The 288358-nt window shown below is 46.7% G+C and overlaps 1 protein-coding gene across 1 annotated transcript; it reads left to right on the top strand.

Annotated features, from left to right (window-relative positions):
* Positions 1–73148: 73148 nt before the first annotated feature.
* Positions 73149–210982, top strand: HINT3 (histidine triad nucleotide binding protein 3). The gene is made up of 5 exons (XM_078648928.1): positions 73149–73364; positions 78667–78784; positions 153892–153961; positions 193286–193412; positions 209639–210982. The coding sequence occupies exons 1-5, from the start codon at positions 73203–73205 to the stop codon at positions 209684–209686; spliced, it is 525 nt and encodes a 174-aa protein (XP_078505054.1). The 5' UTR covers positions 73149–73202; the 3' UTR covers positions 209687–210982.
* The last annotated feature ends 77376 nt before the right edge of the window (positions 210983–288358 follow it).

Here is a 288358-nt window from a genome sequence, read left to right as displayed (position 1 = left end):
CAGGCAGGGCAATGAGAGAGTGCAGCGCATGTCCATGAGAAGCAGCACAACCAAGGGGCAAGAAGCAGCACAGTTCCAGGCAGGGCAATGAGAGAGTGCAGAGCATGTCTGTTAGACCTGACATCATTGGCATGAGTCTCTCCTCCATTTTTTCTGTTTGCCTCCTCTGTTTACGATGTTTTTGCTGGGATATTGCTTTGGGCACTGTGCCACTGCTTATCAGTGCCACAGTGCAAGTGCTCCCTAGGTGAAATTGATGTATTGATTGGATTCCATGTTTGGCTTATTTGGTTTACTGTCAGTCCCTAGTAGAGTGCACCAGGAGTGCCTGGGCTGGTAAATACAAATGCTGCTAGTGGGCTTGCAGCACATGTTGTGCCACCCACAAGAGCGGCCTAGTAAAAGTATGTCTGAAGGTCTACCATTGCTAGACCACGTGCAGTCTGACTGTCACAAGGACTGCGTCAGTACACCTACTTGCCAGTCCCTAAACCTTCCCTTAACTTCATGTGAGTCACTCCTATGGTAGGCCCACGGGCAGGGTGCATTGTAAGCATAAGGTAGGACAGCCTGACAAGGTTGGCATGTCCTAATAGTGAATTACAGCCATATTCGTTTTTCACTATGGTAAGGTAACCTGCTCTCCATCAGTTAGAATGGGCTGCCAGGATTATTAATGCTATAATCCTAGTGGGCTCGGGGAGCATGGTGCAATGTCGAGTTTGGTATCCCTGAACTCAGGGTTCAATAACGCATCCATTTGTGTGGATGGTTTTTGGACTCTGTGTTTGAAAATAGCACTTTTAGAAAGTAGCTATTTTCTTGTCTAACTGTCTACCGGTCTCTGCTGGTTCTGGTGTGCGTGTGACAGGAGCTGGGTGGCTCCAGAGGTCTGAATGAGTCAGTGTGGGATGAGTGGGGCATTTGCATTGAGAGTAGGGGAAGAGTAGCTCCTGATAGCCTGCCCTGCCTGATACAATGCTGGCTCCGCCCCCCTGCCAGGCGACTGATGACTCTGTGCCTGCCAGGGACTTTCCTGGCCCCACCTCCTGCCGGGCGACTGATGGCCCTGCCCCTGCCAGTGACAATGCTGGCTCCGCTCCTGCTGGGCAGCTGAAGACTCTGCCCTGCACAGTGAATAGGCCAGGTGCCTCGGCCTGGCAACACCCACAACAAACCCAAGATGGGGGGAAATTCCCCTGCATGGACAAAGGGATCAAAGCAAAAAAGGGGTATAAGAGAAGGACCCCTGAACCAAGATTTTAGATCACTTCTGACAAGGAAACCTGAACCAAGGACAAGAAGCCTGCTGATCCAAGGACTGTCTACCCCTTCTGCCAGAGTGCTGTTTGTTGGGGGAATCCTGCAGTGCTTCTTTATTTTTGCCAAGGAACCAGGAGAGAGGAACTGAGTGTGTACTCTCAAACTTGCTAAGAAAATCTCCAAGGGCTGGAAGAAGTGCCAGCCTCCTGTTGAAGTCACAGGGTCAAAGCACTTCATTTATTTGCTAAAAGTGCTTGTTGCTGGAACCTGAAATCCAGCACCTCTGAAGAATCCAGCAATCTCGACGCCGACGGACGTCGCCGAATCCAGCTCGACATCGTGAGTAACGGCTCCAGTGTCCCGCACCTTCGACGCCGGCCGCCGGGCCCGATCGACGCCAGTAGCGACGCCAGTGAGTAGCGAGTTCGGCTCCAGCTCCAAGTGACCCTGTGTCGACGCCACCGCTGATCGCATCGACTTTGAGCCCTATCGACGCCGTGAGCGCTGCTCACTCTTGCAACATCGACATCGACGACGCCGTATCCTGCTTCATCCCGTGAGCGCTGCTCCCGCCTGACTTCGGTCGACGCCGCTGCAGATCGCCCCGACTCCGAGGCCCGATCGACGCCGAAGACGCGACGCCAGACATCTCGACGCCGCTGATCATCGAGTGCTTCACTTTGCCAAGGTACTGTGTTGTTGGGGTCTGTGCGACTCCGGGCTCCACGTAGCGCTCCTCGCGGTCGACGCCGAACCTTTGGATTAACTTTGCCTCGACGTCGTGTGACTCCTGTGTGGGTTACATTGTTGCCAAGAACTGTGTTTTTAAGAAGAAGAGTTGCTTTTGATACTAAAGACTTTGTGCTAAGAAGAAACCGTGCTTGAACTATTATTTTTCCTTCCAAGAGTATTTATTAAGATTGTGGTATATTTTTGTCGTTATTTGGTCTTGTGCTAAGCCTTATATAAAAATACTTATTTTTATAATACTACTGTGTCGTGTCCATTTGTAGTGTATTCACTTTATTACTGTATGTGGTCATAAATGCTTAACGCACTGCCTCTGAGATAAGCCTGTCTGCTTTGCCAAGCTACCAAGGGGGTGAGCAGGGGTTATCTAAGTGTGTGATCCCCTTGCCCTGACTAGAAAAGGTGTGTCCCTATTTGTCAGAAGTGTATACCTCTGCCAACTAGAGACAGCCGCTTCTAACATTGGTGGGTCAGCGGTGAGGATTTGAACTTTGCATTTATGACCCATGTGCAGTGATTAGTGTGCGCTACATAGTGAAAGCAGACCATAGCGCAGCCACAATCTGTTTTGGTTGGATATCCTATTTTTGTTCTCCGCTTTCCTGGAGCTTGATTTTTGAAAACTGCCAGTTTTGACCATGAGTGACGCCGGAGTCACTGCCCCTGTTGTTGTTGTGGAGGAATTTGATAGGAGTAAGATGAACGACTATCCGTTAAAGAAGCTGAAAGCCTTTTGCAAGCAGTTGAAAGTTCCTACCACAGGCATTTCAAGGAGACCAGATTATCTCAAAGCATTGCAGGCCTGGTTAGAGGCCAGAGATCCCTCTGATCCGGTGGTGGTACCGACAGGGGAAGGGGAGGAGGAGGTGCCAGTGAATGGGCCCACATCCCCTCCTGGCAGCAGTGTTTCCTCCAAAGGTCTTTCTCTTGAAGAAAGAGAAGAAAGGGCGAAGGAGCGAGCATACAACATGGAAATGGCAAAACTTAAGATAAATGGGCAGTTGGAGATAGAGAATGCAAGAGGCAGGAGAGAAGCTGATCTGGAGATCAAAAGGTTGGAGTTTGAAAGAGAGAAGTTAGCTTTGGAGCGTGATACCAGGTTGAGGGAGTTGGAGCTCAAAGCTAAAGAGTTAGAATTGAATCCCTCTGGTGGCAGCATCCCATCTGTGCCTGCAGAAAGTAGGTTTTATTTTCCCAAAGATGTGATCAAAGATTTTCAGAAGAATGAGGATATTGGTCAATGGTTTAAAGCATATGAGTTAGCATTGTTGGCCCACCGGGTCCCTGAGAAGGATTGGGGAGCGGGGTTGTGGGGTCGCTTTGTGAATGAGGGAAGAGATACCCTGTTAGACATGCCTGTTGAGGATAGGATGTCTTATACTCATATGAAAGATGCTTTAATGTTAAGGTATGGCCTAACCCCAGAAAAGTACAGACAGGCCTTTAGAGAATGTAAGAAATTGCCTGGTACTACATGGGTGGAATATGTGTCATTTTTTTGCAGAGCCATGGATGGTTGGGTAAAGGGCAGCAAAGTGGAAAGTTATGATGCTCTTTATGATTTGTTTGCTTGGGAGCACTTGTCTAATAACTGTTTTCCAGAGCTGCGCCAGCACCTTATTGATAGCAAGATATCTAACCCTAGAAAACTTGCTGAGGAGGCGGACCGCTGGGTCAGTACCAGGGTCCACAAGGGTCCAGTGGGAGACTCAGCCAAAGGTGGGCAGGGTCCCCAGCAGAAGAGTGGGGGGGACAAGGGTAAACAGAGGGAGTTCCAGAAAGGGCCCCAAAGTAATCCCCAAGGGAACCAAGGGAAGGGTTCCCAGCCTCCCCCTGTGAAGAAATCAGAGGCCCTGCCAGGTAAACCTGGTCATAGGGGCCCAATGACCTGCTTCGCTTGTAAGCAGGTGGGACACCGTTTTTATGATCCTCAGTGTCCCTTGAAGAACTCTAGTGCACCACCCAGTGCACCACCCCGTCAGTTGGCGAGTGTAGCCCTGGGAGGGGAGGAGATGGTTGCCCATGGTGGGGAGGGTCCCGCAGAGATGTCCCTGGTCTCTTTAGGAGACATGGAAATGGTCCCTCCACCCCCCCTGCCTAGTAACACTAAGAAATATAGGCAGTGGGTGACCATTAATGGCCATAGAGTGGAAGCTCTCAGAGACACCGGAGAGAGTGTGACAGCTGTCAAGTGTCACTTGGTGTCCAGAGAGCAGGTTGTTCCCCACGCATTCTACCCTGTGATAGCTGCTGACAACTCCCAGAGAGAGTGTGAGGTAGCTCAGGTTCCCTTTGAATGGGGGGGAGTTTCAGGTACTCTTCAAGTTGCGGTAAGGCCCGCCATGCCTGTTGATTGTCTCCTGGGCAATGATTTAGAAGACTCCCCTTGGGCTAAGGTGGAGAGGGAGACACATTTGAAAATGTTGGGTGTGCCAGAGTGGGTGTGTGCAACCACTCGATCCATGACAGCAAGTAAGGGTGTTGATGGGGTTCTGGAGCCTGAAAGTATGGCCCAGGACCCAGCTGTGAAGAGAAGAAGCAGGGGGCGCGGGAAACCGTCCCCCGTAGTTCCTGTGGTCCAGGAGGAGGCAGACCTTGAGGGGTATGCCCTGGAACCCACAGGTGAACAAGTTGCTGAACTGGGAGACCTGCCCGAGCTGACCCACTGGCAGCAGGATGGTGGTCCCTCCAGGGAAGAATTTTGTGCAGAACAAAAAGTGTGCCCTTCTCTTGTGGGTATGAGGCAGCAGGCCTCAGCCCAGACAACAGGTGATCAGTCAGGGTCACATTTGGTCTACTGGGAGAATGATCTCCTGTATAGCGAGCCTAAGGCTGCTGAGCCTGGGTCAGCCCGTGTGCTGGTGGTACCCCAGCGCTTCAGAGCCTTCCTACTGGGTTTGGCTCATGACGTTCCTTTAGCTGGACATCTGGGGCAGGACAAGACCTATGACAGGCTTGTCACCCATTTTTATTGGCCTCAGATGAGAAGGGATACAGATATCCATTGCAAGACCTGTCAAACTTGCCAGGCAAGTGGGAAAAGCGGGCGGAAGCAGAAGGCTCCCCTCCAACCTTTTCCCGTGGTCAGTACCCCCTTTGACCGGGTGGGGATTGACATTGTTGGGCCCCTGGACCCCAAGACAGCCCTGGGCAACAGGTTCATCCTGGTCTTGGTGGACCATGCCACACGGTACCCGGAAGCCATCCCTCTCAGAACAGTGACGGCCCCGTGGTGGGACGGGCCCTGATGGGTGTTTTCTCCCGAATGGGGTTCCCCAGAGAGGTGGTGTCAGACCGGGGCACCAACTTCATTTCCAACTATATGAAGTCTCTGTGGAAGGAGTGTGGGGTAACCTACAAGTTCCCCACTCCTTACCACCCTCAAGGTAATGGGTTGGTTGAAAGATTCAACCGTACCCTTAAAGGCATGATTATGGGTCTTGAAGAACCAATGAGGCATAAATGGGACGTCCTCTTGCCATGCCTGTTGTTTGCTTACCGTGAGGTGCCACAGAAGTCTCTAGGGTTCAGCCCCTTTGAGCTTTTGTATGGACACCCGGTAAGAGGACCTTTGAGTCTGGTCAAAGAAGGCTGGGAGCAATCTCCCAGGAAACCTCCCCAGGATGTATACAGTTACATGCTGGCCTTTAGGAACCAGACTAGGCGCTTCAGAGATCTTGCTCAGGCAAATCTGGAGGCCAGCCAGGAAGAGATGAAGCGGTGGTACGACCGGAATGCCACTCTGGTGGAGCTTCAGCCTGGACAGAAAGTTTGGGTCATGTCCCCTGTGGAACCTTGTGCGCTCAAGGACAGGTGGACTGGACCATTTGAGGTTGTGGAGAAAAAGAGCGATGTCACCTACATGGTGGACTTGAAGTCTCCCAGGAACCCCTTGCGGGTCCTGCATGTCAACCGTTTGAAGCCCCACTTAGAAAGGTCCGAAGTGGGCATGCTCCTAGCTACAGATGCTGGAATGGAGGAGGAGAGTGAGCCTCTTCCTGACCTCCTGTATGCAAAAGGGCAAGATGGGTCAGTGGATGGTGTTGTCCTCTCTGACACACTGACCCCTGAACAGCAGCAGGATTGTCGCCAATTGTTGGGACAATTCCCTGATCTGTTTTCCTTGATTCCTGGTGTCACTCAGTGGTGTGTCCATGATGTGGACACCGGGGACAGCACTCCTGTGAAGCACAAGGCTTACAGAGTGACTGACAAGGTCAGAGCATACATCAAGGAGGAGGTCTCCAAAATGTTTGCCTTAGGGGTGGTTGAGTCCTCTAGCAGTCCTTGGGCCAGCCCAGTGGTCTTGGTCCCAAAGGCTGCAGCGCCTGGTGCTTCACCGGAACTTCGGTTCTGTGTGGATTACCGAGGACTCAATTCAGTCACCAAGACTGACGCGCACCCCATCCCCAGAGCTGATGAGCTCATAGATCGGTTAGGGGCTGCCCGGTACCTTAGTACGTTTGATCTAACGTCTGGGTACTGGCAGATCGCCTTGACTGATGGGGCAAAAGAGAGGTCAGCATTCTCCACACCAGATGGGCACTACCAGTTCCGGGTTATGCCCTTTGGGATGAAGAATGCCCCTGCCACCTTCCAGAGGTTGGTCAACCAGGTCTTGGCTGGACTGGAGGATTTCAGTGCCGCCTACCTGGACGACATCGCAGTGTTCAGCGACAGCTGGGAGGAACACTTGCGCCACCTCCAGGAAGTGTTGTTGGCCCTGCGCAGAGCAGGCCTCTCAATCAAAGCCAGTAAGTGCCAGATTGGGCAGGGTTCAGTGGTGTACTTGGGGACCAAGTAGGGAGCGGCAAGGTGGCCCCCCTGCAACCCAAGATTGATACCATCCTGGCATGGGCACCGCCCAAAACCCAGACTCAGGTGAGAGCCTTCTTGGGTCTCACGGGTTATTACAGGAGGTTCGTCAAGGATTATGGTAACATTGTGCACCCCTTGACTTCGCTGACTTCCAGGAAGCAGCCAAGACTTGTGATCTGGACTGACGCCTGTCAGACGGCCTTTGACACCCTGAAAACTGCAATGTGCACAGCACCCATACTCCAGGCACCCGACTTTTCTAAAGAATTTGTTGTCCAGACGGACGCTTCAGAGCATGGCGTGGGGGCTGTTCTAGCTCAGGTGAATGAAGAGGGCCGAGACTTACCTGTAGCCTTCATCAGTAGGAGGTTACTTCCCAGGGAACAGAGGTGGAGTGCGATAGAAAGAGAAGCATTTGCTGTGGTCTGGGCGCTGAAGAAGCTAAGACCCTACCTGTTTGGGACTCACTTCCGGGTTCAGACAGACCACAGGCCCCTCAGATGGTTGATGCAGATGAGGGGTGAGAATCCAAAGCTGTTGAGGTGGTCCATTTCCCTACAGGGGATGGACTTCACGGTGGAACACCGCCCTGGCACAGATCACGCCAATGCTGATGGTCTGTCCAGATTTTTCCGCCTTAGTGATGAGGACTCCCTAGGGTAAGGGTAGTTCTCCCCACATTTCAGCTGGAGGGGACATGTGTTAGACCTGACATCATTGGCATGAGTCTCTCCTCCATTTTTTCTGTTTGCCTCCTCTGTTTACGATGTTTTTGCTGGTATATTGCTTTGGGCACTGTGCCACTGCTGATCAGTGCCACAGTGCAAGTGCTCCCTAGGTGAAATTGATGTATTGATTGGATTCCATGTTTGGCTTATTTGGTTTACTGTCAGTCCCTAGTAGAGTGCACCAGGAGTGCCAGGGCTGGTAAATACAAATGCTGCTAGTGGGCTTGCAGCACATGTTGTGCCACCCACAAGAGCGGCCTAGTAAAAGTATGTCTGAAGGTCTACCATTGCTAGACCACGTGCAGTCTGACTGTCACGAGGACTGCGCCAGTACATCTACTTGCCAGTCCCTAAACCTTCCCTTAACTTCATGTGAGTCACTCCTATGGTAGGCCCACGGGCAGGGTGCATTGTAAGCATAAGGTAGGACAGCCTGACAAGGTTGGCATGTCCTAATAGTGAATTACAGCCATATTCGTTTTTCACTATGGTAAGGTAACCTGCTCTCCATCAGTTAGAATGGGCTGCCAGGATTATTAATGCTATAATCCTAGCGGGCTCGGGGAGCATGGTGCAATGTCGAGTTTGGTATCCCTGAACTCAGGGTTCAATAACGCATCCGTTTGTGTGGATGGTTTTTGGACTCTGTGTTTGAAAATAGCACTTTTAGAAAGTAGCTATTTTCTTGTCTAACTGTCTACCCGTCTCTGCTGGCTCTGGTGTGCGTGTGACAGGAGCTGGGTGGCTCCAGAGGTCTGAATGAGTCAGTGTGGGATAAGTGGGGCATTTGCATTGAGAGTAGGGGAAGAGTAGCTCCTGATAGCCTGCCCTGCCTGATACAATGCTGGCTCCGCCCCCTGCCAGGCGACTGATGACTCTGTGCCTGCCAGGGACTTTCCTGGCCCCACCTCCTGCCGGGCGACTGATGGCCCTGCCCCTGCCAGTGACAATGCTGGCTCCGCTCCTGCTGGGCGGCTGAAGACTCTGCCCTGCACAGTGAATAGGCCAGGTGCCTCGGCCTGGCAACACCCACAACAAACCCAAGATGGGGGGAAATTCCCCTGCATGGACAAAGGGATCAAAGCCAAAAAGGGGTATAAGAGAAGGACCCCTGAACCAAGATTTTAGATCACTTCTGACAAGGAAACCTGAACCAAGGACAAGAAGCCTGCTGATCCAAGGACTGTCTACCCCTTCTGCCAGAGTGCTGTTTGTTGGGGGAATCCTGCAGTGCTTCTTTATTTTTGCCAAGGAACCAGGAGAGAGGAACTGAGTGTGTACTCTCAAACTTGCTAAGAAAATCTCCAAGGGCTGGAAGAAGTGCCAGCCTCCTGTTGAAGTCACAGGGTCAAAGGACTTCATTTATTTGCTAAAAGTGCTTGTTGCTGGAACCTGAAATCCAGCATCTCTGAAGAATCCAGCAATCTCGACGCCGACGGACGTCGCCGAATCCAGCTCGACATCGTGAGTAACGGCTCCAGTGTCCCGCACTTTCGACGCCGGCCGCCGGGCCCGATCGACGCCAGTAGCGACGCCAGTGAGTAGCGAGTTCGGCTCCAGCTCCAAGTGACCCTGTGTCGACGCCACCGCTGATCGCATCGACTTCGAGCCCTATCGACGCCGTGAGCGCTGCTCACTCTTGCAACATCGACATCGACGACGCCGTATCCTGCTTCATCCCGTGAGCGCTGCTCCCGCCTGACTTCGGTCGACGCCGCTGCAGATCGCCCCGACTCCGAGGACCGATCGACGCCGAAGACGCGACGCCGGACATCTAGACGCCGCTGATCATCGAGTGCTTCACTTTGCCAAGGTTCTGTGTTGTTGGGGTCTGTGCGACTCCGGGCTCGACGTAGCGCTCCTCGCGGTCAACGCCGAACCTTTGGATTAACTTTGCCTCGACGTCGTGTGACTCCCGTGTGGGTTACATTGTTGCCAAGAACTGTGTTTTTAAGAAGAAGAGTTGCTTTTGATACTAAAGACTTTGTGCTAAGAAGAAACCGTGCTTGAACTATTATTTTTCCTTCCAAGAGTATTTATTAAGATTGTGGTATATTTTTGTCGCTATTTGGTCTTGTGCTAAGCCTTATATAAAAATACTTATTTTTATATTACTACTGTGTCGTGACCATTTGTAGTGTATTCACTTTATTACTGTATGTGGTCATAAATGCTTAACGCACTGCCTCTGAGATAAGCCTGTCTGCTTTGCCAAGCTACCAAGGGGGTGAGCAGGGGTTATCTAAGTGTGTGATCCCCTTGCCCTGACTAGAAAAGGTGTGTCCCTATTTGTCAGCAGTGTATACCTCTGCCAACTAGAGACAGCCGCTTCTAACAATGTCCATGAGAAGCTGCACAACCAAGGGTCAAGAAGCAGCACAGTTACCACAGAGCTAGTGGCCAGAACAGAGCAGGTACATCTGAGGCAGCACATGAGAGGGGCACATTGCATCACATTACTAAGAGGACCAGTGGCCAGAACAGAGCAGGTACATCTGAGGCAGTACAAGTCAGTGGCACATTGCATCACATTACTAAAGGGGCCAGCGGCCAGAACAGAGCAGGTACATCTGAGGCAGCACATGAGAGGGGCAAAGTGCATCAACAGTCCATGGTACAGAACAGAGCAGGTCCATCTGAGGCAGCATAAGTCAGTGGCACATTGCATCACATTACTAACAGGGCCAGTGGCCAGAACAGAGCAGGTCCATCTGAGGCAGCACATGAGAGGGCATAATGCAGCAGCAGAACAGCAACAGGGCAGTGTTCACAACAGAGCAGGTACATCTGAGGCAGCACATGAGAGGGGCAAAGTGCATCAACAGTCCATGGTACAGAACAGAGCAGGTCCGTCTGAGGCAGCACATGAGAGGGCACAATGCAGCAGCAGAACAGCAACAAGGCAGTGTTCACAACAGAGCAGGTGCATCTGAGGCAGCACATGAAAAGGGCAAAGTGCATCAACAGTCCATGATACAGAACAGAGCAGGTCCATCTGAGGCAGCACAAGTCAGTGGCACATTGCATCACATTACTAACAGGGCCAGTGGCCAGAACAGAGCAGGTACATCTGAGGCAGCACAAGTCAGTGGCACATTGCATCACATTACTAACAGGGCCAGTGGCCAGAACAGAGCAGGTACATCTGAGGCAGCACATGAGAGGGGCAAAGTGCATCATAACTCAAACAGGGCCAGTGGCCAGAACAGAGCAGGTACATCTGAGCCAGCACAAGTCAGTGGCACATTGCATCACATTACTAACAGGGCCAGTGGCCAGAACAGAGCAGGTACATCTGAGGCAGCACAAGGACGTGTGTCATACGGACAGTCCCATGGACAAGAATATTGCAAGGGTGGTTACAATGAACTGTCCAGACATCAAGTACAATGAGATTTGAGTGATGGGAACTGCTCCTCACAGCACAGAACCAGGTGGACTGTGGGACCTCGTAGCTTCGGACACAGTGGTAGGACCTGATACAGGAGTGTGAGAAACAGCCACAGCTCCAGTGACTGACACATGAGCGATAGACCCAGACACACTGGCAGGACCTGATACAGGAGTGTGAGAAACAGCCACAGCTTTAGTGACTGACACATGAGCGATAGACCCTGACACACTGGCAGGACCTGATACAGGAGTGTGAGAAACAGCCACAGCTCTAGTGACTGACACAATTGCGATAGACCCTGACACACTGCCAGGACCTGATACAGGAGTATGAGAAACAGCCACAGCTCTAGTGACTGACACATGAGCGATAGACCCAGACACACTGGCAGGACCTGATACAGGACTGTGAGAAACAGCCACAGCTCTAGTGACCGACACATGACCGATAGACCCTGACACACTGGCAGGACCTGATACAGGAGTGTGAGAAACAGCCACAGCTCTAGTGACTGACACATGAGCGATAGACCGTGACACACTGGCAGGACCTGTCCCTGGACACTGACCAACAAATACCATGCCAGCATCGGAGACATGAGATTGGAGGACACACACAGTGGCAGTACCTGAAACAGGAGAGGGCACAACTGACACAGTGCTACTACATGAGGCATGACAGCGAACAACAGACACAGTACCACTATCTGACACATGAGAGTGAACTGCAGCTGACCCACTAGGACCACTGAAATGATGAGCCACGGGGCTGTATGGGCCAGGAGGCAGGGTGGCTCAGGGAGCTGGAGACAGCTGTACTTGTGCGACATTGGGTTGGTCAGGTGTCACCCGTGTGTTTCCATTTCTTTGGGATTTGGAAGGGCACCCTGGACATGACTAGACTGGTAAGTGGTGCGGGCTCATCTGAAACATCACCCATCAAAGGTGGATCATGTGCATGTGGGGGTATGCTCTATGGGGACGTGCTGGAACCTGCTTGACGCTTGCTCTGGCCCTGCCTTCTGCCCTCTGCATCATGTGTAATGGGGGATGCAACAACAGTATACTCCTTCCTCTGCTTTACCGGGGTGTGGATGGGAGTAGAGGTATGGGATCCTCCACCTCTGATACATGTGCTTTACGTTCCTTCACCAACACCAGCTTCAGGGGACGCATGGGTGATGGATGTCTGTCCTTGGTGGATGTCCTGTCCATGGGAGGCGCCTTGGCCCTGGGAGGTGCCTGCTCCCTGGGAGGTGCCTTGGCCGTGGGAGACGCCTTGGCCTTAGGAGGTGTCCTGTCTTTGGAATGTGCCTTATCCGTGGGCGGTGCTCTGTCCCTGGGAGGTGCCCTGTCCATTGAAGGTGCCCTGTCCCTTGTAGGGGCCCGGTCCTTGGGAGTGGCCCTGTCCTTGGGAGGTGCCCTGTCCTTGGGAGGTGCCCTGTCCATTGAAGGTGCACTGTCCTTGGGAGGTGCCCTGTCCTTGGGAGGTGCCCTGTCCTTGGGAGGTGCCCTGTCCTTTGTAGGGGCCTGGTCCTTGGGAGGTGCCTGCTCCTTGGGAGGAGCCCTGTCCGTGGGTGGTGTCCTGTCCTTTGCGGATGCCATGTCCTTGGTCTTTGCCTTGTCCATGAGATGTGCCTTGCCCTTGTGAGTACCTTTTGAGGGGGATGCCTGTGTGTCCCGTGAATCTGTGCCCCCCATCACCCCTTGAGGGTCCTGTGTGTCATTTCCAAGGTAGCTGATGTCGTGTTCTGTGAAAGATTTCCCTTTCCCAGGGGATGGTGTATGTGGCCTCCGTTGCCTGCCTTGCTGCCTGTGCATGCTTCTAGTGCAATACCCTGAAAATGATGCATGTTCAGAAGTGTCACTCTCCCCTGAGACAGTAAGTGGTGTGGATGGGGGAACTGAAGTAGAACCTTGTCCATGTGACTGTTGAATGGCTGCAAACACTGTGTTGGATAAGGACTGTACTGTCCTGTGGAGACCAGCAACATCACCATGCATCCCCTCCATGAATGCTACCACCTGCCCCAACTTCCTATCGTGGTCCAGGAATGCATTTATCATGTTTGTTTGCCCTACACACAGCTGTCGCAGCAGATCAACCGCCTCAGCACTTAGGGCAGTTTGTGTCACAGGGGCAGGGGCAGCGGTGCCTGCACCAAAGGCCACTCTGCTACCCCTACTCCTGCGAGCACAAGCAGTACTTTTTGCAGTTGGTGGCAATGTGGGCCCACTGTGCTGTGTACCGATTGAAGGTGTAGATTGTCCACTCCCTGTGTCTACCAAAAGTGCTGACTCACCACCGCTGTCTGAAGATGAGGACGATGGTGTCTCCACATGTGAGTCCTCAGGGATAGTTCTATCTCCCTCTCCGGGGCTGCTCTCTTCCATCTCAGTCTGTGTTTGTGTGGTCTCTGATCCGGCTGCATTGCCACTACTTCCCTCCGTCGTTTGTCTGTCAGTGCCTTCGTCCAAAGCTGAAAGAGAGAGATCAGAGGTAAACCTAAGTGCCACACTCACTAACTGCAAATTACAAAATCCAAACTTCCTTGACTGCTGGACAACATGTCTCACCCATCCTGCACATGAACCACCCCTCCCAGACATCCTCATGTCAAAGAATAAGTGGGCCCTGTGACACATGTACATGAAACAAACAGGGCAAATGCATGCAGACCACCACACATGTGATGCCATGGGACCACAGACATGAATGGCATGTCCTGGGCCCCTGCACTACAATGCAACTGGTATGTCCAGCTGGCTGACATGGATGCTGACTCTCACTCCGCTAATGCCAACATGCAATAGCAGCACACCATATACACAATGGATGTCACTACTGTGTCTGACCAGCAATACATGCATGCACTCCCAAGTCACAAACCCATTCAGTGTGCTCACCGCTAGTTTGCTGCTGCTCCCCCTCAACCGTGCGGACAGGTCAGGATGTGTCACAGCTCTGATACGTAGCATTAGAGGGGTCATGGTACGTTGTGCAAGCCGGCCCGATCGGTCAATCAACCCCAGTGTCATCTCTGCCACACTCTTGCTGAGCCTGGAAATGTCGTCCCACCGCTTGTGGCAGTGTGTGTGTCGCCTATTGCACACCCCCACTGCCCGTACATCACGTGCTATGGCCCTCCACACTGCCTTGCGATGGTGCAGCTTGACCTACCATAATGGGAGACAAGAGGGGGCAAGTCAGTGAACAGTTGGCCGTTCACACAGATAGAAGGTACAGTATCTGTCAGCAGCCATGCACAGTACAACATATGTGACTGGCAGGACAATATGGCATTACTCCATCATGGAAAGCAGGTGAGGCACACACACACAAGATAGCTGTGATCGGTCGTGACCCAGCACAGCCACAAGACTACACATGTCATGTTTGTGACCCCTCAAAGATAACACTGCGCAGCATAGAGGTCAATCAGTCAGTTACAGAACCAGGAACACATCACAGCGTGCCTGGCCTGCTGGGGCATACCCACACTGCCTCCCACAGAATACCGCCCAGATTGCAGACACCAGGAGTCAGGGACCACCTCATGCACACCAACATGTCCCCCACTGCACTTACCACCTGTCCTGGCGCACCGTAGAGCCGTTCCTAGTGGCTGAGCACACCGTCCACAAGGACGTCCAGCTCCTCTGCACTAAAGGGACGGGACCGGATCTGTCCAACTCCCGGCATGGCAAGGTCCAGGACACTGGCACAACAGCAGCAGTTGGTGGAGTGGGCAGCAGCAGCAGGTAGAGGTGATGGGTGCAGGCAGCAGTGGCTGGAAGCAGTGGATGTGTGGTGCTCAGACTCACATTTATAGGGCCCTGAGCTGATATCAGTGGCACACGTCTGCAGCAATTGGTGTTCCCGGGCTGCCTCATTCAAAATGAGCCAATGACTGACCCCGCTGTGGCGGTGCACGGCTTCCGCATTTCTGAAATTCGTTACGCGTCCCGCTGTACCTGTTTCCATTGGCTGCATGTGCAAGGACCATCACGGTCACACACCGCCAACCACATGTGCGCGCTACCGCGATGGTGCATCATTTGAAAATCATCACTCGCTGGCATCGCAATGGCGGAGCACGCATTCCGCGGGGGTGGGGCAGGCTAACAGATACATTTGAATGTGCAAGTGGCAATGGCAGTTGGTATCTCCCATTCAGTCACATAGCGGCACCCACCGCCCAGACCTGGCGGTGGGTGCCGCTACGTGTCTTGATGTTACCATGGCATGGATGGCCCGCCCGGACCAGGCGGTGGGTAACCGCCCATGGCAATCCATGCCACGGTAACATCAAGACACATAGCGGCACCCACCGCCGTTCCCCGGCGGTGACTCACCACCCATGCCCATTCAGTCCAGGGGCCCGCCATGCAGATAGCGGTACCCACCGCCATTCCCCGGCGGTGAGTCACCGCCGGGTGGGTACCGCTATCTGCATGGCGGGCCCCTGGACTGAATGGGCATGGGCGGTGAGTCACCACCGGCCGAACGGCGGTGGGTACCGCTATCTGCATGGCGGGCCACTGGACTGAATGGACATGGGCGGTGAGTGGGTACCGCTTTCTGCATGGCGGGCCCCTGGACTGAATGGGCATGGGCGGTGAGTCACCACCGGGGAACGGCAGTGGGTACTGCTATCTGCATGGCGGGCCCCTGGACTGAATGGGCATGGGCGGTGGGTACCGCTATCTTCATGGAGGGCCCCTGGACTGAATGGGCATAGGCGGTGAGTCACCGCCGGGGAACGGCGGTGGGTACCGCTATCTGCATGGAGGGACATACCAACTGCCATTGCACAATGTCGATTTAAATGTTGCGGAAAGCCTGCCCCGCCCCCGCGGTATGCGTGAACCTCCATCGCGGTGCCGGAAACTGGATGCATTTGAAAGATGCACCCTAGCGGCAGCGCATGCATGACCGCGCCGGAGTGTCCACGCCATGGCACCCTATTCAACAGCCAATGGGATACGCATTCGTGGAGGCTGAATGCAAGTTTTGTATTTGCGGCAGGCGTGCACTGCCAGCGCGAGGCCAATTACTGCATGGTCAGGCACACATTCCGTGTTGGCAAGGAGACATGGGTGGCTGAGCAGGTACATGGTACCTGCCAACACATCATGCTGTGGCGAGGGCGCTGTCCAAGGATGTCAATTGGCCACCATTATCATGCAACAGTGCAGTGAAAACATTGCAAGTTACCCACCCAGACCAGTGCTGAGTGCACATGCCAGGCCAGTGCACATCTGTGACAATGTAGTGATGTGGTGGCTCACATGTGTCATGGGTTGTTGGTTAACATTTACACAGTTCAGTGTTACCATGGACCTGCAGATTGTGTTACATGTGAGTCTGTGCATGGTCTGTGCAACGACATGTGATGATGTGATGGATGCACTATGAATTTGTTGCTGTGTGATGTATGATTGATGAATTGCCCTCTCATGTGTCCTTGTCCAGCCTATGCAAGTCTAGTCAGAGGTGCATGACCTCATGGACTGTGTATTTATGTATTGGCATGGTGCAGCACAAAGATTGGGGCCTGTGGGGATGCAGATCCACACATGAGGTGTATGTTGCAAAATCAAGGCTGTCTGTGCTACATGTGGAAACGTGCCTTTGTGCATGTACATGGCTGTGACGTCATTGTGGGGAGGTCAATGTGTGGCAAGTCTACAGGTGTGCCATTGTTGTGTGCCAGGGCCAACCCACATGTAGTCTGTGGTAACATCACTGGTGTTATTGCTGTGTCTGTCATGATCACAAATGTGGTACAGCTGTGTTGTGTTTACAATTGACATGTGCAACCATCCTAGGAGGGCTCCGAATGTGCACCGTCCATACACTGTGCAGGAGGACATTGTGGACGACGAGGTGATATACAGATTCCGCTTGGACCGTCCCACATTGCAGATCCTGGTTGCCCAACTGGAGCCCCACCTGCAGCCACGCAGGGAATATCCTAGGGCAATCTCACCAACGGCCAAGGTGATGGCGGCACTTCACTTCTTCGCTGCTGGCACTTTCCAGCACACAATTGGTACAGCAGGGGGGATGTCCTAACCCATGTTTAGTGTGGTACTGCATGATGTCCTGGCAGCCATGATGCTGTTTAAGGATGAATATATCCATTTTTCAGGGGCAGCGGAATTGCCAGCTGTGAAGGCTGATTTGTACGCTCTGGGTCGGATTCCACATGTGGTTGCTGCCATTGATGGCACACATATTGGTCTGGTTCCACCACAGGCACGTGAACACATTTATCGTAATAGGAAGCATTACCACTCCATCAACGTCCAAGTGGTGTGCCAGGCCAATCAGATCATCTCGCATGTGTGTGCCAGATTTCCAGGATCTGCACATGACTCCCACATCCTGCGGAGCAGCATTGTGCCCCGACTGATGGCGAATATGCATCCAGAACGTGGCTGGCTTGTTGGTGAGTTGTAAGCATCAAACACTGTATTGTATGTGTGCCCTGCTGACCCCCACCACAGTGGTAATGTTGGATGTGCCTGTCCACCTCTCCCATAGGTGACTCTGCGTATCCGAACCGCTCATGGTTGTTGAGCCCAGTACGGAATCCCACTACCCCAGGCGAACAACGATATAATGTGGCACATGGCAAGACACTTCGGGTGGTGGAGCGCACATTCGGGCTTCTGAAGTCAAGGTTCCGCTGCCTGGACAAGACCGGAGGGGCCCTGCCTTACTCACCCGCAAAGGTCTGCAAAATCGTGGTTGCCTGCTGCATGATCCACAACCTGGCCCTGCGCAAGGGGATCCCCCTGATCCTGGACCCTGCAGACCAACAAGTGGCTCCGCATGCTATCCCGCCTGTGTCCAGTGATGATGATAGTGGAGAGGAGGAAGCTGTGGACCAGAGACGTCAGCTCATTGAGCGCTACTTCCCTTGAAGGTGGGTGTCAACGTACGGTGTTGACATGGTATGCGGGAGGGGTGGTTGGTGATGATGTCTGGATGTGTGTTGTGACTGCTGCCTGTGGCTGGCTCCGTGCTGGTTGCAAATGTGTGTGGGACATGGTAGTCATGCACGGCTCACGAATGGGTATGTTGTGACTGGTGCAAATTGTGGAGTGGATAGATAGCACAGCCGTGAAATGCGGTGTGGTGTGAAGCCTGTGATGCAGTCTCCTGACATGTGTATGTTGTTCTCTTGTTCTCCCTAGGTCGCTTCATTTTCGCCGTGAGTACAGACAGGCATTGCTCCTTGGACATGGTAACGTTTACATCATTGTACACCCTGTGATTTCAACATGGAGTACACACAGACATTAGTGTTTCAAGGGTGTTTATTTACAATGGTGGCAGTGTTGGTTGAGTGCATATTTACAAGATGGGGGGTGGGGATCAGCAAGTTGAAAGTCATGGAGGATGAGAACATCGTGTAGAACCCACATTGTTGTGGGAACCCAGTACAACAGATTTATGCGATGGCCTGGCGGTGTGGGGGAGGATAGTCAGCAGAGTGAATCACAGGCTCAGGGTATGGTGAAGTCAGCGCTGGCTCCTCGTCTGGCGGCTGGCTGGTGCTTTGCCATTGGTTTCACCTGGCTGTTTCCTCGGACGTCCCCACTGTATTTTGGCCGGAGGGGGGACTGCTGTGGGGGCAGCTTGCTCGGGGGACACATCCCTCTCTGTGGCCTCAGGGGATGTTTGTGGAATGACATCCTGCAGCCAACTGGGGGGAGGGGGAGGTGGTATATGGCCTGCAGGCTGCTCCCTCCGAGATGCTGCTTGCTGCCCCATGATGTCCACCAGTTGTGCCAGCCTGTTGTCGATGGACCTCAACAGCTGTCGGTGCTCCAGTGAGTCTTGGTGTGCCTGGGCCTGTGCACGCTCATATACGTCCACAACCCTATTGATGGCATCCAGGGCTTTGGCACCACAATTGGGTGGGTGTTGCTGGCCACCTGCCCTTGCACCTGCCCTCCTGTCCGGAACCTGTTACCTCACCTGGGTCCTAGCCCGGATACTCTCCCTGCTCTCTTGGGATGTGGAGGATGTTTCATTGTCCAATGGGTCGGGAGGGTGGCACAGGGAAGACTTGTTGCAGTGGTGGTGGTGGTGGTAGTGGCAGTACAGGTCCTGACGCCAGGGGCCACTGGTGGTGTTGTGGTCAAGGTGGTGGTGACAGCAATGTCCTGGGACCGTGAAGGCACTGGCGACACTGGTGTACTGGCTTCATCCACAGCATCCGAGGCGTCACGGTCATCTGCTCCAGAGAGTCCATGGTCTGAGAGGGGTGCCTGGTGTTGCCGGTTGCTGACATTTCCTGCCAGTTCACGATCACCTGTTGCACAAAGGATAGAGAGTCATTGATGTGTACTGCACAGGTTGGTTGTTGTGACAATTGAGATGTCATGTCATGCATCACAAGATTGACAAACTCATCACATTTTTGTGGTACACAGCACTGGGCATCATGATTAGTTAGGGTGGCATACACCACTTGGCTAGGTGTCATACTGTGCTGGCCCCTCACCCAGGTACAGCCCTCCCTGTGAAGATGGCTACCTACCTGTTACTTTGGTGAGAGGGGTTGCATTGTGATGGAGCAAGGATTCGCACGTAGAGCGACTTGCTTGTACTCATGAACCTCAAATAACCCTAATAGTATTAATCAACTTGTTTGTCTTACTAATTTCCCCTTTATTCTGGCATTTTGGGTGTCCCAGAGACACTTGCCTATGTGTTTACTAATCCTAATACGCTTGCTACTAAGATGGCTGCTGCTAAGCGGGAATTTCTTCTGCGCATGCGTCGGTCATACCCATGTGACGTGACGTACTCGCAGTTCTGGTGGGAAATCTTTTGCACCTGCGCAGTAGAGATAAAATAGCTGCTCTATGTTCTGACATGTCTGAAGCTTGCAGCGATGCTTTTGCTATGCTGTTCGTTCTGCATTAATCTTAATGCTATAGTTATTATAAAATAATGGGAGTAGTATAGTGACTCATGGTATACAGTGCATTTATTTTTTTGTGTTCTAAAACTGTTTCTTTTCCATTTCATGGTACATTACGAAATATGGACTGATGTCCCATGCTGTACTCCATTTTGCTTGAAACTGAGTCTGCGCAAGATCCGCAAGCCTCCTGAAGCAGATGACCTTTGAATTTCTGCCAAGGAGCTGACTGACTGAAAAGATACTCATGGGAACCTCACCTCGCGAACCCTAGTTGCATACATTTTATTAGTGAAAAGAACATGTATTGTTGTAAACCATGGGAACCCGAAATTCAAGGGGCGGTCTTGAAAATGCAAATATTAAGCTTGAGAGAATCAAATCCTAGGAGGTGTGATGACCTGTCCTCTCTTTTGTCCAATCGAAATTGGGGATCCATACACTTGCAACATTTGGGGGGTGGTACACTGACCCGAAAACAGTATAACTAGCCTAGTTTTAGCTAGAGAAATTGTCCGACTTGTTCGAATAGCTGACCTGTCACTGACCCAACGCACTCAATAGCTGATCGAGAAATAGAGGTGCTGCGGAGCACTCTGTCAGACAGACTCACAAACCCATTTGGGGTTTTGAGAACCTTAAGTGCTGGCGAAGCACTCTGCTGGGGATTTCGATAACCCAATCGGGGTTCTGACTGATAGCTGCAGAGAAGGTGTAGCGCAGGCGTTGCAACTGAACTGCGGGTGCTGGTCTTACCTTGGTGGTCCTGTCCTGATCCTAATCTGGTTTTCCTGTCCTGGGGTTCCCTTCTGCACCTGCTGGCCTACTGGCGACTGCATTCCTTGGGGTTTCACCTGTCCTTAACTGACCCGTGGCCAGGGTTGGCCTCCACACCGTTCTAGGTAAATATATATCTGTTAGGGAAACACACTTACGTCCTTTTCTTGCCTTTTTGAAACTGCTGCAAATCTTATTTGCATATTGCTCCTTTTCTTACCCTCCCTGTTTTGACCAACAATAAAGTTCTGTTTTATTAGCATGTTCCATTTTCTTCCCATCCTTTAAGGAAATTGTGAAATACTGCTCATGAACTATAGATGTTCCTTTTCTTTACCCTCCTTTTAGCCGAATTAAAGTGATTGCTCTGAATCATTAGCGTGTTCCATTTTTACATTCCCTATAGTTACTTCCAAATTCTTTTAGTACAAATTAAAGTTCTTCTGCCTTACCCACTTTCTAGGGGTACTCAAACTGTGAATGTTCTAGCATGTTCCTTATTTTTACCGCCCTTTAGTCACACCATACCAAGTCTAAACTCTGAAATTTCTTACTAGCATGTTCCCTGGTTGGCATAATCTATTTTCTATATGGTTACACGATTTTCGTGATCTTGGTTATTGATAGCTTACTCGCTGTGAATTTCATGCTTTCTGACTTTGATGAGAACTAGAAAAAGGTTTTCAAAACGTCCTGAGTCTGTGGTTATTATAAAGAGTGCAAATATTATAAATGTTATTGTATGTTGGTGACTGCTTATCTTTTTCAGCTAGCTCCCTGATCCATTGTGATCATAGGTACCCGTGACGAGGATTGGTAAGTCGGTACATTGGAAACAAATAGGAATGAACTGGGTTACCGGTAGTAGAGTGTAGGTTACCCGATTAATAAATATGGTGAATTGAAATTTATGGGCCCAAGTGTGCATATGGTAAATTGTTGGTCGGGTGACCTGCGCGCTCTATCAGTAATTTTCTGGTAGCAGAGGTGATGGTTAGGGACTAGTTAAAGGTAGGTAGGACTAGTTAAGATAGGTAGATAGGTAAACTGCTGCTAAACTGTGAACATTTTATTGCTGCTAAAAATATCGATCGATCAAATGTAAATGTTTTGAAATATTATGAAATGTTTAAATTTGTTTTTTGAAATGCTGCTCTATTGCTTTATGTATTAATAAACTCGTTAGTGATTGTTACATGTTTGTCTGGAATCCCCGGGGACAGAAAAGCGAGTGGTAGAATAGAAGCCACGTCGCATAGAGGTCAGTTGCTCGAGAAAAATTGGTGCGGGTTGGGCAGAACTGGAAGCACTAATTAGGGTTTTCTGTATAAATGTATGAATAAATGATAGCAAAGAGTTCACTGGCAAAACTTCTATTGTGATATCACCTAGAAAGGGTCACACGGAAGGAGTAGCAGGTTCGTCTGAGCTTGATTGATAGCAAAGGGGTTCACTGGTGAAACTTTTGGCTTCGTATATATCCCAGAGTGGATGAGTCGAAGGAGTAGCAGGTTCTCTAATAATTGTGTGAAGAGTAGGCAGAAGGGATCTTTTCGCAGTATATGAAAAGTAAACGGAAGAGATTTACTTGTAGTGAAACAAATCTTTTCTTTCTAGACACTCGAGTACAGTGGCGAATGTTTTGCGTTGTGAATTAAACAGAGCACTTGCACTTTAAAAGGTAGAAATTGAGTTTTTCCTTACCTTGTGAAGGAGGGAGTCAGTTGCGGAGCTGCGCTGACGTCACTCAGTGCCGCGCTGGTATTGGTCGAGACAGTGGGCTTGTAGCTGAGATAGCATTGTAAAGGAGGAGCGAGCACAGGAGCGTGAGAACTCATTCACGAGAAACGCCGCACACCCATTGGTTGAAATTGTTTGAAATCGCGCATTAGGTTGGTTGTAGAAAAATAAAAGACGCATTTGTATTGGGAGTGATTTTGTAAATAAAGTAATTTGCGAAAAAGTATATGTGGTATTCAACTAACCCAGAGACTAGACCTGATCCAAGATATCTAGGGTTTGCGAGAGATCAGTGGAAAGGCCGTAGATATAACATTATGTACGGAAACAAGAGGAAAATGACTCTTGTAGACAAAGTAAAGAATTACTTAAAGAAAGACAAGCCTATCAAAACTAGAGAAGGAGTTATTATTCCACCACCTAATACTCCTGCATCAGTTATGATGTTTGACAGAGGTTACCATGCCTGTGTATGGTTGGAAAATTGGGTGGAATATACTAAAGAGGACGGAATTTTAGCGTTTCCTTTAGAAGGTACATTTAATGGCAGAATTTTGTTTAATTTGAGAACCCGAATGAATTATTTGCATCCCAGACCTAGACTAACGCAATATGAGGCCTTAGAAGAATGGGAAATAGAGGCTTTTGAGCGAGACAGACCCAGAATTGACAAAGGGTTAGCTAAATTTTATCCAAAAGTACAGAAAGAAACCCGAGAAAAAAGAATGAAAGAATGGAGACAGAACATGATGGTAGAAGGACTGTACCCTATATTAACGGTAGAAGAGCCCATGGGAGGGAAAAGGACAGAAAAGGCAAAGCATTTAATGACCAGTGGTGATTCAGACGATGAGTATCTGGAGGATTTGTTAATGAAGAATCCACCACCCTATAATGAAGGCCCAAGATCCTCAAGTGCAAGAGATCCATGTCTTAGACCTCCTTATCAGGAAGAATCAAGATCCTTAAGTACGGGAAACCCCTTCCTGAAACCTAATTATGGTGAGGGACCGAGTATGACACATCCAACTGCCCCGAGTTATAGCCCTCTATTAGTTCTGCAAATAGTACATGAAACCTCCATGGACAAAGTACTTCAGGATAGAGAACGAGAAGCTTTGATTAAACAAAGAACAGAACTAATTCAGAAAATTTCCCAATTAAATACCAGTCCTGAAGCCCTGACCATTCCAGTAACTATTGATCCAGTCGTTCCTCTGTACGGGGATAAGCAAAGTAGTCCGAAAACCCCAATTATAACCCCATCTGTAATACAGCCGAGAAAAGAGCCCTTGATAGTAGATGACCAGGCAAGTGAATGTGAATCTGTGATTTCCTTGAGGGATTTACCGATAAGGGAACCAGAAGGGAGTTCACAGAGAAAGAACACTCCTTTTACCTCGAGAGAAGTTCAGATTGAGTCAGCCTCAGGTACTAGAAGTGCTACGGTAGTGACTCCTGAAGAAATAGACAGATGGACTCGAGAATTAGAGAAACCAAATCACCAGCCAAAACCATTGGATATATACAAACTGAGAATAGAACTGGAGGAACTGATGGCTGGGAATGTGGGTTTGGACAGACTAAACACCCTTAGTAAAGAAGAGTTGTTATTCATTTGCAAAAGTATCACCCGTAATACCCGAGTGTACCATGAGAAACTAATGGACACTGCAGCTAGTATGGGAATAGACATTAGCAGATCTAAGGTGTTGCAAAAACCCTACAGAGCAGAGTTCTCAGACAAAGATTTGGAAAACATGAACGTGTCAGGGAAAAAGGTGCATATAAGAGAATTGTTAACCTTGTTGCAAAAATGGGGAGATTTAGAAAAATGGGCCAAGAAAAAGGAAGATAGTAGATCAAAGCAAATGTCTTCTGAATATGTCTTGAAAGAAGCAGAAAAAGTGGAACAGTTATATCCTATGAGAGAAGTGCCAGGTGGAGGATATGTACATGTTCCATGGTCCCGACAAGATATTGTGTCTTTTACAAATGACTTCCCAAAATTGAGAGAAAAACCTGTAGAATGGTACAGACAGGTCGAGAGATTTGTAAAAGTCCAAAAATTTCTCCTGAAAGATCTAGATGGTTTCTTCTACATTGTAGTTCCTATAGATTTATGGACAGAATGTAAAATTGCTGTTGATTGGCCTAGTGAAGAATTCCCGAGAGATCCAAAGACAGGGGCTCCTTCATTGGATGTGATGAGGAAATACAACCAGGTAATGTTGTATCTGAAAGGAAAGGTGCCTGCAAAAGAAACTGATTGGACCCGAATAGATAGAACTACTCAGAATAGAGATGAAACTGTGCATTCATATTATGAACGACTGTTACAGGTGTTCAAGACATACAGTGGTCTGGACAACATTGAGATGAAGGACATGACCCATTTCATTTATCGATTTGTGCTAGGGTTAAGGCCTGAAATTTCACAGTGGATCAAAGACAATAAAATCTGCTGGCAGGCTAAACCAATTGATGAAGTCCTTAAATATGCTAAGTACTGTGAAGATGAGCTAGAACACAAACAAAAAGAACTGAAAGAAAAGGTCATGTGGGCACAGGTAAAATTAGCAGAGCACCAAGAACAGCAGTTAAGCAAAATGACTAGTAACCAGAGTCAGGGCCCTGGAGGTGGGGGAAAACCAAGAGTAAATATGAGCAGAGAAGAGGCACGGAAAAAGTTTCCATGTCACGGGTGCGGAAAGATAGGACACTGGAGAGACGAGTGTAAGGCTGTACAGAATGGTAATGTGCAAATTAATGATTTAATTCCACAGACACAGAATGAAACACCACGGAAGACCCAGCAGCAGGTAAAACAGAATCAGTTGCCTCGTGCACCTAGGCCAAATTACAGGAGCAAAGCACAACAGAGTGAAGACACTGAAGGTTGGGAAGGAAGGGAGGATAGAAATGCGGTAACTTCACAATTTCTGTTAAATGACACATTTCTCTGTGACAACACCTACTGACGGTGCCTGAGGGGGGAGGACAAGGAGTGCGTGCTTGGCGCCTCCTTGCCGGTGGACCAGTCAGGGCCATACATTGAAGGAAAGGTTGAAGGAAATGACGTCACCTTTCTATTGGACACTGGTGCTACCCATTCTACTGTGAGAACAGCAGACGTTCTAAACCTACCCCTCTCGGGAGAAGCGATCCAAGTAGTGGGCGTTTCTAATCAGCTAATTAGTACCCCAGTAACAGAGCCTATGGAGATAAAATTGGGAACTTTAAAGAAATGCATAGATTTGTTGTTTGTGATTCCAGTCCTGTGAACCTACTAGGACGAGATTTGTTGTGCAAAATGAACTGCACTATCTTTTGCACTCCAAATGGCGTCAAAATCCAGACCCCAGATGAAGACGGAATATACAAATTAATGTTAGCAAGACCCGACTCAGAAATTAAAAGACTGACAGTACAGGACTTAACTGAAGAACTCCAAGAGACAGTGAAACCGGAAGTATGGGATTTTACTGGAAAGGATGTAGGATTAATGGCAAATGTTGACCCAATTAAAATAGCCATAAAAGAAGATGCGGTCTACCCAAATACCAAACAGTATAAAATGAGTACAGAAGTGAAAGCAGGAGTTGCAATTGAAATAAAAAGATTACTAGAAGCAGGAATTTTACAAGAAGTATTGAGCAGTCCTTGTAATTCACCGATAATTGGCATAAAGAAACCTAGTGGTAAGTACAGGGTCGTACAGGACCTGCGCAAGGTTAATAAAATTGTGGTTCCTTGATGTCCTGTTGTGCCAAACCCTGCAGTGATTCTATACCAAATACCGTGGAATGCTGGATGGTTTACCGTCATTGACTTATGTCATGCATTCTTTTCAATTCCATTGCATCCAGACAGCAAATTTCTTTTCTCATTTGAATTCGACAGCCATGTATACGTCTGGAATCGTGTTCCTCAAGGGTACACGGAAAGCCCTTCTATCTTTAATCAAATTTTGAAAAAGTGCCTTGAAACCCTAGTATTGCCCGGAAAATCAGTCCTGGTGCAATATATAGATGACCTCTTGGTGGTGTCTAAGAGCAGGAAAGACTGTGTTATTGACACAATTGCCTTGCTGAATCATTTAGGTGAAGGAGGACATAAAGTATCACCAGAAAAACTACAGTTCTGTACCTCGTCAGTAAAATATCTGGGGCACCAGATAGAGAGAGGTATCAGAAAAAGTTACCACAGAAAGAATTAGAATAATTCGGAACATGGAATTACCAAACACCCAGAAGGATATCAGAATGTTTCTTGGAGTCGTAGGGTACTGTAGGCAGTGGATTGTGGGATTTGCAGTCCTAGCAAGACCATTGATAAAAATAACAAAGACAGGAGCAAAATATCCAGTGGAATGGGATGACGAAAGCATGACTGCTTTTGTAAAATTGCGAGAATGTCTGTGTACAGCTCCTGCATTAGGAATGCCCGACTATTCAAAAGATTTTGCATTGTTTTGTGACACACGAGACAATTGTGCACTTTCAGTCTTGACCCAAATTCATGGTTTAACCCGACGTCCAGTGGCATATTTTTCTTCTTCCACATTGGACCCAGTAGCAGCTGGATTACCTGGATGTTTGAAAGCTGTAGCTGCAACATGCATGAGTCTTGAACAGAGTGAGTCCATTGTTATGGGACATCCAGTAACTGTATATGTTCCACATTCTGTTGTGATTTTACTGACAAGAACTAAAACCCAGTATCTCACACCTAGTCGGCTGACTAAGTATGAGAGAATCCTTGTAGGTGCAGGAAACGTGACAATTTCCTGATGTAATATTCGGAATCCAGCTACCTTACTGCCTAACTCATTCGCAGCAGAAGTGAGGGAGGAAACTGAACATGATTGCATTGAGTTGACTGAGTTTAGTACAAAACCACGCCCAGACATAAAAGAAGACCCTTTGATTAATGAAGATTATGAGCTGTTTGTAGACGGCTCATGCATGAGACATGAGGAAGGAGGCCTAAGCGCTGCCTACTCAGTGTGTACTCTAGGAGGTCCAGTGGAAGCATCCTATTTACATTAAGTCAAGTCTGCACAAATAGCTGAATTGGTTGCAATGACAAAAGCTTGCAAATTTGGGAGGAACTCGAAGATAACCATATATACTGATAGCCAATATGGTTATGGGGTTGTGCATGACTTTGGCCAGTTATGGATGCAAAGGGAGTTCCTGACTTCTTCAGGCACCCCTATCAGAAATGGAAATTATGTGCAGAATTTACTGGAAGCAATCCAGTTACCAAAAGAATTGGCTGTGGTCAAGTGTGCTGCTCACAAATCTGGCGATGACAAAGTGACAGCAGGTAATCGATATGCTGACCAGTTAGCCCAACATTGTGCAAGATACCGAATAGCAATCAAGATAAAGGTTGGGGGAAACGGAAACAGCTGCCAACTTTTGATGCTAGAGGGAGTGAGTACATGGGAGGAAGTGATGGACTTACAGGACACAGCAGAGCCACAGGAAAAACAAAGATGGAGAAACTTTGGTTGCCAGAGGAGGGTGGAAGATGGTGTCATTGTTTACTTGGATGGTATGTCTGTGTTGCCAGACTGTCTGCTTGCTCCTATGGCTAGGTTGATACATGGAGACACACATTTGGGAAGCGATGCGATGATTCGCATGTTCCGCCAAACATGGTTCAATTCGAAGTTCAGAAACATAGCAGAGGCACTCTGCCAGAGGTGTCTGGTTTGTCAGCAATTTAACCCCGGAATGAAAACTGTGGTGTTACCAGGAAAAATTGGAAAGGCCGAGGGCCCTTTTATTCGACTACAACTAGACTTTATTCAGTTACCCCCTTGTCGAGGAATGAAATACCTACTTGTCATTGTCTGCCTATTTTCAAAGTGGGTGGAAGCTTACCCTGCACGTAGAAATGACAGTATTACAGTAGCCAAATTATTACTTAGGGAGCTTATACCTCGTTACGGTTTCCCAGTCACGATTGAATCTGACAAAGGAAGTCTTTTCCAAAATGAAATAATAAAACAGATTTGTGAAGCATTCAAAATCACGCAAAAACTGCACTGTGCATATCGCCCAGAGGCTTCTGGAGTGGTAGAACAACTGAATGGCACAATTAAAGCAAGATTGGGAAAAATGTGTGAATACACTCAATTGGAATGGCCTGATGCTTTGCCACTTGTGTTAATGGGACTCAGAAGTATTCCAGACCGGAATACGGGCTTGAGCCCCCATGAGATACTAATGGGAAGAGCAATGCGGCAAGCATGGGTGCCAGGATGCAAACTGATAAGCATATCTGATGATTTGGTACTAGAATACTGTAAAGAGCCGGCTGACCAAGTGCGTTCTATCTCTCACCAGGTTGGGGGAGATGCTGTCGCCAGGCCAACGACTCCAGCACATGACCTGAATCCAGGTGACTGGGTTGTAATAAAGAAACATACTGGGAAAAGTTGCCTTGCACCAAGGTGGGGAAAGCCACGACAGGTGATCCTAGTAACCACCACAGCTGTGAAGTGTGCAGGAGTACCTCGCTGGATCTATGCCAGCCATACAAAGAAAGTGACTGAACCTGAAGAAACTGAGGCTGAAGGTTGTGCAGCTGAGGGGTCCCAAGATATCGGTCCTGAAGTAGCTGAAGAGGAACAACCGAGCTCCAGTCAAGATGATTGGATCCCAATAGTCGACCTGACTATAGATCCTGTGAGAAAAAGAAGACAAATCTATTTAGATAGACAGTGGGATAGTGAGGACGAGACAGGTATAGAAGAAGGTACTCAGATCATCGAAATCCGAATCAAATTTGAATCTGAGGAGGACCAGATAGGGAAAGAACAGGTAATTGACACTCCACCAAGAACACCTGAGACAGGAGAGGGACAGATAGAAATTAGGGCGGAAGTTCAAGCGGAAGAAAATCAAGAATTCGAAGAGCTTGAACAGGACCAGATAGAACTAGACAATTGTGTTCAGGAAGAAGAAATCAAAACAGATCAAAGCCACAATCAGCACCCACCTGAACAAGGCCAGTTTAGTGGTCAGGCAGAAGAAACTGTTGAAAGACCTGCACCTAGTCAGTTAGGGGAAAATACAGAAGACGAACGTGAACCAAATGTGCCACAACTGAACGACAACAAAAGAACGTTTGAAGAAGGCCAAGACACAGTACCAGTTAAAAGACTCAGAAAAGGTGACTCAGTACCTAGATTTGTAAAAAGACTGAGACTGCGACTAAAGACAATAAACGAAGAGCCTGAACAGATAAATGAAGTCTTGAGTCAAACTGATCCAGCTGTCATAAAACCGAAGCGAAGAAGTGCTCGTATAAAGAAACTGAAAAACAAGTACCAGAGTCCTGAGTGGACTTACTTTGTATTGTAAGAATTTGAAAATTTGGAAATAAGTGGCGAAAGAGATGAAGAATTGATTACTGACCAGGCCGAAGAAGAAGCAAAACCAACCTGAAAAGTTGCTCGAGTAAGCAAGTTGTGTAGAGTTATAAAGAGGGGTTGAAGCTTCTTTTGAGCCAAAATGTCTGATTCTTCTGTGAATGGGAGACCGAGACGAAGTTGTTTAAAAACATGCTGTCAAGTATGTTTATGTAGTGTAGCTATAGTATTGATACTTTGGATAGGACTAACAATAGCCATTCCTTCTATGATGAGTAAAGACCCGAACCTGTACCCAAATAATCACTTACCAGAGGACACTGTAGAATCACACACTAGAAATACACCACAAAGAGTAGATGCACCAGAGAAGCCACTTAGCCTTAAGCAAACAAAATTAGAGTTAGAAGCACCAGATGAGGAAGGATTACATTATAGCAAAATCAAGAACAAAACTCATTTAAATGTTTTCGCAAACCTGTTAGTACATTATGTAGAAGCTATGGAAATAGACGACTGTTATGTCTGCATGAAGCTACCCACTTCGGTGGCTGAAGGTGTGACTTACCACCACTTGCCACTAACCTATGGAATCTCCTGTAGTATACTAACTAGTTTATTTAATAGAAGAGGACCTTTACAGTATTATTACTCAAACTCTGATGTGACATTTTCTGAACTTCCTGTGCGAAGAAACCTAAACCCTGTACATACAACTAGAGCTGTAGCTAAATATATGAGTGATTATTTTCTAACTATTGTAAAATAAATATAGATGACGCACACAAAGATAACTTGACCTGTTCATTACACGAAAAAGAGAACATGTTTCTAAATATGGTAGAGAAAAGAAGAGAAAGTTTCCAAAAGAAAGCAAAAGACAAAAATCAGAAAATTCCTAAATGGGCTGAAAGCATAGAGAGCACCTCAAATGGTGGGGCTAATGCTGCCATGTTACTGGATTTTGAAAAGAAAGGGAAACTTTGTCTTCAAAGAGAAAGAACCAGTTATTATAACAATATCTTCATTGGTTCCAGTGAATGCGAACACAATTACAAGGTAATTGGGGGTTGGGGTTTCAAAGATGGGTCAGAGCCTGTGTTTCCTGGAATTTATTATATATGTGGGAACAAGGCTTACTTCATATTGCCCGACCATTGGTACGGAAGCTGTTATTTTGGTATTGTCTTCCCAAAGATATACCATGTGGGGAAAATCACTGGAAGCACTGAAAGAACTAATGAATTAGTACGTAGTAAAAGAGAAAGTGTTGGTGAAATAGTAGGTGATATTTTTAGTGCAATGATACCTACAGTGGGAGTAGCTCTGAAAACACACAGGATTTGCAAATTGTCAACAGTAGTAGATCGGTTATCAACTGACACTGCTGGAGGGTTCCTGATGGTCAATACCGAAATGGTTGCGATCAGATCAATGGTTTTACAAAACAGACTTGCTCTTGATACATTGTTGGCAAAAGAGGGCGGAGTCTGCAGAATGTTGAAAGCGCAACATTGTTGCACTTACATACCTGACAAAAGTGTGGAAATCAAAGGGTATGTAAGGAACATTACGAATTTGGAAAAAGAGCTCAAACCCCTTGAGGTTGACAGTGCCTGGAAGAGACTTACCGATGGTCTCTCTGCTATAGGTCATTGGTTTTCTAACTTAGGTAAAAGTCTTTTGAGTAAAATACTGATGCCAATTGCGGGAATAGGTCTAGTAGTGTTCATCATAATAATCTGCTGTAAATGTCGCAAACACCAAAAGAAATACACTGTGAACAAAAGAGGAGTGAAAAGAAATGTTGATGAGCTTGAATTAGAGGAACTGAATAATCAGATTTATAAAAGGGTGAAAAATTCTCACCCTAATAAAGAAACTGAGAAAAAGCTGAACCGAATGTTTGAAGAGATTGAACTGGGTAAAATGTGAAAAGTTGGCATCTGGTTTCATTAATTAGTGATGATATAAAATATCATCAAAGAGGGGATTGATGGAGTAAGCATTCGCACGTAGAGCGACTTGCTTGTACTCATGAACCTCAAATAACCCTAATAGTATTAATCAACTTGTTTGTCTTACTAATTTCCCCTTTATTCTGACATTTTGGGTGTCCCAGAGACGCTTTCCTATGTGTTTACTAATCCTAATACGCTTACTACTAAGATGGCTGCAGCTACGCGGGAATTTCTTCTGCGCATGCGTCGGTCATACCCATGTGACGTGACGTACTCGCAGTTCTGGTGGGAAATCTTTTGCACTTGCGCAGTAGAGATAAAATGGCTGCTCTATGTTCTCACATGTCTGAAGCTTGCAGCGATGCTTTTGCTATGCTGTTCGTTCTGCATTAATCTTAATGCTATAGTTATTATAAAATAACGCACACAAAGCCCTCTACGACCTAGGACCCGAATACCTCAACACACGCCTGTCCTTTTACACCCCCACCCGCCAACTACGATCGTCCAATCAAGCCCTCGCCGCAATTCCACGCATCCAAAGATCCACCATGGGGGGAAGATCCTTTTCCTACTTAGCGGCCAAAACCTGGAATTCTCTCCTCACCCACCTCCGCCTTACACAGAACCACCTCTCCTTCAGAAAACAACTAAACACTTGGATATTCGATAAGTAAAGTACCCCCCCTCCCTCAAGTGCCTTGAGACCCTCTGGGTGAGTAGTGCGCTATACAAATTTCAAACTTGAACTTCAACTTCTAGTATAGTGACTAATAGTATACAGTGCATTTATTTTTTCTGTGTTCTAAAACTGTTTCCTTTCCATTTCATGGTACATTATGAAATATGGCCTGATGTCCCATGCTGTACTCCATTTTGCTTGAAACTGAGTCTGCGCGAGATCCGCACGCCTCCTGAAGCAGATGACCTTTGAATTTCTGCCAAGGAGCTGACTGACTGAGAAGATACTCATGGGAACCTCACCTCACGAACCTTAGTTGCATACATTGTATTAGTGAAAAGAACACGTATTGTTGTAAACCATGGGAACCCGAAATTCAAGGGGCAGTCTTGAAAATGCAAATATTAAGCTTGAGAGAATCAAATCCTAGGAGGTGTGATGACCTGTCCTCTCTTTTGTCCAATCGAAATTGGGGATCCATACACATGCAACATTTGGGGGGTGGTACACTGACCCGAAAACAGTATAACTAGCCTAGTTTTAGCTAGAGAAATTGTCCGACTTGTCCGAATAGCTGACCTGTCACTGACCCAACGCACTCAATAGCTGATCGAGAAACAGAGGTGCTGCGGAGCACTCTGTCAGACAGACTCACAGACCCATTCGGGGTTTTGAGAACCTTAAGTGCTGGCGAAGCACTTTGCTTGGGGAATTCGATAACCCAATCGGGGTTCTGACTGATAGCTGCAGAGAAGGTGCAGCGCAGGCGTCGCAACTGAACTGCGGGTGCTGGTCTTACCTTGGTGGTCCTGTCCTGATCCTAATCTGGTTTTCCTGTCCTGGGTTTCCCTTCTGCACCTGCTGGCCTACTGGCGACTGCATTCCTTGGGGTTTCACCTGTCCTTAACTGACCCGTGGCCAGGGTTGGTCTCCACACCGTTCTAGGTAAATATATATCTGTTAGGGAAACATACTTACGTCCTTTTCTTGCCTTCTTTGAAACTGCTACAAATCTTATTTGCATATTGCTCCTTTTCTTACCCTCCCTGTTTTGACCAACAATAAAGTTCTGTTTGATTAGCATGTTCCATTTTCTTCCCATCCTTTAAGGAAATTGTGAAATACTGCTCATGAACTATAGATGTTCCTTTTCTTTACCCTCCTTTTAGCCGAATTAAAGTGATTGCTCTGAATCATTAGCGTGTTCCATTTTTACATTCCCTATAGTTACATGGTTACTTCCAAATTCTTTTAGTACAAATTAAAGTTCTTCTGCCTTACCCACTTTCTAGGGGTACTCAAACTGTGAATGTTCTAGCATGTTCCTTATTTTTCCCGTCCTTTAGTCACACCATACCAAGTCTAAACCCTGAAATTTCTTACTAGCATGTTCCCTGTTTTTACCTTCCCTTTAGAGTTCTAAATGGTTGGCATAATCTATTTTCTACATGGTTACACGATTTTCATGATCTTGGTTATTGATAGCTTACTCGCTGTGAATTTCATGCTTTCTGACTTTGACGAGAACTACATAAAGGTTTTCAAAACTTCCTGAGTCTGTGGTTATTATAAAGAGTGCAAATATTATAAATGTTATTGTATGTTGGTGACTGCTTATCTTTTTCAGCTAGCTCCCTGATCCATTGTGATCATAGGTACCCGTGACGAGGATTGGTAAGTCGGGTACATTGGAAATAAATAGGAATGAACTGGTTTACTGGTAGTAGAGTGTAGGTTACCCAATTAATAAATATGGTGAATTGAAATTTATGGGCCCAAGTGTGCATATGGTAAATTGTTGGTCGGGTGACCTGCGTGCTCTATCAATTGCTAGCACATGGTGGAGGGACTCCATCTTGCTGGGCTGTGGGTGAAGGGGGCCTGTTGGTAGTTGTAGTGCTGGCCCCTCACCCAGGTACAGCTCTCCCTGTGAAGATGGCTACCTACCTGTTACTTTGGTGAGAGGGGTTGCATTGCTAGCACATGGTTGAGGGACTCCATCTTGCTGGGCTCTGGGTGAAGGGGGCCTGTTGGGAGTTGTAGTGCTGGCCCCTCAACCAGGTACAGCCCTCCCTGTGAACATGGCTACCTACCTGTTACTTTGGTGAGAGGGGTTGCGTTGCTAGCACATGGTGGAGGGACTCCATCTTGCTGGGCTGTGGGTGAAGGGGGCCTGTTGGAAGTTGTAGTGCTGGCTGCTTAGCCACATGTGACCCAGGAAATGGTGGTTGCTCTGTGTGTGGGTTGTCATGGTGGATGCATTTTGGCCCTGGCATTCACACATTTGGATGTATGTGTGCTCAACATGCATGGTGTGGGGCCTAGGCGGAGTATCTTAGCAGTTGTGCAAGGCAGTACTTGGCATTGTGATTGTGGTCATTAGGTTGTACTTACCAGCCTCCATTCCCTCAGCTATTCCTTCCAGGCTCTCCGGGTGCAGTATTCCAAGCACCTTCTCCTCCCATTCAGTGTATGGTATTGGCTGGATGGGACTGCCGGCGCCAGTACGCTCGGCCCGCTCGCGGTTCTTGGCTTTGATTGACTTCACCTTTGCCTTGAGGTCGAGCCACCGCCTCTGGATGTCTCTTTTGTTGCGTGGCTCGGTCCCTGATGCGTTCACTCTGGTGACTATCCTTTCCCACATTCTGGTTTTGTTGGCCAGTGTGGTCTGTTGTACAAGGGTTCCAAACAGGTTGGGTTCTACACGTATTATCTCATCCACCATGACTTTCAGCTCACTCTCTGTGAATTTAGGCTGTTTCTTGTGGGCCATGGTGTGTGCTGTGCAGGGTGTTGGGGGTGCAGGTGTGTGGTTTGTTGGGATGGTGTTGTGGTGGATGGTGAGGTGTGTGTGTTGATGTGCAGGTTGTTGTGTGGCTATTGGTGTATGTGGTGCTGTGCTGTGCTCTGCTGTGTGCCTCTTCCTCTCAGATCTGCTGTGATGCAAAGGATTGTGGGGATGGGAGGGGCTCCTTTTATTTTCTTCTTCGTGGCTGTGTCCCAATGGTATTTTGCAGTCAGGTATGTTGTGGGTGTGGACCCTTGCCTGTCAGGTGTTCCACCATGGGGGTGTGTTTGTGATGTGGGTTATTGGGGGAGGGGTGTGTTCATGGTAGGTTTGGGTCCTGATTTGCTGGATTGCATGGTACCTTGCAGTCGCCATTTTTTTTGCGGTCAGACCGTCGCGGGGGATTCATTTTGGCCCTTCCGCTGTTACTTACATTTATCAATGTTATTTTCCGCGACGGTCGTGGAGGGGGAATCTTTACGTTGCCCTGACGGTGTTATCCTAATCGTGCGGCCGGTCACTCCGCTGCACTGTCGGCGGTTGGGCCTGTTACCACGGCCACTCCGTCCGCGGCGGTCATTTTTTCAATGGTTCCGTCCGCGGTTGGCGGTCTTTGGTGGCATCCCTCCGCCGCGGTCGGGTTTTGCTGGAGGGGAATCCTAATTGCACCGCCGGTTTCCCCACGGTGCGGTCAGACGGTCAATTCCCGCGGGACTGCCGGTCAGGACACTTTCCGTCCGCCATCCTAATCGGCCCCTAAGTTAGCTCAAAAATTACATATTCCTTCAGAGTGGAAAACGCAACCAGAATCAGTTTGTGCAGTTGATGGTTCAGCATTATCTTCAGGATTGAAAACAAAAAAGACATGTCCTATTTCTATGGTATGTCAAAATGGTCATACTGAAATAATAAGTGTTGATTTAATTGATATACCTACATTTTGTCTTATTTTAGGTGTACCATGGTTGACAACACATAATCTTAAAATAAATTAGACCCTACAAACAGTAACCTTAGATTCCTCTCATTATCGAGCATGTTGTTATCAAGAAGCACATAATGATTCCATGGCTGTTGTACATTGTGCCAATACAATAACACCATCTCTTAGAATTCCGCTTCAGTATCAAGAACTTCAAGATGTCTTTGACCTAGTAAAAACTTGTACGTTACCACCACATAGATCATATGATTGTCGTATAGATTTAATACCTGGGGCTCCACTACCTAGCAGTAGAATTTATGCTCTTTCAGAAGAAGAAACTAAATACTTGAGAACTTATTTAGATGAACTATTGACATCAGGTTTCCTTCGACACTCAACGTCCCCTGTTTCTTCACCACTATATTTCATTCCTAAACGTGATGGTGGCTTGTCGCATGTATAGACTATCGCGGATTAAACAAAGCCACAATAAAAAATTAATATCCTTTGCCATTAATTCCAGTTTTCCTTGACCAAGTACGCCATTCAACTATATACACCAAGTTAGATTTACGAGGGGCTTACCATCTAGTCCGAATCAAAGAGCATGATGAGTGGAAAACAGCTTTCCGGACCTAATTTGGTTTGTTTGAGTACACCGTCATGCCCTTTGGCTTGTGTAATGCCCCAGTGGCCTTTCAATATTTTATAAATGAAGTATAGAATGAATTCCTTGATATCTGTGTAATAGTTTACATAGATGATATACTCATCTATTCTAAGACCATAGAAGAGCATACACATTAAGTAAGAGCAGTCCTTGCAAAATTACAAGAAAACCATTTATTTGCAAAATTAGAAAAAGGCATCTTTAATACAGACACCATAGAGTTTCTTGGATATTGTCTATCCCCAACAGGAATCATGATGGATCCAAAAAAAGTGAGCGCTATAGAGGATTGGCCAGAACCCACATCAGTAAAAGAAGTGCAGAAAATGTTGGGCTTCGCCAATTTCTATAGACGATTTATACCTCATTTGGCAGAGACAGTGGTGCCCATTACTAAACTTTTACAGAAAGGACAAGTATTCTCTTGGACAGATCAGGCAGTACAAGCTTTTGCTCAGTTAAAAAAGAAATTCACTTCTGCACCTTTATTAAGACATCCAGATCCGGATCTTCATTTTTTTGTAGAAGCGGATGCTTCACAAATGGCAGTCGGAGGAGTTCTCTCACAAAGAGATAATCAGGATGGACAGTTACATCCTGTAGCATTTTATTCTAAAAAATTACTCCCCGCCGAGCAGAATTACGCAGTGGCAGAGAGGGAACTCTTAGCAATTAAGCTAGTTTTCACTGAATGGCAACACCATCTAATGGGAGCAAAATATCATGTAACCATATTTAGCGATAATAAGAACTTAAATTTTTTTAGTTCTGTAAAGGCACTCACACCTTGTCAAATGCGATGGTTACATTTTTTTAGTGCTTTTGATTTTGTGATTACTTATAGGCGAGGGTCACAACAAGTGCAATCAGATATTTTATCAAGATATGGTTACACTACTGATTCTAAGAAAGATGCAACAGGTCCTCCCATCATTCCTCCCGCGAAAAGTTTGGCCCAATTACACAAAACGATTTCATGACATTAGTTAAATCAGAACATCTTAAATTAAATGCACAAGAATGGCTAAAACATTCCAAGAATTCAATCCAAGAGGGTTTATTCTATCATAACTCTTTATTATATCTACCAACCATTAAATTACAAAAAACAGTGTTAGCATGGCATCATGATTCAACCTCAGCAGGTGATCCACTATATCAGAAAACTCTAGAAAATTGTAAGAAACATTTTTGATGGTCTTTGATGATCACAGACGTTCAAAATTATGTAACAGCCTGTCCTATTTGTGCTAGAAATAAATCTTCACATAAAGCCCCAACTGGATTTCTGCAGCCCTTATCAATCCCTCCAACTCCTTGGCATACTATAAGTGTAGATTTTATTTCTAATCTGCCTGCAGCAAATAAGTATACAACTATTTTGGTACTCGTGGATTATTTATCTAAAATGGGACATTTCACACCTTTACACAAACTCCCAACTGCACTAGAATTTGCTAACATCTTTATAAAAGAAATAGTGCATCTGCGTGGCATGCCAACCAAAATTGTGTCTGATAGAGATAGCCAATTTACTTCTAAATTTTTGATAAATCTGTGTAAATGATTACAGATGGACATAGCTCTTTCCACAGCCTTCCATCCAGAAACCGATGGTCAAATGGAAAGAACAAATCAAATATTACTACAAACACTATGTTGCCTAATGGCTGAATTTACCAGTGAATGGGATAAAGCATTGCCACTGGCAGGATTTATTTATAATAATAACGTACATTCAGCAACGCAATGTACACCATTTTATTTTCTAAATGGTTACCATCCAAGAGTGTTACCCATAACGATAACTTCTTCTTTTACACCAGCTGTCACAAAACGTCTCAATCACTTATTAGACATTCAAGAAAAGGCAACAAGACATTTAAATAATTACAAAGAAGTCATGAAAAAACAAGCAGATAAGCACAGATTATCAAGTTGGAAATAAAGTTTGGCTTTCTACCAAAAATGTAAATTATTTTTTTTTGCAGAGTTTTATATAGCGCGAACTTGACCCGAACTGAATCAGGTATCAAAGCGCTTTACATAGCACCAGATATGTTACATGAGGACACACATTCATTTTTGTTAGGCACGGGGAGATTAAGTGATTTGCCCAGAATCACAGGATGTTTGGCGTCGTTACCAAGACTCGAACCCAGATCCCCAGGTCCGAGGTCGAGCGCCTTAGCCGTTAGGCCAACTCCTCTAAACATTTAAAAGGTAAAAGAACCGTGCCAGCAAAGTAGTCCCATGTGGGCGTGTCTGCGTTGTGATGTGGGCGTGAGCTGGGGGCGTGACTAACACTGGGGGCGTGTGGTACGGCCATCACATCGTGGGCTGTGGGCGTGTGCTGGGGCGTGACAAACGCTGGGGGCGTGACAAACGCTGGGGGCGTGTGTCCGCCCTTCATGCCATGTGAGTCATACATACAAGCGCCAATTACATTGCTGCGCAGCATTAAGGGGCACGCTGGGGGCGTGACACGCTGGGGGCGTGACACGCTGGGGGCGTGACACGCTGGGGGCGTGTGTTCCGCCTTCATGCAATGTGAACGCAATTGCGCCGCATCAAAGGTGCCGCTGGGGGCGTGAGAAACTCTGGGGGCGTGTGCTACCTTCCGCCCTTCATGCCATGTGGGTCGTACATTAATCAGAAGATCGTCTGCTGTGGCCGTGTGCTGGGGGCGTGACAAACGCGTTCACCTGGAGGCCTGGTAAGTAACTTTACTGCAGCCTCTCCTGCGCGCTGTTACTGAACTCTCTCATTCAACGAAATTACACGCGCCTGCTACCATCAACCAGGGCTCTAGCCGGGCTCAGGCGGCGGATCAGTACACTAATTACACGCGCCTGATAACATCAACCAGGGCTGCAGCTGGGCCTCAAGCGGGGGAACACGCTCCTGCTAACATCAAACAGGCCTGCATCTGGGCCTCAAGCGGGGGAACACGCAAATGAGCGTTTCTGCGGGGACAATTACTGCAGCCTCTCCTACTCGCTGTCACTCAACTCTCTCATTAAACGGATTTACCTGCGGCTGATAACTCTCTCATTCAACGACATTACACGCGCCTGCTAACATCAACCAGGGCTGTAGCCGGGCTCAGGCGGCGGATCACTACACCAATTACACGCGCCTGCTAACATCAACCAGGGCTGCAGCTGGGCCTTCTCCGTCCCTATTCTAATGAAACAAAAAATGTTGTCTACCGCAAGATTTTAAAATATATTGCCCTTGCCAAATACACACATTACACACATTCTATTTCATACCCGGACAAGGTCGGGACGGGCTGCTAGTTGCTTTATACAAGTAAGAGTACATTTATTAAACACACACACTACTCAATACTATGCACCAATTTACAAATATACATAAGCTGTTGGAATTACTTTGTGACATTGCATAACATCTCCACCTCTCCCGCAGGGGTGGTGGGGTCTAGTACCACCAATCCCATGTATGCACATTATCATTCCCCCAATGCAATTAGTTAAACATATCCTGGAGCGAGGGGCCTGCGCACTGGCACCATCCCAGTGGCGCCCCCCCCATTACCTCATCAAGCATTAACCAGGGGTACACCTGCCTTGGTGACACATGACCCTGACTGAGAATCTCCTACTGACCATAAAGTATGCACCTCGCCATCTTAAGGGCTAACAGTCTGGGGTCTTCACCTAAGCGCAGCAGCAAGAATACATGTTTACGCACACTTTAGAATGACAGTACTCATATCATTTGGATATCATTAAAGATGCATTGCGATTACAGCCCCTAAAGACATCACAGATTATCACAGGATTATACATATAAAGCCAAACACTCTAGCAGGAATGTCTGATACATAACCCCATTTTGCTTAGGCCATCACTTTGCACCAGTACTTCACATTAGACACATTAACTCCAGTCCCTCTATAAAGAATAACATTAGTAAAAGCATTTGTGGTGCAATTACACCTCTTCACCTCCAGGGGATGCCTTCTTCCAGACATCAACCACCTCAGCCCTTCACTTCATGAAGCACTTTTCAATCACCCCCAGCTTGAAGAACTAAAGTTCCATCTCAGAAGGTTTAAAATGCATGCTAAGCCCTTGAGGGGTTATTCTCTCCAATCCCCAAGACACTTAGGGAGGGACTTCCAGTTTCATGCTGGGGGAGACTGCGCCTCTCAAGCAGCTCCCCCTGAACCGTTTCACCAATGTGGCGGTGACCCCGTTCTCCTGGGGACACCATAAGCTGAAAAACATGATGTTTTGACCTTGCAGGGCCTGCAAGGCATTATGGGAAGGCGTCCATATTTGATCAGCGGCTTCCCTGCTGAGCTGGGAAAAGGGCGATCCTCCAGCTGTCTGCTTCGCCGCATTCCGCTCTTTGGTGGGGGCCCGGTCCCGCCCGGACCCCCAGGGTATACCTCGCAGCTCGGGGAGCCCACCCCCGGGTGCTCCTCTCCCGGTGAGTGCTTGCTGCCACGCGGGGAGCCCACCCCCGGCCGTTCTTAGTCCTGTGTGGCCGGGTCCCACCCGGGCGCTTGCATTGCCGCCTCCTATTCTCCTACGGGGGTTCCGGTCCCACCCGGGACCCCCGCATGGCCGCCTCATTGCAGGGCAGCCTGGGACCCCCCCCCCCGCTGCCCCTGCCGGCTCCCTGATGGGCCAGCACTCTCTTGTGCTGCCACGGGAGCCGGCTGCTCTGACCTGGTCTGCCCGCTCCACGCCGGATCCCCTGTTTGGGCAGGGCCACGGGGGAGCGTGAGAGCAATCCCCCTCTTCTTCCTCACGGGGCCCGGAGATGGGGTCCCGGGCCCCCAGGAACTCCGTCCTGGGGAGCGCGACGGCGCTCCCCAACCTCGGCTCTTCTTTGGGGGCCAGGGTGGGCTCCTGGCCCCCTCGCGCACACCTTCACGTTAGCACGACGGCGCTCCCGGGCTCGGCTCCGGGGCCCGGGGATGGGGTGCCGGGCCCCTCCTCCTTCTCTGCATGGGGTTGCGCGGCGGCACGCCCAATCACCATTTTCGTCGGGGGGCCAGGATGGGCTCCTGGCACCCTGTGGGGGCATTGTCACGGGGAGCGCTCCCACAGCTTTCCTCCTCGTGACGGTGATGGCACTCCCCCGCCTCCATGTTCGGTGGGGGCCAGGGTGGGCTCCTGGTCCCCATTCAGGGCACCTTCACGGGGAGCTCCCCGGCTTAACTTCTCCTTGGAGGCAGCCCCCGGAACCTGACCCACCCCGGGGGCATCTCTGAGACCGGCGGCAGAGCCCCACGCGCTTCGTCGTCGGTCTTTGTAGGGGCCAAAGGTTGCCTACCTTTTGGGGGCCATAACTCAGCCCCTGGGGGTCCGTTCTGCCCCTTTTTCGCATCTTCTTGCTCTTGGTGGCATCCCCCAGCCACTGGGCTTTACTGGCTCCCTGTGGCTCTCTTTTCCCTGCTCAGAGGCCCCTCCTTCTGCGCACTGGTCCTGGGCACTTCTTCTGGTGCTGTTAGGGGCCTGTGTGACAGTCAGGGGGTCTCTCTTTCCAACTGCCCATTGCCAGGCTCCAGCACCTTCGCCTCAGCAGACCACGCCCCAGAGAGAGCTTCTCTTCCTGTGCAAGTACTTTTTAAAAGTTGAGTAGGGGGCTGGCAGGAAGTCTCTGTGTGTCCTATCAAACAGCGACGCATCACTTCCCTGCCCCTGCTCCCTCCTCATTGTCCAGCCTCTGGGTTGTTCAAAATGGAGTCGTCCAGTGTCTCTGGCCACATGGCCTCTGAAACCCAACCCAACTCCTTCCCCCCTCACTGCCCTCACTGTGGTTCAGTTGGTGCCTGGCACCCAGCGACATCAGTTGATGGATTGGCTTGTAGCTCCACCTATCTTTTCTCCTTGGAGGGAAGATCTTCGCTCTGGGAGGAAAGGTCATTAATCTAACCTGCTAGGGCCAGACCCCAGCCAGGGACTCAGAGAAAAAGGACATTTCTGGACGACCCAAAAGCAGTACAAATATGACTTTGGACTTTGCAGAATACTTCTTTTCACATCTGCTACACTGGCCTTTAGTGCGTGTCTGGAATCTGTAGGCCTTGTGGAAGTTACTCTAGCCATGGGTTCCACCTTCCCATAAGGTACTAATGAAGTGAAAAACACAGTAAAACACACTGACTTTCCCTGGCATGTTTCCTTCCAGTGTATAAAGCCTATTCCATATCACCACCCAATTCTGCATAAGTCCTGCCACACCATTCACTCTGTAGCTGCTCCTGGACTGCGCACGCTAGGAATCTCCGCCGCACCGCCCCTACACGTGTGCACACGCATGTACACATGTGTCTGCATGTAACCAGCCCGGTGCCCCATACTCCAGCTGCTGCGCAGCGGCCTAGTCAAGCCAGGGGGACACCAGTAAAATCTCCATGCAGTCTCCTTCATTATAAGTTCACTGTGGGTGAGTCCCAGATTATGAGGCTCCCCCACAGTAAAAGCTCAACAATTAGGTGCTCAAAAAGCGAAAAATCCGGGCGGCCCCTAGTGTCAGAACCTCCTTCTAACAAAGGTAAACTGTATTATCTGATAGCTTGGAAGGCTATCATGCTGATGAGAATTCTTGGGAACCAGCATCTTTTGTTCACGCTCCTAGAATGGTGAGACAGTTTCATTTGAGTTTTCCACAGAATCCCCGCCCTGTTAGGGCGGCCTTTGAGGGGAGCGACTGTTAGGGTTTGTACAAGGAACATAGCTCAGCCTCACACTCTGTCATAAGAACATGTTATAGTCATGCTATGGTTGTGTACTTTGTGGAATAGTTGTTACAATTGCCTTTGTTTAATTATTAATATGCAGACTATCAGTAAGGCTCCATTGTTTGTACTAAAAGCTTAGTGGATCCTTGTATTTACTTATGCTTGTTTTATGTTGCCCCAGTCATCTGCACTAAAGTCTGGTTACAAACATTGCACTTGCCTGTGCTTGTTTCTAATATGAGAATTCAGGGTGCATTTGTTTAAAGGTCACGCTGTCAAGCCAAGAACTAATTTTCATAAACTGCACATGCGAGACACGTTTCTCTTCCCTCTCCAACTGAAGAACCCCACCCTTCAAGAACTCTATAAAAGCCCTTGAAACCCAATCATTTGTGCTTGCGCTCGTTAGCCCTCTTGCTCACCTGGATTCCAGTCTCATCTCCACATCCTTCCTCCAGCGAGAGGACCTCTTCTTTAGTGCTTCCATTCCTGTTTGGGTCACCATGGCTACGCCAACGCGGTGATTCCTCTTTCCGGTCCCAATTCCTTTCTGCTCCGACCTGAAAAACAAAACAAAAGAGAAGTTCATGTAAGGTTATCGTGTGCATGATCAGAAGCGCTTTCAAAGGGATTAAGGTATTTACAAACTTGATTTTATAATTACTTTAGTTTGGATTCAATGCACTTGGTCAACCAAAAGCGATTCAAGGATTTTAAAGGCAAGACGCCGTCATCGTTTTAGCGCATAAACAAAAAACGATCTTTGAGAATAAATATACTTTTACGAATACTGTGGTATATAAATAAATAATACCGGATCTATTTTTGAATGAATGAATGAATAACAGATAGCTCAATAAAATAAGAGTCAAGATTCGAGGTAGTGGGAGTTTTGCAGGTTTATTACAGCATAAAGGACAGGGACAGGATAACCTGCATAGGAACAGAATGGCAAGGACTAGCATGGCCCGGCAGCTGCCGGGGACCGGATCTGGAATGGCTAGCTCTAACATTTAATAACATTACATGAGCATATATACATAACGCAAACACATAGCATTACATTGCAATGGGCGTAGCAGTGGGTGGAGCAGTAGGTGTGACGTGTAGCAGTCGCGAAAGATAAGGGTACAAAGGAGGTGTAACAGGGCGTATACATAGACATGTGATGCAAACGTAATAGAATATGTCATGAAATGGGCGGAAACATTGGAGGGGGCTACCTAAGGAGCCGGGACCTCTAACCTGGTGGTGCGCGCAAACTGACAATGACGTGTTACTAGGAGAAGCTGGGGGCTATGAACTCTGTGCTAGGAGCAGAGACTAAAGTCTGGAGGGTCGGAGCGACATGTACCTAGACCCTATCTGGTATCTAATGTTTAGGGAACATGTTGATATAAACTAGAAGTCATGAGGGGAGAAGCTAACAGACTCTAAGGCTAGAGCATGCATTTATTCTACATGTAGTACGTGATGAAGAATATTAAATAACCATTAAATCCAGTATTTCTCTTACATGGAGCCGAATAGGCTAGATAATGACGGAAACTATTGATGCAGTTCAGTAGCTTAGGAATGCAGAGAAGGAGGACTAAACTGATAGCTGGAATCATAACATAGTCTTGGCAGACTCGGAGGCAGAGCCAAGCTGCACCGGGGACTGCGAGGCAGGAAGTAAGTGAAAGGTTGAGGATACAGGTGGGGGCTGGATCGCTCCTCAGCGAGGGTTCAGGAGACAGGAGCTGAATCTGATGTCCGGGCCCTGTTGAGGCCTAGAAACGGGGACTTTATAATGAAATAACGTGCACACTAAGAAACGTGGCAACATAACTTTACATAGGCCTGACACTCATATTACTCATGAGGACTAGGAAATGGCATATCAGAGGTGGACACAACTATAATTGCGTCTTGAATCGGACATGGGGAATAACATATGCATATTGGTCATGCACACATAACATATGATGGATGACACGTAGGGACACAGAACATGACAAAATTTACTTTTCCACATTCCCTCCTTGTCACTACGTTTCCATCAGGAAACATCAATATTCATGATACCATCTATCATTTCATACAGTACCATTTGTTCATCTCGAATTGTCTTGGAACGAGATTTAGAACGGGGCTTGGGACTAGGAATACAAGAGGTAGCACACATGCCGCAAATCGCAGGGCCACATTGTATACAGAGGCAGTAGCTGAATATGATCGCTACTGCAATACCTAGAAAAGACAGGACTTTCCATCCCCAGGCAGAAATTATATTCCAGAACCAACCGGACCATGTCCAGGTGCCTGGATCTTGGTGTAACAGATGGGCAATTTTGTGAAGTCTGGTTATAGCTGAATAAACAGACGGCGCGTTATTTGGAATGAAAATGCAGCAACTGGATCCGAGGACTCTACAGGCCCCGCCCCTATCGGCCAGTATGACGTCAAGGACGAGACGATTCTGGAGCACAACAATTCTCATAAAGGATTGCTCTTCGGTTAAGTTACCTAGAGCGGAGGCAGTCTCATCTACTACAGCTTCAAGGGTTCTTGTTAACCTACGAATTAGCTTACTATTTACAACTGTGCCTAAATAAGGGAAAACACCTTTATCAATATCAATGAATTGCTCTGCAGCAGTTTCAGTATAATCGACAATCGGGAGGTTTCTCTTGTGTCTAGTGTGTACTAGGTAGGAATTCCTATGGTAGTCAGGTGGTGCTAGAAAAACAGGTGGCAGTAGGAAGGCAATGTAACAGGTTCCCTCCCAATCGAGGGGCAGACGAACATATGCAGTTTGACCACAAACGAAATAAGAATGACGTGAAGCTTTAAAAATAGATTTCCCACTGTCACTATACTTGATAATAGTAGTACAATCACTATGTCCTACATGTACGGAACCATAATTACGAACACATAATTCGCCTTTGACTGGTAATACTGAAATAGCAGGTGAATCCATAGAATCTGGAGTAGTATCAGACTGAACATTCAGGACCATGAAATTCGACGAATAGTTACCTAAATTGTACACTTCATTTTCTAGATCTAAACCTGTTCTGTGGGGGAGACCTTTCTTGTCTGGGAAACATGTGCTGTTAAGAAAGGACATATCTGTCGAGGATGACGTTAACGTGGACCATGCTCCACACGAACCATTATGGGAAAAAGGATAAGGAAAGAGTGGCAGAACTCCCTTCGATGTCTGGAAAGGGGGGAGTCGACCACACACCCAACAATTAGTGGCATTGCTGGTCTGGTGTGAATAATGTAACATGCGGATAAATGTATTGTTACGCATCGCGAGGCGGTATGAATATTCATGAGGAGGCAGATCGCTAAACGTGTGTTCTACTGTAACATTAGAATGCTTATTTACATGAGGAACTGGAAAACACAGGTAAAATGCGTAACTGGTGCAGGAAATCAAAAGGCTGAGAAATAATATGAAACTTAGAAAAATGATATATCGAATTGAGTTTTGACTAACTCTCTCACTATGGGGGTCTATTTTATACATGTCAGAAACAGTCTAACCGTTTCACCTAGGGGAGGACTTATACAATCAAACTGACTGACTTATTTTACTAGACCGGAGTTTTTGCTTATACTCCTGCTGCGGAGTTTTCTCTACCAAGGGAGGGGTTGTATCAATGTCATTTGCGGGACAGTCCTTAGGAACAATGTTTTGACAAGTCTTGATATCCTGGGAAATGTTCTTAGAGACCGGTTTTAATCCGTAGAATTTCTTGACGTGCGAAAGATGCACCCAGCCGCGGCGTCCTTCCAATTTCACGGCTGTACGGGTGGTGAGGAGGACCTGACGGGGCTCCTTCCAACGTGGCTCCAGCGGACTTGATCTGTCGAAGTTCCGTACGAGTACCATCGAACCTGGAACGATTTCATGCGGTGCCACCTCGGTATTGTCTGGAAATGCGGCGGCAACCTGTGAACGACATGAGTTGAGGGCAGACATCAAGGAAGCTAGGTAATCTGTCAGCATATTACATGAAACATCAGTAATACTTCGGGGTCTAGGAGTACCCCACATGTTAGGGGGGCGGCCGAATACGATCTCATACGGGGACAGACCTGATCTGGAATGTGCGACCATGCGCATATAAAACAAAGCAACTGGCAGAGCTACTAGCCAGTCCACACCCTTGTCTTTACATATTTTGGCAATTCGGATTTTCAGAGTCTGATTATGTCTCTCGACTAGACCGGCTGCTTCAGGATGGCGTACACAATGAAACTTCCACTGGTACCCTAACAACAGGGAAACGTGCTTCATGAGTTCAGATGAGAATGGCTGACCGTTATCAGAATATACGACTCTAGGGAGTCCATATCGAGGGAAAAACTCACGAACCAACTGCTTGGCAGTGGTCGCGGCTGTGTAATCTGGGACTGGATATGCTTCTGTCCATCTGGACAAAGCGCATACAACTACAAGGACATACTTGAAACCTCGACATCGCTCCATCTGAATATAATCCATCTGGAGGACCTCAAAAGGGTGGTCAGGGGGCTGGAATCCACCTTGTTCCACCGGGACACTTTTACCTGGATTAAACTAACAACATATCATACAGGTACGGACTTTCTGCTTGGCTGCAGCTCGTAAATGCTTGTTGAACCAAATGTTCTGGATACTGTCTAACATTGCTTTTTCTCCTAAGTGTGCTGGACTATGTGCGGTATTAATAATGACTTGAACCATAGAGTCGGGGAGAAACCATGCGGTTCTTCCCTTCGTCACCCATCCTTGATCTGTCTGGACCCCTCCTTGTTCGGACCATTTCTTCATTTCATCGGGAGTAGCATGTAACTGGATATCTATGACATCTTGTGTAGGGTCCTTAACTGTCATACATGTAGTCGGATCTAGGGTTTGTGTCTGTGTCGGATTAACTTGAATGTCTAGAGTCTGTGCTGTAAGCTTGGCTGTGCGATCTGCTAGATCATTACCTTGAGAAATAATGTCAGTGACTTTCGTATGTGCTTTGCATTTCATAATAGCAATGGAGGTCGGTAAATGTATGGCATCTAACAGAGCTTGAATAAGGAGACCATGCTGAATCTTGGTTCCATGAGAAGTCATGAAACCTCTCTCCTGCCAGAGCACTCCAAAGTCGTGAACGACTCCAAATGCGTAGCGTGAATCTGTGTAAATATTAACTTTCAGGTTCTTGGCATGTATGCAGGCTTGTGTCAGAGCAACTAGCTCTGCTGCTTGAGCGGACAGAGTGTCAATGCGGTGTGTCTCAATAACTTCAGTGTCAGTAGTCACTGCATACGCGGCAACTAAATCTCCTGTACTAGTTCTCATACATGACCCATCCACATAAAGTGTCAGGTCGGGATCTGGTAACGGAATGTCTGTCAGGTCTTGTCTTGGTTTTGTCGTAATGTTGACTACTTCCACACAGTCGTGTGTGGCAGAATTTGAATTAACTGATGGTAACAGTGTAGCAGGGTTCAGAACGTTGCAGCGTCTGATTTCTATGTGTGGCTGAAACAATGTCAATTCATAACCTGTTAAACGTGCAATTGTCAAGTGCTGTGTTTGTGTTCTATTTAAAAGAACTTCCACGGAGTGTGGAACTTGTACTGTCAAGGAGTGTCCTAAAACTATGGAATCACTTTGTCTGATAGCTAGTGCTGTGGCTGCAACTGACTTGAGGCACGCAGGCAGAGCCTGGGCGACCGGATCTAATGTGCTAGAAAAGTAAGCACACGGCTTGTATTGTCCTGCTTGATCTTGTGTAAGAACAGATAATGCTGTACCTTCGCGTTCAGTGACGAAGAGTGTAAAAGGCTTACTGTAGTTCGGTGTAGCTAGGACTGGAGCTTGACATAAAGCTTTCTTTAACTCGTTGAAACTAAGTGTATGTTCAGATGTCCAAGGGAGGACAGTCATTGCGGCTGCCTCCTGTGTCGTTAACTGTATCAGTGGCTTGGCTAGAAATGCATACTGTGGAATCCATTGTCTACAATAAGAAGTAAGGCCAATAAAAGCACGCACCTCCTTCTGGGTTCTGGGCTGAGGAAGACTCGCTATCAACTGGATACGGTCTGGTGTCAACTGCCTACCCCTCTTGGACAGTAAGTGTCCTAAGTAGACCACTTGCTGGACACAGAATTGAAGCTTCGAAGGGGACACCTTGTGCCCCATCTCGGCTAGGAAATACAGAACCGTCAGTGACGCTCGCTCGCAGTCACGTTCAGAACGGGCTGTGATCAGTAGATCATCGACATACTGGAGCAGGGCAGTGTCAGTTGGCATATGAATGTTGTCAAGTTGTCTCTTAAGTGCTTGGCTGTAAATACTAGGGCTTTCTGTGAAACCTTGAGGAGCTCGTGTAAACATATAGCTCCTTCCATTTAAACAAAATCCGAAAAGAAACTGGCTGTCTGGATGAATTGGAACACTAAAAAATGCATTCTTAAGATCGATTACAGTAAAGAACATGGCTTCGGAATCAATGGCTGTCAATAGGGAAGAGATATCTGGGACAACTGGGTACTGAGGAATAATACATTTGTTAAGTTCTCGTAAATCAATCACTAATCGATATACTGGGGGTGCATTTGGATCAGTACGTTTCATGACTGGAATGATCGGAGAGTTACATACATTGGAGTCAGTTTCTACAACTACTCCTTGAGCCATGAGCTCGTCTATAATTTTGGATAAGGCTGCTACAGCCTCAGGTGGCAATCTATACTGTCTGATTCGGGGTAACACTACACCTGGCTTGAGAGTCACACGATGGGGTGTGATTTGCATGTAACCTACATCAGTTGGACCTTGCGCCCATAAATGCTGCGGAACTTTAGACAGTCTGGGATCAAAATCTCGTAATACATAGTGACCCTTAAAGTCACGTAGGAACAATCGTATTCCCTCAGGGGAACAACATATAACTGCACCTAACTCTTTCAATGTCTTAATGCCTAATAGGTTTTCCGGACATGACTTAGTAAGTAACAGATCAGTAGTGCGGGACAATGGACCTACTTCTAGAGTGACTGGCTTTGAAATCTCATTCACGATAGGCTTTCCTGAAAATCCAAGGGAAACATTTCTAGAGCCTGAGAGCGGAGCCCCTGGAACTTCGGCGTGACTAATTGTGGTCCTACTTGCCCCTGTATCAATCAAAAACTTTCTGTCTTTCCCTAATACTTGACTGTGAACATAGGGACCCTCTTGATCTACAGGTATCTCGATGAGAGGCAAGCCTACCTCCCTCTCTAGGCTGTTTCATGAATACTGCTGATACTCTGGATACTCAGACTGTGCATACTGGTACATCTGCGATGTGACATGTTGTGTTGCAGCAACAGGCTGCGGTGCTGTAACTGTCTGTGGTGCATTCTGTGACTGGGGAATCTGTGAAACCTGTTCTTGTCTAGGTGGACGTGGTCTTTCTTTAGTCTTTCCAGTAGCTATGTTATGTTTCAGAACTGTACACTCGTTTATGAAATGACCTGGCTGTTTACAATAATTGCAGTTCCCTTTAACGGGTGCTGCAGGATGACTGGCTTGATTTGGACCCCTCTTCTGACTGTCTTGAGGAACAGATTGTGCAACTAGTACTTTCATTTTCGTATCTTTCATACGTTTTCTTTCGTGTTCTTGTTCTTCTCTGATTCTATTCTGGTGATACTGGAGCATCTGGAGCATCTGGGACGGGGTATTAGCTTGCCAGGTGCTTTCAACTTTCAAAACTCGGTTTTTAATTGGTGGACTTGAATTCTCGACTAATTTAGTAACGAAAAGGTGAGGGTATGACTCGCTACTTGTCTTGAGGCCACTGTTAATACTGAAGCATTTTTCAAACCTAGAATAAAAATCACTAATATCTTCATCTTGTTTCTGTTTACAGGCTGAGATTGCATCCCAGTCTTCCTTTTTCGTTGTTAATAATCTGGGTAAAACTTGAATCAATAATTCTGGTAATTCTTTACATTTATCTCCGAGACCAGTACCTGGTACACGTATCTTATCGTCTGCTTCTAGGACTGCCCAATCTATCTTTTTCTCTCCCACCTCCCATTCTTTCTCTTTGAGCTTTTCATACACCCCTGCGGGCAACAGGACCTTTAACATCTTAATTATATCCGGGTATGTGTATTCTCCCATACGGAGCATGTCTTTTAATTCTCTATGGTACCCTGCTGGATCTTTATCATGACAGGGAATTAATTTCTTCATCTCTAGAAGTTCCATCTTTGTGATTGGAGTGTATACAAACACTCGCTGCATTTCGCCACCCGCTCCTCTGACTGGGTGGACTTCTCGTAATGGATTCTGTCTGTCTATGTAAAAGGGTTTACTTTCTGGGGGTGGGACATGGACAAAATGCGGGTTCAAAAACATTCTATATTTATGGCGCTGTTCTAGAATTACACTAATTAAATCGGTACTTAGACCTCTCCATCTATACTGGAGTAACTCGTTCAGGATATCATGTAGCGGGCCTGGATCAGAATGTTGACCCTCATACAGAATAATGAGGTGCTGGATCATATACATACCCACCAGTCGCTGCTCGGCTGGGGGCATTTTCAGAAACATTTGTGCCACTATTTCGTCTGGAAAAGTGGTAGAATCAGTAATCCATCGGACTGCTGACCGAACTATTTCTTGTTCATGCATGGTACTTAACTCACTGTAACCGATTCGTGATTTCAGAATGTGATCGGTAGCTTGGAATACTTGTTCTAGGGAACCTTGTTCTGGTGCTGAATGATGGAAAGTTGACTTGTGTTCTAGGCGTAAATGGCGATCTGGAAATCTAGGTTTTCCTACATACGCTATTCTGGCGGTATTCTCATCCTCTTCCTCTTCAGGATCAGAGATACTTTCTTTCTCGCTTACTTGTGCTGCTTTACGCTGTTCATGTATCTTTATTATCTCTCTACGGATTTTCCTGTACATACTTTCCATGGCACTAATGGTATTGTGCTTTCCTTCGGCTATATTATCACTCCACTTTGTTAGAGTTTTCATTTCTTCCGGGTCTTTAGACGGGTAATCCTGTTCTCTTATTAGACAGTTAATTAAGAACTTTAATATCATGCGCTGAATCTCGGCTTTCCTTTGAGACATGGCATCACTAATACTTTCTGGATCATCCCCTGTACGGATGAAACGATATATTCTGTCTAGATCTTCTTTCATATTTGGTAGGGTGACTAGATACTCGGTCACCCTCCTTACGCGTACTGAATATAAAACCATATTAAACTCGCCTGGAACTGGGTCATAGGCACATTCGCCAAGGGTTTGCCTGATTTCTGCAACAGATTTATTACTCTTGGGAGTACGCTGTGATGCTTGAGCATGTAATTCGAGTGCTGATAAACGCTTGTGTGGCGGCGGGGTTTGAGGAAGACCTCCTCCTGCGGCCCCTAAACTAGAATCATCAACTGATGCTTTTCGTCCTGGCAGGGTGGGTAATTGTAACGTGGGCTGGACTTGTATGGCGGGCTGACCCGGGGGGGCTGTTAAGGGCACCCCGGTATCTGGGGGAGCAGGAATTACCTGGTTTACAGGGACGGGCGGAGTGCGGACAGGATTTGCATATTCTGGGACTGTGTCGTCCAGATAGGACGAAATAAAAATATCAGCTGCGGTCGGTTTGTGACGTAGCTTGGTCGGAACTAATGGTGGCGGAAAATTACTGGATGCCTCCAGGGTCGCTTTTGGCAAGCCCTCGGCAAGAAGAGGATACATACCCTTAATGAGGGCATTCCTCTGTCTGTCTGATTGTTCAGCTTTGACTCGTTCACCTATCTCGATTAATTCTCTTTCTTGGGCTCGTTCTTGGGATTCTCTACTTAGTTCTGACTTTCTGATTTCTTTTTCGGTTCTTTTATGAGCTTCTTTGCGCCATAGCTCGATGGCGTCTTTCTGTGATTGTCTGGCTTTCTTTTTCCATAATGCCTCCTCTACTCTCATGATGCACTCGGCATCCCACGTACCTGATACGGGCCATCTATACTTTTCTTCTAACTGTTTGGTATACTCTACCCATAAATCTAGATACAATATGGCACTTATGCCATGTTTCTGATACATAAAGTGACCTGGACTGTCCCTAGGCGGGACGGGAACTGCTGCTTCCAGCAGACCCTTTCTAGTTTTTAACTGACGTAACTTGGAAAATATGGGCATGACTGAACTGTAATCTAGACACAATACAATACACAATAAACACGATACTTATACCCCATTCATACCACGACATTGAAATACATGAAAAACATTTAAAATAACAGTTCGAACAGAATACTACCTGGAATACGGAACACAGAATACATGAATTTTCTCGAGAACAGAACTGACTAGAACAGGAACTAGATGCACTGCTGAAACAGTACGAAACTTACCGGTCTCTTAATGAGACACGTCAGGACCGGCATCCACCGAAGTGGACACTTCGTTTGTGGGACTGTGTACCACCAACCCACAGACCAGAGTCAATTAAATTGACCCTGTCTAGATACCACCCCAGTAACGGTACTCACCGGGCAGCAAGAACGGAAGGCCTCGGACTGGACTGCACTGCTACGACGACGGACGACGAACTTCGGACTTCAGTTACAGGTGGACCTCCGGATACCTCGGACCTTGGACTCTTGGCTTGGGCTCTGGTCGGGACTCGCCGCGTTCCTCCACCGTCTCGTTTGGATGCTGGACCGCCTCCTCCGTCTTCTCCGTGGGCCTGAGGGATACTTGAGCAGAAATATCTGCCACTGCGCAGAAGAGTTCCGTCACGACTGCAGAGGGTCAGGGGGGTCGGCGTGGCTTCACCGACGCGTGGGGAAAGGGCAAGTACCTGTTCGGGCGCCATTATGTGGTATATAAATAAATAATACCGGATCTATTTTTGAATGAATGAATGAATAACAGATAGCTCAATAAAATAAGAGTCAAGATTCGAGGTAGTGGGAGTTTTGCAGGTTTATTACAGCATAAAGGACAGGGACAGGATAACCTGCATAGGAACAGAATGGCAAGGACTAGCATGGCCCGGCAGCTGCCGGGGACCGGATCTGGAATGGCTAGCTCTAACATTTAATAACATTACATGAGCATATATACATAACGCAAACACATAGCATTACATTGCAATGGGCGTAGCAGTGGGTGGAGCAGTAGGTGTGACGTGTAGCAGTCGCGAAAGATAAGGGTACAAAGGAGGTGTAACAGGGCGTATACATAGACATGTGATGCAAACGTAATAGAATATGTCATGAAATGGGCGGAAACATTGGAGGGGGCTACCTAAGGAGCCGGGACCTCTAACCTGGTGGTGCGCGCAAACTGACAATGACGTGTTACTAGGAGAAGCTGGGGGCTATGAACTCTGTGCTAGGAGCAGAGACTAAAGTCTGGAGGGTCGGAGCGACATGTACCTAGACCCTATCTGGTATCTAATGTTTAGGGAACATGTTGATATAAACTAGAAGTCATGAGGGGAGAAGCTAACAGACTCTAAGGCTAGAGCATGCATTTATTCTACATGTAGTACGTGATGAAGAATATTAAATAACCATTAAATCCAGTATTTCTCTTACATGGAGCCGAATAGGCTAGATAATGACGGAAACTATTGATGCAGTTCAGTAGCTTAGGAATGCAGAGAAGGAGGACTAAACTGATAGCTGGAATCATAACATAGTCTTGGCAGACTCGGAGGCAGAGCCAAGCTGCACCGGGGACTGCGAGGCAGGAAGTAAGTGAAAGGTTGAGGATACACGTGGGGGCTGGATCGCTCCTCAGCGAGGGTTCAGGAGACAGGAGCTGAATCTGATGTCCGGGCCCTGTTGAGGCCTAGAAACGGGGACTTTATAATGAAATAACGTGCACACTAAGAAACGTGGCAACATAACTTTACATAGGCCTGACACTCATATTACTCATGAGGACTAGGAAATGGCATATCAGAGGTGGACACAACTATAATTGCGTCTTGAATCGGACATGGGGAATAACATATGCATATTGGTCATGCACACATAACATATGATGGATGACACGTAGGGACACAGAACATGACAAAATTTACTTTTCCACAATACTCACCTTTGAATTCTGGAACTTTTCCCAAAACTTTGGTGCAATGAAGGGCATCAGCTGTGCCTATAAAGAAATAAGTAATAAACAAAGGGGGGAGGGAGAGGAAGAAGTGGATTCTGTCTCCCCTGGTAATATGCATAAACAAAAGGAATCCACTAGATTGGGTTCGGTGATCCCTACAGTGGTGGGGAGCAACCAGTGTTGTTTAAATACCCCTCACACACCAAAAGGCCCCTTGGTGTCATGCTTCATCATCGGGGTCTTCGCAAACCTCTACGGAATGCGGCGTGCTACGACTCACGACTACGCAGGAGCACTGAAAGTGAACTATGTGTTGGTGTGTGTGGGGTGGTAAAATGTGAGTGGTGAGGTGAAAGTGAAAACTAAAAAATACCTGGCTCGTAGGTAAACAAAAACTTTTATTGAGTCCTCGGCTGGTATCATTAAAAAGTGCAAGCGAGGTTGTTTTCTACTGATTAGGGTAAGGCAACCTCAAAAGTGCGTCAACATGTTTCGGAGTAGAAGACTCCTTCTTCAGGACAAGGATGTGCACTAGTTATCCTCACCTTACTCACATGTATGTAGATGTCAAAGTGTGCTCTACAAAAATAATTTATGGTGAAATGTACCTATCTGTTTTATTAAAGGTCAAAGTCCGTTGCGCCCAGTTGGCGATATACTGAACCTGTGAATGAACAAAAGGTTAAATAAACCATAGTGTAAAATACATGTTCATGAAAAAACTGTGTAAATACACAGAAGGGTAACAAGGAACCAAAAATAAGGTCCAGGAACCCTTGGAAAGAAAATGGAAAAATACGAACAAACACATAGACTAGGACACACATTAATAGTCTCTGAAGATCTCCATCTGGTTCCATAAGATGAAAAACGGAATTAATATCACACAGTTATCAACAGATGCATATTGCTTACTTATAGTACTGGGCTAAGTAGCCTCATGAGCCAAAAGCGTGGTATTGGGGGTCTTCTGTCCTGCCCAATGTGGCAACCTATGAGGTATTAAAGGAACCGAGTTTTAGGATCTAAAGCAGTCGACCCTGCTACAGGTTTAGGCAGACATACTTTCCAAACACACACACACTCACGGTTACAGCGTGGCCTGGTTGGCTCTCATCCCCTCAACGCGGCTCCGACGAAGTGCCGGTCCAGTGAGACAAACCCCTTATGTAGTGCCTCAAAGGTTACTGATTGTCCCTTAATTGGAAAAGGAAACGGCCCAAACATGGACATAATCCTTAAGTTCCGACCCGGTTCTGCGCGGGCTTGCTGGGTGTGTCCAAAGTAACCAGAGTGTGCGCGAAAGGGAGACACTAACCGCAAGCGCATGCGCAAGGCAGTAGTGTCTGCGAAGACGCTCAGGCTGCAGGAGGGAGTTAGAAGCTACTCGCGCATGCGCGAGTGAGGCGTCCCTTTTATTGCTTATCTCAATTTGGGTCTTTTTGGGAGCGTTGTGAGCGCAGCAAATATGTGCTTGTGCTTGCGCACATCATAGTGGGAAAGGGTTAGTTTAAACTAGTCAGCGTTAATGAGGCTATCATACTCGATAGAGAGTAATGTACAAATACAAACGTTCTATCAATTATGGGGGGCATAAGGTCTTATGGTGACAGTGAGAGAAAAAGACATTTTAACTCTTAATTGATGCTGTTCAGGCTTGGTAGTCATTGGCCTGTTATCAACGTAGTTGGCTCCATGGAATGGAGTCAGTTAGCCCAGTTGTATCCGAGCCCAAGCGAAAAACCCATCTCTGTTCTTTTTCAAATAGGCCCCTTTCTGAAGGCAGTTGCTCAATTACTGTCCAATGTATCTCATTCACACAGTGCTGTGCCTCTAGAAAATGAGATGCCATTTTCGTGGTCTGTTTCTTACACCTTACATTGCTTTTGTGTTCATTTATTCTGGTTTTGACAGCACGCATTGTCATCCCCACGTATTCTTTTCCACATGGGCATGTAATTAGGTACACAACGTTCCTGCTATTACAGTTTGTGAAAGCACGTTGTTCCCATCTGGTGCCGTTTCTGAAGGTGAGAGTAAGACTTTTTCAGTGAGGTGGCAGCTATTACAATTTCCACACGGATAGTGCCCATGAAGACCTTGCAATCTAGTTTGCTGGATCACATTGGCACGAGGTCTTGTGTGCACCAAGATATCTTTCAAGTTTCTTCCTCTCCTGTGAGCGAATAGGGGTTTTTCTAAATTTAGACTCCCGCTTGTCAGAATCCGCCAATGTTTATTCACCAGTTTAGAGATCTGGTTTGAGACGGAACTGTACGTCGTCACACAGACTGTTGTGTTTTCTGTTTCTTCTTTTTGAGTGCTGTCTTCCAGGAGGGCTTCCCAATTATTATTGCGGGCCCTTTTCATCGCCTGTTTTATGATTCTGTCGGGATATCTTCTTTGTTGCAGTTTTTTGCTTAGGTCTAGGGCTTGGGATTTGTATTTTCCCACATCGCTGCAGTTGAGGCGTAGGCGTAGGAACTGGCCATATGGTAAGTTCTCATGGGACGAGTATGGGCAGCACATTCGCGCCGAGCCTGGCGGGTCTCTATGTACACCATTTGGAGACCACCAAAATCCTGCACCCCAGCAATCCATTCAGGAGGAGGATTCTCTACTGGAGGCGCTATATCGATGACGTCTTGGTCATCTGGGCAGGGAATGATCAATCTGTCATGGACTTCATGCAGTGGATTAATAATCAAAATAACTTCTTGAAGTTTACCCACCAAATGTCCAATGAATCAATGGTTTTCCTAGACTTGAACATTTACCATGAGGCAGGTCACTTAAAAACCGAGACACATTTTAAACCCACGGCTAGGAACTGCCTCCTTAGGTACGACAGTTTCCACCCACGTCACCTAAGAGAGAACTTACCATATGGCCAGTTCTTACGCCTACGCCGCAACTGCAGCGATGTGGGAAAATACAAATCCCAAGCCCTAGACCTAAGCAAAAAACTGCAACAAAGAAGATATCCCGACAGAATCATAAAACAGGCGATGAAAAGGGCCCGCAATAATAATCGGGAAGCCCTCCTGGAAGACAGCACTCATAAAGAAGAAACAGAAAACACAACAGTCTGTGTGACGACGTACAGTTCCGTCTCAAACCAGATCTCTAAACTGGTGAATAAACATTGGCGGATTCTGACAAGCGGGAGTCTAAATTTAGAAAAAACCCTATTCGCTCACAGGAGAGGAAGAAACTTGAAAGATATCTTGGTGCACACAAGACCTCGTGCCAATGTGATCCAGCAAACTACATTGCAAGGTCTTCATGGGCACTATCCGTGTGGAAATTGTAATAGCTGCCACCTCACTGAAAAAAGTCTTACTCTCACCTTCAGAAACGGCACCAGATGGGAACAACGTGCTTTCACAAACTGTAATAGCAGGAACGTTGTGTACCTAATTACATGCCCATGTGGAAAAGAATACGTGGGGATGACAACGCGTGCTGTCAAAACCAGAATAAATGAACACAAAAGCAATGTAAGGTGTAAGAAACAGACCACGAAAATGGCATCTCATTTTCTAGAGGCACAGCACTGTGTGAATGAGATACATTGGACAGTAATTGAGCAACTGCCTTCAGAAAGGGGCCTATTTGAAAAAGAACAGAGATGGGGTTTTCGCTTGGGCTCGGATACAACTGGGCTAAATGACTCCATTCCATGGAGCCAACTACGTTGATAACAGGCCAATGACTACCAACCCTGAACAGCATCAATTAAGAGTTAAAATGTCTTTTTCTCTCATTGTCACCATAAGACCTTATGCCCCCCATAATTGATAGAACGTTTGTATTTGTACATTACTCTCTATCGAGTATGATAGCCTCATTAACGCTGACTAGTTTAAACTAACCCTTTCCCACTATGATGTGCGCAAGCACGAGCACATATTTGCTGCGCTCACAACGCTCCCAAAAAGACCCAAATTGAGATAAGCAATAAAAGGGACGCCTCACTCGCGCATGCGCGAGTAGCTGCTAACTCCCTCCTGCAGCCTGAGCGTCTTCGCAGACACTACCGCCTTGCGCATGCGCTTGCGGTTAGTGTCTCCCTTTCGCGCACACTCTGGTTACTTTGGACACACCCAGCAAGCCCGCGCAGAACCGGGTCGGAACTTAAGGGTTATGTCCATGTTTGGGCCGTTTCCTTTTCCAATTAAGGGACAATCAGTAACCTTTGAGGCACTACATAAGGGGTTTGTCTCACTGGACCGGCACTTCATCGGAGCCGCGTTGAGGGGATGAGAGCCAACCAGGCCACGCTGTAACCGTGAGTGTGTGTGTGTTTGGAATGTATGTCTGCCTAAACCTGTAGCAGGATCGACTGCTTTAGATCCTAAAACTCGGTTCCTTTAATACCTCATAGGTTGCCACATTGGGCAGGACAGAAGACCCCCAATACCATGCTTTTGGCTCATGAGGCTACTTAGCCCAGTACTATAAGTAAGCAATATACATCTGTTGATAACTGTGTGATATTAATTTCGTTTTTTCATCTTATGGAACCAGATGGAGATCTTCAGAGACTATTAATGTGTGTCCTAGTCTATGTGTTTGTTCGTATTTTTCCATTTTCTTTCCCAGGGTTCCTGGACCTTATTTTTGGTTCCTTGTTACCCTTCTGTGTATTTACACAGTTTTTTCATGAACATGTATTTTACACTATGGTTTATTTAACCTTTTGTTCATTCACAGGTTCAGTATATCGCCAACTGGGCGCAACGGACTTTGACCTTTAATAAAACAGATAGGTACATTTCACCATAAATCATTTTTGTAGAGCACACTTTGACATCTACATACATGTGAGTAAGGTGAGGATAACTAGTGCACATCCTTGTCCTGAAGAAGGAGTCTTCTACTCCGAAACATGTTGACGCACTTTTGAGGCTGCCTTACCCTAATCAGTAGAAAACAACCTCGCTTGCACTTTTTAATGATACCAGCCGAGGACTCAATAAAAGTTTTTGTTTACCTACGAGCCAGGTATTTTTTAGTTTTCACTTTCACCTCACCACTCACATTTTACCACCCCACACACACCAACACATAGTTCACTTTCAGTGCTCCTGCATAGTCGTGAGTCGTGGCACGCCGTATTCCGTAGAGGTTTGCGAAGACCCCGATGATGAAGCATGACACCAAGGGGCCTTTTGGTGTGTGAGGGGTATTTAAACAACACTGGTTGCTCCCCACCACTGTAGGGATCACCGAACCCAATCTAGTGGATTCCTTTTGTTTATGCATATAAAGAAATAAGACCAAGAGAAGAGGACAATAATTAAAAACATTTCTAGACTCATTCATATGTTTTAAGAGACGCTATATATTGATAATGAAGATTGTTATTAGTAAGTTAGAGACAAGAAGCACATTATTGCTAGACCCGGCCTCGTGGGGTGGTCCTCCCTGACCCGTGCACCACACCAGGCCCCTGATTATCACGGCCTACCCGACCATTCCCTCCATGATCCACACACACGACACTGGACTTCCCCGTCCTCCCCCCTCCATCTTCCCGGTACCGGACGCACCCAAACCCTATAGGCCCCAAAGGCCCCCGGTGCCCATTCCCCTGCACCTAAGATGGCCGCCCCTGGCCCCAGCACGACCTCGGCCCTAGACGCGCCATACCCGGCTGGGGGGTAGAGGGCTCCCCGTGAGCGAGAGAGGGAGGAGTAGTTCGATCACACCTCCCACCTCCCCTCGAGAGATGGGTTTCGATCGCCCATCCGGCCTCCCTGAGGGCTGGCTCCAAGCCTGCTGCGTGTCTGGGATCCCTCCAGACCCAACTTGAAAGGATGAAAGGGCCCGCGTGGGAGGAACCCCCAACAAACGGCCCCCAGGTGCTACGACCTCTGCCTGCGAGGACTCCGGACATCAAAGAGGAACAGTCATATATCAAGGGGTGCTCTGGGACGATCAAGTTAGTTGAATCCTGGAACTACGAGAGCCCTGCTGATATTGTCTCGGCTCCTACCCGGCAGAGAAGGACTTCTGCCCGAAACCATCTGAGCCCTGCTGACATCGTTGCGGCTCCTACCCGGCAGAGAAGGACTTCTGCCCGAAACCATCTGAGCCCTGCTGACATCGTCGCGGCTCCTACCCGGCAGAGAAGGACTTCTGCCCGAAACCACCTGAGCCCTGCTGACATCGTCGCGGCTCCTACCCGGCAGAGAAGGACTTCTGCCCGGAACCCTCGGAGCCCTGCAGACGTGGTCGCGGCTCCCTCGCAACCTTGAGAACACCTGAGCCCTGCTGATTCAATCGCGGCTCCCTTAAGACGTAAGAACTGCCACATCCTTGCTCGAGCCCTGCGGACGTGGTCGCGGCTCAGAGACTATCCTGGTCCGGCTTGACCCAAGATCTACTCGTATCCCCCAGCTCGAGGATTGAGAGCTGTGCGCCGGATACGCACCTGCATCTATCTTGAACACTAAGACTGTCCCGCTACCCAAATCCCTACCGAGACTCTTTGAGCCCTTGCTCTACTTGCACATAAGAATCCTGCGGATCATAAAGATCCATTTACTTGAGATATAAAGAATACGTTCTCCTGAAAACCTACAGGGTGGTGTCCCTTTGTCGAGTGGTGCTAGCTCAGCGCGTGCGATCCTAGATTCGAGACTCTCCCCCTGAAGGGTCTCCCGCCAGTGCTCGGCAGCGTTCCTAGGAGAGGTGGGTCACAGGGTGGTCAGGTACATATTCCGGCCTCCCCTGGGATCGCCCCTTCTAACAATTATACTATGAGCAAAGATTTGGTGCATATTGTAGATATTATTCTTTCATTTCTTTGCAGATCTAGTCAGAAATATAGTTTAGGCTGCATTCTTTAATGAACACTGTTTTGGTAAAAATAACCACAAGCACTGAAAGGTATTTTTCCTAATGATAATGTTTAATAGATAGACAGAATAAGAATAGTTTATGAATACAAGTTAATATGTTTCATTTGTGTTTTTAAATAGATGTCAGCTCACAGACGCAAGAGTACCTGAAACTCTGAACAAAAGAAAAGAGTGGCGTCTAGTGAAGTTGAAACCAGTGGAGTGTTTCTTTTTGTTTATTATTTTGTCCCATTTTCCCCCTTCCCCTGGAGATCTATTCTTGTCAGACTGCATTGTGAATTTAGTCGGACGGTATAGGTTTCTAGGGGCAGAAGAGAAATAACGTCTCATCTCTCAAGTTGAACAACCTGGATTTCAGGTGAGTGAAGGTTTAACAGAAGCGCAAGCCTTCACAACAATTTAATTTCTCCTTGAGAGATATGGACTAGGAAGAAGAAAGGATAAATGGCCAAGCTATGGCCCATGCTCTAGTTGAATATGTAGAGAGGAATAATTCAGTAACCTTGATGTTATAACAAATGCAGTTAGAAATAGATAAGTTAAAACAGGTAAACTTGACATTGTGTCAGGAGGTGGTGCGATATAAACCTAGAGAATCTTTATGAGAAGACCCTTTTTCCTCCGCTTTTAAAAGTTCTGCAGGAACAGGAGCCTGGACTAAGACCTCAAATACGTTCATGGCATCGGAAGCAACTGCGTCGCCAGTACAAGTCACAGCGGCAGTTCCAAATGTTGTGCCTTTATCTGCAGCAGAATGTTTCTTTGGAGATAGTAACAAGTTTAATATTTTATTAGTCAGTGTCAATTACAGTTCATTTGTAAACCACAATTGTTTCCTACTGATGCAACTAAGGTGGCTTTTGTGCTTTCTTATTTAGAGGGTACTGCAGCTAATTGGTCCATCCCATATGTTGACAGAGATAATCCCATGTTGCATAATTGGCCAATGTTTAAAAGAACTATGACAAAATTCTTTGCTAAACACACTTATGTACAAGCCAGTGATAACGAGTTACTTAACTTGAAACAAGAAAGCAAAGATCTGTTAACTTATGTAACCACATTTAATAGGTTATTAACTGAGACTCAGTGGCCAGAAGAAAAAAGCACTTCCTTATTTTATGGGGGTTTGCGAGATGATTTAAAAGGTGAGTGAAGGTTTAACAGAAACAAGCAAAATAAAGAGACACTAAGGATAAAAATAGTCATGAGTGGGGAGGAGCCAAGCTCGCGAGCGTAATGGTCGCCTTTTAGCTCGGCTCCGTCAGCCCTCTGGCCTGACTCGTATATCCTGCTTTATATCCTGTCCGGAGACGACACATTATCGAAGAACTGGGAACATAACGCTTTGCTCATACTCACCGTCTTTCCCGGAAGCTCCGACGTGCCGCGGTTCCGAAGTTGTGCCCCCCGACTGGACCGGGGCCTCCGTGGAGCCTGGCCCGGGACCTCGCCTTTGGGATCCGGCCTGGTATTGCTGTGAATGTCGGCCTCGGCCGAGAGAGTGAGCCACTGGTGAGAGCCGTTGTGCGAACATCCCGGTGATCCTGAGCCGGGCCAGTCCTGGTGGCCTGAGGCTGATGCGGGGCGCGATGCTCCGGGGACTGATCATGTGAAGGGGTCTCCCCCGCCGCTGCTGCGTCCGGCGACCCTGGACCCTCGCGCCTGGACTCTGCTGGTGAGGAGCGCCGGCGTTTAATATATGTGGACCCCCGCATTGGGCGAGTACCCTTTCCGCACTGAGGCCGTCATCGCTGGGACCCCCCGGAGCTCTGTAAAGTCCTACATTTTTTAACCGTTTTGAGAGTAACGGAGGGTGGTGAAGGGGCTGACTTCACAAAATGGCTGCCGCCTATCTGGAATATGGATCACCTCGTGGCGGCGGACTTGGGTTGCCGGACTACACGGGGGCCTGGACATGTGTGCGTGAGCCTACAATTGGAGATGTTCTTGATGCCCTGAGATCCTGGCACGCGTCCCTGGCCCCCAATGCCCCTATACGCTCGTCGCGGTCCGCCGCCATCTTGGATGGACGCTTCTTCATGCATCCCCCTTGTCCCAGTGCTTCCATTGCCTCGCCCCCTTCGGCTGTTGCGAGGGTTATGACCGCTGTTCATCGACCACTTAGTGGGCCAGTGGCCTTGGAACTCCTTGCTCTTCGAAGTATTGAGATCGGGGACTCGGATGTTGTGTCGGAGCCCGATCCCACTTGGGTGCCTGGGAGGATTGCTGGACTGCTGCCTGTCTCTGCATCTACGAGTTCGTGTTTCTACATTGCGGGGAAACTCCCGCGTTTCCGAACGGTGAAACTGAACTCCTGTTTTTCACCGCCCGTGCTGCTGTTGCTGATACACTTCAACTACCTATTTGAACTTTTGCTCACTTGCCGGTTGACTGACCCCCCTTGTCTACGTCTTTCTCGTACTTTCTCTCAATTGTGTGCTTGCCTCGCATCGAGTGGCTCACTTCACATTGTCATGTGGTGGGTGGGGTTTGTGGTTAAGAAAGGATTGGGGTGATTTGCATAACTTCCGGTGGATTTTCGGTGTACGACCTTGTGGTGTAGTTGCTTATATTCATAGCGCGGTGGGAGGTCCCCCCTGTAAGTATTATGGCGCTCGAGATCGTGTCGTTCTGGTTCATTCGTAAAACGAGTGCAAGGTTGGGCGGAGGGCTGTGGCTGACTGTATTTGTTTCCGCCCTCTTGCTCCTCCCTCCCATTTCTTCCTTTGTGTTCATGTCTTCTTTTTGTCTCATTTATTCTTTCTTTCTCTTCTCTCTACTGCATTTCGGGTTCTGGTTTAGGGCGACAGGCACGCTGTCTGAAGGGTAGGCCGTAGCCTTCTACAGGGGTGCAGGGTGGGATGGGTGGGTTGGGTCCTATTTGATGTTCATTTTCCTCAGTTCTATGGCCCTTTTGTATCTCTTTATAGGAGTGCCGCGTCTGTCCTTGCCTCCCGTGGTATGACTGGGGGTGGGTCTGTAGCGTCGTTGATCTTCTTCTTATAGTTCTGCTGTTCCCCATGGCGACTTCCGTACCCTCCTCGTTGCTAATGCTCCTGCTCTCTTCTGTGTTCCCCGCCGCGAGACGCCTGTGTCGGCGTGGCGCTCTTCTCTTTCGTTTTTTGTTTTCAATTCCCTCTCTTCCTTTTTCTCCCTTCTTGTCCTCTTCTCTCCCCCCCCCCTCTTTCCTCCCCTTCCCTTTTTACCCAAGGTTAGTATGACGGGTTAGTTTTGGTAAGATATCCATCCGATCCCTTCGTTCTGGTTCCGATGTGCTATTGGGTGGTGGGCATGCAAAGTCGATAGTGATCGCATGTTGATTGTGTTTAACGCAACTGTTTTTATACCTATGTATATCGGTGTTGCCTCTCCTGTATTGCGGCCCCATACCCCCCTACTGTTGTTGAGGGTTTGTCTTGGGAATTCGGATTCTTCTATGTTGACACTGAACCTGTCGTACTCCTTCTCCCCATATTATAAAATTAACCTTCTCTGCTCCTGTTTGCTGGTCGCCTAGATCTTCTGTGTTTCCCCCTTCCCGGGATTGTATTGCTCATGCTCCTTAATGATTGGTACTGTAATGTTCGCTCTGGAACTTTTGCCCGATTTCCGTATTGTGGCCGGCCAATTTGGTTGTAGGCCCAGATTTGTATATCCTTTTACTACGAATAAAGGTTTAAAAAAAAAAAATAGTCATGAGTGTATTTGAAATCCGGCCAACTGTGACACAGCTCTATTTGTTTTAGGCTGTCCGGCTTGAGTTTGTCCCTTCTCTTGCCAAACCCTTATACTGTATTCTTCCACCAGTGCTGGAATTCTGTAAATAGGTTTTTGTGTTGAGTATTCGAGACCTCTTGTTTATACTTTAGTATATTCTTATATGTGTATGTATTTTGTGGGCTCTGGAGATCAGCCCTAGGACTTGTCTGCTTCCGCTTAGGGACTTTTTTTCTGTTCAACTGCCTCTATTTAACTGTCTTAATAGAAAACAACCAGTAGAGGTCAGTAAAATACCAGAATTGCATTCTGCTTGTTCAACTGCCTCTATGTAACTGTCTTGATAGAAAACGACCAGTAGAGGTCAGTAAAATACCAGAATTGCTTTCTGCTGAGGGACTTTTTTTTTCTGGCAACTGCCTCTATTTAACTTTCTTTTTTTTTTTTATAAAACAGTTTTTATTGCAGTTGGTATAGCATACACAGCTGTTTGGTGCCTACAACCCTGAGGCCGGCAGCGTGTGGCATTTGTAAGAAAAATAAAACGGTACACGGCCTTCGTGCCGACATCCTGGGGGCTCGGCGGCGAGTACATAACAGGATATAATGCTATGACCAGGAATGTGAACGTAATAAATGCGAATTAACTGTTTGGTATTTTCTTACTTTTTTGTGTTTTTTAAATAAAGGCAGTTTCAGAACATGAACATATAATGAAAAAGAAAAGCAGAGTCAAATAAGAGTCACAGTTGGTGCAGTATACAGGAATCAATACCTAATTCAGACATATCACAAATTAGCGTAGGATTCGACCTACGGGTCCATTACGTAACATAGCTAATTCTGCCGTAGGAGAGTCACAGAGCTCACCTCTATAGGCATTCCAGTGACCCCACTTCTTGTCCCAAACCTTAGGGCAGCCCCGAACCTTATACACCGTCTTTTCTGCTATCATGCATCTGTCCATCTCGGCCACCCAACCCACCACAAGCGGCCTGTCCTGGGAACCCCACTTCATTGCAATGGAGCGTTTAGCCAACAGAAAACCCAGTGTTGCCCATTGCAGTTCCTGATCGTTAAGGTCATTGGCTCCCCAGATATCAAGGAGACAAGGCCTTGGCGATGGTGAGAGTGGCCCACCCAAGGAGTCACTCATTTTCCTGACAATGCTACTCCAAAACTGTTGCACCTTCGGGCAGTCCCACAATATATGAAAAAAAGTGCCAGGCAAGCCACAGACTCGCAGGCAGAGCGGGTCGGGGCGCCGCCCAAGTTTTGCCAGGGTGAGAGCGGACATGTATGCCCTATGCAAAATCCTCAGTTGTATCAATCGGAACCTGTGGCAGATAGCTGATTGTCTAGGGGACATGAGGGCCGAACGCCAATCTTCCTCATCGAGGGGGCCCAAGTCCGCTTCCCATTTGGTCCGCAACGCCTGGAAGAAGTTAGGAAGATTGTTGCATAGTTTCCGATAGGTGTAGGAGATGGCCTTCTCAGGGAGGGGTTCAGACAGTAATCTGTCCTCCAGGGGGGAGACAACAGGAATGGAGGAGAGGTCAGGAACGGCGGTCCGGATGGCGTGTGTGATTTGTAGATATCGAAAGAATTCTGTGGATGCAAGGGAATATTTGGTCTGGAGAGCTCCAAAAGACAGGATGGCACCCTTCTGAACAAGGTCCCCCACCTCCAAAATCCCCACCATGTCCCATTTGTCAAATCCCTGGAAGAAACAGAGGGAGCCTAGGCGCTGCGATGACCACAGGGGGGTAGCTTTAGTGAGCGTGTCCGCCCAACCCAAACGCTTGTTGGCTCTATGCCACAGTGCAACCATGTGAGCCATGGGACCAACATATCTATTTTTAGTGGGTTTGCTGTAAAGGGCCCCCAGATATCCTTCACGTCCTGTTTGGCTTTTGTCGAGGAGGAAGGCCGGAGTGAGCGGCGAGCCATGCACCCAGTGATTAACTGCCACCAATTGTGATGCCCAATAGTAGAGGCGGAGGTTGGGTAGGGCAATGCCGCCATCGTACCAGCCCTGAAAGAGTTTACACTGGGCAATCCGAGCGGCCTTTCCATCCCACAGTAAGAGACGGAGGTCACTCTCCACCATTCGGAAATAGGAGTCGGGGATCAAGAAGGGACAATTCTGCAGGACATACAGAAAGCGCGGGAGCGCCAGCATTTTGAAAAGCGCCGCCCTACCTGGAAGGGAGAGCGGGAGGGAGCGCCAATGGGCGACGTCGCTATGAAGCCTGCTCAGGGGGCCCAACAAATTATGTTCATGAAAGACCTTCAAGTCAGGTGTGACATAAATACCAAGGTATTTGAAACCGTCCGCGGCCATCGCAATGGAAAACCCTCTGGTTAGCCGGGGAGGGGAGCCATGCAACATATATAGTGTGGACTTAGTCCAGTTAATCGAAAAGCCCGAGTACTTGCCAAAGTTGGTGAGGACATGGAACAAACTGTTAATGGAGGACCGGGGGAAGATACATACAGCAGGATGTCATCAGCATAGAGGGAAATCTTGTCCGTAACATCGTCATTCCATTGGAGACCTCTGATAGAGACATCCGTGCGGACCCAGTGGGCGAGGGGTTCGAGGGTGAGGGCGAAGAGCAGCGGGGAGAGGGGGCAACCTTGTCTGGTACCTCTGTGGAGGCGAAATCGTCGGGATGTGTGGTCGTTGACCCTGACTTGGGCAAAGAGGTCCGTATATAGGAGTCTCACCCAGCTAATAAAGTGGGGTCCGAAGCCAAAACGAGCCAGAACCTCGAAGAGGTATGGCCATTCAATCGAGTCAAACGCCATCGTAGCGTCAAGGGATAAGATGGCCGCGTCCTGTTGGATAATGGATTGGCGACTCATGACGTTGTTAACCCTTCGCAGATTCAATGCCGTATTACGACCCGGAAGAAAACCGGACTGATCGTCGTGTATTAAGGAGGGGAGCAGTAGGAGAAGACGGTTAGCCAGCAATTTGGCTAGAACCTTTGCCTCAGCACTGATCAGGGATATAGGTCGATAGGAGCCGCAATCAGTGGGTGGTTTAGTCGGCTTGGGGATTACCGCGATGGAGGCTAGCCGTTGAGCAAGAGGGAGTATGCCATTGTCGCGGCTTTCTATAAACATATTTCGCAGATGTGGGATGATTTCTATGGCCATGCCCTTAAGGAATTCGATGGGGACTTCATCCGGGCCCATAGCTTTGCCAGAGTTGATGGCGAAGAGCGCCGTGGTGAGATCCTCCGCCGTGATGTCAGCGTCCAGGGTGGCACGATCCTCGTCTGATATGACCGGGAGACGCATCTCGGCCAGGAGTTGTCTGGACTCCACCGATGTATAACAGGGACCAGCGGTGTACACGCGCTCTAAGTGATCGGCAAAGGCCTCCGCAATGTCTTGTGGGTCCACAACCGTGGAGCCGTCCGGCTTAAGAATGGAGGGCACCCATCTAGATCCCTGATCCCGCCGCTCCAGCCACGCAAGCATTTTACCGGCAGCATCCCCAAACTCATATACTCGGTGGCGCGTGTGAAGCAATCGGGCCTGTGCTTTTTCCGGAGTTAGAGCTTTATACGCCAACTGTTGAGTGCGGAGGCGGCGCGCAGTGTCATCGGTGGAGGCGGCGTTATGTACCATCTCGAGGTGGATGAGGTCAGATTCTGCCTGGAGAATCTGCTCATTATGCTTACGTAAGTAACCCGTTTTTTATGTCAATACCTCACCCTTCACAACCGCCAGATATGCCTTCCAGAGTGTCACCGCCGAATCCACCGAACCGACGTTTTCCGTGAAGTAAAATTCAGTGCGTTCCAGAAGGCTGTCTTTAATATCAGGGATCTGCATGAGCCAGGGGCTAATAACGATAGGACCTCGCGTATACTGGCGATGATAGGTCAAGTCCACCCTGAGGGGAGAGTGATCGGATATGCCCCGTGTCAGACCCCTCGGGCGAACGAAGTAGCCAAGATCAGCAGCGGGACAGAATAAATAATCAATGCGGGACATGCTATTATGTGCATTTGAGTAGTGTGTGAAATACGGTGTAGTCGGATAATGGAGGCGCCAGATGTCTTCCAGCCCCATGGCATGCGTGAAGTCGGACAAGTCCGAGCGTGACCGATGAGAGCTGCTCTTGGGACTGTGGTCAAGGTCATTGCACATTGTGCTATTGAAATCCCCTCCAATCAGGAGCGTACCTACAGGGAGGCCCAATAAGCGAGCGCCCAGCTCCTTAAGGGAGTCTTGGACTAATGTCGGCGGAAGATACACCGACAGTAAATTCAGTGGGCGACCTTCCCATGTAGCTTCGACCAACGCAAAGCGGCCTAGGGGGTCAGCCCATGTCTTGGAATGAGTAAGTGCGAGATTCTTTTTAATCAGGATCCCAGTACCGCGGGAGCCAGAGGTGAAACCCGCGTGGACCAATAAGTTATACCAACCCCGTTTAAGAGCCTGACAGGTGTTGCCCACTAAGTGTGTTTCTTGCAATAGGACGATGTCGGGGGAGTGGCGCCGAAGATATTGGAGGACCACACTTCTTTTAATCTTGTGCATTAGACCGTTAACGTTCCAAGACAAGATCGTGAGGGTTCTAGAGAGGGGACGCGCCATAGCTATGGATTCAAGTGAACGATACGGAAGGAGAAGTGGAGGTGAGGCTGGCTAGATCGCCAGGGTGGCAGGTCAAAACAGAGTACAAGAGTAGGGAGCCTGTAAATCTCTAGGGGACTCGGCAATCGCAGGGGCGAACAACTCGCCAGCAGTGGACCCACAGTGAGCCGAAAATTGTGACCAATGTGACAACAAGGGACTCTGTTTAGAGAACAAAAAAACAACATAGTAACAGCAAAACAAACCCAAACCTCCCCACCCTCCATCCCAACCCCCCTCCCTGCTTCCCTGCCCGCGGACTTCAAACTATCCACACCCCAACTAGGCAGAGTGCCTGTCGCCCTCCCAACCATGTCAGGGGTATAAGGTGAGCCGATGCCACCACCCGCCTGATACTTTCAGTGAAATGACTAAAACATATAAGAATATTCAAAATGTAAACCAGTGCAATATCCACATAGTAGAAAGAGTACCTGTTAGGCAGTCAGCGTGACCCGGTCCGGGGCCGGAGGACGCGCCCTCTAGAATCAGGAATGAGTAGGGCGCGGAGGCCCCGCCACTTAGAGCAATGTTAGTAAACAAGTCCCATTAAACAAAAGACAGATCCTGATATTGAATAGTGATCAAGGTCTGTTCACGTAGAGCTCCTTATGGCAAAGGGGCATCAGTCTCCAACGGCATCGGCACCAGTGAAGAGTTCTTGACTACCCGGCATCTGATCATCCCGGATGTGGTCATCATGGTCAGTGCGGGCGTCGTGGTTGTTTGGAGACCTCCCCACCCGGCGCGAACCCTCTAGCCAGTCCCATACTTTATCTGGTGAGAAGAAGAACCATGCCTTTCCGTCGATCTACACGGGCAATTTCGCCGGAAAAAGCATGGAGTATTTGATGTGTTTATCTCGTAGGGCTTTCTTAACCTCCATGAAGCTGCGTCGCCTGGCCTGTACCTTCATGGTGAAATCCGGGAACAGCGTGATACGAGCGTTGTCTAGGAGGAGAGGCGGTCCCGTTCGGGCAGCTTGGAGGATGGGGTCGCGGTCTCGGAAGTTGAAGACCCTCGCGATGATAGGCCGGGGAGGGGCCTCCGGTTTGGGTTTCCCCCCCGGGACTCTATGCGCCCGCTCGATGGAGAAGTAAGCCGAGAGTTGTTTCAGCCGGAGATGTTGCGTGATTAGATTTTCCACAAACAGGTCCGCAGCCGGCGTTTCCATTCGCTCCGGAACACCCAAAATGCGAATATTGTTGCGTCGCGCCCTCCCTTCATAGTCGTCCAGGAGGTCGCTCATCTGTTTTTGCTGTTTCTGGAGCTGAGCTACCTGCTGCTGGAGGGTAGAGGTGTCTTCGATAAGAGCCATAGTTTTAACTTCAACATCTTTGACTTTGGAGTCCATTTTACGCAGATCCGCCCGTAACAGTGTCACCTCAATATTGACCGAATCTATACGTGTCTCCAGGGAGGATCTGACTCCAGCTATCGCCTGCATGACATCTTCAAGGGTAGGAGTCTTCGCTTCGCACTTGACACTCTACCCTGCACCACTCAACTCTACCCTGAACCACTCCACTCTACGTCACTTCACTCTATTCTAAAACACTCTATTCTGCAGCAATACTCTGCGCCAATCTACTCTACGACACTCTACCCTACATCACTGCACACTATGCCAATGCACTCTACACCGCTTTACTCAAAGTCAAGGGTTTTGAGAAGCATGCTACTCGCTGAAAAAGCACTTCAACGCCTCATTAGGGGTAGCAAGCGCTATATATGTGCAAACCTTTTCCCTCTTCTATTCCTCCACTATCCATCTCAGTCCAAATAAGTGGCTAACATATATACCACTCAAATTACTATACATATTCACCACTAATCCTTTATGGGTTCTGAAGTGGGGGGGCTACTCGCCGAAAAAGCGCTTGGACGCCTCGTCAGGGGTAGTAAACGCTACACAAATGCAATTACAAATAGCCCTTTCAAAGGCGAAACATATCGGCTTTGCTAATGCTTGTATCATACGTGCACATTTTAACATGCGTGCAGACTTTAAGAAATAGAGTGTCGAGAGCTTGATGGAGATCATATAAGTGGCAGTCAAATTGTCTTCTTAACAATACGCCAGCGTCAAAGAGAATGCTTAGAATTGCTTGTATGATTACAGTAGACACATTGCCTGATCCTAATAGGGCCGCCGCTCAGGACAGGCATGCGCCCTAGACATGCGCAAGGCAGTTGGTTCCGAGCACCCGGCTACTACAACGTTCTCCGAGCCTTCCGCGCGTGCGCCTGTCTGGGTCGGGTAAGGTGTTCAGGCAGTGGCTTTGAAAATGGCTGGGGCGGAGTACGCTAGGGATACTCCCGCTGAAGGTACAGTCGGCTTTGAGCAGAAGGAGGAAGAGGCGGGCGAGGGCTGCGGCTTTGACAGCAAGTGTATCTTCTGCAGAATAAGCCGCGGTCAGGAGCCAGGAACGGAGCTGCTGCACTGCCCGGTGAGAGTCCTCAGCACCTGGAGTGCCCCAAATCGCTTTTTTTCCCCAGCCACCGAACGTGCCCCTACTCCACATGCAACATTTATGGTCACGCATGGGAGATTCTGAGACCGAAAGAGAAAACGCAAGCAAACAAACAGGAATGTTAGGTTGGAAAAAGTTACCAAATGTTGAGAAGATTTTTGCCTAATAAAATAAAAATATTTGTATATGTGTGTGTGTGTGTGTGTATATATATATATATATATATATATATATATATATATATATATACACAGCCACACACACACTAGTAAGCGACGGGTCGTTTGCTTGATGTCTTGACTTCTACTTTTCCTTGTCAGCTTCCCAGTCATTGTCCATTTATTAATCATGCTCCTCTTCATTAACTAATTTGATCTATTTTCTCAGTATGTGCCTTTCGCTGAAAAGTTCCAGTTTCCCTCCCCTTCTTGCAGCCTGATTCTTCCCTTTGCCCCAGCCCATATATCTGTTTATTTCTCCCATTTCTTTTCACCATTCACTTTTGAACCAACTTACCACCGATCTGTATGAGTCTTTTCATCCATGTCTTGGTTACCTTCGCCTATGGCATTATGAGAAGTGGAGAAGTGTGGCTCAGGGGTTAGAGGCAGCAGACCCGGAAGCTGAGATCGGTCCTGGACCAGGGTTCAATTCCCCGCCTCGGCGGGTCTTGGGCTAAAAATTCCACGGACTCGATAATTCTCGCCCCGGTGCCTCCTCGACTCACGGGTTCACACTCTGCGACTCTGGGCAATAACTCTGCGACTCTGGGCAATAGCTTGCTTAATCTCCACAACGGCCCCTCGCGGCGGGATGCCTGACTTTCACCTTGTGGATACCCTGCTATCTCACAGGGGAATACCAGGAAGGGTTCCCTAAGCAAGCGCTGGGAAACCCACTGCGGGTAGCTGTGCGCTATATAAGCTCAACTACATTTACATAGGGGTCAACTGGTAAAGGTAAAGGGGTACCTTTAATTTCAATAATAATAATTCCTAGGCAACCAAATACCTATATAGGATAAGGTTTCACAAAGACAATTGATAAACAAAGCCTCAGTATACTAACATGAAAGAGATAAAAAAAAAAAAAAATATATTTGTTATTGTACGTGAAAAATTATTTGTTAAGACAACATCAACATACAATTATACAAAATGACACGTATTTCAATAATACATTAAAATACATATATTTCTAAGGATAAAAAATGACAAGGGTTTTCTGGAAATAGAGTAGATAAGGTGACAATCCCTTGGAACTTATTTTCTTCCGTATTTGCATAATATTAATATCTTTATGTCGCATCCTCTTTTTCTTGAAATTCTGCACTTTGGGATGCCAGTTTAAAGTCACACCATAGTCCATCACCTTGCCTCTTGCACTATATTTTTATCCTAACAGCCTCAACATAATGTATTGTGTTATATATTATATATGTTCATGTGTCCATTTTTTGTTTATATCTAGAATTTCAAGAGTTTCTCCTGAAGAAGGCGTTGTTACGCCGAAACTGGCATAGAGATTGTCACCTTATCTACTCTATTTCCAGAAAACCCTTGTCATTTTTTATCGTTCAAAAAAAGTTCCTCTGGACCACATCCATGCCAGTTTCGGGCATTGACTGTGCCTTTTCCAGGCATACCCGAAGTCTCTGGAGTTCAACCCTTATGTCTCTCCTGCCCAAACCTGATGTCCGTGAAGGGTCGTATGGCACACCATGGATTGTGTTTGGATAGTGCCCTACGATCAATTTTACAGCACGCTTTGAGGTTGTAAAGATTTGCAGTGGTGCCTCTGCCACATAGTTCCAGGCACTCAAAGTGACAGGAAAATAAACTGAATTTGTGAAGAGTTATTATCTGTAGTCATAGCTTTCCAAATGAGCATTATTCATCAGTACTAAACCCAATGAGGGTGGTACTGTGTTACACTTGCAGCGTAATAGCTGTTTTAGAAGGGAGAAAAGTGATGGCATAATACCGGGCCTGCCATAATGGTAGTAATTCTTTGCATGTTGTGGACATCTTTGGCATGATTGCGCCAACTCCTGGTATAATTCAGATCATGGCATCATTTGGGATATTGCTTTCACTGTGGATATCCATGTCATGAGACGGTGGTGTATGGAAATACTGGTCACATTCTATCCCTGTGTAGCAGTAGCTCACGCAGCATCTTCAAAATGGTGAAATGATGTTAAAGCACCCATGATGTATTTAGTAAAAATTCAAGTTGGTATTTCTGCGTGAAAATTCAAGTCACTTTTCCATACCATCTTTGTTCACGTCTACATGTCCCTTCCTTCATTTATCTGCACTGCCTCTTGCAAGCAGACTGACTCTGTGTCATACTTTTTAACTGAAACTCTATTTGGAACTGGCGAAACAGGTAAGAAAAAAACAATCACAGGCTGAACAGATTTTACTGATGCACACGATGGTGCTAAAATTTAAGTTACAGTAACCTTACAGGAATCCCTGCAGACGGGTTACACCAATCTTACGATCTCACAGAGCAATGTTAAACAGACATTTTGTTTAAAATACAGACTTTTCAATTGGGATAAAAACACTTATTTCCACACACTTTTTTTTTATTATTGTCACGTAAAACACAATTGTCAGATGTAATTTTCTGAATGCCTTTTTTACCTGTTTATTTCGTGAATTGGTGCTGACACATACACCGGGGTGTGGAATTTAATAAAATATCTACTTGCCATGGGGCAGGTTGTTTTATAAATCTACTTGTCATGTAACAAAGTCCACGTGTCCCTTTGGTGCCATGTAGTGCAGCGACAAATTATGGCAGCAATCTCATTATATAATAGCCGCTCTGATTATGCCAGAGCTCATCCCGTAGTAGTGTTTAAATACTAGCAATTCCCATATTTTGCCACCTTTCCACAGATCTACATACTGAAGATAGTGGTGAGCATAGTTCCTCATGGTTAGAATACCCTTTTGAATCTGTGCAAATCTACTAACTTGCATGTTTTATAGGCTTTCATCAGCTCTTCTTTAATATTTTCCCATACAGAGAAATGGTGGAAATTTACTCCTGACAACGGCAGAAGTAAACTTCTTCCAGAGTTGGGGAAAAAAGTGGTTGGTGGGAAATTGAACTTGTTACCCCTCACCAGCTTTTCACATGAGCAAATCTACACATGCATATTTGCTCGTGTTAAAATGCAGATCACAAATATTTTCTAAGAGTTCGATTTCCTGGCCTTCTTTTGTAAATTCTTGTGAATTCATGAAAGATGTAAATCTACACTAATACTTGGACATAATCCATGGGTGCTCTTATGAGTTTCTCTAAGAATTAGGTGTTTATTTAAGTCTGGCGTTAACCAAGAGCGTTTGGTTTTGATTAAAGTTCTGTCTCTCTCTATGTACCAGCTGTCTTCACTGTGAGTGACAACATTCTGCTGTTTCACAAAGAGCATATTGGCATGCAAAATAGTTTTGTTCAGTGCCAGGTACTACAGTAGTAATGTGTGATTTTTGAGACCAACATTTTTTTTTGCTTTTGCCAATGTTTTTTTATAGTGATGAGGCTCGCAGCTTCAACAACAATAAAGTTTAGCAAAAACCTTGTCAAAACAAACACACGCATTGACAAACCAAAAGGCTGACCAACAATGTCATGAGGAGAGAAGTTGGCCTAATGTCTAGGGCGGTCGACATCGAATCTGGGTAACCTGGTTCGAGTCTCGGCAATGACACTTAACATCCTGTGAATCTGGGCAAATCACTTAATCTCCCCGTGCCAAACAAAAATTAATGTGTCCTTATGTAACGCAACTACTACTATGTAAAGCACTCTGATACCCGATACCTGCCGGGCAAGTTTGCGCTATATAAAACTCTGTAAAATAATAAAAAATAAAAAAAATCAAAGCTCCACTTCTGTGGTCTTATCCAGTACCTCTCCCCAATGCTGTTGAGTCACCTCAAGCGAAATACCTCGCACTAAAATACTCTCCTAGGGGAAAATTATCATTTTCAAATATTTGGCTACAGCTATATCCACCACTCAACTTCTCACCATAAGTAATGAACCTCCAAGTGATTATGGACTCCAGTTTCTTGCAGCACAAGTAAATCAAGTTAGCAATAGAAATTCCTACATGATGTGGTTCCTACATCGGAGTACCCAGGTTTCCCAAAAAGAGTACACACCACTATCACAATAATGCATGCCCTTCATTAGAATACCAGGTGCCTAAGTATTGGTCCCCTCTTTAACATCTTCACAAGCTACAGAGAATCCAGGATGAAGCTTTCAGGTAACTTCTTAAGCTACACACTAGGATTCACATCCTATCAGTCCTTCGAACTTTACACTGGCAAAACCCACCATACCCAACATGCAGCCCAAAAGGACCCTAGTAGCGTGATCTGATTGGTAGAACTTAACATCTTCATTAGGGGTGTAAAGTACTATATGTAATACTCTGCTCCAAACTGCTCCATCCAGAAACCTTACGTCACACTTTGTTCACAATATAATGCACAGCTTAATTTGTTTCTCTTTCTGTCATCCCCTCCTCCCTCGGATAGTTTTTTATGTTGTTTTATGTGAAGTGCTTTCTTGCTCCTCTTATACAATGCAAAATCCTTAAATTATTATGAACTCTGCAGTGCAATACGCAGCACAGATAAACACACACAATCCTAGGAAACCCCATAAATTGAAACACAGAGCAAGACACAGTTGCTGCTGTCACTCGGGGATTGGCACAAGGACCAGAGGGCCACAGATACCTAATCGTGCTCACTTGCTATCGCTCTCTTCTCTTTTTGAGCATGATTACAAAACTTGTAATACCCCCGCATCATCTAATTTAGGAAACTCCACAGCTACTGAGCACATGTTTTGCTGTCCGTACACATGAGTGCTTGGAAGGTTGCAAGACCCAATCCCATCATTGGCTCGCAAATTAGGGAAACACAATAATATGATAACGGCGCCTAGAAAAGTGTAGGCATTGTGCTTTTAATATTGGTTTTTAACATAGCTTAAATTCTCACCTGTCTTATTACCTTTGCTGCTCCTTAACTCAAGTAAAGTAAAAGCATTGTTACTTCTGCCTATCGATACCCATTGCAAATTCCTATCTGCATGACTTATCTTAATTCTAAACCCTGCTCAGAATTTCATTTGTCTTTGCTGTTCAAATGTCTATAACGTTTGATTTGCACAAATGTGCATATATTTTAGTTTTAGTTTTATATTTTAAACCTATTTTTTCTTGGTATAATTTCTTTAGGATGAAAATCTAGTTTGTTTTAAAGACATCCGACCTGGAGCTCCACACCATTATTTAGTGGTCCCTAAGAAGCACATTGGAAACTGCAAGACTCTCACAAAAGAACACATCCCATTAGGTAAGAAAATAGTTTGGGTACAAGTTGAAAGCCAAATCACTATTGGGAAATGTTCAGGAGGAGCGACCTTTGACCCTGTCCTCAGGTAGGTCGCCCAGCCGACACACGGTCCTCCTGTGACGCTGCCCCCGCTGTCGCCTGCCTGGTGCTGCGTGAGTCTCCTCTGTTGTTTGCTCTGTTTCGTTAATCCCCATTTTTTTTTACTTCTGCTCCCGTTTTTGCCTTCTATGCCCCCTTTTTCCCCCCGTATTGCCTCTGTGCCCTCTCCCCACTTTCCCCCGGTTTCCCTCTGTGCCACCTTTCCCGCCGCTGCGTCCCTGGAGCCCCACCCCCGCTGTTCCCATTCGTCGCCCCACTCCCGCCTCCCAGCTGCTCCTCCCTCCCACAGCCCCTCATATGGAGGCCGCTCGGCGGTGAAGGGAGCGACCTTCTACCCTGTCTTCAGGTAGGTCGCGCCACAGGGTCCTCCTGTGACGCTGACCCTGCTGTCGCCTTGCCCCTGCCTGGTGCTGCCTGAGTCTCCTCTGTTGTTTGCTCTGTTCGTTAACCCCCATTTTTTACTTCTGCTCCCGTTTTTGCCTTCTGTGCCCCCCGTATTGCCTCTGTGTCCTCTCCCCGCTTTCCCCCGGTTTCTCTCTGTGCCACCTTTCCCGCCGCTGCGACCCTGCGGCCCCGCCCCCCGCTGTTCCCATTCGCCGCCCCACTCCCGCCTCCCAGCTGCTCCTCCCTCCCACAGCCCCTCATATGGTAGCCGCACAGCGGCCGCGCGCGCGCCGCTGGCGCACCAAAGGCAAGCCCGTCTGCGCCTGGACCACGCCCAGCGCCAGAACCCCTGGACCCCAAAGCCACCACAACACCAGACTGCACTACGACTCCAGCACCCTCCACGCACTCAATCCCGGTCGAGATCACCCCTGCTACCGGGCCACCCCAAAGCACCCCAAGGGCCATTCACCTGCCGGAACTGCAGCTTCTCCAGCATCCGGCCCGCCAAACCATCAATCAGAGAACCCAACCACCTCCGATGCATCCTCCTCAACACCCGCTCCGTTCGCAAGCACGCCATCGAATTCTGGGACCTAGACTCAACCAACCCCGACGTCACCTTCTTGACGGAGACCTGGCTGAATACCACCTCGGCACCAGACATCGCCATAGCCATCCCAGAAGGCGACAAGATCTCCCGCAGAGACCGCACCAACGGAGTGGGAGGGGGAATCGCTATCATCCACAAGGAGACACTCGGAGCCTCGACCAGCACCGACGACACCCACACCACTGCTGAGCACATACACTTCCAGATCCACACCGACCCCCAACACCACCCTCAGAGGAACACTCGTCTACAGACCACCCGGACCCTGGCCACAGTTCAGCGACTCCATCGCCGACCTCATCAGCGCCCTCGCCTCCACGGACTACATCCTCCTCGGGGACCTGAACTTCCACCTCGAGAACTCCACCGCCCTGATCGACAACCTCGGACTCAAACAGCTCGTGACAACACCCACCCACGCCGCTGGACGCACACTGGACCCCATCTTCTCCGCAAGTCCCCACGTCTCCTTCAACCACACCACCGAACCCCACTGGACAGGCCTCAGATGCGTCCACTTCACCTTCAGGAAACACACCACCGAACCCAACAGATGCCGCGCCGCTGCTGGGGCAAGGTCACCGAATACCAACTGACCACCGCCCTCGTCCTGGGACCACCTGCCGACCCCAACACCGCCGCCATCAACCTCAAACAGTGGATCAACGGCTGCGCCTACACCCTCGCCCCACTCAAGGCCTACACCACCAATCACACCAACAAGAAAGCCGTCTGGTTCACCGAAGACCTCCGGACCTGCAAGTGCACCTGTCGGAAGCTGGAGAAGAGCTGGCTCCGCGACCGAACACCAGACCGCCACACAGCCCACAAGAACGCCACCCGCAGACACCACCAATTCATCAGGACCGCCAAGAGGACCGCCTAGACAACAGGGCACACAACAGCAAAGAGCTCTTCAACATCGTGAAAGAACTCTCCAACCCCAGCGCCAACACCAACGACATTCCATCATCATAAGACCTGTGCGACTCACTGGCCACCTTCTTTCACCGCAAGATCACCGACATCCATGACCGCTTCGACGACATCCACGACAGCTTCAACACCACCTCCACCGCCGAGACCACCACCCCTGCGACCACCGCGCGCACCAGCCGCCTGACCACCTGGTCCAACGTCAGCAACGATGACACCATCAAGACCATGAACTCCATCGACTCTGGGTCCCCATCTGACCCATGCCCTCACCACGTTTTCAACAAAGCCAGCACTGCCATCGCCCCCCACCTCCGGAAAACAATCATCATCTCCTTCGAGACTGCAACCTTCCCAGGGAGCTGGAAGCACGCCGAGATCAACGCCCTACTAAAAAAAAAAAACAAGGCGGACCTCAAGAACTTACGGCCCATCTCCCTGCTCCCTTTCCCGGCGAAAGTCAACAGGCAGCTGACCCGCTACCTCGAAGACAACAATATCCTTGACCCATCCCTGTCCGGCTTCCGCAGCAACCACAGCACCGAGACCGCCCTCATCGCCGCCACCGACGACATCAGGATCCTTATGGACAAAGGAGAAACAGTCGCCCTCATCCTTCTGTACCTATCAGCAGCCTTCGACACGGTCTGCCACCGCACCCTAACAGCACGCCTCCATGACGCTGGAATCCATGGGGAAAAGGCCCTGGCCTGGATCACATCCTTCCTCTCTGGCAGAACCCAGAGCGTTCGCCTCCCACCCTTCCGCTCCAAGACCACCGAGATCACCTGCGGCGTTCCTCAGGGATCATCCCTCAGCCCGACGCTGTTCAATATCTACATGGCACCACTCGCCCACATCGCACGACAACATAGCCTCAACATCATCTCCTACACCGACGACACTCAGCTGATCATCTCCCTCACCGAACACCGCCAAAGCCAACCTCCACAGAGGAATGAAGGCCGTCGCCGAATGGATGAAGGACAGCAGGCTGAAGCTGAATTCAGACAAGACTGAGGTCCTCATCCTCGGGTCAACCCCCTCCGCCTGGGATGACTCCTGGTGGCCAACATCGCTAGGAACAGCCCCAGAACCCACCAACCACGCACGCAACCTAGGGGTCATCCTCGACTCCGCCCTCACCATGACCAAGCAAGTCAATGCCGTCTCCGCTTCCTGCTTCAACACCCTCCAAATGCTCTGCAGGATCTTCAAATGGATCCCCTCCGACACGAGAAGAACCGTCACCCAGGCTCTCGTCACCAGCAGACTGGACTACGGGAACGCCCTCTACGCAGGAACAACAACCAAGCTCCTGAGACGTCTGCAACGTATCCAGAACGCCTCGGCACGACTGATGCTCGACGTCCCCCGACACAGCCACATCACACCCCACCTGAGAGGCCTGCACTGGCTCCCCGTCAACAAGAGGATCACCTTCAAACTCATCCACTCACACAAAGCCCTATACAATGCCGGACCAGCATACCTCAATGACCGACTCAGCTTCTACACTCCCACCAGCAGCCTCCGCTCTGCCACCCTCTCCCTCGCCACAGTTCCACGCATCCGGAAAACTACCACCGGCGGCAGATCCTTCTCCTACCTCGCAGCCAAGACCTGGAACACTCTCCCTACCGGCCTACGACAGACCCAGGACCTGCTGCCCTTCAGAAGACTTCTCAAGACCTGGCTCTTCGATCAGTAGCAGCCCCCCCCCCCAGCGCCCTGAGACCCTCACAGGTGTGTAGCGCGCTTTACAAATGTAATGATTGATTGATTTATTTTAGTTAAGTGTGTAATGTTTGGTTTGACAGGTATTTTGTTGTTGGCTAAGATATTGGGTTACGAGATATGAAAACAGGAGCGTTTTTGTTGCAATATGCAAGATTCAAGTTCCAGTTTCATGTTCTGTGCATAGAGCTTTATTGTTTGGGGCAAACCCTGAGTATGCTGTAAGGTAAGAATGCTGTTTTGTAAGAGATTAAGATGGCCAATTACGGCACAATAATCATCAATTGCCTTCAAAACAATAGAAGCTGTTTTGAAACAAACCTGCTTCGTGGATGGTAAGATATAGGTACCCGAGCACCAGAACGTGTGCATAAAGCAGCACAATTTCCCCAGACACTTAACCTCTTTGAACTAAATACTCCTTGGTGTGATCAAACCAAGCATTGGCAAAACCAGTTTTGTCTATGCAACATCTATTGGCTTTGTCAATGTGCTTTTTTTTTTGTGTACATTTTCACACAGAATCGTGGGGGCCTGGAGGCAAGGAAGCTATACTGGGGAGGAGAATAAAAAAGACATTGCATTGAAACCATGGGAAGCAGGAGGAGGGGTGATGGTCAAACCACAGAGAGTGTAACAAACATGTTAAGAGAACAGTGCCTGGGCTTGGGGTTGCTGAGCAACACGAGGGATGAGTGGTTGGAAAAGACACTTGAGAGTGGGAGGTGTTTTTGGTGAAACCACAGGAAGCAAAGGAGGGACTGCGGAGTGCATGCCAAAAGTGAAAAGAAAAAGGAGTGTCTGTGGCCAGTGGAAGAACACTGGCATCAGTGAGCAGTTTTGGACTTCTGCTTCATGGCATGGATGAAGATTCAGAAGTGCAGGAGGTGCCACGGGCCAATAGGAAGACCAGGAAGGAGAGTAATGCGGGAGCCTACCAATAGCAAATCAATGTAAGTAATGGGCAGGCTCAAAGTCCCGTCAAGACTTTTTTTTATAATTAGAAGTGATTTCTCTAGCACAGCACTGTACTGTCAACCTTAAAAGGGCCCTGCTCTTAACAAATTTTTATTTTTTTTGTCCACTTTTGTGTAATTCCATCTAGCAGCTGCAGCTAAGACCAAACATTATTATAAGCCGACAAATGAGAGTACCCCAAATAATTCCCCAGTGATAAAACTGCATGAAATGTCACTGAGATTCTAAGTGGTATGTCGGTTTATCTGTCAATTTTCGTGCAGATTCACCAAACAGTACTAAAGTTCTTAGCAAATGGAAAAAAAATCCATTTGATATTTAAGTCCCAACTCAACCATTAAAAAGTGTTGCTCTGTGAGTTTTGAATCTAACACTTAAGGCGTAGTTAAGATTGATATGGGGGGTCAATATTTCCTTCCATACGATGTAAAAATAACAAGTTAGAGCCCCAACTTGGCTCCTACCCCCATTATCATGTGGTGTATTCAGTACTGATGGTGCTGTTTGTTTTTCTTTTTCATTTTTTTCCGTTATACCATGGGAGATCTAAAAAAATCCTTTCCTTTTTAAAATGCGGAATGTCTGAGGATTACAAACTAAACCAGAAATTTGTGTTTTAGTTCATTTTCTTTGTAGCTTCAACAAGAGATGCCAAGTCCCGTCAGACTATCACTAATCCACTTGAGTAGCCTTGTCTAACTGTTGGTTAATTTTGCCTCCCCAACTACCACCCTGTCAAATGAAGGGAGTTTTCCTCCTAAGAAAATAGAGACAGGCAACTATTCATGGGGTGCTGCGAGCTGTCCCAAGCAGTCATTGCCCATTGACCAAGAGAACCGTAGTTGCTTACTATTCAGGTATACCTCTATGAACTACTCATTTGTGAATGCTGTAATATTGCTACTAGCATGAATTATAGTAGCCTTCAAACACTATTGTGTATCATTTGACTATCAGAAGGATCAATCGGGCTTTTTAACTTTAATACCTACTGCAGTATTTTTCTCAGACAGACCAAGAATGCTAAGCCTGAAGGTTTGCCATATCTAAAGAATGTCCTGTTTTTTCCATACGGTAATGCTTAAGAACATTCTGTAAATCATTTAGTTATGGTTTTCTTGACTGCGACCTGTAGATGAATTGATATAGCACAAGTCCTAATGAGGAGAGGCGCAGAGAGGTATGATATTTGAAGCCCTATAGTTAAATACCGCAATCTACAATAGCAAAGAGGTTTCACGTGCTTTTCTTCATATAAATTGATGTAGTATTTAATAGCCCTTCTTTTATTTTGCTCTTTCTGATATGGTATGTTGAAACAATCTTACAAAACGCTCAACCACCTATCTCCTGATGATTAAATGAATCACTGATCATAGTGAGCCAGCAGAATGCAACATTGAGTTATTTGTCTAAACATGTGCTTATTTTTAAGTTTCTTCCTAAATACGCGGTAATAGGAAGTGTTCCTTATTTCTAGAGCCAATAATTCCCTATGGATAGTTTGCGTAGAGAATGCATAGCCTCCAGATCTTCCAAAGTGCAAACCGGAGAGGAAAGGGACTTGACTATCTCGGAGATGTGCCTGACACATAGCAGTGTAGTTTCCTTTGTGAACTTTATTTTACTGTCCTGTGTTAATCTGTAAAAAAAGAAAAAAACAACTGTTACTTGATCTCGCACTGTTGTGCACTCTGATTTGATTCTAGTCAGTCGTTCCCCTCTTCCTGTATAATGAGCAAATGTAAGATACAACATTTTATTGAGATGTTTGTTGTTTAAGGTATACTCTTAAAGTTGTTGCTTAAACTTATCACAGCACTCCTTACAGTTTTAAGTATTGTTTGTTCTTCATCTAAGTGTCCACATTAGGTTCCAAAACCGATTTCAAAGATAGATGTTTTCTATAGTTAGACTCATTCCAGCGGGAATCGTTCTAACAGAAATGTACTTTATTTACATGCATTAAATAGTTGTGGTTGTGTTAGTAAGCCGAAATGTTTGATGGTCCGAAGCCAGGTTATGTTGATTTACACCAGTCATGATGAACACACTCCACTGTTTTAGTGTCAAAAAAGAAATTCTGCTTCCACTTTTCTGACCTGAATTGGGTAATACAAGCCTTGGTTCTATTGTAAATATTTTCTTTTCAGCTTTACATTCAGCTATGACATGTTCTCTGTTTGAGGACTTTCTACTCAACTGAATGTGTGTTCATTTTGTGTCTTATTAAACTGGTGATCATAGTTATTGGCTGTTGGCCACAGCCAGGTGGGCCCACAAAGCTTTGCACAGTCTGTCTCGAGGGAGACATCAGGCTTCCAAGAGTGTTCACTGAAGGTGTATGTGGACCCTATGTAGAGGACATTTTATGTCCCTGTTAGATGCATCTAATGGCTATGAAGGATTGGAGGAATGCCCTGGGCTGAATTTGGCTGGGTGGCTCCTGTATACTGTTGTTTTACTGAGGAATCACAGTACATCTGCCTCTGAAGAAGGTGGTGGCAGAGGTATAAGTAACTTTAGGAGGTTAACTTGGTCAACCAGAACTTGAGTGCTTAAAGATTTGTACAGGACTAACTTCCTGTGCTTTGTTGATTAGACAGAATCTAAATAAAGCCTTGGAGGTAGAAAGAGCAAAGCCGAATGAGAAAAAATTACATCAGTGTCACAAAAAAGTTGATTCTTTTTCATTTAAATGATTATCCTAGGGGCGTGGCCAAGATGGCGAGCTAGGAGGACGCTTTCCTCGTGAGCTCCCGAGACCCCGGAGCCTTTGCACCGCCCGACGCCGCTGATCTCGCCCGGATCGAGCGGAGGTGGTGCCCGGTGTCGATGGAGGAGTGGTGAGGCGACTTGGGAATCCCCGGTGGACTCCCGAACACAGCAGAGCCGGACCGGGGCCGTCCCCGAAGCGGAGGCCTGCCGCCACGCCGAAAGAGGCCGGTGGGGCCAAAGTACGGAGCCTGCCGAAGGAGCGGCCGGGGGCCTTGACAAAGCTGCGGTGCGGGGGCGCACCCGATGCGAGCCGCTGGAGAAACGGCGGAGCAACATCCCGCGGCGAACCGCCGGAGCGCCAGCCGGGGCCTTGAGGGGCGGACCCGGAGAGAGCCTGCTACGTGAGCCCGGGGATCCGGAGGGCCGGGAGGCCTACCTCTGGGCGGAGGCTTCCGGAACCCCTCTCGGCACCCCAAAAGACAGGAGGTACAGCGCAGAGAGCGGGGGGCGTTCAGAGAGTCCGGTGGAGCCAGAGCATGGCACGACCCCACCACCCTGACGACATAGCTCCCATGCGGGCCCCCGATAGGCCTACAACGTGGAAGCGGTGCTTCGATTGAAGGCCTTGACTGAAGAGAGGCCTTCCTCCATCGCCACCCATAGCACCGGTGGTTGACCACGACGCGGGGACCCCTCGGCGGGGGCCTCGCTGGTACCGAGAGACCTGCCTGGGCCAGGAATTGAGTGGAGCGCGGACTGCGGTGGCGAACTCCGACCACAGGGAGGAGCGGCCTCCGCCATTTTTGCTGCGACACCGGGGGGGTTACCCCGACTCCTACAGGTGGCCCATACTGCTGCAGCTGCCCCGTGGGTACAGGGGGAGACTGGACATCGCGACACCGCTGCCATTGACCCGCTGGACGCTCTCCTCCATATAGCGACGCAGAGAGGGGACCCTGCTGTCGGTGGCGGACTGACGCACCTACCCTAGAGGGAACATCGCGGAGGTCTGGGACGCCCTACAGCTGAGTTTACGTGCCGGGGGTGCTGGCGCGCGAGTCCCGGCCCCCACACTGCTCAGGACCTTATCAGTGCCCTCCCTATCGCGGGACACTCTCGCTACTACGATGTCAGGCAACCGAGGGGGCAAGAAAGGTGACCGCACCTTGCCTGAAATGTTGAACAGGACTGCTCCAAGACAGGATAGGAGCCAGCCTGCCCCGAGCCCCCCAACCAGCTCCCGAGGGGCAGAGGGAGGGGAACCTCCGGTGACCCGATCGTTTCTCGAGTCGCTGTTTAGCACCCTCAGGGAGGACTTCCAAACGCTAAAGCAGGAGGTGGCGGGGGAGGTTCGTGAGATGAGAAGAGAGGTTGACTCCCTTGGAGAGCGAGTGTCTACTATGGAAGAAACTAGCCACACCCGCGACGAAGAGATCACGCACTTGCAGCAGGAGGTCCTGCGGCTCAGAGACCAACAAATTGACCTCCAGGCCCACGCAGAAGATCTCGAGAACAGGTCCAGGCGCAACAACATTAGAGTCCGAGGCGTTCCTTCTGGAGAAGAAGGGGAGGACGTGACCGCTTACCTGGGTGATATGTTTCGCGACATCTTGGGGGAACCTGGAGACTTCCCGGTGAGGATTGATAGGGCACACAGAGTAGCCCCGCCGCGACGGGCTTCGGCTCCAGCCCCGGACATCTTAGCCTTCCTGCCGGACTTCCCCTTGAAGGAACGGATCCTACGCGAGGCTCGACGTCGGCAACCACTGAGTTTCCGGAGTCATCAGGTGGCGCTGTTTCAGGACTTATCTACGATCACCCTTCAGAAGCGCAAATCCTTCAAGATCGCCACAGACTTCTTGAGAGAACATGACACGCAGTACTCGTGGGGCCACCCTTTCCGGCCTATCTTCCGCTGGAACGGCACCTTGCATCAGCTCCGGTCCCTTCAGGACACTTGCGAGGTACTAGGGATCACTGCAACGGACAATGATACTCGGCCCGCTAATTTGCCGTCGAGACCTGACTCACCCACGGTCAGGGCTGTAATGGACAGCGCGATAATGGTGGTATCCAGAGACACATCGTCTGGGGATGTGGCCATGACGGCCTGAGCACACTCCGGGGGGAGATCCTGATGACCTCATCTTCACAGCAGGTGCGGGGGTTCCGGGGGGAGGGGGCGGCGGGGGGGTGTAGGAGGTGGCTGGACGTCCACACGAATAACTTACCACAGACTTGTCCGATAAGGACCGGACTGGGACACTGTTTCTCGCTCAGGGGAAGCTGGGACGGGGGGGGGCGTTGGGGGAATGGGTGGGATGCGGGAGGAGGGTGGTTGGGATCGGGGAGGAAGGTTCCGGGGGCTCGAAGTTTGGGGTGGGGTGGCCGGGTGTTGGGTTGGTTGAGGGACGTTTGGGGGGGGGGGGGGAGATTGGAATTTGTGCTGGCTTATCCTGTTTTTGCTGTGACCTCGCACCGCGCGTACTGAATGGTGGGTATTGTGCTGTTGGGCTCTTGCATTTGATCGGCTCTACGCAGCTGACATACACGGCGATTACTACCGACATAGATTCATTGAACGCTTTTCCTGGGATGACTGCTCATGGCCCTTAAGATAGTCACCCTCAACGTGAAGGGGCTGAACAACCCGGTCAAGCGTAGAGCGATATTATCCCTCCTTGAGAACACCCGGGCGGATGTCTGTCTTTTACAGGAGACTCACCTCCTGGCCCGAGACTGCCTTAGGATGAGATCACCGAAATTCCCAGTACAGCTTTTTTCCTCAGGGCCTACTAAAACGGCAGGGGTCGCAATCTTAATATCAAGAACGTTTAGGGGAGAGGTCCTACACAAAGTTGCGGAGCAGAAGGGGAGGCTCCTTGCTTACAGGGTCAAGCTGGGGGGCTTCTTGTTCACTGTGGGTTCCGTCTATAGCCCGAATGACCGCCAAGACCTGTTCTTACACTCAGCCCTCGAACACATAGCGACTACACCGGACAGACACATGATCATTGGGGGGACTTGAATATGGTCTTTGATTCGCTCTTGGACAGATCTGCGCAGCGACGCCCGCACACCGGGGAGTTCTCGCAGCTGAGTCACTCCCGCCTGGGTGATCTCGATATGCATGATTTATGGCGACGCCTGCACCCCAACACCCGGGCCTATTCCTACTATTCCCACGCGCACGGGACTTACGCGAGATTAGATCATATCCTGGTTACGGGACCGATGGCCGCACTAGCGACGGCCTCCGACATAGGGGTCCTCACGTTGTCGGATCATGCCTCGGTGTCGGGTTCCTTTCAACTACCGCCGGTATCGCCCTCTCGGGGAGTCTGGCGCCTCAGAGACACCCTATTGCATAAGCAGGCGGTGGTGAAGCAGATACGAGACGCGATTACTGACTACCGGTCCCATAACGATAATGGGGATACCACCCGAGCGACACAGTGGGCCGCCTTGAAGGCGGTGCTCCGTGGAGAATTCATCGCCACCTCGTCTGCGGAGAATAGAGAACGACAGCAAAAACGGGATGAGCTTACCACCAAGGTGCGGGAGCTGGAGCAGATGCATCAGAGGACCGGGGCCCCCAGAATTTGGAGGCAGCTTAAAGCAACCCGGAAACTGCTCTCCGCGCTGGACTTGGACAGGGCGGAATATGCGGCGCTGCGCCTGAAACATGCGTATTACACTGGTGGCGATCGGTGCGGCCGCCTCCTCGCGAACAAGCTCCGGATGAAACATCAGCGTCAGCGGGTTACGGAACTGTCGATTCCCGGCGGGGCGACAGCTACGGAGGACCCTCAGATTGCGGAGGAATTCCGCCGTTACTACGCTGACTTATACGCGGGCGAACCTCCCTCGGCATTGGCTGAGACTGCTTACCTGGACTTGGTCGAGCTCCCTGCTCTCACTCCGGAACAGGCGGAGCACCTGGAGCGAGACATCCGGCCAGAGGAGGTGATTGCGGCTATCTCCCGTCTTAAACATGGGAAGGCCCCGGGGCCCGATGGTTACACCCCACTATTCTACAAGACGTTCTGTCAAGAACTGGTCCCACTGTTGACGCGTCTCTACAACTCCTTCGCGGATTTGCTCCGGGCGACGGTATCGGTTATTCCCAAGCCAGGGAAGGACAGAACTGAGTGCGGCTCCTATCGGCCAATCTCGCTGTTAAACGTGGACCTCAAGCTCTACACAGGGATCCTGGCAGCTCGTCTGGCGCAATATCTGCCGGGACTTGTGGACCCGGATCAAGCCGGGTTTGTCCCGGGTCGGCAAACGGTGGACAACACTAAGAGAGTGGTACACATTTTAGAGAAGGCCTCTCGCGTCACGGGGGAACGCATGTTATTGTCGGTCGACGCGGAGAAGGCGTTCGACCGCGTGCGCTGGTCTTACCTTGAAAGAGTGCTCTGCAAAATAGGTATAGGGGAGAAATTCCGCACTCTCATATTTAACTGTTACAAACGCCCTGCCGCGGTGGTGCGGGTGAATGGGTGCAGCTCTGACCACTTTGCGATAGAAAGAGGAACCAGACAGGGGTGCCCACTGTCCCCACTTCTTTTCGCCCTTTACATGGAGCCGTTTGCCCAGAGGATTCGTCAGAACCCGAAGGTGACTGGCGTCCGGATGGGAGGCTACATTCACACCATTAGCCTGTACGCGGACGACGTGATCCTCATGCTTGATGACCCGAGGGAGGCTCTCCCGGCCTGCATCGCCGAGATGGATGCCTTCGCCGCGGTGGCGGGCTTCAAAATGAACATGAGGAAATCGTCTGCCCTGGACCTCTCGCTGTCCACTGCAACGAGACTTGAGGTGCAGAGGCGCTTCCCCATGAGTTGGTCTAAAGATATGATCCCGTACTTGGGTGTCTTATTGGCGCCTTCCTTGCCCGCCATGGTGACGGCGAATTACGCGGCGTTAGGTAGAAAGATGAAGGAGGAATTGTCCCGCTGGAATAAGGGCACATTGTCACTGTTGGGGCGGAGCGCCGCGGTGAAGATGACTCTCTTGCCGCAGGTCCTGTATTTGTTTCGGGCTCTGCCGCTTCAGCCACCGAAGGGTTGGATCCGACAGGCTCAGGCTGACATCGTCCGCTTTGTCTGGCAGGGTCGCAAACCCAGGCTTAAGAGAGCTTTGTCCACACTGGCTCCGGAATCCGGCGGCCTTGGCATACCGGATCTCCACAAGTACTTTCAGGCGGCGCAATTGCGGTATTTTGTGGAGTGGAGCAAATGGGAATCAGACAGACACTGGCTGTTTCAGGACCAGGCGGTGGCGGGCAGAACCTTACAAGAGATACCCTTCATGCGCAGAGCTCATCGCCCCCCCAATCTTTACTCGTCCTTTGTCACGCAAGTTCCGCTCAGAGTGTGGGATGCCTTGAATGCTACGCGGGAACTTACCACCTTCCCGTCGCCGCTTACGCCATTGATTGGGAACCCTGACTTTCAGCCCGGGATGGAATCTGGCACGTTCTCGCTATGGCGGACTGCCAGATGCTGCGCTTTGTTTCACATGTATAGCTCGGAGGGGATCGTGTCATTCCAGGACCTCAGGCGAGATTACCATCTGCCGGAGACTGAACGTATGCGATATCTACAGGTTCGCCACTGGGCGCTGCAGCGGCAGGTACGGGACATGGCCGACCGGAAACTTACACCATATGAGATGTGGTTGGCGACACGCTCCTCGGATGCCAAGCTCGTCTCGGATCTGTATAAACTTGTGCAGCCCCCCACCTTCCACATCCATAACCCCGGACGGAATCGCTGGGAGCGGGAACTGGGGAGGGAATTAAGCCACAAAGAATGGGACGACATTTCCTACCGCGCACGTCACTCGGCTTACCACACTGGGCTCACCGAGACTTTCACTAAAGTAACCACATACTGGTACTACAACACCTCAACGACTGCATGAAATGAACCATAACATCCCGGACACTTGTTGGCGCGAGTGCAGACAGACTGGCACGCTTACACACATCCTGTGGGACTGTCCGTTACTGGGTCCTTACTGGAAGGAGATCTTGGATGAGATTGACCAGTGCTTTGACATTGAACTGCCTCGCTTCCCCGCCTAACGGGTTGATGTATCCTCTGAGGTCCAGGAGGGGGAGACAGATAGCGATTGCACTGGGTTCAGCGATACAGAACATACTCATATATTGGCGCACCACCACCACTCCCACCACTATAGGCTGGCTACACAGGTTATGGCACGTTCTGGGCATGGAGAAACTGTCCCTTACGGTGGCGGGCGAGGTAGATAAGTTTGAGGAATTGTGGCAGCCTTTTCTCGCCTTACTACAGTCGGAATTTAAGGAAATTACTTGTCCCCGATACCTCAGGCTCATGCGGCTGACATCCCTGACTACTCCGCAGGTCTAGTTGCTCTGAAGGTGTCGGTGACGAGGGGCGCGGTACCACCGCAGAGGTGTAGAAGGCGCGAGACATTTGCTCAGCACAAACAGGGGGGGGGGGGGGGAGGGGGGAGAGAGGGAGTTCGGGGGAGGGCGGGTAGGGGGCAGTTGAGGAGGGGGTTGTTGGTTTTGGTGTCGGTCGTCATCGCCCTTACACCTAGCATGTGGCTCTACAACATGTTCTGATTGTAATGTCTGAAATTTTGATGGCGCTCATGGAACGGAGACTCTGAATAGCACCTTTTTTGACGACAAGTTTACACTCTGTATTCTTTTCCTTGTTTATAAACTTGCAATAAAATGCTTTAAACCTAAATGATTATCCTACACTGAAACAGCTACGTCCTCCAAGGAGAATATTTCAGAAGGAAGGAAGGAAGTGAATCAGATTTTGGAGCATCTGAGGGACAGCTCGATTTTTTTTCCTCCAGTTTAATTAAGGGAAGGTGAATCTTCCAGTCTGTTTTTTTCAGTGTGATTAGCAATCTGATCCTGTTCTTACACAGTATGAAAAGATTTGTTTATTGGTTTTAAGAGAGTGGAGGGACTTGAATCATTTATCTATCCTAAGATTCCTAAAACATGTACCTATTGATGAAGGCACACCCAGTTTAACCACATACAGTGAAGGTGGATTCCTTGTTAGCAACTCTATCAGGAAAACAGTTGATGAATCTTTTTAATTCAGTGGATAAAAATACTGAGGCAGCATTGAAGAAGGTGAAATACTTTAATATTTTGGCTGGGACAATGGAAGGGGGAGAGGGTTGTTTAGAGGTGCTGGCATATATGGAGCAACAGGCTACATCTCTCTTTGACATAACTTGTGATTATCTTAGAGCTTTAACAGCCATAGGTTCCATTCTGGCTAGCTGTCAAAACTTGGTCAGAGATTGGAAAGGTGACAATTCAGAGAAATCTGCATTATTGAAGATTACATTATCAATTGTAAAACTTTCTGAGGATCAGTTGTATGTGATCGTGACTAAAGATTTTAAAGACTGTAAACATGATTATTTGCTAGAAGGGGAGGCCTTCTTCTTCCCTGTTTGTCTCTATGACTCAAGATAGCCACAAACTATGAAAAAGAAGAAAGCAGCATCAGCCACGCCACTCATCATAGAAGTCAAAATCAACTCTGCAGTTGTAAATCAGAAACCTCAATTTTCCTGAGTCTTGGGGAGTAGTGGGTCTAGATGCTCCAGTGGTAGGTCATGTCTGAGACTTTGAAGGCCCGGTAAAATAGGCATTCCACATACTTGTGGGCTGACTATGATTAGGCATGGCCACAATATACATTTCTCAGCCATTCCTCCAGGTTAGGTTTTCATTCCTAATCATCTAACCAGCGGCAAATAATTTAATTCTACATGCTGAAGGTGGTCAAGGAATTTACTCCATTTTCTTTCTGGTGCAAAAAGAACTAAGTAGGTTTTATCAGACTTGAATAAGAAGAAGGGTAATATCTTCTTGTCGACAAACCGTTCCAAAATTGCTTGCTTGCCAAAGATAATCTCATTAATCCAGCCAAAGGAATTCAAGGTTACTTTAGATCTACAGAATGCCTCAAATATCTGTTTGCATGATATTTCAGAAATTTCTTCAGTTTGCGTTCAAGATCACCATTTCCACTTCTGCATTCTCTCATTTGGTCTGAAGACAGCTCCATGGATTTACATGAAGGTGTAGATCTCCTGTTGTTTGTTTTTTTTTTTTTGCACAATCAGGAAATATCATTTCACCCTTACCAGGCCGATGTGCTAGTCAACTCACCTTCAAAAGTTCAAACAGAGTGGCATCTTCAGCAGGTCAAGTTGGTTCTTCAGAGCCATAGATTCCTGATCAGCTGAGGAAAACATCAGATTGAACATGGCTCAAGATTTGGAATTCATAGAGCAAGATTGCAGACCAAGAATTGATAGGCCCCCAAAATCCAGAGTTTTGAAAATTCATACATTTTAATCACTTTTTGAATCAGGATTTCCCATGGCCACAGCTTGGTTTCAGCTTCAAGGGGCCATGGCAGTTACGGTAATGATTGTGTCCTGGGTAATGTTCCATCTCAGGATTTTTGTTCCACATGTTCTGCATTGTGGGGTCCAACATTGAGGAACCTTGAATTGCATGTAAAAATGAGTCACCGTATCAGTAGAGACCTTCAGTGGTGACTAGACCCAGTTCATCTGATGACAGAAACCAATATGAATGCCAGCTCCAAAATGATCACAATAGATGCCAGTGGATATGGATGTTGAGCCACGATAGACCTGCCTACGTGGCATGTGATCTTCACAATGCAGGACACATTTGTAGAACTGGAGGCAACTGGAAGTGGGCAGGGGAGTTCCTTTGTGGTTTGCGCTTCAGATTTAGGGGATTCGGTCTTGATAAGAATGGACAGTATGACAACTAAGTCAAAGACTGGTGGAACTAATACTGAGGCATAGTGTCAGACGCCATCATGATATTTCAACTGTTTGTTGTTTTCGAGGTCCAGTGAGTGTAGAGCTGGGATGATAGATATATTGGCATGTCTTTGGCTGTGGGGCTCCTCTATACATTTCCCCCGATTTTGACCGAGATAGTGTTTCATACTTTACCTTCTCCTCTTTGTTCCCCTTTTATGAGGAACACAGTGTTGTCATGCCTGCCTTGACTGCTTAGATCTTAAGAGGAAAGATTTATCTAGGAATTTTGCTGATGCAGTACAAGCTTCTAGAAAACGTTCTACTTTACTGTCCCTGTTATCAGTGGCTTATATTGCTCAATTTTAGCTTTGGTATTACTCAATTAGTAGTGACTGGAATGAAAAAGAAAATAAGAAAGCAATTTTTCAATTAGTTACCAATTGTTTCATTACTCCGTCCTTTCTTCCTATTTTCAGTCAATAGGATCCTCCTGCACTTCTGTTTTGCAAATGCGGGTCATTTATGTTAAGAAACTACAGAACTTACAGGATTTTTTCTAGTAGGGTTGTTCCTTTTATTCTCCAGGTTTGGTGGTGCATAGCTCTTTGAGTTTTTGGTTTTCTGTGTTGATAAACATGAAGCACTACAACTTGATGTCTGTTGGAGAAGGTGGATACTCCTCAGTAAATAATGACTGAAATGAAGAAAAAAATATTCAGTCATAGAATTATTGTAAATAATTGAAACATTAAGATTACAGCTTTAGACCCAATTGTGAATATGTGGTATCGCTTATAAAAATGCTTTGGAAGAAATGATGCATGATTTGTTGAAGGGGCTCACCAGGGTAAATAGTGATCATTATGTGGTTAGAAATTCTTTGTCAGCATTATCAGTGTTAGGAGTGCTCTGGTACACCTGGAAACCTCTTAATATATGCCTAAGCAGTCTACTTCTGAGCTAATAAGGGCCACAGTTTAGGAATCATTTTCCTGGCTATGGTGAAATTTCAGTATTGTATCCTATCTCTCTCTACTCCTCCGAAAATCAGCACAGGTTAAGCAAAGTTTGTCCTTTAAAGGGCCCTGAGATTAATCTTTTTTCTGCTTAATTAACAAACAGGTTCTCCACAGCGAAATAAATTGAGCCTGTTAATTGATGAGAACAAACAAGCTTGTATAATGGTCTGACTCCTAAAAACAAGAATGTGTCATTATCTTTGCTCCTCACTGTCGAATGTTATTACTAAACATTTGTCAGTCCTTTTGAAATGAGTTTTTGACTGAAGCATCCTGTATATGGATGAATTTACTGTCCAAACTGCCGTTATGTCATAACCTTTTTAGGTCGAGCCTAGCGTTGCAGCGCGCATGCGCTGCTCGCTCCGCAAGGCATGCTGTAGTAGGGTATGTTGTGGTTTTCTGTGGAAGCCTCGCCCACTCCCCGCCCATATTTGTAATTGGCTGGTGTCAATGTCCTTGGTAAACGCAGGCTTCTGATTCATTATGAGGCTTGTTAGTCCCCCTCGGTAGTGCCCTGTCTCCATTTGTTATCACTTGTTTTCCATTTGTTGCCGCCAATAAGGACTGGACCTTTTACTTCGCTCCTAACACTGCATGCTTTTTCTAGTGGGTGAGCATTGTTTACTTTATTGACAATGTCGACTGTCCTACTGCAGGCACAATGTGCTTTAGTGCCTTCTTTACTCCCCCCTCCGTCCCATTGTTCGTGCCTTCTCTCCCCTCCCATTGTCCATGCCTTCAAAAAACAACCCCCCGCCGCCCCTCCCGTTGTAGTCGTGTCTACTGTGCCTTCTCACTCAAGTTGTCCGTGCTGCTCCCCCTGTTGTCCGTGATCACTGCCATTTGCAAAGCAATAGGTCTCGTGTAAATGCGAGTCCTATTGCATTGCAAATGCTTGTGTACTTATTGTTAACAATTATGTGGTCCTTTCTCTTTCGGTCTCACTGCTGTCGAACCTTTCTTCCTCTTCCCTTTCCCTGTCACTCCAGTTTTCTCTTTCATGTCTCTCTGCCCTCCGTCATTATTTGCATATATTTACCCTTTTGAGTCTATTTGCAAATTTTTCCATCATAGGACCACTCTGGCTTTGTGTGAATTTTATTTTCTGTCCACGGAGCAGCGAGCTCCTTGAAGAGGGGGAGAGACACAGAGTGAAGCACAGGGAAGACTTCTCTGAGACATCACGGTTTCTTCCTGTTCTTCTGTGTTAATGATCTGAAAGAAACAGTTAGTTATAGATTCATTACCTTAGAATTACCCCCAGGCATCAGAGTGGGTCTGGAAAGTTTTTTCGTCTGCAGTACCTCTGCGCATCTGAAGGTGGCGTTGGTCGTCTCCATGTCTGTCATTGGCGTGGTGGTCGCTGGGATGACGTCACGGTAGCTACTTAGACGCCGCCCTCGTGCGCTGATGTCAGTTCTTTTTTTTTTTTTTTCGCGCCATCCAGCGCAGATCTGGAGAGAGCAGTACCTCCAGTCACTTTTTGACTGAACCTTTTGAGCAACTTTTGTCGACGTCTTGTATGAGTCCTACGACTCCTGATGCACTTAGGGATGCCTGGCTTCAAGGCTTGCGTATCCTGTTCTCGACTGATGTCAGTTACAGATCCTCATTGCGTGTGCTTCTTTTGCTTGGAGTGCGACCACGACCCCAAATCGTGCTCCGACTGCTGGCCCATGGCTCTGAAGGCTTTGCATGAGCAGTCCCAAAAGCTTCTTGAGCGCCGGCATTCGGCTCCGTGTCGTTCGCTGTCCCAGTTGCGAGGGAGGTGGAGGGACCGGTCGCGGAGCCATCACCACTCGTCTTCTAAGTCTTCGCACTCTGGGTTAGATAAATCTAAGCACAAGAAGAAGTTGAAGAAGCATCTTCACTCTTCGACTTCTCCCATTCGGACAGCTGATGCAACAAAGGATGCTGGCTGTGCCCCTCTTGCGGCTCCACGTGCAGAGCCTGAAGAGCCGACTCAGTTTCCCTTCCTTCCTGGGACCCAGTTGGAGGGGCCTAAGCCTTCTCCGCCGGCAGCTCCGGCCCCAGCACTCCCCTCATGGATCCAGGCCTGGATCCGAATCAGTGCCGGTTGACCTCATACCTCCACCAGCGCCGCTTCCTCTGGCACCGCACCCGCATTCGACGCTGGTCAGCCCCCTGGCCAGCTTAGACCCCGGCCTCCATCTGATGTGTACCCGGACCCCCGACGCCAGATCCGGCACCAAGCAGGATTTTTGTGCCCCTGTTCACTCCTGGGGTCCATTTTAGGCCAGATTGGCACCCAAAGGATGAGGGGGGAGGACTGGGAGGGGTCAGGCGACCCTCTGACTGACCAGTTGGATTGTGATCAGGACTGGAGAAGACCTGGGGGATGCCAGTGGTCTGGACACCTCCCCTGACCTTGGCAAGTTGTCTCCTCCTACCGTGGCTACCGAGGAGGGAGCGTCATACACAGCTTTGTTTTGCGTAGGGTGGCTGACGGTCTCAATCTCGCGCTCCCTACAGTGGTGGTCAGGACTAACTTCCTGACAGAGGTGCTTCAACCGCAAGCAAGCTCTTCTGAGCCCCTGCTGCCGTTTAATGAAGATCTCACTGATTTCCTTTTGGGGACCTGGTCCAGGCCGAACACGGGGGCTCCCGTGGATAGGATGATTGCCTGACGCCACCACCCGGCTCCTGGCGACCCCACTTTCCTCACCCAACACCCTACCCCTGAGAGCTTGGTTGTCCATGCCTCCAATTTCAAGAGCGCATTCCCTTCCACTCCACCTGAGCAGGAATCCAAGAAGTTGGATCATCTTGGAAAGAAGATTCTCGCTTCCGCCATCTTGGAACTGCGGTAGGTAGAGACTGCATGTCTATTGCGCCGTTATTCCCACTCTTTGTGTGATACGGTTGCGCTGGTGCTGCCTCAGTGTCCGGAGGAGGCCCGGACAGTTCTCTCCCAGGCTGTTGCCGCCGGGAGGGGTGTGGCGAAGTTTACCATCCGTTGTGGGCTGGATACCGCTGACTCTAGGCAGGACGATTTCCACGTCAGTAGCCCTTCGACGCTATGAGATCGACTGGCTTTTCTGGGGATGTCCAGAATACCCTCCTGGACAAGCCTTTTGATGGCCGTCGCTTTTTTGCCAACAAATAGGACAATGCTCCAGAGCGTTTCAAGGACTCACGGGCTACTGCAAAGTCCCTGGGCCTCTCCAGCCGCCCTGCGCATTCTGCCTTTCGTCCTGGACCCTATGTCAAGAGACCATCCGCCTCTGGACATGGCTAGAACATCAGGGCATATCCCTGGTGGTTCAAATCCTGCCAGGTTCCCTGAACGCCAGGGCGGATGAACTCAGCCGCAGGTGCATGATGGATCACGAATGGTGTCTTCACTCGGGGGTGATGCAAGACTTCTTTCATCTTTGGGGAGAGCCTTGGTTAGATCTATTCATCACTGAAGAAAATGCGCAATGTCAGCAATTCTGAACGTTGTAATTTCCAAGGTGGCACTCGCTAGGCAACGCTTTTCGTCACAAGTGGAGTTGCGGTCTGTTGTATGCCTTTCCGCCTACACAACTTCTGCACAGAGTGCTGAAAAAGATTAAACGCAACCGGGCCCAAGTCATTCTTGTGGCTCTGGATTGGGCACGAATAGTCTGCAGGGCTCGACAAATCATAAAAAATGCTCTAGACCTGCAGGTCTAGTAAACTACAAAATCTCCTCGACCTAACTTAAATGAACTTGACCTCAAACTCTGAAAACTGAGCAAATGTGACAAATGAACAAGATTTAAAAGCATTTTTATTGTTCATTTACTTTGTGAGCAATAAAGATGCCTTTAAATCTTCCTATCTTGTCACATTTCCTCTGCTTTCAGAGGCAGAGGTCAAGTGTCAAGTTTGTATTCCTACTCGCCAGAAAGGGCGAGTAGGACCTAAAAATAGCTCGTCCTTAATCAATCTCACTCGCAAATGCGAGCGGTCGAGTGAATTTGTGGAGCCCTAGTCTGGTATCCCGAGCTGCTCAACATGGCCATTGATCCTCGGTTCCGACTGCCTCTTCGGAAGGATCTTTTGTCGCTGCAGCAGGGGACGGTCCTCCACCTGACCCTGTCCAGCCTCCACCTCCTTGCCTGGAGATTGAGTGGCGGGAGTTGACGTCATTTGACTTGCCTCCCGAAGTTTGTGATGTAATTCTGGCAGCCAGACGTCCCTCCACTAAGATGGTATACACCTGCCGGTGGAACAAATGTGTGGCATTGTGCTCAGCAAAGGCTGTGGATCCACTTTGTGAGGTTCTCTTGTTCCTTCTCTCTTGGACCCAGCAGGCCTCTGCTCTGGGCACTATCAAGGGCTATTTTTCAGCCATTTCTGCCTTTCTTCGGCTTCCTGATCAGCCTTCTCTTTTCAAATCCCGGTTGTAAATCGTTTCTTGAAAGGCATAACTCATCTCTTTCCTCCTATTCCCTTCGTTGCCACAGGTGGGCTAGTCTTGACCTATTTAATGTGTGCTCCCTTTGAGCCGCTTCACAACTGTCCTTTGAGGCTTTTAACTCTTAAGACTGCATTCCTGGTGGCCATCACATCTGCCAGAAGAGTGAGTGAGTGAGCTCCAGGCTCTTACATCCAAGCTTCCTTTTCTGTCTGTACATCCGGACAAGGTGGTCCTCAGGACTCGTCCATCCTTCCTTCTCAAGGTTGTCATTGCCTTTCACATTGGGCAAACCATCACTTTGCCCACCTTCTCTCCGCCTCTGCATCCTTTGAGAGAGAAAGAGGCTCCACCATCTGCACCCAAAACGTGCGCTTTCTTTTTATCTGGATTGCACCAAACAGTTCCGGGTAAATGATCAGCTCTTTGTTTGCTACGTGGGCACCAAGAAAGGTTGGGCCGTACACAAGCGGACTATCTCTAGATGGGTTGCTTTGTGTTTCAAAGACTGCTATTCTTTAGCAAAGAAGGAGCCTCTGGTGGTCCTGCACGCCCATTCCACCAGGGCGACAGCAGCCACTACTGCTTTGGGTCGAGGAGTTCCTCTAAATTACATCTGTCAGGCAGGTACGTGGGCATTGTTGCACACGTTTACAAGACACTACTGCATCGACAGCCAAGGCCGGAGAGACCACTTCTTTGGCTGTTCTGCTCTCCAGAACTTTCTGGTGTGAACTTGGTTCGCAGACCCACCTCCGGTATTGGTATTGCTGGGGTATCTATTCTAAGGTAAGGAATCAATAACTAACTGTTTCCTTCAGATGAACAAGTTAATTACCTTTGGTAACGATATATCTGTAAGAAACATAGGTTAATTATATATCCCTTACCGCTCCACCCATCGTCCCCATTCTGCGAACTGATTTCTAGGGTTAAGGACATCCTTTCAGGGTCCTAGTATTGCGCACCAGTGGTCAGTGTCTTGCATGGCTCTACGTTTCTGGCACGGAAAGTAGTGTACAGAACTGACGTCAGTGCGCGAGGGCAGCATCTAAGTAGCTACCGCAAACGTCATCCCGGCGACCACGGTGCCAACGACTGACGCGAAGCCAACCGACGCCACCTTCCGACGCGCAGAGGTACTGCTGATGAAAAAACTTTCTGGATCCAGTCTGACGCCTAGGGGTAATTCTAAGGTACGGAATCTAAAACTAACCTATGTTTCTTACAGATATAGCGTTACCGAAGGTAAGCAACTTGTTCTTGAGTGCATTTAGCTGTGTTTGTGTACCTAGAAAATCCACAAGAATTTCACAAATCGCATTTGCGTTCACCACTTCTGACTGACAAAGCAAAATTGATCTACAGTTTTTCCATAAAAAAACGCAGGATCACAGGCACGTGCATGTTGCTGCTCTAAAACTGCTCGACACTACGAGTGCGCTCTGCCACCTTCCGGCCAGGGCACTGTGATAATTGCAGTTTGTAGTCGTTTCAGTAACTTACAAGCAAGGAAGCACCCCACCGGCTGATTCAACTGTGTGCATTCCTGTACATGTACGTCACAGTGACAAGAAGTAACAGGTATGTTCACGTCCATTCCAGCGCTCAGAAGAGTCATCACTCCCAGAGGAGCTTTAACGAGGCACAGAGAATTCCAGCGAAAGTTACCATTCCATTCCGGTGAATGCAGTTCAAGATAGTTTCAGTAACTCACAATCAGGGCTATAAGTGGGTCGGGTCCTGGCGGTCCTCAGCACCGACAATTCTAACAAGCATTTGCAATGTAATAGGTCTCGCATTTACACGAGTTTGAGCTAGTGGCATTGTATATGACAATACCTTTTATTTATGTTTTTGTTTTTAAAACCTAAATAAAAGGCATTGTCATTTACAATGCTAATAGCTCAAGCTTGCGTAAATGCGAGACCTATTGCATTGCTAATGCTTGTGTTGTTCTGGCTTGGCATTGAATTGCTGGGGTGGCTGCTCTGTTCCCACCACACTATGCCTAGGTTTGTGCAAAATTTGCATAATTTCCAACGTGAGACTTATACAAAATGCCCCAACAATTCCGCAAAATAAAGGTCTGGCATTTTGTTATTTTTTTAAGTGAAATGTTTCCAACCCTGTTATGGACGAGAGAGGCGAACAACAATCATTTAATTGAGTATGTTCATTTGTATTGTTCACGAGCTTCTGCAGTAGAATTTTTATGTGGACGAAATCTCGAACATTACGTGTAACAAGAGAAATGCTGGAAATTGCGAGAGATTTCGCTAGTATACCCGTAATTCTCCTGCTCTTAATTATGCCCCGCTGCATAGGTTAGTAGGAGGTTGGCGCTAAACAACATTAAGGTATTTTCTGCTGCCAGTGTGTCGACTTTCACCTCAAATTATTTTTGCTCTCTACAGTTGGTGCTCCCATTTGTGCGGTTTTGTGTCACACCAATACCTGCGCAAACCAGCATCATCATTCATTTGAATTCCAATTGGTTAGGTTGGAGAAGTTGCTATGGAAAAGTAACTGGGGGCACAAACTCCGTAGGAGCAGGGTCTTCAATTCAGTTACCCCGCACTGCAGAAAGGCTCCTTCAGTCAATCAGGTAAGTTGCAGATTTGCGGTACCCTTTTGAAAGTGGACGCCATCTTAATGGCATAGTTCATATTTATTTTCCAGGAATAGACAATATGGTAGTAGACAAATGGCGGACACTTCAGGCATATGAGCGATGGCAAATTCCTCTTTTAGTAATGTTGGCACCATTGTAAATATCTATTTTTGTGCTACACTAAGAGTGGAATAAAAACAGAAAATAGTTTTGTGATACGTCTTCCAATCTTTAATGAATATACAAAGTAAGCTTTACAAAACGTTCTCACATTGTGAGGATAAACACCATTTGGCAATTGTTTTTTAGCATGCATTCGTGCATGCGTACATGGTGAATGTTACCAGGCGCGAGCCTGTGTTACGATTAGTGATGCACACATAAAATCAGGGGACTGTCAGTGTCTGTCATGTCACCCGCCTTTAGAATGCCTGCAGAAAAGAGCGAACCATTGGTGTTTCTGTGTGGGCTTGGGAGACTTCACCTGGCTGCATTGCTCGATTTCATTGTGGATTTTGAAAACATATTTTCTAATTTATACATCTTTGAGTCACCTGTGATATTTTTATGGGCAGGAAAAATTTAAGATGATTTTGTGACTTTGTGTTGGTACCATTTGCACTTTATATCCGTGAAACCGCAGCCTTCACTTTTTAGGTCGCGCCTGCGATGCAGGGGCGAAAGCCCCTGCTGTCGCAAAGCGATCTATTGTAATCATTTTAGTCCTTTTCCCGTTCAAGGACTAGGCAGAGACAACAGACTGTCACGCGCACGCAGCCGGCCGGAATCGGATCAGGTCACGCGCTCCGATCCCGGCCGGCTGTTCACAACACATGCACACGCAGGCACACACGCAGGCACAGGCAGGCACACAGGCAGGCACACACGCAGGCACAGGCAGGCACACACGCAGGCACACACAGACTCCAAGACACATACACACACGCATACACACACGCACGCATACACACAGACTCCAAGACACATACACACACGCTCACACACATACAGAGCCCCCCGCCGCCCCACGCACACACACATGCCCCCCGCCCTCGCAGCTCAGCAAAGGCCCCCACTCACCGGTACTCGTCTCCAGGCGAGGGCTCGTTGCAGGCGGCGGCGGTCTCTTCCTTCTGTGCGTGCGAGGCTCTCTCGCCTCACGGGAGCCCGCCCGGGCTTCCGGTGTGTCTTCACGTCCTGCCACCGGCCTGCCTGACTTCCGCCCGGGATTGTAAACCTTGTAATATACATGAGGGTGTTCGTTCCCAACGACCGCCGGTGGAAATGATGCTTTAACAGAAGCAAATCTGCATTTATGTGGATACCGACAATCTTCTGAGTTTGTGAGTCTTCTCCTGTTTTTCAGTGTGCCCCACCCAGCAGTAACACTGTTATTATTGCAGCATTCAGAAGTTCAATTCCTAAATGTAAAAGTTACGTTCTCGGAGTTGCTGTTTGCGCACCTGCGTTACACTTCGCTGCATAAAATGCTTTGTGAATCAACGCCGGTACCTCTCTAGTTTGAAAGATCTGCCGACAGGGGTTGATAGTCCTGCATTGGATGGGTGCTTACACGGGCCAGAAGGATTCTGGGAAATGTGCTGAGTTCCTTCGATGAAGGGTGCAAGTTGTCATCCTTCCTGAAATGTTGTTTGGACCGGGCTGCGCAGCACCATTACGATGTTTAGGCAAGGCATCTAAAAAAACACGTGACGTCATCGATGTGCGATGTGTGTTTTATTTTTTCTTACGAAGGGGGTAAACAGAAGTACAAAGCTGTCATAACTTTTAAACTAGAAAGGCCATTTACCACCCGTAAGACTCATGCAATATGATAAGCCAATAGAATATTTGATACACAGAAAGATCTTTAGGGTAAGTGAAATTCGTTTTTGGCTTTCATTATACGAGTTAATTTCTTTTTTGCATATTATCTAGCTGAACCCAAAACAATAGTCACTCACCCGAAAGAAGACTTTTCGACAAATGTGCACTAGATAGAGTGTAGAGGTATTTATGCACTGAAAAACAAATTCATTATAACGCGGAAAATAAATATGATTGGTCTGATGATTCACAGACATGGCGTGTGTTGGTTGGTGTTGCCATGGTGAGAAGCCTTTATGGGATTATCATATGTAAATGCACATTACCATTGCATACACGTATGTCAAAGAGATCAAAGCACCAACATGTCATTTTTCAGAACACAGACCCAGCGTTCTGACAGAATAGCAATAAATATTCACTCTAAATCACCCCAACAGTAGGGCTCCTGAGAAGAAAAAAGGCAGAAGAAAAACTGCCTTCTGCCGGCACATTATCTGCCAGCTCACAGAGCCATGCTTCTTGTATGTGGAGAAGTGTGGCTCAAATGGTTAGAGTCTGAAGATGAGTGCGCTACGTGGGTACGTAAGCGCATCCCTGTATGATAGGCACACTTGTAAATGTTCAGGAAGGCCTGACTCAAATATGGGTTCAATCGAAAATAGTTCAAGAAGATGGGTTCAAAGTTTCATCATCGTTTGTATTTAGTGGATTCACAAAAGTGTACAGTCAAGCGTTACATCACGCTGTGTTCATTATGAATCAACAGTAGTTCAACAAATGCTCCAATGCATTTCGGACTGGAGTAGTCCTTTATCAAGGAGCGCTTTTAAATAATTCGGCTCGGAAATTAAAATATTCGAAGCCTCTCACTTTAACAAGATGTTGCCTAAAGGGCTCTTAAGATGAGCAAAAAAACTGAGGTTACAAATGTGTAGAAATGTCTGGGTGGTATGTATAGGAATGACAGCAGTCTTTGAAGTGCAGACTGCACGCTTATTAACGCATTTAAAGGTGGTGTCTGTCAATCAATGAACAATGGAAAGCCTACTTCCTTCTTTGCTCAAACAACGTCGAACCTTCTTAACTCTGTGTCTAAATAAAGGGAGATTTAAGAACCGAGAGACTTTTTCAGGGAACATGAAATGTCTTCAATAACACATCACACTTATTTACCACTGGAGTAAAAAATGGAACTGGCTATTGGCAGGTAAGTTAAAACATCCACAAGTGTGTAAAAAATAATTTCTTCTGCTTTTAAGCTCAAAGCGGTTATTCGTTGCTTAGTTACCAAATGTGCTTTATTTTGGAAAAGACGAAGGTCCTTCCCCGCAAGTCACAGAGGGCAATCTAAAATGTGTAGGTGCAGCAGAATATAAAGTGGACATAAAATGTGTTTCTTGAGAGTTGTCCCTGATATGAGCAATTAAAAGGCGTCTGACATTGATTCAGCTTGCTATAATTTTACAATTATTTCAGTAATGTAATGTTTCATCTAGCTTTACCCTATAAAAACCTCTAAGGTACCCTTTACAAATTGTGCTGATAGTCCTCAGAGAAGAAAAGAGACCGCAGTTCAAAACCCAACCAGCAGAAGAGAGACCGCAATAGAGGCTGCCACTGCAGCCATGCACAACCGTAGGATGGTGCTTGCATTGCTGCAGCTCATTTGTTGCATTCCTCCCAAGGCATGTTATTTACAAAAGTTTAAGCTATTGCCATTATAAATTACAATAACTGTTATTTAAGTATTAATTATTTAAAAAAAATAAAAGCCATTGTTATTTGTAATAGCAATACATCTAAGTCACGTAAATACAAAACATGTTGCATTACAAATGCTATAGGTGTCACATTTGTGAAAGTTATAACTATTGGCATTGTAATTGACAAAGCTATTAATTTCGCTATTTTCAAAACCAACACACAAATAAAAAATGTGTCATTTACAAGACAAATAGCTCAAACTTTCCTAATGCGAGACCTATTGCATTGCAAATGCTTGTATTAAGTTAAAGCCATTTGCTTTGCTAATGGTATTGTACAGCATAGCAAATGGCTTTAACCTAATTAATGGCGAGACCTATTGCATTTTTAATGCTTGTTTTTGTAGCCTCTGTTTTTTTAATATTATCAACTTTCGTTGTGTCTACTTAAAAAAAAAATAGCCTACATGTCACAACTGAGAAAACTGACATCTGTAACATATGCGTGCACATTCATTAAATTTACCATCTTATGTTTCCCCTTGCCTAAATTTCTGGAGTAACAAAACATTCCTAGCATTAAATAAATTGAGCGAACAAATGAAGAGAAATGCCAGGCATCGGATCAGAAAATGTCATAAATTCCACCAAGCCTTGGTCTTCCACAGCGTGGTTGGTTGCACAATCTTGTATTAGAAATGTGGCCTTCGTCTTTTTGGTTAAGTAATGTCCCAGCTGAGAAATACAAGACCATAAACACAGAGGCAAGGTCTGCAAACATGCAATCAGCGACGGCATCTACCAGGCAGCCATTTAGCGGCTATGCAGGGGCTATCTGGTGTCTGCTGGGGAAACTTCAAGACAACACGATTGTGTGCTGGCCTCAGAGGGAGTTAATTGTCTGCTAAACGCCCTGCCTCCATTCAAGGTTTTGTTTACCGAACAAGAAAAACGAGTGGTGTGCGCGCGCACCACAGCGAGACATGTTGTTTCAACTATTGTGCCCGTGTCTGGGCATGATAATTGAAAGCACATGGCGGCGGTGCGGGTAACAGACACCAATGGGCCATTGGCGGAGCAATGTGCCCGCCTTTGGCCAATTGCTTGCTGTCTTTGTTAAAAAGACGCACGCAAAGGCCAATAGCGTGGGCCAAAAGGAAAAGTACACGTACAAGCGTGTGCGATACCTAGGTTAGTTTTCAAACCCCCTACAAAATGTCTCTCCCTGCGCGAACAGTGCTGCGAACTGCAACGCTAGGCGCAAGACCTAAAAAGCAGGTGCTGAGAAGGGTCCACTTTTGCACTCATCCTCAGTGTGAAAAAAAATCTTCCCTCTGAAGCGGGACCACCCTTCACTACCTTTTGATGTGATGTCAAAGAGACTCATTATAATTTTCACTGTCATCATTTTACAACTGAAGCATTTTCAATGTTATATACAACAAAGCCATAGTTGTTGCTTATTTTTTCAATTCAAAGAAGTCTTTATTTCGATAAATGTATCATAAAAGACTATACATTGAAAAACTACACAAATTAAAAACCATAACAGTATCAGTGGCATGGCATTCCTACCAGAGAAATGAGTCTACAAGTTATTCCATATGATAAGTTAATATTATTTAAAAAGAAACAAGATATAAAAAACCTATACAATAAATTAAGTTTTTAAAAAGGATCTAAGGTCAATAATCAATTAGCATCACAGGCATGATAATACACAGAATTTGTATAAAAACCATTTTAGTTCTGGCATAGCTTTATCCTCCGAATTGCCCACATCCAATGTAAAAAAATTTACAACAGTAATTACAGTACTTTCTGAGCACTCAGTTTGAAAGATCCTTAAGGCCTCTGCCCCAGTAGTGATGTCCTTAAACAAACATATGGGCTTCAACCACTTATGCAGAGGATGTTTGTACTCGGGGCAGATGAACAGACTATGGGCTATACTTTCCGGCTGAGTAGGACAGAATGGACATGATGTATTATTTTTAGCTTGCCATTTGCCGGTAAAGGAATTGACAGGAAGTGTGCCCACCCGATATTGGTGTTACCGTTTCCGGTCTTCAGGAATTGTGATAATATCCCAATAGCCCTCATAGGCAGATTCATGTTTGAGCTCAAGGAGGTTTCTTGTAAGTGATGGGCCAATACAAGTTCTAAAGTTTCGCATTGACACCATTGACCAATAAAGCTCCCTAAAGACCTTTCGAGGTGGGAAGGGATTAACAGTAGGGTTCTCCCACAATGAACTCAGGCCCATAGCGGTGTAGACAGCCTTAACCTCTCTCAACCATGGAATTCTGTTGGCTGTATCTGTGTCTCGAACTTCGAGTAGGGCCTGGGCGTACTGGGAGAGTTCCGGTGTGACCCAGAGCCTCCTCCAATAAGCCACTGGTCTAAAGCGCGCCACATCCTCTAGTCCACAACTTTCCAAACTTTCCACGTCGGTGACACACCTTTTCCACAATCTTCATCTTGTGACGCGGTATTGTGAACGAGCACAGCGTGCGAGCCGAACCTCCTACAGGGGGTTCTCTCGCCTCTCCGTCTCCCTCTCACTCCTCTCCCTCCTCTCCCTCCTCTCCCTCTCGCTCCTCTCCCTCTCTCCCTCCTCTCCCTCTCCCTCTCTCCCTCCCACTCTCCCTCCTCTCCCTCCTCTCCCTCCTCTCCTCTCCCTCCTCTCCTCTCCCTCCTCTCCTCTCCCTCCTCTCCCTCCTCTCCCTCCTCTCCCTCCTCTCCCTCTCTCCCCCCCCCTCTCCCTCCACTCCCTCTTACTCCTCTCTCTCCCTCTCACTCCTCCCCGTCTCACTCCTCTCCCTCTCTCCCTCCTCTCCCTCCTCTCCCTCTCTCCCTCTCTCCCTCCTCTCCCTCTCTCACTCCTCTCCCTCTCTCCCCCTCTCCCCCTCTCCCTCCTCCCCCTCTCCCTCTCCCTCCACTCCCTCTTACTCCTCTCCCTCCCTCCTCTTCCTCTCTCCCTCCTCTTCCTCTTCCTCCTCTCCCTCTCACTCCCTCTCCGTCTCCGTCTCCCTCTCACTCCTCTCCCTCTGTTCCCTCTCCCTCTGTTCCCTCTCCCTCTGTTCCCTCTCCCTCTGTTCCCTCTCCCTCCTCTCCCTCCTCTCCCTCCTCTCCCTCCTCTCCCTCCTCTCCCTCCTCTCCCTCCTCTCCCTCCTCTCCCTCTGTCCCCTCTCCTCTCCCTCCTCTTCCTCTCCCCTCTCTCCCTCTGTCCCCTCTCCTCTCCCTCCTCTTCCTCTCCCCTCTCTCCCTCTGTCCCCTCTCCTCTCCCTCCTCTTCCTCTCCCCTCTCTCCCTCTCTCACTCCTCTTCCTCTCCCTTTCTCTCCCTCTCACTCCTCCCCGTCTCCCTCCTCTCCCTCCCTCCTCTCCCTCCCTCCTCTCCCTCCCTCCTCTCCCTCCCTCCTCTCCCTCCCTCCTCTCCCTCCTCTCCCTCCTCTCCCTCCTCTCTCCCTCCTCTCCCTCCTCTCCCTCCTCTCCCTCCTCTCCCTCCTCTCCCTCCTCTCCTTCCTCTCCTCTCTCCCTCTGTCCCCTCTCCTCTCCTCCTCTTCCCCTCCCCCTCTACCTCTCTCACTCCTCTTCCACTCCTCTTCCTCTCCCTTTCTCTCCCTCTCACTCCTCCCCGTCTCCCTCCTCTCCCTCCCTCCTCTCCCTCCCTCCTCTCCCTCCCTCCTCTCCCTCCTCTCCCTCCTCCCCCTCCTCCCCCTCCTCTCCCTCCTCTCCCTCCTCTCCCTCCTCTCCCTCCTCTTCCTCTCCCCTCTCTCCCTCTGTCCCCTCTCCTCTCCCTCCTCTTCCTCTCCCCCTCTCCCTCTCACTCCTCTTCCTCTCCCTTTCTCTCCCTCTCACTCCTCCCCGTCTCCCTCCTCTCCCTCTCTCCATCCTCTCCCTCTCTCCCTCTCCCTCTCTCCCCCTCTCCCTCTCTCCCCCTCTCCCTCCTCCCCCTCTCCCTCTCTCCCCCTCTCCCTCTTCCCCCCACACCCTCTTACTCCTCTCCCTCTCCCCTCGCTCCTCTCCCTCCCTCCTCTCCCTCCCTCCTCTTCCTCTCCCTCCTCTTCCTCTTCCTCCTCTCCCTCTCACTCCTCTCCGTCTCCCTCTCACTCCTCTTCCTCTCCCTCCTCTCCCTCTGTTCCCTCTCCCTCCTCTCCGTCCTCTCCGTCCTCTCTGTCTCCCTCTCCCTCCTCTCCCTCTCCGTCTCCCTGTCACTCCTCTCCCTTCTCTCCCTTCCTCTCCCTCCCTCTCCCTCCTCTCCGTGTCACTCTCACTCCTCTTCGTCTCCCTCTCTCCCTTCCTCTCCCTTCCTCTCCCTCTCCCTGCAGTCTCTCTCTCTCTCCCACTCTCTCTTTCTCTCTCTTGCTCTCTCTCGCTCTCTCTCGCCCTCTCAGTATCTCTCTCGCCCTCTCTCTCTCTCTCTGGCTCTCTCCCTCAGTATCTCTCTCGCCCTCTCTCTCCATCCTTCAGTCTCTCTCCCCCTCTCTATCCCTCCTCTCTCTTTATCTCTCTCTCTCCATCAGGCAGTCCCTGAGGGCTATACTCTGGCCAAAATGGATAGGACAGGACGAAAGGGGGGTGGCCTGGGTATCCTGTTTAGAGATACTTTCACTTGCTGTACTAAGCCTCTTTCCTTGCCCTTAGACAAGTTTGAGGCATTGTATTTCTCTATTAATTTCCTTCCTTCTGCTTCTTTTTCAGGTATTCTTTGCTACAGACCTCCAGGCCCCAGATTGACCTTTGCTCATGACATTCTTAAACTTATAGAGCCCTATGTTGATAAGCCTCATTTTAGCATTCTGGGCGATTTTAACTTCCATTTAGAGGCTATAGAATCCAAGGATACGTTAGTACTTGTAGATGGCTTAGCGGCATGTGGTTTGGGTCAACTGGTCAATGGCCCGACACATCTGGCCGGCCATACGTTAGATGGCATCTTTTCCAATGATACTAGACTTTTGACTGGCACTCCCATTCCTCTTTCTTGGTCCGACCATCTGGCAGTCCCCTTCCATCTTAAAGTCAACTCCTCTCTACTTAATAAACCTAGGAGTAGTGCATGGGAAATCAGAAGGAACTATAAGGCAATCAATGATGACACGGTGTCACCTTTCCTGAATGCCCTCAGCTGCCCTCTCCAGGGTGATCCCAATAGGGCTGCCTTTGACCTTTCAAATGCCTTAGCCAGTGCTATAGACTCTCTGGCGCCAGCAAAACGTTACCACTCAGCCCGCAAGAGCCCTTCTCAACCCTAGTTCTCTGACCATTTAAGATCTATGCGTCAGCAATGTAGGCAACAAGAGAGGTCTTGGACTGCTCATCCTGATTCATCGGGGAAAGCCCTGCATAAATCTCTGCTCAGAGATTACAAGAAGGCGATTATGGAGGCAAAAAGGTGTTACTTCACTAACCTTACATCTTCCCTTAAATCCCCTAGAGATCTTTTCAACATATATGGCTCTCTGTCAACACCTAGATCAGTCGATCCTACCATTGAAACTCAGGAACTGTGTAACAACATAGCAAGTTTCTTCCATTCTAAGATTGCTGATATTTACAGTGCTCTTGAAATCAACAATCAAGAACTTGATGGCAATGTTGTAGGATCCTCTTTTTCAACCCCTTGTATTGTTGAGAAGGTCGATGCCCTGCCTAAACCGCAGCTTTTAGGCTTTCCCCTTCTGTCTTTGGAAGATCTCAATCTCCTTCTTGATGCTACTAAGGCCTGTTCGCCCCTTGACCCTTGTCCTCTAAGAACTCTGAAGACCTGCAGAGGCTCTGTTCTTCCTCCTTTATTAGAGGTTATGAACTTGGCGATTTGTGAGGGGATCTTTCCCTCCCCCTGGAAGACTGCCGTCGTTAGACCTTTGCTGAAAAAGCCCTCCTTGGACCCAGGAATATTAAAAAACTATCGCCCCATCTCCCGGCTCCAGCTAAGATCCTGGAGTCCCACATAAATCGTAACCTATCTGTCTTCATTGAGAGTTCCAACTTATTAGACAGCTCCCAGCATGGGTTTCAATTATCTCACAGTACTGAGTCTGCTCTCACGGTCGTGATTAACAGAATCCGATCTGAGGTTGACAGGGGACACCCCTCGCTGCTAGTGTTATTAGATCTCACAGCAGCGTTTGACACCTTGTCCCCGTCAATACTGATCTCTAGGCTCAAGGATATAGGAGTAGGGGGCTCTGCCCTTAGTCTACTCTCTTCCAGGAGCAGAGAGTTAAAATGGGCAACTTCCTCTCCGATTCTCAAGAAGTGCAATGTGGGGTCCCTCAGGGCTCTTCATTGAGTCCCTTATTATTGAACATCTACGTTACCCCACTTGCTAAGGTGATAAGATCCTTTGGTCTTGATGTGCTATCGTACGCCGATGACACTCAGATCCTGGTATCTATCACTCAGCCGGCCAGTGAGATTGCCCCTAAGTTTAGAGCCTGTATGGAAGCAGTCTCTAATTGGATGGTGCGTAATTTTTTTAAACTAAATGGCGACAAGACCGAAATTATGGTCTTTGGTGGGAGCCAGGATCTTTGGTCTAAGGAATGGTGGCCTCTGTCCTTGGGAGAATGTCCTCGCCCTACTCTCGCTGCTAGGAACCTGGGTGTCTTAATCGACCCTGCCTTATCTTTTGACTCTCAGGTAAACAGGACGGTGTCAACCTATTGCGGCATCATTAGAATTCTTAGGAAAATTGCTCCCTACCTTTCCCTGGCAGCTCGGAAACAAGCTACAGTTGCCTTGGTATTATCGAGGCTAGACTATTGCAATGCCCTTTATGGTGGCATTAGCAAAGCCTCCATTTACCGTCTCCAAATGGTACAGAATGCCGCGGCCAGAATGGTCTTAATTCTCCCTAGGCGAGCTTCTGTAACAATGGCCAGAAAGAACCTCCACTGGCTTCCGATCCCCTCTAGGATTTCTTTTAAACTTCTCTGCCTAGCTCACGGTGCTTTTCACGGCTCAGGATCAGAAGGTATTAGGGCCCTTCTGTGTGTGTATTCTCCCAGTAGAACCCTCCGGTCATTTTCAAAGAACATGCTTGTGGTTCCCAAGTTTGCGAAGGTACGGTGGGGAGGCAGAGCTTTCTCTGTCTTGGCTCCTAAACTTTGGAACTCTCTCCCTTTGGAGCTTACTAGTCAATCTTCTCTGGCGGTCTTCAGGAAACACCTGAAGACCTGGCTTTTCTCCCAGGCATATTAGGGGCTGCGCTCTTAGTGGCTTTCTGGTTCATCTTTCTGGTACTGTGGACTTTTTTGTTTGTTCGTTGGCGCCTTGATGCCTCTTGGGGCTAAGTTTTGCGCGGTATAAAAATGCTTTTCATTCATTCATCCTTCAGTCTCTCTCCCTCTCTCTCTCTCTGTGTTTCTCTCCATCGGTATCTCTCTCGCCCCCTCTCTCCATCCTTCAGTATCTCTCTATCTCTCTGTCTCTCTCCGCTCTCTCGCTCTCTCCCTCTCTATCACTCCCTCTATCTCTGCCCCCCCCCCGCCCCCCATATCTCTGTGGCACCCTTTCAACTTCTCGCGTGAGCCGCCCCTGGAAAAACATTTCCTCTGCTGTTTGTGCATTACAGGGAGCCGTTGGTTGTGATATTATTATTAAATGCAACTACTGAGAAATAAATTCAACAAAATAGACAAATACAATGGACAGAGTCCCCACCTCTCTGCTAACGCCTGAGTTTTCTAATTTATAAGATGCAGCGCCTTGAACCAGTGCGCCAAGCAGAGACTCCTTTCGAAACTGCTCGGAATCTGCCACTACCTGGTGTGTCAAGGAGCAGGAATCATGTTCGCAGCAGCCGGTGCCCCTGGCTAAGGCTGGTGCTTGGCAGGCGAGACTGGTGCCTGCTGGGCCCAGGGTGGAGGGAGGCGCTACAGAGCATATTAACAGCAGCAGACACCCCCCAGCGCAGAGGCGCAACTAGAGCCACATTTCAGGGGGGGGGCTCAAACATTTAGCAGTAGGTAGGGTGGCGCTGCAGGGGCTCTTAGAAACATCAACAAAGCCTCTTTAACAAGCAAACGGTCTTTTAATGACCTGTGAAGTGCTCGGATGCGGCTGTGTGTGCGCGCCCAGGAGCTGTCTGAGCCCGGGCTGCCACACACGAGGGGGGGGTCATTGTCACGCGACACACCCACAGTAAGGTGTCGCGGCACACACTTTGGAAAGCTCTGCTCTAGTCGTTGGCAGCCCAGATCATAATAAAGGGGCAGAAGTGGCGTAGAGGACGGAAGACCAACTAATCCCCTCACAAACTTATTTTGAGAGTTCGTCAGTTGTGCAATGTTACTAAACCTCCATAGTCTAGCCCCATAAAGTATAGAAGCGCTTATTTTGGTGTAAGTTTTAAACGCTGGGGCAAAAGGTTTAGTAGCCGAAAGGCGCAGTTCCCTTATTAATGCAACTGCTAACTGAGCGTGTTGGGTAGCCAACTGGTTGATATGTGGTTTCCAATCTAACCTGGAACCCAGTGTAATACCAAGGTAGGAGAAGAGTTGAGTCTGTTCGAGGAGTTCACCATTCATAGTAACCCTCCCTCTCACAAGCTTTTGCTTGTGCATGACCATAAATTTAGTTTTGGTCACATTAATGTTAAGGCCATAATCTTTGCAGAACACTTCAAAGCGCCCAATAGCCTTCTGTAGACCTTGCTGCGTTTTAGATATTAAGAGAGTGTCATCTGCAAACATTAGCAGGGGAATCGGTATTCCATTCAACTTCGGGGGCATCCGTCGGATCGTTCTTGAAATAATCGATAACCCTGTTAATGTACAATGAGAACAGTGTTGGGGCCAGAATGCACCCTTGCCTTACCCCTCTAAGGATCGGGAACCTGTTTGTAACTTTGCCTTGCCCTCCCCACCGGACTTGAGTGAAATTGGCATTGTGGAGTTTAATTAGAAAATCAAATACATCCAGTGGCGTACCTTGTTCTAGAAAGACACTCCACTTCTTAAAACGCGGTACCAAATCGAATGCCGACTTGAGGTCGACAAACGCCGCAAAGAGAGTACCACCCACCAGTAAATTAAAACGAATCTAAAAGCATGATCTATGGTGCTCGTATGTGTCCGGAACCCGGCCTGGAGAGGGGCAAGATATCTTCCTCCTCAAACCAGGCCTGAATCCTGGACAAAACGAGTCTAGCTATCACCTTCTGGATGCAGTCTATCAGGCTTATAGGCCTATAATTAGCTGGGTCTGAACGATCCCCCTTCTTATATATGGGGATTATCTTGGCCCCCTTCCAGGTGTCAGGTATGGGGGAGCCTTTTGCGATGGCATTAGCAAGTGACTGGATATATGGTGCCCACACTCCTCTCCTATGTATGAACAGATCAGCAGGGACACTGCTGCTTATTTAGCTTATGCAACTAATAACCATTGACACGGCCAACAGCCCTGGATTGTTGTAGGTGTAATGTTACTTGTTGTATTATATATCTGGGTGCACTGACCGAAACAGCACAATATCAGTTAGGCAGCACACTATGCCAAGCACATATTTTTAGCTTATGTGTTTTTAAGCCAAACCCTTCATTACATCAGCCGCTCGCCTCTTAGAGCCTCCAGGTTTTTCATCCCACTTAAAGCCCTCCTCACAGGTATGGAAGTGTCATCATCAGCTGGTCAGCCATTGCTGGTATATCTGTGGCCCTTCCTGGCCCTGTCGATCTGGTAATTCTCTTCTCTTCTCCACACACAGTAGCTGTTCGTATTTGGGGTGCTCCAGGGCACCCCAAGCCTCGTAAACTATATCACTCTAGGAAAAGCTTGAACAATACATATCCCATTGCACTGTGCTAATTGCCGTTCATAATATCATCATTAGTTACCACACTAATAACCATTTTGTAGCACTTACTAATAGGTGTTTATTAGTACCCAAAGTAACCCTTTTTTAGCAACCATAAAATAAGAAAATATTGAAGAAGAAGAAACAGTGAGAATCTTGCTTCAGGGTCATAACTCACTGAGCTATATTAGCAACAAAAACAGCAGTCAGCATAAAACATAAAAAACGACATAAAAAAACAAATCTGGGATTTGCATGGTGCCTGCTGTGCTTTCCAGCAGACACAATGATCCTCTTTGCAAGTTTATGGTGAGTTGAACCTTTGAAAAGAATTTACACAGATCCTTCTAGCAAGTGCATTGACCACCAGAGCTATCCACTTTATTGCTATTTACTAGCAGCCCGTCCCGACGTTGTCCGGGTATGAAATAGAATGTAATGTGTGTATTTGGCAAGGGCAATTTATTTTAAAATCTCACGGTAGTCAACATTTTTTGTTTCATTAGAATAGGGACGGAGAAGGCCCAGCTGCAGCCCTGGTTGATGTTAGCAGGCGCGTGTAATTGGTGTAGTGATCCGCCGCCTGAGCCCGGCTACAGCCCTGGTTGATGTTAGCAGGCGCGTGTAATGTCGTTGAATGAGAGAGTTCTCAGCCGCGGGTAAATCCGTTTAATGAGAGGGTTGAGTGACAGCGAGTTGGAGAGGCTGCAGTAATTTTCCCCGCAGACACTCTCATTTGCGTGTTCCCCCGCTTGAGGCCCAGCTGTAGCCCTGGTTGATATCAGGCGCGTGTAATTAGTGTACTGATCCGCCGCCTGAGCTAGGCTAGATCCCTGGTTGATGGTAGGAGGCGCGTGTAATTTCGTTGAATGAGAGAGTTCAGTAACAGCGCGCAGGAGAGGCTGCAGTAACGTTACTTACCAGGCCTCCAGGTGAACGTGTTTGTCACGCCCCAGCACACGGCCGCAGCAGACGATCTTCTGATTAATGTACGACCCTCATGGCATGAAGGGCGGAACGTAGCACACGCTCCCAGCGTTTCTCACGCCCCCAGCGTGCCCCTTGATGTGGCGCAATTGCGCTCACATGGCATGAAGGCCGGACACCCCCCCCCCCAGTGTTTCTCACGCCCCCAGCGTGTCACGCCCCCAGCGTGTCACGCCCCCAGCGTGTCACGCCCCCAGCGTGCCCCTTGTTGCTGCGCAGCAACGTAATTGGCACTTGTATGTACGACTCACATGGCATGAAGGGCGGACACACGCCCCCCAGCGTTTGTCACGCCCCCAGCACACGCCCACAGCCCACGATGTGATGGCCGTACCACACGCCCCCAGCATTAGTCATGCCCACAGCACAACGCAGTCACGCCCACAAGGGACTACTTTGCTGGCACGGTTCTTTTACCTTTTAAATGTATAGAGGATTTGGCCCAACGGCTAAGGCGCTCGACCTGGGGATCTGGGTTCGAGTCTTGGTAACGGCGCCAAACATCCTGTGATTCTGGGCAAATCACTTAATCTCCCCGTGCCTAACAAAAATGAATGTGTGTCTTCATGTAACGTAACTGGTGCAATGTAAAGCGCTCTGATACCTGATTCAGTTCGGGTCAAGTTCGCGCTATATAAAACTCTGCAAAAAAAAAAAAAGATATGGTGGCCGTCTGCATAGCCTATGTCCTTCTACTGCAACTGCCCTTTCCAACGCTGTATTGGGTGTTGTGATTGGTGCTGTGGTTACTGAGATTACCCGCCTCAAAGGTTTGGGCTCTCTCTTTATAATATTAGAATGGATATGGATGATGTGCCAAGCTTACTTAGTTAAGAGAAAGGCCCAAACATTCTCACATTTAGTGAATCTGCAGCCGCAAAAAGCTTGCAATTCTCGGCACTAGTTGGTGCTTCTGTCAAACCTGGAGACCAGATTTGTTTTCCAAGAGAAATACTTTGCATAACTTTATTGAGCACCATATTCTCTCTCTCGCTGCCTCTGGATGAGAAATGCTGACACAGAGTCACTGGTGATATTGCTGGTGGTGGCTCAACCTTTCAACATTCTATTATATGTAATTGAAAAGGAGTGGCAAACGGAGTAAACACGCTGTAGCTGTGATATCAGAAAGAATAAGGTATCTACTGGGCTGACATTTTTATCCCCCCCCCCTTCCCAGCCACCCTCAGGAACTGCATACCTCTTTTCTTGTGACTGCCCTCTGTCTAATAAAAACACACACCATGATCCCACGTGAGTTAATTCAGCTAATAATTTGTATTATTACGTGCCTCATATACGTACTATACTAAATGTCAAATGTATTCTTGTATTTGCAAGCGCTGATTAAATTAATAATAGAAAGAAATGTAACGGGCTTTCAAGACATGTTACAAACGGCAAGATGGTCTTTTTGAATAAAAATATGACCATTGACATGAAATGGGGCTTATTACAACTTAAGTATGTTTGTGCTTATACCAAAATAACGTGTACCAATGATAACCTGGTAGCACAAAATAGATTAAAAATTTCTGGTATCCTGCTTTTGGAATTCGATCACAGTGTGCAATAAATTGCAACCATGAATATAAATAACACGCACATACCCAGCCATGCTAAACATTTGTTGGCTTTTGATAAAAATACAGCTGTGTACATCCTTGTGGCATGTAATCCTAGGTAGACTGGCGCTGGCTGCAAACATCTCTGCTCAAAGAGCATATCACATTCTTCATTGGACTTACCATCTCTTCCGCTCAAGGTCAACACAATAGGGATCAGTACATTTGGTAATGAGATCCCTTATTAATTACACATGCAAATAGGCAATTCAGTTGTGAAGCAAAGGTTCGAGATGGTGAAAGCAATAGCAAATGTTATTTTGTTAAGTCCACGACATATTGACACTATCCTGAACAGTGCGTCTCACAGACACACCCATCCGATTTTACAGCCCCGCTCTGCCCCCCCCTCCCCCACTGTGAAAGCTCAAAGGATAAGTGAATCACCCTGCAGCCACACCCCTGCCCTAATGACTTGCGGAGATGCACGCCCTGTGACCTGGTGACAAGAGTTGCGATTCTGGCGCTCTTTTGTCAGCTCAGCTCAGGCCAGGGGTCTTCAAACTGGGGGGCGGCCTTGGGGGGTCACAAGTGATACAGCGTGGGCACCAGGCTCTGCTAAAAACAAGCATTATGCTAAGAACAGTGCAGGTAGCTGCTCTGTAATGGGCAATCGCTAACTTCTTTTTTCATTTGTATCCTAGCTGGCAGTACGTGTCAAAAGGAAAAGACTCCAAATATTCTCCAAACCCCTCCCACCCCATTTCTAATAATCACATTGTGGATACTTTTACATGTTAGTAAGGCCCGTCTGACCAGAATAGTATGTTTGGCAATCATCTATTTGACTGCATTTTTAAACAAGCATTTGCAATGCAATGGGTGTCGCATTTTCGAAACTTTGACCTATTGGTATTGTACATGACAATGCCTTTTATTATTGCAGTTTTTTTAACACATAAATAAAAGGCATTGTCATTTGCAATGCCAATAGCTCGAAATCTTGCAAATGCGAGACCTATTGCATTGCAAATGCTTGTTATGTTTTGAAGACCAGTATGTGTAATAAGTATGTGTTGTGTTTGGCTTCTGCCCATTGGGCACTCCCAGGTCTTTTTAGCTTTTTCTATCACTGGTTTTGGACTTTTTACTGTGGGTGAGTCTCACTACTTGTGTTTCACCCACAGTAATCCGATGGCAAATGAACTGCACAATGTTTACAGCCAGTGTCCCCCGCCCCCCCCCCCCTTTTAAGATAAGGTGGCTAACGCAGCAAGGGTAGGGTGTACACATGTGTACATGCTGTCCGTGGGAGACTACTGTTGTGTGCTGCGCACATGTAGCCTGGTGCAGTGGAGACTCTGCAGGATTAGATATTGACCTGGGGTAGGACTTATACTTTTACGGAAAGTCAGTGACAATGACAATACTTTGAGTGATTAATAAAAATCAATACAAAAAGAGAGCAATCCGTATAAAAACATATCTAAAATTGAATAAAATAATGTATGTGTAGGAAGCATGTACCACATGGGACCTTCCACCTGTTTAAAAGTCAAGTTATACAGCGATCAGAGTGTTCATTAGGGCTTGTCGCGCATGGTAGATGAATTTGGCGAAGTTGGCCAGTGTGATTTACTGTTTTGTCTGTAGTGACATTTTATTACACACATATGGAGAAAACTGCCTTAGACTGCAGTTTTGCTTCCCCTTGGTCTACAGAAACCAGTGATGTATCCAATTGGGTGTAACCTGTGCGGGGAAAATCAATTCTGCAAGCTCCATGAAAAGATATCTGTACCATTTATGGGTCATCTAGAATTATCATTTCTCTGGCTCAGTTGAGGATCAGAGCCCAGGCATTTTATCACCCTGCTATACCAGGTTAGTTACATATCTCTCCAGAGCAGAAACAAAGGCCTCCCTTCACAAATGAAGCAATTAACATTGTTTCATACAGCTCCTGAGGCAGAAAGGGGTACAGTGGATTGATGTGCAACAATCAGCTGTCGCACTGGGCCAGGGATAGGCCTCCCCAAGCCCACTCGACAAAGGAGGGAGCTCAGACCTCTGGAGCCAACACAGTAGGGGGCTCCTCTTTGAAAATCTAGCGAGGAAAGCCCTGGCTGCGATGTCAGCTGAGGCCCCCAGAGGAGATGTGGCTAGTGACTCCTGGATGCTGCCCTTTTGAACTGTCCCAGCATGCTGTGTAGGAGAGTTGGGACGTGGTGGAAAGGTGATGTCTCCCTTGGATTGGCAAGGGTTGTGCCTGGCTCTTAGACCCTTCCTCTCCCCTTTAAAAATGTGTGTACAAGTGGGAGACGCTCTCTTGCCTGATGATTTCTCTATGCTTCGCTGCTGGACCCTGGAACTGCCATAGAGAACTGGAAAGATGCCCAGAAAGGACTAAGGACTCTGGTCTGTTGACCCCAGGACCACTTGGTCTCCCCAAGGGCCAGTGAGGCTGGCTCCCTTACACCTTCTGAGGACCAGCTTGGGGAAAGCCCTGGACTTATGCACCCAGAAACCAGGACCAGGAGAAAGGCTATCATAGGAAGCCAGAAGAACCATCTTCCTGAGAACTGCACTACTCTATAGGTAAGGAGGTCTGCTGCAAGGGCCCTTTGGTGGTTAGAGCTCACCAGCAGGAGTAAAATGAGCTTAAGATCGGCAAAATTGGGCCACCTGGGCCAAAGTTATGGCATTTTAAAGTTGGGCGACCTTTTCAGTGACGAAGTGAGTGGGGTCCCGCCGATGTTTCTCAATCTACCCCTGGAGTGGGCCAGGGCCCATGGATTGGTGCAGGATCGCATATCAAATTTTTCCATGGAGGGGACCTGTGTAGGCCGCACCACAGACTTCAGGCCCAGAGAATCATCCACTGGACCGTATTGATAATGGAGGGACCGGGATACCATCCCCGACCATCAAAATGACAGGGGGAGCGCTTTCACACCCCTCCCGTATCACTGGATCCCTTGGCCTGTCCTGCTTCCCGTGCCCATGTCTGGGGAGCGGGCAGACACTGCAAGAAAAGAGATCCCTGCCTGCAGTAGTGGGCAATGAAGAAGAGCAGTCGGCTCCTGCGGTCAACCTGTGGAAAAGTAAATTTTGCCATGTTCTGTGTCCCTACGTGTCCTCCATCTTATGTTATGTGTGCATGATTAATATGCATATGTATTCCCCCTGTTCGATTTAAGATGCAATTATAGTTGTGTCCATCTCTAGTATGCCAGTTTCCAGTTCTCGTGAAAGCTACGAGTATTAGGCCTATGTAAAGATACGTTGCCACGTTTCTCAGTGAGCACGTTATTTCATTGAAAAGTCCCCGTTTCTAGGCCTCAAAAGGGCCAGATTCAGCTCCTGTCTCCTGAACCCTCGCTGAGGAGCGATACAGCCCCCACCTGTATCCTCGACCCTTCACTTACTTCCTGCCTCACAGTGCCCGGCTCAGCCTGGCTCTGCCTCTGAGTCTGCCAAGAGTATGTTATGATTCTAGTTATCAGTCCAGCCCTCCTTCTCTGCATTCCTAAGCTACTGAATCGCATCAATAGTTTCCGTCACAGTCTAGCCTTTACGTCTCCATGTAAGAGAAATACTGTATTAATGGTCATTTAATATTCCTCAGCACGTACTACATGTAGAATAATGCATGCTCCAGTCTTAGAGTCCGTTAGCCTCTCCCCTCCTGACTCTTAGTTTATATCAACATGTCCTCTAAACATCAGATACTAGATAGGGTTTAGGTACATGTCGCCCTGACTCTCCAGACTTCAGTCTCTACTCCTAGCACAGAGTTCATAGCCCCCAGCTTCTCCTAGTAACACGTCATTGTCAGTTTGCGCGCACCATTAGGTTAGAGGTCCCGGCTCCTTAGGTAGCCCCTCCATGTTTCCGCCCCATTTATGACATATTCTGTTACGTTTACATCACATGTCTATGTACACGCCTCTTGTTACACCTACTTTCACCCTTATCTTTCGCGACTGCTATTGACCACACCCACTGCCCCGCCTACTGTATTCATTGTAATGCAACTGTTTTAATATATATACTTGTGTACTGTTATTAAATGTTACGCCGATCCTGATCCTGCCCCCGGCGGCGCTGCCATCCCATTCCTGTGCAGGTTGTCCTGTTCCTGTCCTTTATGCTGTATTAAACCTGCAAACTCCTACTACCTCGAATCTTGACTCTTATTTATTGAGCTATCTGTTATTACTATGTCCAGTAAAACCTAGATCCGGTATTATTTATTTATATACCACATAATGGCGCCCGAACAGGGACTTGCCCTTTCCCCACGCGCCGGTGAAGCCACGCCGGCCCCCTGACCCTCTGCAGCCGTGACGGAACCATACCGTGCACGTGCAGATATTTCTGCTTCAAGTATCCCTCAGGCCCACGGAGGAGACGGAGGTGGCGGTCCAGCATCCAGACGAGGCGGTGGAGGAACGCGGCGAGTCCCGACCAGAGCCCAAGCCGAGAGTCCAAGGTCCGAGGTATCCGGAGGCCCACCCGTAACAGAAGTCCGAAGTTCGTCCGTCCGGCGTCAAAACAGTCCAGTCCAGTCTGAGGCCTTCCGTTCTTGCTGCCCGGTGAGTACCATTGCTGGGGTAGTATCTAGACAGGGTCAATTTAATTGACTCTGGTCCGTGGGTTGGTGGTACACAGACCCAAAAACGAAGTGTCCACTTCGGTGGATGCGGGTCCTGACGTGTCTCTTTATGAGACCGGTAAGTTTCGTACTATTTTAGCAGTACATCTAGTTTCTGTTCTAGTCAGTTCTGTTCTCGAGAAATTTATGTATTCTGTTTCCAGTATTCCAGGTAGTATTCTGTTCGAACTGTTATTTTAAATGTTCTTCATGTATTTTAATGTCGTGGTATGAATGTGGAGTAATTATCGTGTTCATTGTGTATTGTATTGTGTCTAGATTACAGTTGTCATGCCGTTATTTTCCAGACTACGTCAGTTAAGAACTAGAAAAGGTCTGTTAGAAGAAGCAGTTCCTGTCCCGCCTAGGGACAGTCCAGGTCACTTTATGTATCAGAAGCATGGCATAAGTGCCATATTATATCTAGATTTATGGGTAGAGTATACCAAACAGTTAGAAGAAAAGTATAGATGGCCCGTATCGGGTACATGGGATGCCGAGTGCATCATGCGAGTAGAAGAAGCATTATGGAAAAAGAAAGCCAGACAGTCACAAAAAGATGCCATCGAGTTATGGCGCAAAGAATCTCATAAAAGAACCGAAAAAGAAATCAGAAAGTCAGAATTAAGTAGAGAATCTTTAGAACGAGCCCAAGAAAGGGAACTAATCGAGATAGGTGAACGAGTCAAAACTGAACAGTCAGATAGACAGAGACATGCCCTCATTAAGGGTATGTATCCTCTTCTTGCCGAGGGCTTGCCAAAAGCGACCCCGGAGGCATCCAGTAATTTTCCGCCACCATTAGTTCCGACCAAGCTACGTCACAAACCGACCGCAGCTGATATTTTCATCTCGTCCTACTTGGACGACACAGTTCCAAAATATGCAAATCCTGTTCCGCCAGTCCCTGTAAATAATGTAAATCCTGCTCCTCCAGACACCGGAGTACCTGTTACGGTACCCCCGGTTCAGCCTGCATTACAATTTCCCACTCTACCAGCACGAAGAGTATCAGTCGACGATTCCAGCATAGGGGCCGCAGGAGGAGGTCCTCCTGGTACCCCGCCACCACACCAACGTAGAACGTTGGCCGAGTTACATGAATGTGCGTTACAACGTACGCCCAAATTTAAGTCCGTTGCAGATATCCGACGAGCTCTTACTGAATGCCGCTATGATCCGGTTGCAGGTGATGATAGTACAGTAATATATTCCATCCGTGTAAGACGGGTGACCGGGTATTTAGACACCCTACCAGATATGAAAGGAGATCTAGACAGAATATATCGTTTCATCCGTACAGGGGATGATCCAGAAAGTATTGGTGAAGCCATGTCTCAAAGGAAAGCTGAAATCCAGCTCATGCTACTAAAGTTTCTGATTAATTGTTTAATAAGGGAACAAGATTATCCGACCAAAGATCCGGCCGAAATGAGAATCCTGACAAGGTGGAGTGATAATATAGCCGAGGGTAAGCACAAGACTATCAGTAGTATAGAGAGTATGTACAAGAGAATTCGTAAAGAAATAATAAAGTTACATGAACAACGTAAAGCAGCACAAGTAAGCGAGAAAGAGAATGACTCTTCTACTGAAGAGGTAGAGGACGAGAATCCCGTCAGAATAGCGTATGTAGGAAAATCTAGATTTCCAGACCGACATTCACGTCTAGACTACAAGAAAACTGTTCATCATCCAGCACCAGAACAAGGTTCTCTAGAACAAGTATTTCAAGCTACCGATCACATTTTGAAGTCACGAATCGGTTACAGTGAGTTAAGTACTATGCATGAACAAGAACTAGTCCGATCAGCAGTCCGATGGATTACTGATTCTACCACATTTCCAGACGAAATAGTGGCACAAATGTTTCTGAAACTGCCCCCAGCCGAGCAACGACTGGTGGGTATGTAAATGATCCAACACCTCATTACTCTGTATGAGGGTCAACATTCTGATCCAGGTCCGTTACATGATGTCCTGAACGAGTTACTCCAGTATAGATGGAAAGGTTTAGGTACCGATTTAATTAGGGTCATTCTAGAACAGCGCCACAAATATAGAACGTTTCTGAACCCGCATTTTGTTCATGTCTCACCCCCAGAAAGTAAACCCTTTTACATAGATAGACAGAATCCGTTACGAGAAGTACACCCAGTCAGGACAACAGATGGTGAAATGCAACGAGTGTTTGTTTACACTCCGATTACCAAGATGGAACTCTTAGAGATGAAGAAATTAATTCCCTGTCATGACAAAGATCCAGCAGGGTTCCACCGAGAATTAAAGGACATGCTCCGTATGGGAGAATACACGTATCCAGATATAATTAAAATGCTAAAAGTCCTGTTGCCCGCAGGGGTATATGAAAAACTCAAGGAAAAAGATTGGGAGGTGGGAGAGAAAAAGATCGATTGGGCAGTTCTAGAAGCTGAAGATAAGATACGAGTACCAGGTACCGGTCTTGGAGAGAAATGTAAAGAATTACCAGAACTGTTAATACAAGTTTTGCCCAGATTATTAACAACTAAAAAGGAAGACTGGGATGCAATCTCAGCCTGTAAACAGAAACAAGACGAAGACACTAGTGATTTTTATTCTAGATTTGAGAAATGTTTTATCATAAACAGTGGCCTCAAGACGAGTAGCGAGTCATACCCTCATCTTTTTGTTACTAAATTAGTCGAGAATTCAAGTCCACAAGTTAAGAATCGAGTTTTGAAAGTCGAAAGTACATGGCAAGCTAATACCCCGTCCCAGATGTTACAGATGCTTCAGTATCACCAGAATAGAATCAGAGAAGAGCAAGATCATGAAAGAAAACGTATGAAAGACAGGAAAATGAAAGTACTAGTTGCACAATCTGTTCCACAAGACAGTCAGAAGAGGGGTCCGAATCAAGCCAGTCATCCTACAGCTCCCGTTAAAGGGACCTGCAATTATTGTAAACAGCCAGGTCATTTCATAAACGAGTGTGCAGTTCTGAAACACAATATAGCTACTGGTAAGACTAAAGAAAGACCACGTCCGCCTAGACAAGAACAAGTTTCACAGACTTCTCAGCCACAGAATGCACAACAGACAGTTCCAGCACCGCAGCCTATAGCTGCAACACAGCATGTTACACAGCAGATGTACCAGTATGCACAATCCGAGTATCCAGAGTATCAGCCATATTCATGAAACAGCCTAGAGAGGGAGGTAGGCTTGCCTCTCATCGAGATACCTGTAGATCAAGAGGGTCCCTATGTTCATAGTCAAGTACTAGGGAAAGACAGAAAGTTTCTGATTGATACAGGGGCAAGTAGGACCACCATCAGTCACGCCGAAGTTCCAGGGGCTCCGCTCTCAGGCTCTAGAAATGTTTCCCTTGGATTTTCAGGAAAGCCTATTGTAAACGAGATATCTAAGCCAGTTACTCTAGAAGTAGGTCCATTGTCCCGCACTACTGATCTATTACTTACTAAGTCATGTCCAGAAAATCTGTTAGGCATTAAAACACTGAAAGAATTAGGTGCAGTTATTTGCTGCTCCCCAGAGGGAATACGCCTGTTTTTACGTGACTTCAAGGGTCACTATGTATTACGAGATTTTGATCCGAGATTGTCTAATGTTCCGCAGCATCTATGGGCGCAAGGTCCAACTGATGTAGGTTATATGCAAATCACACCCCATCGTGTGACTCTCAAGCCAGGTGTAGTGTTACCACGAATCAGACAGTACAGATTGCCACCTGAGGCTGTAGCAGCCTTATCCAAAATTATTGACGAGCTCATGGCTCAAGGAGTAGTTGTAGAAACTGACTCCAATGTATGTAATTCTCCGATCATTCCAGTCATGAAACGTACTGATCCAAATGCACCCCCAGTATATCGATTAGTGATTGACCTACGAGAACTTAATAAATGTATTATTCCCCAGTACCCAGTTGTCCCAGATATCTCTTCCCTATTGACAGCCATTGATTCCGAAGCCTCATTTTTTACAGTCATAGACCTCAAGAACGCGTTTTTCAGTGTCCCCATTCATCCAGACAGCCAGTTTCTTTTCGGATTTTGTTTAAATGGAAGGAGCTATATGTTCACACGAGCTCCTCAAGGTTTCACAGAAAGTCCTAGTATTTACAGTCATGCACTTAAGAGACAACTAGACAACATTCACATGCCAACTGACACTGCCCTGCTCCAGTATGTCGATGATCTACTGATCACAGCCCGTTCTGAACGTGCTTGCGAGCAAGCATCACTTACAGTCTTGTATTTCCTTGCCGAGATGGGGCACAAGGTGTCCCCTTCGAAGCTTCAATTCTGTGTCCAGCAAGTGATCTATTTAGGCCACTTACTGTCCAAGAGGGGTAGGCAGTTGACACCAGACCGTATCCAGTTGATAGCGAGTCTTCCTCAGCCCAAGACCCAGAAGGAGGTACGTTCTTTTATCGGCCTTACTTCTTATTGCAGACAATGGATTCCTCAGTATGCATTTCTAGCTAAACCACTGATACAGTTAACAACGCAGGAGGCAGCCGTATCGACTGTCCTCCCTTGGACATCTGAACATACACTTAGTTTCAATGAGTTAAAGAAAGCTTTATGCCAAGCTCCTGTTCTAGCTACACCGAACTACAGTAAGCCTTTTGCACTTTTCGTCACAGAACGCGAAGGTACAGCATTATCTGTTCTCACACAAGATCAAGCAGGACAATACAAGCCCTGTGCTTATTTTTCGAGCACACTAGATCCTGTAGCCCAGGCTCTGCCTGCGTGCCTCAAGTCAGTTGCAGCCACAGCACTAGCTATCAGACAAAGTGATTCCATAGTATTGGGACACTCCTTGACAGTACAAGTTCCACACTCCGTGGAAGTTCTTTTAAACCGAACCCAGACTCAGCACTTGACAATTGCACGTTTAACAGGTTATGAATTGACACTGTTCCAGCCACACATAGAAATCAGACGCTGCAACGTTCTAAATCCTGCTACACTGTTACCATCAGTTAATTCGAATCCTGCCACACACGACTGTGTGGAAGTAGTTAATATTATGACTAAGCCAAGACAAGATCTGACAGATATTCCATTACCAGATCCAGACCTGACACTTTATGTGGATGGTTCATGTATGAGAACAAGTACAGGAGAACTAGTAGCCGCGTATGCAGTGACTACTGACACTGAAGTTATTGAAACACACCGTATTGACACCCTGTCTGCTCAAGCAGCAGAGCTAGTTGCTCTGACACAAGCCTGCATACTCGCTAAGAACCTGAAGGTTAATGTTTACACAGATTCACGCTACGCATTTGGAGTTGTACACGACTTTGGAGTGCTCTGGCAGGAGAGAGGTTTCATGACTTCTCATGGAACCAAGATTCAGCATGGTCTCCTTATTCAAGCTCTGTTAGATGCCACACATTTACCGACATCTATTGCTATCATGAAGTGCAAAGCACATACGAAAGTTACTGACATTATTTCCCAAGGTAATGATCTAGCAGATCGCACAGCCAAGCTTACAGCACAGACTCCAGACATTCCAGTTAACAAGACACAGACACATACTCCAGATCCGACTACTTGTATGACAGTTAAGGACCCCACTCAAGGGGCCAGATGTAGATAATTTTTATTTACCGACCTCTTAAATACCGAGTCACACCGACTCGGTATTTAAGAGGTCGGAAAATAAAAATACCGAGATGTAGGTAATTGCAGATGTGCAATTACCGAATCGGAAACAGTCGGTAATTTCCGATGTGGTAAATACCGACCAGTTAATGCCCATGCATTCCTATGGGCTTTGAAGCCCATAGGATTGATTGGGCATATACCGGTCGGTATTTACCACATCGGAAAATACCGACTGTCACAAGGGTGCAGGGGGTGTCACTTTGACACCCTCTGGCACCCCCAAAAGAGGCTCGGGTGCCATGTGGCAGGCATACCTGCCCTAAGGGCAGGTCTGCCTGTCATATGGCATAGGTGTGCATGCACACATGTGCATGCACACCAGAAACGGTATTTTACCATCAAGTATTATTTGATGGTAAAATACCGATGTGGTACTGCTTGTGGGACTCAGAAGAGTCCCACCTACATACCAATTGTCCGGAATCAGTAATGATACCGACTCGGTATTTTACATACTCGGTAAATTTACCTACCGGTAAATTTACCGAGTCTGTAAATTACAGGGACCTACATGTCAAATTGCTTTTACCGGGTGGTAACGGCCGAATTTGGCCGTTACCACCCGGTAAAAGCCTACCTACATCTGGCCCAAGATGTCATAGATATCCAGTTACATGCTACTCCCGATGAAATCAAGAAATGGTCCGAACAAGGAGGGGTCCAGACAGATCAGGGATGGGTAACGAAGGGTAAAGCCACATGGTTTCTCCCCGACTCCATGGTTCAAGTCATTATCAATACCGCACATAGTCCAGCACATTTAGGAGAAAAAGCTATGTTAGACAGTATCCAGAACATTTGGTTCAACAAGCATTTACGAGCTGCAGCCAAGCAGAAAGTCCGTACCTGTATGATATGTTGCCAGTTTAATCCAGGTAAAAGTGTCCCGGTGGAACAAGGTGGATTCCAGCCCCCTGACCACCCTTTTGAAGTCCTCCAGATGGATTATATTCAGATGGAGCGATGTCGAGGTTTCAAGTATGTCCTTGTAGTTGTATGCGCTTTGTCCAGGTGGACAGAGGCATATCCAGTCCCAGATTACACAGCCGCGACCACTGCCAAACAGTTGGTTCGTGAGTTCTTCCCCCGTTACGGACTCCCTAGAGTCGTATATTCTGACAACGGCCAGCCATTCTCATCTGAGTTGATGAAACATGTTTCCCTTTTGTTAGGGTACCAGTGGAAGTTCCATTGTGTACGCCATCCTGAAGCAGCTGGTCTAGTAGAGAGACATAATCAGACCCTGAAAATCCGTATTGCCAAGATTTGTAAGGAGAAAGGTGTGGACTGGCTAGTAGCTCTGCCAGTCGCTTTATTTTATATGCGCATGGTCGCACACTCCAGATCAGGTCTGTCCCCGTATGAGGTCGTATTCGGCCGCCCCCCTAACATGTGGGGTACACCTAGACCTCGAAGTATTACCGATGTTTCAAGTAATATGCTGACAGATTACCTAGCTTCCTTGATGTCTGCCCTCAACTCTTGTCGTTCACAGGTTGCTGCCGCATTTCCAGACAATACCGAGGTGGCACCGCATGACATCGTTCCCGGATGCATGGTTCTTGTCCGGAATTTTGATCGTTCAAGTCCGCTGGAGCCCCGCTGGAAGGAACCCCGACAGGTCCTCCTGGCCACCCGTACTGCCGTCAAGCTGGAAGGCAGGAAGGGCTGGGTCCACCTGTCACATGTGAAAAGATTTTTTGGATTGAAGCCTGTTTCAAAGAACATTTCCGAGGATCTTAAGGACTGCCAAAGTACTATTCTTAAGGACTGTCCCGCAAAAGACAATGATATTGAACCCCCCCCCGTTAGAGAAAACTCCGCAACAGGAGTATAAGCTCAAATTAAGGTCTAGTAAAATAAGTCAGCCAGTTTGATTGTCTAAGTCCTCCCCTAGGTGAAACGGTTAGACCGGTTTCTGACATGTATAAAATAGACCCCCATAGTGAGAGAGTTAGTCGAAACTCAATCCGATGTATCGTTTTTCTAAGTTTCATATTGTTTTTCAGCCTTATGACTACCTGCACAGGTTATGCATTTTATTTGTATTTTCCAGTTTCTCATGTAAATAAGTCTGCTAATGCTACAGTAGAACACACGTTTAGTGATCTGCCTCCTCATGAACTCTCTTATCGTCTCGCTATGCGAAATAATTCTTTTATCCGCATGTTACATTATTCACACCAGACCAACAATGCCACTAATTGTTGGGTGTGTGGTCGACACCCCCTTTCCAGACACCGAAGGGAGTTCTGCCACTCTTTCCTTATCCATTTTCACATAATGGTTCGTGTGGAGCATGGTCCACGTTAACGTCATCCTCAACAGATATGTCTTGTCTTAACAGTACATGTTTTCCAGACAAGCAAGGTCTTCCCCACAGAACAGGGTTAGATCTAGAAAATGAAGTTTATAATTTAGGTAATTATTCTTCGAATTTTATGGTCCTGAATGTTCAGTCTGATACTACTCCAGACTTACCTGCTATGTCAGTACTACCAGTTAAAGGCGAATTATGTGTCCGAAAGAATGGTTCCGTACATGTAGGCCATAGTGATTGTACTACTATTGTCAAGTATAGTGACAGTAGGAAATCTATTTTCAAAGCTTCACGTCATTCTTATTTTGTTTGTGGTCAGACCGCATATGTTCGTTTGCCCCTCGATTGGGAGGGAACCTGTTACATTGCCTTCCTACTGCCACCAGTTTTTCTAGCCCCACCTGATTACCATAGGAATTCCCACCTAGTACGTACTAGACACAAGAGAGACCTCCCGATTGTCGATTATACTGAAACTGCTCTAGAACAATACATAGATATCAATAAAGGTGTCTTCCCTTATTTAGGTACTGTCGTGAATAGTAAACTGATACGTAGATTAACGAGAACCCTTGAAGCAGTAGTGATTGAGACTACTTCTGCTCTAAGTAACTTAACCGAAGAGCAATCCTTTATGAGAATTGTCGTGCTCCAGAATCGTCTCGTCCTTGACGTCATACTGGCCGATAGGGGCGGGGCCTGTAGAGTCATCGGATCTAGTTGCTGCATTTTCATTCCTAATAACGCGCCGTCTGTTTATTCAGCTATTACCAGACTCCATAAAATTGCCCATATGTTACACCAAGATCCAGGCACATGGTCCGGTTGGTTCTGGAATATAATTTCCGCCTGGGGATGGAAAGTATTGTCATTTCTGGGTATTGCAGTAGCGATCATATTCAGTTGCTGCCTCTGTATACAATGTGGCCCTGCGATTTGTGGCATTTGTGCTACCTCTTGTATTCCTAGTCCCAAGTCCCGTTCTAAATCCCGTTCCAAGAAAATTCGAGACGAGCAAATGATACTGTATGAAATGATAGATGGTATCATGAATATTGATGTTTCCTGATGGAAACGTAGTGACAAGGAGGGAATGTGGAAAAGTAAATTTTGCCATGTTCTGTGTCCCTACGTGTCCTCCATCTTATGTTATGTGTGCATGATTAATATGCATATGTATTCCCCCTGTTCGATTTAAGATGCAAAAAAAAAAATGTTACAGTACCTGCCCTTAGACGGAAGAGGAGACTTCCCTCCCAGTGACTCATGAGCAGGGTAAGGTAGCTGGCCAGGGGATATACAGTTTGTTCAATAATCATAAAATGAATGACAGAAGGTTTCTTAGATTTCCCTCTCCTTCCTTTCTGTGCTATAAAGTGTATACATTTTTATGTACGGTCTCCGCTATGCTCGGGTTTAAAAAGAGGTTTTATTAATTAACACTGCATAGGCTCCTGTGCACTCCGGACAACCATTCTGCTTTTTCTCGCATCCAATGCTGTCACCTATGATCTCTGTCGTGAGTGTTGCTGCTGGTTTTTTCCATATGGACAGCCAAAAGAGGGCAGGGCGGGCCCTTATATAGACCTCTTTATAATTTAAATTGAGTTCTTTATGACAGATATACTGAGCTGTGGAGATTGGTGCACCTAATAATTTCCTGCAAAATCTGTTTTCTTCTAGTTGGATACAGTGACTCTTCAGCACCATAAGCGGCTGTCTGTATGCACTGGAATTTAAAAAAATGCAAAATAGCTAAAAGAGCGCCTGTTCTCTTAGGCCGTCGGAGACTAAGGATGGAGTTAGAAACCTTTGAGAACTTGCTCCTGCAATGAACCATATGTTCAGTCCAGGAGCCGTTCACAGCAAAGACCAACCCAAGATAAGGAAAAGTGCTAGTGCTTTTCAGTTTCTGGCCTTCCACAGATATAAAATGTAGTTGGCGTTTTCTTGGCCCGCAAGAAATAAGTCAGTCAGTCAAATTACTTTATTCGATAATTTAATATCCTAAAAAGACATCGGTACAATTGGAAGATATTAAACACAGTATAAACAACAATATTATACAAGAATATATACATTAAAAATTTTGTAAAATCACACTAACAACAGCAATCCTCTATTTTGGCTTTCATTACTACATCAGTACCATAATCTAAAATAAATTCATTCTAATCGGAGTCAATCAAAGTCAATGGAGCACAGCTAGTCTTGTTTCTAATCCGGACAGCTGCTACTAAAATTTTATTTATATTAATACAAAAATAATGTTTTCAGACAATTTATTTGTCGTAGGGGTAGATAATTGAACTATCTCACCATTCTCAGAAATTTATTTTCAGTCACCTGAATTCTGTCTTGGGGGCAATAACCCCATATCGAACTGCCATAGGTGGCAACCACAAGACATTTGGCTTTATATACCTTCATTATTGCTTCTACCGGTCTAGCCCCTAATTTTTTAGTAAATCCCAAGAGTGCTGAGGTCGTTCTCGCAAATGCGATATTTAGTCAGATAAGCTTTATTCGATAAAAATTTATCATTAAAGCATTACAGGAATACAAATATGTAGCCACAATTAAAAAAGGAGCACAAAACACGCATCAAAAGATCAATTTATTAAAACCAATAAAATCCGCATATAATGTACAGTTTAAAATGATTACATTAATGAGACATGATCATGATCACCATTTCATGTATTCAGGCGAGAACGACCACTTATTGCCCCCTGGATTAAGCTGTTAAATCAGGTCAGTCGTTCATCCCAAATCCTTCATTTGGGAACCTTCCAGGTTCTTGCCTGGCGCCTTTAGTCTTAGTAGCCAGGCACACCCCAGATATTTGGCTACTCCGCAGATCAGTGTCAGAGAGGAGGTATCTGTTTTCATGAATCGTAGGGCAGCCACATGGCTCATAAAGCCTAGCGCTTTACAGACTGGCTTAAGCCACTTTTCTCTGGCCTTTATATAAGCAGGACATGCCAGGAAAAAATGGGCAATAGATTCATCGGGATGGCCACAGCTAGGGCAAGGTGCAGGGACCGGATTCGACCTCTTCCAAGAGGATATCACTGAATTAAACTGCAGGGTGCCAAATCTCAGCTTCATATACAAGGTCCTGTCCCTCTGGACCTGAATAAAGTCGAGATAGGGCTCTAATCTGCGGATGCATTTGAATTCAAATAATCCCTCCGTGAGTTTCCCTGCCTGCTGGCACGATAACTCACGTTTTGACACCCAATCCCAATATGCCCGCTTCAAGTCGGGCTTGGAAGGGGGAGTCTGGGTCACCCATGCCTCACTTAGGCCGATAAGGCCCATAAGGTGCTTCAGAACGGCCAGCCATTTTATCCTGCATCCCTTATCTGCCGCTACCAATTCATCAAACCCCGCGGCATACTTGGAAAGCTCCGCCATCCTCTTAAGACGAGCCCAGAAGAGCAGAGGACGAAGCCTGGCGATGTCCTGGATGTGCCTCCTACCAGTGTCGTAGAACAAGGGCTTCAAAGGGGTGGAGGTGGGAAGTGACACAAGATTTCTTAAACATCTATTTTCTGACCTGGATAATACGGTGATGTTCTCCATGCCCCAATGCTCTGCCCCGTAAAGGGCCGAGGGTAGAGCTTTCTCGTCATAAATTGCGAGTGCTGGTGCAACCGGTCTGCTAGCCGAGAGATGCTGTTCTCTGACAATTGCACCAGACACCCGCTTGTGGTTTAAAAGCATTTTATCTAGGTGTAAGGACCACTTCATGTTTTTTGAAACTCTGATCCCCAGGTAGTCGAAAGACTCAACCATATCTAGTGGGACTTCGTTAAGGCTATGTTGTTCCTAAAGCGTTTAGAGGGGTTAATAGTCATCAACTTGGTTTTACTAGTGTTGATGATTAGCCCCTGCTCTTTACAGAATGAGTCAAAACTCTTCAATAATTTCTGTAGGCCACCTGGGGACTTGGAGATTAGGAGAGTGTCGTCGGCAAAGAGGAGGGTGGGTGTCTTCTCCCCTGCCAACACTGGAGCATCAGATGGCTCCTTGTTGAGGTGGGCCACCACCCCATTGATGAATATTGAAAATAGGGTGGGGGCCAACACACAACCTTGGCGTACCCCCCTGCCTACCGCGATCCTCTGTCAGCTCCCCTTGGGCCCCACACCTGATTCTTGCATAGTTACCAATGTGCTTCCTTTGTATAAAATCTAAAATATATGGTGGCATGCCTAGATGTCCAAGCACCTCCCAAATCTTGCCCCGGGGGACCAGGTCGAAAGCAGTCTTCAGATCTATGAAAGCCAGATACAGACTCCCTTTACCCAAAAGGACTGACTTCCAATAGATCATGAAGAATCTGAGGACCTGGTCCATTGTTCCCACCTTTTGCCGGAACCCTGCTTGAAAGTGTGATAGGATGTTGCCATCCTCCAGCCAGGTTCTTATCCTCAAGAGAAGGACCCTCCCGACAACCTTCTGGATCACATCTATAAGACTGATTGGCCGGTAGTTGGCAGGGTCCTCTCTATTCCCCTTTTTAAATATTGGAACCACCTCGGCTCCTTTCCAGGAGTCAGGGATGGCGAACCCTCTAACTATCAGATTCATGATATGGAGAATGAGTTGGGCCCAAGGCATGGGATCATGTAGGAGCAGGTCGCCAGGCAATCCATCTGGGCCTGCTGCCTTCCCTGGAGAGATGCTATAGATTGCTTGCTCCACTTCCAGAAGGTCAAATCTATCCGATGTACCATCAACTTCCCGGGTGGCCAAACTGGTTTCAATGGGGAGGGGCTCGCATAGAGCTTCCCCCGTATATAGATTGGCAAAGTGGTTCTGCCATTGTGAGCAGGTAATATGGTTGGGCATGGGGTCCATTGATATCCTGTCTTTACGGTTGATTAATCCCAGAATACTATGGGATATCTCTGCACTGCAGCTGCCTTCAATTCCTGCCAGTGCGCCTCCTCCCAGCCCCTTTTGGCCTCCACCAATGCCCTTGCATACTCTTTCCTGGCTATTCTGACTGCAGCTGAATCTTTTAACCTAATACTACGTGCGATGGCTGCCCTTTTGTCCCTGCAATCCTTGGTATACCAGGGGTTGCAAGACTTTGGATGGTCAGGTTTTCTGGCTGGTTTACCTTCAGAGATAAAAAACAAGCTCAGCTTATCTATTGACGTTTGATAAAAACTTTTAAAATTAAAATCAGTATGTTCCCCCAAACCATTATACAATGCCATCAACTCACTACTTTTGGCAACAACTCCGTCCTTCACACTTGCTAATAACCCTTCCTGATGAGAGACTTTGTTCCACTTGAGGCGTCTTTTGCAGTTTGATGGTATTTCCTCTCTGCTTACCAGGGCAGGGCGGTTGCGTCTCCTAGACCCCCCCCCCCCCGCTGCAAAATATTATTCAATTGGAGGCAGAGTGGGTTATTGTCACTATCAAGTGTGGGCACGACTTTCATATCGATCAAATCTCGCCACAGTCGAACATCCAAAAAGATGTACTCTATCCTAGAGGGGGACCCCAATCTATTAAAGGTATATGCTCCATTATGGTCAGAGCGCGGTCTACCATTGACGGCTCTCAGGTCATATTCCAGACTAAGGGCGTTAATTTGAATCGCACGCAGTGACCATTTCTTGATCGGGTCTAGGTTAAGGCGCGGGATGCCCGTTTGCCATCCTCTTCAGTGATTCCTGCTATATCACCTGTACTCAAAGGTTCGAAAGTTACATTGAAGTCCCCGGCTAAGATTGTGTTTGTTGGGGCAATATAGTTTCTAAGCATCTCTCGAGGGTGGATATAACAGAAGAGGTCTGGGCACCAGGTGACCCTCTGGCATAGACCTTAAATAACTCAAGTGCCGGGCCCTTGCCTTGTCCCTTGACGGTCAGATGAAATAAATCAGGAGAATCTCCAGTATGTGGGGTAACCACCCCGTTGAGGGCGGTTTTTATCCAAATTTGTAGCCCTCCCGACGGGCCCCCTTTGCCTGAGCTAATGGCGGGGATACAGTAGGATATATAGCCTGATTTATGGAGTGGTGCTAAACTCCATGTCTCCTGGAATATGCATACTTCGAATTTATCCACGAAGTTGTGCCATTCTGGGAGTTTGTTTCCCCTCTAGCCCTGCTACATTCCATGACAGAATGTTCAAGCTTGCTACATTGGTTCTGTTAATGTTTAGATCGCCCTCTTGGATGGAAGAACTCTGTCCTGCATGGTCGGATTCTACAACAGGGCAATGGCCCACTACGGTGCCTGGGCTGGCTGGTGATGCTGATGCGCTTCCAGCACTTGGATTTGGTGATGTTACCAGTTTGGGGCTGGCCTCCCTACCCCGGGGCACTAGTCAATCAACCATATTCAGACCTGACCCACCTTCCTTGTTCCCTGGGGCCTTTCTTCCCATGCTACTAGCTTCCACCCAGAGGGGCATGTGCCTGACTTGGATAGAGGAGTGATCAGGGGCAGAGGTACGTAAATCCAGTGACATGAGATTATCAGCTAGGACAGTGTCTTTGAGCCTTACCTCAATACAATCTCTAACTGAGTTACGCAGTGTCATTCGCCTTACACCCTCAATGTCCTCGCGAATGATAGACCTGCAGCCTCTTACATGTCTAAGCCAATGTACTACCTTATTGCATAAGGAATCACTCGATTCGTAGCTCTGGCTACCTGAAGTTTTAGGCACCTTCACCATATATACTGTCGCCCTACCATCCTTAGTTAAACCCATGGGTGGATCCTTAATTACTTGGCTGGTGGGCCTCTGGTTATAAGGGATATAACGCCCCCCAATTACCGCAGAGTTTTTAGGTGTAGTGACAGGGGTTTCCCCCCCCCCCCCGGGGCTCAGAAACAGCAGGTGCGGGTGTTGCTCCTATGTCTCTTAACCTCTGTGATATGGAATCGCTAGACCCCCGGCTTTTGTTAGAGGTTTATTAGCTAGAACATCTTTGTAAGAGGGAGGCGCCAGGGAGCAGGAATGGGCTGGCGTGCTGGGCACGACTTTCGTAGGACCAACCCTAGAGTTTAGAGTCTCTACCAGCTTCTTTAAACCTTCTACCTCTTTTTGAAGAGATTCTACTATCTTCCATAGCCCTTGGTTTGACTCCTTGCAGCCACAACTATTTGCCGCGGGATCAGAGCCTGATTCAGTACAACTTTGCCCCTCCATGATTGTGGATCCCTCCGTCATGTGCTCGAGGATCGAAAATCTATTGACACAGGGAGTTGGGGGACCCTTATCAATTTCCTGGTTGACATTATTAACTAATGGCAATGGAAAGGGCGTGGGGGCCTTGTGGATGGTTACAGTATCAATATCAACCAAAGGTACGCTGAGTTGTTGATTGGGCCTTTTTCTGAAACATTGAAGGGATTACATGCTGTTGGTTGTTTGCAACTGCCTTTTTTTGTTGTGGTAGATTTGTACTATCTACTGGGCCTACATTTTTACCCCCAACGATCTCCTCGCACTCTGAAGCTAGAATCTCAATTCTGTCTAGAACACAGTTGCTTGCGGCATGTATGCTTTTTTTTTAACCCTTTTCCCTTTCTTGTTTGCCAACTGCCCCCCCCCCCCCTTTCCGTGGCCTTCCTTTTACCCATTTGAGATCTCTATAGTTGGTCAATCAGATGTCCCAAATGTTCCGGGGTCCGTATAGAAAATAGACTTAGATGAATACAAATAGCAAATAGCGACGGGCCAGTCCAACTCCCAAGATATGGTCACGAGATCAAGGAAGAACAAACAGTACAGTACCTTGTAAGGGCGACTCGTTAGGGGGTGGCCCAGCCCAGCCTCGGACTGCCCCGGACGGCCACAGATGGCCCGCCCTTTGCCCGGCGCCGCCCGTGTGTGTCTCACGTGAGGCGGGAGACTGTCCGTGGTCTTATGGAGCCGGCAGGCGCAGCGGGAGCGTCACGGGAGTGCTGGGGCAGCTGGGGGATGTAGTCTCTCTGCCCCCTGTGCCACGGTCTGTGTGCGCGATGAGCGTTTCCCTCACGGCGGGACGCTGGAGATGGCCGTTGCCCTCACGGCGGATCAGCACACCCAATGGCGATGTAACAAGGTGAGCACCCCGCTGGCCGCTCGACCCTCCGTGGTCTTATGGAGCCAGCAGGCGCAGCGGGAGCGTCACGGGAGTGCCGGGCAGCTGGGGGATGTAGTCTCTCTGCCCCCTGTGCCGCGGTCTGTGTGCGCGATGGCCGTTTCCCTCACGGCGGGACGGTGGAGATGGCTGTTGCCCTCACGGCGGATCAGCACACCCTATGGCGATGTAACAAGGTGAGCACCCCGTTGGCCGCTCGACCCTCCGTGGTCTTATGGAGCCAGCAGGCGCAGCGGGAGCGTCACGGGAGTGTCGGGGCAGCTGGGGGATGTAGTCTCTCTGCCCCCTGTGCCGCGGTCTGTGTGCGCGATGGCCGTTTCCCTCACGGCGGGACGCTGGAGATGGCCGTTGCCCTCACGGCGGATCAGCACACCCAATGGCGATGTAACAAGGTGAGCACCCCGCTGGCCGCTCGACCCTCCGTGCTCTTATGGAGCCAGCAGGCGCAGTTGGAGCATCACGGGAGTGCCGGGGCAGCTGGGGGATGTAGTCTATCTGCCCCCTGTGCCGGGGTCTGTGTGCGCGATGGCCGTTTCCCTCACGGCGGGACACTGGAGATGGCCGTTGCCCTCACGGCGGATCAGCACACCCAATGGCGATGTAACAAGGTGAGCACCCCGCTGGCCGCTCGACCCTCCGTGGTCTTATGGAGCCAGCAGGTGCAGCGGGAGCGTCCCGGGAGTGCCGGGGCAGCTGGGGATGTAGTCTCTCTGCCCCCTGTGCTGCGGTCTGTGTGCGCGATGGCCTTTTCCCTCACGGCGGGACGCTGGAGATGGCTGTTAACCTCACGGCAAATCACCACACCCAATGGCGATGTAACAAGGTGAGCACCCCCGATATTTCTATTTTTTTGTTGCGGGCCCCAATTCCCTCTATCGTCAAGGAGGACTCCCAGGTAGGGAAATGTGGGGACTCTACCGACTTCTTCTCCTCAACAAAAAAATGTTTTTGCTTTATTTTTCCTACAGCAGTTCCCTGTAATCATAACTTGGGATTTTTGGGTGTTTATTTTTAGATCCAACGTCTCCATAAAAATCCCAAAGGTATCTAACAACCTTTGAAGACATACCCCAGTGCGGGCCAGGAGAACAGCATCATCCGCGTACAGGAGAACTGGTATAACCAGATCTCCTATACGCGGGACATCCAAGGACGCCCCCCTCAATGCGGGCTCCAAAGCGTTGATATATAATGTAAAGAGAAGGGGGGCCAGAATACACCCTTGTCTGACCCCCCTCTCTGAGTTAAAGTGACTAGTGCAGTGTCCCTCAGAAGTAACCCTAATAGAGGCTAGGAGAACAGAGTGCAGGTCAGCTAAAAGGTTAACTAGGGATGGATCAAAACCCATTGTTAATAAAATTTGCCATAGCTTTGACCTATTTACTAGGTCGAATGCAGAGGAGAAGTCCATGAACCCCAGGTACATCGACCCCTCCTTGGCTTTAGTGTATTTATCAATTAAAAGTTGCAGGTTAAGACATTGGTCAAGAGTGCACCTTTTAGCTCTGAAACCATATTGTGCATTCGACAGGACCCCTCTATCTTCCAGCCACCCCGTCAGTTTATGCAGGATTACTCAACCCAATATTTTGACTGAGGAGTCTATCAGGGAGATAGGCCTATAGCATGAGGGGTCCTGCCTATCCCCCTTTTTAAAGACTGGAATAATAGTTGATTTCTTCCATGATACTGGGATGTTAGTTGGGCCCAAAACATTAAACACATTGGACAGAATTTTTTACCAAAGTTTCGGGGCGCATTTAAACAAATCAGCGGGAACCCCGTCAGGGCCTGGAGCCTTGTTCTTAGACATCTCCTCTCTCGCCCTTTCCACTTCTATGACCTCGAAGACCACTAGAGGAACTACATTTTCTTGAGAATTAATAACTGTGCAATTCTCGCTGCCTGGGGAACAATATATTTTTTCAAAGTGAGCTATCCAATCCTCGTACGGTATATTAGAGTCGAGGGGGGAGTTCTCATCATTCGAAAACAGGGGTTGATTTATAGTCGCCCAAAATTTCCCACTGTCTCTCAGGACCTCGGGTGATAAAAGTTGGGTCCACGCCTCCTCTTTTAGCTAATTTTTTCTTGCTTGTATAGCATGTTTATATGCTGTCCTCAAACTTGCTATTAGTACCCTATTTTTAGGGCTGGCCTTCAAGGCCTTAAGTAGGGCCGAGTGTGCTTTTGAGCAGTTTCTATTGAACCATCTTTTGCCTGGTTGTCTATTCAGCTTTTTACCAGCCTGTAGGCTATGTTTTATTTGTGTGCAGATGGTATCAAATGCATCAACTACCTGTGAGCCCGGGGATTCGTTATTTAAGCATGTAGCTACCTCAGGTTCAACCCTGGTTAGAACATCCTGCAAAAAGGTTTCAGGGACCACTTTGGACCACTTTAATCTTCGGCCCTGATCTTTCAGCGTCACATCCTTCCCACCCTTATGTGAGGCAATCTTAAAATTCAAAAGGTCCCCTGGCAACATCTCTATTATAACGGGGTTATGGTCGCTAAAAACAGAGACCTCGGTTTTATACCTTAAAACCCTGGATAAAATAAAATAAGTCAAAAAAATATAATCTATAATTGTACCCGAGTCTGTCCCTTTAAACGTGGGGGCCCTAAGACCACCCTCTCCACAATTGTTATTGTTAACTGGGGTTTATATAGTGCCAAATCACCGTCCGGTCTCTAGGCGCTCATGACAGATGACACTAACAGCAACTGAGTAAATGAACAGAAAGTACATATATGACAGCATTATTTAAATAGGGCCGAAAGCTTCCCTGAACAGGAGTGTTTTCAACGACTTCCTAAAGTGCAGAAGATTTACTTCTCTACGGAGAGACTCCGGTAGTTTGTTCCACATCTGTGGGACCAGAACAGAGAAAGATCTCCCTCCCTTGGTTGCCAGTTTGAATCGAGGACAGGACAACAATTGGGAGTTAGAGGACCTAAGCGTTCATTTGGGATTATAGACCCCGAGACGTTCTTTAATATAGGCAGGCGCTTGCCCATAGATTACCTTATGGGCAGTACATAGAGTCTTGAACTCCACCCTTTGCTTTATGGGGAGGCATGGGTCTGTCTAGGTAGTCTGAAAATTAATCGCGCTGCATCATTCAAAGTTACCTGCAAGCGATTAGTCAAGATTTTTGGCAGACCTAAGTAGAGCGCGTTCCCATAATCTACCCTTGAAATTATTGTGGCCGAGACAATGGTACGGAGCATGGTTAAAGAAAGTAGGGGGACTAGCTTGCGTAGCTGCCTAATTAAGTTAGTACAGGTCCCAACAACAGAAGATATCTGGCTAGCCATTGTCAGCTCATGGTCGATCTTAATACCAAGGCTTTTTACATTGGCACACGGTTTCGGGGTGGGGCCAAGTTCCAGGGGCCAGAACAAATCGCTCCAGGGCGAGGCAGCAGTTGATACCACCAAAACCTCAGTTTTTTCCGGATTAATCTTCAGCAAGTTTGCCGTCATCCAACTGACCGTATATCTAAGTATATTCTGGGCCTGGGCAGATGCCGTACTGTCAATACTCAGTAACAACTGAGTATCGTCGGCATAATTAAAGATTCTGCAGCCCATGCTTTCCAAAGAATCTATCAGTGGTTGCAGGTAAAGATTGAACAAAAGTGGGGACAATGCAGAGCCCTGTGGGACTCCGCACTCAAGAATACCCACCTCAGATATACAATCCCCCAATTGAATCCTCCGAGTCCTCCTCAAAAGAAAGGATTTTAGCCACTGATGGGCTAGGTCCTTTATCCCAAACGCGGCCAGTCTGTCCAGAAGCAGGGCATGGCTGACAGTATCAAATGCCGCTGATAGATCTAACAACCTGACTCGTATAGGTTCCAAAGAGCCAAGAAGTATTCGAGTACCTCCCCCCGATTTGACTGTTCACAGTGTGTGGGGACCGAAAAAGCGTACAATTCCACTATTAGGCAGTTTTGACAGTCACATTGCACTAAGGAGCCCTTCAGGTCTAGTTTAAATAGGCTAATTAACCCTCCCTTGGCTCTACCTGCCTTACTACATATAGCCGGGATACAGAAATGACTATATCCATCCAGGGAAAAACTGTTTAAGGGATGCCAAGTCTCTTGGAGGGCTATTACATCAAAAGATTTTAAAAATGATTCCCAGTTCTCATTTCCAGTTTTTGCCTTAATACCTGCCACATTCCAACTCATGATCCTGCAGGTTGAAACCTGAGACTGTGTGTCTAGCCCCGGGTTAGCTTTTAGTCAATCGTTCTCCTCCAGTGAGGTCAATGGGTTGAAACGGTTGACCAATGATAGACCCGGGGCAGTGTGGCCTTCAGGCCCTAAAAGTACATTCCGTACTCCTGGGGTTCTTTGTGTGTGGGGGGCAACGTTCTGATGAGGGGCAGGGAATTTACTCAACCGGGCAGCAGGGTACCATGGCTTTTTATTCGGGGGGATAGAAGTACCCTAAGGGAAGTGGCCTAATACCAGAGTTTTGCAGTTCGAATCCATCCCAAAAAAGACAGTCCACAATATTCTGTCAAAATTTTGAATAATACAATCCCCTTCTTGGTTCTTCTGAGATGGTCCGACCCACCCTACTCTTCTTGCCATGTTGATACAGGTGGATATATCTATGCCCCCACTGGAATACTGGCTGCACCATTTTCTAGATTTTTCCATAAGTTCCTGAGTGCTCTCCCTCATATTCACCCCCAGCGGCGGAGCCCCTGTTAATACTGCCACTAATGGGGCTGCGTCAGGGGGAAGATGTAGCTTGGTTTGGCATGGAATAGTAGCTATCTCATTTGTTATCTGAAGAGTTTGGGCCGGTTTTTGTATCTTTGCCTTTACTGATGAATTAGCCATGGGAAAAGTGGACCTAGGGGTTGTCTCGGGGGTTGCAGTGGCAAGGGATAAATTAGCACTAGGTTGTTTTTTATTTATTATAGCAGTTGGTGCCATAGTCGCATTATGCCCTACAGTGTTTGAATGTAATATCCGAGGGCATGTCCCTGAGGCAAACAACCTACGATATTCTTGAAGAAAGGCATCAATAGCCTCACATCTCTTAAGTAACCCTGCAACACAGGTGTTTAAAGTGTCCACAATGTCCTTTGCGATGGTTACCAGGGCAGGTTCTAAATGGGAACTAAACATCCCCTCTAATTTGGCGCTTAAATTAATCATAATTAAGTCTTCCATATTAGCCGATTGATTGGCCACATGTTTAGTCTTTCTCAGGCACTTCTTAGTTGTTCGACCCCCCCCCCCTCGCCTGTTGAACTGTGATACTGGCGTTATTTTCTTGGGGAGGAGACACCGTTGCCAAAGTTTGTAACCCTGCTTCAGGGGCTAACGGTAAGGCACAACTTGTACCACCATGGGGGACTGTTTGTGTTTGCTGAGAGTCTTGGTTCCCTCCATCCACGGCAGGATCAGATGGAATAAAGTAGGATGGGCTCAAATCAGCCGTCAACGCCACCGAGTGGGGCATGCCCAACTCCTTTTCAGCATTAGCGATTTCTTTGCTAATAACGCCCACAGCTGAGGTCGGGTATGAGATGATTGAGTCGGCCTTTCTTGGTACTTTGGCTTTCTTACCCCATTGACCCTGATTACACAATTGTTTCATCTTACCCATTTCGAGGTTTTCAGGGGGGTGACCCGGCCCGGCCTCGTCTGGCCCCGGAAGGCCACAGACGGCCCGCCCTTTGCCCGGGCTTAGCCCGGCGCCGCCCGCGCGCGTCCCGCGACGCGGGAGGAACTGCTAGCTCTTAAGCGCCTCCAGGCGCGGAAGTGGGTGGTGGCAGGCGGCTTCCCCGTCAGGCATGGGACGCTGGGAGTTGTAGTCCCTGGTTACTCCCCTCTCGGGGCCGCGAAACCGACTGCGGCAGTGGGGGAGATCAGTGATGGCTGCGGGACCCCTGTGCAACAGCTTCAGCGGTAGGTGTGATGAAATGCCCCCAAAATGACCCAAAATAATACGTTTTTTTTAAATTAGTGCATAGGTCCAGGCTGGCCATAAAATCAACAAAGCCCTGCTCTATGATTCATAGGGAGTTGGTAGTGCGGCCTGTAAGGACCGCATCGTCTGCATATAGTAGCACGGGTAATATTTTGCTGTTAATTTTGGGACATCATGGGTTAGTGTGATCAATTATTTGTGCAGACCATTGATATAAATTATGAAGAGCAGGGGGGCTAAAACGCATCCCTGTCTAACCCCTCTGCTTACTTTAATCACATCTGTAACTTCGCCCCTGCTGCTGATTTTGACCGGCCCTTTAGATCTTTATGTAGATGCGCTAAAAAGTGCACCAGTGCTTCATCCAAACCGTAGGCCAAGAGGATAGACCAAAGCGTTGACCTATTGACAAGATCAAAAGCAGAGGTCAAATCCATAATGGCCAGGTATATCGGCGAGTCCCGGGCTATGGTGTATTTGCTGATGAATAAGTTATGAATTAAGCATTGTTCGTTAGTGCCTACTTTACTCCTAAAACCCAGCTGGCGGTGCGCTAGGGTGTCGCTACCATCAGCCCAATTTAGGATCTTATTATATAGAACTCTGCCCAGGATTTGTAGGGTATATTCTATTAAAGAAATAGGCCTGTAGCAGTTGGGCTGGGAGCAATCACCCTTTTTAAAAATCGGTAAGATGATACTTGTTGACCATGAGTTGGGTAACGGGGCATGCGTTACATTGTTAAAAACGTTTAAGAGAAGAGGCACCCAAAAGTCTGGCTTGTGTTTAACCAGATTAATGGGTAAGCCGTCCGGGGCTTTGTTGCCCACACTCTGTTGAAAGGCTTCTTCAACCTCGGGCAGCGTTATCTGGATCCTAACTAGGGTCGTATGTTTAAAATAATCTTCCTCTTGTGTAGGGGCAGCATAAATCTTTGAGAAGTGGTTTTCCCAGGCCTCACTTGTTATAGTGTAGCTAATGGGAGTTAATAGCTGCCCCATTGCCCTCGGGTCCTTAACTGCTGCCCAGAAGGTGTTCCCCTTTTTACTATTTGCAGCTTGGGCTAATGCTTCTCAACAGTCTTTTAATATTTTCCCTTTTCTATTAGTTGTCGCTATCTTATACCTTTGCCTAGCCAATTTCACATCCACAATACACCTTGGATTACTTTACAGTGCTTTGCGCAATTGTCCGTTTGCCTCAGAGCACTCGTGGTCAAACCATCTAGGTCCACGTTGCACAGAGGTAATAGGCTTTGAAAGGATAGATTTAATTGCAGAACAAAGTTTAACAAAATCCTAAACCGCCTCAGGGTGCGGATCAAGAGCTGACAGACAAGTTTATAAGCTGCATGTTGGATTTAGCCAATGTCTGAAACAATTTGGTGTTATAGGTACCCCGCCAAAACAATGTTAAATTATCAGTGGAGGGCAATAGGTTCCCGGCTCCACATTCCAGGGTGAACGTGGGCCAGGGAGATAGTTGAAGCACAGTCTTTATCGGGTTATGGTCCCCATGGGTTGTGGGAATGACTTCTGCTTCCATTAGGTAGTCTTCGAGGAGAGAGGAAATATAAACTTAATCAATGGTAGATGAACAGCCCCTCCCTCTGAATGTTGTCTCAGATTGGTTACTATTGGGTGTTGCGCCCACGATTTCTATAACATTACTGAGATAGTGTGTGTTCAGATGTCCTGCCAGCTGTGCGCCCCTACAGCAGGTTTGCCCTGTGCTAAGTGTTGTGTCCGGTAATTTTGCGTTGAAGTCACCTCTCAAACAAATGCCTAATGATGGGAACTACGGTGTTATAACATTGAAACCCATCAATATGTAGTTCCTTGGTCGCCCAAGTCTCTTGAACCATAACTATGTCCTGTTTCCTTATGAGATTTAGGCAATCAGGATCTCTCCGCTTCGACTGGAGGCCTGCTGCGTTCCAACTCAGGATGTTTAAATCTGTATTGGCCAGAGCCTTAGTGGCGCTTGTTGATCGTCTAATTTGGATGTGGAGTGGGGAAGCACAAATCCATGAGGATTAACATGATGTTCCAGTAGAGATACCAGTGGGGGAGGTAGTCAATCCTGAGTGTCGAGTTTAGATAGAGCCTGAAACCTGTTATGTAAGATGGGGAGTGCACGCTCATTGACGGGGGGGCCAAGAGATGGTTTGTAAAAATAGCCCAACGGTAAGGAGCAAATACTGGTGCTTTGATTTGGTGTTGACTCACAAGTTCTCAATAAGGATTGTACCATGGTTGATTTACGAAAATTATTCACAATACAATCCCCGTCCATGTTCTTGGGAGACGTACAGATCCACCAAACTCTACGGACCATAATGATCTCGATCATATCTGATGGGTGGAACCTTTTAAACTTGATTAACTAGTCCACACATTTATTTTGTAGTTCGACCCAGGACTCCCTTTAGTCCCTCTTGAGATTTGGGACACCAGCCAAGATTAGTACATATAGGCAGGAGGTTGGAGGCAGACTCAAGACATCTGTAATTAGGCCTCAAGTGATTAATGCTAGGGGTGCCTCCGGTGTTCCTTCGTGAGTTACCTGCCATTATTCCAACATGTGCAAAGTCAGGGTTGGTCCAATGCCTTCGCTAGGGTCAGGGGGTGAAGCTGTAACTGGGTCATCTATGGGTAATGAACTGCTCCTTACAATGGGATTTAATACCGCCTCAGCCCTGATTGAAAGGCAATCCTTAACTTGCTTACATGTATGGCAGGCGCTGCTCCCAGGGAGCCTAGCGGATGGTGGAATAGCTGGAACAGGAGCGATAGCAGTGGTGATAGTTTGAATTGGGGCTTTGCTGACAGTGGATCCGTTTCCCGGGGTAGCTATGGTTTGAGCTATTGCCAACTACAAGCTGAGCTTCCCCAAAGCTATATCAACATGATCGAAGCGCTCAAAATGGGGACCAAGTTTGGAATCGAACAGTTCATTAAATCGTTTCAACAGGGTATCAACATCAATAACAGAGTTAGCAAAAGTATGACCACCCCCCATTGACGGCAGTGCCTCCGTCTGTGTGCTAATGGGGCGATACAAGGCCCCATTATGTCCTTCCCCAGGAATACCGTTCCTTGCAGGTTCCATGCGGTCACACAGTGACTAGGTGTACCCATCCTGAGTGATTCTTTCCTTTTGGCACAAACAGGTTTCCCGCATTTTATTCATGTTTTGCGGCCAGACTTTCCACGGTTGTGGGAACATCTTCAACAGATTGTGGCACAGATGGGATGCCAGATGGACTCATGTTGGCATGAGTAGTGGTAGTTGTGCCGGGAAGGTGGGGCTGCGGGGTGTACTGTGCAGTTGCTGAGACCAGTTCGGAATCCGGGTCAGGGTCAAGAGGGGCCCCTCTGGTGTGTAAATGAATCGGTGCACCCTCATTGCCCAGAGACAGACGACGCTCAGTGAGTTCAATTTCCCCTGACGCAATGTTTGCCACCCTTTCGAGCATACTGTTGATGCTGCTATTAAAAGGGCATGTGTTTGTTTGCCCAATGCGCCTCCCCATGGTGTATTTTAAAGCAAATAAAACAATTAGCAGCCGTCAGGTAAGCCAGAGATTTAAGCTTAAACTAGGGGGCACTCACCATGTCGCAGTTGAAGGCCTCGAAGGGGGGTGGCACTGCCCTGCCTCTTCGAGTTGCTGACTGGCGCAGGCGGGCCCGCCAGCGCGCGTCCCGCGCTGTGGGAGCCGCAAGGTGCTTTTACGTGCCTCTGGACGCGGTCACGGTGACGTCAGCGCCTCCTGGGGCTTGACTTTGTGGGGCTTGGAGTCCCCCTGGCTGCGACTCCGGTGCTGCTGGCCTCTCTGCTGGTGGCTTCCAAATTGTTCTACCTCATTAATATTATTGCAGTAGATCACGATTTGCAACCCCCTAGGAATCACAAAAATCATGGGGATGGTGGCCTGCTGAGTTCAGCAGACCACCATGTCCGTAATTGCTTTTAAATAAAAGGACACCACACAAGGTATATATCAAATATATATGTATTTATTTCTAACACAACCCCTCTGCACTCTTTATGATGTCAGAGATCGAAGTACATCACAAGTTACTCAATTAGCATACGATATGTTGAACAAATAAATTTTTGCCCTAGGGACCTCACAATCCATATACTAAGTGGTATAAGAACAACTTCAGGAATAGTGAATAGGCCTAGGACCTAGGGAATCGCTGCGGCTACACTACACAACCAAAGGTTAGGAAGTAGGAGACCCAGGGGAGACGCATGCAGTGTGGGAACATAGTCGCGAGTTACCATTGACTTATAATGGAGAACGAAGAAGTTACAAAGTTACTGTTTTAGGGCACTTCTGGATGGACTACAACAAACCCCCTTTAAACTAGAACACTTGGATAGTCAATACCCATGGGAGCACCAGAGTACTCGAGTTACCTTACCCAGGGAAGCTGGGTGCATAGGTGTCTTTTCGTGTCTGGTTTCAATGGAGATTTGCAAAAGAAGTGCTGCAGGCGGCCAAAGTAACAGTGTCCGGGTGGATCCAAGGGTGGATCGAAGAACTGAAGAACCTGAAAGCAGAGGGGACAGAGTCTGGGACAGAGTCTGGAACACTAGCCAGTGACCAGGAAGGAATCAGGCAATGTCGCGATGAAATCGGGTGAAGAGGTGAAGCTTGTCTCTGCAGCCACGAGGACCAGGAGGTGTCGACGACGACCAGGAGCTGGATTCGAGCTGTCCCACGAAGGTTCTAGTTGACTGCAGTGTCGGTATCCGAACTGGGCCCAACAAGCCTTGGCAAACGCAATCCACGCAGGAAGTGAAGATTGGCTTCGAGTCAGACCAGCAAGGTCTGGGGAGCTTCTCCTTTGTAGGGAAGCTGGAGCAAGCCTGGAGCAACCAGGAAAGCAGTTTAGTTTCAAAGGTTTGTCTTCAGAGGGCTCACTAGCCAACGGGCTAGCAACCGGGAAGGCGCGTGGAGCTGAAATGCAAGAGCGGGCCCCATGCGGCACTCGTGGAGGGCTGAGCTTCGGTGCAAATTGCCCTCGGGTCTGGGGCTTCTCGTACCCCAATGCACAACTGCGAGGGTGCCTCGGTAGTTGCACTGTTAGCAAAATGCAGGATGTCCAGGGTGTCCGGTCCCACGTCTCTCGTGCCCGCCACGGGTCTCAGCTTTGCTGTGGATGTGGGTCGGAGTCAGAGGAGTCTGAGAGTCCAGTTCCTGAGTCGCTGAGTCTTCGGGATCCGTCTGGAGCGTCGACAAAGCAGAGTTTCGTTCCAGGATAATCTAAAGTCTTGGGGACACAGCACCTATCTTTATACTAAGAAAATGGGCTGGATTACCTGCTAGGTCCCTCCTATGGGTGGACCTGAGAAGGAGGTGGTTACACCCCTTTCCCTTTGTCTAGTTTCGCTCCAGAGCGGGGCTGGGGTGCCCCAGCAACTGGTTTGAACCGGGCTATGCATGGAGCACCTTGTGTTCCCCAGTCAGTGTCTGGAAAAGCATCTTTCCATTCAACCCACCCTGCCCCAATACACTACAGGCTGTCTGGGGAGGTGCTAGCATCTCCCTCGACAGGAAACCTATTGTCCAGGCCTCCCTTGCTGGAGTTTCCCCCAGCTGCAGGAGGTCAGACTCGTGTCTGTGGCAGCAGCATCCATTTTGTGATGCTGAGGCTCTGTTTAACTTTAACCGGGTAAAGCGGTAACATACATGTCTTTTCCCTCTAGAAGGGTGGCACTCTACCCCTGCCGCCAGAATTGGCAGGGGGTGGGGGGCGTGGGTAGTATTCCAAAGTGTTTGACACCTTACACAACATGTTTTGATAAAGCCAAACCAAAGTTAGCATTAACCGTGAGGGTTATAATGCATTTAAGAGTATATGGTATGGCTATATCATAGAACAGCTATAAGGACATGGTTCTGAAAGCTGCAGAGGGGCTCAGCTCATGCTAGGGCACCCTTGAACATAAAACCAAGCTCTCTGCCTCCAGAATTGTTAAGGCCTGCCGTAGGAGTGACTTATAGGTTACTATGTGCCTATATACAAGGTGTATATGGATATACTACATCTACGTAAGGGGTGATTACACCACCTTACCCAAGCTCAGTGTTCAGCCTGTGGTGTTCGTTTGGATGGCCAGCCAGGTGTGGCATAATACATGCTGCATCCCCTGGTAGGCCTTGGATGCACCTATGCCCTGGGTGCCTACGGTACACTATACAGGGGCTCACAAAGGTGACCCAATACCCAATCAGGTATGTACCTAAAGTACATGGTATCAATTTAGAGCGAGAACAGCTGGGCTGCGGGTCTGATTAGCAGGCCCACAGCCACACTAAAGTCGAAAAACCAGAGAATCACAGCAAAAAGTGGGGGTGACCATAGGAAGCAGACCCTACTCTCCTACAGTAATATGCGAATGTTTTGCGACCGCGTTCACGGTCATAAATCCTTTCATATCCTTAGGCTTCAGTATTTGAAAGGGACACCATAAACACGCCACTTTCAAATACCGAATCGCAAATCCATTTTGCGTTTCGGTAATAGGTTACCGAATTGCAAATTGGGGTTTGCTGCATCTGGAAAGCATTTTTTGCGTTCGCATACGGGCCGATTGTGTGAATCGACACATTTGCGAAGGCAAAAATGCTTGCTGCATATGCCCCAAAATGTGATGCCTTCTAGGGCTGCCTTTATGGTTTCATTTTCATGGTTGAAAAGTTTATATAAAAAAATGCACTGACTCACGTTTTGCTCATTTTAAATGCTTTATTGAGATAAGGTTGACAATGATTATTGCTCAAAACGAATACGCTTTATAAACCTCAATAATTGCTTTTACCCTTAATTATTAGTGATTGCATTTAAGTACAAACTGTCTTTAACATGCGGTTTGCTGCTTTTGGACCTTTGACAAAAAGAGTATACTTCGCTTATATGGTTGCATGACCCATTTAGGGGGTCAAAGGTGATATGTCATCTATGACATTTTCCTTCTACCTATGTATACATTTGTACATTACTGCATAGTATTTAGTAGTGTGCTTGTAATAAATGTACCTTTCCTGAAGAAAAAGCACTGACTGGATCAACATCAATTGATTATTATTGTTGCGTGCCAGCGAACGGTGATTGCTAGCCCACACCACCACCCCTGAGTGGGCCCCTGCTGTGCCTTGCTACCCTGAGAGAGTCCAGCTCTACAATGGGTGCTTGGTTCCCAGTAAGGAGAATTGTGGACCTATTACTTGTGAAGGCCACACAACTAATAACCGAATTTCCTACAGTAAGCGTACGGGAGCTTATCAAATATTTGTCAGTTTGATATCACATTGTATTTTATACTGGAAATCGTTTTGTTGACCTGAGTTGTAGCAAAACGAATAAATAATTGAATTGAGATTAGTTAGAATGTTAATTGTACTCAGGCCTTGTGTGTGTGCGCTTTTGAGTGTTAATAATATTAGGAATTAAATACAGCCCAATATTTGTAGAAAGGTCTTTATGTAAGATCGAGATTTTGTCACACTGTTTAAATGTTTTTGGAGTTAGATTTCGCATTGAACTGCATTGCTGCTGAGTGGTGACTGAGCTTGCTGATGTCATAGGAGTGAGTTTTTTTTGGCACATGTATGATTTTTTATTAGTTTATAGTTTTTTGGAGGATAAATCGGTTTCGTACAGGAAATTAAAGGTGCGAGAGGATGTCACATTTTATGAGTGTGAGGTGACTAAGATGCATATTCACCTGGGTAAGGTTTGTCACTGTCTGCCGGTTTGCAGAACTTCTCTAGGCAGTGCTTTTAGTTCCATATGTATTTTCCTTCATTATCCTCTGTTGAAAGTTCAAGACTCAAATGTCCCACTTTTTGCGATTCGGATAGGGCATGGCATAGTGTAAAAGTAGCGGAATGGGGTGAACATGTAATGACGGCAAGACCAATATAGTGTGCAAGAGTGTTGCAAGTTCTGACCTCAATGTTTCACTCTTTGGCAATGGTGTAAAGATTAAGGCTCTCTGAATCTAGTCATTTGTGCACTTGGAATTAATGAGTATTGTTGATGACCTGTACCTAATAAATTGTTTTTCTTTTTCATTTTGCCTTAAACAGTCAAACAAATGGTGGAGACGGGCAAGACAATTCTTCAACGCAATCATTTTTCTGACTTGGAAGATGCTAGGTAGGTATGCTGTAAAATGTTTGTGTTTTTACAGAGCTTTAAGAAAAGCACTTGACATGATCAAGTCCATAAAAGTACCTTATTAAACAGGTGCCTTTAATGTCCTAAGCTGAAAAGTGCTTTTCACCTCCTGCCTTGCTTGCAGCAGACTAAATAAGCAAATGCAGGCCCTGTTTTATATATTTTTTCGGGTATTCTGCATTGGTCACAGCTTTTGCCAGTTAGCGCACCTACTCTGTAGACCATGGTTATTATCGAGGTAGGGATGCAAAAAAGAGGAAGGGATGAATGATACAATTGTTTTAATTCTTAAATGTCCACCTTCTGTAGAAATATTTCTCCTGCCATCAACCCTGAGAGTATATGGTGGTTCTACTAAAAAAAAGAAATAGGATGAATATTTGCTTCTTTAGATTTCTTCTTCGAACCTTATTCTGAAGTGCCAGACTATTTCCAGACATTTTTCAGTAATATTTCTTCCGTGTTGCTAGCTAGACATATTCTATGGAACCAGGTGCTAGCAGACCAAAGCTGACTCTCAACACACTATATATGGTTCCAGTAGAGTTGGTAACTTTGATACCTGTTTAGATAATGATTACCAGACAGCTTTTAGATGTCTATAGTCAAAAACTTCCATTGAACCTTACAACACCTACAGCGGGCTTGGAGTCCACATATTGCTTACCACTGGTTGACTTTATTGTCACTTTTGTTTCTTACCTTCTTCGATGGTATGCCAGCCTCTTCTTGTGTTTGTCCCGCCGACTGATCATAGCTTCTTTATCATCCCTCTGATTGACTGACTTGTATCCTTCCACTGCTTACTTTTAAGGAACTACTTTTTAGATCAAAGTCTACCCGACAGCACAGCAGTCTGGTTCTAAAGACATATTGGGAACATGCTGAAAGCTTCCTTAGAAATGAAACCGAGACAAATGATGTGTGGGATTGGCCTGATTTTGAGCTCCTCCCCCCCTCGAGGATGATGGCGGCTGGGGTTTGGCGTTTCTGTTGCTCCCGCTCCGATTTTCGCTCTGGCTACAATTTCGCCTGAATTCGGTGTGTAAACTCAGCGAGTGACTGCAGCGGGTTTCTTCCTTTTATGGAGCTGTTACGGGGTCCTTCTTCTGGTGATCTGGAGAGCTGCGGCTGATCGGCATCTGCTCGGTCTGCATTGGAGAAAGGATAGTGGCTTGGTCCGGCTCGCGGACTTAAGGTCACGGACCCACTTTGCTGCCTCTGCTGGCTACTGGCTGCTGGCTCTGGGGCTTACGGATTCCGGTCTAGGGAAGTCACTGTTTCCAGACGCGGCAGCTGCAGTCGCACCTGGTGAGTTTCTCTCTCCTGGAAGTTTCCCCTTTCGGACTCCAGTCATTCAGACATTTACATTTTGCAGGGAGTCTCCTCGTTTGTTTAGGTGCTTCAGGGGAAGTTATGGACTTCATTATCCAGAATCCTCCACCTGCTTGTCGTTTTTGGACTTCTGACTTGGACCTTGATTTGACATAGGCGCTTTTTTGTTGAACTTACCAGGCGCCCTACATTTCGCCATTGCCGTGAGGGGAGCGGCCGCACCGGGGTGAGTCCAGCCAACGCCGTGAGGGGAACGGCAGGACTAAATTACCCAGGTGCCCCGGCGGCGCTCACATGACGCCAGCAACACCGCGCCCGGAGGCGCTTGAAAAGGAAGAAACGCCTCCCGCAACCGCGGGACGCGCCGGACGAAGCCCGGACTAAGGGCGGACAGTCTGGGACAGTCTGGGACAGTCTGGGACAGTCTGGGACAGTCTGGGGCAGTCTGGGGCAGTCTGGGGCAGTCTGGGGCAGTCTGGGACAGTCTGGGACTGGTCGAGGCTGGGCTGGGCCGTGTCTCTTGGTCCGCCGGTACAAGAAACTTTGTGGACACGTAGAACAACTAAACTGACCGGGTAATGGCGAATACTTTTGTTAAAGAACACATAGGGTGCAAATTGTGGGTAGCTGGAGATAATATCCCTATGTGTCTAAGTACTGTATGGCAAATCTAGGATTGCTAGATTGCTATTTTAATACCCAGGTGTTAGGGTATTCGTCATTTCATTAATTGTGCTTATCGGATTTTATGTTGGAAATTTAAGTATATTTACTTCTGAGAAGGGTTATCTTTTAAAACTTAAAATGTCCAAAATTAATGGAGGGAATATTCGACCGGCTGTGGCCACTCTTGACAATTATCTTGTCAAAGTGGTTTACAAAATTAACAAAGAACGCAGGCAATCTTTAGGTCTAGGGAGTTCTTTTGAACCACCCCCTAGTCCTGTTCAGGCTTCTCTCCCTATATCTACTGCCTTAACGGATGTTAGCGGTGTGTCAAACCTCCCAGACCCCTTTGCCATGCCAGCATCTCTTGATTTAGAGATTATATCTGCGGAGAATGTGACCTGTAATGATTCTGTGGTAACTTGATCACCTGTCCCCAAAGCACAGAGAGTACTCAGGTCTGGAAGACATGTAAGTAGGCAGGTTCAGGCTAAGCGGGGTGTTAATAGTAAAAACAAAAAACACACCGAAACTGCCCCCAAAGGGACCCAAAAGGACCCAGAAACTGCCACGAACAAATCATACTTGAAATTAGCTCCTGAGCAGCTAGAGATGCTGGTTGGCGTTATCGACGATAAGATCTCCAATATTGTACAACCCTTACTTGACAAATTGGATCTTGTTTTTGGGGAATTGAAACGGCTAGGTGGTTTCGTGCAAACCCTTTCTAGTTCTAACATTGGTTCGGTATCCTTAGAACCAGCCCAAGGCAGTACCTGTGAGCCACCGAAGTTGCCGAATGTTGGTTCTAGTAATGTTGTGATAGCGGACTCTAATTCTGTACCCCCTATTATACCCTCAATTCCGACAACTGAGAAGTCACTGGGAATCACCGTAGTTAATAAAAAACGCTATGGTTATTCTCAGCCTAATTTACCACCTGATTGCGCTCCTTATGTGGCAGTTTTGACCAATGTCCCCCCAGTAAGGGAGGAGGGACCAGATGGAACATATGAAACTCATGATATGTTAAAGAACAAAACTGTGGCCTGGTTCAACAGGGAATGTGGTTTCCCAGTCGATCTAGCAGATCAGATTTTGGTAACTACCAGAACTAATTGGATAGGCACCTCAAAAAAGAACACTTTGGGTGATTGTGTTATTCTCAACTTTAACAGCCCCCGTCTTGCTTCCACTGCTTTGATTAGAGCTACCTCTCGCCCCCCTAACGACCAGGGCATTTCACTCCGACCCTTGGCCTACTTCTATAGACCTCATACTGGCCAGCCTAATAACGACAATGGTTGGGACAGAGTGAAAGGCCCAAGTAGGTTTAACATATCTAGTCGGCCACAGGTAGCTACCTCTAATAGTTTCCAATGTCTAAGTGGGTTGGACTGTAACGATTGACTGGGCTCTGGTTTGATCTGTGAGGATCTCGCTTCTACAAGAGCGGAACCCATCGTTGCCACTTCTGGGCCTGTACCTGAAGATCCCCCGCGCTACGCAGGTTGCATTACAGACAGTTTAGAGGGGGAAGTAGGAGAATGTAATGTGGTATTGCAAGAAGCTGATTGTGAAAGTATTATCACTCTGCTTATAACCAATCTACAGGGCAACCAACATACTAAAGGGGCTACTGGATCCTCTAGTTGCCATATTGCTAGTTGTTAGCGTCTAAAACAGATTGTCTGGGGTGGTCGGATTTTTTAGCACTTTTTGATATCATATGTCTGCAGGAAACGTGGTGTAAAGATTACAAAGGTTATAATGGTTTTGTTTCCTATCAATTACCTGCCACTGATTCCATTTCTGGAAGAGCAAAGGGTGGGCTCTTGGTCTTGATTTCTGTCAGGACCCCTTTTATTGTTAGAAAACATGTATTGGTTGGGACACACGCCCAGATATTATGGCTTTCCCAGAAAAATGTCAGAAATATGCTTTTGATTAATTTTTACAATAACATCTTTGATAGCTCCAGGGTCCTCATGGTGAACGCCTTAATTAATGCACTTGATGAAATCATTACGGGTTCCAATGTTGTGTTTGATTTACTTTTGGCCGGGGATTTTAACACGACAGTTTGCCCTTTTTCTGATCTTAATATATGTGGGGTGGTTAACTGCTTTGGAGATGGTGATCTCCATTTTCATCATAATCAATATGGGGAGTCACTTAATAACCTCCTAGCATCTTATGATATGGACATTTTGGTCAACAAGAAAAATGATCACAATTAGACAATCCCCACTTTTACAGGTCGGGGGGCTAATACTGTGATTGATTTTATTTGCTCTTCCACAAGTCTTGTTCCTTGAATTACATCCCCTAAAGTCGTTGATATTTCGCTCAGCGATCACAACTGTTTAACCATTGAGGCCTTTCTTTGGAAAAACAACGGCCCATCTAGTACTTTCCATATCGAGAATATAGAACCCCATAGGTCTAATGGGATTAGACTTAGATGGAAAGGGGATAAAGCAGAATTGATGTCAGATTTTATTATTAACAGCTGCTTATCTGATATCACTGTGATCCTTGAGGATGTAGACGATACTGCCGATATTATTTGACATTTTATCCAAATTAACCTAGTCATTGATTGTAGGTTAACCTCCTCAGCTAAGCGCAAGGTAGACCACCAAAGGGGCTGGTTTGATCAAGCATGCACCTTTGCGCTAAGAGAGCTAAAAAGGGCTTTGGTAGCCAAACCAAGAGATAAGAGCTTGGTTTTTAACCTTAGAGTCAGTTATAGGGCCACATTAAATAAAAGGAAACTGGAACTTCAGCAAGAGGCCTGGGATAATTTGGCCCAGGCAGCTGAAACCAATAACTGCACCCTGTTTTGGGCCACAGTGAACAGTCTGTTCCTTAAAGATGAGAAGGTCCCTGAATTAACATCGAAGGTTAACAGAGAAACATGGGTCTCTCATTTTTCTAATATCTTTGATACGGATAAAGCTACGGGGCAAGAAGTAGAGCATTGGCCCATTGTCCCCCTGGACATTACTGTTACGGAAGTCCTAGATAGTATTAGGGCGAGCAAAGGGGGGAAGGCACAGGGCCCGGACGGGGTGCCTATAGATATTTACAAACTAGTTCCAGAATTATGGGGCCCTATTTTAGTCAAAACGTTAAATGCAGCAGTTTGTAATGTGATGCCCCCTACCTGGGAAGAATCAATCATTATCCCAATTTATAAAAAAGGAGACCGGAGTGATGTGAAGAACTACCGCCCGATCTCCCTATTAGATTCTTCTGTAAAAGTTATGAGTAGGGTGCTTCTGGCCAGGTTGGAGGAATGGGTTGAGGCCAATAGTATCCTGGCAGAATGTCAATATGGTTTTAGAAGGGGGCGGGGGACGATCGAACAGTGCTTAAACCTTGAACTGTTGATTTGAAAGTATACACAGGCCAAGTCGGGCACTATCTATCTCTGCTTTGCAGATTTGAGTAGTGCCTTCGATTTGGTGGACCATGCTATTCTGTGGGCCAAGCTGCTGGAAATGGGGGCACCGGAAGGTATCGTTTCTTTTTTAGCTCGTCTTTACTCTAAATTACGTACTAGTGTACGATACGGTACCAATGGTGAGTGTACTACTAAGTTTAGGATTGGACGGGGTATCAGACAAGGGTGCGTTCTTGCTCCCTTGCTCTTCACCCTTTTCATTAATGAAGTGGATTCCGTCCTAAAAACCATTGCAGCAGATGCCCCTAAAGTTAGCGATATCAGCGTCCCGGTATTACTTTACGCGGACGACGCTGTTTTACTGTCTCGTACCCAGATAGGCCTTCAACGCCTAATAGATGGGTTTTCACAGTTTATAAAAGGAAGAAAGCTTGTGATTAATAAATCAAAGACCTATATTATGGAATGTGGGAAGGGGCGTAAGGGAAAGGTAACCTCTTACTTTATCGATGGGGAAAAAATCAAAAAAACTGAAAACTTTTCCTATCTGGGTATCACATTTACTAATAATAACAGCTGGAAAAGCGAGTATAAAAATGTGAGGGCCAAGATGGCGAAGAGCGCCCATGGAGTGTTTATAATGGCCACTAAACTAGGGGATAGGCGGGTTAGGGATATGCTTAAAATATTCCAGTCTAGGTGTCTCTCGACCGCACTGTACGGTGCAGGGATATGGGGCTTTGCCCCTGCAGACAGTTTACAAGTGGAGGAGAACATCTTTTTAAAAAGACTAATGTGTCTACCTAATTCTGCCTCTAATGAAATAGTACATAGAGAACTTGGTATTCACCATCTTACCGATTTGATTCTCCTTAGACCCCTTATGTTGTGGCGATCCATTTGGATTAAAGAAGAAACATCTCTATGTAGAGCCATTATCACTGACTGCCTCTCAACGGATAATTATCTCAAGATCCCATAGATTAAATATAATCAAAATAGTTTCCAGGAGATCTTTGGCCTCGACATTAAAGTAGACAATCACGGGGCCTCTGATTTATCTAAACTTGAAATGAAGAAGTCTTTTTTGAATCTTCTTTCTGAGAGACGGATTAGTAAGAGTGGCAACCTATCCACCTGTGTTTCATATATTGGTTTGAGTGAATTTGAAGGTTATCAACCATATCTGACCCAAGTGACTAGATTATCGCACAGGTTTGTATTAACCAGATTGAGAGTGGGGATTGTCCACAATTTGGTGGCTTTTCCTACTCTTAACAGTCACCCGGTTGGACCATGCCCGTGTGATAATTCTTTAGCACAAAGCACTATGCACTTTCTTTTATTATGCCAAATGTATAGGTATTTAAGAATAGCTTATCTAAAACCCATCTTTGTAAAGTTTGGGGTGAGGACTGTTAATGACTCCATGAAACTGCTTTTTAACTTGCACCACCCGGATGTTTGTTTTTATACGGCTACCTTCCTCCTTAAAGCAATCAATGTAAGGAAAAGTATGTGTTTTTAATTATTTATTAATCCCTTGCCTGTATTTCTTTGTTCTGTTTTTTAACCCTGGAAACTGTCTGAAATGTTTTTTAATGTGCTTTTATGGACATTGTTTTTGTTCCGAATAAAGCCTTATGAAATGAAATGACTCAACACACTATATATGGTTCCAGTAGAGTTGGTAACTTTGATACCTGTTTAGATAATGATTACCAGACAGCTTTTAGATGTCTATAGTCAAAATCTTCCATTGAACCTTACAACAACACCTACAGCGGGCTTGGAGTCCACATATTGCTTACCACTGGTTGACTTTATTGTCACTTTTGTTTCTTACATTCTTCGATGGTATGCCAGCCTCTTCTTGTGTTTGTCCCGCCGACTGATCATAGCTTCTTTATCATCCCTCTGATTGACTGACTTGTATCCTTCCACTGCTTACTTTTAAGGAACTACTTTTTAGATCAAAGTCTACCCGACAGCACAGCAGTCTGGTTCTAAAGACATATTGGGAACATGCTGAAAGCTTCCTTAGAAATTTATTCAGCCCATTGTTTACCATTGGCTTTACGTTTTGAAACTACATTTGCTTCCTTCCTATTTGCTGCTATTTGTTTCACGTTGCCCAGCATATGTTTTTCCTTCCCACGGAGCATAGCCGGTTTTCCACCTCTGACTGGCTCCTTTGAACTGTTCCATGTGTGCATGCTTTCTGAGAAATCCTTTTTTAGGTTTCGCCTGCCGAAGGCTGCGCTCTGCGCAGCTTTTCGGCGCAGGCGAAATCTATTGTTTACAATATGGGCTTCAAGAACGTCCCCCGGCTCCCATTGGCTAGCTCCATAAATGGAGGCTAGCCATTGGGAGCCGGATCTGTCCGTCAAGGCCGGACCAGATTCGGGGGCGTTCCCGCGATTTTTTCGCTCTCCGCCTCTGCGATGTCGTCATCGCGGCGGTGGGCGGAGTTTCGTTTTTAAAAAAAATGTGTTTGTATTCGTCATTTCATGCCGACCACGGCCGCCGGAGGAAGTCCAGGTCCAGGTGAGTGCTGGCCGTTCCCGCCGCCCCCCCTCCCGCTGTCCTGTGCCCATTCCCGCCCCCCCCCCTCCCGCTGTCCGTGTAAAGCGCTCTGACATCTAGATACAATCAAAAATCCGATATTGTTTCCCCTTCTCATGCCGTCCCACTGCTCGTGTTCCCGCCCCCCTCCCGCTGTCCGTTCCCCGCCCGCAGCTCTCCTTCCCCAGTTCCAAAGCCCAGAGCTCTGCCCGTAATCACATCTCCTTACAGGCCGGTAAAAAATGCAAATACCTGGTAAAGTCAATCAACCGCTTTTTATTACAGTCATATTGCGAGATACAAACACTGCCACTTACAATAATTTCAGATCAATGATAACAATCCAAAACACGGCACAGCTACGTTCACACTAAATTGTAAAAGAAGGATGTTGTCTTCTCATGCCGTCCCGCTGCTCGTGTTCCCGCCCCCCTCTGTCCGTTCCCCGCCCGCAGCTCTCCTTCCCTAGTTCCAAAGCCCAGAGCTCTGCCCGTAATCACATCTCCTTGCTTCATCCTCAGAGTAAAAAACCCTCGGACAGTTTTACAGCAAGCTACAAATGTTTTATGTCCTCTTTGAAGCCAAATCAACCGCTTTTTATTACAGTCATATTGCGAGATACAAACACTGCCACTTACAATAATTTCAGATCAATGATAACAATCCAAAACACGGCACAGCTATGTTCACACTAAATTGTAAAAGAAGGATGTTGTCTTCTCATGCCGTCCCGCTGCTCGTGTTCCCGCCCCCCTCCCGCTGTCCGTTCCCCGCCCGCCGCTCTCCTTCCCCAGTTCCAAAGCCCAGAGCTCTGCCCGTAATCACATCTCCTTACAGGCCGGTAAAAAATGCAAATACTTGGTAAAGTCAATCAACCGCTTTTTATTACAGTCATATTGCGAGATACAAACACTGCCACTTACAATAATTTCAGATCAATGATAACAATCCAAAACACGGCACAGCTACGTTCACACTAAATTGTAAAAGAAGGATGTTGTCTTCTCATGCCGTCCCGCTGCTCGTGTTCCCGCCCCCCTCCCGCTGTCCGTTCCCCGCCCGCAGCTCTCCTTCCCCGGTTCCAAAGCCCAGAGCTCTGCCCGTAATCACATCTCCTTGCTTCATCCTCAGAGTAAAAAACCCTCGGACAGTTTTACAGCAAGCAACAAATGTTTTATGTCCTCTTTGAAGCCAAATCAACCGCTTTTTATTACAGTCATATTGCGAGATACAAACACTGCCACTTACAATAATTTCAGATCAATGATAACAATCCAAAACACGGCACAGCTACGTTCACACTAAATTGTAAAAGAAGGATGTTGTCTTCTCATGCCGTCCCGCTGCTCGTGTTCCCGCCCCCCTCCCGCTGTCCGTTCCCCGCCCGCAGCTCTCCTTCCACAGTTCCAAAGCCCAGAGCTCTGCCCGTAATCACATCTCCTTGCTTCATCCTCAGAGTAAAAAAACATCGGATAGTTTTACAGCAAGCAACAAATGTTTTATGTCCTCTTTGAAGCCAAATCAACCGCTTTTTATTACAGTCATATTGCGAGATACAAACACTGCCAGAGCAAAACCTGCAAACTATTCATGGTAGAAATATTGTATTTAGGAATGGGTGTCTGGCTCTGTGTTTGGGTGTCTGGCTCTGTGTGTGTGTGTTTGGCTCTGTGTGTGTGTGTCTGGCTCTGTGTGTGTGTGTCTGGCTCTGTGTGTGTGTGTCTGGCTCTGTGTGTGTGTGTCTGGCTCTGTGTGTGTGTGTCTGGCTCTGTGTGTGTCTGGCTCTGTGTGTGTCTGGCTCTGTGTGTGTGTGTCTGGCCCTGTGTGTGTGTGTCTGGCCCTGTGTGTGTGTGTCTGGCCCTGTGTGTGTGTGTCTGGCTCTGTGTGTGTGTGTCTGGCTCTGTGTGTGTGTGTCTGGCTCTGTGTGTGTCTCTGGCTCTGTGTGTGTCTCTGGCTCTGTCTGTGTGTGTCTGGCTCTGTCTGTGTGTCTGGCTCTGTCTGTGTGTGTGTCTGGCTCTGTCTGTGTGTGTGTCTGGCTCTGTCTGTGTGTGTGTCTGGCTCTGTCTGTGTGTGTGTCTGGCTCTGGCTCTGTGTGTGTGTCTGGCTCTGTCTGTGTGTGTGTCTGGCTCTGTCTGTGTGTGTGTCTGGCTCTGTCTGTGTGTGTGTCTGGCTCTGGCTCTGTGTGTGTCTGGCTCTGTGTGCGTGTCTGGCTCTGTGTGTGTGTCTGGCTCTGTGTGTGTGTCTGGCTCTGTGTGTGTGTCTGGCTCTGTGTGTGTGTCTGGCTCTGTGTGTGTGTCTGGCTCTGTGTGTGTGTCTGGCTCTGTGTGTGTGTCTGGCTCTGTGTGTGTGTCTGGCTCTGTGTGTGTGTCTGGCTCTGTGTGTGTGTCTGGCTCTGTGTGTGTGTCTGGCTCTGTGTGTGTGTCTGGCTCTGTGTGTGTGTCTGGCTCTGTGTGTGTGTCTGGCTCTGTGTGTGTGTCTGGCTCTGTGTGTGTGTCTGGCTCTGTGTGTGTGTCTGGCTCTGTGTGTGTGTCTGGCTCTGTGTGTGTGTCTGGCTCTGTGTGTGTGTCTGGCTCTGTGTGTGTGTCTGGCTCTGTGTGTGTGTCTGGCTCTGTGTGTGTGTCTGGCTCTGTGTGTGTGTGTCCGGCTCTGTGTGTGTGTGTATTTGTGTGTGGGGCTCTGTGTGTGAGCAATGCCAATAGCTCTAACTTTTCCAAAGGCGAAACCATTGCATTGTACATGCTTGTTCTTTTTTGTGAGGCACTCCACAAGAGTATATGTATTTTCAGTTGTCTCCCTTGTATGCTAATTCAGTAAGAGTAAACATGCTGTATTTCTTTAAAAAGGATTCTCGTCTCCTTTACTTCCACTAGACTGATTTGCCTTATCTCTGCCACTACCAGTTTATCAGTCTAGCATGAGGTAAAATATTTGTTCTACTAGCTTGTTTATTTTGCTCAGTATTCCTGGCTTAACTTAAACAATCCTCTTCCTCAATTTCACTCCCAGTTCATAGGCGTTGGAAGTAGGGGAGTTAGGGGATGCTGCAGCACCCCCAATACAACCATTCTAGATTTCAGAAGTTAATAAACAATAAACAGGCCTTTCAGTTTTGTTTTTTATGGTGTCAATTTGCCTTGCATTCATAGACTGGGATGAAATGTTAGACTCCAGCTTCTGAGGGAAGTTGGTGTTTACTTTTCTTTCTCTCACTGCAAAGTGAGTCAGTCAGTCAAAGTACTGGCTCCTTTGAACTGTTCCATGTGTGCTTGCTTTCTGAGAAATCCTTTTTTCTTTTTTGTGAGGCACTCCACAAGAGTATATGTATTTTCAGTTGTCTCCCTTGTATGCTAATTCAGTAAGTATTAAACATGCTGTATTTCTTTAAAAAGGATTCTCGTCTCCTTTACTTCCACTAGACTGATTTGCCTTATCTCTGCCACTACCAGTTTATCAGTCTAGCATGAGGAAAATATTTGTTCTACTAGCTTGTTTATTTTGCTCAGTATTCCTGGCTTATCTTAAACAATCCTCTTCCTCAATTTCACTCCCATTTCATAGGCGTTGGAAGTAGGGGAGTTAGGGGATGCTGAAGCACCCCCAATACAACCATTCTAGATTTCAGAAGTTAATAAACAATAAACAGGCCTTTCAGTTTTGTTTTTTATGGTGTCAATTTGCCTTGCATTCATAGACTGGAATGAAATGTTAGACTCCAGCTTCTGAGGGAAGTTGGTGTTTACTTCAAAGTACTTTTATTCGATTTTGATAAAAATCATGAAAAGACATTTCATACAAAAATTCATGAATACGTTTACAAATACATCAAGTGCAATCGTGAGAGGATTTATGTGACAATTGTTAGGTTTTGGGGATGTGAAAGAAGAGGCTGTGGGATCTTTTTAGGTCGAGCGTAGAGCTGCGCATGCGTAGCATGCGCTGTCTAGCTCAGGCCCTATAGTTGTTACTTTCGGGGAAATCTGAGACAGGGGCCGGGCACGAGCGTCGACTTAATCTCGTGGGCGCGCACAGCCAGCCCCTGCCTCAGATTCACAGCAAGACAGGCCCTCGCGCACTCACAGCCACACTCACGCATGCGCACACACATACACCCACGCAGGCACACAGACCCACACATTGCCACGCGCACACACTTACCCCCCCCCCCCCCCATCCCCCCCGCACACGCAGGGCTTACATACACACACAAACGCGCACACACACACACCCTCCCAACCCCACTCACCGGGCACACGCAGGGCTTCCATCACTGGGGGGGGGGGCACCATCAATGTGCCCCGACGCCCCCCCTCGTCTGTTATACTCCTCTCGTCCTGTTCCTCCATGTCCAGACTCCGCAGCCCGCTCCGTTGTTTCTCCGCCCCCTTCCGGACAGTTCGTGCGTGTCACGCCTCTCCTTTCTCCCGCCCGGAAATCCGAGTGTCCGGCCTCGCTCTCGCTAAAGCAAAATCAAAATACGTCACTGCGAAATTAACAGCAGCGCTGGCAACATATTGTGTCACCTTCTGGAACGGACCTGCATAGATTAAACGTATTTTCGTGCTCCTCAGGCATAAACTTGTTCAATTATGCAAGTGGAAGATCATGTAAATGAAGTTTGTATTGGTTTATTTGGAAAGGAACATGCTGCGTGATTGCTTTATAATTCATTGCTCAAACGAAGCTATATATATACATTTCAGCCTATGGTATTATTGTCTTCTTATAAAATAATAATCGTCCACAGGTTTTAAAGCGGAAGAGAATTAGACTCATTTTATCTGAAAGTTTTAGTGTGTTTTAGCTTTTAGTATTTGAAGGAAAAGCATCCATCTACTCCAACCGATTCTAGCCTTTTATAGCTTTCCGCTGTAATGAAGACAGTGCATCACTTCTATGATAATTGCTTGAATGATTCCTGCGGAATGGCTCACTGGGGTTAATCTCTGTCTTCATGTGTGGCAAAGCACTGATTCCCTCCCTTGTACCTCGTAGTGCTGTCTGTACAGCAGCCTTCGTGTTCTGCTTGATTGCAAAAAACTGATCAGGAAATAAATACGGTACCTATCCCAATGACAAAACCATCTTTCTCCAGGTTTTGTTCCGTTTCAGGTGCTTTGTGCTCTCCTTGGCAAATACGAGTTTTCTGTTGTTTTAGCCCCTCATACAGCTCGTCCAATTCATAATTTACAGGAATAATGCCAAGCTGTTATAAGAACAGGAACGGCTCTAAAAGCTTTGTGATCCACTCACCTCCATCCCCTTTGACCCTTGTAACAGCTGAGTACCCGCAGTGGCAGCCGCCCGCTGCTGTACCAGGGTGAAGGGTTCCTCTACCGGGTGTAGCTGTTCTTTCTGTGGTTCACGAAATCCTTTTGGTGCTTAAGTTTGGGCGAGGCCTCATATCTGGAATTAATAACACGTTTCTGGCAAATGTCTTTCCTGAGATACTGGTGTTTCATTATTGACATACAGGAAGTCGCCAGACCCAAGGCCAGCTCCTTTCTGAAGGACCTATATCCACACTAGTGTTTCCAGTCTGTATCATTGTTTAGTAGGCAACATCCACTTCCCTTGTATACTCCAGCAACATTCTCTGTTGAGTTTGGGGCTCTTCAGCCAGGTCCCAGCCCTCTGTTTACAGTGAGGTGAAGAAGGGATGTCACGTTAGGCAGACGTTTCTCTGAAGCAGGTAGTACCATTAATACTACTATTGCGTCAAGCCTTCCCTCGTTTGTGTCGAGCAGAGTTTTGACTGCTCCTGTAGTTGCCCTACATCTCCAGTGCAAAGCTAAAGAGTGACATCTGTCCGCGCCAAGCATTATTTCAATGACTCTGGCTCACAAACCGCACTTTCGGGAGCACAACTCTCGAAATGAGCAAACTAGTCTCTTTTAAGGTCTATAAATGTCAAGGAAGAGATGGAGAAGGAAATGTATTTACTTGTTATTTTACTTTTCCATCATGAGTATCTTCTTTGAATTCATAAATTACCTTCCCTCCTTCTTGTTAAACCTGGATCACTGCTACAAAAGGTTGATTCGATCCTTACTCGTATCTTCATATGAAAATGAACTGCTTAACTGACATTACTAGGCACTGTAGAACATTTGCACTCCTGGCTTTCTCAAAAGAGCAATGCCAAAATTCTCACATTATTAGACGATGGATGTCCCTATTAGTTCACCTACAAAATTCTGTCACTCCGAATTGAGTTTGGATTATGTTGAAGACCGAATTAAAATTGCCCCATTAATTTTATGGGGGAAAGTGTGGTCGTCAGAGGAATTGTCATTTACTAGAGGGATTATTAAGGACTGTATGGGCCTGGAAAAGGTATTGTCCATCCCTTGGCTCCGGTACGTTAAAAATGCATTCAATAAGATTGGTATGGGAAATTACTATGATAATCCCGAAAGCATACCAGCTAATATGAAACCAATCATAAAAAATGCTTATTACAAAGGATTTGGAATGCTTGACTCGGAAAACAAGCTTTTAGTCTATAGGCAGGCAAGAAGCCAGGAATTTTATCTATCTTTTAGCACCCATATACAATCACGCTTCCTTCTGACTAGGTTTCGTCTTTGCACAGTGCACTTTATTCTGGCTTTTCCTAAACCGGTGAGTTGGTGTGAGAGACTGACTCCCTGTTCATGTAATAATTTAGCCCAACAAAGCACAATGCACTTTATGCTCTTCTGCACATTATATAAGGATATAAGGGCCCGCTTTATCAGGCCAATTTTGAAGGAAAATTGTCCTAGTCCGTATCAAGAGGGTTTTAATTATTTATTATCTTTGTCCTCTGCTGCCATCTGTAGTGCTGTGCTTAATTTCATCAGAACTGCATTATCAATTAGGAAACGTTATGAATTGTGTTAGAAAAATCGGCTATTGCAATTAAAAGGGTTTAAATCTGTCCTGTTATTTTCGGATAGTGACAGGATATGCTGAAAGTTTAAGATCATGTTTTAAATTCTTAAATTGTGCAATCTATATATTTATCCACCCTAAATGTTGTATTGGGATTTTTTTTAAAGATGTTTTATGTATGATGCTTACTTTTATGATTCAATGAATCGAATAAAGTTATTGGATGATGATGAGACGATGGCTGTATGCAGCATGCCACATAACACTTAACTGAACAATGAAGACCGCCTACAGTTCTTGATGTAAGGACAGAATTGAGCTTATATTGTGGCAAAAAGCTTCTTTGCCCAGTCTAGGAATGTTGTAGTCTCTTTTCCGCAAGACTGCATCCAGATTGTAGCATGAAGAGGAAAAGTATCCAGACACAGTATTCCTGCATATGATCTAAAAGCTTCTGAGCACTCACCACCTGGGCCATGTCTCATGAGGGCTGATAAACTATAATGCTTACAGCTGAGTACATAAAACACTGTTGTATACATACCGATGCCTTCTAGAATATACCAGAGCTCTGTTCTTTGGACACAATTGACTGCTGTGGTTAGATCCATAAGCGCTAAACATAAAGAATCTTTCTAGGCCATTGTATATTTAGTGATCAGGAGCTGAACATTATTACATTGGTCTACACTGTCCAAGCTGTGTTTAAAAACCACATTGAGCATGTGATAAAGTATGGTTTCCTAAATCCTGAGGCTGCAGGTGAGTTAGACCGATCCTATGTCCCACTTTCAGTGAGAAATCAAGAAAAGATACTGTTCAGTAACACCTGTGATACCCACTGCCACCTTTTTTTGGAACCATGATCTATTCATGTGAGAAGTTGTAGGTAGTTTTCTGGTGACTACATTTAAAGCTACTGTAAGTACAGGTGCCCCGAGTTCAGTATTCTATTTGAATAAGTTCATGGGCATACTGTCAGGAGCTGGATCTTTCGCTTTTTATACTCAACGTGATAGCTTCAGTGACTCAAGGAGTTAAAAATTATTAAAAGAATTAGTAGGTGCCTCAGAGGTAACAACAGAAGTAGGTTGACTATATAGACCTGTGAAATGGGTGACCCACTCACAGGCAGAAATATTGCCCTTCAGGAATCTATTAACAGTAGTCTGTAGGGAAGTTCTGTTAGCAACTTTCTAGAGTAAAGCCAAAGCTTTAGTTCCGGAAGAGTCCATAAGTTTCTCCCAGGCTTCTTCCTTACAGCTTTCTTTTTAGGTCTCGCCTCTCAATGCGCATGCGCATTGAGCGGAGCGAGACTATAGGGGCTTAAACAGCGTTTAACCAAGCACACGATTCCACTGGCGATTCCTTGCAGTGCATGTGCTTTTTAGGTCATTGCGCAAGCGCAAGCCCTAAAAAAAAGCGCGTGCACAATGCCACCAGCCGCCTGCCTGCCTGCCTCGCATTACCACATCAAAGGCAGCCCAGCCTCCCTCCCACAAGCTTATCAGCGTGCGCTCATCCCCTAATTATTCACGGCCGCCGGCCGTGTCTCCTTTTATGCATCTACTTTGGTTTACATTTCTCTTCTCGTGTTTCCCTTTGCTCCCCCTCCCACGGAGCCTTGTCCCTCTCCTCATTCTCCACCCACGTCACTTTCCTCTTGCATTACACTGTTTGCTACCTCTCATTTTATCTGCTTAGATCCTTGCACAACAAGTACCACCATTGCCTACGTAACGTTTGTTCTTGTGTTTTAGCGTCTGCACTTTATTGCAGTATCAAACCTCTTATTGTACTTTGTACACTTTTGTAACCTGCACCCATGTCCCTTATTCCTCCTACCGTGTACCGTTTGCTACCTCTTGCATTTGTGCCCACCATTGTCGTCCTGCCTCGCAAACTTAACCCTTCCTCCAAGCAAATTCCGCGCTACATAAAAGGCATTAAGAACTCTATAACCCGCGTTGCACGCATCTCAGCCACCCTTCTCCTCCCTCCCCCACCCACAAGACTGCACCAACCTCCCAGTGCGTCCATCGTATCACCCGCCCCCGAGGGGCCCCCTGTTTAGCTACGGCTTTGTTTCCTGTATAGTGCCTCCTTCTCTCTTCCCCCCCCCCCCCACCCCACCAGACAGCACTTCAAATGCTATAGGTGTCACGTTTGCGAAAGTTATAACTATTGGCTTTGTAAATGACAAAGCTATCAATTTAGCTATTTTAAAAACCAACCCATAAATAAAATAATTGTCATTTACAAGACCAATAGCTCCAACTTTTCTAATGCGAGACCTATTGCATTTCCAATGCTTGTTTTTCTAGTACATAACAATATTCAGATGCCAGTAAATTAACTGTACAAATATCTCGAAGTATTTCAGAATTAGAAAAACATCAATGAAGCACTTTTTATTTTAAATTCTGAGTTTGGTGGAAAGATATTTTAATAGATCAAAGCAAATCAATAGACTTGGTTTTGCAGATCTCCACACATCGTTTATACGTTCTATAGTTTCTATCAGTAAAACTGTATGTCTGTACAAATGTAATGGTAATTCCAGTAAAACAAGTGGTGTGTGTAATGGCACTTCGATACAACACCATGCATACTCCACTCTGACACTCTACTCCACTCTAAGCTGTTGCACTCTACAACACACTACTCTATTCCACTCTACTCTATGCCACTCCACAACACTCTTCTCCACTACACTGTACACCACTAAACATCACGTTCTTCCCTGTAAGACACTCTACAACTGTTTTATCTACTCTGACACTCCATGCTACTAAACTGAATGACAATCTGCAATAAGACTCTTCCCTCCATCCTATGCCACTCTACAACAGTCCACGCTGTAAGACTTTATGCCACTTCACTCATTGAAAATCTTCACTACCCTACTCTACGACACACTACTCCATTCTACTCCACAACACTCTGCTCCATACTATGCCACTCCACCCTACTCTACAACACTCCAAGACACTCCACTCTACACCAAACAATGCTATGATGATCCAGTGTGCTCCGCTCTGACACTCCGCTCTGACGCTACATTCCACTCTACGCCACATTACTCCACTCTATGCCACATTACTCCACTCAACGCCACTCCACGACACATTACTCCACTCTACGCCACTCCACTCTACGACACATTACTCCACTCTACGACGTTCCACTCTACGACGTTCCACTCTACGACACACTACTCCACTCCACTGCACGACACTCTAATCCTCTCCACAACACTCCTCTCCATGACACTCTACTCCTCTCCACTCCACTGTACAACACGAACTCCTCTTCACTGTACATCATACTCCTCTCCACTGTACGACATTATACTAGTCTCCACTGTACGACATTATACTCCACGACACTATACTTCTCTCCACTTTACGACACTCCTTGCCATTTTACTCCACAACTCTCAGTTCCACTGTATTCCACTCCTCACTTCTACTCTACAACACTCCACGACATTGACACTACACTTTGCTACTGAACTACAGTCTACTCTTCGCTTCTCTACCCTACACTAGTCCATGAAACAAATCTACACCACTCCACTCTGCCACTCCACAACACTCCAGTGTACTCCACTCACCTCTGTTTCGCCCCTCTACTACACTCTGCCACTTCACTCCCACCAATACCCCACTCTATGCCACTCCGCACCACTTTATTCCACTCTACGACACTCCACGCTGCCCCCTCTACTCCGTTCTCTGCCATTCCACGATACACTACTCCGCTATACGCTGCTCTGCTATACACCACTCCTTGCCGCTTTACTCCAATCTACGACACTCCACTCTACGACATTATACACCACTCTAAATTTGATTTAATTTGAACATTTATAAAGCGCACAACTACCCATTGATGTCTAGGCGCTAGTAAAATGCGGTTCAGCAAGGTTCCAAAAGAAATGTGTATGCGAGGTTGGTTGCTAAAATGCTAGGTTCGTAATGCCTTCCTGAAGGCTAGCCGTGTTGGGCTGTTATTTATGCCAAATGGAAGCATGTTCCAAGTTTTAACCTTACCTAACAGGAAACTTCATCCACCCCAGCTCGATTTTTTTTAACCTGGATGTTTGTAAGAGTTTGCAGTGAGCTGATCTTAAGTTTCTGGATGGTAGATACCACTTTCAATGATTCTTCAAGTAGTTAAGACCAAAACCATGCAGTGCCTTAAACGCTAGGCATTGGGATTCGAACTTTTTCTTGTCCACTGGGAGCCAGTGCAAGGTTCTTAATTTGTGAGAGACTGGCTGAAATTTCAGGATATACAGTAACAATCTAGCTGCTGCATTCTAAAGTCGCTGAAATGTTTGAAGATGTTGTCCTTGGATACCTGCATACAATGCAGTACTGTAGTCCAATCTGGACAAGGCCAATGCTGTCACCAGAAGTTCTAATGTGTCTGAAGGAATGATGGAGCAAACTTTCCTTATCTTTAAAATATAGAAAATTGATGAGGTGAGGGCACTAATCTGGTTTTTGAAAGTCAACTTATCATCAAAGATAAAGCCTAGTTTTTTTGCCTTGTGGACAGGGCCTGGGAGGTCTTCCAGACTGGATAGCCACCAAGTTTGTGACCAAAAAGAGGTATCTGAGCCCAACAAGAGAACCTCAGTCTTTTCACCTTTCAATTTCAGGCAGTTAGAGCACATCCCTTGGTTGACCTGGGTCATACAGTGAATAAAGCGGTCCGCTGTCTCATCTATGTTGCTGGAAAGAGATACTACTAGCTGAGTATCATCAGCGTAGGATACAACTGAGAAGCGAAACTGCCTTATGATTTTGGCGAGCAGGGAAACTTACAGATTAAACAGCATAGGGCTTAAACTCAAGCCCTGCGGTACCCCGAAAGAAGAGAAAACTGTTCAGATGGGAAGGCTCAGACCCCTACATATTGCGCCCTGTCAGAGAGGAAGGATGTCAACAGCTTAAGGGCAGGGCCTCTGATTCCTAATTCTGAGAGCCTGTTGATTAGGGTTATGTGGCTCACCGTGTCGAAGGCCACCGATAGATCTAATAAGATCAATGCGGCCTTTCCCCAGCATCTAGGATAGATCTCAGTTCTTCTGCTGCCATGACCAGCTCGGTCTCCGTGCTATGTCCCTCCCAGAACCCATATTGAGATGGGTCCAAACTTTCTGTGGAGGAGATAAATGTTGTAAGTTGCACATTAAGTATTTTCTCCAGCACCTTGGCTGGGAAGGGTATTATCGAAATGGGTCTATGGCTACTGGGGTTGGCTGGATCGAGATCCGGTTTCTTCAAAAGTGGAAGAATTGAGGCTATTTTACAGGCATCAGGAAAGATGCCTGAGCGGATGATCTAGTTAAAAAACGACCCCCAGTTATTCACTGACAATTTCAGGAAGAAGGTGCAGTATTTTCGGAGGGCATGAGTCGAGTGGCGCCCCAGATTTGGAGGTCTTAACTACTTGGATGAACTGCTCAGTGTGAGGGGGAAGAAATGGAGTCAGCAGATTAGGTGGGGAGGGGGGTATAATACCTACTGGAGGCTTCACTATTATGGTATTACCATAATCACTAAATGATTCATACACAGCCTCCACTTTGTTCCTAAAAGACTGTGCCAGGATGTTACAAAAATCAGCACTGCTTTCCATCCTAGGGGGCTCTGGGAGTTTTTAACTGTTAATAACAGTTCCTTACTCTAGTTCTTTGCCTGCAAAAGTTTAGTTGTAAAATATTAGCTTTTTTCTTCCAGAATTAATTTCCTATAAACTGCCAGAGATTGCATGTATTGTGTTTTATCTATTGGGGCGTAATTTAGTCTCCACCACCTTTCCTTCCTTCTACAAATTTGTTTCTGGGTTCTCAATTTGTCAGAGAATCAGGGTTCTGACGGATTTTTCCGCCTGTTGCAAAAATTCTTAACCTGGGCCAGGGTGTCCACTGCCGCTTTAACCCAGGTAGAAAACCTGTGCGCACCCGTGTTGGCATCAGTGGTGAGGGCGACCTGAGTTTTAGAAATAGATGCTTGTAAGGAGGAAGCATCAATGTTCCTCCAGTCCCGGCCTTTGACTGTAGCGTAAGGGCTATGAGGTCTCGTGGAGTGCTGTTTGATACTTATGGAGAACATAATGGCCTTATGGTCTGACCATGGAACGGGTAGTACTTCCGAGACCTTTACATCTGGATTAGAAGTAAATATACCATCTAAGGTATGCCCTGCAATGTGAGTGGCATGCTCGACAATCTGTCTCAGAGAGAAACTGGACATGGTGTCACGATCCTCCCTTTTCTCTAGCCGATAATTAAAGTCTCCTAGCGCTGAGAAGTCAGCTGCATCATAGCTAGCTTCTAAGAACGGACTAATGGAATCGACAAAGGTAGTTCTTGCCCCGGGTGGACTGTATAACAGAAGGCCCTTAAAAGTGTGAGTTTTACTCAGTGGGATCTAGAAGGATAACACTTCATAGTCTGGGGTGATCTCTAAAGATGATTGCTAGCCCTCCACCCCTCTTGTTTGCACGGTCTGCTCTGCAGATTGCATAGCCCGCAGGAATGGCGAGTCCTAAATCAGTGCTAGAGGAATTGTCAGTCCCATATTTCAGTGATAAACATTAGATTGTGCTTGTGTGAGCCTACCATATCTGCTACTTCTACTTTGTTTCAAAAGGGAGCGTACGTTAATTAGCATGCCATGGAACACCTTTGTGCTTTCTGAGTAAGGATGTTTATTAGGAACTCTTGACGTTCTATTTTTAACCATAGCCAAGCTCAAGGGTAATTTGCACTGTTTGCAGTGTCTTAGTTCACTATGTAAATCCAGGAGGGGGCAGGTGAATCTACAGTCTAATGAATTAAATGTCAGCAGTTCTTCCCTGGAATATTTGGGAGCAGACCTACCTCCTAGCGAAAAATGAACAGGAGTTTTGGCTCTGGGCCCAGTCCAGGCGCAGTGCGTCCGCTCCAGCATCTCCCTAAGTAGGTGGTTGCGGGGGGAAACTGTACTGCGAACCACCCGGAAATGCCTGTGGATCGCCGGAAGTGCCTAGATGGGTGTACCTGGTCTGTAACACCGTCCGCGCAATCGACACAAGCTGCGGCTGAACAGGGCTCCGACCTAGGCACCAAGACTCTCCAGAAGAGCCTCCTCAAATGGTGGGATTAGCAGTGTGCCCTGAACGCGCGAACACCCAATATGCCAGGTAAATAACAGTTCCAATATACATTCTACTCCCCTTTACGCCATTCCATTGCACTCTAATCCACTATGACAATCCACTGTATGATCGATATTTCACTCTGTGATCTGAACTTCAGTCTATGATATCTACCCCACATCACGCCTCTCTCTACTCCACTTTACGCTTCTCAACTCCATGCCACTCTACAACACTCTACCCCACTTTACTCCACTCTGTGCCACTCGACTGTAAGACACTCCACTATTTGCAACTCTCCAAGCTATTTGACTGTATGCCACTCTACGATCTCTACTTCACTCTACGATCTCTACTTCACTCTATGATCTCTACTTCACGATCTCTACTTCACTCTACGATCTCTACTTCACTCTACGATCCCTACTCCACGAGCTCTACTCCACTCTACGATCTCTACTCCACTCTACGATCTCTACTCCACTCTACGATCTCTACTCCACTCTACGATCTCCACTCTACGATCTCTACTCCACTCTACGATCTCTACTCCACTCTACGATCTCTACTCCACTCTACGATCTCTACTCCACTCTACAATCTCTACTCTTCCACTCAGCACCACTCCACGTCATTCCACTGTACACCACTCCTGCCACTACAGTGTACGGCACTTCACTTTATTCCAGTCCACTCAACACTACACCACTGTAAGACACTAATCCACTCTATGCTACTCTACCTCACTCCACTCCTCTACTCTGACACTCCATGACACTAACACTCCACTCTACACCACTCCATGACACTAATATATGCCACTCCACTCTAAGCCAATCCATGCTACGACACGTCAGTACAACACTCTACGACTCTCCCCTCTTCACTCTCTGCCACTCCACTCCACTTCTCTGTTCTACCTCACTCCACGCCACTCTACTTTGGTACTCTACATCACTCCACTCTATGGCACTCCAGTGTACTACACTCTACGCTGCGCCACTCCACTCTGTGCTGCTCCTGTCCACTCTCTGCCACTCCATTCCCCGCCACTCCAGGAGACACTACTCCGTTCTGTGACACTCCGCTCCAAGACATTGTGCTCTACCCCACTTCGCTCTACATGTTACTTTACTCCACTCTACGACGCTCTACACCACCCCACTGTACTCCACTTTACACCACTCCATGACACTCTACTCCACTATGACATTGCACAAAACTTGACGATCTCTACTTCACTCGACGATCTCTACTTCACTCGACGATCTCTACTTCACTCGACGATCTCTACTTCACTCGACGATCTCTACTTCACTCGACGATCTCTACTTCACTCGACGATCTCTACTTGACTCGACGATCTCTACTTGACTCGACGATCTCTACTTGACTCGACGATCTCTACTTCACTCGACGATCTCTACTTCACTCGACAATCTCTACTTGACGAACTCTAATTACTTGGCGAACTCTAATCCACCCTGCGCTACTCCACTCTGCACTGCTTCAGTGTACAACACTACTCCACTCTACAGTACCCTACTCCACTACACCACCTTACTCCACGCTACTCTACTCTGTCACATTACTTTATGCTGCTCCCCTCTGCGCCACTCCACGCCACTTTACTCCACTCTTTGCCAATCTCCACACCACTTTCTGCCCCACCACTCTACTCTGTTCCATTCTGGGACATTCCACTTCATGACACCCCACTCACACACTTCTCCACTATAAGACCCTCTACACCACCCCACTCTATTCTGATTCACTACACAACACTCTACTTCACTCTGTGCCACTCAACGGTAAGACACTCTACTCCACACTATGCCACTCTACTCTATGACTCTACTACAGTCCACTCTACGACACTTCACTGTACTCCACACCACTCCACAACAGTAATCTACACCATACCACTCTTCACCACACTATAACACTCCAGTTTATACCACTCTACAACACTCTACTCCACTCTACAATACTTTACTCCACTCTATGCCACTGTTAGACCTGTCAGCCCTAGGGTGGTCTTTCCCCGTTTCTTTCGCCCTTGCTCTGTTTTTTCCACCCCCTTTTTTGTTGGACTAGGTCTCTGGGCACCTTACCACTGCTAATCAGTGCTAAGGTGCAGGTGCTCTCTCCTACCAACATGGCTGCCACAGGCCCTTGCTACTTAGGAGTGGTCTTTTTAGTAGCATACTAGTAACCAGGAGCTGGCTGGGACATTAAGATACTGTAGCAATGCCAGCCCGCCTTTTCTGCCCATAGCTTAGACTGTGGAAGCTCCTGGAACCTTCCGGAATAGGGGAGGGGTCTCACTTTGCCGCTTTAGAGAGTGGTCACCTGACCTAGAGATATTTAGGGAAAGGAGGGAAACCTTTTTGTCAGTTGGGGCATCACTGGACCTGGGGGAACCTCTGCAGGAGTCTTAGGCGGTAGGGCCTAGGGGAGGAACCTGTACCACTGGAAGTGACTGGGCCTAGGCACTGCCTTCTAAGTTGAGTAAGGGACTCTACCAACCCCACTGATCTGGCCCAGCGTGGGGGGGAACCCAGGGAACCACCTGCAGTGATCTAAGGGAACCATCCTGACTCTAAGCCACCTATTCAACCCCCCCTTTATCACCTATCCTCCAAGGAACTGCCTGAGTAGGGCGCAGAAGCCATCAAGCGCCAAGAGAACACCTACTTACAAGAAGGACTGCTGGGGGATCAACCAGGTATCCGCGCTGTACCATCCACGCACTCCCCTGCTCAACCTGTGCCCCCCTGTTCTGTCCTGCCATCGTGGGGTTGCTAAACTGCCAGAGACTGCCTCCAAAGGGCTCTCCTGCTGTGCCCCCGAGAAGCGCTGAGACACTAGAGACTGTTGCCTGCCAAAGCGCTGTGAAGCCCCGAGCGCTATATTTTGCAAGTGCTCCCTTGCTGTGCCCCTTTGAAACGCCTTGTGAACTCACCGACGCAGCCCCGGTCTTCGCGGTGTGTGCCCTTGACGAAGCGATGTTGCCCTGTAGCGCTTCTGGCTGCCCACGTGCTGTTGAGGATCATCGCCGCGGCCCAGCGCCACTTGGAAGAGGTGCCGCCGCTGTTACCGCAGGCTCTGGAGTGCCCTGTCGTCACCGCCGCGGCCCCGGCACTTGCCTGTGGAGGCCCCGACCGCTGCAGTCATCGTTACGGCGGCCCGCGGTGCCGGAGAGGGCCGCCGTAGTAGGCTGTGCCAGGCCCGGGAGGCCAAGAACACTCCCCTCACGTGACGGTGGCTCCTGGCCACGTCATCGTCCGCGCCCCCGCCCTTGCTGCACTGTCATTGGCTTTCCCGGCCGCACCCCCTCGCCGGCCGCGCTGTGATTGGTGGCTGGCGTCACACCAACAAGGAGCCGCTGCCGATTGGGCCCGACACCAGGTGAATCCCCGGAAGCCCCCATGGACGACACAATCAACGGCGAGGTGGGCTCGAAAGAGCGCGAGCCCCCTCCTTCTGCGGAGGGCCCCGGGACCGGTCCCAGGGGCGTGCAAAGTCTTCCAGAGGGGCGGAGCCCTCCCCTCTCTTCCGCAAGAGGCCGCGGGAGGCCTACTCTGCTCCCCACCGCCAGAGCCTCCGTGGAGGCCCGAAGACCAAGGTAACTCCCCGGGGAGGAGGGCGGAAGACCACGGAGAAGAGCGGGGCCCCCAGTGAACGGAAAGGGAGACCCGTGGCCGCCCCTCCCCGCGGGAGAAACTGTAGTTGGGCCCCGTTGGCCCCAGTTGTATACATGAGGCTTCCTGGACGGGGCAAGAGCCCAAACTAAGTACCTGATAACTGCGTTACGGCCCAGGGTAACCCCTTGTTAGGGGGCTGTTCTTGTTAGACTGCCCACCAACTGGAGCTGAGTACATATTATTGCTATGTCACACTGTTTACATCGCCCCTGCTTAGGCCCATGTTGAGGTTATGCCACAGAGGTTCTTATGGTAATTGATTAGGAGACCCTGCTTTACTGATCCTGCTGAGGTCCCAAGTTGATACTGAAGCCTGCCTAATGAAATGTTAATTGAGTACTCCTTGAATGAATTCCTTACCTATGCTTTCATAATGAAATGGATTTGCCTATGCCTACAATGAAATGTTGCTAATGAGTTAATGCTGAATTATTTACAATGAATGATTTGCCAGCCCTGAACTTGATCTAGATAAAAGTATATTGATTTTCAAAGACCAGCTGGTGTGGTGTCCTTTATTGCGTGTGTTTCCTATCTCAGTGGGAGTGTGTGCTGCACTGCTGGTTTACACCTAAGCTTTCAGGTGCCTTCCTGCTCGCGCCAAGCTACCCCCGTTGAATTGGTGACCTCAGTTCTCACAGCCACTTTGATATATGCCACCTTGCAAACACTCTACTTAAAGTTGCTAACACAATGGAAATCCTGCTACATACTGAGGTCTAATATCTGTAGCACCTCTGCTACTTAATTACAACTAAAAGAGCCTGGGTTGAAGCGGTGTTCTGAACCAGTGGTTGCCCCAGTATTGGAACTTTCATAGATTCCCATGCTTTGTATCATTCCCCGTCGTCGGAATGGGAGCCTCGGTAGTATAAAAACCATAGAAACAAAAGAGAAACCTAGGCCTAGGCCTCATCTCATTTTGTATCCTATCACCCTCTTTTTGTAAAAAGAGACCAAACTTTTGCCAGGACCAATCAGAGCAGCCTCACCCTCTAGAACCTTCCTGAGAGAGCTCAGAGCCTCAGATTTTTCTACCGCATGTTGTGCTAGGGAGTCTCCACTGAGCTCTGCTCAGTTTTCAACTACTTTCTGGTTATTTCTTCAATTTTTCTTCACAACATCGAGATGTCTGATAAGGAGAAGAAGGCCTTGTTCAGGCCCTGTGCCTCTTGTGGGAAAAAACGCCTGTTTGTGGAAGATAAGCATGAGAATTGTATTTATTGCTTATATCCAGACCACAAGGCCACAGAGTGCAAGATCTGCAGGACCTTCTCGAACAAGACCCTTCGTGACAGGGAAGGTCGACTGTTAACCTGGTTACAGAAAATGAAGACTCGCAAGGAGGTGATCTCTTCAGATGAGGAGGATTCCACATCTTTTGCTTCTTCTCACAGATCAAGGAAGAGGGGTAGGTCTCCCCCTGCTGCTTCTACATCTGAGCCCCCTCTTCAAGCCTCTCACAAGATCTCTGATAGGTCTGAGAAGGCTGGTCCCCTTCAATCTCCTCACGGAAGTGAAAAGGAGAGGCAGGGACAGGCTGCTGGAGGTGTGACAGCCTTAAAGGACAAAAAGGAGGGTGTTCTCCCTTCTCCTCCGTCCAAAAAGAGTAAATCCAGTGACAAGCACTCTGCTGTCACTTCAGGATCTGGACAGGACAGAAAACCGCGTCCGTCGACGACGAAAACACCAGGTACGTCGACGACAGTTACTTCTGTCAAAGTTCCCGCTGTTTCTGTTCCGCCGTCGACGGGATCGTCGGCGGCAGCTTTTTCGACGACGACGACTTCGTCGACGTTCAAGGTCCCGAGTTCGTCGACGCTGACGTCTTCCACGACGACGACGAGCAAACTACTGTCGACGGCCGCGTCGACGACGAAGACTACGTCGACGACGACCACCACTTCAACGTCGACGATGATAATGACGACGAGTTCGTCTACGAGACCGTCGACGATGGGGTCTACGACGAAGATTGGGTCGACGAAGGCGATGTTACCGTCGACAATTCCGCTGACGGCTCCGTCGACGGCGGCTGCTCCGGCGACGACGACACCGTCGACGAGACCGTCGACGGGTCAAAAGTTAGTTTTTCCAATTCAGAAGATGAAAATTACGCCGGAGATGACTTCTCCGCGACGAGTTTCTTCACATCCACCGAATATGCTGCTGGATGATGAATTGGACGAGGATGACGTGGGGGATGATGATGATGATGATAATTATGGTCCTGCCTATAGTCCTTCGGACTTGCATGTCAAGATGCAGGAGACGGACACGGAAGAGTATTGTGAGCAGGCAGGTGGCCAGCAGTTACATCCATATGTCCAGGATGAGCGGCGCACACCGGTCTTGGGACAGGGCATGGTGGCCATGCCCTCTTCACTTATTTCGGACTTGCAAATGATGCTTCAGGATTATCGTCAAAGGTTTCCGTCGGAAATGCCTGGACAGTCTGCATTTCCTCCACCCCAAATCCAGCCACAAGTGCAGCCGACTATTACTGTTCCAGTGGTGTCCTCTTCACCACCGCCGGTGACACCTTTGGTGCGGGTCCGCACACCAGACCCCTTACCAGTTCAGACGGTCCATCAAGATACCTCTTCGGATGAAGAAGTGATGCAGGTGGATCCTTTAGTTGATCCGTTACAGGACCCAGACTTGGATCAGGGGGACAGTGGACCACAAGATCCGGACGCCTCGGGTCGTGACACGTCCGTCTCCCCCCCGGTGGATATCGGGGGTTTTCGCCATCTCATGGAGCGAGCAGCAAAAAGGTTTGGCTTACCTATTTCAAGAGAGGAATCGGAATGTTTCCTTTATGACTTTAAAGAACAATACCGGAGGTCTGTCAAGTCTATTCCCATCATTGAGCATGTATGGGAGGAGGGCATGAAGATCATGCAGAGTCCAGCCACGGTGATTCCAGTGCTCCCCAGGCTGGAAAAGAAATATAGGGCTCTGGATGGCAGTCCAGCTTGCCTTCTTGGTCAGCCGAAGCCTGACTCAGTCATCTCTCAGGCGGCCCAAAGCAAGTCGAAGAATCCGTCCACACCGTTGACTACACCCGCGGACAAGGACGGCAGACGTCTGGATAATGTTGGAAAACGGTTTTCCTCCATGGCCAGCTTGCTAGTTAGAGCGGCAAATGCTCTTGCCATCTTAGGCCGTTACGACCGCCAGATGTGGTGCGACATGGAACCCTTCGTGGAGCTATTACCAGATCCCACAAAGGAAGAAGCCAAGAAGGTGCTTACAGAAGGGCAAAAGTCTTCTGCAGAAGTGATTGATTGTGCAATGGACATTGCTTCCACGGCGTTTCGAGCCTTGGCAGGCTCCGCTGTGCTACGGCGCCAGGGTTGGTTGAAGGCCACCTGGTTTCGTCAAGAGGTTCAGAACAGAATCCTAGATCTCCCATTTGATGGGGAGATGCTGTTCGGGAAACATGTGGACGATACCCTGCAGAATATAAAGAAAGACACGGACACTGCAAAGTCTTTGGGGTCCCTCACCTATCGCAAGGTCCCCTTTAGGGGCGCACGAGGTAGAGGATTTGCATCTTACAGAGGAAACCAGCAAAGATATTCCTCACAGTCTTCCCAGTCCTATAAACCCCAATACTCAAATCAGCGACAGGGGCAATCAGCGTCTTTATCTCGCCACCCTCCGCGGGGTCGTCAACATCGACAAGGTCGTGACAACGCCAAACGACAATAGCGGCCTCCCGGCTCTACCTACTGTTCCTCCCCTCCCAATCACATCGGTGGGGGGCAGGATATCCCTTTTTCTAGACAGTTGGAAGTCAATAACATCGGACCAGTGGGTCCTCAAGATCGTAGAGAGTGGCCATACGTTGGAGTTCCACAACCTTCCTCCAACAGGAGCTCCGGACGCCAGCCGCACGGGACATCTAGGATTACTCCGTCTAGAAGCCCATCAATTGTTCCTCAAAGGAGCGATAGAACCGGTTCCTCTCTCTCAGAGGGGCCGGGGATTCTATTCGAGATTCTTCCTGGTGCGAAAGACTGCAGAAACTTGGCGTCCCATTCTAGACCTTCGGGAGCTCAACACCTATCTCGTAAAGCTCTCGTTCAGGATGGTCACCCTCCAAGAAATTCTTCCTCTCTTGAATCCAGGCGACTACTTGGCGTCGCTGGATTTAGAAGACGCGTATTTCCATATTCCGATACACCCAGCTCACAGACCATACCTTCGCTTTACAGTGGGAAAGAGCCATTTCCAGTTCAAAGTGCTTCCGTTCGGCCTTCGGTCGGCACCAAGAGTGTTCACCAAGGTGTTGGCACCGGTGGCAGCTTTTCTTCGACGACGATCTCTAGAGGTTTTTCCTTACTTGGACGACTGGCTCGTCAAGGCACCATCCTTCCAGGAAACCTCTCAGGCAGTTTCTACTTGCATCCATTTGTTCCGTTGCCTGGGTCTTCAGTTGAACGAACGCAAGTCAGTCCTGCTGCCCTCCAGAACGGCCAGATTCCTGGGATCCGTGTTGGACACCACGCAATGTCCTGCTCGTCCCTCGGAGGAGCGACAACAAAAGTTGATGGTTTCTGCTCGACTACTCTGCCGCAAACGATTCCTGTCGGTCCGCCAATACAAATCCCTTCTCGGGTTGATGTCATCCTGCATACCATTGGTACCACATTGCAGGCTGCGAATGCGTCCTCTGCAGGAGGAGCTAGGCAAGCAATGGCGCCAGGCAGAGGGGTCGTTCAACGACAAGGTGGTGGTGACAGCAGCGATGAGAAAGGCGAGCGAATGGTGGCTTCTAAAGAGCAATATCGCCCAAGGTCTAACATTCAGGAGTTCGCCTTCACCCATGGTAGTGACCACAGACGCTTCACTGGAGGGCTGGGGTGCAGTTCTCCGAGAGCTTCAAGTCAGTGGCCACTGGAGTCCAGGACAGCGCCAGTGCCATATCAATTTCCTGGAACTGACGGCCATTCGGTTGGCCTTGCAAGCTTTTCTGCCCAAAGTTCGCAACCATTCAGTGCTGGTCCGGACGGACAATACGACGGCCATGCACTATGTCAACAAACAAGGGGGTACCAAATGTCAGGTTACCTCCACGGGATCCAGTCGTTGCAACAATGGTTCCACCTCCAAATGTCACCAACACCCTGAAATGGTATACACAGGGTGTTCGAGCCATTAGGCGAGGGAGAAAAATAACAAACTAAAACAAAAAACGAGGGAAGGGAAAAGGTTAGGGTCAGCAGGGAAAGGATGCCTGTAACAAAAAACAAGACACGTATCAAATATGTGCTACATGCCATACAGTTCTACTCTCATAAAGTCTCGTTAAGAATACATGTGTATATATATATATATATACCTGAGGATAAGGGAAACAAGGCCTTTGATAGTAAACCAACACAGCCCTTCTGCCACAGCCTGTGAGAATATCCTAAGGGACACATAGACACAAGGTGAATGAAGGTCCTCACCTAACAGACGCATTCACACTCTACTGGAGACTCGTAACCAACCCCACACAACATACCACAGGCTGTTCAGAAGACTCAATGTATCAAAGGGGGTCCAAGAAATCCGAAAGTAATGTATATTTGTTCCATACACAGTATATGAGATACGGCAGTGTGTAGGAGGCAATAACTACAACACTCCGCTCCCTTCTCTTCAGTGATCCTCCAACAATGACCCAAAAGATAAATAGGATTTCAACAGAAAAACGTAGTGCGTCCACCACTGAATTCTGTCACAGTTCACCCAATGGATGACAAGATCATAAGACACGGTAACGCTTAGTTGTTCTCACTACCACGCTCCGCTCTTTATTGAGTCCAAACAATGCCAGGAAGGTAACGGTAACGCGTAGTTACTCTCACTACAGCGCTCCGCTACAAGTACAATCAGGGAAATACAGGGATGTACGGTAACACGTGGTTTCGACCGCCACCGTGTTCCGCACACCCGAAACCAAGGAGCCTTAGGAAGGCAAACGCTCGCTCCTACAAAAGGTAAGATCCAGAGAATAAACACACGCACACTGCTGACCGCGAGGCGCGGCTGAAGACTCAGTTCAATAATACCTGCGGCCTCTGCCCGGTCTTACTGCATGGCGGAGAAGGAAGGATCCGCACGAAGGCCAGAAAACACAGCGGATCTCAGAAAGTCCCGTTTCGCCACTACTCCGTTGGGCGATTCAGGAAACATGGAACTGGCGTGCAGAGCAGCCGCTCTCACGCCGAAGACAAACACAAAACTGAATAACGCGCAACCGGAAGCGCATCTCTTCCCCAGATGTACTTCCTGTGTGGAGCCGCAAGGCTCATGGGAAATGTAGTTTCTTAGTTTGGCAGGCACGATAGTCTGCGGAGTCTGACACCAAATCACAGACTCTGTCCACAGAAGCTCAGCGGATTTGGGATTTTGCGATTCTGAACAACGTCACTCTGAGAGCCGAGCACCTGGCGGGAACTCTCAATGTCAGGGCGGATGCCTTGAGTCAACAGACAGAAGTGACTCACGAGTGGGAGTTGAATCAATCAATTCTAGACAAGGTGTTCTCGGTTTGGGGGACGCCAGCCATCGACCTCTTTGCGTCACCGGAGAACGCCAAATGCCGGTTCTACGCAAGCAAGGTTCACCATCAGGGGTCCCTGGGGAACGCTCTTTCGATGGCTTGGTACAGCGCATTCTTTTACGCTTTTCCTCCAATTCCCCTCATTCCTCGAGTTCTCAAGAAGATGAAGGCAGAACCCTGCAAAATGATTCTAATTGCTCCAGCATGGCCCAGACAATTCTGGTACACAGAGCTTCTGAGGCTCTCCCAAGCTCCCCCAATTCAGTTGAAACCCATTCCGTCCCTTTTGTCCAGGAGTCAGGGGCAGGTTTACCATCCGGACCCGAGATCGCTCCACTTGACGGCGTGGCTCCTGAACACAGAGAATTCAGTCAGCTGACACTATCTCAGGAATGCAGGGAGGTCTTGGCTCAAGCCCGAGCACCAAGTACCAATAAGACTTACATGGCGAAATGGAAGAGGTTCTGCTTGTGGTGTCAACGGGAAGGTCTCCATCCTTACACTTCCCAACCTCATCAATTGTTGCCATATTTACGGTCTCTGGCCAAATCTGGCTTGGCACATTCATCGGTCAAGGTACATCTGGCGGCCATATCAAGGTATCGACGCAGTTCTTCAGGTCCTTCCTTATGGTCCTCTAGGGTTGTTAAGCAATTCTTGAAGGGATTATTCCGGATGTATCCGCCAGTCCGTCCTCCTCCACCAGTGTGGCAGCTCAACCTTGTCTTGGCGCAACTCATGAAGGCTCCGTTTGAGCCTGTACACAAAGCAGACTTAAAGTTCCTATCTTGGAAACTAGCCCTCCTTGTGGCTTTAACGTCAGCAAGACGAGTGGGTGAGCTTCAAGCACTCTCCATAGTGCATCCATTCCTGCAATTTAAAAGAGAAGGTCTTGTTCTCCGGACAAATCCAAAATTCATACCAAAGGTGCCATCTGAGTTCCACTTGAATGAACCCTTGATTCTTAAATCTTTCTTTCCGCACCCTTCTACACCTGCGGAACGCGCACTACATTCTTTGGACGTTCAGCGATGCTTAAAGTTTTACTTGGAGCGCACACGTCCCTTTCGGAAGTCAACTCAGTTGTTTGTGTCCTACAGCGCACCACGAAAGGGATTGCCTTTGACAAAGAGTGGCATTTCCCGCTGGATCTCCAGTGCGATTCAATTCTGTCATCAGGAAGCAGGCAAGCTGCTGGACGGAAGAGTCCGTGCACATTCCCCGAGGTCGGTGGCATCATCTGTGGCTCTCTTTTCGGGAGTTGCCATTAAGGACATATGCAGGGCAGCAACGTGGAGCAGTACTCATACCTTCACGAAACACTACTGCCTGGAGTCTGCAGGACGAGACGACGCGGCTGTTGGTCAAGCAGTCCTGCGGAATCTTTTTCATTGAGAGGTGAGCTTTCCCTACGATCCCTCCATCCGGGTGAGCACATTTTGTTTGTTTTGCTATGCTATATGTATTGCTTATATGGTTATGTGATGCCATGTCTTTACAAAATGTGTTCTTGGTACTTTACTGCTAGCTATTCTGATACAAAGCATGGGAATCTATGAAAGTTCCAATACTGGGGCAAGAAAACAAGTTACTTACCTGTAACTTTGGTTCCCCAGTATTGGTAACTTTCATAGATTCCCATGCGCCCGCCCGCCTCCCCTGGGAAAGCTCAGTCTTTTTACAGAGTTAGTGGCGGTTTGCACAACGGCTACGAAAATCTGAGGCTCTGAGCTCTCTCAGGAAGGTTCTAGAGGGTGAGGCTGCTCTGATTGGTCCTGGCAAAAGTTTGGTCTCTTTTTACAAAAAGAGGGTGATAGGATACAAAATGAGATGAGGCCTAGGTTTCTCTTTTGTTTCTATGGTTTTTATACTACCGAGGCTCCCATTCCGACGACGGGGAATGATACAAAGCATGGGAATCTATGAAAGTTACCAATACTGGGGAACCAAAGTTACAGGTAAGTAACTTGTTTTCTTTCAGGGGCTGCATCCAGAGAACCTAAGCCTAAGCCCATTACTGACTTCACTTTCCTATCCAAGCACCATTCTCATGAGAGCTGTGTAGTACAGGCATTGTCTGGGCGAAAGATTAGTGATACGTTCCCTCAAAGAGAGCCCAAGCAAATGTTTGCTTATGTAATACAGTGTTTACTTCTGGCAGTTTAGACCTTAGGTTGAAAAATACCAGCTCCCTCTTGGCTAGGCTTTTGGATACCCGATGGGAGATGGCTTTAGTGGCTGTAATTAGCCTGCCAGACCCTATGCATATGTTTTTTTGCTTTTTAGGTCGAGCCTAGGCAGCATATGCGTTATTTCTTCGAGACATGCTGTATTCACTCTGTGTGGGCATTAAGCCTGCCCACTGCTTTTGTTTTGTTCGTTCCAGTGTCCTTTAAAAATCCCTCCTTCCAAGTGGTTAGTTTTCCTTTGTCACTCCTTTTCGTGGGTTGTTATCTCTAACCGTTCCGTTTTGTGACTGGAGCGGGTCTTCCCAGTGCTCGGCACTGGCTGTCATTAAAAACTGACATTGAAACGAGTCCCTCCAGAGTCTTCTGTTGGTGTCCTTGTCATAAAAAAAAATGACTAAGAGGCACAGGGAAATAATGTGGTTAGGTGGCTCACCAAATCCAAAGATGAACTTGAGTTGCTTCAAGTTTCGAAATGGGAAGAATTCTAAACGACAGTGTAACGTTTTTAAAAAGCCATACAGATATCTTTTTCAGCAATGAACGTAAAAACTCTGAAGGTAATCTGTCAGCAAGGCGGTCTCTGTGCTTTTCGCACGTTTTACCTAATAGTGATTTCTACAGGTGTCCGTGTTCCCTGTGATTATTTCTTTTTCACTAATGATGTTTCTGTAATTTATTTATTCGTGCAACACAAGTCTTGTACAATGCATACTGCGACTTGTGTGTGGACGTTTTTGACAGGCACGATTGAGAGCTCTCAAGTTGAGCCTAAGGTTGGTGCAGCTTACTCACAGTGCCCCTCACTGAGTCCTACCGGTGTCCAGAATACATGCTGCTCATCCAATATTTGGCCTCTCTACGGAGTTCACATAGGCAATGGTCATTTACCTATTAATCATGATTCTATTGCGAAGTTCGTCAAAGACGGCAGCTGTTGAGATGCTGACGATGGCAAAGAAAGAATAATATACAGTTCTTATCCTTGAGGAGTGGGTATTTGTATCTGAGGAAATTATGCTTACATGGAATAGACAAGACAGTACATGCAGCTAAAGAGATTGAAAACCCGTGATGAAGAAGGAGCAGAACTGTGTGATAAACAGATGAAGCGGCTTCAGAAAGGGAGATGTGGGATTAAAAAGGGCATCATTAAGGCAGAGATATGTAAAGAGGAAAGCAGGGGGTACTGAAACATTTATTAGGACACTGCCTTAAGCAGACCTTTGTAATATTAAATTCCCGGTCTCGTACGTTCACAATCTAATATTTTCGAAATTGGAACATATTCAATCTAATTAGTAACAATATTGTTGTTACTCATTTACCCGTCATTAAATCAAAATCACTGGTAACGACTATTGGCAAACTCAATAGGTCTGACTTGTTTAGGTCTGTGCTTTTGTTATTGCCTAATATGTTTGGCTACTTGAATATAAGATTCATAGGCACCCATATACTAGTGAGGTGTCGTGATGTGTCAGGCCAAGGATTTTAGTTCCCATGGTTTTTTAGACCATGTCCTTAACTGCATAATGCCAAGCCTCTTATGAAGGGTTCCTAATTTCTCTTCTTTGCCTGTGCCACGTTTAGAGATCCTTCCGTCTTTTAAGCCCACTAAAGCACTGGTATATCATGGAGATGGGTAGCTTTGTAGCACAGTTACTCTGGCATTGTGCTGTGCATCAGTATGTCTGCTGTAGGGCGTAGTATGTGCGATTGACGCTTGTTTCGTTACATACAAGCCTTTCAAGTAAACATTGCAAATGCATCAATGTACAAAGCATTCTTCCTGGTCATGTGACGATGACCCATTATCACATTTGCACCAAGTATTCTCTCATAAAATTATATTATCTCATTATTCATAGCTCCTATAAGTTAGTGAAACAGAGCAGTGTTTGGGTGTAAAATATTTGAGCTAGTATTTGCGTTTGAAAGTGAGATGTCATCCCTGAAATCAAGTGTTAGCATCTCCACCTTACGGGTAGAAACAGATGCTTAGGTTACTTTTCACATAGATATAATTGGAAATAAATTTCGATGTAATGTGGCGGGTGCGGTAATGCTTAGATTAGTTAGTGGTATCCTGTGCATTCTGTCTAATTGGGAGGAATGAGAAGTATTGTTTTCATGCTACTCTAGCACACAACTTCATGACCTTTCACTTTGTGGGGCAGTTTATGGCCTGAACTCTCTTTCTATCCTATATAAACACCATATCATGTGCATTTGCTTGCTCGCTTAAGCAGTGCTTTTCTTAACTCTGCTGTCAAAGATAACAAGATCTTTTTAATGGTTTGAAAACGTTCAGCCTATTTAGGTCAAGCCTACCAGACGGCACAGCTGCCTGGTGTCGCCTCCATGGCGTGTTATGATTTCCCGAAAATCACACAATGTCATCAAGTGGGAACGCCAGAATTATTACTCCAGTCATCAGAGAACGTAGACTCCAGGGACAAAATCTCTGCTGTAACTATCTCGTGGATCCACTAGGCAAAACCACCTTTCACCTGTGTCCCTGGCCGGCAGCGTGTGCCCACATTCTGTAGCCCCACCCATACTCTATTCCTCTTCCTTTGCGGACTCCAAACAAGGTATGTGGCCCCTACCCAGCTCTGGGCCCTCCACTCAAACACTGCAGGAGCCATCATGGTCCAGTGGTCTCCAACACCATCTGCCCAGGCTCTGTGCCCTCCACCCCTGCTCGGAAACCTTCTTCCAGGCTCTATGCCCTCCGCCCCTGTCGGAAACCTTCTTCCAGGCTCCGTGGCCTCCACCGAAGCTCTGCAGTGTACGTCCAGGCCCAGTGACCCCCCCCCCAGCCTCTGTAGCGCCAATCCAGGTTCAGTTCCCGCAAACCCCTCCCCCAAAGCTCTGCAGCCTTCAAAAAGGTCCTTGGCTTTCACAACAGGCACCTTGCCAACACCCAGGCGCTGTCACCACCACCCACCCTCTGCAGCACAAAGGCACAGTCTTCTGTGCCCACCTGGATCCTATTAATATGATATGCCCCCCTGCCCATCCTCTGTACTAGGGGCATAACTTGACCCCACCTTCGGGGGACAAAACCTCAAATAATTGAGGAGGGGGTGAGCTAACACTTCAAGCAGTGTGGGCGGAGCTAATGTCAGAGCCAGCATAAGAAAAGAGAGTGACAAACTGTGCATTTTAAACATAAGGGCTAAACAGTCTAGAATTAGAATAAACCTATACATCCAGGTATCACCACAAAGGAGAGCCATAGGATCATTAATGTATGTTGAACTTTAACCCGGAGATGCTCCAGCACAAGGGAGGCTTAAGGCAGTGTTACAATAGCTACAAAAGCTCTATTTTCAAGACTATAAACAACAACTAAAGTCCGATTCTACCAGAGACGCTCCTCCTCGTCATGAGGGGGAGGCGAAATAAATCTTTGCTGGGCTGACGAGGTCACACTCACACCTATCAGGCTGTGAATTATTTAGCTATGCGCATTTCGGCTAAGGCAGCCAGGCACCTGTTTAATTAGCGTATGTACAGCGCCTGGATCCTTGAGCTAAACATAAACATGTACAGCGCCTGGATCCTTGAGTGTCTGTAAGGCTGACCGTTGCTCATCCTGAGAGACACTCTTCATGCATCAGAAAAAAGTAGAGACATGGACCCTCCGCCCTTAATGATGGGCCACTACTGTCCAGAGGAGCGCCAATGAGCACTGTAAACTTAGTGAAAAGGAATGCCTAGGGCCAGAAGAGTTAGGCAATTAAGTTGCTCCTGCCCAGGAAGCTCTGTAGCCTCTACCCAGGCTCTGCCACTCCAACCAAGCTCTCCTCCTCCCATGCCATCTGTCGTGATACCAGGCATAGTCTGCGCATTGTGTGGAGGACTTGCCACCACCTCGCTATGCCAGAAGCACGGACCTGGTGCCCCATGCACAGACCCCATCTCCGTGCCATGTGCTTTCAGTCTGACACCTCCTATGGCAGCAGCTGTTCACTCATTGGCAGCTCTGCGTGTGACAACTGCCGGGCTGCTGCTAATGAGAGGTGCCATGTCATCACAGTACCCTTCCAAAGACCCCACCCACCCTAGACTCACCATTAAAGAATCAGTGATGGTTCATGAAACATAAAAATCCTCAAACTATTCACACCTCGTATATTCATGCCGATAAATCACCTCTGCCAAGCAGACACCCCCCCTCCCCACTAGTGTCCTGTGAAACACCACCAACAGTCACATTTAAGACCTGGCTTAGAGTTGTCGGACAGGTTACTCTGTCACAACTTGACGATTATGTGCACCTTATTACCTGTGCCGTAGGATATAATGCACATGTAATAAGGCACAGGATTAGACTGGGACGGCACATAGGCCCTGGCACCAAATTATAAGTGGCACCCATTAGTGAATTAGATAGCTTAAAAATAAAGCATTTGCAATGCAATAGGTCTCGCAGTTACGAGAGTTTCAGCTATTGGCATTGTAAATAACAATGCCTTTTATTTGTTTTTAAAACGAAAACAAAAATAAAAGGCATTATTTGCAAAGTCAATAGCTCAAACTCCCATAAACGCGAGACCTATTGCATTGCAAATGCTTGTTATTAGCGGTCTCATGGGGTATATTTTTTGTTTTAGTGTTGGTTCTGTTTGTTGATGGTGAGCAAATGTACATTTGATCTTGCTGTTTTTGCTACTTTTACTTAAGGCTTTGCATACCATGGTTTCAAATATAAATTGAATACGAACATTTGAATTAAATAAATAACGGCTATGAACAGGATGAAAACTAAAACAAGCTACCCTGAAGTAATACCCATTAATACTTAAACCCAGCTCTCGTTCTTTCCTTTATTAGGATCGGTTACCACTGGCCTCCATTTTGTACCATAGCCCACTTGCACCTTCATGTTCTGGCCCCTGCCAGCCAGCTGGGATTCCTGTCCAGGTTGATCTACAGAGTAAATTCATACTGGTTTATCACGGTAAGTTGACTGTTGGGGATTAAACTGTAAGGGCTTTAGAGGATTCATATTCATATTTTAAAAGGTAACAAGTATGCGTAGTTTCTCTTGTACACGGTAGGACATAATCAGAAAAGAAAAAGATAAAGCTACATTAAGGGAACTGCAAAAGAGAAAAGGCTTTACGTTGATAATCGGAAGTTCGGAAAACGTGTAACGCTAATGTTACAGGCTTTGTGTTTACATAAATAATGTGGAAAGAGGAAGTAAGTCGTATTTTTACAACTGCATGATTTGTCATTGAGAATTCCCCTCTAGCAGCATTTTTTTTATGTTGCTCCCAGTCCTTCTATGCTCTTCTTTGTTTATTTCTAGTTATTGAACCTTTTTGGCATGATGGCGCAGTGCACAGAATTTGTATAGCTTCTATTCATTGTAGCTAGCCATTCAGTGAAATTTAAATGACAGTTTTTTAAAAAAGTGTTTGTCATATTACCTTTTCCTTTGAATTGTGTAGAGTGAGAGGAGCGTTTTCGAATTTTTGGTAATTTAGTAAATGGTTAAGGAGCTCCATTTGCAAAGCAGACCTTTGCTCTTGGCGAGCTGAGTGGTCCCCTTGGTTCTGTGAGGCACAGATCAGCTAATGGAGATGCGAATATCATTTCCCGCCAGAGTTTCCACCATTTCATTTCCACAATAACAGTTTTGCTAATATCTTCAAAACTTCCTTCTTGTTCACATCACACTCTTGCATCGATTATGCTGTGGAAGTCAGGGCTGTTAAACGTGAGAAAGGTGATAATCTTTGGCTGTTTCCTTCTCAGTAAATTACATTCTGCAGTGTGTCTATGTTATGGTATTGTATAGCAGAATTTATGTAGGGCTTACTACCCCATATGAAGCGCTGAATCACTTGCCTACCTTGACAGTAAGCTCTGGCATGTTGGGTGTGTAGTTGGAAAGATGTTTGTTTTTTGATCATGTGCGTGAAGTTTTCACATGTTGTGCATAATGGCCACAAAGCTATGGTTATAGTGATTGGGGACACTGCTTTTCAGTGTCGTCGATGGTGGTCCCTTTATGGTATTTCTTATGATTATAGTCTTCTTAGATAGTTACAGCACCGGGTTGTCAAACCTGATATTTAGTTTAAAGTTTTTAGTCCTGAGCAACCATAGTTGGAGATATAAGTGGTGGGGGTATCTGCTGGGATCAGCTTCCATACTATCATCCCATATCTAAATGTTGATGGTGCTGGAATGCTTCTATCTTAGTCTTCAGTTGTAATCATTAAATAAACCCCGCCATTGGTTGTTTGGATCTTTGCTCTCCGACAAGGAGAATTAAGAAGGAGCAATCATTTCCATCAAACAACATGAACAGTGTGGTACATTTGAGACCTCACACAAATTACTGGAGAGAGTTGGTGTGAGTTAAAGGGTTTTATTAACAGTTTTTATAAGCTCAAATTGTTTTATTCGTAAACCTTCTTTTAGTCATCATTATTACAAACGTAAATAATCAATTTCTCTGTATTTCAAGACAAGGTAAAATACCAAATTAGTGAGTTATACAGATGAAATGGAGAACAAACAGCAAGTGTGTTCTATAAAGGAATTCCCTAATCTAGATTAAGCATTAGACAATTTCTTCATTAAGAAATTGAAATGGGTTGCATCCAGACCACAGGTTACGCGTTGAAGTTTCTAGGATTCGGGTCTCGAACTGAGACATGATATGGTCCCTGTGTACCTTCTATGGATGGGATGAATTTAACCCCGTGATTTGGAGATTGCCTTATGATGGTACATTAACTAATAAACTATACTTTAAGCCCTTATGAAGTTCCTAGTGTGACAGGAATGACACACGTTGGCTGATATGAAAATTCTGTAGTAGGGGATCTCTGTGTATAGTCATAATCTAGTGAATAGTCCCGCCCATGTGCGTGGACCCCGGAGCAATCAAAAATAATCTCTTAAGTTGTCAAAAAATGCAGAACTGCACAGACACTTGAGAGAATTTAAAGACAGATAATGCAGCCTATATCCACAGGCTACACTGTCCAGTACTTCTACTAGCAATTCCACCAAAACCCACAACAGCACAGCCTGTCCAGATTTCTCTACAGAGGAAAACTTGCCTTTACCAGCAAAACCCTCAGGAATGATAGAGAGGAAGGAGTGGACAGACCAGCCCCATAGGCTGCCATTATGTGGCTCAAAACAGGATACTGTGCCTTAAAGAGAACTTTCCAGAACTCTCTCAGTATCCCAGAATGCACAGCAGGTCCCTTTTACTTTCAGTTCTTTTTTCCGGCTCCTGCAAGCAGGACCCTGGAGCACTGAGCTCTCCCTTTTCAAGGGTTTGTTTAGTGATTTTTCACTTTTTCAAGTGTTTGTGAGTGCTTTCTTTGGAGTACTTTGGTGTTTTCTTCCTTGTGTGTGTCTTGGTGCACTCTTTTATTTGTCAAAATGCCTGCTTTGTTTGACAAATGCCCTGAGTGTCCGAGAAAGAAGGCCAAGTCGGATCCACATGAGGTGTGCATCGTCTGCCTTCCCTCTTCTCATGTCCCAGAGGAGTGTGGCATCTGCCAGACATCCACCAGGACCCTGAGAGAGAGGATGAAGATCAGGCTCCAAGGCCTGGAAGATAGAAGACTGCAGACACAAGATGGGTCTGGGCATGCTTCATCTGCCCATGCTGAGGCCTCTGGGGGGCTCCCCAGAGGCAGGAAGACCAGCAAACGTCCTATTTCTCCGCCGACGTCGATAGCTTCGACTACGGCGTCGAGAGGGATGACAGCAGTCTGTTCCCCGTCTCCCCAGGGCTCTGGGTTGAAGCGGCTTCAACGTCGAGGGGACTGACGAGGCCGCCGTCGAGATCGCCGTCGACGGTGTCATCGACGTCGTCGTCGAGTCATCAACGTCGAAGGAGTACGGCCCGGCGTCAGTGCTCACCGTCGAGGCCACACCGCCGCTCGCCGTCGGCGTAGAGGAGAAGGTCGTCGTCGAGGGGATCCTCGACGTCGAGGAGGACGTCGAAGACTCACAGGTTGGTCGACGTCGAGGAGACGTTCGACGTCGAGATGGCTTTTGCCGTCGAGAAGGCGCTCGACGTCGAGAAGTCGACGGCCGCCGCCGAGGAAGAGACGCTCGTCGTCCAGACGTGACTCAGCGTCGAGACAAGGGCGCCGGTCGACGTCGAGACAGCTTTCCTCGACGTCGAGACGACTTTCTTCGACGCCAAAGAAGTGCAGAAGGAGTTCTGGTGCTAGGAGTCCCTCTGGATCCGCTGGGGCACCTCTGCGACGCTCTCCAATTGGAGACACTACATCGCCTCCGCTTAAGAAGAAGAGGGAGTCACAGGGCTCGGTGTACTCCGAGGTATATACACCTTTCAAGCCAAGATCGGCTACCCCTCCTCTTCCCTTGCCCAAGGAACCTCCACCACGGAATCCCACTCCGTCTCCACCTCTGGTTCCACCTCATGGTCATCCTCTGCTACCTCCTCAAGGACTGCCTCCGGTACCGCCGAGGTCGGTTTCGCTACCACGGTACCTGACGCCTCATAAGGGGACTCCTCAGACAAGGGTCCTGTTCAGGCCGCAGTCTCCTGCTCCTGTGAGACCTGCGGAGCGTCCGAAGCCGAGGAGATCGCACTCTCGTTCCGGACGGTGGGAGAGAACGCGGAGTCGTCACCGGTCGTCGACAAGATCAAGGCGACGCCACAGGAGGCGCAGATCGAGATCCCGCACGGGCTCATCTAGGACCAGGGACGTCTCGCCGACTTTGTCGGAATCCCCGGGGACGAGGGTGTCATCAGTGGACGACATCGTCTCATTCCAAGATGTTCTGCTGAGGGGTGCAGCCAAGTTGGGCATCACGTTGACGGTGCCTACACCCACAACGTCCGTGATTTTCGAGACGCTGCATAAAAAGCACCTGTCTTGGCCGTTGCTACCTCTAGTACCAGGATTGGTGGAGACCGCTCAGGAGTTGTTTCTCACTCCGGCGGTGACGAAAGCGGCTCCCTCCAGGCTCCTCAAAAAGTACCGGGCTCCGGATTCTGACCCGGCCTTTCTCAGGATGGATCCGCCACCGGACTCATCCATCCATCACAACGCAACTTTTGAGACGCACTACCATTACAACGCAGGATTTAGAACGCAAGTCATTACAACGACTTGCGCTGGAGGGCGCTGTAGGATAGGGAATAGTTTAATTTACTATCCAAAACCTTCCCTACTATCCACGGGGACTGGAGTTGGAATAGTAAATTAAACTAGTCCACTATCCAGCACCCCCCAACGCAAGTCGTTGTAACGACTTGCGTTGTAAATCCTGCGTTGTAAAGGCATGCGTAGTAAAAGCATGCGTTGTGATGACATACATCCTAGTGACAGCTGCTAGGAAGCAGCATGCCACCACCCCATCGTCCACTGAACCTCCTGATAAGGAGAGCCGTTGGTTAGACTCGGCTGGCAGGAAGGTCTGTGGGATGGCGTCTACTACAATGAAGGCTGCAAGTGCCGCGGCTTTGCTAGGGCGATATGATCGAGCCCTGTGGGAATCCCTCCAGCAATTCGCTGAGCTCCTTCCTCGAGAGAAGAAAGAGGATTTTCAAGAGGTTCTCAACGAGGGACTATTGGTGTCGAACCAAGTCATCAGCGCGGCTGCTGATGTTTCCCTTCTGGCGGCGCATGGATATTGCCATGGTGTCAACCAACGGCGCCACGCTTGGCTTCGCCTTGCATCCCTCAAGCCAGAGGCCCAACAACGGGTGGCCAACCTGTCTTTCTCAGGGGAAACCCTGTTTGGCAAGCATGCGGACGACGAAATGACCCGCATGAAGGCGGAGGCCGAGACCCTGACGGCTGTCGGGTTGGAGAAGCCCAAAGAGAAGAAGACCTATCGCCCGTTCCAGAGACGGTTCGAGGCGCAAGGGCGAGGGCAGACTTCGGGACAGCAACAACAGCAGCGCAGTTCCAGAGGCCCTTCCAGAAGCACCAGAAGGGCAGAGGCCAGCAGTCCGCAGCGGCGAACAAGGGCCCGGCTGGGTCTAGGCCCTGAGCGGTTACTTCCCCTACATCCGTTACCCACTTCGGTGGTCGGAAGCGTTCAATTTTTCCTGGCAGAGTGGAGAAAAATTACTCAGGACAAGTGGGTGCTGAATATTGTTTGCAATGGATACAGTCTTCGGTTCACCAGCTCGCCTCCAGCAATTCCACCAGTCAGCTCGCAGTTTCAGCTGCGCGAGCTCCAGGCGGAGGCCGATCTCATGTTAAGGAAAAGGGCGATAGAAGACGTACCTCTGTCTCAAAGGGGAAGAGGTCTGTACTCCCGGTTCTTTCTGGTTCGCAAGAAGGACCAGAACGAGTTCAAGCCCATTCTGGATTTGCGACAAGCAAACAAGTGGATTCGCAGAGAAATTTCGCATGCTGTCGTTGCATCAGATTTATCCTCAGCTGCAACAGGGAGACTGGCTATGTGCTATAGAACTACAGGATGCGTACTTCCATGTGCCCATTGCACACAAACACAGGAAGTTCCTGCGATTCCAAGTCGGCGCCAATCATTATCAGTACACAGTACTGCCATTCGGGCTGAAGTCTGCGCCCAGAACATTCTCGAAGTGCATGGCAGTGGTAGCTGCACACCTAAGGAAGAACAAGGTGTTTGTCTACCCGTACCTGGACGATTAGTTGATAAAGGCATCCTCCTTCTCGGAAGCTCAAGCGCACTTCCAGAAGACGTGCGTTCTCTTGAACAAGCTGGGGTTGCACATCAACATGTCCAAGTCTATCCCGACTCCGGTCCAGTGCATACAGTACTTGGGAGCCTCCATCAATACGCTGTCAGCAAGCGTGTCTCCTTCGGAGGAACGACGATTATCACTCCTTCGGAAGGCTCAGACTCTTACGACCGCTCCATCTACAACAGTGAGGACGGTGTCTTCTCTACTGGGGTCGATGGCCTCTTGTATCTTCCTCATTCCACACGCACGGCTGCACATGAGACCATTGCAGGAGTGCTTGGAGGATCAGTGGGATCAGAAGAAAGGGTCTTGGGACGACAAGATACGACTGTCTCTGCATGCTCTTCTGTCTCTGAAGTGGTGGTGTTCAGCGGAGAATCTCCTCAGAGGGGTTCCCTTCCACAAGGACATTCCCACACAGACTATCGTGACGGATGCGTCTCTCCATGGCTGGGGACGCACTCAGGAGACTTACAGATACAAGGAACGTGGTCTCAGGCGGAGTCCACGTATCACATCAATTTCCTGGAACTCAGAGCTGTTCACTTGGCACTGAAGGCCTTTCATCTGTCCTTCCAGACCAACTCTCTGCTTGTACAGACGGACAATACGACCACGATGTATTACCTCAACAAGCAGGGGGGCTCGAGGTCGCGCACTCTGTCGCAGGAGGCGCAGGCGATCTGGCGTTGGCTTCTAGCCAGAGGACTGACGATAACGGCTACCCATCTACCAGGTGTGCAGAATGTTCAGGCCGACGCACTGAGCAGACTGATTAAGGAAAACCACGAGTGGGTCATAAACGACTAAGTACTAGGAGAAGTCTTCGCAAGGTGGGGGACTCCAGACGTTGATCTGTACGCCACCGCCGGAAACAGCAAATGCCGAGACTTCGCCTCCAGGTACTACCAGCAGGGGACACTGGGGAATGCGTTATGGATCAACTGGTTGAACAGCTTTCTGTACGCTTTTCCACCCATTCCCCTGATTCCGGCGGTGCTCATCAAGTTGTCCCAGTCCAGGGCGCGGATGATCCTGATTGCCCCGGAATGGCCCAGACTGGTGGTTCATGGACCTGCTTCACCGGTCTCTCCTTCATCACATACGGCTGCCGTGACGGCCGGACCTTCTCATGAAGTTTGGGGGGCAGATGGTGCACCCCAACCTCTCGTCTTTTTGCTTGGCGGCATTGCTCCTGAGATAGTGCAATATGGCTATTTGAATCTACCAGAAGGTTGTATGGACATACTGAAGGATGCTAAGCGACCTTCCACTCGAACTTCCTATGCTTACAAGTGGAAGCGATTTTGCATCTGGTGCAAGTCCAAGAACTATGACCCAACGACATGTAAGGAAGATGTCATCCTTCCGTATCTTATACATTTGGCGCAGCCTGGCCTTCATGTCCATTCCATTAAGGTTCATCTCGCTGCGCTGACTGCCTACAGGAAGTGCCCTTCACAGACTTCCTTCTTCCAGATCCCTGTCATCAAGGATTTTTTGGAAGGCTTGAAGAAAGTGTTCCCTCCTGTCCGGCTTCCTTCGCCTTCATGGGAATTGAACGTGGTGCTGTCCAGATTGATGAAGGAGCCTTTTGAGCCTATTCATAAGGCTTCGTTGCAGCACCTGTCCTGGAAAGCGGCGTTCCTCGTGCCCATTACATCCGCCCGCAGGGTGAGTGAAATTCAGGCTTTGTGTTGCCAAAAACCTTATACTGTATTTCACGCTGCTAAGGTTGTTATGCGTACTCACCCTAAATTTCTTCCAAAGGTTATATCTGATTTCCATGTTAACCAGACCATAACTTTACCTACGTTTTTTCAGAAAGGTCTCTGCATTCCCTGAATGTTAGGAGGGTGTTGAAATTGTATCTGGATAAAACCAAAGATATTCGTAGGTCAGACCAATTGTTTATCAATTATGGATCAGTCAGGACCGGTCTTGCTACCTCAAAACAGTCCATCTCCAGGTGGATTGTGTCCTGTATACAATTGTGTTACCCGAAGGCTAATAAGACCTTAGGGGGTAAGCCTAAGGCTCATTCCACCAGGGGCAAAGCTGCCACGACTGCTTTGCTCCGTAATGTTTCAATTGCAGAAATCTGCAAGGCGGCCACTTGGAAGTCGGTCCATATTTTTGCTAAGCATTACTGTCTGGGCACTGATGCCAGGACAGACGCTCAGGTTGGGCAGGCTTCGCTGCGAAATCTGTTCGCACAGTAGTGGTGTTATTTTTCTTTTCTCCACCGCCGTTTTGGTGTGGGGAGGGGCTTGCCATTCTATTCACTAGATTATGACTATACACAGAGATCCCCTACTACAGAAGGAGTAGTTTCTGTCCTGTAACTCCAGTTCTGTAGTAGGGGTATCTCTGTTATAGTCCTAAGCGCCCGCCCTCCTCCCCGGTGGAGAGAGATATTCATATAAGGAATGCTACAGGTCTGGCGTGTTACGCCTTCAAAAAGAACTGAAAGTAAAAGGGACCTGCTGTGCATTCTGGGATACTGAGAGAGTTCTGGAAAGTTCTCTTAAATGCACAGTATCCTGTTTTGAGCCACATAATGGCAGCCTATGGGGCTTGTCTGTCCACTCCTTTCTCTCTATCATTCCTGAGGGTTTTGCTGGTAAAGACAAGTTTTCCTCTGTGGAGAAATCTGGACAGGCTGTGCTGTTGTGGATTTTGGTGGAATTTCTAGTAGAAGTACTGGACAGTGTAGCCTGTGGATATAGGCTGCATTATCTGTCTTTAAATTCTCTCTTAAGTGTCTGTGCAGTTCTGCATTTTTCGACACTGTAAGAGATTATTTTTGATTGCTCCAGGGTCCACGCACATGGGCGGGACTATTCACTAGATTATGACTATAACAGAGATACCCCTACTACAGAACTGGAGTTGCAGGACAGAAACTACTCCTTATTTTTTGAGATTCGTCTTGTGCTCTCAAAGCAAACCATTACAGTCATTTTAATTTTTTTATGGTGGACTAAAGTATTAGCGGTTGGTCGCAATCATTAGCTGGAGGGGTAAACTCCAACACATGGTTGGTGGGGTTTATACAGGAGTTAGTGGAGATTAGATATTGAAAGGTGGCATAGGTTTAACTTTCAGCAGAGGGAGGAAAGATTGTTATCTTGTAGATGAGCTGTGGGAAATTTCCCAAAAATAAAGAAAAGACAATGGTGCATGTGTCAGAGTAGATTGTTATGGTCTGCAGATGATCCTTTTAGAGTCTACAGGTTAACAAAGTAAGTTTTCTTTCAGTTATAAGGCATTTAATCTTCGTGATATTTGTTGTTGCAGTAGTTTCATTAAATTTCGTGGTATGCTGCAGTATTGTGTGACACTACTACGCAATGACAGGATTATGTGGTTGGATGATGACTGCTTTTACAAAAAATAAATGCTTAGTACACTTTGTCTGTGGTCTGCGTTACACCCTTAGATATAGACTAGTATGAAATTTGATCATTTCCCCCTACATATAATAGGTAAGGAAAATAATTTCTAAATTTCTATATATTTATTACAAAAATGTGGTGCTGCCTTGGAAGTACTGCAGTACTTAAAAGTAAAATATAAATATATAGGTGCATCGTGCCTGAGGCTGCCTGCGCCAATTGAAATAATAAAAAAGTAAAGCGAAATTTGGTAGTGGTGTTTCCCTAATTGAGAAAAGAACCGCACTATCATTTGTTGATTTATTTGGAAAAGTCAAATGGGCTTCTAGTATGCTCTTAACCACATCGCTGCGGCGGCTATTCCGCCGCAACGCTAAGGGGGCGTGGCGGGCCCATGCTGGTGACGGAATCGCTCCGTCACCAGCCGCGGTTGAGCTGTGCTCATGACGGAGCGGTTCCGTCATGGCCCCGCCCCTTAATAGAACACGCCGCGCAGGCGCGTCGGGCGGGCCATGACGGAACCACTCCGTCGTCAGCACAGCGCCACCGCGGCTGATGACGGAGCGGTTCCGTCACCGCATGGAAAGAGTTATTACCTTTAATTGAGGCGGAGTGCTACATAGACCACTGTCACCCACTACCAAGAGTGACTATTACCAATCCAAAAGGTTGGTATGTCAAAAACTTACACAATGGGGTCAAGAAGAGCACAATCCTAGGCACATGTAACGTAAGTGATATGTAATCACAAAAAAATTACAACAAACAATTAAATAATGTTGAATTAAGACTGTTCATGAAAATTTCTTTTCCAGATAAGGTACAAAATCAATTATAGTCCATATAAGTTCATTTCTTCATTTATTCACAAGGCTTCATAAAAAAAAGTCAACAAGAGCAGCCTGGGACACAGCACGTCTCAATGCTTTAACCTCTGATGGAAGCTATTTGCTGCAACGCGTCCGGTGCATCGTGCCTGAGGCTGCCTGCGCCAATTGAAATAAAGCTGAAATATCCGGGCTCTGGCACATTTCTTTCTTTGCTGAATGTCACTTGGCGGGAAGCACTGTCTCCCGTCTCAGTCAGAGCCGCCCTGCATTGGTTGGGGGTCCCCGACGACAGCACCTTCTTGAAGTAATATTAATTGAGGGACATGACCCGCCCGTCTTCTCACAGACATTTTGTTTGGCAGCAATATGGACAATTTGCGCACCAGTTTCCTGCTCTGCCATACTTACCTGCAAAATATAGGTGGTTCGTGTGTGGTGAAACATCACAGTGATTATACAGATATTCCACAACGGCCCAAAGATGAATTATGGGACATGTAGTTTGGCAGTCAGCAGTCATGTGGTTTGTACGAACTAATCACTCCTGGGACACAGCACGTCTCGATGCTTTAACCTCTGATGGAAGCTATTTTCTGCAACGCATCAGGTGCATCGTGCCTGAGGCTGCCTGCGCCAATTGAAATAAAGCTGACGTATCCGGATCCGGGCTCTGGCACATTTCTTTCTTTGCTGAATGTGACTTGGCGGGAAGCGCTTTCTCACGTCTCAGCCGGAGCCGCCCTGCATGTGTTGGGGGTCCCCGACGACAGCACCTTCTTGAAATAATATATAGCTATTTTAAAAAAAACTGTAGTATACTATATTTTACAAATATAGTGTACTACAGTGTTTTTTTTCCCCAATTTTTAACATAATTAAAACTTTACGAAGCACCGTGGTAATATCTACAAATTACTGCACTAATTAATTGCCTTTTTAAAGTGCAGTTCTCTGTAAAGTGGTGTAAAAATATATAGATAATAAATAATATAATCTAGTTATAGGTAGGGAACAACAATAAAACCTACTACTTACCTATATGAAGGTTCTAACCCGCAACCCAGCAAAATTGTGTTGAAAACAATATGGCTGCCTTTTATGTTTTGTGAAGACCACATAAGCTAATCACATACTACCTTCTCATCTGCATGCACTGTGGTTGAACACTACTTCATTGTCTACACCTAGTACCAAAGATCTGCATTTATACCTTATAATCTATATTTTTAACACATTACATCTTCATCCATTCACACACTATCACACTACGTCTGTTTCAAATACACCCAGCCATTCTACAACCCTCCATTCTATGCAAGTCCACTCTGACACTACACTGTATTCTATTACTCTCGACACCACTTCAGTGTATGACACTTCACTGTGCACTATATGCTATCCCACTGTACGCCACTGCACTCTACACCCTCCACTGTATCCTATTATGCTCTGTCACTTACCAGTATATGCCACTTCACTGTACGTTACTCCAGTCTATGCTACTCCACTGAATGCTATTACACTGTATGCCAAAACACTCTACCTCACTCCTCTGTAATTCAGTCCACTCCACTGAATGCTTCTACACTGTATGCTATTGCACTCTGCCCCATTCCACTGTCAGTTCACTCTTCGCCACTCTCCTGTAAACTATTCAACCGTACCCCGCTCCACCACTGTACTTCTACTGCACTGTATGCTATTTCACCTTACTCCACTTAACTCAGCACCAGTCCACTCTTCGGCACACCACTGTACGCTATTGCACTGTACAGTATTCCACTCTATGCACACTACTGTACATCACTACATTCAACGCTATTCCACTCTGATACTCCACTCAACAACACTGTGTGACATTCCACTGTACGCCATTCCACTCTACGCCACTATATTCTACCGCACTCTACACTATTTCACTCTATGCAACTTCCCTGTACGCTACTGCACTGTATGCTTTTACACTCAAATCTACGCCAATCCTCTCTTTGGCATGCCACTGTACACTATTCCACTGTACTCTACTCTAGGCCGCTACACTATTGCCACTCCAGTTTATCCTGTTCCAATGTATGCAACTGTACGCCACTCCATTCTATACTATTCCACTCTATGGCACTCCACTCCACTGTGTGGCACTCCACTATACGCTGTTTCACTGTACGTCACTCCACACTATCCACACCACTATATGGTTTTAAGAAAATTGTGGGTTTTTTCCTTAAAGCAGATTTTTTTTATATATTTAACTTGTATTGTGATGGTTTTTATTAACTAATAACAATGAACTGAAACACTCCACTATACACTATTCCACTTTTCGCAGCTAGACTCTACGCCACTCAACTCTACTCCACTGTACAGTACTTCACTATATGCCACTCCACTGTAGGGTATTCCATTCAGTGCCACTCCACCTTACAGTACTGCACTTTGCTGTACTCCATGTCATTCCACTGTACAATACTGTAATCTACTCTATGGGACACTACAACACTGTACAACATGCCAGTCCAATCCCCTGTATGACAAATCACTCCACTGTACACTTTACGCCACTACATGCTTTGCCAGTCCACTCTACTCCATGCTACTCTACAGAACACTACTCCACTCTACTGTATGTCACCCCATACCATAACATGCTACGCTACTCCACTGCACTCTACCTGACTGCACAACACTTTACCCCACTCTGTGGCACTATACAACCCTCCACTTTACACTGCTTCATTATACCACACTGTACTTCACTCTATGCAACTCCGTTATACAAGACTCTACTACATACTGTGCCACTATACCATATTGTACTCCACTCTATGTCCCTACACTACACTGTACAACCTTCTACTTCACTCAATGCCCCTACACTCCACAGTACAATGCAGTCCTCCACTCTGACACTTACAAACACTCTACAGCCTACACGCCAACGTACTGTACAACACACCACTCTGTTTTGACACTTTATTCAACTCTTCGCTATACGTGTCCACTGTAATGCACTCAACGTCACTATACTATACAACAGGCTACTGTGCTCTGACACTTTAGTTTACTATACACTACTCCCTCTAATCTATCTCATGCCACTCTTTAGCACTCCACTGCACGCTAATCCACTCTACCCCACACAACTCTGCAATACTCCACTGTGCGCCACTCCAGTGTTTGCTATTCCACTGTTCGCCACTCCCTTGTACTACACCCCACTCTAAAGCACTATACTCTGACAGTACAGTGTACAATAATCTCCTCCACTCTATTATACAACCCTTACTTAATGATTTTTCACAACAGTAAACTACCATTTCAAAAAACATTTTTTTTTTAAACATTGAAATTAAATGGAAAAAAAGACAAATATTAAACCTTTGTTATTGTTATGAAACTTCATGTATTCTTTCTATAAAAAACAGATTTTAACTACACAAACATTACAGGTTCTACACCTCTAATTGTACCTTTAATTTATAATTTATGCACCACCCTTACATTACTATAATTTATTCTTTATCTAAAAACCAAATTTAAACTGCACAAAAATGTAAAATTCTAAACTTATACCTTTAATATGTAATTTATGCAACACCTTAAAATTATTATAACTTGTGCACCTCCATACACTATGCATTCAACTGGATAGCTACACTACATTTATCTATAACTCACCACTCTACCATGCACTGTTCTCCCAAATGATGTGATGTCCTAAGTGTTATTGTAAATACTATTATTTTATATGGTATAAGTCATGTGATGTAAAAGGGTACAAGCAGTGCATGGAGAAGGCGCTAGCTATAGTTTAGTAAGGGGAGGAGGCGCGCATTCAATATAGAGGAGTTATTTTTGTGGAGACTTAGATCCTAATTTATACTTTCCATTTCGAGTAAATGATTTGCTGTGACCTAGCAAAGCAGTAAAATGCCCAATTGTCAAAGAAATTCTCTTACTGTACTTAATTTTGAATGTAGCCCTTTAAAAGGTACACTTTCTGGCTGATTGTTTAATAGCAACTTAAGAACTACATTAACAGAAACTGTACCCCATTTTCCCAGTGCTGCAGCTGTGAATAGCTAATATTTCAGATTGAAATCCAGGGAAGGCACTGAAGGCATCTTGCATTTTTTATTTGTTTTTGCAATGTACAGGAGTCTAGGTCTGAGCGTGGTCATTTTCAAATTATTCTTTTAGGCCTTCTGCTCTACCAGCTGCAGTCATTCAAAGTGGCTCTTAATAGCATAAGATCTGGCATGCAAGCCGTACTTCCAGCTCCTGCGACACTGATCCCTAGTTTGATCCCTGCTTGGTGGCAGCTGAATCTAGTAAATGATCACTCCCCAATTTTTACTGATCACTAGCAATGGGTAGAACTTGCAGAGTTTTATTCTGCTGTTGTATGAAAACTCAGCGAGATTCTGCGGAGTTCCGCAAACTAATGGAGTTACGCATGTTATGCCGCTTGTGCTGATTTTTAGCACCAGGAGCTTGAAAAAAAAAACAGTGCAAACGGCACTACGTGGGGCACCCTGCTTCTCAAGTTGATTTTGCTGGTGCTCAAGTACATTTTCTACTTGAGCGGCAGCTTTCTGACCATGAATGGTGATGTCCACCCACGTTGGAGAAATCTCACCAAATGCTCTATTAGCGACCAAAAATTCTGCTAATGGAGAGTCGCCCGGGAGAAAAAACTGCTGTATTTGGCCAGAACTCTGGATTATGCATGGCCAAAACTCCACCAGTGGAATGGAATTTAATGCCCACCCCTACGTATCACCCCTGTAAAAGCTCCACTATTTTACGGTCATCTGCCAGACGTTATAAGAAATGACCATTTGCTAAACATACTTTATTCCAAACAGCGGTTCATGAGCTAAAATAACAAACTACAGTGAAATATAGACAGAAGAAAGTTAAACAAAAGAAAAACCAGAGCTGACTAAGTTTTACAATAACCATGTACCAAAATTATCTCAAAGGATAATATATGTAGGTTCAATTAAACAAAAAAAATAGATATATTAATGGCTCTCATAGTTAAACAAACAGTGATAAAAGTGTGAACACTGACGAATGTAAAGTGAACAAAACCGGTGCAGAGAAAAAACATAAAACAACAAATATAAAAATACACAATGTAACAATTGTGTCTTCTCTTATTTAGGCCACGTTTTAAGTATCTACGCCGTTTCGACCCATGGGTACTTTAGGGGTCATCTTCAGGACAGAGACTTCAAATATAAGAGTGTCCACTTTCTTTTCTACAAAAATGAAATATATACTCGGGTTTGCAATAGATAATTTAAAATAATGCTCCGCACCGAATGTGTGACGAAAAGGTCAGAAATGGTGATTGGAAAAGTAGGAGAACTGTAAAAGGAAACCAAAAACCAGAGAATTCCAAAGATAGTGGAATAAAAATAAGTCAGAAAAACTGTGACTAGAAAGACAATATTACAAAAAGAGGCTAGACAATCCCCTCAATGGATCTCCACAATGAACGCGAAGGAGGAACACCAAACCAAAAGTGCCGGAGTTTAAGGGGAGACCCAAACTGCCAAGAAATAAAATACTCCTATAAATGCACAGATTGCAAAAAACATTTGATGAGTTCTCGCCTCAATTTAGGAATAAAAAGTTTGGAAAGCACACACACCAGTCGGTATGCCAAAGACATTACGTAAACATAAGTCAATAAGGTTATGAGCCGCCTTGGGCTGTGGGATCCGAATGGGTATCCAGATAAATGGTATTACCGACTGTCTTGTGGCAGAATCACGGTAGGGGCGAACAATTGTATGAGTTCCATTAATATTTTGTTCTTTCTTTGTTTAATTGAACCTACATTAAATATTATCCTTTTAGATAATTTTGGTACATGGTTATTGTGAAACTTAGTCAGCACTGTTTTTTCTTTTTCTTTTGTTTAATTTTCTTCTGCCTATATTTTACTGTAGTTTGTTATTTTAGCTCATGAACAACTGTTTGGAATACAGTATATATTGCCCCAGGTTCCTGTTCTAGGGTTTCCCTTGTTGTTAGTAAATCATTTGCTAAACATAGCATGTAGATTGTTAGCCTTGGCGTTAAGTGCAGTGGATCTAAATGTACTTCTTTCTTTACAGTACTTTCAGAAAAATTAAGTACATTTTCTATGTATTACTTCTTTCCGTGTTACAAACGCGCCCTTTGGTGCGAAAACTATTTACCTATTTCTTGAGCTGCAATGTAATTATTGCTTTCTCTTTTATCTCCGTAGGCTGAACAGCTAATTGAGAGACTGCAGGCAGAAGTTACAACTAGTTGAAATGAAAACATTCGGATGTATGTCGCAGTCAATTCATGTTTGTTCTCACCAATGTTATTTATAATGAGTGTACTTTTTACACAAAGTCTGCTAGAATATTATTTGTCAGGAATCAAGCGATATGTTAAAAGCACTTATTTGATTACCTTTTAAATAAAAACGTTACAGATCACAATGTTTGGAGAGGTCAAAAGTAAATGGAGACGCTGCACATGAATATGTATGTAATGCAATTCAAAAAGCATGAATTGAAATATGAAACCAGAGTTTAGAACATAGAAGTAGTATTTGCGGAGCATGTATCTATTTTTGTTGAAATTTCAATTTCAATGCAGTTCAAAAGGGTGAGAGGCAAAGGATTCTTTTTTTTCAAGACCCACAATGTTTGTAAATGTTTTTCTGTTATGGCTTTTTAACTGATTGTGAAAAAGAGCAGCTCTCATTTACTCTGGGACAGGCCACATTTGTACTGCCAACAATGCTGCCAATAATACTAGGAACCGCCCCCTCCCAATTTGCTACCATATTATTTATACATTTCACAGTGCATTTCTGCAACCTCCTTTAAATTGCAGATTCTCCTATCCAGTTGTGAAGTGTGTCCGGATTATATTTAAGACAAGAAGGCAAGCATTAAGCAGTCTCTTTTCTTACTGTTTATTTCACGGCCATTTAAAGAACTACAATTCCAATAATGATGTTTAGCCAAACAGGATATACAAGTTAGTACACCTGTTAAGTCCATGGTATATTTTGGGCAGCCTCCATGAACACCACTTCTGTTATTGATGTGCCCTCACAGTTCATACATCTGTGTGCAAACTTAAAAATCATAAAAATGGAGATGCATCCAATAAATAGCCATAATATGTCCTCCTGTCCGTACCCTGTATTCATCTGAGAGTTGTATGCAAAGCCTGAATAGATATTGTCTTTCCGAACTCCATACTCTTCCTATTCAGCTTGCCTCTTGATTCGTTAAGACGGCACTAAAAAACACAAAAATGTGTCAACCTCAGTTACAGGGTGGCATAAGTACCATGTCTTTAGTAAAATCAGGACTCTCCTTCACAATTGGCTGGGAGAATCTACAATTTTATTACTATACAGAGGCTCATATTATGTATGTTCTAAGCATATTAACTGCTGGCATTGCCACATGTTCTATAGCTTAATAATAAAATGTCTTTAATGTTGATACCCTTGACCAATCTGCAAACTTAAGGATAGCCTCCAACCTACCTTCTGCCCACAAAGCTTTAGAAGCCATAAACTTCCTATCTGAATGAGCCCCAAAATAAGTAGTGTGCACCAATGCTATTACCCCCTTAACCCATCTACTCAACCTAGTCGATGGTACTGGAGCAGAGTCTACACGGAGCTATGAACATTTGTGTAGCCGTAGTCCTTGTATGTTTAGGGATATTCACATATTGGTTAAGACACCTCATCACACACAGTTTTGGACACTGGACACGGACAGAAGGACATATTATTGCTACTTCTAGGATTTTTTTACTATTTAAGTTTACACGAAAATTTTGAGTTGTAAGGTCTCATCAAGAAAAGGAGATGTTCATGTCAGCCGTCCTATTTATAGTATGGATTTAACTGGTGTGCTAATTGGGATGGTCTGCTTAGTTGAGCAGAATTATGAGAATTGCAGTTCTTTGAATGGCTGTGAATTAAATCGTGAGGAAAGAGACCGCCTAATATGAGCATCCGTCTTGTAATTAAATTTGGTTTAAGTCCGTGTTTGGGGACTCCAAAGTTGGGTTATGTTCCGCATACATGTCATGGTCAGAATGAACCTCATTACTGTATCTTCTCAAGGCTATCACTCTTGTTCGGGGAAAGGGCTGTGTTGATTTTATGTAACTTGTAACATTGTGTATCTTAAGTGCATTTGCTGCTGCATGGATCGAAATAGTTTACTTTTCAATACAGTTTTTAAATTTTAGCCAACTCATAGTGGCTCATCTGGTTAGGTAAATTAAGGTGAACTCTGATCCACTTCTTTTTGTGATCTCTTTTTTCGTTTCTAATGAATTGTACGGTTCTGCAGGGGCCATGCAATGTTGATTGAAAAAACATTGATTGTGTGTCTTTATTGTGCCCTGTAAGTGCTACATTTCAGCCTGAATCATTAAGACCGCTTTCTACACGTGAGTGCATAACTGTATGTGTAAGGAATGGGTTCGTTTCCTAGACTAACTGTTTTAAAGATTTGATTCCTATTTGTTATGTAAATAATTACATCAATAAAGTAAATTATTTCATTTGTAAGTGTGCACTTTTTAAGAAATGTTTTCCTTATTGCGTTCATTTTTTATTGTCTTTGAATATTTACTTGCAACTTGAAGGATCTAGTATTATCAGCATTGGTGGTGGTCTGTTTCATTCTATACCTTCGCAGATTCTTGAGTTGCAGTACGTCCACGACTTACCAAATTTCAGTATTCTTTGTTTGTTAAGGTGTATGACACAAAGCATACCACTTACCTGGACAGTCTCAGTGCTTCGTGTCCTTCACGCACACTTCCTAACTCAAGCATACGTTTTGTGATCACATGTTGCTTAGTATAATCCACCAGTGGTGCCTACATTTGGCTGTATGGTAGGACACTCTTTGTGTGGCTATGTTACTGTCAGTCCCTCTCTTCTTCATAGTACAAGGCCCCAGCCATTAATCACTGAATGAAATAAACTGGTGGATGTGTCGCTTGAAGGTGAAGTTGAACTAATCATGGAAGGGTGGTTGTCAAGGGGAAGAGAGTTGTATATTAATACTTCAAATAGTTATGAGGAAGTGTGGGGAACTGGCCATGGCAAGATTTAAAATTCCCCCTTCCACGCTGGCCCTGCCTTCATGAGTGCATGCTCCCATTCAACTGTGTATATAGGAGATCACCACGTATTTTTTCATAAGGTGAAGACTAATGGTGACCAGAGTTAGTGGTGGCTTTCTGTTGAAACTTATTCAGAAAAAAATCCCAAGTAAGATAAATTGAAAAAAATTATTACATATTTAGGAAATCTTTCTGTTTGTGAACTTATATCATCAAAAGGGTTACCAATAAAAATGAATAGTCTTCTGTATTTTGAGCAAATACTCGTAAAGCTAGTAGGTATTGCCAACACGGAGCTCGGAGAGGCATTTAAGGGGAGCATATGTGGGAGAGGGGGAGAATGCTGGGAGACATTCACTCATGGAGTGGCTAGCCCAAAGAAGTTCCCTAAAAGTGAGAAGTGTAAACCGGATTGCTGTCGTGGGTGCAGCTCCCTGGGAATTCTACGGCACTTGCTATGGGAGTGTCCAGGACTGACATATTTATCTCAGGTTCTGGATGAAGTGATACCCACCTTCATACCCAATAACCTAGGTTCCAGGCCCATGTGATCTTGGGGCTTCGTAATCCCCTTACTTTCCCTCTAAAATCACGTAGGGGATGACAGGCCTGGCCCTAGGGGTGCAATACAGAATACTTTGACACATTGGGCCGCTGACCGGATACCTACTAATCAAGGGTGGCTCCACCGCCTCAAGTATATATTACAAATCGAGGAGGATCCTCACACTTTCAGCACAGAGCTCTTCCTATGTTGAACTCTGGCACCCTTTTATTCTTTTTTTGACATCTGAATACAGAGAACATGCCTGCCCTAAATATCTTCGTCAGATAGACATTATGACTACTTCACCCTCAGAGAGTACCAGCTAGGAAGCAATAAACATTTTGCATGATCATATCAGCTGATATTAAGTGATATGGGATCACTTAATATCATCTGGTTCCGATAGGGGAGTTATGGGATTTATTATTTATTTACTTAGTATTGCATAATGGAGCTATTTCTGCTCTGACAATGCTTTATTACATCGCAATGACAAATTGAAATTAATAAGAAAAAGATGTAAATGATAAATGTGAGCAGTGGAATGATAGAAGCCAGCAATGATGAGTGATGGTAAATAGGCTATGCTCCAATTGAGGGACAAAGACAAGATTGACAAGCTGGGACAAGAGCCCCAGCCCCAGTGAAGAGGACTTCTCAGCACACTTTTCAGAAAAGTCTAGGATTATTGAATGGGAAATACAACCTGCCGCTCCTAACTTGCTGTCTATGAGCGCCCTTGCTTTGGCAGTACCTACGGCAGTGTGTGCTCCTTTCTACCCCACAGTGTACACTTCCAAAAACAATGCCTCTTGGAATTCCTTCCTGCTCCTTGATGGGTAGGAGCTGTTACATTCTTTGGCGTCTCTTAAACCCTCCAACCATCTCGCTGATCCACTTCCTGCTAAGCTTCTCAAAGATCTCAACTCTGCCATTTTCCCTCTCTGGACCCAGATCATTCAACAATCGCTTTTGCAGGGGAGGATTCCTGACTGCCTTATGATGGGGTAAGTCACGCCCATCCCCAAGAAACCTAATGCCAACTTACCAGGTCCCAACAATTTCCGTCTGATCACCAGCATCATGTCTTTAGCTAAATTGCTCGAGAAATGCTTTCACACACAGCTTTGCAACCATTTGAAGAAATGCCAGCTCCTTGGCCTCCACTAGTCAGGCTTTAGAGGGGGGTACAGTACAGAAACCGCTCTAACAAACATTGTTGATGACGCCTTGAGAACTCTTGACCAAGATGTTCCTTGTCTTCTGATCCTTCTTGACTTGTCTTCTGCATTTGACACTATCAAACAAAACTGGATTGCTCTTCTTCAACATAGGATAGGGTTATCTGGCTCTGTGTTTAATTGGTTCGCCTCATTCCTACATAACCATACCAAAAGAATAAAGTCAACCAATCACTTGCTGCTAGTATCCCGGTCACTATTGGGGTACCTCAAGGATATGCACTCTCGCCCACGTTCTTCAACCTCTTCATGGAACCTCTAACTGGACTTCTGAACTGCGCTAGCATTCAATACCATAGGTACGTGGATGACACTAAACGTTATTTGAAGATTTCATCTCCAGATGACATAAACTCTTAATGGTGCTCTTCAAAAAACTCAACGGTGGCTAACTCATAATAATCTTACTAAATACCCTCAAAACAGAATTTCTCCTATTACCCCTGTAACCACTCGCCACCTATCCCAAAAACTTTCAGCACTCAACTGCACCCCTCATATTGTTTAGTCTGCTAGTTCTTTAGGCGTCACCTTGGACAAATACCTAAATATGCAAGCACACGTCAGTGCCACTATTAGGCGTGCCAATCATCAGCTTAACACTGTTAGGAAAATCAAGCCTTTCTTACCTCCTGATGACATCCAGTCAGCAGTCCGGTCCCTAGTTATCTCACAATTGGAACATGGTTTGGTAACTCTAGCTGGGCTTCCTAAGGCTAGGTTAGCTCCTCTAAGAGCTACTCTGAATGCCTCTGCCAGACTCGTCAAGGGCTCCAGAAAGCATGATCATATCACACCTGACTTAAGTCAAATTAACTGGGTTTCCATTGAAGCAAGGATCCGCTTCAAGATAGCCTGTCTGATGCATAAAGCTATTCACTACAACACCCCCTTTTACCTGGCAAAAAAATGTAAGTTCTCCGGCTCTAGTCAGAACTTAAGAAGCTCTAATATTCAACTACTGAAACCTCCTAAATTCAACAACAAAAATCTTACAACCGTGCCTTCTCCGGGTTTGCTCCAAGAATTTGGAATGCCCTTCTGCCGGATATCATATCCAACCCCTCAACTACTTCATTTAAAAAATGTCAAATGACTATACCTGAGTTAACTTAATCAGCAATAGCCCTGATCCCATTTGCAAGTCACTTCCTTCTCCTGCTTGACAATCGTTTTACATAGTGTTTCAAAATGTATTTTGTTGCCCTTTTGACATACTGCTCCGCTAGAACTTCACTGCGCCTTCTAGTAGTGCTGTTACCTATTGGTCACTTATTTTGTCTTTCCCTTGCACCGCCATGTACATTTTATGTTTCAGGTACTTCTTATGTTTCAGGTACTTCTTCATTGTACCGTACGCGTGCTGTTACCTCATGCCAACGTTCATTACTTTATATAGTACTCTGATACCCATTTGGGTCTTGTTCGTGCTCTATAAAACTTTTCAAATAAATAAGGGAAACCCTTTGAATAAGAAGCAAGAAAATGAGTGATGAAAGCGAACCAAAGGCAAAAAATTGCCAGGTTGTAAGACCCTAAAAGTTCTTGTAAACCTCGATAGGTCTTTTGCAACCAAGCAGCTCACAGTGTGTGGGGCTACTTGTCAATTAGCTTATCACACCCTTTCCTATATTGTCACAGTAAGCCTCACTAACCCTGCACCCTGTGATAAGTTGGAGAGGGAAGGGTAAAAAAAGCAAGAGGCTGATGTGCAGTAGGAAGCTGACATCTCAAGCCTCCAGTGCATCAGCCTGGATATTTAATCATATGGCCACATGATTTACACACTGTGCAAGCTCCATCTTTTAGTTTTCCCCTCTACAGTGGCGTGGTGCCAGTTCTCCCAAGCCTCCTCAGCAGAGCTGCTGTGCCAATGAGGGGGCTGAAAAGGAGGGTCTATGGAGCACAAGCTCCCAGGGTGGAGGAGAAGCTGAAGCTGTAGGTGAGGGTAAGTTGCAAAACAATCTAAAAAATGTATGTGGAATAGAGCACTTCTGTGTGTATGTGTGTGACCATGTTTGAGCATACGAGTACATTGGTGTATCTTCTCTGTCCATATATTTGTTTGTCTTCTCCTTGCATGTCTGTCTGTGTATATGTATGTAAGATTGACACTGCTAGCTGAAGCATCTGCCATGCAGCTAAGATGAAGTCCAATCTTAAAACATGGCACTCGCGTGCTAAGAAACGGTCTATCCGCACTGCCAAGGTCCTTCATAAGAGTCTCTCTTGCAAAGGCTGTGTGTACAGCACCTTGTTGACATATAATACTCGCGCCACATAATAGATCACTTGATATAATCAGTACATTTTTAAATGCATAGAAAATAATATAAATCCCAAAACTTTCTAAATGTTTGTCAGAAAAATACAGAGATGCAGCATTGTGATTTGACAGTCAATCTTAACATTTTGTTGTCTCTAATGTGACACGCTTACAGACAGCTTGGTGTCGAAGGAACTTCTGTAGTAGGGGATCTCTGTGTATAGTCATAATCTAGTGAATAGTCCCGCCCATGTGCGTGGACCCCGGAGCAATCAAAAATAATCTCTTACAGTGTCGAAAAATGCAGAACTGCACAGACACTTAAGAGAGAATTTAAAGACCGATAATGCAGCCTAAAAAGGCTGCACTGTCCAGTACTTCAACTAGAAATTCCACCACAAAAATCCACAAAACAGCAAAGCCTGTACAGATTTCCCTTGCTTTAACAGCAAAATCCCTCAGGAATGATAGAGAGAAGAACCTGGACAGACAAGCCCCATAGGCTGCCATTATGTGGCTCAGAACAGGATACTGCGCCTTTAAGAGAACTTTCCAGAACTTCACAGTATCCCAGAATGCCCTGCAGGTCCCAGTCCAGTTCTTTTTTCCGGCTCCTGCAAGCAGGACCCTGGAGCATTGAGCTCTCCCTTTTCAAGGGTTTATTGGTGTTTTTTCACGGTAAATTCGATTTGAGTACTTTCTAAGTACTTTTAGGCTTTTCTTCTTGGTGTTTTGCACTCTTCTGATGTCAAATATGCCTGCATTATTTGACAAATGCCCGGAGTGCTCCAGGAAGAAGGCAAAGTCAGATTCCCATGAGGTGTGTATCCTCTGCCTTCCCTCTTCCCATGTCCCTGAGGAGTGTGAGATTTGCCCGGGCTTCTCTGGCAGGACCCTGAAGGAAAGAAAGAAGATCAGGCTTCAGGGACTCGAGGAAAGAAGGCTGAAGGCGCAAGGTGGGTCTGGAGGGGCTTCATCTGCCCATGCTGAGGCCTCTGGGGGGCAGGAAGTCCAGCAAACGCCCACATTCTCCGTCTGGGTCAGTAGCACTGACCACTACGTCGAGAGGGAGGTCCACGGCCAGCTCCCGGTCTCCCCAGGGCTCTGGGTCGAGAAAACGTCGCCCGTCGACGTCGAGGGACTTACACCGGCCGCCGTCGAACCCAGTGACGATTTCTTCGTCGTCGACGTCGTGATCGGCGTCGACGGGCCCGGCGTCGGCGCTCGCCTTCGAGGCGACATCGCCGTCGACGGACAGGACATCGTCGTCGTCGAGGGGATCCTCGTCGTCGAGACCGCCGTCGAAACGGAAGAGGTCGCCGTTGAGGCAGAAGAGATCTCCGGCGAGGAAGGAGTCGCCGTCGAGGCGGTCGAGGTCGCCGTCGAGGCGGACAAGGTCGCCGTCGAGGCGTTCGAAGAGGTCGCCGTTGAGGCGCAAGAGATCGCCGTCGAGACATAAAGGATCGTCGTCGAGGTGGTCGGGCTCGACGTTGAGGCATGGAGGCCGTTCGACGCCGAAGCATAGAAGAAGGTCGACGCCGAAGGGGCGCTCGACGTCGAGGGACCTACGTTCGACGCCTGGTCACCGTTCTTCGGCGTCGAGGGGCCGTGCTGACAGGCCTAGGACTGTGGGGGGCTCCCCTCAGTCCGGTAAAGAGATGTATACCCCGAGAAAGGCTGTTCCACCTCCTCCTCCGTTGCCAGGAGGTCTACCTCCGAGGGCTCCAACCCCTCCTCCGTTGCCTCCTCTGCCTCCACTTCCAACGGGACCTAGGACCCCCGTGCCAAGGTCTGTCTCGTTGCCCAGGCTTCCGACCCCTCCCAAGAAGACTCCTAAGTCTAAGGAACCGCCCAAGCCCAAGACGTCCGCCCCCGGGAAACCGGCAGAACGCCCCAGACCTCGGAGGTCAAGGTCGCGCTCCAGGCGGAGAGACAGGTCGAGGAGCAGACACAGGTCCTCCACCAGATCTAGACATCGCCACAGGAGGCATAGGTCCAGATCCCGTACAGCATCATCTAGGACCCGTTCCTATTCGCCTACCCTATCGGATTCTCCGGAGACTAGGGTGTCCCCGGTCGACGACATTGGCATGTTCCAGGAGGTGCTCCTGAGGGGGGCTGCGAAGTTGGGTATCACGGTGACGGCTCCTACACCTACGACGTCTGTGATATTCGAGACGCTTCACAAGAAGCACCTGTCTCGCCCTCTTCTGCCGTTGGTCCCAGGACTGGTCAAACCGGCGGAAGCGCTGTTCCTTACGCCGGCGGTGGTGAAGGCTGCTCCCTCAAGACTCCTGAAAAAGTACCGAGCTCCTGACTCGGACCCGGCCTTCCTACGTGTGGACCCGGTGCCCGACTCTGTGATAGTGACGGCGGCCAGGAAGCTGCATTCTACCTCCCCGTCCTCCACAGTGCCACCGGATAAAGAGAGCCGCTGGATTGATTCGGCTGGTAGGAAAGCCTGTGGGACTTCTTCCACCACCATGAAAGCCTCCAGCGATTCAGCTTTGCTAGGGCGGTACAACCGTGCGCTATGGGACTCCCTGGAACAGTTTGCGGACCTTGTGCCACGCGACAGGAGGGAGGACTTCCTGGAAATTGTCTCGGAAGGGATGCTGGTTTCCAACCAGGCCATCAGTGTTGCTGCGGACATAGCGCTGTTGGCCGCACATGGCTACTGTCAGTGGGTCAACCAGCGCCGCCATGCTTGGCTCAGGCTTACGTCACTCAAGCCTGAGGCGCAACAGCGGGTGGCCAATCTGCCGTTTTCCGGTGAAACACTCTTCGGAAAACATGCTGACGACGAAATGGCCCGGATGAAGGCCGAGGCTGAAACCCTGACGGCTGTGGGTCTGGAGAAACCCAAGGACAAAAAGCCATACCGCCAGTTCCAACGGCGGTTCGGCTCGCAGGGGAAAGGAAGAGGACAGTCTTCTGGTCAACGGCAGCAGCAACAACAACAGCAGCAGTTCCGAAGACCCTTCCAAAAACGTCAGAGGGGTAGAGGTGGACAGCAGTCCTCTACCGCGACCAAAGGCCCGGCCGGGTCTCGCCCCTGAGCGGTTACTTCCCCTTCATCCGTTTACCCGCTCCGGTGGGGGGAAGCGTTCAATTGTTTCTGGCAGAGTGGAGAAAAATTACTCAGGACAAGTGGGTGCTGAATATTGTTTGCAATGGATACAGTCTTCGGTTCATCAGCCCTCCTCCATCGATTCCTCCGGTCAGCTCGCAGTATCAGCTGCGCAAGCTCCAGGCGGAGGCCGATATCCTGTTAAGGAAAAGGGCGATAGAAGAGGTACTGCTGTCTCAAAGGGGAAGAGGCCTGTACTCCCGGTTCTTTCTGGTCCGCAAGAAGGACAAGAATGAGTTCAGGCCCATTCTGGACTTGCGACAGGCAAACAAGTGGATTCGCAGACAAAGGTTTCGCATGCTGTCGTTGCATCAGATTTATCCTCAGTTGCAACGGGGAGACTGGCTATGTGCCATAGACCTACAGGATGCATACTTCCATGTGCCCATTGCACACAAACACAGGAAGTTCCTGCGTTTTCAAGTCGGCACCAATCACTATCAGTACACGGTACTTCCGTTCGGGCTGAAGTCTGCGCCCAGGACGTTCTCGAAGTGCATGGCAGTGGTAGCGGCACACCTGAGGAAGAACAAGGTGTTTGTCTACCCGTACCTGGACGATTGGTTGATCAAGGCCTCCTCCTTCTCGGAAGCTAGGCACACTTCCTGAAGACGTGCGTTCTGTTGAACAAGCTGGGGTTGCACATCAACATGTCCAAGTCTGTTCCGACTCTGGTCCAGTGCATTCAGTACTTGGGAGCCTCCATCGATACGCTGTCAGCAAGCGTGTCTCCTTCGGAGGAGCGACGATTATCACTCCTTCGGAAGGCTCAGGCTCTCATGTCCACTCCATCTACGACAGTAAGGACGGTGTCTTCTCTACTGGGATCGATGGTCTCTTGTATCTTCCTGACGCCACATGCGCGGCTGCACATGAGACCGCTGCAGGAGTGCTTAGAAGATCAGTGGGACCAGAGGAGAGGTTCTTGGGACGACAGAATACGACTGTCTCTGCATGCTCTTCAGTCTCTGAAGTGGTCGTGTTCAGCGGAGAATCTCCTCAGAGGGGTTCCCTTCCACAAGGACATTATCACACAGACTATCGTGACGGATGCTTCTCTCCAGGGATGGGGAGCGCACTCCGGAGACCTACAGATTCAAGGGACGTGGTCCTCGACGGAGTCCACTTACCACATAAATTTCCTGGAACTCAGAGCTGTTCACTTAGCGCTGAAGGCTTTTCACCCGTCCTTCCGGACCAACTCTCTGCTTGTACAGACGGACAATACGACTACGATGTATTACCTCAACAAGCAGGGGGGCTCGAGATCCCGCACTCTGTCGCAGGAGGCGCAGGCGATCTGGCACTGGCTTCTGGCCCGAGGACTGTCGATAACGGCCACTCATCTGCCAGGTGTGCAGAATGTTCAGGCAGACGAGCCGAGCAGACTGATTCAGGAAAACCACGAATGGGTCATAAACGACGAAGTACTAGGAAAAGTCTTCGCAAGGTGGGAAACTCCAGACGTAGATCTGTTCGCCCCCGCCGAAAACAGCAAATGCCGAGACTTCGCCTCCAGGTCCTACCAGCCAGGGACGCTGGGGAACGCGTTATGGATCAACTGATCGAACAGCTTTCTGTACGCTTTTCTACCCATTCCCCTGATCCCGACGGTTCTCATCAAGCTGTCCCAATCCAGGGCGAGGATGATTCTGATTGCCCCGGAATGGCCCAGACAGTGGTGGTTCACGGACCTGCTTCACAGGTCTCTCCTTCCTCACATGAAGCTGCCGTGCAGGCCGGACCTTCTCACGAAGTTCGGGGGGCAAATGGTGCACCCCAACCTCTCGTCTTTGAGTTTGGCGGCATGGCTCCTGAAATAGTGCAATATGGCCATCTGAATCTCCCAGAGGATTGTATGGACATACTGAAGGAGGCTAAGCGACCTTCCACTAGGACCTCTTATGCTTACAAGTGGAAGAGGTTTTGCATCTGGTGCAAGTCTAAGAACTATGACCCTACGACATGCAAGGAGGATGTCCTCCTTCCATATCTGCTACATCTGGCGCAGTCTGGCCTTAATGTCCATTCCATTAAGGTTCATCTGGCTGCTTTGACTGCCTACAGGAAATGCCCTTCACAGACTTCCTTCTTCCAGATCCCTGTGATCAAAGATTTTCTGGAAGGCTTGAAGAAAGTATTCCCTCCTGTCAGGCTTCCTTCGCCTTCATGGGACTTGAATGTGGTGCTGTCCAGGTTGATGAAGGAGCCTTTTGAACCTATTCATAAGGCTTCGTTGCAGCACCTGTCCTGGAAGGCGGCGTTCCTCGTGGCCATTACATCGGCCCGCAGGGTGAGTGAAATTCAGGCGTTGTGTTGCCAAGAACCTTATACTGTATTTCATGCTGCTAAGGTTGTTATGCGTACTCACCCTAAATTTCTTCCCAAGGTTATTTCTGATTTTCATATCAACCAGACTATAACTTTACCTACGTTCTTTCAGAATCCTTCATCTCCAGCGGAAAGGTCCTTGCATTCCCTGGATGTTAGGAGGGTGCTGAAATTTTATCTGGATAAAACCAAAGATATTCGTAGGTCAGACCAATTGTTCATCAATTATGGATCAGTCAGGACGGGTCTTGCTACCTCTAAACAGTCCATCTCGAGGTGGATTGTGTCCTGCATACAATTGTGTTACACACAAGCTAATAGGACCTTAGGGGGAAAACCTAAGGCTCATTCCACCAGGGGCAAAGCCGCCACGACGGCTTTGCTTCGTAACGTGCCAATTACGGAAATCTGCAAGGCGGCCACTTGGAAGTCGGTCCATACCTTTGCTAAGCATTACTGCCTGGACTCTGATGCCAGGGCAGACGCTCAGGTTGGGCATGCTTCGCTGCGAAATCTGTTCGCACAATAGTGGTGTTATTTCTCGTTTCTCCACCGCCGCTTTGGTGTGGGGATGGGCTTGCCATTCTATTCACTAGATTATGACTATACACAGAGATCCCCTACTACAGAAGGAGTAGTTTCTGTCCTGTAACTCCAGTTCTGTAGTAGGGGTATCTCTGTTATAGTCATAAGCGCCCGCCCTCCTCCCCGGTGGAGATATTCATGTAAGGAATGCTACAGGTCTGGCGTGTTACGCCTTCAAAAAGAACTGAAAGTAACTGGGACCTGCAGGGCATTCTGGGATACTGTGAAGTTCTGGAAAGTTCTCTTAAAGGCGCAGTATCCTGTTCTGAGCCACATAATGGCAGCCTATGGGGCTTGTCTGTCCAGGTTCTTCTCTCTATCATTCCTGAGGGATTTTGCTGTTAAAGCAAGGGAAATCTGTACAGGCTTTGCTGTTTTGTGGATTTTTGTGGTGGAATTTCTAGTTGAAGTACTGGACAGTGTAGCCTTTTTAGGCTGCATTATCTGTCTTTAAATTCTCTCTTAAGTGTCTGTGCAGTTCTGCATTTTTCAACACTGTAAGAGATTATTTTTGATTGCTCCGGGGTCCACGCACATGGGCGGGACTATTCACTAGATTATGACTATAACAGAGATACCCCTACTACAGAACTGGAGTTACAGGACAGAAACTACTCCTTTTCTTTGAAATAAGTGAACTTCCTTGAAAGATAAAGTATTTTAAATTGGCAGAACAGCTTTGGCAGAGTCAGCTAGCCAGGCTGTTTGGCAAGTAACTAATTCTGCCCAAGTCCAATTGGCTTTGTGGAGACCATCCTTCTTTCCCTGTAAGCCAGTTCAACTCTAAGGCCAGGCTGCTTACGATCACACAGCATTGCACATGCCTGGACTAAATAAGCACTGAACTGAAGGTAAGTTACAGACAAAAGTCTCAGATATGTGTGTTTGCAGCTAGGAATTGTTTGTGATTCCTTTTATTCTTATGGATACTTCTACCTGCAGAATCTTCACCCTGTTTTGGATATCTGAGGCACTTGTCTGAATCCAGACACTCTTCAGTAGCTCTCCCACACTGTTAGGGGTTCTGGATCCACTTCGGCGCAGTACGTGGCATCCTTATGACATCACTGGAGCGATAAAGCTCCCAATTAGCTTGCTGACATCTGTTCCCCTTTTTCCTTGCCATTGACTCATTCCAAAGATCTCTACATTCTCGTTGTCAAGTCATGTATTATTCAAATATATAAAATCTTTAGGTGTCCTTTCCTCACGATGTCACCAACCAAGTGGTGAGCCTTAAACCATGAAGAAACTGCAATGCCCAAATGTTATTCACAGGTCCCTACGACATTTGCTTTTGGTGCCTGGGATCAAAACACAAAGTGAAAGTCTGCGAATCCTGTCATCAAATGCATCCAAAGTCAATCTAGGGGCAGGAAGCTAAGATGTTTATGGCCAGAACACTCGACGAACGACAGGGGTGTCTCGAGAAAAGTGGCTCTCCTAGTCTGAACTCGTCTAAGAAAAAACACAAAAAGAAGAGGAGGCACGAGGCTTGTCATCTCACATTGAGAAGTAACTGTCCAAGAACCCCAACTTCGCCGTGTCCAGCTTCGGACCGAGAACTGATGGATGACCTGATGGAAACTGTGGAGTCTGTGGTCCGTCTGAGCCGGCGCCGGTTGTGGGGTCGCTGCAGTCTGCAGCGCCCAGCCATGTCTCCTGGCCAGTCAGACATACCCAGAATTTCTAACTAGTGGGACAGACCATTCGATGCTCTTGAATGCCATATTCATCATCTTAAGAAGGTCCATGATCTTTTCTAGAACGTCTGCTTGCCTCATTAGTTCGATGCCTCTCTCATATGGAGGGTTACCGTTGTCCTAGCGCTTCGTGCCCTTCAAGCATTTTCTACTGATGTTCCCTGTTTCATGGTCAATGACTCAAACTCCATGATTCCAGCCAGACACTGAGGATAACACTACCTCCTCTAAGCTCACCAGACCCCAACACCTCTCCGGCACTGTAAATGACTTCTCGAACGATGGTGAAGGTGCCAAAGACAATTCCTTTAGCACAGCTGCCAACTCCTCCTCCTTCCCCACAACTGTCTTTGACTCAAGGAGTGCCGCAGTTTCTTCTTTTGATGAATGGATCCACATGATGATCCCAATGCAGAGGATGACGGTCCTGGACAATTGATACTGGACCTCAACTTCGCAGGTGTCAAAGATGCCAGTGGTATTGATACTTCCCGGGAGTGGGAGCATTTATTCCCAATGGGTATCCACCCCCCCACCAGAGGGTACCGCCTACAACTCTGTCATTAGGAGGGCAGTTGACATGTTAGACCTTAAGTTACAGTCCATAGAGAGAAAATCAGATCTCCTTACTGAGGTACTGTATTCAATCTCCCATATGTTGAAACCGTTTCTCCCTTTCAGCATGGCCCTAACAGGGCCTATACTAGAGGTATGGGAGAAGCCGGCAATGTTTAATGCAGTTTCCAAAGCTATTTTCTGATAGATACATCTGCCAGTGGATTCCTCACCTTGTGAATATCCCCTTGCGTCAGCAGCCTTCGGAAATTCTTTTGTAGCTCCGCGCCAACGTGGATGACGTCACAGAGGCACGGCATCGTGCCGACTCCGATTACGTCACCGACACCATAATAGGCCCACGCCGGCGTGATGACGTCAGTTCCATTTTTTCCGCGTCGTCGACGCTAATGGTTTCTTCTATTGTGCAGATAGTAACTTTGTTACTATTTTTTTTAAACATATTTTATTGATTTTAAGTTTGTTTACAGTCCTGTAAATTGTTCGTACAAAGTTTACGACAAGTCATAAATGTGAACAGTGCTACATATATGACATGAAAGTACATATCAGTGGTCTATGATAGGCAATCGTAAAGAAACAACCCTCAGTAAACCCCCCACCCCAGAGAACTGTGGTCACCCTACAAACCCATCATCCGTATCATTGCATTTGCATCCCGTCCAACGCTCAATCTACATGCATATACAGGGCCTAGCTTCACGCTTCCGTAGATGCCCGGGTATGGGCAATTCGTAGTGTCGAATGCACATTCAGGAAGAATGTCATATGAACACATCAGGCTCCTTTGACTTGAACGCTTCTAACATTAACTCCCAGTCTAAGGCTATCGGTGTTTTCCGTAATCCCCATGCCTCTTCTCTACGCAGCGCTGCGCCGTCCGCACTACTCCATTTCACCATTTCTATGTGCCAGCTGCGTACTTCAGGGGGCTTGCTTGATTTCCACTGCATTGTAATGTTCCTACGGGCCAGAAGTAGTGCCAGGTCGATGAATCTAAATTGTACTTTGTGTTTAGACCTGTGTTTGTGTAATCCTAGCAAGCATTCCTCCACTGTGTCATGCAACAGAAGATGCGTCGCTGTTCCTGTGATCTCTCTAATTCTAACCCAGTAGCTGAACAGATCGGGGCATGTCCACAACATATGTAATAATCCCACTCCAGAGGCGTGACATCTTGGGCATGAGTGTTGTGTCTGAGCATTTTATCCAATCGGTCAGGAGCCAGATAAGCGCGGTGTAATATCATGGTTTGAATGAATTTGAACCTCTAGTTTCGGGATACCTTTTTGGGGTGTTCCAGAATCTTTGCCCATTCGGTGTCCGATAGTACCCTACCTATCTCCTCCGTCCATAGAACTCGCAGTGGATCCAGACGTATCCTGGTGTGGTTACTGATCCCATTATATATCCAGCGGATCAGGTGCCGCCCCCTCCCCATATAATGCACCATCTTTACTAGCTCGTTTTGGTCGGGTGCACGACCTTGTGGTGCCCAATGTTTTTTAATGTATCGTATCAGAGCAGCATGGGTTAAAAATAAATGTTGCCGAGCACCTGTCTCGTGCACAAACGTGTCGTGATCCATTAGGAGCTCATGTCTAAAGAGGTCTGCCACTGTTGTGACACCAGACTCTGCCCAGGGTGTTAGTGTATGGTTAGTGAGGGTACCAGCAGCAAGCGGAATGCCCAGCAGGGGTATGTTGCCAGTGTACGTGAAGGGCGTTTTGGCGTATTTGAGCACCGCCTTCCAGCATGTCAATGCAGTGGTCAGCAGTGTAGGGAAGTCTTTACGCATTTTGTAACTTGGTAGCATCAGGGTGTGTAGTGCGCCAGTCTCCAAATCAGTTTTTGTGAATCCTATTTCATGGAGATTACGTCCAGCCGTCCAGTAGGACAGCCACTGTAGTTGTCAGGCGTAGTAATACGCCCTAAAGTCTGGGACTCCCAGCCCCCCCATACTAGTGCATATTTGCAGTTTCTTCAAGCTGATACGCCGTCTCCCTGTACCCCAGATTAGGTCTATCAGCAACGTGTTCAACTTCTGAAATGTGGATATTGGTACTATTAGAGGCAAATTCGTGAAGTAGTAAAGTAGTCGTGGTAGAACTACCATCTTCACTATTGCCGCCCTTCCCATAACGGATAATGGCAGCGAAGTCCAAAAAATCACACTGGATCTCAGGGACCGTATTTTTCTGCTGAGATTACCCTCCAACAGATCGGCAGGTGTTCTATACACTTGGATACCCAAATATTTGAATGTAGTGGGGGCAACCAATAGTGGAGGGTCCCTAAAGTCCACCTCCGGGAAGTCAGCGTGGTCCGTAAAGAAAAAGGCGTGTGATTTGGCAGCATTCACGGCAAGACCGGATATGGTTTCAAAGTTCCGAAACAAGTCACAGATCGGAGCTAAGGGCTGACGAAGGTCGCGGAGATAGACAAGTATGTCATCCGCATATGCCGAAAAAAGGTGGGTGGTGCGTCTGAGTGGTATTCCCATATCCGTTAAGTTCTGTCTCATTTCAATCGCCAGGGGTTCTAGGGCTAGGACAAAAATCAGAGGCGATAATGGGCAGCCCTGGCGCGTCCCCCTGTATATCTTATACTCTCCTGAAATGTGTCTGCCCGTTCTTGCTCTTGCTGTCGGCTCTGTGTAAAGCAGACGTAGCCACGTTAGATAGCTGTCGGGTAACCCAAAACGTGACAGTGCCCGAAACATATAATCCCAATGGATCAAATCGAACGCCTGTTTGAGGTCTAAAGAAAGATATCCCGCGTGAGAAAAATGCTGCGGCACTTCCGACATTAAGTGGTGTAGCTTCCTAATATTCAGGGAGGTGCTTCGAGGTCGGCTTCGGGGCATGCTTCGGGTTCCTCGAAGAAGAAGCATAAGAGGAAGAAGCACAGTTCGAGACACCATTCCGGAAGGGAGTCGGACTCGAAAAAGAAGTCTTCTTTTCGAAGACATTGTAAAGGTATGACATCTCCCTCTCCGGCTCGTAAGCCTGAAGGTGAGGCCTCGCCTTTGCAGTCTCGGGTTCCTACACCGAATACGGAATCGAATCCGTCTCCGGAGCTGTACCAGTCTTCGGTGCATGACGAAGAGGAAGTTGAGGCCCCTCAGGATTCGCCGACTCCGGTACATCAACCCGAGGAACAAGTGGAACTGGAGGAGTCGAATCGGGTACAGCCTCTTCAGGGGCAACCAGTGGGTTCGTACCCTCAGTTTCCTGGTCCAGGTCAGGACCCTTCGCATTTTCTTAACGCCATGTATGGTGTATATGCGAGAGCAATGTACCCCTCCGTTGCACCGGCTGGTCCCATGGGTCCATTGTCTTTTAATCTGGGCGTGCCTCAAGCTTATTCTCTGGCGCCTTTCTTGCCGTTTATGCCGGTGCCTATTCCACCGTGGCATAGCTCGGCTCCACCAAGGTCATCGACTCCGTACACGGCGTCGCCGGCTCCGGAGCAACCTCGCGATCAAAATCGAGGCTCGACGCCGGTTCCAGCTTCGCATTCAAAGGCGACTCCAGCTCCTCATTCGACGCCGGCTCCTACCCCGTCGGAGTCTTTACCGGATCCGACGACGTCGATTCGGATAGAGTGGTCGAGGCGTAGAGCGCAGCGCCTTATGGAGGAGGGAAATTATGAGGAACCTGAGGTTGAAGAAGGCGAACTTCAGGATCAGGAGGATTACTTTGAAGAGTTGCAGGATGCAAGTGGTTTGGAACTTTCATCGGAATGAGAGTTGCCCGCTGTATCTGGTACTCCATCTAAGGATGTGGCTCCTGACCATGTGGTGATTAAGAAAGCTGCAGAACTCCTAAATTTGACTTTACCATCTGTGGAGTATAAGTCTAACATCCTTATGGAGGTTCTCCATTCTCCGTCCTCTGTTGTTGAGCCAACTCTACCATTTACTGAGGCTCTAACTGAAGTTATATTGGAAGTCTGGAAGAGGCCTCTTACTGCTCCTGCGGTGTCAAAATCAGTTGCAAGACGCTATAGGGTTGCACCTGGAGATCCTGAATTCTTGTCTATTCATCCTCTGCCAGAGAGTTTGGTGGTCCAGGCTGCTTGTTCAAAGAAATCGGCAGGTGCTTTTCCCCAGGTTCCTGGAGATAAAGACTCTAAAAAGCAAGATCAAAATGCGAAAAAGGTGTTTTCGTCAAGTAGTATAGCCCTTAAATCCACAAAAGCTACTTGTCTGCTAGGCAGATATGTTCATGCTTTGATGGACACAGTGAAGCAGTTAACATCTAAGCTTCCTGAGGAGGATAGGAAGAACTTTAGTGAAGTGGTATCTGACACACAGGCTGCAGCTCGTCAGGTCATACAAAGTGATATGGACACGGCGGACTCAGTGGCTAGGATCATGGGGTCTTAAATTGCCACTACAAGAGCTGCTTGGTTAAAGACTTTCGAGTTTTCAACTGATGTTCAGACTGCTCTGATGGATTTGCCTTTTGATGGCACAGGCCTTTTCGGGAAGAAAGCTGATGCTGCCTTGGAAAGGTTTAAAGATAGTAGGGCGACAGCAAGGTCTTTGGGTCTGCAGACTAGAGGCTCTTTCACCAAGAAGTACAAGGGTTTTGGAAGGTCTACATTTCGTTCCTTTAAGCAGAACCAGCAGCAGCAACAACAAAATCCTTTGTACAAGTCCTACAGGGGTAGACAAAGGGGTCGTCCACGTGGACGTCAAGCCTCCTCCTCCTCTACTTCCTCCTCATAACCCACCCCCCAACTACAACAGCAAAGCAGCCCTAGATCTGCCATTCCGGATCATGTGGGTCCTGTAGGGGGCCGGCTTACTTATTTTCTACAGGATTGGGAATCGGTTGCATCAGATCTTTGGGTTCTCAATCTCGTAGAGAATGGGTATGCTCTTCCCTTTCGGGAATTCCCTCCCAATTACCCTCCTTGCCAGAGTTTTTGCTCGGAGGACCATCTATTGCTCCTTCAGGAAGAGGTACAGGTACTGTTCAAAAAGGGTGCAATAGAGGTGGTTCCAGAGCAGGAAAGGGGTCAGGGGTGCTACTCCCGGTATTTCCTGATCCCCAAGAAGGATGGAAGGCTTCGTCCAATCCTGGATCCCAGGATCTTGAACCTTTACCTGAAGCAGGAGAAGTTCAAGATGCTCGCCCTTGCACAGGTTCTTCAAGCGCTGCTGGAAGAAGACTGGATGGTGTCAATCGACTTGCAGGATGCGTATTTTCACATCCCAATCCTGAAGTCGCACAGGAAGTATCTCTGTTTTATGGAGAGGTCGCAACACTACCAGTTTGCGGTCCTTCCGTTTGGTCTTACTACTGCGCCTCGAGTCTTCACCAAGGTGATCGCTGTGGTGGCTGCACATCTCAGAAGGTCAGGGATTCCAGTATTCCCTTATCTGGACGACTGGCTGATCAAACAGAGTCTCCAGAGATAGTGTTCCATCATCTGCAAGAGACAACTCAGTTGTTGCACAGGTTGGGTTTTTCGATAAATGTACCCAAATCTCAACTGGTGCCCTCCGAGCGCAACCTGTTCATAGGTGCGGTACTGGACACAACTGTGTGTCGTGCATTCCCTCCTCCTCAAAGGATTCGCGACATACAGGAGTTGATTCCTTTGAGGGCTGTAGGGCAAGATGGCCGCTGAGACGCTGTAGAGGAAAGTCACGCCTGACTCTCTTCCTGATGGTGGTAGTTCTAGTGCTCAATCCCTGGTTTCTACTCGGATGGTTCACCTACAGATTGGTCTAAATGGTTCTAAAGGAAAAAAACTGAGGTTAATCGGCTGCTGGATGCGATGTTAGGAGTGTTCACTTTCTGGCTGGGGCGAGCAGAGTATATAAACCAGCTAAGGGAAAGGACCTTATCTAAGGTTATCTCCTTTTTCACAACACGGAATGTTTGGTCTGGGCAGACCGATTGGAAGAAGCAAGTGAGAGATATGGCTCCTAAACTCCTACGATCACCCAAGAAAAATCGTGATCTTCAAAATAAACGAGGCAATGACGACGAGGAAGCACCCACAGATGATTTTGGTGCCCCGGCCTCGAACCTGAGAGACAAAGCGAGAACAAAGGCGCAACAGAGACGAGAGGCTGCGAAGGAAAGCAGAATGCGGAAGATTAGTGAAAAGGAAACTGAGAAGAAAAAGATGACGGCTTTGTTTAAAAGAAAAAGCAATGAGGAGCAAGCTATCGTTGGCGAGGTGGTAGCGAGAGAGACCCTGCTCCGGCAAACTACGATTGTCGAAACATTTTCGCCCTTACCGAGTGCTCAGCCGGCTTTGCATCGTGCGCCCGAAGTTCCGTCATTGGCGATCCTGTGCAGGTTAATTGGCGAGAGGCGTCCCAACATCCCTGCGGGAGTAACTGAGAGTGCAACCTGCCCGGTGGAGCCCGTCTGCTGCAGTGAAGTTACAGATCCCTCGAGATCGTCAGGGCTTTCTTCGGACGTGGTAGGGGGCGGGGCTGAGCAACCAGACGCAGTGGAGACTTCAATTAAAGAGACAGTGCACGAGTCAGCTAAAGCTTGTGCCGATGCAGATGTTCTCGATAAGAGCGAGCACACTATCGTGACATCAGAGCTGATTCAAGAAAATGTAGATAAAGAGGCAGCCCTCAGTCCAGGGCAAATCAGGAGGGAATTTGCAAGCGCAAATGCAAATACAAATATAAATACGAATGTTGTTCACAAAGCTGGCAAGAAAACACCAATTATTTCAGGCTCCAATTTGACCTCCCCCAGTGAGGATGTCTTTTTTACTGGAAACGATGAGGCAGACGACGAGGATGAGAGTGAGAACAGTACGGATTCAGGATCGGACTCAGATCTGGAGACATCAGTAGGCTCCGAAGTGGGTACCGATACAGACACCAACATTGAGACAGACTCGGATAGTGCCTCAATTTCTCTGGATAGCGACATGGGATCTGTTGAGCAGGAGACGGTTCAGAAAAATCCAAAATTGAAACAAAAGATCTCTGCCATAGAGTCGAAAAATCGAGCATCGAAAAATAGAACCAAGTGTAAGAGTAAAACTAAACGTAATTCTAGAAAAAAGAATTTGGCCAGAGCATCTCATGGAGCTTCGGTGATATCAGTTGCAAAGAAACTTGATTGGGATAATACTCTGGAAAGCCATGCAATGTCCACGGGGGGATTCGCAAACGCAAATACTGGGAGCCACGATGCTAATCTTCAAGGGCCTGAGGGGAGTGCTTCTAATTTTGAAGTCCCGCTCTCTACCTTAAAACAAATACAGGGAGAGGCTCGAGCTGAGAGTCAAAGGGCAAGTAGAAGAGCCAGGCATGCGAACAAAAAAATCCAGTTCTCTCTTCATAAAATCAACAAAATGTATGAAGAAGTGGCCGGGAGAGTATCAGAGGTGGAGGACAGAACGGGAAGATTAGAAGATGACTTTGCAAAACTGCAGGACACTAAGAGAGATCAGGATAAAACAACAGCGGATATGCTCTGGAAGTTGGAGGAATACGAAAACAGACAAAGGCGTAACAACGTTAGACTACTTGGGGTACAGGAAGGAAAGGAGGGGGGGGATGTGCGGGGGTTTGTTGTTGAATTATTGAAGGGTGCTTTTCCGGAGATGGCTTCATGGGATTGGGAACATGAGGTACAACGGGCACACCGGTTTCCGATGGGGCGGAAGGACTCACATGGTAAGCCTCGTGCTATACTGATTATGTCGGGAATTTTCTATTAGGTGAAGAGATAATTAGCAAGGCAAAACCGCAGGCTAAGCGCACATACAAGGATATTGTTTTCTTCGCCCGTCCTGATTTCTGCCACACCACGGTGGAAAGACGATGGCGGATGAGACAGATGATCACTCCATTTCAGAATGTTGGTTGTGAGGCTTATCTTATGTTCCCAGCACGACTGAAAGTCGGACTAAATGGAAACTTTAAGATTTTCTATTCCGAAATTATGGCACAAGAGTATCTTAGTCTTTTGCGTGAAACAAGAGGTCAGCGTAAGGAACAACATAAGGATCTTGTGGAACATGACTCCCAAGTGGTTGCTCTCAGAGATGTTACCCGGAAGAAGTAGTAAAAAGAAGAGATTAATAACAATATGCAATAAGGGAAACCTTTAAAAAAAAAAATGTTTAATAACTAGATGTTGTGTTTAGATTATATACTCTTTTTCCAGGTGGGTTGGGAGTGGGGTAGGTGTGTAATGGTGGGCGTTAATAGTCAATAGTTCTGGGTGACATTGGGGGCAGATAGGATCTAATACTAATTCAGGGGGAGCACTATGAGTGAGATTTTATGGTTTATGAGAATTAGGAGAGGGAGGGTGTGACATCCTGTAGGCATCGACGGTCAGATATAGGTCCTTCGGACCTATTTGCCTGTAGGGGGGGTGGGCATCTGTGGGAGGGTTGTCTGGGGTGGGGGAGGGGGGAGCCAGGGCAGGGCACATGGGCTTTGGAATCTGTCAGGTTTATGAGGAAATTGAACCACAATGGAAGCATGAGGACAGGTATTGAATTGAATGGGCTGAGAGTATTAAAACAGGGGTCTTTGAAACAGAAGTAGCTAAGAACAAGCTTGGAAGATTGGTAATTACAAGCGAGCAGTCACTCGGCAGTCTTTTAAAAAACAGATATGTCTCTTAGATTCGTAACATGGAATGTTTGTGGGTTGAACGATGCCCAAAAAAGGCAAAAGATAGCAGTTCGATTGCGGCAAATGAAGGTAGACTACGTATTCTTGCAAGAAACACATATAATGAGTACTCAGGAGTTCTGTCTTAATCAATTGGGGTTCCATTTATTAGCAAGATCTAAGCAAGGGACGAAAAATAGAGGGGTAGCTATCTTTTCAAGAAGTAAAAAGGTGGTAACTGGTAAAAAATTAGAGGATCAATGGGGCAGATGGGCTATGGTTGAAGTCTTAATAGAGGGAGTATGGACAACTTTAGTTGCAGTCTATGGCTCAACCCAAGATGATCCAGAAATTCTGCAGTTTTTAGATGCAGAGTTAGCAGGCTGGCCCCCTCAGGTCATTATAGGGGGCGATTTAAATATCAACGGGGCGGATGGGCTGGGGGTAGGATTGATCGGAAGTTATAGAGGTAGGAAGAAAAGAGTACATAAGGCACTGATCGATCTTTTAGAGAATAATATCCTGCAAGATGTCTGGGGAAGAATTAGATCGGATCAAACAGGCTTTACGTATTATTCTGCACCACACCGTATATATGTCCGATTAGATTATTTCTTGATATCTAATGACTTAATGACTAGTGTAGAAATCGATAGGCTCCCACGAATCCTCAGCGATCACAACCCCCTAGTATTGACAATGAAGTTAGAAGGCAGAACCAGATTAAATAGGGTTTGGACCTTTGAAAGAGGGCTCCTCTTGGATAACGATTATATACAACATATGTCCAAATGGATTTGTGAGTTTTTTGAGAATAATAATGGGAGTGCCCCTGTGGGAGTTATATGGGATGCCTTTAAAGCCGGTGCTCGTGGGGAGACATGTAGTTTTAGCGCTTATAAACGAAAATTAGAACGACTCAGGCATAGCGACATAGAGAGGGCTGTATTAGAGGCAGAGGAACTGCTCCATGAGTGTGTTATAAATGGTGAACCGATAGAACAACCAATTATAGAATTGATGAAAGCAAAAAGTGAAGCTGAGGATGATATGGCAAATAAGGCAGCCCAGTATTATACCATTAGAAGGGAGAGATGTTATGAGCTTAGCGAAAAAGTTGGACATGTTCTTGCCATACGCACTAGGCAGATAGCGGCAGATGGGACTGTGAGGGAGATTAGGGATGAAAATGGAAGGCTACACTCAGATTCAGAGGAAATTAGGGAAGTCTTTAGGAAATTTTATCAGACACTTTATGATGATCAAAGCCCCAGTAATGTTGAAGAGATAGGTGATTATCTCCAGAATATACCAGCTGAGAAGATCTCTAACGAAGATGCAGAAGGACTAGAGAATCTTCTGGATCACATTGAAATCAAAGAAGCTATGGGTAATCTCCCCTCAGGAAAGGCTGCTGGCCCGGATCAACTGCCCTTAGAGTTTTATAAAACTTTTTGGGGGAGTTTAGGGCAGAATCTAATCAGAACGATACAAGCTGCCCAGACGGGGGAGTCTATACCAAAATATTGGGGGGGAGCAGATATTGTGCTAATATTAAAAAAAGGGAAGTCGGCGATTGAGCCAGGGTCCTATAGACCAATTACGCTGATGAACAATGATACGAAAATATATTCGAAAGCCCTCGCAACAAGATTCGCAGGAATAATAGGTGCCCTAGTTAGTAGTAACCAGCACGGTTTCATTCCCGGAAGAGGGACGACACACCACACCTGGAAAGTAATAACCCTGTTTGATGCCACCGAGGTCACAGGAGACCCGATGGCTGTAATGTTGTTAGACACGGAGAAGGCGTTTGATCGGGTCTCCTGGGACTATCTGTGGCACACCCTAGCAAGAGCTGGGATTAAGGGGGGTTTCGTGAAAGCTTTACAGACTTTGTATAGGGAACTGGTGGCGGCTTTAAGAGTAAATGGGGGTATTACGGGACAATTTCAGATCAAGAGAGGCACACGGCAGGGGTGCCCTTGCTCCCCGTTGCTATTTGCCATGTACATGGACCCATTAATTCGTAGGATAGAGTCATGTGTAGACATCACCCCATTAAATACATTAATGGGCCCATGTAAGATCCTTGCTTATGCTGATGATGTGGCAGTGATAACACCAAATCCCACGGAGGCTATCGAGTTGTTAGAGGCAGAGGCTCGCAGATTTGGGCGAGTCTCAGGCTACGCCCTGAATACTTCAAAGACTCAGATTATTAAAAACTCTGTGACTCTGTGTGATGATAATCGAGGGGTTCAGGATGGGGTCTATTTAGGTATCAATATATCAGCTGATCTTGACGCCTTGGTGGAAAAGAACATTGCCCCGATAATAGGCAAAGTAAAGAAAGACCTGGACCGAAATGAGAATCTCCACTTGTCACTAGTCGGACGAGTAAATATTATTAAAATGATGGTCTTGCCGAAATTTTTGTATGTTTTTAGAGCAATTCCACTTTCAGTTGACAATAAGTGGTTTAAAATCTGCGAACAAATAATTAACTGTTTTATTTGGGCAAAAGGCAAGACGCGGAGGGCACTGAGATTTATGTCGCTCCCGCGGGAAAGAGGAGACTGGTCATTACCGGATTTAAAGCTCTATTATTGGGCAGCAGCATTGCAATGTATGGTGGGTTTGATTGGAGGCGCAGAAGTGGAGGGGTGGGATAAGTTTGGTTCGCTTACTATCTATGGTTTGGTTTTGGGCTCAAATGCTGAAAATGTATTTTTGAGATTCACCGAGGGAAGCTATTTTAAAAGAACACGATTTAAGACAGTAATGGCTGCATATAATATATGGAAAGGTTTCGCTAAAAAGTTGGGAATCGGGAAATACAATGCATATACTAGACTAAAAGACAACCCTTCCCTATCCATTGAGGTATTTTCTGGAGTGGTCTTTCAAGAATGGGAAAGGCGGGGGATAAGGAAATTTGGAGATATGATGGGCCTTCAAGGCATATTACAATTTAAGGAATTGCAAATCACATATGCTTTGGATACAAAACATTTTTTTAAATATCTTCAAATAAGAAGTTGTATGTTAAAGAAACAAGGGGGTACATCGGGATTTGAAAGAAACACGGTGATGGATCTAATAGAAGGTGGTCGGGACTGCACTATCAAGAGGTTTTATTTAAAAATGACAAATTTAAAGAAAGATGATTTAGAGAAATGGATAGAAAAGTGGTCTACAGATTTAGATATAGACAGGGATAGTTTCACTGAGTCCTTAGAAATGGGGAGTAAAATGCTGTGTTCTTCGTCTCTTCAGGCCCAACATTATAAGATACTATACCACCTATATTATACACCCGCAAAGATTGCCCAGTGGGGTGGTTTATCTGGCATTACCTGTTTTAGATGTGGCAGTACAGATGCTGATTTGTTACATATTTTTTCAGCTTGTCCCCATCTGAATAAGTTGAAACAGGATATTGTGAATTTTTTTCAGAATGCACTATCAATAACAATAGAGTTAACACCAGCTACTATGTTATTAGGGATAAGTACTGATGGGCAGCCGAGTTCTAGAAATTTTATATTTGTAGCAATGGCGATTCTGAGACTGTTAGTGGCTTCCGCTTGGCTCGATCCCAATCCTCCATCATATCATCAATGGTTAGGCAAAGTACTCTCAATACAAAAAATGGAAACAGCCATATATGCTAGGAATGGAAGAAAGGGTAAGAAACTGGGTATGCAAATATGGGGTCCTTTCATTCGATGGAAGCTAGGTACCGACTGTTAAAATATTAAGAACCTGTTTAGATGTATAATTGAATGTGAATATATGATTTTCTGTTCTATTGTTTTGTAATTATTGTGCCCTGCTCATGATATAATGAAAAATGGGGAAAAATTCTCAATAATTTTTTTTTTTTTAAAAAGGAGTTGATTCCTTTATTTTTCAATGGAGCGGTCGTTCCAGTGCTGAAGGTTTTTCGCCTGCTCGGTCTGATGGCTTCCTGCATTCTGTTGGTCAACCATGCACGCTGGCACATGAGGGTGCTCCACTGGTGCCTCCGCAGGCAGTGGTATCAACACAACGGAGATCTCAGGGAGTCTGTGAGGATCTCCAGAGATGCTGCAGCGGATCTGACTTGGTGGGGAGTGGAAGGCAACTGCCTCCAGCGGTGGCCACAGTGATAACGGATGCGTCCACTCTAGGGTGGGGTGCTGATCAGGAGATCAAGGGTCTTTGGTCTCCAGAGGAAAGGTTGCTTCACATTAACCTTCTAGAATTGCTGGCAATACGTCTGGCGCTCAAGGCCTTCCTTCCTTCCTTCCCTTTGCGGTCGGTCGGTTCAGGTCCTGACGGACAATACCACCGCGATGTGGTATGTCAACAAGCAGGGAGGAGTAGGGTCGCAGTGTCTCTGCAGAGAGGCTCTGCGTCTTTGGTCCTGGGTTCAGGATCATCAGATTTGTCTGATGGCAAATCATCTGGCCGGAGTTCTCAACGTGCGTGCAGACAGTCTCAGTCGGCAGTTCTCAGTCGACCACGAGTGGAGGCTTCATCCAGAGGTAGTTCGTCACGTCTTTCGGACGTGGGGGACTCCTCAGGTGGACCTGTTTGCCACTCGCGAGAATGCTCACTGTCCGTCATTCTGCAGCCTCCAGGTTCCGATGCAGGGAGCCTTGGGGGGACGTATTTCAGTTGAGTTGGGACTAGCAACTCCTTTACGCGTTTCCTCCCATACCCTTGATTCCTCGGGTTCTGAGGAAGGTTCGCCAAGACCAGGCCCAAATAATATTGATCGCTCCGGATTGGCCAAGAAGGGTGTGGTACACAGATCTTCTCCACCTCTCCTCGTGCCTGCCGCTCCGTCTCCCTTTCAGGGCAGACCTCTCTCAGATGGAGGGGCAGGTTCTACTCCCCCCACCTCCAGATCTTACACCTTCATGCCTGGAGATTGAACAGGGCAACCTGAATTCCTTTTCTCTCCCACCTGATGTGGTGGATGTCATTTTATCAGCTAGGCGTGACTCCAACAAGTCCATCTATTCGTATAGGTGGTCTAAATTTGTATCCTGGTGTGGAGAGAATTCTGTTGATCCTTTGAGAGCTCGGTTGTCAGAAATACTTCAGTTTGCGCTTTCATTGGCGCTGCAAGGTTTTGCTGAAGCTACGGTAAAGGGATATCTATCAGCTTTATCGGCTTTTATCTGTTTACCGGATCAACCATCTTTGTTTAAATCTCCTGTTGTATTGAGATTTTTAAAGGGTTTAACAAATAAGTTTCCTCCTACTCCCTTTATTGTGCCTCAATGGGACTTGAACCTGGTTCTTACATATTTAATGGGTTCTCCGTTTGAACCTCTACACAGGTGTCCTTTGAGACTTTTGTCTTTTAAGACTGTTTTTCTTGTCGCAATTACCTCAGCAAGGAGGGTAAGTGAGCTTCAAGCTCTTAGTTCAAAGCCCCCGTTTTTGACCATTCATGCTGAACGAATGGTTCTTAGGACCAGGGCTGCTTTTCTGCCTAAGGTGGTTACTCCTTTCCATTTAGGTCAGTCCATTACCCTACCTACCTTCTATCCTCCCCCTCACCCTTCTAAGGAGGAGGAGCGTCTTCACCGTCTGGACCCTAAGAGGGCGGTGAGCTTTTACCTTGATAGAACTAAAGACTATCGGGTGGTTGATCAGCTCTTTGTGGGATTTGCTGGCTGCAAGAAAGGACGAGCTGTGCACAAGCGCACACTCTCAAGGTGGATCATTCTATGCATCAAGATCTGCTACGCCCTGGCTGGTAAGGAACCTCCAGAGGGTATAAGGGCTCATTCTACTGGAGCAAAGTCATCAACTTCTGCTTTGTCTAGAGGTGTTCCTGTAGAGGACATTTGTAGAGCAGCGACAGGAGCCTCCCTCCACACTTTTGCAAAGCATTACTGCTTGGATAGCGAGACGAGGAGGGACGGCCATTTTGCGCGCTCTGTCTTTCAAGATTTTCTGGTATAGGAGAGTGGACACCCTCCTCCGGGAGTGGGGACTGCTGTGGGACTCTATTCACATGGTGAGGAATCCACTGGCAGATGTATCTATCAGAAGAACAAGTTACTTACCTTCGGTAACGCTTTTTCTGGTAGATACAGTATCTGCCTGTGGCTTCTTCACATGCCCACCCGGCTCCCCGTTGTCCACTCTTCTATACCTTAGATAATGGCAATGTTTTAATGTATATATGTTATTCTTCTTGAATTACTGCATTGTCCTTACACTGTGTGTGTTATCTTGACTATTGTATACTGTGTATATATCTATTATTTTCGGTCCGTCTGTGTGCCTCGAAGGCACGGAAAAAAGGGCGGAATTGACGTCATCACGCCGGCGTGGGCCTATTATGGTGTCGGTGACGTCATCGGAGTCTCGCGCGATGCCGTGCCTCTGTGGCGCGTCCATGTCGGCGCGAAGCTACAAAAGAATTTCCGAATGTTGCTGATGCAAGGGGATATTCACAAGGTGAGGAATCCACAGGCAGATACTGTATCTACCAGAAAAAGCGTTACCGAAGGTAAGTAACTTGTTCGTCTGACACTACACGCCAACTCTTGGAGATCCTCCTTTCCTCTCCTCGCATCAGTCCCCAGCTTCTTGCTTCTCCAAGCTAACACCGGGTCCCTTCCCTACACTTTCTGACAGGGACCAATTTGCAAAAAAGATGTTTTTGCCAGGAAACATGGTTTTGTCTCCTTAGCAGAGGTGTCTATGGTCTCTGGGGCTCAAGACAAAGAATTATAGACAACCTGAAGAATGATATACAAAGCCATTTCATTATTAGGAGATGGTCAGGCCACAGTTAAACCAGGCTGAGACCAGACTGACTCAGATTGATGCGACGGCCAAAGGGACATCCTTCTCTCTCCGTCACTTTGCCTAGCTACATAACTCTGTTTTCTCCCAGGATATAAAACAACTTTGATGGACCTTCTTTTAGAAGGCTCCTGCATCTTTGGTGCAAAAGCCGACTGCATTAGAGAGGTTCAAGAACAGCAAGGCCAAGGCCACATCTCTAAACACCAACCAGAGACTACCATCAGTTTCAGACGTTTTGAGGTTTCCACACGGGATTCTCCTTTCGGGGGCGATAACAATCCACCCAGCAGCAACTCCAGGTGAACCCCTCTACAAACAATACAGAAGACACGGCAAAGAAAGATCAAGTCCACTACCACTTCTTCCCTCCTCTTCCTCAGCAACCAAAGGAAAGCAGCCCTACATTCCCCTTGTCTGAACACACCCAGACAATGGGGGGATACATATCCTACTTTCCACATGTTTGAAGGGCCATCTCTTCAGACCTTTGGGTCTTTCAAATTTTGGAAAAAGGGTAGGGTATACCCTACCTTTCCAACCGAACCCCCCCCCCCCCTCCCAATCCATGCCTACCGACTCATACACACTCCTGCCAGGCCATTTAAGTGTCCTACAGTAAGAAGTAAAGGGCGTTGGTTCTAGACCAGGGGCAGGGAAAGGGATGTTACTTCTAGTATTGCCAAGTTTCTAAAAAGGATAGCCTTCCGGTCCTAGATCTTAGGGTTCTGAACTGGTTCCTCAAAAAAAGAAAAGTTCAAAATGCTGTCTGTAGCTCAGATTTTGCTAGCACTGGAAGTGGAAGACTGGATGGTGTCCGTTGACCTGAAAGATGCCTAGTTCCATATCTCTATCTCACTGTTGCACATGAAGTGTCTACTCTTCATGGTTGGAACTGAGCCCTGCCAGTTTGCGTTTCTGCCAATAAGCCTTACTTCCACCCCTCCAGTCTTAATGAAGGTGATGGCAGTGGTTGCGACCCATCCCAGAGGGTAAGGAGTCCTGATATTTCCTTACCTGGACGACTAGCTCCTATGCTAGCTTGCCAGAGAGGATGTGCCACCATTTCCACAAGACGGCCAAGTTGCTGTTCAATCTTGGCTTTTCCTTCAACAAGTCCAACTCTCACCTGATGATTTCTCAGCACATGCTTTTTATGGAGGCAGTACTGGAAACCACAGTGACCTAAGCCTTCCCTCTTCAGAGGGTTCACAACATTCAGGCTATCATTCTGATGTTTCACAATGGAACGATCATTCCAGTCCTGGTGGTCTTACGCCTGCTCAGTCTGCTGTCCTGCTGCATCCTTTGGTCACTCATGAATGCTGGGACATAAGGGCCTTCCAGTGGTGTCTCCACAGACAGTGGTTCCAACCAGGTGGAGATCTTCAAGCTGTATCAAAATCTCCAGAGACACTGTAGCGGACCTACAGTGGGGGAGTGGGAATGGCCCTTTCTCTCAAGGAAAGCTGTTCAACCGTCCCCCTCTGGTGACAATAGTTATCATGGAAGCCTCCACTTTAGAGTAGAGAGTGCATATGCAGAAGAAAAGATATTGGATATCAATGTGTTGGAATTACGTGTGAAATGTCTGGAACTTAAGGTTATCCTTCCTTCCCAGTCTGTTCAGATCTTGATTGACTACACAACCGTGGTATGGTATATAAAACAAACGGGGATGTAGGATTACAATTCCTATGTCAAGAAACTCTGGTCCTGTGCTCAGGACCATCAGATCTGCGTGCTGATGTATGGTGGAAATGTAAACTCTGAATCTCTCATATTTTGATTAAGCTATGCTTCATCCATGTTCACCCCTGCCCTACTTTCAGTCTGGTTCTCTTTTTAACACCGCATCTGTATAAACATGAGTAAAGAATTGCCGGTTGGGACATTGTAGGCTGTGTAAACATGCAGAGTCAGCTTGCTCGAAGGTTTTCAGGCAATAGTTATTCCTTAAGTAAAGTCTACTCAGAATAGCATATGTTGTTGTTCAGCCTTAGGATGAAGAAATTGCAGAAGGCACCAATGCTGTCTATTCTGGCCTTCCTTCATTTGTGTGTTCTTTCCAAAGTTCTATTTACCTCTGGGCGTTCCTTGGTTGTGATCTTCCCTATAAAATCCCATGTAGCCATTGTTCAAGCGTGCTCCTTCCTTGAGTAACTCCATGGTGCTTGTTGGATAGAGACCCATTCTGAATGCTTAACAAATTACTTATGGTTTGTACTTCGCTCCACTATTGATTTCTCCTTACTTGATAAATATCCGTGGCAAAGAGATGTAGCCCTGCACCAGCAGATTATCAATAATTTGCTCCACAAATTGGCGCCCTGACGTGGGTCCCCATCAAAGGCTTGCAGTCGGACCAGGGGGAGGAGATCTTGCCGGTAAGATGAACTTCTCTGAGGGGCGCCCCACCTGAAGAGTGGTCCAAGGAGATTTTTCAGCTCTCCGACTCTGATCTTCCTGGCGGCTGCTTGCCTTGACTGGGACCTTCGGCCGTTCATTTTTGGATCAGGGAGGATCGACAGGTGGGAGTTAAAGACTACACATAAGGTAAATCTGTATTGAACTGGTTCATTTCTTTAGGATTTGTTTGATATTTGCTTGATTCGTCTTGACTTGGTAATCCGTTCGGAAGTGGTAAACTGTTCGGAATCTGTTTGGTATTTTGAAACCTAGGTTCTGGTTTGAGACTTGCTATTTGTTTTGGCTAACATAATTTCTTACAGGTAATATGAGAATATTTTGTATTTCTCTCTGCTTAAGTTTTTTTATATCTTATATAACATGCCTGTGTTTAGCGCTCTTTGGAAGTTTTGTTGTTGCTGCTGCGATAAGCAGAGCATTTTGGAAGCAAGTCAGCCGGCACCACCAGAAGGTACGCCGAATTTTGAGATGTATATCTAATATGGTATTTGTCCCATCATGTATAATGCATTGTGGAACAAATATACAAAAGGGGATCCCCAGTTAATAATGGCCATTAGAGGGAACCATGGACCCTCACAAACTCGAGTATTTAGAGAAACAATTTTGGGTCGGAGAGGTCTTGTGTTGTAAAGCAAAATGGATGCAATAAAAACATTTGGTTTTAGCGAGGAACAATTAAATAAAATCCTCAGCACCAACAGTAGAAACTGGCATTGTGTCACGATTATCCCAAATGGGGGAGAAAAATGGAACCAACTTAGAAACTTAGAAAAGAAAATGATTAGAACTGAACTCCATGCAGATTTCCTCGCAGAATGAGTTAAATCTGGGGTAATCCCCAAAGGGTTACAGGTGAGGAACGAACCAGGTCTGTTTGTTCAAAATAAAAAAGTTTTAGAGACCTGGACCCTTATTTCCAATCGCTGCAGCCGGGATTGGATGCTGCTCATTATTGAGACAGCCCAGTAAACGATCCTTATTAAAAAGAGGGAGATAGAGGAATTAGAATCAACCCTCAGAGTAATGCCTTCGAAGAATGCGAGAAGTTGGCCTGATATATGATGTTTCCAATTCTGGAACCACCTTGTATCAGTCCAAACAACCCTTATGGTGTCTGGTTGTAAGTCAACCTTATTAGACAAGCTATCCTAGGGGTAGCATGGACTAAGCAGCCTTAAAGGCTTAACTTAAGAGGTCGTGTTAAGCGAGCTGTTTTACCACATACAATCCTGTAATATCAAATGAAAGGACACCACACAAGTATATATTATAAAAATATATGTATTTATTACTAAAAACAATCCCCAGTATTCTTTATGAATAAAGGGGCACAAGCGTTAAATCAAAAGCACAGTATAACATACAAAGTTGCACAATTTTGGATGAGGCCAAGGGGCCACTCAAACCATATACTAAAAAAATGGTATAAGAGGGACCATTCGATCAGTGGTTAGGCCTAGGGCCTAGGGAATCGCTGGGAGCTGTAGGGACAAGCAATGCTGAAGTCGGGAAAAGCCCGCGGGATTCGGGTGCAGTGCAGAAAGTGCACGCATGCATCAATGTTAACCAATGGTGCGTAAAAGTTACAAAGTTAGAGTTTAAGGACACTTCCGCTGAACCTAGAGGAACAAAACTTAAGACACAGACCCTAGAGGTGTGTACCAGTGTGGGAACACCGGCCTTGCAATGTTACCTCACCCACAGGAAGTGGGTGCACAGGGTCGAAGTTGAGTCGGGTTTCGTCACGCAGGCTCTTGGTGCTTGGAGCTGAAAGGGCTGCAGGCAGGGTGAAAGAGAAGTGTCCGGTGGAGTCCAAGGGTGGACTCAAGTCGAAAAGTACCTGAAAGCAGAGGGGACAGAGTCTGGGTCACTCAGCAGTGACCAGGGTGGAACCAGGATGGAACCAGGCAATGTCGGGCGCAATCAGGTGGTTGTTGAGGAGCTTCTCTCCGCTGTCACGTGGGCTCTGGGGCATCTACGAAGTCCAGGAGCAGGTCACGATCTGTCCCACGTAGGCTCTCGCCGTCGGCGCTGTGGGCTTCAAGATTGGAGCAAACAACACTTGGCAAAAGCAATCCACGCGAAACCCGGAGATTGCTTCTCACTCAAACCAGGAGGGTCAGAGTGGGGGCTCCTTTTCAGGGGAGCTGGTGCAAATCCGGAGCAACCAGAATCGCAAGTCGAATTTCAAGTTTCGTCGGCAAAAGGGCCACAAGCCAGCTGGCAAGTGACCGGACCAACGCGTTGAGCCAAAAGAAGCAGAAGGGCCCCACGCAGCACTCGTCGAGTGTGGAGGGCTGAACTTCGGTGCAAGAGTGGCTCAGGGTTGGGGCTTCTCAAACCCCGTTGTACAGCTTTGAGGGTCACTCGTGGGCTGCACGGTCAGCGTCTCGTGGTCTTTCCAAGATGGCGTGCCCCACGCTTCCGGTCGCCTCCACGGGTCCCAGCTCTGCGGGGACTGTGGATCGGGCTGTTAGAAGGCAGGCAAGCTTAATCTCGTTGATCTCTGTTGCTTGAGTTCCGGCGGGACCTGCAACAAAGCAGACATCGAGGGCTGGATGGTGCCTGTTTGCACAGGGTGGTCACTCCTTGACCACAAGGGAGATTCTTCAGTCTTCTACGTTGAGTAGGATGTCGAAGGGTCCAGAGTTTCGTTTCTTATTTTTCATCAGGATAATCTGAAGTGCATTGGCACTGCTCTCACTCTTATTCGAATCTGGGGGGCTGGATTACCTGCTAGGTCCCCTCCTATGGGTGGGACCCAGGAAGGGGGTGGATACACCCCTTTCCTTTGATCCAGGCCGCGCTGGGACTGGGGCTGGTGTGCCCCAGAACCGGTTTGACCGGATTATGCAAGGGGCAGCCTTGTGCTCTCCAGGCAGTGTCTGGTTTCTTTCAAACCTCCCTGCTACAATCCACTATCTCCTGTCTGGGGGGGTGTAACACCTCCCTGCGACAGGAAACCCTTTGTCCAGGCCCCTTTGGCTGAGTTTCGGTCAGCTTCAGGGGGTCAGACTTGTGTCTGTGGCAGAAGCATCCATTTTGTGGATCTGAGGCCCTTTTAGAAATTAACCGCATTTAAGTAAAGTAACATGTCTTACCCCTCTAGAGGGGTGGAATGCTATCCCCGTCGCCAGAACTGGCGAGGGGATAGTATTCCAAATCGTATGACACCTTACACGACATGTTTTGATAAAGCCAAACCAAAGTTGCTATATAACCGCGAGGATTATAATGCACTTAAGAGTATATGGTATGGCATTATCCTGAAACAGCTTAGGGATTTGTTCCCGAAGGCTGCAGACAGGCTCAGCTCATGCTAGAGCTCCATCTCACATTAAACCACGCACTCTGCCTCCAGGATTGATAAGGCCTTCCATAGGAGTGACTCACAGGTTTATATGTGTCCAGATATAGGTTTAGATATAGGTATACTATATCTAAGCAAGAGGTGATTACACCACCTTGCCCCAGCTGAGTCAATTTAAGAACCAGCCAGGGGTGGCAAAAGATATGCTGCAGCCCCTGGTAGGCCTTGGTGGCACCTATGCCCTGAGCACCTATAGTGCATGGTACAGGGGCTGACAAGGAGTCCATTTCCAATTGTGGTATGTACCTATAGCACATGTATTAATAATTTAGAGAGAGAACAGCAGGCTGGGGGTCTGATTAGCAGGTCCACTGCCTCAGTAGTCTAAAACCAGTGAAGCAAAAAGAAAAGATTTGGGGTGACCATATGATAGCAGACCCTACTCTCCTACAAAGAAGTCAAAAAGAAACTAGATGAGATAAACCAAGACATGGGTGGGTATCAGGATTACTTGATAAATAAAAAGACACTTAAATTGAAAAAAGATGTGAACAGGTTCAACCATGAAACTGTATATCCATTCCTCAGAAAAGACTATTATTTAGAGAGACAGGAACAGAAGTGGGAATGGCCCTAGACGAAGAGGTTTTTTTTTAACTACAAGCGGCCTAAACATGTCAACTTTTCTGACACCTCAGATGGTAGTGGGTACGAAGAAGCTCAAAACAGGGAGGAAGGACATAGACAGGGTTTTGATAAAGATCATTTAGAGGGTGTTTATTTAGGTCAAAGACAACAGAGGCCCCAAAGGGGATACTCAAACAGAGGTGGGGGGAGCAGATGAGAGGCCAGAATGTATGAAATCAACAACCTCCAGAATATGTGAGGAATCAACCTCCACAAGAGTATCTCAGAACAAGGAACAAGAACTACTGGCGATAGAGCAGACCCCTATTATTAACCTTTCCGATAGAATTTTAAGTAAAGTTGAAGAGGAAGTTTTAAGGATAGATTTTAGTTTTGTCCCTGCAAATGGAATCAACAAGGTTCTCTTAGAAAAAGACATGCAGGCTTTTTTTAGAAAAATTACACTTCGAAAGTTTTTTGAGGATAGACCTAGCCAGGAAAAAGTGGTTGACTCAGGCCTACGCCCAAAGTAAACCTTTACTCCCAGTTTAGGCATGGTAGATAAGAATGTGGAAATCTTTGAAGCAGTGGTCAAAATGGAAATGGAGAACCTTCTTAAAGAAAAACAGTATCTCACCCATAATATGTCCATGGTACAGAAACAGGCCCTGGATTCCTTGTCCAGTCAAACCAGCATAACAGTGAAGCCAGCGGACAAGGGTGGTGGGGTAGTGGTGTTCGATACAGAAAATTATGAACAGAAGGCAGTGGAACTTCTTAGTAATCATTCACAGTTACTTGGTCAAGGCTTGACTCTTTAAAAAAATGAAGTACATTCACTTGTTGACTATGCGAGAAATGAAGATTGGATTAACTCCAATGAATATGAATTTCTCATTAATAGAAACCCCAAGATACCAGCATTTTATGGACTGCCCAAAGTCCATAAAGACCTTAATACCCCCCCCCCTTTAGTAGCTTCAATTGATTCTCTTTTGAAGCCTCTCAGTAAGTACTCAGATGTGTTTTTGAAACCTCTTGTTCAAAAACAAGTCCTACATAAAGGACACATCTCACATGATATCCAATGTAGAAGGCCATATGGTGACCCTCGATATCGAGGCACTATATACGAACATTCTGCAACAAGATACCATTGAAGAAGTGAGACCATTGAAGAAGTGAGAATGACTTTGTCCAATGCTGAAATAATTGGAGCCAACAAAGAATTTATCATTAGGTGTGTGTCAATCGTCCTACTCAATAACATCTTCATATTCAAGGATGACTTGTACATCCAGTTAAAAGGTACCAGCATGGAGACCACGTGTGCTCCAAGTCTAGCCTGTACCAACGTGGGGGCATTTGAGGAAAGACAGCGAAGTCTCCCCCTTTTTCGAGAATGTCCACAAGTGGGTCAGGTTTATAGACAATATTTTCTTTATATGGCGTGACCCCCTTGAACAACATAGAGAATTCCTTGCATGGCTGAACCTTGGGGATAATAATCTCAAATTCATTGCCAACTATAGTCAGAATAGGGTTAACTTTTTAGATATTACCATCAAACATGTTGAGGGCTCGTTAGCTGTTGAACTGTTCACCAAACCTTGTGACCGCAATACAGTGCTCCACTGCAATAGTTACCACCCCAAAAAACCAGATGCATAATATTCCCTTTGGCGAATTTCTACGTTTACGTAGAAACTGCACCTCGATAGAAGATTTTTACGAGCATGCTTCCCATGTTAAAACCAAATTTAAGGAAAGAGGTTACCCCAAAAAGCTGATCAGGCTGGATTTTATAATAGAGACAACCTTCTAGATAACAGCAACAAGTACAAAAAACTTGCCAGCAACAAGAACAAAAACGTGCCCAGGAACAGATAGTGATGGTCAATCAGTTTTCTGTGGTGAGTAATCAACTTAAAAACATCATTAATCACAATTGGAAGATTTTAAATGATGGTGCATCAAATAGTCTTCCTTAAACCTCTTTTCGCCTTTAAAAAAAATAAAAACATGCGTAATTCCTTGGTTCATACTTACAGGGATGAGCCAATTAAAACACAAAGTACTATAGCAGGTGGCAGAGCCAAAGGCAACCACAGATGTGGTAATTGCAGTGTATGCGAGCTTTGTGTGACAACCAAAGAAGTCACCCTTAATGGAGTCACGCATGGCATTACTACACTCAACAACTGTAGGAGCAGGAATCTCATATATCTCAGTTTGTGCCCTTGTGGCCTGGGCTATATAGGTGAGACGGGAAGAGAGCTGAGACATCGCATGTGCAAACATAGGTCGGCCATCAACACGAAAAAGAAGAATGCCCCCTTAGAAACAACATAAGTCTACAGATCTCAGATGGGTGGTCTTAGAAAAACTAAGAGAATACAAAAGAGGAGGGGATAGCGCCCATAGAAGGAAATTGCAAGAACAGTGGTACATCATTAAATTTGACACTGTGAAAAAGGGTTTGAACAGCAGGGAGGAATGAGAAAGGATTATTACAATGTAATCCTGGAGTACAGCTTTGGCTCTACTTGAATAGCACAGTACCCAGGAGTCCATGGACTTTCAGGATCATAAATGAGAAGGTTCATTGACATGATTAACCATGTCATTTGAAATACATATCGTTATACTCCAGCACTCATGTGCGTGGGTGTTAATATAGTTATGCTATCTGGCGATCGTATTTGCCTATTTAGCAACACACATTGTAGTGCTTCTGATGTAAACTAAGAATTTTTCCCAGTATGGGTAGGGACCTTTTGGTAATAGGGATAAAGTGCCCCAGTAGGTAAGGTGTAATATCTAGTGAATAAGTACAGACTGGGTGTCCCTGGGGTGTTTATTGTTGTTAACTTGTAAAATCCAGTTTTATTTTATTGAATAGATATTAGGTTGGTCATAAAAGTAAGGTATTCTTCTGTGTACTGAATATGGGAGAATTAATACTCCGAAGGATGGGGATTAATGGACCGCGTGGTTTTTTACCGTTCAAATATGACAGCCAGACATGCGTGGAATCGCCGTACGTATACCGGGTTTCCCACGACAGAGCTAATTGCTGGCCCTTTAAACATGACGGGCTGGCTCAGTGTCTGTTTTCACATGACCTGAACGGCCGACCGAAAGCACGGAGTGTGAGCAGGTAGGACTCCCGGTAGTTAGTAGGGAAACTGGGGACATGTATATTTACATGCTAGTAAACTGGAAGGATGGGGGGTTTTCACCTCCCGGCAGGCTTTATTAAGTAAATGGTAAGAGCCATTCTTTAAATAGGTCAGGAGCAGGCGTGGTTTATTTTAATGTACGCGCCGTACGTATAGCGGGACTGTTTCCATGCCATGAGTTGAGACCTCCTGCAGTGTTCGCCTGGAAAGGAAAGGATTGGTACGTTACGGCATTAGACCCCCAGTGAACAGACAAGCCTTTTTAATGCTGATACAAATGAAAAGGCACGGTGTATGTGCCTTTATGCACAGGATAAATATAGACAGAGCACCGGAGTTAAAAGTTCACAGCTGGGATATATAGCCCGCTCACGAGGATCCCTTGGTATTAATTGGGAGTTGACAGTAACATGAATCAGTACCTTACATAGGGGATAATAAAAGCACGCAGATGGTTGGGTAGCAATGAGAGCTCAATAATAGCCCCCATGTTTTATAATTTCTTCAGGTAGAGGCTAAGGGCCAGATGTAGGTAATTCCCATTCACTGATTCTAAAATACCGATATTCGGTATTTCAGAATCGGTAAATGGGATGTAGATAAAGATTCGGTACATTTTACCGACTCTGCAATATTCGGTATTACCGATTCGGTATTTACCGAATCGGTAATTCCCATTCATTCCTATGGGCCTGGAGGCCCATAGGACCGATTTGGTATTTACTGAATCGGTAATAGGGGGACCATTTACAAGGGTGGCAGGGTGTCACATTGACACCCTGTTGCACCCCTGAATAGTGCATGGGTGCACATGTGGGCATATATGTCTGCCACACGGCACTTTAAAAAAAGCAAATAATTGCTTTTTGAAAGATATTCGGTATTTTCCACCAACTTGTAGTTGGTGGTAAATAACGAATCCTTAAATGACAAATGCACTCACTTGAGTGCTCCCTACATTAAGGATTCGGTAATTTACCGAATCAGTATTTTAACAATTTGGTAATTTACCGATTCCTTAAATTACCGATTTAGTAAATTACCGAATCCTTAAATATGGCCCCTACATCTCAGATGCCTAATACCAGTCGGTAACGGACGAAATTCGGTAATTTCGTCCGTTACCGACCGGTATTGGGCTACCTACATCTGGCCCTAATTTATTTACTAGTGGAGGTTTAGTGTTTTTCTTGTTGTTTCAGTGGTTTCTCAAGGTCTGACCTCTATGAGGCAGATGGGCCGTACATTAGGAACAGTATAGAATTCCCCGCTGCAGGACCACCACTCCACTTTACCAACGTCTCTCTCTCTCTGTTTGGAATTAATAAATAATTGAAAGTCATCATTCCTCAATAATAGAGGTAGGTGGCTGCATTATATGAAACATTATTTGTAGAAAGCTTTAGCTTTGGACAGTTAATCAGATGTAAAAGGGGTAACTGATTCCTCTTGTGTTCTTTTTATTTTTCCGGTGTTTAGCCAACAAGAGAGTTTTAATATAAGGAGCTTTTACACGTAGAGGATGCTCTGTTCTAACTAGGAGTCATTTAGTAGTTATACAGAGTGTGTTTCTTATTGTTAATCTGCCTTCCTAGGTTAATTTGCCACCTATGAGGACGATTAATCACGAGTAGGGAACCCATAAGAAGAGCATCGGTCTACTAGATATTATTGAAAAATTGGTGAGTGTTGATGTGAGCTCATTGATTGATTGGTTTTTAGTGGAGTGAACGAAGGGAAAGTGGGTCCCTTGTTATAAATAAGGGGGGTAGCTAGTCATAAAACCTTCTCTCACCCCCCCCCCCCGGTTCAGGTAGTTGAGTTACAGTGCTTGATTTAGATGCAACTATTGTTGCATGTAACTCCTCCAGTTATGGAGGAAAACTAAAATTGTATGTAATCATGTTAATGTAATGAATTTTAAATAAGATGGCACTGATGGAGAACTTCTGAAAACATTTTTTTCCTTTTCTATGTTCTTGTAGAAAAATGATATGGTAGACAAAAGTATATATACGATTTGAACGAATCACTAAATGTTGTATATATATGCATGGATTTTTTTATAGATGGAGGAATAATTTCCCGAAATATCTTTTGTCCTGAAGAAGGTGGTTGTTAAATTTCATTGTTACCATCGAAACGCGTCGACGCCAGCTTGTTATACAAGGAATCCATCAGGGAACAACAATAAGGATAAGAGCAAGGCTCTCACCTGGTTTCTTTCCCTTTACGCTAGTTTTGGACCTTTGACAAACAATGGAATTTTCCTTGTGTGAATAGGGTTTCCTCCTTAGTCAATTGTATGATGTTGATTTTGTCACTGTACTGTGCCACTATAAAGTGTATGTGTGTAATTTGTTCTTTTTAATCAGATGATCATGAAATTGTATTTTTCAGTATTCCATTATCTGGAGGACTAGTTTTGTGTTTTTAATATTATATACTGCCTAAGAAAATCTTTTTTAATAAACTAACAGTTTTACATGCGCTATAACCTAATCTCAGTTAGCTTACTTTGTTGGACCATCTTGGGGTTTTTGTGGGAAGGGGGATATTATCCCACGGGCTGTGTGTATGAGGGACTGAATGATTGTCGGTGGGTGAACGCTGGTTATCTGCAGTGTTAAATAAGACCCTAGGGGAATACTTTATCTTTACCTTTAAAGAAAGTTAAGCCAGCTATGTTTGACAGTTTGTGTATGTGGAGGAAAGAAGTGAAGGAGTGGCAGCTCAAGGCAGAGAAGGTACAAAGGAAGCAGGAAAGGAAGCCAGGGTATCAGAAGTATAAGGAAATTCAGGAGAAAAAGGAATGTTTAGATAGAGAGCATAGATTACTAACTTCTAAAGAATATCTAGTTAGACCAACCGTAGCAGTTCAGGTCCACCAAGAGGATGTGAACTCAGATATTGACCCCCTATGTACCTTTAACACCTCTTCCCCCTGGAACCCTAAATGTCTTCCCCCTTATACCCCGGGCTCCCCCTCCTTTGTCCACGGTTATCCAGCTCCCTATTTTCCAACCGGTACATCCCTTACCTCCTCCATCCCAAGCCACTGTCCCCCCATCCCAGGCCACTGCCCCTGAAATGATTGATGATCCTGTACTTCCTGCATCTGTCCTGACCCCTCGAGTTCTTCATGCTGCTATATCTCAGTTTCGTCAGGATGCAATAAGATTGATGGTATTAAATTGGTTGAGTGATCTAGAAATGGAGGTAGGAGAAATGATAGATCAAATACAGGATTTCTCTGAGGGTGAGCTTCTTTGTCTCTTAAATAAGCTTTCTCATCAATGTATGGTTCAATGGGAGATGATTACAGGACAGAATCGCCCAGATGATGTTAGAGCTATTAATCAACAGTGTTAGATAGGGGCCTTCCCTGTAAGTAGAGTTAATAATGCTATTGCAATGATAATTGGATAATTTAATGAACTCTCTTCCTCTCCTTGAATAAGACGTATGAGGGAAGCTGCGCCACAGTTCATTACTGAAAGAGGGAATGCAGATAATGATGACCCTAATATTCCTAATGCTAGAACGCATTTTTTATAGAATTGGATATACGCCCTGGAAAAGGATGGATGTACCTACTTTAAAAGCCTCCTTACCAGGAATACGGAAAAATCCTAGAGGATTTTATGATGATGTACAGGCAGCCATTGATTCCTGTATCATGACTTTATCAGGTATTGATATGTTTTTTGGTATGATTCTGCCACCAGATATGTGGCGACTTACCCGGAAAATGGATCATGCTGTGGATTTGGGAGGAGAGTAGCCTACCACAATAGCAGCTTAAGCTGATAAGAAACCTGGTCAGAAACCTAGTCAGCTTATATCTGCCTGGTAACATACTTACATATATAAAAACGATGGTCCCAGCTAGGAAAGTAGATTGTGCACTCCTTACGGCTTGTAAGCAAAAGCAGGGAGAGGCCGTCCCTGATTTTTTTACTCGCTTTGAGGAAGTTGCCTCTAATGTATGTAATAGCCCTATTCTTCCTCTCCTTAAAAGAGGGGATGGAATACAGGATAAAAGTTTATCTATTTGTAATTGGTTTGAGAGAAAGTAACAAGATAGTAGTCCCTCAATATCTTGTTGGTTCTCAGGTAAAGGTAATGCACCTGTGGGATTTTCTGGTATCCCCGTTCAAAGCCCTATTTCACAACAACTGAATGTTAGTGCAAGGGTCTCCAATATGTTCGGTAACAAAAGTCACTAGTAATGTAAAATGAGCACCCCATCCAAGAGTATCAGCAGTGATCACATTGGTGCATTAGGCAGGATTTTCAGCAGTAATTAAAAAAAGGCTTTGACAATTTAAACTGAAGAACTACATGTGTAGTACATGCAAATCATAGCTACAATACCCCTTGCACCAAGGTATAAAAATGAATAATACATATCTCCAACTGAAAGAATAGCTTTAAACACATTTTCAAAATGTCACCTATTTTCTCTGTAGGCTTCAATTTATGTGTTGTGAAAATATAGAAGAAATGTTGTCTTGAATGCCTGAGTTTTATTTTTTAAAATACAGGTTGGACCGTACACTGGTGAGCTGATAAGCCACTCATTGGAGACATAGCAATGCAGCAGAAGGTTGCAAACAGACTACAGTGAAATTATTGCATCACTTAGCCTCCTTGGGACAAAGTATCTCTTTTCCAATTACAGTATTGTTAACAGAAGGTTACCTATTTAGGTCTCCTGTCAAAATGGGGTAAGATGCTACACCAACATAGGATATAATTGGAGCAGAACTTGCAGAAATCACTGATTCAATCTAATATCTATGCGTTTTATTACCAAATTTTTCACTAATATAAAAACCCCTGCTTGCATTAACATTAAAGCACGTATGCATGCTGCTTCCTTTACTAATCAGTGTGAAGCTGTCTTTTTGTAATAGAAAAAAATGCTTTATGTAATGCTCCTGCTTCAGGTAAAACGTGATTATTACAAATTTGTGCATGCAAAAGTCTGTTGCAGCTTGGTACAGTCCCATGTAAGAAGGAATAGGTCATGCACATATTTCTCCTCCACATTGGACCCCACTGCGATAAAGCAATCGGAAATGTATATTTAAGGTCACAATTTGACAGTTATTGTACCACATTTAGTAGATATCTAGAAAAAAATAATTCAGACCCAGCACCTGACCAGTACGATATTAACAGGGTATGAGTTGATACTTTTAGCTCCAAACATCACTCTGAAATGCTGTAACATTTTTAATCCAGCCACTGTATTAACCCTTTCTGAGTCCCAACAAGATGAGAAGCATGATTGCATATTTATTACTGAGAAGGAGGCTGAGGGATGGGTAGACCTGACAGATACACCCTATATCTGACCCACCAAGGGAACTGTCCGTGGATGATTCATTCATACAGTTACTCCCTTGAAATCTGTGGTTGAGTTATGTAAAATACAACAAATGTCAACGCAATCTTTGAAGCTGACAGCTTTGGCTAGAACTTGTGAATTAAGTAAAGATTTGACTGTAAATATCAATGTATATGTCTTTGGAGTTGCCCATTCATTCAGACGACTCTGAAAAGAAAAAAGTTTTTTATTTATTTTGCATGGGGATAAGATACAGTATGGGGAATGAATAGTTAAGTTACTGGATACCTTGATGTTACCAAAAAGAGTTGCTATTGTTAAAAATGTTATTCACAAGAAAATTATAGATGAGGTAATACAGGGGAATACTTTTGCCAATGAAACAGCTAAACGAACAGCCTATTTAGAGTGTAGTTTAATGTATATTGTAGGGACAGCTAGATGGATACCAGAAGTGACTGTGTGTAATCAAACTCTAGATTGCATTAGGGAAGTACAGGAAAAAGTAACAGAGGAAGAGAAGGAACAGTGTAAAATATATGGGTGTCAGGATGCGACAGGATGTTGGATAGATATGTTAGAAAAGCAAAGATAAATGCTTCCAAATTATATTATGTGAATTTTATTGTTACCATGGCCCACAGTTCAGCCCATATCAGTGCTAAAGGAATAGTGGCCATGTCCGATCATGTATGATTCAATAATCTGATTCCCAGGGTGGCAGAGTTCTATGTCAAGAGGTGCATGATGTGCCATACTCGTAGCACAGGAAAAGGTACCCCATTTCAACATTATATTTTGCACCCCCAGATCTGCCCTTTAAAGGTCTTGCAACCAGTTGAGATGATTATGGGGAGGCCAGCAAATGTATAGGGTGTACCAAGATCAAGGATAATCTGATATTGAATTAACCATTCTTGTTGTTTACTGTGTTGACTAAAAGATTTGCATTTGATCCATTCACAGGTGAAGGGCATTCTCTCTCCCAGTCTTAAAGGTCCAGGTCAAAAGCTGAGGCCTGGAGGCGGTGTCTTTACCCAACAGTTTCAGAGGCCAGTGCAAGTTTTCTTCATCACCCAGACTGATGTTAAGTACACAGGACCCAGACACTAGATCCCTGCCAATGATGTGGAGAAAGCAAGCGCCACTTCCTTTGCCATATGATCAGTGGATAACAAGAGGAATACTTGAATATGATCGGATCTCTCAGCAAGTGCCTTTTGGAGATGATCTTTTGAAACATGGTGAAGTAGTGTCATTGAAAGAATAACTTGCTGCCATCATGCCTGACCCAGATGAACAGTTTCTGTTTGAACATCCTGACATTGTTCAGCCCTGATACAAAATGCAACCAGGGGCCAAAAGAACTATAGACTTTGATTGAAGAAACTATCTCTGGAGAGGTGGCAACCCATGGCGGTGGTCAAGAGCGCCAACGTCCGGACCGGTACATAAGCCTGCCAGTGAGGCTTTGAAGCAAAAGACACTGGGGACTTAATGCTCTCTGATAGTGTAGTAAGGGATTTTTTGGAGAATTGGGATTATATTACTCTGTTTCTGGCTGATCAAAACGCTACTCTTTGTTACCTTGGCAATCAAACAACAAATACAGTAAGAGGAAGGAAGGTTAAGAAACATACAGGTTGAATATAAAAGATCAGTATCGGGAATAGGTGTTCTTCTGAAATAGGTATTTGTATATAGATTAGATTGAAATTAGTAGAGTTGTTGATCTGCCATTAAGGCCCTTTAGGAAGGTGTTTTTTTAACCTATTAGGAGGAATAGAAGTACTTGCCCCGAATGCCCCCGCTAAAAGCTGACAATTTGGGATTAGAAAGAGAAAAATAGCGATACTTGTATTTTTTCTATTGTTAGTATTAGGATTTTTGGATCTATTTCTGAGTCTTGAAACATATTACCCTGTTCATAGCCTAGTGCCCCCTACTTCTACCGCATCTGAATGTTACCACTTCACAAAAGGAAGGGCTGTGGAAATGTAAAATCTGAATCTCTTGTTTTTTGATTAAGCTATGCTTCATCCATTTTCACCCCTGCCCTACTTTCAGTCTGGTTCTCTTTTTGACACTGCATCTGTATAAACATGAGTAAAGAATTGCAGGTTGGGACATTGTAGGCTGTGTACAGTCCAGCCAAGTATCACGCATTCCAGTGTGGTACTCCGCATTACTGCACTGAACTGCATTGTCTCGCATATGCATAGTCTCTGCCTTTAAGCTGTGACACTCACCGAAATGCTGCCTAACTGTTAAGTGTGGCAGGGCTGCAGTGCACAGCCCTGTAGTGTGCGAGCGCTGCTCCAGGCTTGAGCTAATGTATTTTAAAGAACACTGGTCCCTATTTTGGAAGGAAAAATAGAGAAACACAATAATCATACGCTTAAATGTATCGTATGTCTTTTGTCCAGCCGGACAAGAATTTATTTTCATATAGGTTCAATTAATTGTGATTCAAAACATTAAATAACAAGTGGGCACAGCCGTGTTCCACAGAACACAAGACAAACCAACGAAAAACAGAATGGCCAAAGGCAGGGTATAAAATGTGTCTGTATGTTTGTAATCACTCATGACAGACTTAGATAACCAATTACACATCATTGATCATTACAATATTATAAAATCATATTGCATATGGTGTTTTTAGTGTCGACGACGTTTCGATGCTATTCACAACAGTATAAAGCATCATCTTCAGGACAAAATATAAATCATTGTTGTCTTAAACTTAATCACATGTATAGCCTATATCGCATTACTGTATCAACATTGACAAGGGAATAAATAAGGGGAAGGAAAGATACAAAAAATTAGAAATAAGTAAAACTGAATTGCTAGGCATCTGATAGGTGACTTTAGTGAGGGTGAACAATATCTGCTTTTGAACTCGGACCTAATCATGCAGTCCTCGTGTGGCTTTTGAACTGAGATAAAATCGCACAGTACTCGTGTGGCGCAGTGGTTTGTAGTTTAAATCCGGCAGTGGAGATTGAGGCCGTAATACCAGTAAAGGCGGCGAGTTTTAAAAGGTGCAGGAACTAGTTGGCTAGTAGCGTATCATTCAAGGGTGGTGAATCACAAGTGGCGGCGGAGGACGACGCAATGCACGTGCGGTGAAATTTAAAAACAACAACTGATAGTGCCGTGGATTTATTAATGATCGAAGCAAGCATTAATGTTACGTTACTACTGTTGGCCTTGTACTATTCGGTCCGATGCATAATTATGAACAACCCTTACGTTTGAAGGAGCAGGTAGATGTACCGGTAATGGAACGCACATTAGGATCCATAAATAGCGACGGCAGTCATTAGATCTGAGGTGACAGAAGGTCTATATTAAAAACGGCTTGCAGATGTGATTATTTACAATGTGCTTAAAACGGCGCAGTGAAAAGTGATTTACCATTAGTAGGCCGTCGGCCTTCCTCGAAAAGTTTAATTTCTGATATCGATATGAGTGAGTGCCGGATCGCACTGGGGGCTTTTGGTTAAATGAATATGTCCACTGGGTGCCAAGTTGCACCTTCTAAAATACAAAGCATTCAATACTGGGGTTAGATCTCCTGCTTAAACTAAAAGGGAGTGCTTACAAACATGGTCTGCCAGTGTTACTTACTTGAATAACAGAGGATGTCAGGGCCTGGAAGCTCCTGCTCGCGCTGAATAGCGGGTGACGTGAAGTGGAGACTCCAAGTTTGTTTTATGTTTTTGGAGCCAAAATTGGGTAATGGAAAGAGGCAAAGGACTAACAGCCTCGAGGTCCAGGGGCCGTGGCCATCTTGGAACGGCAAATTTGCTATCTACGGTGGCGGACATCTTGGAACACCAAGGAGAAGTGGGAAACAGTGAAAGTAACTGTGGTGCTATAGGCGCATGGGGCTAAAACCAGTGAAAGTGGTGGAGTGTTAAGAACGGCGCAAGTGACATAGATTATGCAATTTTAAACATGATTTAGTACAATACATTGAGTCACATGTTACATTAGGATCTGGTTTCTGTACTTGAAGGAGTATCACTGAATGTCTGCTTATAACAAAGAGGTCCAGTCCTCAATACGATTGAGTCCATTCCTAATGCTATTAGTCCTCAGGATCCAGTGAAGTTCCTCCTTGTTAAGTAATGTTGAGACATCAGCTCCCCTAGGGGGGGGTTTTATCATAGTTATGACAGTCCACGTAAGATCTCTCTCATTGTGTCCTTTCTCAGTATAGTGATCCACAAGAGGGGCATTGGCTGTCTTGCAGCGTATCCTACTCCGATGTTGTCCAATCCTTAGTTTGATCTTCTGTGTAGTTTGACCTATGTAGATGAGATGACAGGGACATAGAATTGCATATACCACATTGGGCGAATTACAGTTGGAAAAATATTTTCTTTGAAATTTAATGTTGCCATATTCAAAGCATTTCCCTTCTAAGGTCGAGTCGCAGCAGATGCAGCTGCCACATTTAGCATGCCCTGAAAGAGTAGGAAAGCCCCATGCAACATTGAGTGTGGTCTTTACTGATTGTTGTGGTAGGGAAGCACGAACTAAGTGGTCTTTTATGTTCTTTGCCCTCTTAAAAGCAAACATTGGATGCTCGAGATTCAGCAGGCCGGCGTTTAGGACCGGACAGTGTTTTAACACACTTTTTTTATTAGCATTAGATGCTGGAGTGAATGTGGTCACACATATAAGCCTGTCTTGGGGTTGTTTAGATTTAGGTTCAAGGAGGGTTTAAAATACACAAAAACTCTGAATCTCCTCCGGGACGTCCAATTGTCTCTGGATGTGGCTCGGTACTTGAACCCCTTGGGCATTACATCGATTTCTTTATAAAACCATTTGTAGCTTCAACCACATGCTACATAAAAGACACAATGGACATGATCAACATCATAGAGGACCTCTCGTTTGATCCCACATCCAGCACCATGTGTATGCTGGATGTGAAATCACTCTATACGAACATTCCTCAGTATGAATCATTACGTGTCATTGAAAAAATTCTTGAGACACGCCCGACCACATAATGTTCCATCTATATTCATTCTCCAATTGTTAGAGATCTGTCTGACAAAAAACTTGTTTCTATTTGAAGGTCAGTTCTACGGCCAGGTAAGGGGCACCTCAATGGGAGCTATTTTTGCTCCAAACCTGGCCATTCTGTACATGGACCATCTGGAGACATCCCACATCCTGGATGTCTCAAATCCTTTCCACAGTGGCATAGCCCTGTGGAAACGATATATTGACGACATCTTTTTACTATGGTCAGGACCCCTAGACAGCCTTACACAGTTCCACCACTGGCTTAATAACAACAGTGCAGGATTGAAATACACACTTACCTCCAGCAAAGACTCACTACCATTCCTAGACCTAAAAATAAAACACATTGAGGGTCGCCTTTTAACAAATCTACACCGCAAACCTACAGAGAGAAACACCCTGCTCAACTATGCCAGCCATCACCCTTGTGCCTTACGTGACTCTCTCCCGTTTTCGCAGTTTCTACGCATCAGGAGAAACTGTTATTTCAAGGAAGATTATTTCACAGAGGCAAAAGTTCTGAGCAAAAACCTCAGGAATAGAGGATACCCACGCAAATTGGTACGTAGGTCTCTCAAACGAGCATGGTACTGCCCCAGGGAAACCTTCCTTGAACCTAAATCTAAACAACCCCAAGACAGGCTTATATGTGTGACCACGTTCACTCCAGCATCTAATGCTATTAAAAAAAGTGTGTTAAAACACTGGCCGGTCTTAAACGCCGGCCTGCTGAATCTCGAGCGTCCAATGTTTGCTTTTAAGAGGGCGAAGAACATAAAAGACCACTTAGTTCGTGCTTCCCTACCACAACAATCAGTAAAGACCACACTCAGTGATGCATGGGGCTTTCCTACTCTTTCAGGGCATGCCAAATGTGGCAGCTGCATCTGCTGCGACTCGACCTTAGAAGGGAAATGCTTTGAATATGGCAACATTAAATTTCAAAGAAAATATTTTTCCAACTGTAATTCGCCCAATGTGGTATATGCAATTCTATGTCCCTGTAATCTCATCTACATAGGTCAAACTACACAGAAGATCAAACTAAGGATTGGACAACATCGGAGTAGGATACGCTGCAAGACAGCCAACTCCCCTCTTGTGGATCACTATACTGAGAAAGGACACAATGAGGGAGATCTTACGGGGACTGTCATAACTATGATAAAACCCCCCCCTAGGGGAGCTGATGTCTCAACATTACTTAACAAGGAGGAACTTCACTGGATCCTGAGGACTAATAGCATTAGGAATGGACTCAATCGTATTGAGGACTGGACCTCTTTGTTATAAGCAGACATTCAGTGATACTCCTTCAAGTACAGAAACCAGATCCTAATGTAACATGTGACTCAATGTGTTGTACTAAATCATGTTTAAAATTGCATAATCTATGTCACTTGCACCGTTCTTAACACTCCACCACTTTCACTGGTTTTAGCCCCATGCGCCTATAGCACCACAGTTACTTTCACTGTTTCCCACTTCTCCTTGGTGTTCCAAGATGTCCGCCACCGTAGATAGCAAATTTGCCGTTCCAAGATGGCCACGGCCCCTGGACCTCGAGGCTGTTAGTCCTTTGCCTCTTTCCATTACCCAATTTTGGCTCCAAAAACATAAAACAAACTTGGAGTCTCCACTTCCCGTCACCCGCTATTCAGCGCGAGCAGGAGCTTCCAGGCCCTGACATCCTCTGTTATTAAAGTAAGTAACACTGGCAGACCATGTTTGTAAGCACTCCCTTTTAGTTTAAAAGCAGGAGATCTAACCCCAGTATTGAATGCTTTGTATTTTAGGAGGTACAACTTGGCACCCAGTGGACATATTCATTTAACCAAAAGCCCCCAGTGCGATCCGGCACTCACTCATATCGATATCAGAAATTAAACTTTTCGAGGAAGGCCGACGGCCTAATAATGGTAAATTACTTTTCACTGCGCCCTTTTAAGCACATTGTAAATAATCACATCTGCAAGCCGTTTTTAATATAGACCTTCTGTCACCTCAGATCTAATGACTGCTGTCGCTATTTATGGATCCTAATGTGCGTTCCATTACCGGTACATCTACCTGCTCCTTCAAACGTAAGGATTGTTCATAATTATGCATCGGACCGAATAGTACAAGGCCAACAGTAGTAACGTAACATTAATGCTTGCTTCGATCATTAATAAATCCACTGCACTATCAGTTGTTGTTTTTAAATTTCACCGCACGTGCATTGCGTCGTCCTCCGCCGCCACTTGTGATTCACCACCCTTGAATGATACACTACTAGCCAACTAGTTCCTGCACCTTTTAAAACTCGCCGCCTTCACTGCTATTATGGTCTCAATCTCCACTGCCGGATTTAAACTACAAACCACTGCGCCACGCGAGTACTGTGTGTGATTTTATCTCAGTTCAAAAGCCACACGAGGACTGCATGATTAGGTCCCAGTTCAAAAGCAGATATCCTTCACCCTCACTAAAGTCACCTATCAGATGCCTAGCAATTCAGTTTTACTTATTTCTAATTTTTTGTATCTTTCCTTCCCCTTGTTTATTCCCTTGTCAATGTTGATACAGTAATGCGATATAGGCTATACATGTGATTAAGTTTAAGACAACAATGATTTATCTTTTGTCCTGAAGATGATGCTTTATACTGTTGTGAATAGCAATGAAACGTCGTCGACACTAAAAACACCATATGCAATATGATTTTATAATATTGTAATGATCAATGGTGTGTAATTGGTTATCTAAGTCTGTCATAAGTGATTACAAACATACAGACACATTTTATACCCTGCCTTTGGCCATTCTGTTTTTCGTTAGTTTGTCTTGTGTTCTGTGGGTCACGGCTGTGCCCACTTGTTATTTAATGTTTTGAATCACAATTAATTGAACCTATATGAAAATAAATTCTTGTCCGGCTGGAAAAAAGACATACGATACATTTAAGCGTATGATTATTGTGTTTCTCTATTTTTCCTTCCAAAATAGGGACCAGTGTTCTTTAAAATACGTTACTGCCCAAGGTCCCTATGGCATACCTTCTGGGTTTCCCTTGTTTTGTAAAATACCAGGCTTGAGCTAAGGCTACGGCTGCTGGCAGGCTCACAATCCCTGCTTAGTGCTACATTTGTAACATTCTTGTGATGCCCTGTGGCGCGGCGCCTGACATCATCGGGGCTCAGTCAGGTTGTGTCAATGCTGGCGCTGCGAGGGACGTCCCATCCTGCTGCAGGAGCAAGGAGTTTCAACTGTTAGGCGGCTTGCAGCTACTGGTATGCGGGCGGTGGTGCATATTTAGAACTTGCATGTTAATTACTCCCCTCCGATGAATGCAGTTGAGAGGAGTCAGTGATGACCAGAATTGCAGTTATCGCCAGGACATTCTGTCACTGGACGGTCCCAATTGCACTCTCCCTGAACAGCCTTGACGGACAATATTCACTGGAGGCGGGCCAGGGCGGCAGATCCGAATTGCCGTGGCTCAAGGCCTGAGCCTGCCTTGCACACACTGGGTGTGAATGGCCTGCAGTTAATGGAGCTCCACCGTCCTCCAGCCCAAGTAAGTACCAGCCTGCATTTTAAAATGACACAATTGCAAATGGCTGCCTGGCGCGATCAGGCAGCACGCTGTGCCTCCCGGTGTTCATTCCTCTTAGCCTAGGTGACAGTGAGTTGCTAAGAAATAGGCTGTTCGGTGTACAGACTAACGATAAAGGTGATTTATAGTTTGACATTGGAGTCCCCGATAATAATACCTTCTCTTTTATATCTACTACTTCATACCTCCTTGAGCCTCAATTCTACCTCGTGAGGAGGAAAGTATGTAAGGGAGGCCTGACCCAGTGATGTTTGTGAGCGCCTTCACTCACTGAGGCATTTTACCACGCTGAAACCGGATCACCCGAGTATACAGATCCTGATTTACAAACAAAATGACTAAGTTACAGCTTGAAGGTCCAGATGCAGCTGGTGGGGAAAGTGTGGGATGGAATAATCATCACCCCAGGTCTCACAGGGGTGAGGGACAAGAAGGGCAAGGTGGAGAAAAGTAGTTTTTTTTTACTGAGGAAAGATAGCATTTCTACACTATTAATACGTTGTATTTTGTCATAAGTTGTAGCTTAGTGAGCAGTTGTGCAATACCAAGCTACAACCTATAACAAAAACAGCTTATTATTAATCAAGTAGGCGAAACCAGTGTATTACTAATGCTTGTTAGGATATGGATGCACACTTGTGTTTGATAAATTGACTGTTTGTCACACTAATTTATTTGCTTCACACACGTTGCTGGTTTATTCGTCATGATGTAAAACACCAGATGTGAATGGTTATGAGTATGATTTCGTGCAGGACTGAGAGATGGCGCTACTAGTCACATTACTAATAAAAGTGTGTGAAAAGAAAAAGGAAACTAATGTGATGGGTCTTAAAAGGTTAGAGAAATCAAAAGGGGGGAGTGAAGAGGTGGTGCCAATGGGCACCGAGGTGGGCACGTCCTCCTCTTAACAGGGATTCAGGTCAATCAAACAAGGGCCACCTCACATTGGGTGGGTGTATATCCGGATGTCATTGGAATACACCTTCTTTGTTAAAATACCCCTCACACACCAAAAGGGCCCTTGGTGTCATGCTTCATCATCGGGGTCTTCCCGTCCCGCTGCGGGCGGGGCAGTGCTGCGACAGGCGGATACGCGGGAGCACCTTCAGGTGGAAGTGCTATGTGTTGGGAGTGAGTGTCAGTGGGGTCAGGAGTGATATAATAGTGAATTGTTAAAAAATACCTGGCCTAGTGGAAAAAGAAATTTTAATAAACACTGGCTGGTATTGTTAAAAGAAAAGTGAAGCGGAGAGATGGAGCTAGTTAATGGGCTCTCTCTCCTATGTGTCTTAAAAGGTTGGCACACACACTCATCCATCCTGCAGTGTCCTTAGTTCCCAGGTGCTATTCAGCAGTTTAAGATCTTTTAACAGTTTTTCGTTGCTCAAATGAGTGTGATTTCTTATATTTATATGTTTCCCCTTCCTCATTGCTTGATTTTGATCTCGAGAAAGTGTCACTCATAGTCATTGAATGTCACTCATAATTACACTGCAATTATGGAAATGTAACACATAAGCAATCTGAAACCTTGGCAGCTATGTGTGTAAACATGCAGAGTCAGCTTGCTCGAAGGTTTTTAGGCAATAGTTAATCCTTAAGTAAAGTCTACTCAGAATAGCATATCTTCTTGTTCAGCCTTAGGATGGAGAAACTGCACAAGACACCTATGTTGTCGATTCTGGCCTTACTTCATTTGTGTGTTCTTTCCAAAGTTCTATTTACCTCTGGGCGTTTCTTGTTTGTGATCTTCCCTATAAAAACCCATGTAGCCATTGTTCAAGCGTGCTCCTTCTTCGAGTAACTCCATGGTGTTCGTTGGATGGAGACCCATTCTGAATGCTTGATAAATTATCTATGATTTGTACTTCGCTCCACTGTTGATTCCTCCTTACTTGATAAGGACCCTTGGCAAAGTGGTGTAGCCCTGCACCAGCAGATTATCAATAATTTACTCCACCGTATCACTTGGCCGTAGTACTTCATGTCCGATACAATAGTCTCAGTTGGCGTGATCATGCCGTGTACAAGTAGTGTTTTCATCTGGATGTAGTCCAGGTCATATTCCTGCTCTGGGGGAACTCTTCAGATTGACTTGTTTGGCACTCACGTAAGCAATCACTGCCAGGAGTTTTGTGCCCTCCAGATAACAACAAGAGGCGTTGGGGATGCATTTCTATTGTAGTTCATTACACATTTCCTCCATACCCTTGACTTCTCAAGTTCTGAGGAAAACCTGCCTCGTCTGGGACAAAGTAATCTTATTGCCCAAGTAATCTTATTGCCCTGGATTGGCCACAGAGTTATGCGGACCTCATTCACCTCTCCCTGTGTCATCCGCTCCATCTACCGAGCAAGGTAGACCTCCTCTCGTAGTCGCAAGGGCAAGTTCTACACATCAGCCTCCAGAGCCTCCACCCACATGCCTGGAGATTGAGCGCGACAACCTGAGATTCTACTTCTTGCCCCCTGAAGTGGTGAATATGATTTTATGTGCCTAAAACATTCTACCAAGAGAGTGTATTTAGGCAGATGGAACACATTTGTCAAGTGCTTTGTAGACAACTTATTAGACCCTCCTCAGGCCTATCTGTCTAACATCTTAACCTCTTACTAGCCCAGCAGGGGTGTTCATTTGGCACTTTTACTGGTTACCAACCAGCCTTGCCGGCTTTCCTTTGTCTACTTGACCCTTTTCATATCACCCATAGTTATGATGTTCTTAAAGGGACTTACTAACAAGTTTCCACCTACTCTTTTCAAAGAGCTTCAATGGAGCCTCAGCTTTATTCAAACTTTTCTTGTGTTCCCCATTTGAACCTTTCCATAGTTTTCATTTAATTTTGCTCATGTTTAAGACTGTCTTTCTGATCGCTATAAAGTCAGCTAAACGTGCACGCGAATTGAAAGATTTGAGGGTCAAAGCCCCTTTCACCTCTTTCTTTCCTGACAAGTTGGTGTTAAGAACTAGGGTTGCCTTACTGTCAAAGGTGGTTACTCCTTTCCAACTAGGCCAATCCATCACCCTCCCAAGCGTCTTCCCTCCTTCACACCTGAGTGACTTCACTGTCTTGAACTTAAGAGAGTAGTCAGTTTTAGATTGAACACGCAAGTTCATACTGGATGACCAGCTCTTCGTGGGCTCTTTGGGGAATATGAAAGGCAAGGCAGGGCATAAGAAGACAATTTCAAGTTGCATAATCATCTGAATCAAGATATGCTATGCTCTGGTGAACAGAGCCACCAGAAGGTATTCAAACTTGTTCCACCAGAATGAAGTCCTCCACTACTTCACTGGCGAGAGGAGTGCCAGTAGCAGGCATCTGTAAAACGGCAACCTTGGCTTTCCTCCACACTTTTTAAAGCATTACTGTTTGGACGCAGAAGGGAGAAGGGAAAGACACTATGCATGCTCAGTACTTAAGGATATTTTGGTATAAGCATCCGTGCACCCACCCCGTGGTTGGGGACTGCTAGGGGCAATCTATTCAAATGAGGAGATATCTGCAGATAGAAATATCCATCTAAACAGAAAAAGTTATGTACCTTTGGTAACGCTCTTTCTGATGGATACTCTATCCACCTGCAAATTCTTCACTGATCCACCCTCCTCTACGTTGCATGGCTGTTTATCTCACATATCTTCTTAATATGGTCCCCTCATATCACAAAACACTGCACCTTTCTTCCCAGCGTTAGTTTCATCTATCTACCTTGTGTGTACATAAAAAAAAATCTATGGAAACTGAGGTCAGAACACCAATAGGGGTGTTTTATGGCTCCAGTGACGTCATAGGGAAACTATGTATGGTGCTGAAAAGAGAGCTTGCACCCCCTACTGGCATTAGGTGAGCTGTTGAAGAGTCTGTATTCAGTGATGACAGGAATATTCATAAGAAAGGTGATGAATCTGTAAGTAGATAGGGTATCCACCATAAAGAGTGTTACCGAAGGTAAGCAACTAGTTATTTGGGGGGCACTATTTTTTCTAGGGAGTACTAAACCCATCAGTCCACCTGAATCTCCCTGAGAGACTGGAGCGCAATTGTTTCGTTTGTAGACAAGAGTTACAACTCACCACTTCAAAGATCATCAGCCGACACTGATATCATTTCAGACATAACATTCTGCCCTCAGTGGTTTTCTTATTCAGTGTTATATTTCTATAACGTCAGAGCAATCCTACATTATGTGACTTGCCCACCCCTTCTTCCCGGATTATTATGCACCACTGCTTTAAAGGTAAGTTCACTACTGCTGGTAGATCTGAGATAATGCTGATATTCCCTACAGACTACCATCGCCTCAGAGACCATGTCATGGCACGGACATTGTGGATTTCCTCGCACTTTTATAGGGGCAGTATTTAGGCACTTACTTCTAGCAAAGTTGAGAGGACACAAAAGTGAGTCTTAGCTTGCAGCAGAATCAGACATCATTAGCTTCATACCGCATTATGTGGAGATGACAAAGTCTGAAGATAGATTTTAAGAGCGGTACAAGAGCGCAAAGTACAGCATTGTTCAGAAACAGTGACGCAACGTTGTTAGATAATTAATATCTTTTGTTCAAGTCCTCACTCATCTTGTTCATTTCTCACAGCTTGCTGGCGCTGCATAGTTCATGGACAATTAATTTCTTTTTAACAACAGGTTCAACGTTAGTTTGGATCAGCAGGGGCCAAAATTAACACCTCATGTCAAAATGGAGGAGCAGATTACAGGAACAATGAGGCATCTTATCAGTTAACCTACCAGGGGATAAACTGATGTTTACATCTACATGTATGTCTTTTTTTTTATATTAATTTTTTAGGTCGAACCTGGGCAGCCCATGCCCGGCTCTGCAAGGCATGCTGTATTGAGTTAGGGACTTGAAGCTCTGCCCACCCTCCGTCCACATGTTTCATTGGCTTGTGTCATTGTCCACTGTAAACTGTGGCTGTTCATTGGTCAAAAGGCTTAGTAGTCCATCCTTAGTACTGCCCTGTCTCAATTTTGTAACCTCCCATGGCAACACCCCCTGTTACGTGTGTTATTACTCAGTAGGCTTTAATTACAACCTCGAGCACTATTTTATCAAATGGCTTTGTTCTGCCTGTTGCAGGCAGGACACGCTCTCTCCTAACGCTTTTTAAAAATTTTACAGCACGCATTTGTAAATGACGGCGCCTTTTATTTATCTGTTTTTTAAAAACACACACAAATAGAAGGCATTGTCATTTACAATGCCAATAGCTCAAACTCTCATAAATGCGAGACCTATTGCATTGCAAATGCTTGTTCAGTTTATTTTGATTTTGGTCGCTTGCATCTGTATTTATGTGGGTGTATGTCTTCTGTAAACATTTGGTGTGTAACTATAGTAGTCAAGGTTATAGTAAAGATTTCAAGTTAAGTATTGTAGTGTAGCTGCATTTGCTTTGCGCTTCTGACCGCCTACAATGCTTTATAACATATAATATACAAGAAAATAGAATTTTGTTTCTGGGTATTTACCATTTTAAATCCCATTATTGTTGAAGAGCATGTGTGTTGGCACAAGGCAGCATAACATGTACCAGTGCAGGAAGAAAGAAAAGAAGCATATTTTTTTATTAGATATGGCATTATTGTGTTCTCTCCCTTTCACACAACTTTGATGACTGCGCTGCATTGTGTACATTCTTTGTAAATTTGCCTGCATGGATTTTGATAGTCTTAGTGGCAACATGGAACTATATATGATGTTTGTCAAATGGGGTCCATGGGTACAGCTTTAATATAGCAGCTATACTTATCAATTTGTTTTGGTGCAGAGTTTATAATGTGTTATATATATTTGCAGACCTTACACATTGTCTCTGAATGCACCCCTTCTGACTGTACCATATTCCCAACTTCCAGCAATGAGAGGAGACTGAACTGTAGTGAGACCGGGATAGAAGTGTGAAAAATGTCAAACTAACTACAGAGTGACAAGAGAACAAACCAGGAGCTGTTAGGTGAGCGTGGCATTAAACACAAATCGGGGACAGAGCAGAAGCTGGATTCGGGGATTCGGAGCAATAACGAGAGTGCGAACGGTAAAGTGGGGGCCATAGTGCAAGCAGGGCCCAGGTACAGTGAGAGTAGGGGTGCAGAGCTGGACACTTTACAGGGAGTGTGCACGAGGGGAGGGAGTGTCTATGGGGCCAAGAACCAGGAACAGAATCTGGATGCAAGTTCATGAGAGAGAGAGCAATGCTGCAGTGTGGAGTGTGCCTTTGGCCAGTATGCAAGAGCTTACTTTTATTTATCACTCACACACAAGCCCTTTACGTCAGGGTTTTTCCCGATAATATTTAATATTGAAAGAAAAACTTGGAAAAGCAAACTAAAGGGATTCTCGCAACTTGGAGTCCCTGGATGACTCCTCTACTGGCGTAGTACTTACCGCCCGACGATTTTGATCTGGTTTGAGGAAGGTGATATTATGCATCAACATAGTATCACGTGCTCTTTCCTAATCGCTTATTCTTAAAGAAAGTAAACCCAACACCAGATGCTGTGATTTTTTTGGTACCAGTCGAGAAATGAAGAGGAGTGGGATTTTTTTTGATGGTAGGTTATTTTGACAAGAGGTATTTTCCAATCTGCACATCTGTGTTTTGAATATGACTGCTCCTCTAAGTGCATTGTCAGCGAGGAATGCGGTTACCCCACTCGGAGCTCCCTAGAATGTAATATTTTCAGAAATCTCTATTTATTTACTTATTCATTTATTTATGTATCTGTTCTAGCATTTATTTATTTATCAATACTTTTTGTAGAGCAGTATGTCATATTTAGATTAGTTTAGACAGAGAACTGTGCCCAGAGTATTCGTGTTGAGAAGACAGAAAAAGAGTCCATTTAGAGAACGGTAGGTCCCAGTCCAATATTTTTCAATTGCTAACTGCAGAAATATGGATTTTAGTTAGAAGTCATCTAGATCAGGTCAGAGATTTACTGGAACTAATGTAATTTATTTCTACCCTAGGACTTCAACAAGATGAATTGCATTTCTGCGGGTCCATAAACACCCAATGTCTTTCCATGTTTGGTCTATTTCAAGGCTCATTTGGAAATCCGATGTGCTGTTATTCAGTGTAGGATTCTGTTGGATGCGTAGTGGGTGGTGGGGTTTTGCAGGTATTATGGTCTAATGGCCCCATTGTGCCTTGTGTATCATGAATGGAACTATGAACCTGAGATTCTACTTCTTGCCCCCTGAAGTGGTGAATATGATTTTATGTGCCTGAAAACATTCTACCAAGAGAGTGTATTTAGGCAGATGGAACACATTTGTCAAGTGCTTTGTAGACAACTTATTAGACCCTCCTCAGGCCTATCTGTCTAACATCTTAACCTCTTACTAGCCCAGCAGGGGTGTTCTCTGGTAGTCAGTGGGGTGTTTTTAGCGTTGGTTTTATGTGATTGTCCGTCGGCCAGTTCAGGCACATTCCATCCTCTTGGATTGGATGATTTAGCAGTTTATAGATTACTTTCTCTGTGCACTTGAAGAAAACGATTTTAGAACCGTCCAAGGCTGCCATTTCTAAGGCTCGCGGAAGCTCTACTTTGTAATTTTTTTTAAGGAGTGGAATGATTCGCCCGAGTGTGGAAACTTTCAAGCTGATGTGATGCCTTTGACCACTTCATTTACTTTTGGGACAAAAGAAAGTGTATTATCAAATCAAAATTACAGGATTTTACTGTTAGGACGTTGGATGGTAGGAGTCCTGACCAAGCGGCCTTTCTGCCGGTGGTGCATTACACCATGGTCCTCTCACAACCATGATCTCGGACTAGGCTTTTACTTGGTAAAAAGCTCTTTTTGATCCAAGTGGGCACGGATCAAGTCAAATACTGCTTTTGATCAGTCTCTTGGCCGTTTTACAAATACAAGTGAATTTGCGCATCATTGGTGTATATTTGAAGGTTTAGTGATTAACTGACAAATAGCTGTGGTACGCAATCACTGCACTACACAATTGTTACTAAATAGTAATCCAACGTAGTACACATCCACCAGAGCCAAATTGCAGCATGTTTAGCCTGTGTCCCTCTGTTGTACCTCCAGTGTTGCGGGGGGCCCCACCTAGAATCTGCAGCTGCTACGTCCAAAGTCGCTCTCCCTCACCACTGGCATACTACCCACCTCCTCCTGCACACCACGCACCTCCTCCTGCACAGCCGACATCCGTTTTTGAGAATCAGATCAAATTCTTCGGATACATTTTCTCAAAACAGAGGCAATACGATAGGCTCCTGCTCCCCAAAGCACCATGGGTATGAGGGGTGTCCTTGGCAAGGCCACATATTATGCCAGATATGTGTCCAACCTAACCATCATATCTGAGCCCCTACAAGCACTGACACAAGCGATCTCCTGAAAGATACATAGCTCATCATGCATGTGAGCCCCACGGGTCTAGGCGCTCTCCTGGTCCAAGAGCATGAAAGAAACATGAACACAGATCGTATTCACAAAGCAGAGCACTAACAGCTGCAGAAACCCGATATGCCAAAACTGAATGTGAAGCTTAGCTATCATGTAAATTAAATTTTAATTATCACACCCACTATGTGTATTGAAATTGGTTTTTGAACGGTAAATTCTAAACTAGTTGCGTGGGGCTGCCGGGCCACCCAAACGCTCTAAATATTTAATGGAAACAGACTGAAAAATAATTTTGTGTATTTCAAGAATATTATGCCGCTTGGTGCATGTAAAATTCGACACATACTCCGTTGGTCATATGTTTTCTTTTCTGCTCCTCTGCCAAAGTAATGAACTTCGAGCTTTCTTTTCAAATATTAAAGAGAAGATGGTGGGTGACAATATATAATGAAAAAAGTATATAATGATAAAACAAAGAAAGTGAAATAACCCTATGCAATCTTTTTTGCTGCCTTATGAAAAAAGGGGTTCATCTCACTCGATTCCAGGCGCTTCCTTTGGTCTTGATTCAGTTATCTGTAGGGCCGAAATTGAGTAAAGAGACGGAAAAACCGGTGCCGTCTTACTTGATTTCACTTGCTGTCTTGGGAGTATACAATGTCCTCTCATTTGATTCTAGTCGCTGCCTTTGGTCATGATTCAGTTATATGGAGGGACCTCGTGAAAGTGCCTATTGTGTTCGAACTATGTTGGTGTTCTGTTGATGTTACAGTTGTCCCCACAGGATTTCATCGTTCAGGCCCTGGAAGTTAGTATGGAGACGGAATACCCACCTCTGTTCCTTCTCAAATAGGTATTTCTTGTTGTTCACCTGTTCAATGACAGTCCATGAGATGTCGTCAGGTTTATGTCCCATTTCTAGGAAATGGGAGGCCATTTTGGTACTCGTTTTCTTACATTTAATGGTGCTTTTGTGTTCCCCTACTCTTGTTTTCACCGGTCTGGTGGTCATGCCGACATATTCTAGTTTACATGGACATGAGATAAGGTATACAACGTTATGGCTGTTGCGTTTGGTGAACTTCCTTTGTTCCCATTCTGTGCGATTCTGAAATTTTAGAGTTTTGCTTTTCTTAGTTAAGTGGCATACCTTACATTTCCCGCATGGATGATGGCCTTGTAGGTTGCTAGCTGATCGATAGATGTGATTCTTCCTTCTTTTGCGGTCTAGTGTGAACTGGCATGTCTCGCATACTTTTGCCTCTTCTGTGTGAGAACATTGGTTTTGGGATGTGTAGACCACCACTGTTCAAGATTTTCCAATGTTTTGTGACTATCTCGGTCACCTGGTTTGAATTGGCTTTGTATGTGGTTATGCAGAATGGGCATGTATTATCTTGTTTGGTCTGTCTCTTCTCCAGCAGACTCTCCCTGCAATTGTTGCGTGCCCTTTTGTAGGCTTGATTTATTATTTTTTCCGGGTATTGTCGCCAAGATTCTAAAAGCACTACGGGACATTACAAACGGTGGAAATGCAGTGTACAACTGAACGTGGAATACAAGAATAACTAAGGCATGTTTGTGAGCAAACAGGTCATATATCACTAAATTAAAGAAACTGTCTACCAACCCAAAAAGTCATTTTACATCTCATGCATAATAGGACTCTATAAAAATCACATATTACGATTCTGGGTATTGAGGAATACCCAGCAGAGTTAAACAGGTGCACATCTTCCAAAACCAAACATATGTCAGTTCACTTTCTGCCAATAAACACACTAAAAATGTCCCCTTGGTATAATCTCTCTAAAGCATGCAGCAGAAAAGGCTGATCCCTATTCCGCCTGCTGCGTAAAACCATTCAACTACTGCCATCCTATCACTAGGATGTGCCTCACCCGAGGAAAAGAATTCCAGGGGGAGATGTCTTTCAACTACCCTCTCCCTCAGTGCCAAATGTAATTAAGGTCACAACATAGGCCACACCTTGAACTAATATCCATATCAAGCGACCAACTGCACTCTATTACTCATTATGCCTGAATAGTCCCAAAGTTATTTAAACATTGCATATGTTGTGTGAATTTGTAGAGTGAAGCTAATCACCTGCGAGTATATCCAGGCACTGAGTAGGGCAGACCTGAGAAGGGGGCGGGGGGGGGGGCAATCTTGCCTGTTTCGTCTGAAGAGCCATGTCTTGAGGTTCCTTCGGAAGTCCATGAGGAAGGGGGGAGGCTCTGGGGTAGTTCAGGAGGTCATTTCAGGCCTTGGCTGCGAGGTATGAGAAGGAATGTCCTCTGCTTCTGGTCTTCTTGAAGCGAGGGAGGTGTCCTCTTGCCTGGGACGCAGATTGAAGGTGTCTTGTGGGTTGGTAGAAGTTGAGACAGTGGTTGAGGTGTACCATCGACAATATCACCACCCCCACGGAACCTTTCAACTTCAAGCTCCCCACAGACAAGACAACCATCAGAGGCACCCTTGCATAAGACTCCTATGCCTGTGCTCTAGCTTCTGCAACACCATCGCAGACTTCATTGCACCCCTAGCCTTAGTCTCCAAGGACTGCATCTTCCTCTGCGTCCTACATTTCAATGACCCCCAACAACAAAAAATACTGCACACCTCCTCGATAGTATGAGCCGTCTAGGATTGACCCAGATCATCTATGACCCTACACACACTGCAGGACACATGCTGGACCCAATGTTCTCCTCCAGTAACTCTGTCAAATACAGCCATGTAGCAGAACTCACATGGACTGATCACTCCGTAGTCCACTTCAGCATCTCATATTAACCATTAGTTGCCTAAGTTCTTTCTATAATTCATGAGGAACAACTGCCTGCAGCTGAACACAGATAAGACAGAAGTACTGATCTTTGGCAACAGCAGCAGCACATGAAACGATTCCTGGTGGCATTCAGACCTAGGACCAACACCCACTCCCTCCAAAGATACCAGAAACCTCGGAATCATTATTGGCAACAAGCTCACCATGAAATCACAGATCAAAACTGTCTCCACCACCTGCTTCCTCACTCTGCGTATGCTACGTAAGATGTTCAAGTGGCTAACCCTACACACAAGATGCACTGTGCCATAAGATCTCATCACCAGCCAACTGGATTACAGCAATGCCCTCTACATAGGAATCGCTGCACACTTCTACAGAGACTTCAGACCATACAATCCACTGCAGCCAAACTCATCCTCGGCATTACCCAACACACCCACATCACACCCCTCCTCAGGAAACTCCACTGACTCCCCATACAAAAGAAAAGCCAATTCAAGCTGCTGACACATGCACACTTGCATGTGTCAGCAAGTGTGCATGTCATACTTGCTGACACATGCAAGTGTGCACAACCAAGGATCCGCCTACATTAACCACCACCTGAACTTCCTCCAATCATCGAGAAAACTATGCCCCGCCTCCATTTCACTTGCCCATACTCCTCGCATCTACTGAAGCAGAAGTGGAGGACACTCCTTCACCCACATCACAGCAAAGAGATGGGACAGCCTCCCCATGCACCTCTGGACCATTACCATCACTTCTGGAATTTCAAATGGCCCTCAAGACGTGGCTGTTTGAATAAGCCTCCAGGGCCTACAAGTGCCTGGATACCCTATCCGGTGATTAGCCATGCTTTATACATCTTGATTAACTGATTGAAGCTTTCTGATGAGTGACTTGTGGGAGACCGTATTAAATGCTGAGGAGAGGTGGAGGGGGGATGAGTGCGGCCATTTCTCTTCAGTAGAGGATGCTTCTGATATCATCAGTGGCCGTAATGAGGGCTTTCTCTGAGCTGTGTAGGTGCAAAAGCCTGATTGAGAGCTGTCTAGGAGTTGGAGTTATAGGATGTCTGCAAGCTGGGTATTGATGGCTTTCTCCTAGAATTTAGCTGGAAAAGGCAGGAGCGAGCTGAGTCTGTAGCTGCTGAGGGTGTTGAGGTCTGCTGTTGATTTCCTCAACAGGGTGTTGATTTACTGCCTGGCTTCCATCTCCTGATTCAGAGCGAGGCGGAGCAGGCAGCCTGGGACAGACAGCGCCAACTTAAATATATTGATTTGTTTAGAGATACAATCGTATCTCTAAATAAATTGATCTATTTAATATCTGTACAGTAATGTGAAGGAAATAATTTCAGGGGGGCACAGCTCCAGAGCCCTAATGGAGAATCGGCCCCTGGCATGTTTGCCTGTGTGTTGTTGAGGTAGCGGAGGATGGCAGAGGAAAAGTGGCAACATTCGTTGGCTGCGGGGGCAGCTGTGGTTGTGGTTTTGCGTAGATGGTCGTGGAGCCAGGGTTCCTGGCACTAGGAGCAGTCCAGGTGCTAAACAAGCTCAGACAGGCTTGCCTTTGATCCTGGGTGTGCTGGCCTTCTTTTGGAAGGAAGAATGGTGAGCAGGAAAACCCCAGGTGAGAAAACGAAGGTTGCAGCAGTGTCACTTGGTCAAAAGGCAGCAACTGGATCAGGCTGGAACAATCAGGAACTGAAACACCTGCCACGAATTCTGTAAGTGCAAACTCGACAATTCTGACAAAGCTCCACTAGATGGAAGCAAAGCCATTTTAAGTTAACTTAATTATGACATGCTCCGTAAATTATGTTATATCATCTCCCTCCGAGAATTCTTACTCCCAGACTTCACAACAAGCCCGAATGTTTAAGACAGGCCTTTTTGGGCGATAAGTCAAAACATATAAACCGTGACCCACCACAGTGGCTTAATAATATTGATTCTGGGCAAATCACAATCTCCCCGTGCCTACCCAAAAACAAAATAATGAATGTGTCCTTGTGTAACGTAACCAGTGCTCATGTAAAGCGCTCCAACACCTTCGGGTCGAGTTCGCGCTATATAATAAAGACGAACATATGAAAGAATGGAGGTAAGTGTAATGTCTAGGGGCCCCGGTCGCAACATTGAGTGGCAAGAGAGGGCACAGAACCCACAGATGGAATCTAATTCTTATTTAACTCCGGACGGAACACCGCCTGCTACCGAGCCACCCCGAAACGCACCCACAGACCCTTCACCTGCCAAGCCTGCAAATTCACCAGCCACCGGACCGGCACTGCACCGACAAGCCGAGCACCAGCAGCAACCACCTCAAGTGCATCCTGCTCAACACCCGCTCCGTCCACAGACACACCGTCGAACTCTGGAACCTGCTCGACACAACATCACCAGACGTCGCCTTCCTCACAGAAACCTGGATGAACGCCTCCTCAGCCCCCGACATCGCCATAGCCATCCCGGACGGATACAAGATCATCCGGAGAGACCGCGTCAACCAGACCGGAGGAGGCATCGCCATCGTACACAGGAACACCATCCGCATCTCGACCAACTCCGACGACACTCTCGCCGCCGCCGAACACCTCCACTTCCAGATACACTCCGACCCCAAGACGACCCTCAGAGGCACCCTCATCTACAGACCCCCGGGACCACGCACACAATTCAGCGACGACATCGCAGACTTCATCAGCCCGCACGCCCTCTCCTCCACGGACTACATCCTCCTAGGAGACCTCAACTTCCACCTGGAGAACAACAACGACAGAAACACCACCACCCTACTGGACAACCTCGCCAACCTCGGACTCAAGCAACTGGTGGACACCCCCACCCACTACGCCGGCCACACCCTTGACCCCGTCTTCTCCGCCAGCAAGCACATCTCCTTCAGCCACTCCACCGGACTTCACTGGACAGATCACAGCTGCGTCCACTTCAGCTTCAGGAGAAACACGACCCTCCACCACCCACAACAGGCGCCTCGCCGGAGCTGGAGCAAAATCACCGCCGAGCAGCTCACCACCTCCCTCAGCCAGAACCCGCCCGCCAGCACAACGGACCCCAACGAAGCAACCAGCAACCTCACACAGTGGCCGACGACCTCGCACCACTAAAGAACCCTCCCAACAGACCCGGCAGCAAGAAAACCCCCTGGTTCACCGACGAACTCAAGGACTCCAAGAAGAATTGCCACACCCTCGAGAAAGCCTGGCGCCACGACCAGACCACAGACAACATGACCGCCCTCAAGCACGCCACCCGCAAGCACCACCAGCTGAACCGCACCACCAAGAAGACAGCATTCAAAGAACGACTGGATAACAACACCCACGACAGCAAGGAACTCTTCAGCATCGTCAAAGAGTTCTCCAACCCCAGCGCCGGAAACAACGACATCACCCCCTCGCAAGACCTCTGCGACTCTCTCGCCTCGTTCTTCCACCACAAGATCACCTATATCCACAACAGCTTCGACGCACCCACCCACCGAACCAACGCCCCCTACCACCACCCTCTGCAACTGGACCCCGGTCAGCACCGAAGACACCACTCGCGCGATGAACACCATCTACTCCGGATCACCTACCGACCCTTGTCTCCACCACGTCTTCAACAAGGCCGACTCCATCATCGCACCCCATCTACGGGACATCATCAACACCTCCTTCCACACGCCACCTTCCCGGAGAGCGGGAAGCACGCTGAGCTCAGCGCCCTCCTGAAGAAACCAACAGCGGACCCCACCGACCTCAAGAACTTCCGCCCCATCTCGCTCCTCCCTTTTCCTGCCAAAGTCATCGAGAAGACCGTCAACGGACAGCTCGCCGCCTTCCTCGAGACGAATGGATCCCTCGACCCCTCGCAGTCCGGTTTCCGAGCCAACCACAGCACCGAGACCGCCCTGATCGCAGCCACCGATGACATCAGATCCCTGCTCGACAACGGGGAAACAGCAGCCCTCATCCTCCTGGACCTCTCCGCAGCGTTCGATACTGTCTGCCACCGCACCCTAGCACAGCGCCTCAGCAACATCGGAATCCAAGAGAAGGCACTGGAGTGGATCATCTTGTTCCTCGCCGGAAGAAGCCAGAGAGTCCGCCTCCCCCCGTTCAGATCCGAGGCCACCGAAGTCATCTGCGGCGTACCACAAGGATCCTTACTCAGCCCCACCCTCTTCAACGTCTACATGAGCCCTCTCGCTGCCATCGCACGGCAACACAACCTTAACATCATCTCCTACGCCGACGACACCCAGCTGATCCTCTCCCTCACCAATGACCCCGCCACCGCAAAAGCCAGCCTCCAGGAAGGAAGGAAAGATGTTGCGGAATGGATGAAAATCAGCCGTCTGAAACTGAACTCAGACAAGACGGAGGTCCTGATCCTGGGATCATCGCCCGCCGCCTGGGACGACTCCTGGTGGCCCCCCGCCCTGGGCTCCGCACCCAAGCCAACGGACCACGCACGCAACCTGGGCTTCATCCTGGACTCCTCCCTCTCGATGACCAGACAAGTCAACGCCGTCTCCTCGTCGTGCTTCAGCACCCTGCGCATGCTCCGTAAGATCTTCCGCTGGATCCCCACCGAGACCAGGAAGACGGTCACCCAGGCACTCGTCACCAGCCGACTGGACTACGGGAACACCCTCTACGCCGGAACCACAGCCAAACTGCAGAAAAGACTCCAACGCATCCAGAACTCCTCCGCACGACTCATCCTGGACATCCCCCGACACAGCCACATCTCCGGCCACCTGAGAGACCTGCACTGGCTCCCCTTCAGCAAGAGGATCACGTTCAGGCTCCTCACCCACGCACACAAGGCTCCCACGACCTGGGCCCCAAGTACCTCAACGACCGCCTGACCTTCTATACGCCCACCCGCCAGCTACGATCAACCAGCCTCGCCCTCGCCGCCGTACTGCGCATTTGCAGAACCACCACCGGAGGAAGATCCTTCTCCTACCTGGCAGCCAACACTTGGTACTCCCTCCCCATCCACCTTCGGCTGACCCAGGACCATCTTTCCTTCAGGAAGCAACTCAAGACCTGGCTGTTCGTGCAGTAACGTATCTCCCCCCCCCCCCAAACCCCCCCACCGCCTAGCGCCTTGACACCCTTCCGGGTGAGTAGCGCGCTATACAAATGCCATGATTGATTGATTGATTATTTCTTTTGGATAGAAACCAGGTTAGGTCTCATGTGATACCTTATGCTCTAGGACAGCGTTTCCCAAACTGTGGTCCGCGGACCCCCAGGGGTCCGTGACACATTCCCAGGGGGTCCGCAGGACTTGATTGCCTACTGTTGTTGTAAAAAACGAAACGCCCATGCGCCCTCACAGCACTAAGAGGTGTGAATGTTGCTGGCGCCAGGGCGGCAAGACTACAATACAATTGCAGCAACAACACACTGACCGATCACCATTCCGCTTTAGTGCAAGCTGAAGGGTGTTTGAAGTCACACGTTTCCTCTTCTCTTCTGATAACATACTGATGTCTTCAGGTTTAGTAATGGCAGCTGCAGCTTGGCCTAGCAGGTCACATTATCATTCAATCACCCAGCTCTCTGTACTGAGGTATTCCAGCCTCCTAATCGGCCTGATGGCAATCTGGTTACTTTAAAGACGAGCGACAGCATGAAGAGGAGCAAAGCTGTAGTCACTACAAATAGCATCATGGGACGGCACGTGTTTACATTTATGCAAGGGAGTTAGTCTATGTGACGGTAATAACTAGAGGGAATAAAAGCTGTTTAAAAGTCTACGAGGAGCACTTGCAAAAGGTAGCGAGATGTTTTATGCTGCAACTGGGCAAATAACTTAATCTCCCCATGCCTGAATGTGTAATGTAAATACGGTGCTCATGTAAAGCGCAGTGTGGCGTAACGAAACTTGAAGGGGCCCCCTTGCAAAGTACGTGGAGGGGCCCCCCACGCTGTGGATCCATTCAGGAGCTCTTAGGCCAGGGGCCAGCCACTCATACGCAGTGCTCGAGGGGGCCCTCTGGAGCTTGGGCCCCACCGCACCACTGGGTGTGCGAGGGCTATATTGTTTTGTCACTGGTGAGAGGATATGTGAATGAGTGGGTCTGGTAGCTCAGTGGATTAATCTGTCAACTGTAGCGGCTTGTGTTTGACCTCATAGTCACAGATTCAAATCTCAGCAGGTCCACTCAGACTTTCATCCTTCTGGGGTCGATAAAATGAATAGCATTGAGTGGGTAACAATAAACATCTGTTATTCAATGCCAAGATACCCTTCTACTTGAACGTGTGCTTTACAAATACATATGTTATATGAGAGGATAAATAAGTGAGAGGATAGACTTTGGGTGGATGAAAGGATGACAGAGTAAAAGGAAATTTTAGAGGAGGAATGGATGGCAGAGTTAATGGAAATCCGAGGAAGGGTGAATAGATGGTAGAGTAAATAAAAATCTTAGAGGATGGATGTATGGATAAAATGGCCAATGGATGGAATGGTGAACGATTGAAAGTTGGATGAAATAATCAATGGATGACAGAATGTAAAGGTGAAATGACTGATAGCAGAAGGTGGATGGGAGGGAGAAAGGAGGAATGAACAGTTGCATGGATGGAAGAGACAGAGGAGCACTACTAAGGTGTTTTAGACTCACTTGCTGCGCTTGCTTGGTGCCGTCAGAGCTTTGGTTCAAAGTAGTAGGATATTCTAATTTTCTGGCTACTCAGTTACACACAGGCATGTCTCTCACACTGCATTCACCCAGCCATTCCTCTTACCATGCATTCAGACTGACGTGCCTCTCACCCTGCATTCACACAGTCACACACTCCCCCTGAACTCACATGACTCACCCTCTACTTAAGCAAGCACACCTCCCACTTTGCACTCACGTGAGCACACCACTCACCCAGTACTCACACAGGCACACCAATCACCCTGCACACACACACTGACGTGACTCACTCTCTGCTCACAGAGGCACCCCTCTCACCCTGCACTCACATGGGTAGATCACTACTCACTCACAGAGGCACACCCCTCCTTGTGCACTCACAGGGGAACATCCTCCCCGTGCACTCACCAAGGTTTATCTTTAATCATGCATTTACAAGGGCTCAAATATCCCCCTCCATTCTCCCTGATGCCCATGCATTTACAATAGCTCAGATCTCACCATGCACTCACATAGGCTCACCTCTCACCATGCACTGTCACACACTCACCTTTCCCCCACGCACTAACATAGGTACGTCTCTTACCCTTCATCCACACAGACTACTCTTCCACAAAGGCATGCCACTCACCCTGCATGAACATCAGCTAACGTCTCAACCGGCACTCACAGAGGCACACCCTTCATTCACAAGATCTGAAGTGCATTCACAGAGGCCCCCCTTTCACACTGCATTCACACGGCTCAGCTGTCACTCTGCACTCACATGGGCTCAAACTTCACTTGGCGCTCGGACAAGTACATCCAGGGCTTTTAGTGGTCCGGGTCTTACCGGTGCTCAAAGAAAGCCTCGAAATGGGTCTCTGTCGTGTTCTGTTTTGTGCCCTGGCGCAGGCGGGCTGCAGTGACAGCAGGCACATCTATGTGTGCGTGCTCACACTGCTCACTTCTCACTAGTGGAAAAGTTATGGCAGGGCTTTAAGTGTGATGAAAAAAACGGGGGGGGGGGGCGGGTTTCTCAAAGGGGCGTGGGAAATGTAATTAAGGGCATCGCTTAAAAACACGTATGCAAAAAATCTGTTCATGGCATAGTGTGTTGCCCGACTTGTATTTTGCTGTCTCTGTCAATGCATCCAGATATATGACACAACAAGTAACATCATACCTACAAGTCAGGACTATTGCCTATGTCAGTGTTTGCTAGTTGCTTAAGATAAATAAGCAGCAACTATGACTCGTATATAATATTGAAAAAGCTTCCACTTAAAGCCCTGGTGACACCACGACAATGTTGCTGCTCCTGAGTTTCAAAAAGAGAAGGGAAATCCAGAGAGAAAATGACTCTCTTTAAAGGATTTCCCTTCCCCTTCAATGCTCCCCTGGCATGGCGTCATGCCATAACTTCTCCACTAATGAGAAGTGAGCTGTGTGCGCACGCTCACATCCATGTGCCTGCTGTCACTTCAGTCCCGGAAAAAACGACCGCCTGCGCTAGAGCACAAAATAGAGCCCGGTAGAGACCGGTTTCCAGGCCTCCTTTAAAAAACTGCTGGTGCTCAGACCCGGTGAGACCCGGCCCACTTAAAGCCCTGAGTTACAGCATTACATCAGGTCAGGGGAGCATTCTAGGGGAAGGCAAATCCTTTAAAGAGAGTCATTTTCACTCTGGATGTCCCTTTCTTTTTTTGAAACTCAGGAGCAGCAGCATTGTTGTGGTGTCACCAGGGCTTTAAGTGGAAGCTTTTTCAATATTATATACAAGCCATAGTTGCTGCTTATTTATCTTATGCAACTAACAACCATTGGCAAAGCCAATAGTCTAGCCTTTTTGGAGGTATGATATATATCTGCATGCAATGACAGAAAAAACAAAATACAAGTCAGGCGGCACACAATGCTAAGCACAGATTTTTAAGCCACGCTATTAATTACATTGGACATGCCCCTTTGAGAGACCCCCCAGTTTTATCATCCCACTTAAAGCACAGGAAAAAAAGCACAGGAAGTGTATGCAAATTTACCAGATTAAAGAAAAACGATTCTGTTTGGTTTATGGAAAAAAAGTTTGACGTCTTGCATATGTGGCGAGTAGAGAGAGAGCGCATTAACGTCTGGTTTCAGGCTTGCCATTGCTAACATAGTAGTTTTAGCTAAAACGAAGGATATCAATGTGTTTCTTGACATGTGACACGCCTGCCTACTACTGCTACACAGTGGTTGAGTTGTAAAAAATAACTCGCCTTGGGGCAACATCAACGGAGGGCCCCCCTGCGCGATGTGCTGAAGGAGCCCTTCACACTTACACCAGTAGGGGCGGAGGGGGGCCCCTCCAGTGTGGGTAAGACTGGGGCCCCCGCACTGCGGGGGCCTTTGTTACGCCCCTGGTAAAGTGCTCCAATACCTTTGGGTCGAGTTCGCGCTATATAAAATATGCACAAAAAACTGTATGAAGGTTCACCGGTCTGAACCTGGAGGAACCAGTCGCTAGGGTCTTCAGGGAGCTACAAGCTGCCCCTGTGTAAAACACCTATTTGTGTGTGCCTGAACGGTTGTGGAATACGCTCCCTTATCAGGACCACTTAATAGACACTGACATCAAAGAAAAGGCTCGAAAAAATGTAAAGTGGGCCCTCAGACGTCATCAAGAGGAAGCTAGAAGATCCAAGCATTGCCATAGTCAGTAGGCCCGGCACTACCTGTGAGTCTTGACTTTGTTATTGCTTATTTTGTTCTCTGTAAAACTTTGTTAGGGGGCTACCGGGGGACAAGGCAATATTAAAAAAAATCTTTGGTTGGGAGCTTTTGTGTCAAGAAATACACATTTATTACAGTCTGGAAATGAGTACTATGTGCAAATTACTGAGTGAGATTAGCTAAAGTGGGCTGGCACACTGACTTGTGAATGGCGCAACCGTCCAACAAAGTATTACTACAACCAAAATCTTTGCAAACGCGAGACCTAGAAGGCATGAAAGACTGCAAGAAAGGGGGGGAGAAAAGTTTGAGGTATGTAGGTATTATGAAAGAAGGTCGACTTTGTCAAGAGACAGAAAGGTGGGCGAGTAATGTCTGGGGAGAAGGGAAACGAGGGAAGAAAGGAACACAGGGTGAACAGAAGATAATGACGAACAAGCACGGACGAATTTCAGTGTAATTTTGAGTGACATTCAAATACTAGGAGTTACACTTCAAAAATTCATAGGTTATCACAAGCACTTACCTACTTTATACTGCAACAGTATGAGTTCCTGGCGCTGGGCTCCAGCCTCAGGCCATACCTTCTGCAGTGCACACCAGGCACGCAACGCCCATTGGGCTCAAAGGGCTTCAGCCCCCCCTCCTCCCCTGTCGTGTGTGGCAGCCCAGGCTGAGACAGCTTCCCGGGCTGACATACAGTCGCACCAGAGTACATCACAGGTCTTTAAAAGACCACTTGCTTGTTAATGAGGCCGAGATGCAGCACCATCCTTCCCATTAAAATGTTTTGATTTTTGCAAATTTTTCAATATAAAATAATAAAACCTTTAGTAATGCAAGTATTTATTTGGTGTGTACTTGTTTGTGTATTTTTTGCGAATGACTGTTTTAATTTTTTGAAATTTAAATTGTACAAATTGCTCGGGGGTCCCCGGCTTCCAGTAGTGATTCAGTGGGGGTCCTCAGGAGTCAAAAGTTTGGGAACCACTGCTCTAGGACATTGTATGATTTGTCTCTAGCATTTGCTCTTTCTTTTCTGGGGCCCTTCATAAGCAGAGCTTAATTTGTCAAAAAATAAATAAAATAATAATAAAAAAAAATAGGTTCCATTGCTTTCGTCCGGAGGCGACTGCAGCTTGCACCACACATTGCCTTTGCCAGCGCTGCCAATGATAGTAACAACAAAACTACTTACCATCACACTCCTACAAGCAGGGCCGGTTTTAGGATTTTTGGGACTCTGGGCCGAAAGGGAATGTGCGAGGCCCCTCTGATTTGCATACGTGACATATTTAAGGCTCCAGAAGGTGCTATGTGCAGACTCCTCCTCGGCCGCAGCTCCTCCTCTCAGCCTCCTACAAGCACCTCTTTTACATCCCATTACAGGCTGAAGGTGTGAGAATTGCTTGGGGACTGAGAGTTAAACCTGTGGGGCACTAAGGGCTGACAATGGGCGTCCCGCAGTGTCTCTGAATGGGCAGGAGACCTAATTGAAGGGCAAACCTGCAATATGCCTCTCCTCGCAACTGGGACAACATCCCTAAGAGACCCAGGGAGTGTCCTTCCCATGGGCCCAATTGCAAAGAGATGCCTTTCTTTCAGTTGGATCAGCAGGGAAACAAGAGGAGACACCGCCGGTGCGGGGCCCCTTGGTGGTGTGCTGAGTGCGCAGCCCTGGACAGCAGCCTACACTACACATGCCTAGCGCCGGCCCTGCCTACAAGTGTGACAATTCAGACTATTCCAGACCCCCAAATCTAGAAAAATGGCTTGGGCAGCAGGTAATAGTCATTTTTATGCATACTGAATTAATAATGGACTGTTGTCTTGGTCATCTCTAAATTTCCGAATTAATCAAAGGGGGAGGGTAGAGGTATGAGTGATAGAATCATCCTCTAGTGCAAATGTTTACAAACAAAATGATTCTATCGATAAGTTTATGTTTTTTATTTTAATTTTAATATGTGTAGTGAATACAGTGAGTGTATCTGATCCTTGTGATTGATAAGGAAAAGCACTAAGGGGCATATTAGACAATCTAACATGGGCTTCGATTGGAATTCATAGAGCATATTATCAAGGCCATTATCGCCGCTTTATCGGCAGTTTCCTGCCGATAAAAGCGGCGATAATGTATCGCCTGTCCTTGATAATATGCCCCCTAGTTTCTTCCAAGCTGCGGTAGGCCATGTTACACTCTTCATGGGGGAACACAGGTCACAAATTTTACCAGACACGGCAAAAACCTTACACGGTTTTGTCCTACAGTCTGCATCCATATCGATGCTAGGCCATTAATAGTATTCTCTTAAAAGTATTTTGAAGCGGACTTGTCCATGTGACCGTGGTGAACTATCTTTACCAGACTCTGTTATCCCTCTTGGAGTAATGCATTTATCATTTCTAAAAACCAAACCATTGGCTATGCCTAGTTCTGAAGCAACTTGGGAGAATGAAGGAAGGAATCCTTTTAAAGATTTAGAGTGTTGCGTACACTGAGTCTCTGGCTAAGGTCTACAAGATTGTTTTCATACCCTCTTTTGACACAAGCAAACTTATTCCAATGTGCAAGCGCTGAATGTGAAAGATGGGTTATTGTAGCTCCCCAGAACCCCACCCAATATATAAATGAGATGGTGTCAATGCTTTTGGGTCAATAACAGAGAGCTGTGGTAACCCAAACAATCGTTCATTAATGAATTGCACACTCAAGATCAGTAGAAACTGCATATGGATTCAAATATATGTATTTTAGAATAGTTATTTTAAAATGCTGGGATCTAGTGCACATAATTGGGGCCACTGATATAATGGGATTGTGTGGCTGCGGTGATTTTTGCATGGTTATAGATTGGTCACATAATCCATTATCTGCCGCATCATCTGCAGAATTTAACAAAAAAAAAATTCTTGCACAAATGCTTCAAAAGTTACTAAAAATGCGATGACATGTTTTGCCGCACAGTGGAAGGCCAATAGGAAAGCTGAACTGGTTACCTTTCTGTTGCTTATTGTTATATTTGAGTGTGCTTCATTATGACGCATAATTTGCCTTTTCTTGCCGCATATTTCCAGTGGCCCTACACATAATATTGGTAACACCACAGAAGATAATAAAAAGCATCTAAGCTTTTCAATAACATTGGAAACAGGAAAAAATTGTAACATCACACCTGATAGCCCTCACACCATCACTGTGCAATATCTAAGCACAATGTTAGTTCTAGCAGATAAATTAATAATAAGCCTGAGTTTCAGAGGTGGTGTACGTACCTGGACAGCAGAAATTTTTGTCTGTTTGTAATAGCTTGTCAGTGATTTCGACCACAAAGCCAAGAGCTAGGAGATTGTGTCAACGAGAGAACACAATCCTGGCAAACGTGCATTTGATGAGATAGCAATTCATCACTTGTTACTTCTTCGATCATGCGTCTTCAAACTGAAATGAAAAGGGGTCTCTGCGCTGGAAGACATGATTCTTACTACAAGAGCAAGGCTATCCCTTGAGTATGTATTTCCTTATGAGTTTTAATTCCTTTAGATTTTCTGAAGTCTATTCACTCTTTCTCACTCCTTCCCTGCATTCCTAGCATACATCCCTGTTACTTGCTACCACTCCAAAATCATCAGTAAGAGAACACAGTTATGAGGTCTTTTAAAGCGGAGGCCAGGACAAGCAATCTTCTGGTTGATTACACTTAGCTGGCACATGAGCAGTCTCAAAATTATACTCTTGTACTTTGTAATATAATCTAGCATCACATGCTGTAGATTTTCCCCCTCCACCAGGGAACAGTATTTGTACTAAAGGCTTATGATCTGTGTGAAGCACACACTTAGTATCCTACTCATAGTGTCTGAAA

The sequence above is a fragment of the Lissotriton helveticus genome, chromosome 6 (assembly GCF_964261635.1).
Source record: "Lissotriton helveticus chromosome 6, aLisHel1.1, whole genome shotgun sequence".
Lineage (NCBI taxonomy): Eukaryota > Metazoa > Chordata > Amphibia > Caudata > Salamandridae > Lissotriton > Lissotriton helveticus.
Note: the sequence above shows the minus strand (reverse complement) of the source record. Positions and strands in the feature narration are given on the sequence as shown.

Excerpts from the sequence above, each read along its gene's own strand:
- HINT3 (XM_078648928.1), top strand. The coding sequence starts at position 73,203 with ATGGCTGGGGCGGAGTACGCTAGGGATACTCCCGCTGAAGGTACAGTC. Across the intron at positions 73,365-78,666 it reads CGGAGCTGCTGCACTGCCCG|GATGAAAATCTAGTTTGTTT; the intron begins GTGAGAGTCCTC and ends TAATTTCTTTAG. Across the intron at positions 78,785-153,891 it reads AAAAGAACACATCCCATTAG|TCAAACAAATGGTGGAGACG; the intron begins GTAAGAAAATAG and ends TGCCTTAAACAG.